Genomic DNA, 288358 nt, shown 5'->3' on the forward strand with positions numbered 1-288358 from the left:
CCAAACCAAACCAAACTAAACTAAACTAAACTAAACTAACACCCAAAGGAGGTCAAAACAAAAGAAAACAATCTAATAAAGGGAAAAGGAAAGACAGGAAAATACAAAAAGTGCAAAGAAAAAAGAAAAAAGAGAGAGAAATACCTAAAGAAGCTAGAAGACTTCAGTAACAGTAACAGAGGTGGAAGGGACCTTGGAGGTCATCTAGTCCAACCCCCTGCTCAGGCAGGTAGGGATTCGAACCATGGACCTTTCGAAGCCACAAGCTTGGTGTCTTAGCTACTGAGCCACCTAGTCTACAGGCCTTTGTAAGAGATAAGAAGAATCCCATCATCTCCCCTCCTTCTTTTAACACAGGGGTCTCCAATCTTGGCCACTTTAAGCCTGGAGGACTTCAACTCCCAGAATTCTGGGAGTTGAAGTCCGCCAGGCTTAAAGTTGCCAAGGTTGAAGACCCCTGTTTTAACTATTCCATAAATTCCTGCAGCCCCTTTACTTAATTCTCATCTTATTTTCAATCATTAAATCGCTAAAGCTGCTGCTGTGGAAAATGATGGGACTCCTCTGCTGTATTTTCACCCACTGCCTCCAGTTTTGGTCACCACATTTAAAAAAAAAGAAAAAGATTTCTAAAGTGTCTAAAGGGCGCAGCTCGTATGTAACACCTCTCCTACACGAGCTGCACTGGCTCCCGGTGGTCTTCCGGGTGCGATTCAAGGTGATAGTTATCACCTTTAAAGCGCTCCATGGCTTAGGACCTGGGTACCTACGAGACCGCCTTCTGCCACCAGTAGCCTCCCACCGACCAGTTCGTTCTCACAGGGAGGGACTACTCAGGGTACCGTCAGTCAAATTATGCCGACTGGCGACTCCCAGGGGGAGGGCCTTCTCTGTGGGGGCTCCAACCCTTTGGAATGAACTGCCCCCTGAGATACGAAATATCCCTGATCTCCGTGCTTTCCGCCGTGCCCTCAAGACCCTGATGTTCCAACAGGCAGGGCTAAACATACGAACATGTGAATGATTTTTTTAAATGTTATCTAATTCTGGGTTTTATTTAATTGACCAAACTAAGTAATAATTTTAATTAGCAATTTTATGATGTTTGTGTGTCTATATTTTTCTTGACTGTACACCGCCTTGAGTCCTACGGGAGAAAGGCGGTATAGAAATATAATAAATAAATAAATAAATAAATAAAATAAATTTGAGTTTCATCTTCAGGATCTGGCCTCCTAAAGAGCAGTCAGGGTTGATCTCCTCTAGGACTGACCGGTTGGATCGCCATGCAGTCCAAGGGACTCGCAGGAGTCTTCTCCAGCACCTTGTTCAAAGGCCTCAATTCTTTGGTGCTCAGCCTTCCTTATGGTCCAACTTTCACAGCCATCCATTGCAACTGGGAAAACCATAGCCTTGACTATACACACTTTTGTTGGAAGGGTGATGTCTCTGCTTTTTAATATGTGGTCTAGCTTTGCCATAGCTTTAGTTCTACATGTGTCTAAATAATGCTTCGAGGAAAAAATGATTATTTTTTTTAACAAGCCAATCTGCCGCTGTAATGGACAAAGGTTGCAGGTGGGCAGAACTGAAACCACCACAAACCCACGAGTGGCAATATATGCCTTTGAATGAAATTTGTTAGCCAGAAAATGTGCTATTAGGATTTTCCTGATCCGGGTGGGAGGAAATTGAGATAGCAATTTTAACAACTTGCCAGCAGATGGCGCTCATACCATACATTTTAAAAGCAGTTTAATTACACATGGATATTTTGCTTATTCACAAATGGTACTGATGGGGCAACTGGAACTGAGGAGAAAGAAATCACGGAGTCAGCTAAAATAACCGCTTTTATTATTTATTATTTTGGCATCCACCCTCCAAACATGTTGGCCTGTCACTTAGTCATACAGGTGGAGTCATGTTTGTAAAGCCTTAGTAAGATCACACCTGGAACACTGCCTCCAATTTTGGTTACCACGCTATAAAAAAGACGTTGAGATTCTAGAAAAAGTGCAGAAAAGAGCAACCAGGATGATTAAGGGACTGGAGGCTAAAACAGATGAAGAACGGTTGCAGGAACTGGGCATGGCTTGTCTAGTGAAGAGAAGGACCAGGGAAGACGTAATAGCAGTCTTCCAGTATCTCAGGGGCTGCCACAAAGAAGAGGAAGTCAAGCTATTCTCCAAAGCACCCGAGGGCAGGACAAGAAGCAATGGGTGGAAACTAATCAAGGAGAGACGCAACTTAGAAATGAGGAGGAACTCTCTTGACAGCGAGAGCAATCAACCCATGGGATAGAAGTTGCCCTCAGAAGTTGTGGGAGCTTCATCACTGGAGGCTTTCAAGAAGAGACTGGACTGGCCTCTGTTAGAAATGGTGTACGTTCTCCTGCTTGAGCGGGGGAGGGGTGTTGGACTAGATGACCTATAAGGTCCCTTACAACTCTGTCATTCTGTTAGACAGAAAAGAGAGGGAGGGAGGGAGGGAGGGAGGGAGGGAAGGAAGGAAGAAAGGAAGGAAGGAAGGAAGGAAGGAAGGAAGGAAGGAAGGAAGGAAGGAAGGAAGGAAGGAAGGAAGGAAGGAAGGAAGGAAGGAAGGACTGGCAGGTGGGCAGAGAGCAGATGATAGCAGGAAGGATAGACAGATTGTTGTGGCCCTCCAGCAGTCAAATCAGATGAGGAGGAGGAGGCATGGAAGTGAGGGCCAGCATCAAGGCAACCTGAGAGCTCTGAGTGGGAGGAGGGGATGGAGCTGTTAGAGAGGCCAAGGAAGAGGCTGGGCCATCCATCAGACCTCAGATGGAGAGGCAACAGCCCCCAAGTCTGGAGGTGGCTGATGAGGAAGAGGAGGAACAGCTGGGTCCAATGCCTGAAATACAGATGTGCAGAAGACAGAGGAGAGGAGAGCAGTGGAAATCTATGGGCTGATCCTTGGAATGGAAGAGGCACTGCTGCTGGCAAAGCCCCACTCTAGCTCTGAGGATAGAGACAGAGGTGGAACCTGGGCCCTCCATCCAGCCTTCAGATGGAGAGTCAACAGCCCCGTTAAATCTGTTAAACTGCTAGTCTGGGCAACTAACATCCACGTACTTCTAAATAATCTTTTTCACATGATTGTAGATCCAACCAGGGACAATAGATCCAAGGCTGGACAGCCATCTATCTGGAATGGTATAGGGCAGAGTTGGCGAACCTTTTTGGCTCCGAGTGCCAAAACGGGAACATGCGCGCACAGGGGAGCGCTGGAAACCCAAAGAGCAGCTCCCCGGCGCGCACACGCAGGAGCGCCAGAAACCGGAAGAGTGTATGTGCGCGCTGGGAAGCTGAGCTTCCAACGGTTTTCTGGTTTCTGGTGTGCATGCACGTGCAAAGACCAGCTGGTGGGTGGGCATATGTGCGCGGGAACCCAGAACAACAACGGGCGATGGCTGGTGGGCGCGGAGAGAGGGCTCTGCATGCCGCTTCCGGCACGCGTGCCATAGGTTGGCCATCACGGGTATAGGGTCTCCTGCTTGAGCAAAGGGTTGGACCAGATGACCAACAAGGTCCCTTCCAATTCTGTAAATCTGTTAATTTCCTGACAGTGAGAACAATCAACCCATGGAACAGAAGTTGCCTTCGGAAGTTGTGGGAGCTTCATCACCAGAGACTTTCAAGAAGAGATTGGACTCCCATTTGTCAGAAATGGTGTAGGGTCTCCTGCTTGGACAGGGGGTTGGAATAGATGACCTCCAAGGTCCTTTCCAGCTCTAGATTGATTGATTGATTACAGTAAATTAATTTTGAAGATTGGTTTTTGGTCTGCTGGTGGTGTTTCTTCTCAACCTCTGTGAAAAAAATGCTTTAAGGACAATGAAAGATAAAATTGTGACTTCTTCCAGAGTATCAATAATTTACTTTGAATAAACTCCACATATTGCAAAGAAAGGCACGGCTTGTTGAAATTTTGGAAAAAATACATTTATTATTTAATTTTTAATATTAATATTTATTTTAAACACAATGAAGCTTCTTTCATTTCCATTTCATTACTCTTTTTTAAAAAAACAAAACTACAATTGGTTTTATTCAGCTTGACTGTATTTCTGTGACCAATTTTAACCAGCACCAGGAAAAAGAATTAGAAGTATTATCTTGACTATAGTTCATATCTAATCGTTTTTAATATATACATACATTTTTGCTCTGTACTGAACAACGTAACATTACATTATTGCCTTGTATTAGAATAAAATATCAATATTCAGCTGCAAACGAATTTTTTAAATTACAAAGGGAGAAAAAGTTAGCACCAAATGACAAATTGTGCAACTATAAATGTACAGTACTTCATGGAACAGTACATAGAATAAGGCTTTGTCACAGTGGAAATATGACAATGCAGGAGTGCTGAGCTGAAAATTAACAAATAAAAATATTGCTTTAAGTAGAATGAAAGGCACAAGTGTCTATGCCCTGCCCCCCAACTGTAGAACTATTTACCGTGTTTTTCAGAGTATAAGAAGCACCGGAGTTTAAGACACACCTTAGTTTTTGGGGAGGAAAATAAGAAAAAAGCTGATTGGGGGTGGATCGGCCTCCAGGAATACCCCCAATCAGCTGTTCCCAGAGGTGAATTTTAGCAACAGGTTTGTTGGTTGTGAGCTCTGTGCCTTTATTTATTTATTTATTTATTTATTTTTGCTTTTTTTCCCCTGACGTTTCAGAAAAAAAAATTTTTTTTCTGCCTTTGAAAGCCTCCAAAACAGAGCTTTTTTTCTGAAGCTCTGTTTGGAGGCTTTTTTTCTGAAGTTTCTTTCAGAGGCTTTTTTTCTGAAGCTCTGTTTCGGAAGCTTTTTTTCTGAAGGACTATCTGTACTCTGTTCAATCTCCTTTCTTTGGTATTGGTACATAGATTAACCTCTTCCGATCTGTTGGTTATTGTGTCATTCTCCAGATTTGTTAACATAGTTTGGTGAGAACTTTTACTGATTCTTTTTTTGTTGCTTGCCATATTATTTTAGATAAAAGCCTTTCAGAGGCTTTTTTTCCTGAAGCTTCTTTCAGAGGCTTCTTTCAGCCTCTGAAATCTCCGTTTGTGGGGCTCGGCGGGGCTACATTCAGAGTATAAGACGCACCCAGATTTTCACTCTCTTTTCACCCTCTCATTGGTATTATACTCCGAAAAATACGGTAGGTATTCCACCATGAAACTACAGGTAGTTCTAGACTTACAACCATTTCCTTAGTGACCATTCAAAGTTACAATGGCATTGAAAAAAGGGGCCCATGATCATTTTTCACACTTGCAACCGTTGCAGCATCCAGGTAATCAAAATTTGGATGCTTGGAAACTGACATGTACTTATGACGGTTGGAAGTATCCCAGGACCATGATATCACCTTTTGTGATAAGCCAAAGTTAATGGGAAAGCCGGTCCTTATTTTGAAGTTATGGGTGCTATCAAGCAAATGAAATTTTCTATGGTCAGTGCTGCAATCTTGTTGAAATGTTTCATGCCACACGTATAGGTGGTAGCCCTCGACATACAAGAGTTCGTTTCGTGACCAAAGTTACAACAGAACTGACCAAAAAAAGTGACTTATAACTGTTTTTCACATTTATGGCCATGGCAGCGGCCTCTCCCTGGTCATGGGATCAAAGTTGAGATGTTTGGCAACAGGCATGCATTTATGAGGGTTGCAGTGTCCCGGGATCATGTGATCACTTTTTGCGACCTTCTGACAAGCAAAATCTACGGGGAAGCCAGATTCTCCTAACAAACATGTATTCACTTAACAACAAGAACGGTCATAAAATGGGACAAAACTCCCTTAACAACTGTTCTCGCTTAGCAACAGAAATTTTGGGCTCCGCTGGGGTTGTAAGTCAAAGACTACCTGTATAAGTGATATATATAACTATATTGTTGCAAATGCACATATCGGATCAGATGCATTTTATCCACAATTTCTGAGTCTGGACTGACAGACAGCAAAACCTTTAAACATGGTCTGTTTTTAACTTATTGACTGTGTAATAAAATATTTCAAGATGGGCTTACAAAACGATTAATTCATCTTTTATTTATTATTGTTGTATCAAATATTTCAGATGCATTAGGCTACCACTTGTCAGAATTCCCATTTTAGCTGAGGCTGGAAACTGTGGTCTAAAATAATCTAAAATAGTCTAAAATATTAAATAGAACCCCAGCCCAGAGAAAAATTAATATAAATATATATATTTTAGGTAAGATGGCTATTAATTAGGGTTTTTTAAAAAAAAAAAAATCTCTGAAATTATACTTAGTGGAGGATTGAGGGGCTACAGTAGATTTCTTTCAGAAGCTTCAGAAGCCTTAAACCTGCTGCTTTCCGCTTTCTAGTAACATTATATAAGATTTCATTTCATTAATGGTTTTTCCCTTTCAACCATCCAGAGATGCAGACAGAGATATTATTCGCCTCAGGCTTATCTGCAGAGGTGCGTTACGTCTCCAGTCAATTTAATTGCTCTCCGAATCTTTTCCTTAAAAAATAAAAATTAGAAAACGGTGACAAGCCATCCAGTGGCTTGTGCAATAATCTATATATTAATGAAACCAAAAAATAAAATAAAAAAAAATGCAGCCATGTCAAAAGTATCATAACGTTGTACAGGATCGGTTTTTGAGATGAATTCTTTTTTTCCCCCCTTTTTTCTTTTCTTTTCTTTTTTTTTTGGTGGCGATCTTGCTTTCATTTCATCCAGTCTTCAAAACGGAGCATCAAGTCCTATTAGGTAAGCCCTGAAATTCATCGCTTGTGTGAGTAACTTGTGTTTGTAATGAAAAAGATATTTTGCATTTGCAATTTTCAGATGCGGTCGACCTTGCCGAATCAAATCAAGGTCCGTCTCTGTCAAGCTTCTTCTTTTCAATGTCCAGCCATGCGAAAGGTGATTATGGCCTTTCCAATGTGATATCATTCGCACTTGCATTTCAAAAGTAGATGACCTCTCTCCATAGAGGCTCTATATAGTTAGCTGTCATGGCTATTAGCCATCAATAGACCCCAATTCCCCTATAAATTTATCTAATCTAAGCTGAAATAGGCATCGCCACGTCTTGTGGCAACGAGTTCCATAAGTTAATGATATATCGTAGGAAGAAGTACAAATGAGCTATCAATTCCCCTTAAGGAGCCGTGGCAGATTTCATTAACTCTTCTGCTGCATCTTGCTTGCATAGAAGTCTCTGCAGGTTTGACAGCAGCGCTGGTACCATCTCATGTCCTGACAAAGGTTTTTCTCCCGGATCACTCGACAATAAACGGCCCACTGGTCTCCCGTACACTTGTACGTCAGGGCGGCTTTTAAGAAAAGGCAGAGAGAAGATTGGAACAAGAAATTAGGCCGTTGTTTTACTTTAGGTAAAGGTAAAGGTTCCCCTCGCACATATGTGCTAGTCGTTCCCGACTCTCGGGGGCGGTGCTCATCTCCGTTTCTAAGCCGAAGAGCCAGCACTGTCCGAAGACGTCTCCGTGGTCATGTGGCCGACATGACTCAACGCCAAAGGTGCACAGAACGCTGTTCCCTTCCCACCAAAAGTGGCCCCAGTTTTCTACTTGCATTTTTTACGTGCTTTCAAACTGCTAGGTTGGCAGATGCTGGGACAAGTAACGGGAGCTCACCCCGTTATGTGGTGCTAGGGATTTGAACCGCTGAACTGCCGACCTTTTGATCGACAAGCTCACCGTCTTAGCCAGTGAGCCACCGCATCCCATTGTTTTACTTTAGGAAGAGCATAATTCTAGAGAAACTGCATAGTGCTATCTATCTGTGTTCTGACCCAGCTCCCAAACACAACAAATCCTCTGTAGTTAAATCAATGATTCCTTTATTAGGAGCGCCAGCAGCCCCGGCAAAAAGTTTCTCTCTCAACATAGGCTAACAAGTATGTCCAGCAGGGAGATGGATAGATGTCTGCCATATCTCCGCCCCCTGCCTTTTATCCCCAGAGCTAGGGTGGGGCTTTGCCAGCAGCAGTGGCTCTTCCATTCCAAGGATCAGACCATAGATTTCCACTGCTCTCCTCTCCACTGCCTTCTGTGCATCCACACATCAGTCACCGGACCCAGCTGTTCCTCCTCTTCCTCATTAGTCACCTCCAGACCTGGGGACTGTTGACTCGCCATCTGAGGGCTGATGGATGGCCCAGGTCCCACCTCTGTCTCTATCTCTGACAGCTCAATACCCTCCTCCCCCTTGGAGCTCTCAGGTTGCCTTAATGCTGACCCTGACTCCCACACTACCTCATCAGATTCGGCTGCTGGAGGGTCACAACAATCTGTCTATCCTTCCTGCTATCATCTGCTCTCACCTGCCGGTCCTTCCTTCCTTCCTTCCTTCCTTCCTTCCTTCCTTCCTTCCTTCCTTCCTTCCTTCCTTCCTTCCTTCCTTCCTTCCTTCCTTCCTCTCTTTTTTATCTAACAGAATAACAGAATGATAGAATTGGAAGAGACCTTAGAGGTCTACTAGTCCAACCCCCTGCTCAGGTAGGAAGCCCTATACTATTTCAGACAAATGGTTGTCCAATCTCTTTTTAAAAATTTTCAGTGTTGGAGCATTCACAACTTCTGGAGGCAAGTTGTTCCACTGATTAATTGTTGTGTCAGGAATCTGTCTGTCCATCGATCCATCGATCCATCCATTTATTTTTTTAAAATTTGATTTATATGCCGCCCTTCTCCGGAGACTCAGGGCAGCTTACAGTGCGTTAAGCAATAGCTTCATACTTTTGTATATTAATACAAAGTCAGCTTATTGCCCCCACAAACTGGGTCCTCAATTTACCTACCTTCGAAAGGATGGAAGGCTGAGTCAACCTTGAGCCTGGTGAGAGTCGATCTTACTTTAATTGCAGACAGCTGGTGTTAAATTACAGTGCTCTGTCTGTTGAGCTATCCAGGCTCCTATTCATTGATCCATCCATCCATCCATCCATCCATCCATCCATCCATCCATCCATCCATCCATCCATCCATCCATCTCATTTCTATCTAGCCTGCAATGATCTTTTTCCTGATCTGGCCAATTCCAGTTGTCTTCTGAATCAGGATATGATTCTAGGAATTGGATTCTCAACAACTTCCAACTTCAAAAGTGTGCTGTGTATATTATTTTCAGTGCTTCCTTACGTTACATTTTTGGGTGGAAAACTTTCCTTGGCGAGAAAAGAAAGGAAAAGCTCATTGTGCCAAGTCATAACAAATGTGAGACTCAATGGAGGGACACTGCATTTTTTTTTTTTTAAACCCGGGCTTCTTAAGTTTGTTTTGAGAGAGGAAGATGACAATTAAAGAATTCAGAATTCAAAATCCAGGGGAAAGCATACTGACCGAGTCTTGGAGAGGTAATTGTGTTGACATTGATTTTCTCATTGCAGGCCTGTTGATAACACTGTCGGTAGGCTGCAAGTTTGGAGAAGGTGGGACACTCGTTGCCGTGGCGACCTGTGACTTTGTGCATGCACTGGACCACACGGGACTGAAGACCTTTGCCGCATGTTGAGGAACACTAGACAAGAGAGGAACCATCATGATTTATGTAATGCAGAGATATAACCGAGGCAGAGGCCCATTGGAAGAGGACATTCGATCAATTAGATTTATATCAGGGGTGAAATCCAGTAGGTTCTGTCAGGTTCTGGAGAACCGGTAGCGGAAATTTTGAGCAGTTTGGAGAACTGGCAAATACCACCTCTGGCTGGCCCCAGAGTGGGGAGGGAATGGGGATTTTGCAGTATCCTTCCCCTGGAGTGGGATGGGAATGGAGATTTTGCAGTATCCTTTCCCTGCCATGCCCACCAAGCCACCCACCAAGCCATGCCCACAGAACCGGTAGTAAAAAAATTGGGATTTCATCAGTGATTTATATAAATCGGGTGTGTCAAACTCAAGGTTCAAGGGCCGGATTCGGCCTACAGAGTGCTTAGATCTGGCGCGTGGGGCCACCCTGGAAACAGCAAAGGACCGACCCGCAGTGCCTCTGCCAATGAAAATGGAGCTCGGGAAAGCCGCGTGCAGCCCTCCCAAGCTCTGTTTTCACTGGCAGAGGATTGCAGGAGGCCGTCGCAGCCGAAAACGGAGCTCGGGAGCTCATTTTCGCTGCCAGAGTGTTCGGGCCACCACAGTCCCCCTCGACATATATGATGTTGAGCTGGCCACACCTACCCTGGCCACGCCCCCCCCAGCCCCCCCAAGGTCAGACACAAACCTGATGTGGCCCTCAATGAAATCGAGTTTGACACCCCTGATATAGATAGTCCTTGACTTACGACTGGTCACTTAGTGACTGAAATGACAACAGGCTAACAGGTAATCCTCGACTTACGACCACAACTGAGCCCAGTTGCTAAGTGAGATAGTTGTTAAGTGAGTTTTGCCCCATTTCACAACCTTTCTTGCCACGGTTGTTGAGTGAATCCCTGCGCTTGTTCCGTTAGTAACATGGTTGTTAAGGGAATCTGGCTTGTCGCAAAAGGTGGATTACATGACCCCGGGGACATCTGAATGTTGATCATGTGACCGTGGGGATGCGGCAACAGTTGTTAAGTGTGAAAAATGGCCATAAGTCACTTTTCTCAGTGCCTTTGCAACTTCGAACGGTCACTAAATGAACTGTTGTAAATTGAGGACTACCTGTACTTGCGGGAGGGGTACTTACGACCCAGATTCAAAGTTCTGATAGTCGCCCCCCCGGTCATGTGGATGCTCAGCAACCAGGCCACTTATCTGTCTGTTTGCAATGTCTTGACTCCATTGACAACTGTCTTGCTTAGCAACAGGTGTTTTGGGCTCAATTGTGGTCGTAAATCGAGGACTACCTGTATTTACCCATCCGGCGAGGTAGACAGGGGAAGCTGCAGAAGTAGCTTGGTTAACACTGTAAAGAATAGCAATAGCACTTAGACTTATATACCGCTTCACAGTGTTTTTACAGCCCTCTCTAAGCAGTTTACAGAGTCAGCCTCTTGCCCCCAACAATCTGGGTCCTCATTTTACCCCACTTCGGAAGGACGGAAGGCTGAGTCAACCTTGAACCCGGTGAGATTCGAACTGCCAAATTGCAGGCAGCCGGCAGTCGGCAGAAGTAGCCTGTAGTACTGCACTCTAACCACTGCGCCACCGTGGCTCAGAATCCATGGCTACTGAGTTAGCTTCTACCCTGCAAGGTTCTTCGGCCACGGCTGATAGTTCCCCTTGGATACAGAACCACCGAGCTGCAGCTTGCAAATCAGGAAGAAGGTGGCTTGGGATGCCTTCACCCCCCACTTCCCCTCCGAAGATTTAGCTTCCTCGCCTCCCCATTGCAGAGACCACTGGAAGCCCTTGCCAGACAGCTCAGCCACAATTAGGGGGGCATTCGTCACTCCCCAGCGGCGATGAATGACTGCTGATCCCTTCTCAAGGGAGAAGACAAAAGCGGGGTTATTCTAAAAGGAAATGAGAATTTCCCCGGGTTTCACAGGTCCTGCTGGGAGGAATCAGCGGCTTGCCAGGATTCTCAGAGGCGGAAGACAAGACTGCAACTGGCAGCTCCTCTCGTCAGGGGAGGGCAGGTGGCTGGAGGCAATTTTTCAAAGGCGCTTTATCACCAGTGACAGGGCTTGGCAGCCTCCCCGCATTCTGAAGATGTCCTCCCTTTCGCTTTGCTTTGCTTTTTTCTCAGCCAAGCCCTTGCTGATGCTTCTGAATGGCGTTCCGGTTGGAACAGGAGTGCTCCCAGAGCTGGGTGGAAAGACTCCGCCGTCAGGTGCACAACGTGGAAAGAAAGCAGGAGTCATTTCCCAGCTGGGAAGCCTGGAACCTTAGGCTGGCGGCCAGATTCCCAGGCCTGCCCACCACCCAGGATGGGCTGGGGGCTGCCCGGGGAAAGGGGGCTCCTTGCCTACACGGGCTATGCCTTTGAAATGCGCTTATTGAATCTCCTGATTCAAATCCACGGAGGCTATTCAAGTCAAAACGGGGTCTGCTCTCTCTCCCCTACCCCGAGTCTTCTAGAAAATAAAAAGTTTTGCGGGGTGACGAGGGACCCTATTAAGCTGACCCTTACGTCAGCTCGTAAGTCTCGGTTTCCGTCTTTCTTCCCACGAACTGGCTAAGCAAGCAGGGGTCTTTCAACATTAGCTGAAGTTGGAATGATAGGGAAGTGGTCACTGATAGTTTCCCAAAGGAGGCAGTGAATGTGAAATACTCCCTAAAGGACTGATAGCAGAATATAAATGCCACTTAGTATGAATGCTTGAGAGCACAATTATTTTGTTGTCCAATAATTTTGGTCCTCCCTCCCTCCCTCCTTTCCTTTCTTCTCTCTTCCTTTCCTTGTTTTTCTTCCTTCTTTCCTTTCCTTTCCTCTTTCCTTTCTTCCTTCCTCACGCTAATGCAGATATTTAATTTCCTTTCCTTTCCTTTCCTTTCCCCTTTCCTTTCTTCCTTCCTCACACTAATGCAGATATTTAATTTCCTTTCCTCCTTTCCTTTCCTTTCCTTTCCTTTCCTTTCCTTTCCCTTTTCCTTTCTTCCTTCCTCACACTAATGCAGATATTTAATTTCCCTTCCTTCTTTCCTTTCCTTTCCTTTCCTTTCCTTTCCTTTCCCCTTTCCTTTCTTCCTTCCTCACACTAATGCAGATATTTAATTTCCTTTCCTTCTTTCCTTTCCTTTCCTTTCCTTTCCTTTCCCCTTTCCTTTCTTCCTTCCTCACACTAATGCAGATATTTAATTTCCTTTCCTTCTTTCCTTTCCTTTCCTTTCCTTTCTTCTCTCTTCCTTTCCTTGTTTTTCTTCCTTTCCTTTCCTTTCCTTTCCTTTCCTTTCCTTTCCTTTCCCCTTTCCTTTCTTCCTTCCTCACACTAATGCAGATATTTAATTTCCTTTCCTTCTTTCCTTTCCTTTCTTCTCTCTTCCTTTCCTTGTTTTTCTTCCTTTCCTTTCCTTTCCCTTTTCCTTTCTTCCTTCCTCACACTAATGCAGATATTTAATTTCCCTTCCTTCTTTCCTTTCCTTTCCTTTCCTTTCCCCTTTCCTTTCTTCCTTCCTCACACTAATGCAGATATTTAATTTCCTGTCCTTCTTTCCTTTCCTTTCCTTTCCTTTCCTTTCTTCTCTCTTCCTTTCCTTGTTTTTCTTCCTTTCCTTTCCTTTCCTTTCCCCTTTCCTTTCTTCCTTCCTCACACTAATGCAGATATTTAATTTCCTTTCCTTCTTTCCTTTCCTTTCCTTTCCTTTCCTTTCCTTTCCTTTCTTCTCTCTTCCTTTCCTTGTTTTTCTTCCTTTCCTTTCCTTTCCTTTCCTTTCCTTTCCTTTCCTTTCCTTTCCTTTCCCCTTTCCTTCCTTCCTCACACTAATGCAGATATTTCCTTTCCTTTCCTTTCCCCTTTCCTTCCTTCCTTCCTCACACTAATGCAGATATTTCCTTTCCTTTCCTTTCCCCTTTCCTTCCTTCCTTCCTCACACTAATGCAGATATTTCCTTTCCTTTCCTTTCCTTTCCTTTCCTTTCCTTTCCTTTCCTTTCCTTTCCTTTCCTTTCCTTTCCTTTCCTTTCCTTTCCTTTCCTTTCTCCTTTCCTTTCCTTTCCTTTCCTTTCCTTTCCTTTCCTCGATGATCAATTCTAATTCTTAGTGGGTTAAATAAAACTATTGTGGCTTTTATTCTATTTGGTTTGTATGTGCAAATATGTATTTTGTTATTGGTCTTTATTCTTATGCAAAACAAGTTGTAAATGAACAAATGTATTTCCATCCCTCACACTAATCCAGAAATTACAGACTAGAATTAGAATGAAATCATATTCAAAAGACATACTGATTGATATTACCCGCTTCAAATTATGTTTTGTTTTGTTTTTTAAATAGCAGGCTGCCTGACCTTGGACCATTCTCCGGTTTTCCATTCATAGCATCCCGTATGATCTTCGCACTCTTCTTCGTCCCTCGGCCTCGTTGCTGCATCACACTTTCCTTGTGGGTTGGTACACATGACTTTTCTCTTCTGTTTTCCCCTTCCACAATCAGAGGAACACTGCAAAAGAGAGCGTTGAAATTTGTTGAATTGGACTTGAAATATTTAGAAGCAGTTTCACATTCTTTCAAATGTCTCTTAAAATACCATTATCTTCATGGGTTTTTCACAGGAAAAAATATAGGTAAAGGTTCCCCTCACACATATGTGCTAGTCGTTCCTGACTCTAGGGGGCGATGCTCAACTCCGTTTCAAAGCCAAAGAGCCAGCGCTGTCCGAAGACGTCTCCGTGGTCATGTGGCCGGCATGACTCAACGCCAAAGGCACATGGAACACTGTTACCTTCCCACCAAAGGAGGTCCCTATTTTTTCTACTTGCATTTTTTACGTGCTTTCAAACTGCTAGGTTGGCAGAAGCTGGGACAAGGAACGGGAGCTCACCCCATTACGCGGCACTAGAGATTCGAACCGCTGAACTGTCGACCTTTCGATCGACAAGCTCAGCGTCTTAGCCACTGAGCCACACCAATGTTAATGTCAGATTGTACTATATTTAAATTAGATAAGCATAAAAAGATTACTGCCAATGCATTGTGTTTGGAGAGAGGTGAGAGTTCCCCAGTACCATTGTAGCAGTTATCTACTTAACACATCAGGACTGACCTTAAATCTGTCGCACACATATGTGTTCTTTGGAAGAAGAACTGAGATTATATATTTTATCTGATTAAGCAGAACTTTACGTTATTAATTTCAGTTCGGTCATAATTGATTATAAACTAAATTCTTTCAAACTTGGCGTGTTGCATAAACCAGACTGGATGTAAACAAATAGGGATCTGTGGCCATCAGGAATGTACTTTATTTAGCCTGTTCTGCATGATGGAAACATCCTTTTTTTTTTTTTTAGTAATAATTTCACTAAACAGGATATAAAATACAAAAGAAATGAAAGTAGTGGGAAAAAAGGGGAAGAAAATGGGAGAGAAAAAAACGTTAACGTGAGAAAAGCAAAGCATTGATTTTCAATTCTTTTTAGCACAATAGAATAAGATAGTAACATTAGAGCCTCAACTTTTTTTTTTACTTTTACACACGACTGTAATACGTACTAGCCATTTCTTTAACAACAAAACTTATTAAAACAAAACCCCAAATCAACGTTTCCATTTCCCCCCCATCTCAAGCACAACATCCAGCAGCAATTTCCAAGCAGAAACAAAGCTGGATGTGTTCTTTTCTTTGATTAAAGCAGTTAATTTAGCCATCTCTGCTAATTCCATCACATTTTCCGGCCATTCATCCATTGCAGGAATTAAAAGTACCCGTATTTTTCAGAGTATAAAATGCTCCAAAGTATAAGACGCACCTTAGTTTTGGGGGAGGAAAATAAGAAAAAAAAAATTCTGTCTCTGTCTACCAGCATCCATCGGTATTCATCTGGCTAGTGTGTGAGAGAGTCGAGGGCTGTTTGGAAACTGAAACAGTATTTGCTGTGTGAGCAACAAGCAAGGAGTCTGGGCGTGACTTAGGTCAACTGTTCTAAAGCTGCATGCTGTGCTGATCTCTGAAACTGAAACTCCTCTCCTCTGCTTGTGTTTTGCTTGTATTTACTACCATTTTGAAAACCTGCTTTTGGTATTGTATATTTACTTCATGTGTTAAGTAAAGGTAAAGTTTCCCTCACACATATGTGCTAGTCATTCCCAACTCTAGGGGTTGGTGCTCATCTCCGTTTCAAAGCCGAAGAGCCAGCGCTGTCCGAAGATGTCTCCGTGGTCATGTGGCTGGCATGACTAAATGCCAAAGGTGCACGGAACGCTATTACCTTCCCACCAAAGGTGGCGCCTATTTTTCTACTTGCATTTTTTGCCTGCTTTCGAACAGCTACGTTGGCAGAAACTGGGACAAGTAACGGGAGCTCACCCCGTTACGCGGCACTAGGGATTTGAACCGCTGAACTGCCGACCTTTTGATTGACAAGCTTAGCCACTGAGCCACCGCGTCCCTATACTTCATGTGTTATATTATATATAAAGAGAAGTTATTGAATCCTGCTGGATCAGTTACTTGTTTGTGCTTTCTGGATGCGATTGCTGCTGCAAACTCTGACAGTCCTTGCAGCAAATAGCAAACAGCTAACACCCCCTCCCCTTCTATGGGTCACCGATGAGCAGCCTGGATCCAGCACTGAATAAATAGATGGAGATAGGGAGATCTCTGTGAGCATTTTCTGGACATGCTCCAAATAAAGCATCTCCATTTAGAGGGGTCCAGGTTAAAAGCAGGCCCCAGCATGAGGCTCATCGCAGCGAAGGGCAGATCTCAACATGCGTATCTCACCATCTTTCTTAGAAAAGAAAATGTTTTTTTTTTTTTAAAAAAAAAGCCATAATCCAGGCAGACGTGACTGCCGACCCTGCGGATCAGGACATGAATGACAAGTGTTTTATGAGCCAGCTAGCAAGAAAACATGCTCTGGAACACTACCGAGCAACTGGAAAATGGCTTTAACATTCTCTCCCCTCTCTTATCCCTCCCTCCCTCCATCCATGGGAAGCCTGGTATCTAATTTCATGACCTCCTGGTGAAAATTAATATATCTTTGTGTAGTGCAAAAGCATAAATGTAAATTTTGGCTGGAAGGCTTCTTTAAGTTATTTGTTTTTAATTAGTGTCCTCCTCTCGAATTCCACAACCGCCCCCAGTGGGAAACCCCGGCATTTTAATGGACATATTCAACTTTTAAGTTGTATTTGTTCCAAAGGTTTTTTTTTTTTTTCCAAAAAGCAACTGGAGTTTCTTGGGGTGTTTTTTTTTTCTTCTTTGAAAACGTTGCGCTTCTCATCCAAGAAGCTTCTTCCGTTCTTAAAAGTTTTGGAACCCTTTAAAAGTTTTTAGAACTGAAGACGCTTCTTGGATGAGAAGCAAAATATTTCCCAAGAAAAATCCAAGAAACCAGTGGTGAAATCTGAACTGGTTTGCTATCGGTTCACTGGCTGTGCATGCACGCTGCACGCCAAGCACATGCTGTCTGCATGCATGCGCAATACACACCAAGAGGAGGCTTGGGAAGGTAAGTAGAACAGTGGGGAGGGGAATCAGCTGTGGAGTGCAATCATTGGAACAATTTTTTTTACTTTTTTAAAGCATTCTTTTACTACCTATTCGCCTGAACCGGTAGTAAAAAAATGCTTTAAAAAAGTAAAAAAAAAAAAAAAAGGTTCTGACAATTAGCTGAGCTGAGCGACGCACGATCAATCATCGGAACTTTTTTTAAAAAAAACTTTTTAAAGCATTTTTTTAAAAAAATGCTTAAAAAGTGAAAATAATCGTTCCGATGATTGCACGTCCCTCATCTGATCGTTGGAACTTCTTTTTACATTTCTTTTACTACCGGTTCGGCGAACCAGCAGCATTTTTCACTACCAGTTCGGGTGAACCGGCCCGAACCGGTAGTATTTCACCCCTGCAAGAAACCCCAAATGCTTTTTGGAAAAAGCACCATATTATTGTTGTTGTTGTTGTGATCCTGCCCTTTGTGTAATCTCAACACATTAACTTTAGCAAATATTTAGCTACATACATATCCCAATGATCTGCCCTTCCTTCTACCAGACTGGAAATACCTTAGACCATTCTGAAGCTTCCCAAATAGAAAGACAGTCTCGGCCTTCGCAGCTCTGTATCGTTGCTGGCTTGGGACCAAGGCAGTAGAGATCTCTCGTGTTGACATAGCTCCCGTTCTGCAGTTGATAGACACATGTCACTCCCCGATGCTGCAGACCTTTGGCACAACTCGAAGAGCAAGGACTCCACTGTCCCGTAACCCACCTGTTTGAACAATCAAGACAAGGACACCAGGACAGTCAGAATCCTTGTAAGGAAGAGATGCTAGATAACTCATGACCCATTGGGCCATTGTTTCAGAGCTATTTCCTTATCTGTTTCCTCAACATCTTCAACAACGGCAGAGCTCCTAATGTATTGGAAAAGTTCTTAATAATTAGATTAGATTAACAGAGTTGGAAGGGACCTTGTAAGTCATCTAGTCCAGCCTCCCGCCCAAGCAGGTGACGCTACACCAGGGATGGCTAACTTTTTTGCCGCCACGTGCCAAAAGCGGGGGGGGGGAGTGAGGGAGGGTCACGCACATGTGTGCCCACACCATAATTCAATGCACCCCGCCCCCCATGCATACGCACATGACCCCCCCTGCTCTTCCCCTGCTTTTGGCACGCGATGGCCCGGTAGGCCCATTTTTCGCCCTTCCCAGGCTCCCCAGGCTTTCTAGAAACCTGGGGAGGGCGAAAACAGCCTTCTCCTTATTTATTTATTTATTTATTTTGTCGCATTTCTATGCCACTCAACTCCCAAGGGACTCTCCTCCCCCCTCCCCCCAGAGACCGGAAATGGCCCGTTTCCCGACTTCCAGTGGGACCGGAAGGACCGTTCCTTTCTAGGAACCTGGGGAGGGTGAAAACGGCCTTCCCCATCCCCCCAGAGGCCCTCCAGAGGCCGGAAACAGCCCATTTCCTGACTTCCGGTGGGCCCAGAAGGCCCGAAAATCAGCTGGCCGGCATGTACATGGGTGCTGGAGCTGAGCTAAGGCTCACATGCCCACAGATATGGCTCTGTGTGCTACCTGGTGGCACTCGTGCCATAGGTTCACCATCACGACCCTACACCATTTCTGACACATGGCAGTCCAATCTCTTCTTGAAAGCCTCCAGTGATGAAGTTCCCACAACTTTTGAAGGCAACTTCTGTTCCATGGGTTGATTGTTCTCACTGTCAGAAAATTTCTCCTTATTTCCAGGTTGAATCTCTCCTTGGTCAGTTTCCATCCATTATTCCTTGTCTGGCCTTCAGGTGCTTTGGAGAATAGCTTGATCCTCTCCTCAAATATTGGAAGACTGCTACTGTCATGTCTCCCCTGGTCCTTCTCTTCACTAGACTAGCCATGCCCAGTTCCTGCAACCCTTCATCATATGTTTTAGCCTCCAGTCGCTTAATCATCTTGGTTGCCGTTCTCTGCACACTTTCTAGAATCACAACATCTTTTTTATAGTGTGTGGTGATTCAAGCTGTCCTGAACCAATAAATATCAGGACTTGACCATCGGAAACATTTTGTGACACGTTGGATGACGGAAAAAACGTTTGATTAAATATGCCAGATTCCATGGGAGTCGTGGGTTCAGGATTTTGGATACAATTTAGCCTACGTGAAGCACCTTGGTTCAAAAATGACGAACCCTTTCCAAATGAAGTTTACAGACAAAGAAACATGAGAGCTTCAGCAGCATTCACTTTGTGCTTTATCGCAGGGCAGATGTGATGCTCGGTCTTACTCAACTCTGTGCAATTAGACTATCTCAAAATCTGCCCGTATCCAATTTTGGAGGCTCGGTGTTTGAAAGCAGAATTAGGCCCCATCAGTTGGGAACCTGCAGGGCTTGGGGGACATGTCTCGATCTCATGTTGCATCCGTTGACAACTCCTGAAACCAAGCACATCTTTTCCCAGGGCTGTGTGGCAGCTGCGAAGGGCAGCTGTGTGATCCTGGGAACAAAATACAGCTGGGTGAACACATTATTGACTGGTGCTACCTGAGCGTCTCCCACCCCAGGTGCCTTTTGACTCTGAAGTACTGCACAGCTCTATTATATACAAATATAAGCAAATTTAATTCTAAAATTTCCAAATTTAATCCTCGTGTGACATTCTCAGATGTCCCTGAAAACATCTGGTTGCTCCTCGGATGATTTAAATGGGATCTATGCAGTAGTGAAATCCAATATTTTTTTTACTACCGGTTCTGTAGGCGTGGCTTGGTGGGTGTTGCTTGGTGGTGAGCGTAGCAGGGGAAGGATACTGCAAAATCCCCATTCCCTCCCCACTCCTGGGGGAAGGATATTGCAAAATCTCCATTCCCACCATTCCTGGGGGAAGGATATTGCAAAATCCCCATTCCCTCCCCACTCTGGGGCCAGCCAGAGGTGGTATTTGCCGGTTCTCTGAACTACTCAAAATTTCTGCTGCCGGTTCTCCAAACTGCTCAAAATTTCCATTACCGGTTCTCCAGAACCTGTCAGAACCTGCTGGATTTCACCCCTGGATCTATGGTTCTAGACTAGGGTTCCCCAGAGTAGACCAAGTCAACCCCCAAAGATTTATAGGAGTCTCCAAGGGGACAGTAAATGTCCAGGGGTCAAGATGTGGCCAATAAATGATAAAAAGTTGATTGGGATAATTTTGGGGATCTTTGTAGAGCTCCATAGTTTGAGGAGCTAACAGTGAGACTCTTACCCAGGGTCTGATGTCAGCCATCAGTGAGAGTGCCTTGAATTATCTATTATTACTGTTATTGTTCGTAGTACTATTAGTTAGAATAGTGTTTACGAAATCATTTTTATACAATACTGTATGTACAATACTGTACATACAATACAATACCTGGGGGATGATTAATAATCTGAAACTTTATTAAGGGATCAATGAGTTGAACAGGGACAATCCCTGTTCTTGACTATGTTTAGAGTCTAGAACAAGGACCAATAAGCTTTGGTGGCGCAGTGGTTAGAATGCAGTACTGCAGGCTACTTCTGCTGACTGCCGGCTGCCAGCAGTTCAGCTGTGAAGTTTCCGAAAGATGCCCTAATTAATTCATGAGCCATTAGCCGAACTTCAAAAGAAATACAGTCATTTATTAGGAGCACCATTTCGGCAATATTCGGATGCAGTTAGAACTAATCCCACGTAGATTTACGTTCCTCTATGACCCCGTCTCTCCCCTCCTCTCTGGCCATGTCATAAATCACATTCTCCAATTAACCACTTTGGCTGGCTGTGAAATCCAACACCCTCCTTCTGATTGCGGTCAGGAAGAATGTATGGAATGCACTTCAGTTAGGGAAATCAATCAGCTCTATCAGTTCTCCCTCCCTCCTGCTCATGGCAACTTGAAAGCTTTGCAAATTGACATCAGCAGTTCGATCCTGACCGGCTCAAGGTTGACTCAGCCTTCCATCCTTCCGGTAAAATGAGGACTCAGATTGTTGGGGGCAAGATGCTGACTCTGTAAACCACTTAGAGGGGGCTATAAGGTACTGTGAAGCGGTACATAAATCTAAGTGCTATTGCTGTTGCAATTCACGGGTAGGATTCAGCCGGTTTGGACCAGTTTGGGAGAACCAGATATTAATTTTAATCTGGTTCGCCAAACTGGTTGTTCCAAGGACTGGCTGACCCTGCCCACCGTGCTACCCCCCCCTCAGGAGTATTCACATGGCCTGTTTTAGATGCCAGGTAAGCGCAGGGCGTGCACAGAGGCTCTTGGAGGGCAAAAAATGGGCCTACCGGAAGTACTGTAAGTCCAGAAATAGGCCCATTTCCGGCATCCAGAGGGCCGTTGTAGGCCATTTCTGCCCCCCTGGAGGCTTGAGGAAAGCCTCTGGAGCCTGGGGAGGGCGAAAATGCCCCCTGCCATGGTGCTGAGTAGGCCACGCCCCCGTGACCACACCCACCCAGCAACCGGGCAGCGAACCGGTTGCTGAATTTTTTTCAATCCCACCCCTGTTGCTATTGCTCTCCAACTTTTCATCGAACTGCTCTTCCAGGTTTCCCAGACACTATTCACTACTCTCTTAGTAAATCTAAGCTGTAAAGCTGGAGCATCTCAAAGCAAGCCTTAACTGAAGGTTATGATGAAAAGGAATGCATCTGATAAATGCGGTTATGGCATCCATTAAGCACTTAGGGCAATCTGTTCTGAAGGCAGCTTTCCCCTCTAATTTGAAAAACTCCCATGTCAAAAGAAAGCAGTTAAGAGCCCTAGATGTGCGGGAGCATGAAATAAAGCATGAAAAAAAAAAAAAACCATCCCCTTTTCGGGAAGTTAAAATTCTAGTCTGGCTTCTTTTGAGCCTGTCAACTTGATTAGCAATCTCACCGCCACCTCCATCGCAAAGCAAACTCATCTTTGTCTTTGGCCTGCTTCTAAAACACCCAGCAGGCACAGGAATTAAGATACAAGGAACGGTATGAATGGTCAAAGACCACAGCGAGCCAGCCATCTTAATTAAAAGAAAATTAAACCCAGGAGCAAAAATTAGGGCTTTGGTTAACTATTATTGGCTGAAAACTCAAATCTGATGGGTGGCGGTGTAGCACGATGGGTGGGATAGGGGGGAGAAAACGGCCCTGCTAATTTATTGTCACGCCTCAAGAACAAGAAGGTTGCTATGCAGACTTGGCCCGGCTGTGGGATTGTAGCTGAATGTGATCTATAGCTGCGCAGAGAGAGAGAGAGAGAGAGGGAAAAAAAATAGTTTGTGACTTTGATGGAAGGGAAAAGAAAGGCAGCAGATAAAAAAAAAAAAGGCAGGCTCCCACAGTTGTTGTTGTTGTTTTTTTCCAGTTCAGTGGTGTGTAAGAAAAGACGGGAAAATGGGCTCAAGAAGGGCCAGGAATTCTGAAGACGGGTGTGGGGGAAATGCAGGGTTTGGGATCTGCTCCTTTCTTGAAACTCAGAATTATAGAATAACAGAGTTGGAAGGCACCTTTCAGATCTAGTCCCGTGATGCGTGCCACAGGTGGCATGTGGAGCCATATCTATGGGCATAGAAACGTTGTCCTAGCTCAGCTCCAGCACGCATGTGCGCGCAGGCAAGCTCATTTTTGGGCATGCAATGGCAAAAAGGTTAGCCATCACTGTTCTAGTCCAACCCCTTGCTCAAACAGAAGACCCTATAACAGAGTTCCACAACCTTTCCGGGTTGGTGGCCGAGAGCGGAGGGAGAGGAAGAGGGGGTAAACAGGGGACAGTTTTGTGGGAGGGTCCTGGTTGCAGATAGGCCTAGTTGTGAATAGGCCGTGGACAAGTAGTGGGCTGTGGCCCACTGTTGTGGCTCCGTTGCCTGAGCCTGGGCTATCGACAGATGCAGACTCTGAGAGTGAGGGAAAGGAGTTGGCAAGGCCTCCCTCTCCAGGACCCTCCTCTCTGGCAATGCCTCCGGAGGACACCGAAGGCCAAGAGATAGGCCCAGAGCCAAGCACATCCCCGCAGCCACAGGTGGACAGCAACGAAGGATATAAGTGCTGTCTGGACCCTCGGCAGAGGCGCAGGGAGAAGCATGCGCAGCAGAGGGGAAGGCGTGCCAGAGATTAGCTGAGTCACTGGCCCACACCCCACAGGGTATAAATGTGGGTGTGGTGGCCAGTTCAGTTTGTGATGAGCAAAAACTAGATATAATCCATGATCTCTGCATTACTGGACTTCTGCCTGCCTTGTCGGACTGCATTTGGACTAATCCTTGTATTGCGGAAACTTTGCCTGCTTTATCGGAATGCTTGCAGTCTAATCTTTGTTTTGTGTGAGTAAAGTCTGAATTGGCAGCTAGCCACTGCGTTGCTGCCAGCTTTATCTTCAAAGACTTTGTCATGTGGCTTATTAACTCCAGGCCGTCTGTGGGGGTGCATGTGTGGGACGGGGACAGAACACCCACAAGGTTGGGGACCCCTGCCCAGAGGTGGTATTCAGCAGGTTCTGACCAGTTCTGAAGAACCGGTAGCGGAAATTTTGAGTAGTTCAGAGAAAATTCTGACTGGCCCCGCCCCCATCTATTCTCTGCCTCCCAAGTCCCAGCTGATCGGGAGGAAGTGGGGATTTTGCAGTAACCTTCCCCTGGATTGGGGTGGGAATGGGGATTTCGCAGTATCCTTCCCCTGGAGTGGGGAGAGAATGGAGGTTTTATAATATCCTTCCCCTGCCACGCCCACCAAGCCACACCCACTGAGCCATGCCACGCCGACCAAACCACGCCCACAGAACCAGTAGTAAAATTTTTTGAATCCCACCACTGTCCCTGCCCCGCACTATTCAGGACAAATGGCTGTCCAATCTCTTCTAGAAAACCCCCAGCACAACTTCTGGAGGCAAGTCATTCCACTGATGAATTGTTCCCACTGTTAGAAAATTTCTCCTTAATTCTTGATTGGATCTCTAATGATCTTCCCACCCGTTACTTCTTGTCCTGCCCTCAGATGCTTTGTAGAAAAGGTTGATCCTTCTTCTCCGTGATGGGCCCTCAAATGGAAGACTGCTAGCAAGTCATTCCTAGTCTTTTTCTTCCTTAGATTAGACACACCCAGTTCCTGCAGTGAGTTGGGTGAAGAGATTCTTGGAGCTTACCGGTCCTAAGGCCAAATTTGCAGGGCAGCATTGCTTTTTAGAATGGAATTTTAGCTTCATACAACCATTTTTTAAAAAAGAAGTTGAAGACAAGAAAAGCAGGCAAACAGCTCCTCACGAGACATAATTCTTAGTTGTTCTGACTAATCAGCTTGCAGCATGGAAATCTTGCAGGGATTGATTCACATTATTACTGCAGCAAGATTAGCGTATGCGCAGGAGTGGAAAAATCAATACTTACCGATAGATTTGAAAATAATATATAAAATTAATGAGTGTGCGGAATCAGATAGATTAACTAGATTGATCAATGGTAAAAAAGATTCAGAATTTTATAACAGTTGGAAAGTATGGTACAATTGGGTCCAGAAAAGGTGGGATAGAATAGATATATGATGATGTATGTATATATGGTGGCAAATATGTATGTATAAAGGAATGATTTTATACTTATGGACAATGTAATCATATTATACCATGGTGGCAGGATTGTATATTTTATTTGTGTATTAGTGTATAGAATATATTAATAAAAATTATAAGGAAAAAAAAAAGAAATCTTGCAGGGAGATTGGATTAAGCGAAAAGAAAGTGGATAAGGATATACGTAGTAAACCATATAGATAATCTTAATGAGTACTAAATTTTACCTTTTTTTTAATAGTGAATTTTAAATTGAGAACTGATAATTGAGAGGGCATTTCCATGCTTACTTCATATAAATACCAACAACGACTTCACTGTCAGGAAAATGAATATGGGACTAGGTTAAGAAATATATAATGTGTAGAGAAGAAGAATATATAGAGATATGTAAAAGAATAGAAGTGAAATGTCAAATATATGATATGATCCATGTATATGAATATCTTATTATTGTTTTAATTGTTTTTATAATTGTTTGATAATTTAATAAAGTTTGATTTAAATTTAAAAAAAAAAAAGGAAATCTTGCAGGGAATTCCTAAAGTGCTCTATCTTTCCATGTACATTTCATGACGTATGTATAATAGCATACTAAATCAAATGATGGCTTTAATCATGCACATTGTTCTTCCATGCTATACTTTCTCACAAGCCAGTAAAGATACCGAATACAGAAGAACAGAGTTGAAAGGGACTCTGGAGGTCTTTTAGTCTAACCCTCTGCTCAAGCAGGAGACCCTATAAGTTCCCACTGATTATCCCAAATGTGCTTTTTCCGGAGGCAACTGGACTTTCAGTTGCCTCCTGAAAAAGCACCTCTGGGACAACCTGGATGACTGAGAATCTCTACAGACGTTCTACTGATTCATTGTTCTCACTGTCAGGAAATTTCTCCTTAGTTCTAAGTTGCTTCTCCCCTTGATTAGTTTCTACCCATTGCTTCTTGTCCTGCCCTCAGGTGCTTTGGAGAATAGCTTGACTCCCTCTTCTTGGTGGCAGCCCTTGAGATATTGGTAGACTGCTATCATGTCACCTCCTAGTCCTTCTTTTTATTAAAGTAGACATACCCAATTCCTGTAACTGTTCATCATATATCTTAGCCAGTGGTGAAATGTAAAATTTGTTACTACCAGTTCTGAGGGCGTGGTTTGGGGGGGGTGTTAATGTGACTGGATGGGTGCGGCCAACTTTTTTTTTTTTTTACTTTTAAAAGTATTTTTTCTACAAGCTTAAGAGGTTGCAGAAAAAAAATGTTTTTAAAAGCCTCTGACGATCAGGCAACTCAGCTGGGATCGTCAGAGGCTTTTAAAGGCATTTTTTTTTTCTACAGCCTCTTCGGCTGAAGAGGTTGTAGAAAAAATGCTTTCAAAAGCTTCTGACGATCCCAGCTGAGCCGCGCAATCATCAGAGGCTTTTTTTTAAAAGTTTTAAAAGCATTTTTTCGGCGGAAGAGGTTGTAGAAAAAATGCTTTTAAAAGTAAAAAAAAAGCCTCTGATGATTGCGCGGCTCAGCTGGACATGGGAGGGGGTGGCGCAGGGATTTTTGCTACCGGTTCTCCAAACCACCCACCACTGTCACTATCGGATCGGGCTATCCGGTCCGAACCGGGATCATTTCACCCCTGATCTTAGCCTCCACTCCCCTAGTTGTCCTTGTTCTTCTTTGCACTTTTTCTATAGTTTCGACATCTTTTTTTCATAGAGCTTATAAACAGTGGTTTGCAAAATGTCAGATTGGCTGAATTTTGAAAGCAGGAGCTGAAGGAAAAGCAAAAACAATGGTGTGGAAACACAGCATCAAATATGAATTCGGTCAAAGGATATCAAACGATGGTGATTAAGGATTACGAATTTGGTTAATAGACAGAAATAGGATCCAATGGTTTCATCAAACAGACATAAGGGGCAGCGCTGTCAATATACAAGCTTCATCTCTTTTGTTCATGTGTGCACCAAATGACACACACACACACACACAAATACTTTTGTTTAATTGACAAACAAGCCATAGCTTAGTAGCATATGTGAAACTAAGTAGAGATTTTTCATCTTGATTTTATTCTCCAGGGTCCTTTGCTTCACAAAATCTGCCACTAAAGATTTGGCCTTGCTATCTATCATTTGTCTGGTATCCAGGAAGTCCCAAATAATTTATCTTACTATTAGTGAAATTTAGGATAAAGAAACCGCAAAATTATTAACTAGAGAAAGATGAAGAACACAAGCTGAAGTACCGCAGCAGAGAAAACAAATGTGAATTATACAAGAAATACGTCACCAGATCCACTTTACAAATTCGCTAAAGTAGCCGAAGAGCTACCGGTACTTTTACACATTTCATTTATTTTAAAAAAGCTAACGAAAACAAAAAGAAGGAATTCTCCTTCAAAGAAAAACATCCTAATCTTAAAAGTCGAGCACCTCTAAAGACACGTGGGACTTAACGTTGTGAGAGGAGCTTTCATTTTAAATTGCTGCATTTTACACCATCTGGGGATGATGACTATGTCTTTAATAAAGGTGAAGGTAAAGGTTCCCCTCGCACATATGTGCTAGTCGTTCCTGACTCTAGGGGACGGTGCTCATCTCCGTTTCTAAGCCAAAGAGTCAGCGCTGTCCGAAGAAGACGTCTCCGTGGTCATGTGGCCGGCATGACTAAATGCCAAAGGCACACGGAACGCTGTTACCTTCCCACCAAAGGTGGTCCCTATTTTTCTACTTGCATTTTTTTTTACGTGTTTTCAAACTGCTAGGTTGGCAGAAGCTGGGACAAACAACGGGAGCTCACCCCGTTACGCGGCACTAGGGATTCGAACCGCTGAACTGCCGACCTTTCGATAGACAAGCTCAGCGTCTTAGCCACTGAGCCACCGTGTCCCTTTTATGTCTTCAATAACAACTACTAAAAACTAAGTACACTGAATGAAATATACAATTACAGATCTCTGTACAACATCTTTCATGAAGTATTTAACTCCGTATCATCTTTTATGGATTTTTTTTTTTCTCCTACTCGAACTTTCGCACTGCAGGATAGGACAACTAAAGATAATCTTGTTTAGCGATTGCCTCGTTTAATGAATGCTTGCCGTTGCAACGGTGATAAAAAAAATAACTTTGCAACCAAATCCATGCATTTATGACCTTTGCAGGTCGGTAAAGCAAAGGAAAGCTGAAATAAGATCATAAGCACCGTTGTGGGGTTTGCTTTGCTTAACGACTGAGTGGCCAATTCTAATTTTGGTTGCTAAATGAGGATTACCCATATTGCAATTTTAGAGCTGGCTAATCAAAGAAATCATAACAACTTTTAAAGAATTGAATATCAAAGAGTCAAACACAAACACTTCAGATCTTAAGGGTAACCCCCCCCACACACAATCTCTCTTTCTGGCGAATATCATGTTTAACATCCCAGATTTATTGTGTAACTCTATCACAATGTCAGACAGCAGGCTAGAAATTATAGTTCCTGTTCTCCTTTCCTACAACACATGCAGAAAAAAAAGCAGAGCATGATGTGAAAAACAGAAGAACTTATTGTTAGGAATCCCATAATAATTCCACTTGAACTTGGAAAACAAACTCACAATATCTGAAAAGAAGATAGATCTCTTTATTTAAAACAACAACAACCCTCTATCCACGGTGAAAGAGAGAACGGTCTCTCTTTAAGATGTTCTCCGTCAATGAATATGCCAAGCATACATTTCTAATATCTGGGTGGGCAAACACAAATGGAAATTTAAATTCTATAGAGGTGAAGGGAATGCGTTTCAGAAAACATATTTCCATTTTGGCAGCCTCTGAAGTGTGAATGTATGGTCAACCTGGAAGGGTTCAGAAAACGCTAAGCAGGGTGTGGCCAGACAATGAAGCATTGTCTGGCCATGTGCTTCTAGCACATGAATCAACAATCCCACTCTTAGATGCCTGACCTCTAAGGTGACCATAGGTAAAGTTAAAGGTTCCCTTCGAACATACATGCTAGTCGTTCCTGACTCTAGCGGGTGGTGCTCATCTCTGTTTCAAAGCTGAAGAGCCAGCGCTGTCCAAAGACGTCTCCATCGTCATATGGCCGACATGACTAAATGCCAAAGGCACACGGAACGCTGTTCCCTTCCCACCAAAGTGGTCCCTATTTTTCTACTTTTTTTAAAAAAAAATTGATTTATATGCCGCCCTTCTCCGGAGACTCAGGGCGGCTTACAATGTGCTAAGCAATAGCCTTCATCCTTTTGTATATTTATACAAAGTCAGCTTATTGCCCCCACAAACTGGGTCCTCATTTCACCTACCTTAGAAAGGATGGAAGGCTGAGTCAACCTTGAGCCTTGGAGAGATTCGAACCTGCAGTAATTGCAGGCAGCTGGTCTTAATAACAGGGTGCTTTAGACCACTGTACTACCAAGGCTCCTTACTTGCATTTTTTACCTGCTTTCGAACTGCTAGGTTGGCAGAAGCTGGGACAAGTAACAGGAGCTCACCCCATTACACGGCACTAGGGATTCAAACCACCGAACTGCCAACTTTTCGATCAACAAGCTCAGTGTCTTAGCCACTGAGCCACCGGGTCCCTCCTAAGGTGACCAGAAGCTTCCTCAAAAGACATTTTAGAGGTCACTAAGATTGCCTTGGTTGTGGGCATTTGTCCACTTAGCTTCTAGGGTTGGCCCAGTAGTTATTTCGTGATGTTGAGGGGAAAAAAGGGGGCTTCCATTATGCACAGTTACTAATCGTCTGTCCTGTAGATGAAGAGAAGCAATCATCGTGAAGATTATCTCCTTCACTCTGTTTCTGACCAAATAGCAAATGAATGTCTTAGCAGACAAAAAGTGCCACTGGATAGAGGAAACCCCCCCCCCAAACGATGGAGCCTGCTTAGCAGTGGTGGGTTTCAATTTTTTTTACTACCGGTTCTGTGGGTGTGGCTTGGTGGGCCTGGCATGGCTTGGTGGGCGTGGCTTGGTGGGCATGGCAGGGAAGGATACTGTAAAATCTCCATTCCCGCCCTACTCCAGGGGAAGGATACTGCAAAATCCCCATTTCCTCCCGATCAGCTGGGACTCAGGAGGTAGAGACTAGATGGGGGCGGGGCCAGTCAGAATTTTTACTACCAGTTCTCTGAACTACACAAAATTTCCACTACCGGTTCTCCAGAACTGGTCAGAACCTGCTTGAAACCCACCTTTGCTGCTTAGCATAATTACCGGTATCTCAACTTTTACGGTTTGACTAGCTGATGAATCAAAACTTCTATTACTAGAAAGTATAAAAGCAGTTAGAAGTCCCTATCCAATGGCTCTCATTCTTCAGTGCTTCAAACTCTACTGATCAATTTAATAGGCGTAAGAGGCCCTTGGGTGCAATCCCGAAACCCTCTGAACACCGTCGGCATTGACAAAAATCACCCGCAGTCAATTGCAAAAGGCAGCTTTGCTTGGAATAGCTTACATCCTGTGAAGGTACCTTGAGCATCATTAAACAACTTCTGGCTATCCCAGGTTCTTGGGAAGCACACAAAAGATGCAGAAAAATGCCAAATCCAGGAGGAACATCTGGAGGATTGCGCACCCAACCATAATAATAATGGAACTGAGAGCATGTCGCTCTTGAATAATAGCTACCCCGAGGCACAGGGCTTGCCTGTTCATAAAATGACTAGCACATGTTGCATGGTTGATCTCCAAAATGCCTTTGCTAGAAGGAAGATTGATTTGCTCCCAACACCTCTCCTAGCTCACAAGAGTGTCTCTTTCAACCCTGGCTCACTTTCATCTTTTTTTTCTAGATAGGTACCCACTGTGGCACAATGGCTAGAGTGCAGTACTGCAGGCTACTTCTGCTGCCTGCAATTTGGCAGTTCAAATCTCACCAGGTTCAAGGTTGACTCAGCCTTCCATCCTTTCGACATCGGTAAAATGAGAATCCAGATTGTTGGGAGCAAGAGGCTGACTCTGTAAACCACTTAGAGAGGGCTGTAAAGCAGTGTGAAGCGGTATATAAATCTAAGTGCTGTTGCTATTGCTACCCACAGACATGTGATGCTCATGAAGAACCCAACTATAAATGTTTCTTTTGGGTCACAAAGGTGACCTTTGTCCTTTACCTATTCCAGGGGTCTGCAACCTTAAACACTCGAAGAGCCATTTGGATTCGTTTCCCACAGAAAAGAAAACACCGGGAGCCACAAAACCCTTCCCGTGCCTGACTATTTCTTGAGTGGCCACAAAACTAACATATGTAGTTGAATTAAACGTTCTGTTTTCTTCTGAAACTTTTCTTTTCTTGGATTTATCCATGGTTGGCCTACCGGGGGTTGAACAGCTCAATAAATCGCGTACCGGCGGATGTCGCACATTGGCAGTTGTGACGCATATTTTGAGTGACAGGGAGCTGCAGCAGAGGGATGAAAGAGCCACATGCAGCTCCAGAGCCGCCGGTTGTTGATCCCTGACCTATTCCAAGGGGAAATTATTTCTGATTTTTGCAACGAGCTTCTTACCTGGACTGGCAAGGATGGGCATTGCACTTTCTGATCTGTGGCTCAGGACGGGTTGCCCGCTGGCAAGCGCTGTCGTTCACCAACATCATCGTCTTGTTAACAATCTGGGTGCACGACACAATAGTTTTCCTTTCCCCTGAATGCAAAAGAAAGGAAGAAAGAGTCATTCTGGCACGGCAGAGCTATTTATTAAAATATTTATCTGCTGTCGTTTGGCAATGGATTTCTGGATTTCAGAAATATTGTTGCAGTAGAAAATAGCAGAATCCTACTTGACTGTAAGCAAATTGCCAGTGGGGTTATTTCCCCCCCACCCCCAAATTGCTACTTTGCAAAGTAGCCACTTAGGAACCTGAAGCAAAAACAGATCATATGACATATTTCTTGGCAGGCAAGAAATGTTTCTCCCATAATGTAATAGTTATGGAGCAGTTTGCTTTGCTTTCTACTTAGGTGGAAGGAAGATTTGATTGTCTCCAGCTCATTGCCTTGAATTTCTGATTCCTCTCCAGACCAGTTTTGTCTGCAATGATGGAAAACGTTTGATCATCAATCTTCCCAGATCAGTCAATTCAAGAGCTATAGAGTTCAGTAGGGAAAAAAAAAAAGAGTTTGCATTCCAGGTCAAATGCTGAGATTTCCAGTTAAAATGGTTTCAGGTTGCTGGATTAAAGAGAATTTTTTTTTTTAACCCAGGCTTCTTGGAGGCTTCATCAGATATGATAGCTTCAGGGATTGAGTGGGGAAGGATAACAATGCTTGGCTTATCCAGGGGCTCCATCTATGATTCACAAGAGGTCAGTAGGATTTAGTTGTGGCCATCCCAAAGGGGCTTTTTCAAGAGGCAATTGGATTTTTCTGGTTTTTCTTTGAAGACATTTCGCTTCTCATCCAAGAAGCTTCTTCAGCTGTTAGAGCTTTCCTGTCCTGTCCTGTCCTGTCCTGTCCTATCCTGTCCTATCCTATCCTATCTCATTCCATTCCATTCCATTCCATTCCATACCATACCATACCATTCCATACCATTACATTTCATATCATTCTACTCTACTCTACTCTACTCTACTCTACTCTACTCTACTCTACTCTACTCTACTCTACTCTCCCTACCCTACTCTATTCTACTTCCATTCCATTCCACTCCACTCCAATCCTATCCTATCTCATTCCATACCATACCATACCATATCATACCATACCATTCCATTCCATATCATTCTACTCTACTCTACTCTACTCTATTCTCCCTACCCTACTCTACTCTATTCTACTTCCATTCCATTCCACTCCACTCCACTCCTATCTCATTCCATACCATGCCATGCCATACACCATACCATTCCATTCCATTCCATATCATTCTACTCTACTCTACTCTACTCTCCCTACCCTACCCTACTCTATTCTACTTCCACTCTACTCTACTCCACTCCTATCCTATCCTACTTTGAGATTACGATGGTCCAAAGGCTGAACAGTAAGCTGATTGTCTAAAAACAACAACAACAACTCTGTAGTCCAGAATGAAACTAGTATACATTTTTATTCCCAGCAACCTAGGACTCATTTGGCTGTGGTTTATAAATAACGGAAATCATCTTAACAATTGCAGCTAGTTAGGTAAGAGTACCAACTCTTTGGATAAATAAATGAATGTTACCTCCTCCGCACTGTACATTGCAGTCTTCCCATCCACTGTGTGTCCATATGTACAGCGATTCCTGCTGATGTTCTGGCTCACTTCTATTTTCAGTAGAATAATTCACAGGGATGGTATATTCGTAATGTATCCCATAGTTCTGGTCATGGAATAACAGTACCTGGTTGAAAGAACCAATATTTATTTACTAGCTGGATGCCTCTGCTTCGCTACGAAACTATGTGATCTGGCGTGATAAATTGACACTTAAAGCCTGAAACTTAATGTAGAATTTGTAACTCCGTAGGATCAGAGTGTGTTAATATAAGGCAACTGGCAGTTGGAACAGAGGGGGAAGGGGAGTAAATGTCCCAGTCCGCTGGCCACGCTCATGCCCGATTTAGAGAAAGGGTAGCATCAGAGCATGTTAATATAAGACAACTGGCAGTTGGGACAGAGTTCCTTTCAGATGGGGAGGGGGAAGTAGAATGTCTAACTCTTTAGCATCAGAGCGTGTGAATATAATCCTGTATATGAAATACTAATGATCTGATGATCATTTCGAGAAATCCTTTCTTAGCGAGCACCTAGAAGCCAAGAGGAACATACGTGCCAAATTTCAAGTTTGTAGGCTTTACCGTTCTGGAGGTTTTGTGATGACTGAGTGGTATTTGGCTTTTATATATATAGGTTTGTTCATATCCTGCCTTTATTTAATTTTTTTTACAAATAACTCAAGGAAGTCAACATATCCAACGCACCTTCCTCCTCCTATTTTACCCACAACAGCCACCCTGTGGGATCGGTTGGGCAGAGAGAGAGTGACTGACTTTTATGCGCTTAAGGTGGGACTTGAACTCAAGGTCTCCTGCTTTCTAGCCTGGTACCCTAACCACTAGACCAAACTGGCTCTCTATTTTGACACGGTGTTGAAGATGATATTAACATGAAAACACTTGATATGATCGGGGGAAAAAAATAAGACTTTCAAATGATAAATCATAGCAATGCATTTCTGAAACTTTCTGAGGTAAAAAAGAAAGGTAGCTAAAATTGGAGATGTGGGTATTGTAGGGGAAACAACATTTCACAAAAACGTGGACTTGTTGTAGTGGAAACCTTTTGGGAAAAGTGTATTTTTGAGGTTTGATGGCTAATAACACCACTTTTTTTGGGGGGGGGGAGTTTCAAGATAATCCAGGGGTGAAATGTAAAATTTGTTACTACCGGTTCTGTGGGTGTGGCTTGGTGCGGGGGATTAATGTGACTGGGTGGGCGTGGCCAACTTTTTTTTTAAAAAAAATTTCAAAGCATTTTTTCTAATGCTTTGAAAAGCCTCTGCCAATCAGGCAACTCAGCTGGGATCGTCAGAGACTTTTCAAAGCAATTTTTTAACCACCTCTTCAGCCAAGAGGTTGCAGAAAAAAATGCTTTGAAAAGCCTCTGATGATCCCAGCTGAGCCACGCGATCATCAGAGGCTTTTTTTTTTTACTTTTAAAAGCATTTTTTCTTCAGAAGAGGTTATAGAAAAAATGCTTTTAAAAGTAAAAAAAAAAAAAGCCTCTGATGATTGTGCGGCTCAGCTGGGCATGGTGGGGTGGGGGGGGCACAGGGATTTTTGCTACCGGTTCTCCGAACCACCCGCCGCCATCGCTACCGGATCGAGCGATCCGGTCTGAACTGGGAGCATTTCACCCCTGAGATAATCCTATTCCACTGCAGGAATGGCCTGGGAATAGCCCAGACCTTCACCCAATTGAAAATCTATGGAGCCAACTAAAGAAACTTGTTAGTCAGAAGCGACCCAGCAATAAAACCCAGTTAATAGAAGCAATCCTTCAATCTTGATTTCGCATGATAACAGCTGCAGAACTAAAAGACTTAGTTCACTCCATGGGAAGACGTTGTAAGGTCATCATTCATGCTAAAACTTACCCAATTCAGTATTAACCGACATGGTGATAATTTTTGTATAGCTCGTTTTTTCTACGGTGATCATTTTGTATATCTCGTTTCACTTTTCTTCTTTGTAACTGCTATTCTAATAGCAAATCCTTCATAAAAGTCATTGCATTACATTCTTGATTCAATTATCTTTCCATTGATATATAATTTTAGGGTACTCCTCCAAAAAGTGTGTGTTATTAGCTAGTTTTAGAAAATATACTTTCCCCAAAAGGTTTCCACAATTTTGGCCACTTCTGTACCTCTCTTTCTCTTCAGGCGAAGGCAAAAAAACCCACCAAGGTTTCTTTCAACGGGAGGAGTCGATGTGAGTTCAATTGCTTGGATACGTTTCGTTTTTATATTTCTTTAAAGACTAATTGTACTGTAACTCGAAATAGTACTGTAGCGCTCCTAAAAAACCAAACAGCAGCATGTAATCAAAGAAGCACAAGCCAGATTCTTTGATTATGCAGCTGGGAATGCTAAAATAGCATATTTTGAAGTTAATAACTCCCCAACCTTGTTCTTGATCCACATCCCATCAGTTGGGAGGGGCACTAATTGACCTTTAGCAAGGAAGAGTCATTAATCAACTTCTAGATCAGTTTTCCAACCTTGGTGTGCTCCAGATGTGCTGGGTTAGCAAATCCCAAGTTTTTTCCTAGCTGATATGGTTAAGACTTAAGCTGTAAGAGAAGTCGGGCAACTGAAGTTCACCACACTATCAGAGAGGACCAGTTTAGGAAAGACTATTTTTGTTTGAGGCTGTTATTTTCTTCGCCTCAAAGGCATTTTGAGGATTTAGGGTTTAATGAGCTGTGTAAGGTTGTTTTGTGGTCTCTCCCCCCGCCCTTAAAGTATATGCTGCTCTGGATGCTAATCTATAATAAAGGTAAAGGTTCCCCTCGCACATATGTGCTAGTCGTTCCCGACTCTAGGGGGTGATGCTCATCTCCGTTTCAAAGCCGAAGAGGCAGCGCTGTCCGAAGATGACGCCGTGGTCATGTAACCGGCATGACTCAACGCCAAAGGCACACGGAACGCTGTTACTTTCCCACCAAAGGTGGTCCCTATTTTTCTACTTGCATTTTTTATGTGCTTTCGAACTGCTCGGTTGGCAGAAACTGGGACAAGTAATAGGAGCTCACCCCGTTACACGGCACTAGGGATTCAAACCGCTGAACTGCCGACCATACGATCGACAAGCTCAGCCTCTTAGTCACTGAGCCACCGCGTCCCATACGCTAATCTATAAACAATCAAATGGTTAGAACTGAATCAAGAATGGAATTCTGGTCCTGCAGGGAACATGGTGGTTAGAACTTATCTTTCTGTTCCAACCTATTCACAGGAATTGTCCCCGAATTAAACACAACAGAAGGAAATGAAACAAACACATGGGGAATATGGGAAGGAGTACTTGAGACCATGAATTTCATGAAATTCATGGTCTCGAATCCTCCTTCCCATTTCTTCTCCCAACCAGAAGTCTTAGAGCAGGGGTATCACAATTTATTTCCTTGAGGGCCACACCAAGGTTGTGTTTGACCTTGGAGGGCCAGGGTGGGCATGGCCAGCTCAACGTCACACGTGTCGGAGGGTGCCTGTGGTGGCCCAAACACTCTGCCAGTGGAAAAGGGCTCCCAAGCCTCGTTTTCGGCTGCGACGGCCTCCTAAAACCCTCTGCCAGCGAAGATGGAGCTCCGGAGAGCTGCCTGCAGCCTTCCTAAGATGTTTTCATTGGCAGAAGCACCTCAGGCCAGTCCTTTGCTGTTTCCAGGGTGGCCCTGCAGGCCAGATCTAAGCACCCCATGAGCCGGATCTGGCCCCCGGGTCTTGAGTTTGAAACCCCTGTTTCAAACTCATGAATTCAGACACCTTTGATGGGCCATGTTTACCTTTATGTAAATCAGTTATGTAAATAAAGCATTGCTACTAATCAAGTTAGTAGCATAACTAACTAATAATAATAAACTAACGTAATGAAGTTAATAGCGTAATGGGGTGAGCTCCCATTACTTGTCCCAGCTTCTGCCAACCTAGCAGTTCAAAAGCACGTAAAAAATGCAAGTAGAAAAATAGGGACCACCTTTGGGGGGAAGGTAACAGCGTTCCGTGCGCCTTTGGCATTGAGTCATGCCGGCCACATGACCATGGAGACATCTTTGGACAGCGCTGGCTCTTCGGCTTTGAAACGGAGATGAGCACCGCCCCCTAGAGTCAGGAATGACTATCACAAGGGGAACCTTTACCTTTACTAATGAAGTAGATCAGTAGAAGCTTGTAGGTGATTGAGCTTAAAGCACCTAAGTGAAAGGGATTAATGTTTTAGCATTCGGTAGTGCTTTTTCTGGATAAAACTCCTTTGTTGGGGGATGAGCTCAGAATGCCTGAAGGTACGTTCCCGACTTTAGAGCAGATTGGAATTAAGGATGAGCAGACAAGGGTGGACAGAGACTTTTCACCCTGCCAAATGGCAGGGGTGCAATAAAGAATTGAGAAGCCACTCAAAAGACTGAAAATGAATACGGAAGTACATGATCTAATATGTAGTATGGAACTTTTCCAACTAATCTAAGCCATCTGTAACTGCTTTTCTCCTCTCTGAATGAGACAAACCTGTGGTGGACATGTCCAGAAGCTAAAAACTATTGGAATAAAATTAAGACATGGTTGGAAGAAATGATACAACAACGTATTGATTTAAAACCAGAGCTGTTCCTACTGGGCATCCTTCCAGAGAAAATTAGCAAAGAAAATATCTATTTGATTATACATGTAGTAACAGCTGCAAGGATTGTTTTTGCACAAAATTGGAAAGCAGAGAAAATACCTTTGGAAGGAGAAATAATTTAAAAAAATTTAGACTGTGCAGAAATGAATAGATTAACTTTGATGATCAAAGAAAGAGAGGATTCAGAATACTTTAAGATATGGGATCAGTTTTATCATTGGTTAGAAAAGAGATATAGATAAGCAAACTAATAGTTATGTAAGAAAATGGTATAATTAGAATACTGTACTTTTGGAGAAATGTCATAATAGATTTGGTGAAAGGGAAGATAGAAGAAACAACAAAAAGATGAAGCCATGGAGAAAACACCAAGATGTCGCATGGAAGGAGTGACTGATGTATTAAATATTTGTTTGTGTATAAAATATATATTTTTTTTTAAAAAAAAGGATGAGCAGACAAGGGGACAAAGACTTTCCACCCTGCTAAATGGCAGGGGTGCAATTAAGAATTGAGAAGCCACTCAAAAGACTGAAAATGAATACAGAAGGGTATGATCTAATATATAGTATTGAACTTTTCCAACTAATCTAAGGCATCTGTAAGTGCTTTTCTCCTTTCTGAATGAGACAAACCAGGAAAAATCAAGTGATGGCTTTGATGGGACGCTCTTGAATTGCAAAACTTTGGGGGAGCAGAATGGACGGCAACGCCCTCTTCGCCTTTGAGTGATGTTTTTGAGGATGCACTTCAAAAGAGCGGATGAGGTCAGACCAAAGAAGCTGATGGAGCCAGGACAAAAACAAAATTTGATTTAATGAAACGTTAATTTCAGCCAAGCTAGTTAAGATCATTCCCCATATGTTTATTTAATTTCCTTCTGGTGTATTTAATTTGGGGACCATTTCTATGAATATGAGGACAATTTCTGTGAAAAGGCAACATGTATTTTCTATGAACATGTCCCCTTCAGGCAGGGGTGGGCTTCAAAAATTTTAGCAAGGGGTTCTCTGCCCAGTTGCTGGGTGGGCGTGGCCATGGTGGGCGTGGCCTAGTTGGCCTCCTGCACCAAGGTGTGTGTGTGTGTGTTTGCCCTCCCCAGGCTCCGGAGGTTTTCCTCGAGCCTCCAGGAGGGTGAAAATGGCCTCCCCAGGCACCGGAGGCCATCTGGAGGCTAGAAATGGGCCCATTTCTGGCCTTCCCAAACTTCCGGTAAGCCCGTTTTTCGCACTCCCTGAGCCTCTGCACGTGCCCTGCACTTACCTGCATCCAAAACGGGCTGCGTGGGGACTCCTGGGAGGGGTGGGCAGGGCCAGCCAGGAGTGGGATTTGGGGGTTCTCCAAACTGCACAGAATCTTAGCTAGAGGTTCTCCCGAACCCCTGCGAACCCCCAGTAGCCCCACCCCTGCTTTTAGGACCAGCATTCTATTTGAGTTCTTGATGCCGCTCTGACCATTTGCAGGATGATGGCTACTAATAGGCCATTTTATGTGGCAGGCATGGCAGAGCAAAGTTGCCCTTTTGACAGATATTTAGCCTATTGCTTTTATCGAAGAGTTGAAAACTGCTTTGCGGACTCGTTATTTTAAAAACTGGTAGAAAAAATAATAATAGTTATCCTGATGCAAGGAGGTAGCAAGGACTGGTAAGTGTCTCCCATCCTTAACCTCTACAAATCATAAAAAGGCCCTGAATCCAACTCAACTAGAGGGAAACAGCTTCGTGAAGGCTGATCTGCACATCCCAAAGGTCCTTTTTCCAAAAGGAAAACCCAGATTTTTGGGTTTTTCCCACCCTTGGAAATGTTTTGCTTCTCGTACAAAGAAAAAATAATCTTCAATTTAGCTCTTCAGAACTGAAGAAGTTTCTTGGATGAGAAGTGAAACAGTTTCAAAGAAAGACACACACACCCCTCCAAAAAAAAAAAAAAAAAAAGTCCAGTTGCCTTTTGGAAAAAGCAACTTTAGGATAACCCTAACCTGGATGATTGACATTTAGCTGACCTGAATGGTGAACGAGTCTGAAAAATCCAAAGCTTTACTGAGCCATCATTGGAAGACTTAGTCTACTCGCTCTCTTTTACCACCATTAACTTCACCTTGTGTCACAACAATAAAATTACAGATTACAGATTAACAGAGTTGGAAAGGACCTTGTAGGTCATCTAGTCAACCCCCCCCCAAAAGCAGGAGACTCTACACCATTTCTGACAAATGGCAGTCCAATCTCTGCCATTTGTCAGAATAGAATAGAATAGAATAGAATAGAATAGAATAGAATAGAATAGAATAGAATAGAATAGAATAGAATAGAATAGAATAGAATAGAATAGAGAATGGGGAAGGGGAGGGGGAGTGGAGGGGAGAATAGAATAGAATAGAATAGAGAATGGGGAAGGGGGGTGGAGGGGAGGGGAGCGGAGGGGAGAATAGAATAGAATAGAATAGAATAGAATAGAATAGAATAGAATAGAATAGAATAGAATAGAATAGAATAGAATAGAATAGAATAGAGAATGGGGAAGGGGGGTGGAGGGGAGGGGAGCGGAGGGGAGAATAGAATAGAATAGAATAGAATAGAATAGAATAGAATAGAATAGAATAGAATAGAATAGAATAGAATAGAATAGAATAGAACAAACCTTGGAGGCCTTCTAGTCCAGCCCCCTGCTAAAGCAGGAGAACCAGGGATGAAATCCAGCAGGTTCTGACAGGTTCTGGAGAACCGGTAGTGGAAATTTTGAGCAGTTTGGAGAACCGGCAAATACCACCTCTGGTTAGTCCCAGAGTGGGGTGGGAATGGAGATTTTGCAGTATCCTTCCCCTGCCTCGCCCACCAAGCCACGCCCACAGAACCGGTAGTAAAAAAATTTGAATTTCACCACTGAGGAGAACCTATACTATTTCAGACAAGTGGCTGCCTAGTCTCTTCTTAAAATCCTCCAGTGATGAAGCTCCCACAACTTCGAAAGGCAACTTCTGTTCCATGGGCTGATTGCTCTCACTGTCAGAAAACTCCTCCTTATTTCCAGGTTGAATCTCTCCTTGATCAGTTTCCATCCGTTATTCCTTGTCTGGCCTTCGGGTGCTTTGGAAAATAGCTTGACCCCCTCCTCCTCTCTGTGGCAGCCTTCAAATATTGGAAGACTGCTATCATGTCTCCCCTGGTCCTTCTCTTCACTAGACTAGCCATGCCCAGTTCCTGCAACCGTTCTTCGTATGTTTTAGCCTCCAGTCCCCTCATCATCCTGGTTGCTCTTCTCTGCACTCTTTCTAGAGTCTCAATATCTTTTTTATAGTGTGGTGGCCAAAATGCAAGGGGAAGGAGAAGAAACGGTGCCTTTTCCTTTGTACTCCTTGGAGGAAGGCTGAGAAAGAAACAAGCCTATGAAAAATAATCAACTCTCAACCCGAGAGAGACCAGTCTACTGAATTACTTGAGAAGACCTGAGGGATGTATTGAAGCAAGCCCCCATTAGAACAGGAAGTTTCCAGTTTGGCCTGACCTGGTTAAAACACTTGAAATCTGGCTTCCAGCCACCACTCAGTCCCTAAGACAGGGCCTTCTCTTTGCTGCGCATCAGATTCCAGCCAGCTGTTCCAGCACATGATGTCAGAGACCAGAGGTTGACAACTATACACTCCAAAGTTGATCCAGGTCCAAGCCGGACCCCTATAGCATGCAAATTGATCACCGCTTAAATGCTTTTCTTGAAGACAGAGGTTGAGTCTGAAGGCAGGCGTTTGTGAACATCTGCAGTGAAATTCTGCTTCTGCTGTTCTGGTCCCTTTTTTTTTTTCTTATGAAAGCAGGATCTTTTTGGCCTTTATATTTAAAAAAAAATGTTCTGCTGGCTTGTATGAAAAGAGACAAATATCTTTTGCAAGACAGAGTGGGGGTGGGCGAGAGAAAAGCCGACACATCTGTGGCTGCAGAAGGAGCTTTATTAGTCTGTGTTGGGAGCCAATGCTCAGGCAACCAGACAATTGGAGCTCTAGTTTGAGAGCTTTTTGCAAGATCCAAGAAGCTTCAGCACCAGCCAGCGCGAGACGCAAAGCCCCACCCTGCCCTCATTTAACCAAACGAGATGCGAATAACTTCGCTGTACGGCTTGGAACGAGGCAGCCTTCCTTGGACCCTCTGGTTGCCAAGCGGAGGTCTGAAACATACCTAACTGTAGACTCATTTCTCCAAGAAACATACTTACAGTAATGCATTTCAGGCAAGTTCCATTAAAAAAGGAGAAGAAGAAGAAGAAGAGGAAGAGGAAGAGGAAGAGGAAGAGGAAGAGGAAGAGGAAGAAGAAGAAGAAGAAGAAGAAGAAGAAGAAGAAGAAGAAGAAGAAGAAGAAGAAGAAGAAGAAGAGGAGGAGGAGGAGGAGGAGGAGGAGGAGGAGGAGGAGGAGGGGGAAGGGGGGAGGGGGGAAGGGGGGAGGGGGGAGGAGGAGGAGGAGGGGGAGGAAGAAGAAGAAGAAGGAGAAGGAGAAGGAGAAGGAGAAGGAGAAGAAGAAGAGGAGGAGGAGGAGGAGGAGGAGGAGGAGGAGGAGGAGGAGGAGGAGGAGGAGGAGGAGGGAAGGGGGGAGGGGGGAGGGGGGAGGAGGAGGAGGAGGGGGAGGAAGAAGAAGGAGAAGGAGAAGGAGAAGGAGAAGAAGAAGAAGAAGAAGAAGAAGAAGAAGAAGAAGAAGAAGAAGAAGAAGAAGAAGAAGAAGAAGAAGAAGAAGAAGAAGAAGAAGAAGAAGAAGAAGAAAATAAACTTCTTAAGCCTCTCAATTTGGAAACAAGACTGCAGAAACGAACAGATCATCTGAAACTAATTTCGTGCATCGGTTCTACGGTTGGGTCTCCTTGCCGACTCTTTCTCATTCTCCCTTTGTTGGCTTCCGACAGAGGTCATCATACCTTCAATCCAGGTGACGATATTTTAAGGCTCTTAGAAAATTGATTCTAAAAGCACGAGGAGCGGAGGTGGGGGGAAACATGCCGAAGCTTCTCTGAAAAGCAAGCTGCTTAAATCTGATCTCCACCTGCAGAAATGGCGCAAACATGTCCTAACGTGCCCTTCTTATTCCTTAAGAATTCAAGCGAAAGAACCTGCTGAGTGGGTCTCTTACAACGTGTTCCTGAAATATTCACAAAACGCTGGGCTTTGCAGAGGGGTTTTATGCCACCCTTCCCCAGTCCATAATACTCCAAGATGCCCTGTGGAATTCTGTGAAACAAAACATTAAACACATCTGGGAAACACCTGGCTGGGTTACATAACGTTTCTCTGTTTGTTATTACTATTGTTATTTTCAAACTCTTTCTCAGCCAAGTTTTCAAAATAGCAAACAATAAATCTTGCATAGCAACAAGACATCACACATCACAAAAGCCTTTTAATGAAAGCCCTAGCTCTGGACCCGATCCTAAACGTTATATATTTATATCTCATTCATTCTAATGAGCTCAGGATGGTTCATTTGGGGACTGGCCCAGTTTAATTGTTGTCTGCAATCTAGACGAGAACACAGCCTACGACCAAGAGAGACTGCTTTACACACAGTAAAATTAAAATTAAATAGATGGAGGATTATCAGAGAGAAATCCAACCTAAAATGAAGGAGAAATGTCCTGTTATTGAGAACAATTAACTAGTGGGATGGCTTGTCTCCAGAAGTCGTGGGTGCTCCATCACGGGAGGTTTTTAAGAAGAGACTGGACAGCCATTTGTCTGAAATGGTATAGGGCTGTGATGGCGAACCTGTGGCACACGTGCCACAGGTGGCACACAGAGCCCTCTCTGCGGGCATGGCAGCTGTCACCCCATCCCCGCTCCACGGCGCATGCGCATGTGCCCCCCACCAGCTAACTGGTCTTCGGGTCTCTTTCGCACATGCGAGGGGGTGGGTGCATGCGCAGGGGGGTGCAGGTTGGTGCAGGAAGCTTTCCAGGCCCAAAACGGGGCGCGGGAGGGGGCCTCGCGCCCCATTTTGGGCCTGGAAAGCCTCCTGAACCAACCTGGAAGCCAAAACGGGGCGCGGGAGAAGACGCATGCACAGGGGGTGCATGCACACATGCATGGGGGTTGTGTGCGCATGAGCGGGGATTGTGCATGGGGCACATGCGTGGGGGGCGCTCGCATTGCATTTTGAGTTTTGGGGCATGTGTGCGTGCATTTGTGCACATGCACCCACGCACACTTTGGCATTCAGCACCAAAAAGGTTAACCATCACTGGTATAGGGTTTCTTGCTGGAGCAGGAGGTTGGATTAGGAGGGACCTCCAAGTCTGAAAATTATTTGGTAAGGACTTGGCCAACCAGGAGAGCGAGACCAGGATCTTCCCGCTTCCACCACTTTATCTGGAGACATTTTCCATCTCTTTGGCATCCATGGCTTAGGACCGGGGTATTTATGAGACCGCCTTCTGCCACCAGTAGCCTCTCACCGACCAGTACGCTCCCATAGAGAGGGGCTCCTCAGGGTGCCGTTGGCCAAACAATGTCAACTGGCGGCCCCCAGGGGGAGAGCCTTCTCTGTGGGGGCACCCGCCATCTGGAACGAGCTCCCCCCGGAGATACGGAGGATCCCGGATCTGCACGCTTTTCGCCGTGCCATCAAAACATTTCTTTTCCAGCAGGCCGGCCTGGTCTAACCTCTCTTTTAAACTTTTTAAACTTTTTAAATTCTTCAATTTTAAATTTGTCTTATGAATTTGGGGTGTTTTAAATTTCGTTTTCCGGGCCAATTATTTAATTGTATTTTAATGCTTTTTTAACATTTGTATTATATGTATTTTATCTGGCTGTTCACCGCCCTGAGTCCTTCGGGAGTAGGGCGGTATACAAATTCAATAAATAATAATAATAATAATAATTAACAGGTAAATCATTTTCGTGAGTATGGAAAGAAAATAAGTCAGAAGAATGCTAACATTCAGATCGCCCGAAGAATACAATGAAAAGTTAGACAATTACCAAAAGATGAAGTGGCATTTTGGTTGGTCCTTTGGCAGACATCTTCTCCCACAGACCTCGTCGTACATAACGAATGGTTGTCCCCGCTATCTGGAACTCGCCAGGAAGTTCAATTTTCCAGTCGCTATTAATGGATTTCTTACTGGAATCTTTCAAAGCTGCAAAGGATCAAATAGGCAGAGTGGTTCAGGAGAGTTCTCCTTACTCTTCGAGGCCACAAATTCAAGCGAGTCCCCTCAGCAAACGATCCAACCATCCATCCATCCATCTTTCTATGCGCTTCCTTGTGTTTTTAGCTGGAGCTTCTGAAGTTCTAAAGGGAGCTCATGGGAACTGCTAGTCTTCAAGCCACCTTTCTCCATCCTTAACTTTTGTCAGGCTCCAACCCCCCCCCCCCACTTCCTGAATAGGAACCAACCCTCTCAACTCTTTCTCTCAACTCACATTCTTTCCAGCTCTGGATACCTCCAAAGTGTAAGGCATTTCCTGTCCAAAATAATTTGCAAAAATAAATAAATAAATCAAGCCAGGCAGCGTGGGATGAAAGTAGGTGGAAAGGAACTCGCTCAAGCATCAATTCAACACGAAGCAGCCAGGTTCATTTCCAAAGAGTGTGGGGCCAATCCAGAACAAAAAAATAAATAAAAATAAGGCATACTTCGCCTAAACTTTATGTAATTAGCTCCAGCCATCACTCCAAGGTTAAACCCAGCAGCATTTGCACAAACCTCAGACCAGGAGTGAAATGCTCCCGGTTCGGACCGGATTGTTGAGGACACAGATACACCTCCAAGTGGCCTCAACGACTCTCTAAAAAGAATGCAAATGACCAGCTGTCTGCAAGGAGTATAAATCCTTCCATTCCCCACCATCCAGTCAGAGCTGAAGAAGCTTCCTGGATGAAGAGCGAAACGTCTTCAAAGAATAACGAGGATGTCCAGTTGTCTCTTCAAAAGGCACCTTTGGGTCTTGGCACAGTTGTTAAGAGTATCTCTGCAGTTGTTAAGTTGGTAATACGGTTGTTAAGAGAATCTGACTTCCCCATTGATTTTGCTTGTCAGGAAGTCACAAAAAGTGATCACTGCACGAACCTGCAACCATCATAAATACGTCCCCCGTTCATCTGAATTTTGATCATAAGACCATGGGGATGCTGCAAAGGTTGAACATGTGAAAAATGGTCCCAAGCAAGGATGAAATCCAACACGTTCTGACAGGTTCTGGAGAACCGGTAGTGGAAATTTGAGTAGTTCAGAGAACCGGCAAATGTCACCTCTGGCTGTTCCCAGAGTGGGGAGGGAATGGGGATTTTGCAGTATCCTTCCCCTGGAGTGGGGAGGGAATGGGGAATTTGCAGTATCCTTCCCCTGGAGTGGGGTGGGAATGGAGATTTTAAAGTATCCTTCCCCTTAGGGGAGGGAATGGGGATTTTGCAGTACCTTTCCTCTAGGATTGGGGTAGGAATGGAGAATTTGCAATATCCTCCCCCCTGGAGTGGGGAAGCAATGGGGATTTTGCAGTATCATTCCCCTGGAGTGGAGAGGGAATGGGGATTTTGCAGTATACTTTCCCTGGAGTGGGGTGGGAATGGAGATTTTGCAATATCCTTCCCCCAGGAGTGGGGTGGGAATGGGGATTTTGCAGTATGCTTCTCCTGCCACGGCCACCAAGCCATGCTCACCAAGCCATACCTCACCCACCAAGCCACGCCCACAGAACCGTTAGTAAAAAAAAATTGAATTTCATCACTGGTCCCAAGTCACTCTTTTCATTGCTGCTGTACCTTTGAACGGTCAAGAAACAAGTAAGTCGAGGATTGCCTGTACTGAAGTATAGGTAGCAATTTTCTATTGTCATCCGGGGGAGACGGGGGGAGGGAGAAAAGCGACCTTTCAAGGAATTCAGCTACATCTGCTTTGTAAAAATGAATCTATCAACACAAGTTAATTTGTTCTCCTTCGAAGCGAAGATCTCCTTCACAAAACGAGAAGACAGATGAGATAATTTTCATGCAACGAGGCTGATCAGACAGAAGCGTGAAGCGCTAAAGGAGCTGGAAGCTTAATGCGAACAGTCAAGCTTGACAACCAGGTTAAAAACAACAACAGCAACAACAACAACAAAAGCAGTCACGTTTCGCAACTAAGATTTGATCAACAGCAGGGGTGGGTTCTAAATTTTTTTACTACTGGTTCTGTGGGCGTGGCTTATTTTGTGGGCGTGGCTTGATGGTCATATGACAATTCTTTAGGATTTAGCAGAGGTAGTGGTCTACCAGGCTTTTAACTACTTGCAGAGCTGTACCGATCTACCCATTTATTTCTGCAGGCACCGGTCTACTCATTTGTTTTCTTTTAACACTGATCAGCTGTAGGGCAGCCCTTTGAAGCCCCGCGACAAGAGTTTAAACAGTTTTTTTCCCTCTAGCCATCAGCTGGGACTCAGGAGGCAGCAATAGATTGGGAGTGGGGCCAAATAAAAGGTAAGAATAATGCAGGGGGTGAGGGGGCGGGGGGGCAGAACTGGTTCAGTGACGTCATATCATCACCGCTACCCGCTCGGCAGAACCGGGCAGAACCGGGAGGAACCCACCACTGATCAACAGGTAAGCCAAACTAGAAAGAGGCTGGGAATCCCTCTGTGGATATCATAGCTTCCGCCGCGAGCTGAAGACTCTTTTATTTTATCAAGCTGGCCTCGCCTAAATCTTCTCCCTTTTAAGTGCAAATTTTAAATTTTAATGTGTTTTAAAATATGGGTATTTTAAATTATGGGTATTAATTCAGCCAAATTTATTTAATTCATTTTATTCGATTTTAAATTTTTATATGTGTGTGTTTTATTTCGTGGCTGTTCACCGCCCTGAGTCCTTCGGGAGTAGGGCGGTATAGAAATTCAATTCAATTCAATTCAATTCAATTCAATTCAATAAATAAATAAATAAATAAATAAGAGTAACTTTTTAAAATGTCATTCTCCATTCTAGCCGACAATCTTTGACCAGCAGCAGCTTATCCAAATTAATCTAGTTCATAATAATTAATCCAAATTTATCCAGTTTATAGTTAAGAAAAGCGCTGATTTTTCAAAAATTCAAAAGATTTGCAAGATACCAGAGCAACGGCAGATAACTTTCTTCCTATGCCGAAGCCTAGAAAAATGGAGACATTTTAAGGCCCAAATACTTCCTGCCATACAAGTAGAAATAAAAGCAGCAGAGCAGGCAAGGCGTTTGATAATCTTGGCAGCGATCCGTTTTTTTGGAGGAGAACCTGCAAATATGTGATACTGAACATTCCTGGCAGCTTCCTGAGCGACTGTTTTTTTTTTTTTTCCCCAGAAAAAAAATTTCTAACCCGTGTGGATGTGAAAACGGGCTCAAAAGCAGGCAGACAACACTTAACGGAATCACCAAAGCCAAATACGTGATTAATTTCAAAAGCTAAGCAAGAGCTGAGGAAGTCAGACGCCACGGGCAGAAATGGAGAGTTGGACAAAGATCCAGAATTCTGGATTTTGCCGGCCAGATATATTCTCCGTTCACATCATAAAAGCTGACTCAAGTTGTGCCACTTCAGTTACCACAATCTTCAGGGTTAAAACAGAAAAGCAGATAGACAACAATAAAAGGTCCATCCCAATAAAAGGTTCACTCTTGTCTCTACAGCAAGGGTGAAATGCTACTGGTTCGCACCGGTTCGGGTGAACCGATTATGGCGGTGGCTGGTACTTTGTTGAATCAGTAGCAGCAGCAGTACGAGACTCCGCCCACCTGCCCGGATGTCATTACTTCCTGGTTTTAACCAGGAAATAACCAGGAGTGAAATGCTCCCGGATTGGACTGGATTCCCCGATCCGGTAGCGATCTTGGCTGGTGGTTTGGCGATCTGGTAGCAATGGCGGAGCAAAGCTCAGCCCACCCACCTGGGTGTCATTACTCCCTGGTTTTAATGAGAATCCTAGCAGTAAATGTCTTTGAGATATAAGGATGGTCAATGAAATAAACTCATCTCCAAATCCCCACTCATGTTGTTTCAATTGTTATGTTTCAACCAAATCCCTACGCTTCTCATTCTTTCTCTCTTTACCCAAAAAACTGTGGCCAGGTTTGTCCTCCATCACACGGATACGTCGAGCTCCAGCAGGGATCACAGCTGCTTCGATATAACCTACAACCAAGAAAAGGAATATATGAGCCACAGAATATCCCCAAGTAAATTCCCAGGGAAACTGACAAGTGGCCTTGGTGGCTAAGACGCAGCCATTACAGTTTGGAGAAAGAAATTCACCGCTCCAACACTCATTCTGAAATTTGGTGAGACGCTGGGCCACACAAATTTCAAAGATGTGAATTATGACTCCAGCGGGAGAAGGAAATGAATGTGCCCACATTTCAAATTCAGTTCCTACGTAACTAAAATTAAAAGATGCAATTAAAGTCCAATTGGTGATATTTGGATTTCTTCGTGTGGATCAGAGCTCTGTTAAAATAATTGTCTTGATGTTGCAACTTGTTCCATGAATAAAAACTGTTCTAAGAAAGCCCTTTAAGGATATTTCTATTTTTTTTGGCTTCCAACTAATTTGCCGGCCATTTTAATTTGTGGGAAACTTGACTCCGTCCTTCACACATATTCAATCACTGTGGCTGGCAAGCCATAATTTATGCCTTGCCTAACTATGTACCATGCCGGCCTAACCAATTGGTTGATTTAATAAAATAAATTAAAGGTAAAGGTTCCCCTCGCACATATGTGCTAGTCGTTCCCAACTCTAGGGGGTGGTACTCATCTCTGTTTCAAAGCTGAAGAGCCAGCGCTGTCTGAAGACGTCTCCTTGGTCATGTGGCCGGCATGACTCAACGCCAAAGGCACACAGAATGCTGCTACCTTCCCACCAAAGGTGGTCCCTATTTTTCTACTTGCATTTTTTACATGCTTTCGAACTGCTAGGTTGGCAGAAGCTGGGACAAGTAACAGGAGCTCACCCCATTACGTGGCACTAGGGATTCGAACCGCTGAACTGCCGACCTTTTGATCGACAAGCTCAGCATTTTAGCCACCGCGTCCCTTATTTATTTTAATATGGCTCAATAAATTATGCTTTTGCATAAGTGGCAAACTAGGGCAATACCTGCTTAAGATAAGCATGAAGAGCATATGATAAAAACTGAATGAACTACATCTACTTCTCCCAAATAATTCAATGAATGCATCGTTGGGAGACTTAACAGAACAATTGGAAAGATAGAAAAAATCTAGCTATGTGGTTGCTAGGAGTTGAAAATAACTCCTATACTCAATCAATCAATCAATCATGCCCATCCCAGCTAGTCAACCTTCCCAGACCTGGTATCCTATTGTGTATCCGGCAGGGACCATATTGGAAAACTTGGATTTGCTTTCTACCAGAAGCATTTCCTATCAAGAGCAATATAATAACAGAGCATCTGTTTCAAAACCCATTCCTTGTTTTTGTCTTTTTGTCTTCCCCTTATTAATCTTTCTGTGTTACGATCCTCGCCCTGACTACACATTCATTTTTCATTTTCTTCTCCGTTCATTAGTTTACCCAAGAAATAGCTTAATACCGCAGAAAGGAAAACTGAAAAGAGGGTCAACAGAAAATTCAGAGTTAAGAATCTGGCACCAACATGTTGAGTTCAGCACTGTTATGATTTCAGTGTATCTGACGATCGTCTTGCCTTTAGTGTTAACTATCGTTTTAATCGTTATTACAACCACAGTTATGTAAGTGGTCATAATCCAGGGAAACAGCTGTCTAACATACAGTTTGGGAGCAAGAATTTGGGCTTGCTCTTATTCAGCGTGTTCAAATTGTATCGAGCCATCACGTTCTAAGATGGCAAATTGTAGCTGGCGAATTATTTCCACGGGCCTTCAGGAATTTGAAGGGTTTTCATCCCTTCTGCAGGAAGAGTCGGCATTACAGATGTTCTTTAGTATTTGAGAAATTGAGTATTCTCGTACAGTTGTTTCATTAGCAAGCTAAGTAACATCATCATGCCCTAATGATGCATTGATGATGTTACTACATAGCTTGGTAGTAAAATCTCTGCAGGAATCAACCAGCTTCGAGAACACTAAGATCCCAACAGTTCAACCCTAAATTACATATATATTCTTTACTATTGAAAGTCTATATTGTTATACCCTGTTTCCTCAAAAATAAGACCCAACCGGAAAACAAGCCCTAGCATGATTTTTCAGGATGCTCATAATATAAGCCCTACCCCCCAAAATAAGACCCAGTTAAGATTGTCAGCCAGATGGTGCATTTAGTACTGTATTTCCCTCCCCAAAAATAAACCCTAACCAAAGAATAAGCCCTAATGCATCTTTTGGAGCAAAAATTAATATAAGACCCGGTCTTATTTTCGGGGAAACATGGTATTATTGTAGGGTCTTTTTTAGCTTTAGCTTTATTACTGTTGGAGACCAGTATCTGTTTGGCACCAGATGTAACTGGAGTGATATACAAACCCAGTAAAATAAATGCTTATATAAATAAAAAAACAACAACAATACCGACAGTCCCCAAACCAAAAATTATTATCACCGATAAGGTGACATAATATAACAAGACATAGCCAAAGGGAAGATGGTAGAAAGCTGCCTGAAAGTATACATGTCACCAATGTTAGGACAAACTTATGGACATTCTTTAAAAGTACGATTTCAAGACTTTATCCAGAAGTTTAAAGAATTTAAAAAAGTAATATTTTGTCGGATCTTCCATGGCTTCCAGCTAGACCCAGATTTATTCTAAATATTCACTGACTGAACACATCAAAGCAATACCAATATTCAGGAGAAATGAAGAAATCAATCCCAATGGGAAGAATCTTAATTTATTTCCATATTATAAGCAAAAACCAATTGCAGTCGTTCCAGGAGCTAGGCAATTCTGATTTGAATAAAGAGATAGTTAACTAAATTCTGCCTATTGAAATCTTATAGACTTTCACTTAAGCACTATTTGCTTCATCTGACTTCATGTGATTTTAGTAAGTAAATGTGGATGTGTGTTTATGGAGATTCTCAATCATCCAGGTCAGTGGTGAAATGTAAAATTTGTTACTACCGGTTCTGTGGGTGTGGCTTGGTGGAGGGGGGAGTAATGTGACTGGGTGGGTATGGCCAACTTTTTTTTTTTTTTACTTTTAAAAACATTTTTTCTACAACCTCTTCAGGCCGAAGAGGTTGTAAAAAAAATGCTTTCAAAAGGCTCTGACGATCCCAGCTGAGTTGCCGGATCGGCAGAGGCTTTTTTTCTTTTAAAAGCTCTGACGTTCCCAGCTGAGCTGCCTGATCGGCAGAGGCTTTTTTTTTCTTTTAAAAACATTTTTTCTACAACCTCTTTGGCTGAAGAGGTTGTAAAAAAACACTTTTAAAAGCCTCTGATGATCCCAGCTGAGCTGCACGATCATCATCAGCTTTTTTTTTTACTTTTAAAAGCATTTTTTCGACCGAAGAGGTTGTAAAAAAAATGCTTTTAAAAGTAAAAAAAAAAGGCCTCTGATGATCGTGCGGTCCAGCTGGGCATGGGGGGGCCCACAGGGATTTTTGCTACCGATTCTCCGAACCACCGGCCGCCATCGCTCCCGGATTGGGCGATCCGGTCCGAACCGGGAGCATTTCACCCCTGATCCAGGTCATGGTTGTCCCAAAGAGTTTTTTTCCCCCTCAAAGGCAATTGTACTTTTTTTTGTTTTTCCTTGAAGAGGTTTCACTTCTCCTCCAAGAAGCTTCTTCAGTTCTCTTTTTCAGTTCTCAGCTTCTTGGAGGAGAAGCGAAACCTCTTCAAGGGAAAACCAAAAGAGTCCAGAGTTCCCTTTTGAAAAAGCACCTTTGGGACAAGTAGATGTGGCATTAACAAATTATTTACCAAATACAATGCTACCTCTTATACCACTAGACTCCTGGGGTTTTGACTTTATTTTTACCCTTATAAATTAATGGAAATCAATTTCTCAGCATTTAGAGAAATGTGAGTCTTGATACAGTCTCTCACCCAGGGGTGGGCTTCAAAAATTTTAGCAAGGGGTTCTCTGCCCGGTTGCTGGGTGGGCATGGCCATGGTGGGCCTGGTCTAGTCAGCCTCCTGCACCACAGGGGGATGGGGCTTGTTGCCCTCCCAAGGCTCCCGAGTCTTTTCTCAAGCCTCTGGGAGGGCAAAAACAACCTCCCTAGGCTCCGGAGGCCCTCTGGAGGCCACAAACGGCCCATTTCCAGTCTTCCAGAACTTCAGGTAGGCCTGTTTTTTGCCCTCCCCAAGCCTCCGAGTGTGCCCTGAATTTGCCTGCATCCAAAACGGGCTGCATGGGGACTCTTGGGAGGGGAGGGGCAGGGGGCAGCCAGGAGTGGGATTTGGGGGTTCTCCAAACTGCACAGAATCTTAGCTAGAGGTTCTCCCGAACCTCTAGGAACCCCCAGCAGCCCATCCCTGCTCTCACCATTTGCAAGCCACCACTCCCTTAGCAGTCTGCAATTGTAGCAGGGATTCCAGAAAGATCAGTAAATTTCAATTTACTGAAATGACCACCAAAAAAAACAACAACAACTCTACGACAATTAAATTGTTCTCAACTTTCAGTAGAATCTGCTTCATTCCTTTCAACGCCGATTCCAGAGAGACAGTGAAGACAACTGTGCTACAACAGAAGACCAGGCTCCGTTCTTTTTAGGTTCCATTCCAATCCATTGAGCTCAAAATAATTTCAGATCGAACAATCAGGTTTCCAAAGTCCCCTGGGAACTCTTCGTTATTTGTTCATTCGTGGTATTACATGCAAGTGCACTCCATCTCAGGAACAATTCTCTCTTTTCTGGCACACAATCCTTTCTGTCTCGCCTGCGTTACATCAAGGCCTCAGGAATGCACAACTGGGCTTGAAGAGAATGGGGCGTTAAAATTATATCGCAAGGGCTCACATGAGGGGAGACACCTGAGCCGATGGGAAGAGAGCGGAGTGAAGGGGACAAAAAAGATTGCCTTTATCCCTGTGAAGGTTCACAGAGGGAGAACAGCTGGTGCTGTGCCTTCCCTGAGATATCTGGAAAGAACTAGTGAGCAACCGTTTCCTTCAGTCTTTGATACCGTCATTCTGGTTTGTTTGTTTTTTTGCCTCTAGCCATGGAGTCCTTGGAGGAAAACCATCACAAGAAAATAATAGAGTTGGAAGGGACCGTGGAGGTCTTTTAGTCCAATCTCCTACTCAGGCAGGTGACTCTATACCACCGGTGGTAAACCTTTTACTCACCAAGTGCCGAATAGATAGCTATTGCTAAGCCAGTTGGCTCTTAAGAGAATCATGCAAACTTTTTTGGGGGGGCCATGGTCGTTAAGCAACTAACTGCAACCATTAAGTGAATTATATGGTTGTTAAGCAAATCCAGCTTCCTCCATTGACTCTGCTTGCCAAAAGCCAGCTGGGAAGGTCACTAACGGGGATCACATGACCCTGGGATTATTCAACTATTGTAAATACATGCCGGGTGCCAAATTCAGTGCCTGAATTTGAGCACGTATCCATGGGAATGCTGTGGATAATCCTAGAACAAGGTCTGGCCATAAGTCAGATTTTTTTCAGTGCCATTGTCACTTTGAAAGGTTACTAAAAGAAAAAAAAAATCATAAGTCAAGGATTTCCTGTATAGTTAACCCCACTTGTGCTAAAAGTTAGAATTATGGAGGAGCCCATTCATCAGAAAATGAATGTCCAATTGAATTCAATTGAGCTCAATAGATGGCAACAGTTATGGGAAAGGAAGTATAAACTAACAATGTCCACTGCATATAAAGAGAATCAATATAAAATGTTTTATAGATGGCATGTGCCTCCGGAAAAATTGGCAAAAACGTTTAAAGACAAATCAGCTAAACGTTGGAAATGCCACCAAATACCAGGATCTTATTATCATATGTGATGAACATGCCTAGAAGCTAGAAACTATTGGAGCAGAATTAAGACATGGTTAGAAGAAATGATCCAACAACATATTAATTTAAAACCTGAGCTGTTCCTATTGGATATATTACCAGAGAAAATTAGTAAAGAAAATATATACTTGATTATACATATAATAACGGCAGTGAGGTAGTATTTGCATAAAGATGGAAAGAAAAGAAAATCCCTTTGGAAGGGGAAGTAATTAAGAAAATGAATGTCCAAGATGCATTTTTCCACCCCGAGAAGTCAGTGAAAAGATTCATATAAAGAAAGGACACGGACAACAAAAGAGCTTTGAAATATATCCACAGCTTCTCCTTTGAGTAGGATGCCATGTCGGCATTTTAAGTCAACCAAAGAACACAGAGGAAAACCCAACACCGAGAGAGGATCTATCTCCCAGCACCATAGAAAGCAACCGAGGCATCTTACACGAGAAACACTTGGGCACTGCCTTGGTCCTGGCCATCACACAGGTGGAAACCTTCTTACATTGACTATTGGAGACTAAGAAGAAGAAGGAGGGGAAAAAGGGAATTGGCACATGTTTAGTTACACCAGCAGGGAATGTTTGCACAAGTCAGCAGTCAGCAGAAATAATCTTTCTTCAGGACAACCCAATCAGCAGCGGGAGACAATTTTCCTCGCAACAGCTCTCTGATATCTATTACAAAGCAATTCTCTTTGGGGAACTGGCTAACTTGGACACAGAACAGCAAATCTGAATTGAAACAAAACAGCCCAGTACTCTAATAGGACTCGGTGGCACCTTGACAAGAAACTCATTTCAAAATATATAAATAACCCATCGCTTCTCTACTTTTTTGGCGAAGGTCACGTGGGTTTATAAATAACCCGTTTTGTTCAAGTTCAGTTATGATTCTCAGGGTGGCTTGTTTTCCATGGGACAGCAAAACAATATGTGTGCATCAAGTTATCACATGCAACCCAAAATAGAAAAATAGTGGAAAAGGGTCAGCAACGATTGGCAATTAACATCATCAGCAGATTTTAAAAAATGAAAAGACCCAGCCCCTGTTACTTTAACTAGGGTAGCAAAGGGAACAGGCAAGTGAGGAAGGGGAGAAATGATTTTAAAAAAAGAAAATAGACATAGGCATAGGCATAGGCATAGGAATAGAATAGAATAGAATAGAATAGAATAGAATAGAATAGAATAGAATAGAATAGAATAGAATAGAATAGAATAGAATAGAATAGAATAGAATAGAATAGAATAGAATAGAATAGAATTCTTTATTGGCCAAGTATGATTAAAGGTAAACGTTCCCCTCGCACATATGTGCTAGTCGTTCCCGATTCTAGGGGGCGGTGCTCATCTCCGTTTCAAAGCTAAAGAGCCAGCGCTATCTGAAGAAGACGTCTCCGTGGTGATGTGGCCGGCATGACTAAACACCAAAGGCGCACGGAACGCTGTTACCTTCCCACCAAAGGTGGTCCCTATTTTTCTACTTGCATTTTTTACATTGCTTTCGAACTGCTAGGTTGGCAGAAGCTGGGACAAGTAACGAGAATTCACCCTGTTACACGGCACTAGGGATTCAAACCACTGAACTGCCGACCTTTCGATTGACAAGCTCAGCATCTTACCCACTGAGCCACCGCATCCCTTTAGAGTAGAGTAGAGTAGAGTAGAGTAGAGTAGAATAGAATAGAATAGAATAGAATAGAATAGAATAGAATAGAATAGAATAGAATAGAATAGAATTCTTTATTGGCCAAGTGTGATTGGACACAAGAAATTTGTTTCCGGTGCATAATCTCTCAATGTACATACAACAATAGTGATAAACAACAAAGTTATAGTCATAAGAAGATAAGGAGATAGGGAATAGGGAAGACGAGAATAATGATGGTAATATTGCCTTTTCAGATAGTCTGACAGGGTTGTGGGGATTAGTTGTTTAGCAGAGTGATGGCATGGGGGAAAAACTGTCCTTGTGTCATAGAGAAAAACGGGTTTTCCATGCCAGCCGTGGCATTAAAAATGTTCCTTCCATGTTTATGGAATTCTGTCATTCAAATCAGGTAAGTTATTCCTAGATGATCTTCGCCTGCTCAAAACTGATAAAAGTGCTGACACAGAACATAGAATCATTGGGCTGGAACTGATATTGGGGGTCTTAAAGTCCAACCCTATATCCAAAGCAGGAGGCGTTATACTATCCTGGACAAATAGTTGTCTCATCTTTTCTTGCAAGTCTCCAGTGATAGAGCACCCACCACTTTCAGGGCGAAGCCGTTCCACTGGTTAATTGTTCTCACTCTCAGGAAATTTCTCCTTAGTTCTAAATTGGATCTCTATCCTTACATATCCTCTAACTTTCTATCCTTACTTCTTCTCCTGCCCTCGAGAGCTTTGGAGAATAGCTCAACCCGCTCTTCTCTGCGATAGCCTCCAAAGTTCTAGAAGAACTTGCCTGCAATTACTGCAAGTTCAAATCCCACCAGGCTCAAGGTTGACTCAGCCTTCCATCCTTCCGAGGTAGGTAAAATGAGGACCCGGATTGTGGGGGCAATAAGCTGACTTTGTATAAAATAGAACACCACTTAGGGGGGGCCAAAAAGCCCTACTAAGCAGGTACATACAAAAGTATGAAGGCTATTGCTTAACGCATTGTAAGCCGCCCTGAGTCTCCGGAGAAAGGGCGGCATATAAATTGAACCAATCAATCAATCAATCAATCAATCAATCAATAAATAAATAAATAAACAAACCAGTCAGTCAGTCAGTCAGTCAGTCAGTAAGTTATCATATCTCCCCTAATCCTTCTCTTCGATAGGCTCTCTCAACCTTTTGTCATATGATTCAGCCGCCAGACCCTTTATCATCTTAACGTGGTTAATTATGGCTTATCCTCATAACACAGTTATGCCAAATGCTGAATGGTGCGGTGGCCTAGAGGGTGGAGCTCTCGCCTCACAATCAGTGAGTTCGATCCTAGGTAGAGGCAGATATTTCTCTCTCTGGGCACAATGAGACGACGTCTGCTGAACAAAACTCCGCATTGGTGACAGGAAAGGTATCCGGCCAGTAAACACTCAGCTCCATTCAGTTGCCCAGATTCCACCCCCCACAAGGGATTATAGAGTCATTAAAAGAAGATGATGATGTGTTATGCTAAATTAGGATCTTCCAATCCTCCTAAGTGCAAAAATTACTCACCCATCCCTTTCGTATGGTTGAAGTCACCTTTCACCACTTTGCAGGTTTTCCCATTTCCGTTACAAATGCCACAGTGATCTTCTTTGGCAGAGGATCCAATGATCCCATCACAGCCGATTTTCTAATGGGGATCAAGAGGGGTTTTTTTTCCCGTTATTGTCATAACAAAAAGAGATTTTTAGATATTTAATCTCCTTTAGAGATTTCTAAAGGAGGGTAAATCCTGGATACTCATTTGAAGGACAATTTCAGAAATAAAGGTAATTGTCAACTTACAACTGCTGCAGATACCAGATTTTATATTCCTAAGCAAGGCAGTTAAGTGAGTCGCATCTGATTTTACAACCTTTTAACCTAGTTATTAAGGAAACCACTGTGGTTCTTAAGTCATTAACCAAATCCACCTTTTCCAATTGATTTCACTTGTTGGAAGCTGGCTGGAAAGGATTTAAATAGTGATCAAATGACTATGGCACACTGCAACTGGCATACATATACGTCAATTGCTAAGGGAAGGATACTATAAAATCTCCATTCCTACCCCATTCCAGGAGAAGGATACTGTAAAATCTCCATTCCCTCCCTAATCCAGGGGAAGGTTACTCAAAATTTCCATTTCCTCCCAATCAGCTGGGATTTGGGAGGCAGAGAATAGATGGGGGCGGGGCCAGTCAGAATTTTTACTACCGGTTCTCCAAGCTACTCAAAACATCCACTACCGGTTCTCCAGAACTGGTCAGAACCTTCTGAAACCCATCTCTGCTTCCCCTCCACTGATTATGACCTTACCCAACATTGCTATGTGGCCACAGCAGAATAACTCTGAAGAAATACAGCCTAAACAGATCAAAAGTTATTTATCTGGGTTCAGGATATTCAGCACAGAATCCCGTTTCTTGTATTTTGGGATCTGCAAGCAATTTCAAACTACATGGGGCAATTCCCATTAAATGTTCTATCAGCTCAAAAGCGTGAAATCGATCAGGGCTTTTGGCTTAACTCCCCTATATTATTTTTTTAAAAAGTTATGTCATTTCTCTTGACACACAATCTGAATTTTTACCCAAATACCGATAGGGTGCTTTCAACAAAGCTTTTTAAAATTCCTCAGGGAAAGAGCCCATCCACAGCTTTGGGTGTTACTTCACTAGCACAACTGTAATTACTGCCTCATGTAAAAAAATAAAAATATGACAATGTCCTTTCATAGAGTACTATAATGCTTCCCGTATGCTCAGCCTGCCATAGCAGATTGTATATAAATATAAATATTGCCGTTGTTAAGTGTCATTCTGAAATTTGATCGTGCCAAGATGATATCACTGTAGCAAATTCTTCCAACTGTCAGCACTTGTTCACACTCTAGTAATCATATAGAGTAGGGATTCTTAAACTTTTTGCTCTCAAAATCCCTTTCCATTTTTAAAAATTATAGAGGATTTCAAAAGAACTTCTGTTCTTTTTGTATAAGATCTCTCTCTCTCTCTCTCTCTCTCTCTCTCTCTCTCTCTCTCTCTCTCTCTCTCTCTCTCTCTTATCTATCTATCTATCTATCTATCTATCTATCTATCTATCTATCTATCTATCTATCATCTATCTTCTATCATCTATCATCTATCTACCAGTTTCTATCTACGGCTATCTACTGTATCTATCTATCTATCTATCTATCTATCTATCTATCTATCTATCTATCTATCTATCTATCTATCTATCTATCATCTATCTTCTATCATCTATCATCTATCTACCAGTTTCTATCTACGGGTATCTACTCTATCTATCTATCTATCTATCTATCTATCTATCTATCTATCTATCTATCTATCTATCGATCTATCGATCTATCGATCTATCGATCTAGAGGGATGCAGTGGGTCAGTGGGTAAGACACTGAGCTTGTCAATCGAAAGGTTGGCAGTTCAGCGGTTCGAATCCCTAGTGCTGTGTAACGGGGTGAGCTCCCATTCCTTGTCCCAGCTTCTGCCAATCTAGCAGTTCGAAAGCATGTAAAAAATGCAAATAGAAAAATAGGGACCACCTTTGGTGGGAAGGTAGCAATGTTCCGTGTGCCTTTGGCATTGAGTCATGCCGGCCACATGACCACGGAGACATCTTTGGACAGCGCTGGCTCTTCAGCTTTCAAACAGAGATGAGCACCGCCCCCTAGAGTCGGGAACGACTAGCACATATGTGCGAGGGGAACCTTTACCTTCATCTATCTATCTATCTATCTATCTATCTATCTATCTATCTATCTATCTATCTATCTATCTATTATTATTATCTTTATTCATTAAATATGAAACTCAGTCAACTGAACATCCAAAAATGCATCACAAATACCACTGACTGGTGCTAATGGTTGATACGGGTTGCTGCCAGCATCCTAAGTATCAACCAAGTACCTTCTTAAGATGTACGATGTTCCAAGTAGCGCATTTTTTTTGCAGTTCCACTGGTGTTATTGCAGGAAACTGCAATTTGCTGATGTATGTTATAGAATTCTTGGACATAGTACCAAGTGCTCCAATGACAATGGGTATCACTGTTACATGTTTCTGTTGTTGTTGTTGTTGTTGTTGTTGTTGTTATTATCATCTTTATTATCTATCTATTCATCCATCTATCTATCAACATCTCAAGAGATATTTACCATATTAAAAATTACAATTGATACCTTCAGACAATATTTATTTACTGAATCATGTAAAAATAACAATAAAAACCCATTAGATATTAACATAAATAAAATCAGTTGTTGCAGAGAGGCCTACAAAAGAGCTCAGAGCACAGTATAGAAATAGACATAAATTACGTAACGGAGGTAAAAATGACTGACGCTAGCAACGAGGCAAGGATTCCACTAATAAAAGAAGTTTGGTAGCCATTTGAATTAAAGTCACGGAATACATTAATTTCTCTAACAAAAAGAGTCATTTGGCAGATGGGCATCCATACAAATTGAATGAATGAATGAATGAACTGATATCTGTTCTTCAACAAATACTAAGCAGGAATGCAAACTAGGGAATACTTACAGTAGTGGCCAAAATTGTGGAAACCTTTTGGGAAAAGTGTATTTTTGAGGTTTGAGGGCTAATAACACCACTTTTTTTTTTTTTTTTTTGAGTTTCAAGATAATCCTATTCCACTGCTGGAATGGCCTGGAATAGCCCAGACCTTAACCCAATTGAAAAATCTATGGAGCCGACTAAAGAAACTTGTTAGTCAGAAACGACCCAGCAATAAAACCCAGATAATAGAAGCAATCCTTCAATCTTGGTTTCACATTAGAACAGCTGCAGAACTAAAAGACTTGGTTCACTCCATGGGAAGACGTTGTAAGGCCGTAATTCATGCTATAGGTTACCCAACTAAGTATTAACCAACGTGCTGATAATTTTTGTATATCTCATTTTTTCTATGGTGATCATTTTTGTATATTTTGTTTTTTTCTGTGTGTTTCATTTTTCTTCTTTATACTGTAACTGCTATTCTAATAACAAATCCTTCATAAAAGTTATTGCATTACATTCTTGATTCAATTATCTTTCCATTGATATATAATTTTAGGGTACTACTACTCCCCAAAAAAAAGGGGGGGTGTTATTAGCTAGTTTTAGAAAATACACTTTTCCCAAAAGATTTCCACAATTTTGGCCACTACTCTATGGAAGATCCTAGGTCCTTTGACTTCATTTTTCTTTGGCGTTCCCAACAAAAGAAATACATTCCAAAATTTGAATTTTAGATGTTTTCTGTAAATAGGCACACCTAGCTGGAAGACAGACAAAGCAGCAACTTATATCTTTTCGCCTCTGAAATACTGCTTCATGGAAAAAAAGGGAATCTTCAAGACATATCCTACTAATTTCATTATCTCTTCTTGTGATGCTGGAGGAGAAAAATTAAGTTATAAGAGCAAAACTACCAACATTGGGCAGAATTGAAAAAGTTATTTAGAGAAGTCCAATGGTTTGCCCATCCCTGGGGGAAATTTACTCTCCTGCTCTTGAGGCATTCTGCAAATTGTTTCTGAAGCTGTCCCCAGTTTCTAAAAAAAATAGTTTGCTATAGGGTGGAACAGGCTAATACTTGTCAAATATGTCAGCAACCTCTTTGGGCACACAGAACTGTCTGGATAATTATTTGTACCTTGGCTATTCCTAAGTGGATGAAAATGGGAAAATTGCCAAGTGCTTATCTAATGTCAATTTTTTAAAAAAATTTTTGGAGTGTGTTGAAAGTGGTTTGAGAATGGGGTTTTCCTTCCTAGGATATGAACTTCTATTTCTTTTATCCCTTCTGTTCTAACCAACCTTAGCAGGCTTCTTACAGGATAAGAACAAGAGAACACACACAATAGGGCAGAAATTTACTCGTTTTTTCCTTCACTTTTAATATCTTCAGATGAAACATAAAGAAAACATATCTTATAGACCATTGATCCACTTAATATTGTGAACCACATTGCTTTCTTTTGGAGGTATGCCCTCCTATCTAGAAAAAAATATAGGCAATGAAAGGTACTTGAGAGCATCTAAGTAGGCTTCTGGGGGTAGAAGGAAGCAACCATATGTTATGATATAAACCATACGATGAATGATTGATGGAACTAGGTCTGTCTAGCCTATCAAAGAGGAGGACTAGGGGTGATATGATAGCTGTCTCCCTGTATTTGAGGTGCTGTCACAGAGAAGAGGGAGTTGACTTATTCTCCAAAGCTCCTGGACGCAGAACAAGAATAATAGGTAGAAGATTATCCAAGAGAGATCCAATTTAGAAGCAAGGAGAAAAGATGGGGAGACTCTAGAAAAGAGAAGAGCCACAAAGATGATTAGGGGACTGGAGGCTAAAACATATGAAGAACGGTTGCAGGAACTGGGCATGGCTAGTTTAATGAAAAGAAGGACTAGGGGAGACATGATAGCAGTCTTCCAATATCTCAGGGGCTGCCACAAAGAAGAGGGAGTCAAGCTATTCTCCAAAGCACCTGAGGGCAGGACAAGAAGCAATGGGTGGAAACTAATCAAGGAGAGAAGCAATCTAGAACTAAGGAGAAATTTCCTGACAGTTAGAACAATGAATCAGTGAAACAACTTGCTTCCAGAAGTTGTGAATGCTCCAACACTGGAAGCTTTTAAGAAGATGTTGGATAACCATTTGTTAGAAGTGGTGTAGGGTTTCCTGTCTAAGCAGGACTAGAAGACCTTCAAGGTCCCTTCCAATTCTGTTATTTTCTATTCCTGACAATGAGAACAATGCATCAGTGGAATGACTTGCCTCTAGAAGTTGTGAGTGCTCCATCACTGGAGGTTTTCAAAAAGAGATGGGCAGCCATTTCTCCAGAATAGTATAGGGTCTCTTGCTTGAGCAGGGGATTGGACTGGAAGACCTCCAAGGTCCCTTCCAACTCTATTATTCTATATTTTATGTTAACTTCACCACTCTGCTTTCATAAATGAGTGTTTCATGGCTGCCGAATCCACCATGTCTGCAAAATTATGAACAGGCAACTTCCCTGGATCGCAGGGATTTTGTCAGAGTTCTCACCACAGAATCTAAACATGTCCACCAGCACACTGGCAGAGCATAGGATTCCTATGTGTAGAAAGTCCTGGGTTAAGACACTGATATTTTCTGGGTTTTTTAAAAACAAAATAATGTAATTAGTGATATGAACTTTGAGATTTTTTCCAATGGATTCAATAGGTCAACCAGCCATCTGCTGAGCTGAGGGAAGGCACTTCCTACGTTTGACATTCTGTCTCCCCTAGTCACTGCAAGAGATTTCTGTGGGACCAGGTTGGGCTTCCTGTCTTGGACATGCCAATGTAATGTGCAAGTTGATAAAGGTACTTGCCATCATTCTGTTTCCTGTACTAGTTCCCCACCCCAAAACACTGAATTTAGCAGAGCAGCACTGCCAGTCTCTCATCAACAGGGAATTCAAGATGTTTCTCCTCTAAGAAACTCCTCTTTGAGTTCAAATGAGGGACCTTCAAAGAAAAGCAAATCTAGGGTATCTGTAGTGACCATGATTTTGCTATCACAAAATTCCTCCTGAATTGTAATAGGTGCCAAACCTCAATTTTGCAAAGGATTTTCTATATACAGTTTTTTCAATCATGTTTAATACAAAGCTCAAAGCATTTTTTTGAAACTCTGGTTCTTAGTGCTTGGTTCTTAATGCCTTCCAATTTATAATGAAACTATTAAAAGATAACACCATCCATTTCTAAAGGTAAAGGTTCCCCTTGTACATATGTGCTAGTCATTCCCGACTCTAGGGGGCGGTGCTCATCTCCGTTTCAAAGCTGAAGAGTCAGTGCTGTCCAAAGACATCTCCGTGGTCATGTGGCCAGACTAAACGCCAAAGGTGCACGGAACACTGTTTCCTTCCCACCAGAGGTGTTCCCTATTTTTCTACTTGCATTTTTTACGTGCTTTCGAACTGCTAGGTTGGCAGAAGCTGGGACAAGTAACGGGAGCTCACCCCATTTCGCGGCATTAGGGATTTGAACTGCTGACCTTTCGATCGACAAACTCAGTGTCTTAGCTGCTGAGCCACCGCATCCCTTTTTTATTTCTATCCATTTCTTGCACATAGCAAAAAAATGACAAAAAATCTTGGAATCCTACAATGAGGACATATAGCAACTGAATGTCTGTATCAGTTTTTTTCCATCTAGAAGTAAGGGGAATAGTTACTTACTTTATTCCATAGCTACAGCCTTGCATTTTTTCCATAAATATGATTAAACTATTTGCTTTCAGTGGCTTTCATCCCTTTCATGAAACTCAGGATCACAGTATATTTAGATGTTAGTTCAGATGAAATAGCGAACAATAAAAAATTACTCCACCTGGCACTTGCCATGAACACAGAGGTCAGTCTCATAAGGTCCACAGGGTGTACCATCAATAACCCTATCGGACACCAACACAGGAGAGTCTTTCCCAAACGGAGAGCAATATAGCTCACAAGGTTTTTCTGAAAGAGAAACAACAGATGATATTACCCACTTCAGATCACGAAACGTCTACAAGAAAACCACTGAGCTCAGAGAGCACCAAAGATTCCACAGTTGAACCCAGAGCTACAAATATTCTCTTCTATTGTAACAACAACAGAGGAATAGAATAGAATAGAGGAGAGGAGAGGAGGGGAGGAGAGGGGAGGGGAGGGGAAGGGAGGGGAGGGGAGGGGAGGAGAGGAGTGGAGAGGAGTGGAGTGGAGTGGAATGGAATGGAATGGAATGGAATGGAATAGAATAGAATAGGAATAGGAATAGAAATAGAAATAGAAATAGAAATAGGCATAGGCGTAGAGTAGAGTAGAGTAGAGTAGAGTAGAGTAGAGTAGAGTAGAGTAGAGTAGAGTAGAATAGAATAGAATAGAATAGAATAGAATAGAATAGAATAGAATAGAATAGAATAGAATAGAATAGAATAGAATAGAATAGAATTCTTTATTGGCCAAGTATGATTAGACACAAGGAATTTGTTTCCGGTGCTTAAGCTCTCAATGTATATACAACAATAGTGATAAGCAACAAAGTTATAGTCATAAGAAGATAAGGGGATAGGTAATAGGGAAGATGAGAATAATGATGATAATATAGACTAACAGAGTTGGAAGGGACCTTGGAGGTCTTCTAGTCCATCCCCCTGCTTGGCAGGGAACCCTATACCACTTCAGACAACATCTTCTTAAAAACTTCCAGTGTTGGAGCATTCACAGCTTCTGGAGGCAAGTTGTTCCACTGGTTAATTGTTCTTACTGTCAGGAAATTTCTCCTTAGTTCTAAGTTTTCTCCTTGATTAGTTTCCACCCGTTGCTTCTTGTCCTGCCCTCAGGTGCTTTGGAGAATAGCTTGTCTCCCTCTTCTTTGTGGCAGCCCCTGAGATATTGGAACACTGCTATCCTGTCTCTCCTACTCCTTCTTTTCATTAAACTTTTCATTAAACTAGTCCTTCTTTTCATTAAACTAGAGATACCCAGTTCCTGCAACCGCTCTTGATATGTTTTAGCCTCCAGTCCCCTAATCATCTTTGTTGCTCTTCTCTGCACTCTTTCTAGAGTCTCCACATGTTTTTTACATCATGGCGACCAAAATTGGATGCAGGATTCCAAGTGTGGCCTTACCAAGGCTTTACAAAGTAATATCCTTATGGGATTTTAAATTTGATCAACACCAGAAGCCTAACGCACTAGACCAAACAATATTTGGTTGTCTGATGTATGTTTCCCAAGGGACTGTTACGTTGAAGTCAAGAAATTGGAAAAAAATTACATAATACTGAGATTTGCAAGTAGAAACTATAAAGAGTGAAAAGTTTATATTCTTTTCTATTTACATGTGTAAGTATTTTGACTGAGTAGTACTTTTTGCTTTGGCTTCAATGTAGCATCTGAGATCTCTTTCTGTCAATTTCTCTTCCTGATTCCTCAAGAAGGCTTGTGATATTGAATGGACTCAAACCCACATCAAGCTTTCTCGAAACCCAGAATTATCTTGCAAAACAAGTGCTCAGAGATTCTTGGACTTCCATGAATATAGTTTAGAATGGGGGTCAGCAACCTGCGGCTCTGGAGCCGCATGTGGCTCTTTTATCCGTCTGCTGCGGCTCCCTGTCGCTCAAAATACGCGTCACAACTGCCAATGTGCGACACCCACTGACGCGCAATTTATTAAGCTTTTTGACCCCCGGTGGGCCAACCATGGATAAATCCAAGAAAAGAAAAGTTTCAGAAGAAAACAGAATCTTTAATTCAACTACATATGCTAGTTTTGTGGCTGCTCAGGAAATAGGCACTGGAAGAGTTTTGTGGCTCCCAGTGTTTTCTTTTCTGTGGGAAATGGGTCCAAATGGCTCTCTGAGTGTTTAAGGTTGCCGACCCCTGGTTTAGAAAGATTTCCTTTCTGAGGCCTCGGAGAAATTCAGAAGCTGAAGGATAGCAAAGAAATAGGAGCAATATTTCACCTATGGACTTTCATCTTCATCATCTGGCCTTCTAAAGAGCAGTCAGGGTTGATCTCCTCTAGGACTGACCGATTGGATCGCCTTGCAGTCCAAGGGACTCACAGGAGTCTTCTCCAGCGCCAGAGTTCAAAGGCCTCAATTCTTTGGTGCTTAGCCTTTCTTATGGTCCAACTTCTAGATTGTGCATTGAGTACCAAACAAACGATGACCACCGGGATAAATTTTTGACATCAAAATGCGTTGAGTACCAAATTCGATGAGTTTCAAAGCAGTTGAGTACCAAGGTACCACTGTCTACAAAACATAGTGTTTTCATCTGCTGAAACTTACCATCCACGATGACAGCCGTCCATAAACTTTTCTTCTTGTTGGTCGAGCGGTCCTGAGATTGACACTGTTGGTCTCGGAAGGTGGACACTCCTCTAGGACACGGCAAGTTTTCACACACAGTGTGTTCCACACTTGCTCCTTGGCAGTTCTTCCCTCCAGGGCCAGGCCTGTTAAGGGAGAAAAATATAGACAGCTTGCATTGGTTTCTATCCCGTTATCCACAAAAGATTGATGACAGTGGTGAAATCCAAATTTTTTTTACTACCGGTTCTGTGGGCGTGGCTTGGTGGGCGTGGCTTGGTGGGCGTGGCAAGGGAAGGATACTGCAAAATCCCCATTCCCTCCCCACTCCTGGGGACAGGATATTGCAAAATCTCCATTCCCACCACACTCTGGGGCAGCCAGAGGTGGTATTTGCTGGTTCTCTGAACTACTCAAAATTTCTGCTGCCGGTTCTCCAAACTGCTCAAAATTTCCATTACCAGTTCTCCAGAACCTGTCAGAATCTGCTGGATTTCACCCCTGGATCTATGGTTCTAGACTAGGGTTCCCCAAAGTGGACCAAGTCAACCCCCAAAGATTTATAGGAGTCTCCAAGGGGACAGTAAATGTCCAGGAGTCAAGATGTGGCCAATAAATGATAAAAAGTTGATTGGGATAATTTTGGGGATCTTTGTAGAGCTCCATAGTTTGAGGAGCTAACAGTGAGACTCTTACCCAGGGTCTGATGTCAGCCATCAGTGAGAGTGCCTTGAATTATCTATTATTACTGTTATTGTTCATAGTACTATTAGTTAGAATAGTGTTTACGAAATGATTTTTATACAATACTGTATGTACAATACTGTACATACAATACAATACCTGGGGGATGATTAATAATCTGAAACTTTATTAAGGGATCAATGAGTTGAACACAAATTCAAAGCAAAAAAAAAAAAAAGGATTTCCTTTGAGATGAATTTGACTTCTGGTGATTTCATACACCTTTCTGAAAACATCCATACGGACTAATGAGAATAGCAGCCAGGACAGGGGGGGACAAAAAAGGCAATAAAGACAATAAATCAGGACTTAAAACTACAGAGGGCACAATTCATTCAGGTACGGTCATCCTACCTACCAGAGATTGAAAATGAAGATGTGCTTCACATTTAATGCAAACTTGTTTATTTTACATTTTTGAGGCAATTGACAAACCGGAATCCGGTGCTCTTTCCAAACTTGTGCGTTGAAATTTGAAATATTGTTTAGTGATTTAAAACACACACACAACTCAAATTGCGGAAGATCTGTATCAACAAAAGATGAATTCGCGAAAACCAGGACTGCAAATAGCCAAAATGGCAAGCAAAAAAGTGGACCATGCATAAAGTATGTAAAATACATCTTGCAAATGCTTTTAAGTGACTCGGTTTAGTAAAGAAAGAAGGGGCCAAACGGAATTTATGAATGGAAAAATGAGCAACTAAAAGAAGCTGAGATTGGCAATGCTGACTGTCCTTAATGCAGATTTACAGCCACTGATCATCTGTCCTCAAATCACATTCAGATCCACAAGTTTTACACACACACACACACACACACACATGTATATGTATATGTATATGTATATGTATATGTATATGTATATGTATATGTATATGTATATATCTATTTTCTTACTTCTTCATAGGGTTTATGTGTGTTTTTCCTCTAGCCAAGTTTTCCCTACGTAACCAAGGTTTTTCTGCAGCACCAGCTCAGTAGAATCACATCCACTCGATTCTGGGCTTTTTTCCTTTCTAGCAGCTAGCAAGCTCTTCCTGCTAGGTGGGAGACCTATATAGATCTATTTCTAGCTCGTTTGCTTTCATCAGTAGGCCACACCCATATCTTATGTATCCTCCCTGTAAAGGTATAGTATCTATATAGTATCTTGCTATACTAAAGGTATAGTATCTATATAGTATCTTGCTAGCTGCTAGAAAGGAAAAAAGCCCAGAATTGAGTGTGTGTGTGTGTGTGTGTGTGTGTGTGTGTGTATACATATACATATACATATACATACATACATACATACATACATACATACATACATACATACATACATATATATATATATATATATATATATATATATATATATATATATATATTGTTGTTGTTATACGCACTTAAGTTTTAAAACAGTCTTAGCTGAGATCGGTAGAGATTTTTTCTGAAGCTTGAATGTAGAACAGAACCATTTTTCAAGAGAGGCTCACAATAACACTTCCCAAACTGTGCCAATTATTCATGGCAGCGATACAGAAGTGGTTTTCCATACTTTCATTCAGGATGTTTTTTTTAAACATCCCAATCCAACTGACACCCTTGGGATTGACTAGTGGCCTCCCATTCAGGCGCTAATAAAATCTGACCTTGCTTAGCTTTTTCAAGATCAGCCAAGGTCATCTGCTAAAATGCAGAGAAGATTTACCAGTCCTAGGAAAGCAAAATGCTTTGGAGGGGGATACTTTGTGACTGACAAACACAATGTGGCCAAGTGCTTACAACGTGCTCTCCAAAAATCATCTGTCAGCCCTTCAAGATAGTCCAGGCAGGAAGCCATGAGTTCTAACACTACCAATATTGTAAGGTTACATTAACAAAAACTTGCAAATCTGAATGCATTTCTCAACTTTCCCCACTGGTACTTTTCAGAGAACCAAGGGAGGGGGGAGGGTCTCTTTCTAAGATGCTTTCCACTCTCCCATTCCTTCTGTGGGCTGAAATATCTCTTGTCTGACCCCTGTCTAGGCTGTCAATAAAAAAAAAATCTAGTCAACTAAAATTCAATACTAAATTGGGACCAGATAAGGGTCAATGGAATTCAAGAGGAGTTGGACTTGGATAGTTTGTGGCAATGTAACGACTCTAAGCTGATGGCATGTTTAACTCCACCCCTCCTCAGCTCTGTCTGCTCTTCGCCTACACTTTGTTAAGTGTAGAGAGTGAGTAAGTGAGAGTGAGTAACTGAGTAACTGAGAGTCAGTAAGTGAGATTTAACTGAGTGGTGAAACGGCTTTCAAATAATAGCTGTGATGGAGACGGGTGTGGTTTGACTTATCCAGAAAATAGCTGCCATTCTGAAACATACAGGAATGAAAACTGAGAAGACTGTTCTTCGTTTTAAGTCCAGACTCTCCAAATGCTTTCTATTGTTTGAAGAACAATTCCAAGTAAAGCACTGGGCTTCAGCCTTTACCATGCTTTCTTTTAATTTTCTAAAAATACCTCTGGCCCAAAAGCCTTATTGTAAATAAAAGCAATGGTGCTTTACAGCATGATTGTCCACTATTAAAATCTTCTCCTTCTCCTTCTCCTTCTCCTTCTTCTTTCTTCTTCTTCTTCTCCTCCTCCTCCTCCTCCTCCTCCTCCTCCTCCTCCTCCTCCTCCTCCTCCTCCTTCTGCTTCTCCTCCTCCATCTCCATCACCATCACCATCCACATCTCCATCTCCATCTCCATCATCTCCTTCTCCCTCCTCCCTCCTCCTTCCTTCTCCCTTTCTTCTTCTTGAACAGGCACCATATCAGTTACTTCTGAATTAGGTAGCAGAGAAGCAGATGGGCTGGGCTTCCTATGAATACATCTTTCAGTGCATCCCTTACATGCTTTAAAGGTTTAGATTCTCATCGGAATGAGTCAACTTACGGAGGGTTGTCACATTTGCGTTGCCTGAATCTGGCTCCAGTTTCACACGTCCGGCTGCACATGCTCCATTGACTCCAGATACTCCAATCACCATCAATGTGTTCAGGGATGGGGGTTTTACTGACACACTCCCCCATTCGGCACCACTAGAATGAAAATAGAAAAATCTTGGTTTGGCTAGTTGAGAACTGCGACGCTTCTCATTGTTCCTATCACCCATCTCCTCCCACTTATGACTGTATGACTGTAACTTTGTTGCTTGTATCCTTATGATTTGTATTGATTGTTTCCTAGTATGATTTGATTACTTATTTGTACCCTATGGCTATCATTAAATAAAAATAAATAAGTAAATAAACTTTATTGTCATTGTATGTGTATACATAGTATACACATACAACAAAATTTACTTGACCCCCAAAGACCAGGTCCCACACACATAATCCCCAAACACACTCCCACCCCCATAATTCCCCACCCCTAAACCACCCAAACATCCATACAACAGACCAAGTAATACTGTCCAACAGCTCACTGATGATGGCCCTTTAGTTCATTGTTGAGTGCAATTATAGCTCTGGGATAAAAACTATTCAGAAAACGTGCGGTCCGAGTTTTAATTGTTCTGTATCTTCTGCCAGAAGACAACAGTCCAAAAAGATTGTAAGCAGGATGGGAAGAGTCTCTGAGAATGTTATGCAACTTCCTCAAACACCGAGATTCGAAGATGTCGTCCAGGGCTGGTAGCTGGAGCCCGATGATATTCTGGGCAGTTTTAATGATTCTCTGAGCCTTTTTGTCCGCTACAGAGCTGCTCACATACCATGCAAGAATGCCGTATGTCAGGACACTCTCAGTGGTGCTGCAATAGTAGGACAGAAGTAGATGCTGAGATAGATTTATCTTCCTGAGCATTCTCAGGAAGTACAGCCACTTCTGTGCCTTCTTCACAAGCATGTTAGCATTCATAGTCCATGAGAGGTCCTCCAAGATATAAATGCCCAGAAATTTAAAACTACCCACCCTCTCCACCTCCTCACCATTTATGTACAGTGGTAGATGTACATCTCTCTTCCTCCTGAAGTCAATTATAAATTCTTTAGTTTTTGTGGTGTTAAGTGTGAGATTATTTTCATTACACCACAATGTCAGCCCTTGTACTTCCTTCCTGTAAGCAGACTCATTGTTCTTATTAATGAGCAAGTTCTAGTGTTGTACCTTATGATTCTTGACGAATGTATTTTTTTTTTATGTTATGAGAGCTTATGCACCAAAGACAAATTCCTTGTGTGTCCAATCACACTTGGCCAATAAAGAATTCTATTCTGTTCTGTTCTGTTCTGTTCTATTTTTCCTATAAGGAATAATATAGTGAGTCATAAGGCAGCCGACATGGGCAAGTTCTAGCTTGTGCATTTCTAGCTTGTGCATTGAGTACCAAACAAACTACGAGTACCGGGACAAAATTTTTGCATCAGAATGCGTTGAATACCAAATTCTACAAAGTAGAGTTGATTTTCTCCAGAGGTTCTACCTTGTCAGCCCCACATTCTGTCCCGTCCAAAGGAGGATCCAGTTTGGTTTTACAAGAAGCATCTCCTTCCACAAGGCACCAGAGACCAGCGCACATCAAATGCTGTCAGCAGAAAGGAGGAAAAATTACATTTACTGTGTCCAGAGATGCCACTATTGCAAGGAAAAAGGCACAAAGCTTTGTTAAACCCCTCCACATTGAGCGTTTTCTGATTTATTTTTTATTTTTTACAAATACATTTTCAAAAAAAAAAAAATCTGCATGGAATAACTAACCATGCACCAAACAACCAAGCACCTCCTCAAATTCCTCTACATGTTGTGGTCCGCCAGCAGCCCGCAGAGCTAGCAGTGGAGTCGGACAGTGTGGAGGCTGGGGAGGACCATGGGCCAGTCCTGGTGTCTGGGGAAGGTCCGGATGAGAGCTCTGCGTCGGAGGCAGAGATGGGGCCAGGGCCATCTGGGAGTGATGCGCGGACTCCGGAGCCCCCAGAGTTGAACAGCAGAGAGGCAGAGGAACAGGAGGAGCCTGTTCCTAGTGTACGCATGCGCAGAGCTGCCAGAAGGCAAGAGCAGCTAAAGCAAAAAGGACGACTTGGGAGTAAGGCCAGGAGATGATTGGCCCCTCCCATAAGGCTTAAAAGAGCAGCAAAGGCTCTTGGGCTCTTTGTAGGAAAGCAACATTGCTATCTCTGTTTCCAGTCGGCATCTCTTGTTTGTTTCTGAGGAAGCTTCAACCGAGGAAGACAAACTCATTTCTCCCTGGAAAAATCATTGGAAAAGTTCTTTATTTTAGCCCCTTGTCCCAGGACAATCTTTCAAGACATACTTTCAGAGATTCTGTCGCTAAGAACAGGTTTGCTAGCCCTCAAGAAACACAAGTTAACTTGCTTTCTCTCTGAAGAAAGAGAAGCTCCTGTTTTTCATATTGCTTAAGGAGCTTGCCAGGATCAACATAAATAAAATAGAAGAACAGTTAGGATTTGAAACTCAGGCACACAATCTAAGCTTTTTATTACTTTGGCACATCTTTTTATGCAATAGGGAAAAGTAGAAAAAGTACAACTTATTCTCGTATCAGATGGTAGGTAGCTGAAATTGTTACGATGAGAAAGATGGAGGAACTTTTGAAACAAATCGCTGTGCTAAACCAAGAGTACACAACTTTTCCAAGACTCCTGGGAACAGAATGGCGGGTGGGCGATACACCCATATAAAGTCACTTTGGTAACTTTTTTCTTTTTAATTTGATTTATATGCCGCCCTTCTCCGGAGACTCAGGGCGGCTTACAATGCATTAAGCAATAGCCGTCATACTTTTGTATATTTATACAAAGTCAGCTTATTGCCCCCACAAACTGGGTCCTCAATTTACCTACCTTAGAAAGGATGGAAGGCTGAGTCAACCTTGAGCCTGGTGAGATTCGAACTTACAGTAATTGCAGGCAGCTGATGTTAATAACAGTGCTTTAGTCTGCTGCACCACCAGGCTCAACTTGGGGATGGTTTGGAGACAGGTGGGCAGGATCTATTTTGACTCTCTTTGATTTTTTAGGAATCCACTGGCAGCAGTAAAGACCCATAATAAGGCTTCAGCCATTTAGCAATTCACCCTCTGCAGGTTATTTCTTTATTAGTCCAATTTATATGCCGCCCTTCTCCGTAGACTCAGGGCAGTTTACAATGCATTATAGCAATAGCCTGCATACTTTTATGTATATACCTGCTTATTAGGGCTTTCGCCCCCCCCTCCCCCTAAGCAGTGTTGTTCTATACAAAACTGGCTTATTGCCCCCACAATCCGGGTCCTCATTTTACCTACCTTGAAAGGATGGAAGGCTGAGTCAACCTTGAGCCTGGTGAGATTTGAACTCGCACTAATTGCAGGCAGCTGGCAGCTAAGTGCTAGCACTTAACAGCACTTAGTCTGCTCACCACTGAGGCTCTTTAGGTTAAGCAATTAATACATTCTGGTGTGTTACATTCTGACATATTACACAGCAGTTTTTAAAAACAAGGACAGTGTGACATTAAACAATGAAATATTTCTAGTTTTTATATCTTGCAAAAAAAAATTTTTTTTTTCTCCAAAGCAAAAGGAAGTGTTTCCTATTGTTTTTTTTTTTTTTTAAGATTGCCCCAGGAAGAAATCTCTGTTTTATAATCCCAGATAATGCTACCATTTTACCAAAAGTTTGTTATCAGTTCTTTTTATGATCCACATTACCTCCATATTCTTACAGAAAGTTGCATTGGTTCCAAAGAGGATCTGGCATTGCTCATCTGCGCTATAATGCATTCCTGGGAGTTTATAAGGTAGGCGGACAGCGTATCTGCTACGTGGGTCTGTTACCAGCAAACAGTTGCTGACTTTGGACCTGGGGAATCAAAAAACATGTAGATGTGTTTGGTCATCTTTCTTCTAACATACAGTCTGCTAGTAAATTACATTATTTGTTAAGCTACTTTAAATTCACAAAATACCGTTTGGGCCTACCAAGAATGCTAAATGTGGTTTACATTATACAGTAAATTTTACAGCCAACATAAAAAGCACTAGTACATGACTGGCATGATGGTCTAGAGGTAGAACTCTCGCCTCCCAATAAGGAGGCTGTGAGTTCGATTCTAGGAAGAGGCAGATATTTCTCTCTCTGGGCACGATGAGAATATATCTGCTAAATATTACTCCGCATTGGCGACAGGAAGGGCATCTGGTCAGCAAACATTCAGCTCCATTCAGTTGCCCAGACTCCACCCTGCAAGGGAAATTATGAGGTCATTGCTTGGCTAGGTGGCTCAGTGGCTAAGACGCTGAACTTGTCGATCAGAAAGGTCGGCAGTTTGGCGGTTCGAGTCCCTAGTATAGGTCTCCTGTGTGAGCAGGGGGTTGGACTAGACGACCTCCAAGGTCCCTTCCAACACTGTTTTTTTATTTTTTTTTATTTTTTATTTATTATTATTATTATTATTATTATTATTATTATTATTATTATTATTATTATTATTTGATTAAAAGCACTAGTGTATCAATAAACACCAGGGCATTTCAAAACACCAAAGACCTCTGTGGAAAATTTGCTCTCTTGCTTATCAACAGATTCTGGTGAACAAATATCACATCAGCTCTAAAGGTTGGATAGAAACAGGCAGCGACTTTAGGAATTAAATTGAAAATGATGGTAAGGAGGTAATTGCCACTCAACCTCCTTCCCTCTCCTACACATACTCGGAACGCGATGCCTAATCACACCTTCTCCAGCTATCACATCAAAAAGCAAAACCATGTTCTCCATTTCTTCATTCTACTCAGGGTTGGCAATGGTACAAGGTGCGGAAATGCTGGATGTTGTGACATGATAATGCAAGATAAGTTTTACTAGACAGTACAGAGGGGAGGTAGATCCTCCGCTGAGCTCAGATTGGCTCAAAGATTGAGGGAGATCACTGGAGAATCTCAGGTTTCTGTTATTTTTGCCAACGCTCGCTAAAACACAGAACCAGATACTTATTCCCAACTGAAAGAGCCATTCAGAAGCACCCTGACGTATTTCTATGGTCGCAAAATACGGGCAGGATTTGAAGTAAAAAAAAATGACAGCAACTCCAGGACATTTTTCAAGAAGTTGTCAAGACGCTGACATTTGGCCATCATAAAAACTTCTGTTCTCCTGCCAATAATTGTTCTGAAGGCCGGGATGCAAAAGCAGATCCAGTTTACCTTCAGTAACCCGTCACTGAGAATTGTTCCTTATTTCAACAGAGAAGATAAAAGACTATTGATTACGATTCAAATGTTTTGCAGTTAGCAAATACTCTTACTTTAAAAACTTTTCAAGGTCATCTCGGCTGCAGGAAGACCAGGATAGGTCACTGGGATTTCTGCCCTTCACCCATTCTCCAGACATGATGTGAGATCTCCCAGCGCAGGACACGTGGTCGTCGTCATGACTCATACCCATGCTAAAAGAAGAGAGAAGAGAGGAGAGAAAGGGAGGGAGAGAGGGAGGGAGGTAGAAAGGAAGAGAGCAAGAGAGAGAGAGAGAGCAAGAAAGAGAGTGAGAGAGAGACAGAGGAAGGAAGGAAGAGAGAGAGAGAGAGGAAGACAGGAAGAAAGAGAGAGAGAGAAAGGGAGGGAAGGGAGGGAGGGAGAGAGGAAAGAAGGAAGGAAGGAAGGAAGGAAGGAAGGAAGGAAGGAAGGAAGGAAGGAAGGAAGGAAGGAGCACATAGGTAAACAAACACTGTGCCTAGGATCTGTAGATTCTTAATCTTTTTTAAAATAACAAAATACTTTTGTATAATATAACAAAAACAAAACAAAACACTTGAAAGTTGGCAGACCCAAAGCCCTGGAAAAGAGATTTTGAGTCAGATAACCTAACCAGCTGCTAGCTTAAGAGCCTCACATAGTTTGTGTATTGGAGTTATTCATGTTACAGAATGAGAAATATTCTGAACCGAAGAAGCTTCTTGGATGAGAAGCAAAACGTCTTCAAGGAAACAACAACAACAACAAGGAAGTCCAGTTGCCTTTGGAAAAAGCATCTTTGGGACAACCATGACCTGAGTGACTGAGAATCTCCATAGACGTAAAGGAAAATCATATTAATGAAACTGATCGGGGATGATCCGGTTGATGGGCCTTCTTGATCTAAAGCAGCATATGGCAGCCATAACATAATAGGAGAAGACATTACATATGTTTCTATTGAAAAGCGAAATAGCTTGTTAACAGCTGGAAGCCCAGTGCCTCAACAGATGTGCATTCAGGAATACCCAGACCTCTTCATTCAGTGAAAGGCTCATAAACCTCACTTAAACAATGCCTTGGTGTTTTGCGCACAGAGCTCTTGTGGTTGAGGTCATGTAATCCCTTCCTGAAATGAGCTGCTTTTTTTAAAAAAGGGGGAATTCTGGGAAAACTGCTCCCGTGAGCCACTTACAAAGCCCTCTCTGTCTTCAGACTCAAAAGGCTAAAATAAGTGGGAAGTGCGAGGAATGTTAGTAATTGCCTTTAGGTTGCCCGGCTCTATTCAAGGAGGATATAATATTCTCAAGGCTGTACAGTTCATTAAAATGTTAATTGATGCTAGTTAACTTGCCCGTATTGCTTTGACCGAAAGGAACCCTTCTTGCAGGGATTGAGTCTGGCTAGTCTAGAGAAAAGGAGGATTAGGGGTGTCATGAAAGCAATATTCCAGTATTTGAGGGGCTGCCACAAAGAAAACAGAGGGGGGGGTTTGTCAGCTTATTTTCCAAAGCACCAGAAGGCAAGACAAGAAACAATGAATGGAACCTAATCAAGGAGAGAAGCAACCTGGAATTGAGGAGAAACTTCCTAACAGTGAGAACAATTAACCAGTGGGACATTTTGCCTTCAGAGGTTGTGGGTGCTTCATCACTGGAGGTTTTTAAGATGAGATCGGACAGCCGTTTGTCTGAAATGGTATGGGACAGTGATAGCTAACCTTTTTTCCATCCTGTGCCAAAAGCGGGAGGAGTGCGGGGGATCGCGCGCACGGATAGCTACACCCATAATTCAGAGCCCCTCTGTGCCCCGCCCTCCGTGCATGCGTGCGTGACCCCCCCCCATGCTCTCCCCACTTTTGGTACAGTGGGCCTGGTAGGGCCATTTTTTGCCCTCTCCAGGCTCCAGAGGGTTTCTAGGAGCCTGGGGAGGGCGAAAACGGCCTTCCCCACACCCCGGAGGCCAGAAACAGCCCATTTCCTGACTTCCGGTGGGCCCGGAAGGCCCAAAAATCAGCTGGCCAGCGCGCGCATGTGCGCTGGAGCTGTGCTAGAGCAACGCTTGTGTGCCCACAGATATGGCTCCGTTTGCCACCTGTGTCATGCATCCCATAGATTCGCCATCACGGGTATAGGGTCTCCTGATTAAGCAAGGGGTTGGACTAGAAGACCTCTAAGGTCCCTTCCAGCTCTATTCTGATTGATTGATTCTCTCAGGACTTCTCCACAAATAGAATCTGCATTCTACTCATATTTTACTGGAAGGGCTCCAGAAATAGGATACAAGAGCAGCTTTCCAGAGATCTCAGATTGGAATCTTATGCTTTGATTACACCCCCACCTTTTTGGAAAAATTAAACCTAAATTCAATACTTTCTGTTGTTTGATATTCCCAAAGAGGATTTCCTGAAATGGGACGGGATTATTATAACAATGTCTGACTTTCCCACGCAGCCCATTCCTCTTCTTCTCCGTTTCCTTCTCCTTCTCCTTCTTCTCCTTCTTCTCCTTCTTCTTCTTGCACAAAGCAATTCATAGCTAATTTCACCAGGTTTGGGAACTAAAGATGGTTAAAACGTCCGTGCTGGTGCAGCTGTTATAAAAACTGGAGTGAACGGAGGAATTCGTTCATTCGTTTGCGACGCTATCCAGATACCTTTTCCATGGACGGATATCAAATATAGGCAATCCTCGACTTACGACCTCAACTGAGCCCCAAATTCCTGTTGCTAAGCGAGATATTTGTTAAATGAATGGTGTCCAATTTTATGACCTTTCTTGCCACAGCTAGTAAGTGAATCACTGCAGTTGTTAAGCTAGTAAGATGGCTGGGAAGTGAATCTGGCTTCCTCATTGCTTCCTGATGGCTTCCTCATTCCGCAATTACCAGTGGAACAGCTTGCCTTCAGAAATCATGAGTGCTCCATTCACTGGAGGTTTTTAAGACTGGACAGCCACTTGTCTGAAGTAGTATAGGTTCTCCTGCTTGAGCAGGGGGCTGGACTAGAAGACCTCCAAGGTTCCTTCCAGCTCTTTTCCATTCCATTCCGATTTCTCTTCTCTTCTCTTCCTATCCCCATTCTATTCTATTCTATTCTATTCTATTCTATTCTATTCTATTCTATTCTATTCTATTCTATTCTATTCTATTCTATTCTATTCTTCATTCCATGATTCTATTCTATTCTACATTCCATTATTCTATTCTATTCTATTCTATTCTATTCTATTCTATTCTATTCTATTCTATTCTATTCTATTGACTTTACTTCTCAGAAGGTCACAAAAGGTGATCAAGTGACCTCGGGATATGCAAATATAAATATGAACCAGCTGTCAAGCATCTGGATTTTGATCACATTGGCATGGAGATGCTGCAATATAAATGTGAAAAAATTGGTCATAAGTCACTTTTTTCAGTGATGCTGCAACTTCGAATGGTAACTAAGCTAACTGTCATAGGTCGAGGATTATGTATTATGTAGTATTATGCATTATTATGTATTATGACTCTAGAATCCAAAGCAGGAGAGAAATTTTCCTGCTAGTTGCTTAATTAACGGAATCTATTTTCAGACACAATTCTTCAGAGTTCCTTAGAACCAGTGGTGAAATTCAAATTTTTTTTACTACCAGTTCTGTTTACGTGGCATGGTGGGTGTGGTGTGGCATGGTGGGCGTGGCTTGGTGGGCGTGGCAGGAGAAGGATACTGCAAAAACTCCATTCCCTCCCCACTCCTGGGGGAAGGATATTGCAAAATCTCCATTCCCACCCCATTGGGGCCAGCCAGAGGTGGTATTTGCCGGTTCTCCAAACTACTCAAAATTTCCGCTACCGGTTCTCCAGAACCTGCTGGATTTCATCCCTGCTTAGAACAGACTAGAGAAATACATTAAAGTGACATACAGTAGGTCTAGCTGTCTACGGAGACTCTCAGTCATCCAAGCCAAGATTGTCCCAAAGATGCTTTTCAAAAGAAGCTGGAATTTCTTGTAGTTTGTTTGTTTTTTTGAAAAACATTTTGCTTCTCATCCAAGAAGCTTCTTCAAAACTTCTTCAGAACTCATCCAAACTTCCTGGATGCGAAGCAAAATGTTTTCAAAAGAAAAGAAAAAAACCCAAGGAAGTCCAGTTGCCTTTTGAAAAGCACCTTTGGAACAGTAGGTCTAGCTTAAATTTCTCCCCTCCCCTCCCCCCCAACATCCTATACAGTATTGGACTACAACTCCCATAACCCTTGCCCAACATCTGGCTGGAGAAAGCTGGCTTAGCTTCCAGACTAATGGACTCACCCCAAACCTCACTAGAATCAGCATTCTGCTTGATGAGAACATGCAGTTATAACTAACATAAACCTTTCTTTGTCTTATTAAAACAGTATTTTCCCTCTTAGGGCCATCTCAAAACTCCACCCAGTGCCACAAAGCCCTTTTCCCATCCCAATAAAACATTTATGGTTGGCTGTTTGGAAACATTCTACTTCTTCTTCTTCTTTTTTTTTTTTCCTTTTGGTCAATGTGCCTAAAATAAAATTTGGGGGAAAAAAAAAACCCAACTCGAAAGCTACAGCTTAAAATAAAGCTACAATAAAGTTTTTAAGAAAGACAGATAAAGAGCTGCAGTGTTCTCTAGGACATCTGGCTGGGGAATTCTGGGAGTTGAAGTCCTCCAGGCTTAAAGTTGCCAAGGTTGGAGACCTCTGCTCTAGGATAAGGTAAAGGTAAAGATTCCCCCGCATATGCGGGTTAGTCGTTCCTGACTCTAGGGGGCGGTGCTCATCTCCGTTTCAAAGCCGAAGAGCCAGCGCTGTCCAAAGATGTTGCCATGGTTATGTAGCCGGCATGACTAAATGCCGAAGGCGCACAGAGCGCTGTTACCTTCCCACCAAAGGTGGTCCCTATTTTTCTACTTGCATTTTTTACGTGCTTTCAAACTGCTAGGTTGGCAGAAGCTGGGACAAGTAACGGGAGCTCACTCCATCACGCGGTGCTAGGGATTCGAACCGCTGAACTGCCGACCTTCTGATCGACAAGCTCAGCGTCTTAGCCACTGAGCCACGGCGTCCCTTACTATATCTAGGATATATCCTTAATATATCTAGGATATATCCTGCTATATGGACAGAACTTGGCAGATATTCTTCCAAACCAGAAAGCCCCTTCTAGTCATATCACATCTTTTTGACTAATTTTTCTTGTCCTCGGTGAAGCTAAACGTTAGGAATTTTTACGGGTGTTTCATACTGAAGCGACATTAACTGGAAAGAAGCCAGTGGCTGAACTGATTCAGCATGTTAAAACTATTCCACTTGCCTAAGCGGCAAATCTTCAGGTACCCATGGATGAGCCTTTATAACCAGGGACTTGAATTTGGACTTCACGGCAGGGAGTCGAGAGGCTCATTCAGGATCACCCGAGGTCACTTGACAGAACTCTCTTCAGATTTCACTTTGCAAAAGCTAAAAGCTGCTGGCAAACAGGATGAAGACCTTTAGATTAGCCTGGCCACATCCCAATATTAACAGCCTGGCTTTCTAAATTAGCTGGATTGAAACAAAGCATTGTTTGTGGCCCGATGTGCTTCAAATTTCTCTCGCTCTCATCACTGGAAGCAGGGATTTGGATCAAGGATGCCTTCCTGAAGTTAGGTTAAAGTTACATCAATCCTTAACCTTTTCTAGGTACGGTCCTGGCCAAAATTGTGGAAACCTTTTGGGAAAAGTGTATTTTCTAAAACTAGCTAATAACACCACTTTTTTTTTTTTGAGTAGTACCCTAAATGTATATATCAATGGAAAGATAATTGAATCAAGAATGCAATGCAATAACTTTTATGAAGGATTTGCTATTAGAATAGCAGTTACAGTATAAAGAAGAAAAGTGAAACACGTAGAAAAAATGAGATATACAAAAATTATCACCATGTCAGTTAATACTTAGCTGGGTAACCTTTAGCACGATTTACGGCCTTACAATTTCTTCCCATGGAGTGAACCAAGTCTTTGAGTTCTGCAGCTGTTCTAATGTGAAACCAAGATTGGATGATTGCTTCTATTAACTGGGTTTTATTGCTGGGTCGCTTCTGACTACCAAGTTTCTTTAGTCAGCTCCATAGATTTTCAATTGGGTTAAGGTCTGGGCTATTCCAGGCCATTCCAGCAGTGGAATAGGATTATCTTGAAACTCCAAAAAAAAAAAAAAAGTGGTGTTATTAGCCATCAAACCTCAAAAATACACTTTTCCCAAAAGGTTTCCACAATTTTGGCCACTACTGTAGGTTCTGGAAATTGAAGTCCTCTTATATCATCTAGACTTGTCTCAGTTTGGGGAGATTGTGGGGAAGGAGGTCTTGTGCATGTTTGGTGCCTGATTGGCTGTTTTATTTCTGTTTCTGAATTAGCCAGAAGTTCCTTTCCACCCTACACATTCCTTTCCTTCTTCTAAAATGGCAGTCTTGCAATATTTGAGGGCTGGTCACAGAGAAGAGGGAGTTGACCTAAAGGGTGTGAGTGTAGGACAAGAAACAATGGATGGAAACTAATCAAGGAGAGATCCAACCAGAATTAAGGAGAAATTTCTTGATAGTTAGGACAATTAATGAGTGGAATGGCTTGCCCCCTGGAGTTGTGGGTTCTCCATCACTGGAGGTTTTCAAAAATAGATTTGTCCAGAATGGTGTAGGGTCTCCTGCTTCAGCAGGAAGATCTCTTAGGACCTTTCCAGCCTTACAATTCTATATTCTATAAGGACTTAAGGTCTGCAAAACTATTTTGCAACAGAGAGATACAACTGGACTTCTGAAATGAGTAGACTCCATCCTACATGCTGAATGGAACTGTGAGTTCTTTTTGAAAGAATCCAGTCTTGACAATTTTAAGTTGAAATCCAAAACATTCAAATTGCCAAGCTGGAAAAAGATACTGCTTCAAACCATCTCGTATGTTCTTGCCTGCAAAACTAGAAAGCATTTGTTCCAAAAAAACTATAACAAAGGATATCTCCAAATTATGGACTTTTAGCAAGATGGATGTTTTGTTTGGCTCTGATAACAACCTCGTTTCTTCCAGAATCACAGAGTTCATCTATTCTCCTTGAAACCCACAATTTACATTCACCCTTATTATTCACTTCAGTGGCAAAAGGCTGCCAATGCTGAAAATTGACAGTGGTGAAGAACAGAGGGATACAATCAGACCACGTGAGGTACTAATATCACTCTATAAAGCCCTAGTACGACCACACCTAGAGTACTGCATCCAGTTTTGGTCACCACACTATAAAAAAGATGTTGAGACTCTAGAAAAAGTGCAGAGAAGAGCAACCAGGATGATTAGGGGACTGGAGACTAAAACATATGAAGAACAGTTACATGAACTGGGCGTGGTTAGTCTAGTGAAGAGAAGGACCAGGGGAGACATGATAGCAGTCTTCCAATATTTGAGGGGCTGCCATAGAGAGGAGGAAGGGGGTCAAGCTGTTTTCCAAAGCACCTGAAGGCCAGACAAGGAACAATGGATGGAAACTGACCAAGGAGAGATTCAACCTAGAAATGAGGAGGAACTTTCTGACAATGAGAACAATCAACCCATGGAACAGAAGTTGCCTTCGGAAGTTGTGGGAGCTTCATCACTTGAGACTTTCAAGAAAAGATTGGACTGCCATTTGTCTCCTGCTTGAGCGGGGAGTTGGACTAGATGATCTATAAGGTCCCTTCCAACTCTGTTAATCTGTTAAAGTAGTGCCTTGAATTCTGTCCTGCATCCTATCAGTTCTTCCTTTTCATCGCTATTTACACGAGTGGTTTCTCCTCCACACTTCTTTATTCAATTGCAGATAGGTGACTGGACTGCTCCTCTAGAACCCACCAATCTAGAATCTATCAGTCTAGTTTCCTCAACCAACTCTTTACGCATTTCTCTAATCCAGAGGTCTTCAAGCTTGGTAGCTTTAAGACTTGTGGACTTCAACTCCCAGAATTCTCCAGCCAGCATAGTTGGGAGTTGAAGTCCACAAGTCCACAGATCTTAAAGCTGCCTGGTTTGAAGGCCTCTGCTGTAATCCAGGGTTTCTCAACTTTTGAGATTTGAAGATGGGTGGATTTATAATTCTCAGAATTCTGGGAGTTGAAGTCCACCCATCTTCAAGCTGCCAAGATTGAGAAACATTGCTCTCACGCTTTCATGGAAACGACAGCTTGCCTCAATGCCAGCTACGCAACCTTCGTTTTAAGTGCATCTTGCAGAGTTTTACTTTGAGACACTAGCACTGCCTGGAAAACTCTTAACTGTGCTGAAACTTGGGGAGAACAGCAGCCAACAGTCATCTTCATTCAATCAACAGTTTTGTGGCTCAGCAGTCTGTCCCTACTCAAGTTCATTTTGCTGAGTAAACCAAAGACACATTAAATAGCCAGCCTACAATGAGCTGGCAAAATCAACCATTATTTTGTGCCAGAAAGATTCTGGTTCAACCTACAGTGACCTCGGCGAGCGATCAACTCTTTCAACCAATGACGCAGGTCCAAGGAGGCTAAGAATTCTTGCTGTGCAATCTTTGTGAAGAGTGTTTCATTTCATCCCACATTTTCATGGTTTCCAGCGTCTGACTGAATTGGAATCCAAATTTTCTTCTTCTTCTCCTTCTCCTTCTCCTTCTCCTTCTCCTTCTCCTTCTCCTTCTCCTTCTCCTTCTCCTCCTCCTCCTCCTCCTCCTCCTCCTCCTCCTCCTCCTCCTCCTCCTCCTCCCTCTCCCTCTCCCCCTCCTCCTCCTCCTTCTCATGCTTCCCCAAATTTTGTATTGGAATTCTTAGCTGAACAATGTTAGAACTTCCACTGTAGTATATGAGCTAGAGAAGGTTTTGCCTAAATATAAAGGCAAATTTTGTAGCTCTGTTTAAAAAGAAAAACAAACGAGACTGAAATATGATGGAACTGATTTATAACTGAGTGAAGGCAACATGGAGATGGATCAGAAAGATGTGTAATTATGCACCCCTAAAACTGGATAAATGACAGTGCCTATAAATGTGGATGCAAAATTAGTAAAAACTGAAATTCTGGTTTTCATAAAGATGGACAGTTTTATAGCTATCTCTGGTCTGGGTGTATTTCTTCTTGATGAAAGAAAGCCTAAGAGCCAAAAGGAACAGGATTAGATGAGAATAAATGTGTCAATTATTTATGACAATCTACTATAGATTCCCTCTTTGTTCCATAGTCTAACAGGGACCAAACAGAAGGGCAGCTGTGCCTGAGCAGCTGGATCTTTATTTGTAGATGAGAACAAATTTGTCTCAAAAGATTCTTTCTCCATTTACTGAGAATAGAATAGAACAGAATAGAATATTACTTTATTACAAACATAGACCAGCAACAGACATCACTGTTTACAATATATTAAAAAATAGTACTGACATTAATAGTGGATAATAACATCCCTGTTAAGAAAACACATGTTCTCAAACAGTTAGAGAACCAGTAGCAGAAATTTTGAATAGTTCAGAGAACCAGTAAATACCACCTTTGGCTGGCCCCGCCCTATCTATTCTCTGCCTCCCAAGACCCAGCTGATTGGGAGGAAATGGGGATTTTGCAGTATCCTTCCCCTGGAGTGGGGTGGGAATGGAGATTTTACAGTATCCTTCCCCTGCCACGCCCACCAAGCCATGCCACGCCCACCAAGCCATGCCCACAGAACCAGTAGTAAAAAAATTTGAATCTCACCACTGGTATGTGAGTAAATATAATTTTCCAAAAATTGTTAGAGATATCCCAAAAATTGGCACAAGTTGACAGCTATCATTCTATAACCAATTTTTTTTTTCTTGTGGACATTGCAGCCACACAGAATTTTGCCACTGCATGCGTGACAGCCAGGTTTGAGTCCTGGAGGACAAAGCCTTCGTAAAAATTGTCTGCCCTCCTTGGCAATCTCTCTAACAAGGAAAGAATATACACTGACCTATAAACTCTGTATAACTCAAAGGACAATAAATCATGTGAGATATCTTCGACCCATTTTCTGAGGGTTAAGTGAGTTTGGCTTTGTACAAGGACTCAGGTCTAAGCCACGCCTTGTTTCTCTTTTGTTATGATATCCATCTCAACCCACATTTGAGATTAATAAAAAGGATCCGTGTTTATGCCCCGAGAAAAAGAAACAACAAAATAGACTGATTAAGAATTAGGGATATGAAGAAGCTCCCCTGAGAAAGTTTTCTCCTGAAACTCTTCGCTTTCTTGGAAATTCTGCTGGATGTTTCCAAGGAACAGAGGTCTCCAATGCTGCCCAAGAGTTTTGTTTTATGGGAAGCTGTTGTTCTATTTGGAAGGGTATCCTTTCCATTCACATCCAGAAAAAATATTGTTTCTAGCATTGCAGTTTAGAATTGAGAATAGATAATGCATCTGGAACTGTTCATCTTGAAGTTAAGAAGTTAAAACTATCTCTGAATATAACTGAACTCAAAGAATAAACATTGTTGTTTGCAGGATATGGTCACCAAAGTCAAGATTTTGGACTCAACTTTAAGCAGCCAAATCTTCCTCTGTTGTTGTTTTTAAAATCTGTGTCACAAATGTGTTGTGTATCAACAAACAAACAATAACAACCCAAAAAGCAGATGGAATCAATCACAATGTTGCAGATACCATCTTGACTCTTCGACCACACCCTGGAGACCTTGAGAAGGAAGGTTTTTTTTAAAGGACTCAGAAAATAGATGTATGTGGTCAAAAGCTAACCTGAAATAAATCCAGCAGAATTTCCCTCATCCGAAAGACAATTAGGGACACTTTATGAAAAATCAACACAAAGTATGAAGCTGCATAGTAAAAAGAAAAAGAAAAATCTCCCAAAAGTTCATTTTGACTATTGTCAGGCTGAGCCCAAATGAGCTCTGAAAAATATGTTTTCAATTATCTATGGGTAGAATAATGAATAATTAAAAGAACAACAACAAAAATTTCCACTGTAGAACAGAAATGCCAGAAGATCATAGCAGAGGGGAAGAGAGTAAGACGACTTAAAAGATTCTTTCCGTTGGACCGTGAAATGCAGGGGATAAAACTCGAACCCCCCAAGGAGCTGGCCTGAGTGTTGGGACACTTTCAATATCAGAAGCTCTGGAAGAGATGGACTCAAGAAACCGAGAAGGAACTTGTAGGAAATAAGCAAGCTTTACTCAAAAACTGAGACACCAAGACATTATTCTTGTCGGTTAACTTTAGGAGCCGTGATGGTTAGAATGCAGTATTGCAGGCTAACTCTGCTCACTGCCAGCAGTTCGATTTCTCACAAGCTCAGGGTTGACTCAGGCTTCCATCCTTCTGAGGTCAGTAAAATGAAGACTCAGATTGTTGGGCGCAAGAGGCTGACATTTGTAAAGTGCTTAGAGAGGGCGGTATATAAGTCTAACTGCTATTGCTATTAAAAGCAGAACTTTATTAGAGCCAACATCGCTCCCTTGTTCTGTCTCTTCCTTGTTGTTTTGTTGAAGCTGATGCTGAGAAGAAAGATCTGACTGATCCAAGTCAAGTGAATGAAACTTTCATGGACAATTGGAAAAGTAAGGAGGCTGTCATGGAGAACTAGTGTTTAATCAGTAGCCCCCCTTCTCCAGGACAGAACATTCCCATATTTTCCACAGACATTCCTATTTTCTCTCATTCCCATCATCTATAGCCTGAAAGGAAAACATAAAAACTGCAGCCCGCAGCTCAAAAGCTTGTATGCAACCTTGGAATTGCCTCCAAATTGTGCCAAAATTGGGGGAAGTTCTTGAACAGAGAGCGAGGGGGGAACATTCTTCATTAGTGTAATTTTTCAGTAATTGCTTCTTTTGAATTCTTGTAAGTTCCTACCCTCCGATTTACACAGCAATGCCCCACCATCCCTGAGATCTCCGTTTCTGGCTTGGAGAGAGCATCTTGGGTAGCACTAAAATGTCGCACCAAGTGTCTGGAAAAATTAACCAGATTGTTCTAATGAAGCTGGTTGTGATTCATTCACTAAATCTTGGAGTAGAACAAAGCTTAGTTTTGTGGGCTGCTCAAACTACTGTTGTGGCTCACCAGTGGCCAGAGGATCTGGCAGCAGATTCAGACAGTGAGGAGGTTGGAGAGGAACATGGGCCAGTCCTGGAGTCTGGGGAAGGCTCTGATGAGGGCTCTGCATTGGAGGCAGAGATGGGGCCAGAGCCATATGCCAGTTATCAGCTGCCTTCGGAGTCAGACATCAGTGAGGTAGACAATCAGCTGGAGCCTGTTCCCAGTGTGAACATGTGTAGATTGCCAGATGAAGGGAACAGCTAAAGAACAAGGGTCGACTTGGGAGTAAGGCCACAGGTGGATAATGAATGGCCTCTCCCAGAGGGAATAAAAGAGGAGCGAAAGGGGAGTGGAGTTTGCAGGAGACAGTTCATTACTACATTCTTGCCAAGTATTGCGGCGTCTGAAAGATATCGGCTTGGCCACTCTCCAAGCCTGATAAAGGTCGGTAATTGTGAACTACCTTGAAAGCCTGTGGGAGAGGAAAGACTTTGCTGAAGAGGAATTCACTGTAAATTAAATAAAAGGGGTTTATCGGGACGAGGACTCGGCTTCGTGCTGCTGGGGAAGTCTAAGTCAGAACAACTACACCTGTGACTGGGCACACCAGTAAGGAGAGTTGCATCTCACCCATGATGAAATTACAACATTAAGAAGATGTCCTTGACTTTTCCTTTTAATGCAACAAGGGTCATGCCTCATGTAATCTCTAACCAGCAGAAGCTCAATCCAAAAATCACGAGACTTTCTTCTTTTTTCTTTTTTTGAAAGATTCAAAGAGGAATTGGAGGAGATACAAGCAAATCCGACAGAAGGAACCACATGGCAAATGCAAGAGACTGGGGAAGAGATTCCTTCAATGGGTGCTACAGGGATAGACTTTCTAAACTGACAGCATACATATGGATTTTAACTGCCTAACTTGGCATATAAATAGGAAATGTTCCCCAAAACAGAAAAAAGGGATATTTCAAACTACACCTACGAGTGTCACATGACAGTAAGGACAGCTGCATGTCATCCATGTTGAAATTAGAGTGGTAAGAGGGTTTATTTATTTATTGTTTTAAATGCAAGAAAGGCCACCTGTGAGCATGAACTGTCATCCGTAATAATCCCCCAGAGAAAACAAGAGAACAAAAGAAGAAACCAAAATAATTCCTCCTTCTGACCTACTCTGTTCTTTGGCTTACCGTCCGTGTTTCAGCCTGAGCTGAGGAAAACCAACGCCTACGAAACCTAAAGAGAAGAAATGGAGGCCTGCCAGCTTGTTGTTTGTTGTGGCCGGGATAATGGACTCTCCTTCTCAATTATCCTGGGCTGTTGCAGGATCCCTTGTGAAGCATAACAGCTTGTAATGTGCATTACAGGCAAGTCTCTGTACTTCACACATCTGGATAATTTGCAGTTTTGTTTTACTTCCTGTTTGGGGAATTGAGAAGATCAAGCTTGGATGCCCACGTCTATCATCTCCCTCATCCACAGCGAGGTTGTCTTGGGGATGTAATTTGGTCCAGGCCTTCTAAGTGCTGGAGACCGTTTTTGCTCAAGCTTGCTCTGTGTTCCTACAGATTTGAGCAAGACCAAACATCCAGAAACAAATTCCCTAAACAGTCATCAAGATCGAATTGACGAATTGGTGCCAGAAGTGATCGACTAAAAGAAGAAAGGAGAGGCACATCTACCGTGTTTCCCTGAAAATAAGTCCCCGTCTTATATTTTTGAACCCTGAAATAAGCGCTTGGCCTTATTTTCGGGGAGGTCTTATTATTTTGGGGGGCGTGGAGCAAGACGGGACTCCTCTTGATTTCCAGCTTTGTCTCCCTAACCCTAACCAGAGGAAATTGCAGGAACCAGCTGTGCATGCGTTTAAATATTTTTGGGGAGGTCTTATTTTCGGGGGAACACGGTACTTCAAACTCCTATGCTAGAAAATGATTCACTTCTGATTATACATGAGCAGAAAAGAAGAACTGGGCCAGAGGTAGCAGATTAAATTGCAGGAGGGATGGAATATTGGAAAAATAAGAACACTCCATCAGAGTGGAAAAGGCTGGAAAAGGCCCCAAAAAAGGTAGGCAAAAAACTTTTTTTGTTGTTTTCCTCTTCTAAATTTATGTGCGTCTCATAGTCAGGTGCATCTTATAGTCTGAAAAATACGGTAAGTCTTCAGGGAAGCCAAGAGAACTAAAAATAAATGCTTGCAGTATAAATAAGAAAGTCCTCAGAAGCCTGGGAAGCTAATGAGCAAGCATCATTTCCTTTCATCATTAAACAATGGTTTCCCCACTTCAGCAGTCCAAAGATTAGCGTGTTATTAAGGCTGAAAACTGATTCAACAGCTTGGCATAAGCTTCTCATCATTCACTTCTGTTCAAACAACCCCTGGTTTGGCTCAGGTATCTTTTTGATGTCAAAGACAGAAAAACTCAATATTTCTTTTCATCTTGTCAGATCATGGTGGGGCCCTAATTATTTCTTGGGCCTCCCCGTAAATCTCCAAGAAAAACCGAGAAGGTTACATACTGTAGATCTCTCATAAAAGCCACCCAGAATCTTTTTGGAAATCGGGTGGCTTCAAAATATAATGAATATATACCGACTATCTGATTAATCTACCCTAGGGGTCGGCAACCTTAAACACTCAAAGAGCCACAAAGGTCCTAACCAGAAGTCCCCCATTCAATTCTGGAGCTGACCAGAGGTCTGATTCCCCCACCATAGAGTCTCCTCCTAGTGCGGCGTCCTTTTTCCAATGCCGACCGGAAGTCTGGTTCCCCACCACCACCACCACCATAGAGTCTCCTCCTAGCACAGCGTCCTTTTTCCTATACCTGTCCTAACCAAAAGCCCTATCAATTGTGGAGCCAACCAGCGACAAGGAGACACAACAGAGGGATGAAAGAGCCACATGCGACTCCAGAGCCACGAGTTGCTGACCCCTGATCTACCCAAAGCATCAAGGCCCCTCAATCACCAGTTCTTACTTTTGTACTTGGAATCATTGAATCCACATCTAGGAAAACAAAAAATATATAATTTATAATAATCATGCTAGCTCTATAATCAGCATCCTTGGGTTTTTGTATTTGGAGATGTTATTATTTTCATATTTGGTTCCAAAATCTCAATGACTAATCGTTGCCTCCAGAATCAACATCCATCCTCTTCTCCAAACAGTTACTTTGAATACTAAAAGGAGTAACAGGCACCCATCAATTACCCCCAAAATAAAGACTTCTTTATGAATGATTCACAGACTATCCATTAAGCATAAACACAAAGACGCTTTTATGAAACCTTACTAGTCTTACGGAAACTCTTGTGGCATCATTTAAACGTTTCCCCTAATAAAAAAAATTTCAAGATGCCCCCAGTGTTCACCTTGGTTAAAAAAAAAAAATGGGAATAAGCAAAGGCTTGTTAATGATTTTATCTGCTGCATTATTTTATAATTGGTGGTTTTAATTTTTTTTTAAAAAAAATATTTTTATGTGGTAAGCCACCCAGAGTCATTGGATACAAGATGGGCAGCAAATAAATGTCATTTCTGAATGAAATGAAATTTAAAAAGAAAACAAACGGACTTGGCAGCAGAAGGAAACAACAGCCAATCGCTGGCCATCAACACCCCAATCAACCAATATGAAGCTTTATCCAACTAGGTACCCTATAAACAATATACACAGAACAGCCCACATTTTGGTAGAGAAAAGTTCGTCAAGGATGGGCTCCAGAACAAGTCCGAAATCTTGGAAGATTAAACTTCTGGTCCTGGTGACCAACCCAGATTGGCTATGTTGGAACATGTATATTTACCTTCATTTATAATTGTTGGTCAAGCTAGGTACAAAGATTCCAGGAAAATGATTGATTCCTGGGAAACAGGGCCCCTTGTCAGTCAACAGGAGTGCTGATTTACCACTAGCTAATCAGGTATGCGGTGGCTCTGTGGCTAAGACACTGAGCTTGTCGATCGAAAGGTCGGCAGTTCAGCGGTTTGAATCCCTAGTGTCGCGAAATGGGAGGAGCTCCCATTACTTGTCCCAGCTTCTGCCAACCTAGCAGTTCGAAAGCATGTAAAAAAAAAATGCAAGTAGAAAAATAGGGACCACCTTTGGTGGGAAGGTAACAGCGATCCGTGCGCCTTTGGTCTTTAGTCATGCTGGCCACATGACCATGGAGACGTCTTTGGACAGCGCTGGCTCTTCGGCTTTGAAACGGAGATGAGCACCGCCCCCTAGAGTCGGGAATGACTAGCACATATGTGCGAAGGGAACTTTTACCTTTACCTTTTAATCAGGAATTTAGGAGCCAAGGGCTTGGCAGCACAAGGAAACAACAGCCAATGACATAGTAACCGGCCATCAACACTCCAAAATAACAACTAAAAAGCCACACACAATCAGCACATAAATATGCATAGAATAGCCCACAGCACACATTCTGGTACAGAGAAGTTCCCTGAGGATGGGCTCCAGCACGAGTCCGAAAGCTCAGAAGACTAAACCTCTGGTCATGCTGAACAACCCAGATTGGCAGCATTACCCTGAGACATGTATATTACATTTGTCATAAAATACAAAATAAAATAAATTACAAAATGGCGGCCTGCCAGCTTGTTGTTTGCTGTGGCCAGAATAATGCACTCTCCTTCTCAATTATTCTGGGCTGTTGCAGAATCCCTTGTGAAGCAAAACAGCTTATAATATACATTATAAGTCTCTGTACTTCACACATCTGGATAATTGCAGTTTTGTTTTACTTCCCGTTTGGGGAATTGAGATGATCGAGCTTGGATGCCAACGTATCATCTGGTGAACGACCCAGACTGGCAATGTTATCCTGGGACATGTATATTACATTTGCAATCAATTACAAAATAAATCAATTACAAAATAAATCAATTACAAAATAAATCAATAAATGCGATCAAAACATTTTATGATCCAAACTCCTGGATTTCTTGAGGGTTTTCACTTAGGTTATCCTGAAGCAAGATCGCTCTCTTCCAACTAACCACTAAGATTCCCTCCCCCTTCCCCCCCCCATTTAGATCCATTTTTAGAAAGGATGCAACTTAAGAGAATCAGTTGTAGTGAATCTGTATATCAACCCTGAAGCTGGCCTGGCCGAAGCCATCTTGGAGCTTCAATGCTACCACACTGGAGCTGAGAGATAGGGAGGGGGGGATTAGAGATAGTTGGGGCTGTGTAGTCAAAACAAAATACTTTCTCTTGGGAACCAAGGACATTCTCACATCTGGCCGGAGGAAGCAGGAGGGATGTCACCAGTCCAATGGACGCTGTTTTGATTGGGCTATGTGGCTGATTATTTGGGATTGGGTGGGGGAACTTTCACTTTTAATTAGATGAAAACTGAGGGATCCTTCAGAGTCGGTTTTCACCAGATATGTGCCAATATGGTATTTCCAATAAATAGCACAAACAATAGCACTCAGACTTATATACCGCTTCACGGTGCTTTTATAGCCCTCTCTAAGCAATTTACAGAGTCAGCTTCTTGCCCCCAGCAATCTGGCTCCTCATTTTACCCACCTCGGAAGGATGGGAGGCTGAGTCAACCTTGAGCCTGGTGAGATTCGAACTGCCCAAATTGCAGGCAGCCAGCAGCCAGCAGAAGTAGCCTGCAGTGCTGCATTCTAACCACTGCGCCACCGCGGCTCATAATATTCTTTGAGGAATCTACCTGCCTTGGACTTTTTGCTTGCAATGGATCTATTCCTTGGAACCCTGACACTGTACCAAGGTCTCTAATGCTAGTACCTACTCAAAACAATACTGCAAATGCCGGCGTTGGCTCTTACTTGTGTCCCAGTTCGTGAGCAATGGTGAAGGCCAGGTTGAGTCCATTGTCTTCTGCAAGGACACACTTCCTCTTCAAGCTGCAGATTCCTCCAAGGTAAGCAATGCCTGAAGAAAATAAGAACATGCTCCATCAAGGCCAGTATAGCACAGGTGATCCTCAACGTACAAACCGCAACGGAGCCCCACATTTCTGTTGCTAAGTGAAGCATTTGTTAAGTGAGGTTTGCCCCCATTTCACGACTTTTCTTGCCACCGTTGTTAAGTGAAACACTGAAGTTGTTAAATTAGTAACACTGTTGTTAAGTGAATCCGGCTTCCCCATTGTCACATGACGCCGGGACACAGCCACCGTCATAAGTACGAGTCAGTTGCCAAGCGTCCAAATTTTGATCTCGTGAATATGGGGATACTGCAAAGGTTGTGAGTCTGAAATCACTTTTTTTCAGTGCCGTCATAACTTTGAATGTCATCAAATGAGCTGTTATATGTCAAAGACCACCTGTAAGCAATTTGCATTTTTGTAATACAGTACTTTCAGACAATTCGCAGGACGTTTAGATCTGCCTTAGGTTATCTTCTCTGAATATCTCTATTTTTTTTCTTCATTTTTTTTTCGGTAGAGCCCAAACAGATGAGATTGATATTAGGCAGATATTAGTTATTAGTGTTATTAATTTTAGTTTTTTCTTTTTTTGCCTTATGGCAATCTAATTAAATTTTGTGCTTTGCTACATTGGTTGCAGTTTATAGAGTACCACTGTTTTATATATCACTCCACGTTTATGTGTTTGCATAGTCTTTCATGACAATTGTATTCTTGTTTGTTGTTTCATCTACTCATTTTTTTTTTTAATTTGATTTATATGCCGCCCTTCTCCGGAGACTCAGGGCGGCTTACAATGCGCTAAGCAATAGCCTTCATTCTTTTGTATATTTATACAAAGTCAGCTTATTGCCCCCACAAACTGGGTCCTCAATTTACCCACCTTAGAAAGGATGGAAGGCTGAGTCAACCTTGAGCCTGGTGGGATTTGAACTTGCAGTAATTGCAGACAGCTGGTGTTAATCACAATGCTTTCAGTCTGCTGAGCCACCAGGCCCCATATTTTACAGCTAAGATTATCATCATGATCATCCGAATGGATCTTCCTATCCATTCACCATTTCATCCATCTTTCTCTCTTCTCTCTCTCTCTCTCTGTCTCATCTCTATTTACTTACCTACCTACCAGGAATTACAAAATTGAAATTATGCATTTTAAAGAGGACACCAAACACTTTGTTTTAAGATTGTTATAACAGAGTTATTATAGGTCATCTAGTCCAACGCACACCCAAGCAGTAGACTCTACACCATTTCTGACAGATGGCAGCAGGGGTGAAATCCAGCAGGTTCTGACCGGTTCTGGAGAACCGGCAGCGGAAACTTTTGAGTAGTTCGGAAAACCAGAAAATACCACCTCTAGCTGGCCCCTGAGTGGGGTGGGAATGAAGATTTTGCAACATCCTTCCCCCAGGAGTCTGGAGGGAATGGAGATTTTGCAGTATCCTTCCCCAGGAGTGGGGAGGGAATGGAGATTTTGCAGTATCCTTCCCCTGGAGTGGGGAGGGAGTGGAGATTTTGCAGTATCCTTCCCTTGGAGTGGGGAGGAAATGGAGATTTTGCAGTATCCTTCCCTTGGAGTGGGGTGGAAATGGAGATTTTACAGTATCCTTCCCCTGGAGTGGGGAAGGAATGGAGATTTTGCAGTATCCTGCAAAAACCAAAGTTGAAAGATAGACTTATTAACAAATGAGTACAATAGCACATGCAAGCTTTCAGCTTCTCCTTTCTGGTATATGAAGAAACGTCTCCTCGGGCTAAAAATTTTGTACCACAAATTAGCCTTCCTCTCTTGCTTTCATGATCTCTCTTGGTCCTCATTTCAAAAAGTTTCCTAGGTGACTCTGTGCAGCAAAAGGCGGCATCTAAAAGTCATTCCCCACCCCCAAGACATACGTGCAATTCCATGCAAAAGACAAGACCTACCAAACCAAAGGCAGCATTTTGATTTTAATTAGGACCTTATTTGGGTCTTTTTAAAAAATCCCTTTTTCCCCCCCTCCCGAAAGACAAGGGATCTATTTATTTGTGAGAATTGTTGCTCCCACAACAGAGGAGGCCTGGGGACCAGTTCCTATTCAGAAGGAGAGGAAAACAGTTGAGGCTAAACTATTTAAGAGCTGTTCTCTCTTCCAACCATCGTTTTTTCACCCCCAAAGAAGGCAATAAAGGGCAGATATCCTTTTGATGAGCATGGGAAAGTGTCCAATTTTTTTTTTTTTTTTATGAGAAATCGTATTGCATGGATGCTTAGGTTCAGAAAAAAAGGAAAAACTGTTTCATATATTTTGCCTTCCCATGGAAGAACTTCCAATGATGCCCAAGACTCTTTATTCCAAATATAGTGGCTGTATTTTTAGAAGGATAGTAGCAATAGCACGACTGCAAGCAGGCTGTTGCTACTATCCTTCTAAAAATACTCATGTATTGCTCTAAACTTTAATAGCTTTGTCTGAGTTTTTAAAGTTTTTTTTTAAAAAATTTAAAAAAAAATACGAAGAACGGTCACAGGCATTGGGTATGTCTAGTCTAATGAAACGAAGGACATGATATGATGGCAGTATTTCAATATTTGAGGGGCACCTACAAAGATGAGGGAGTCAAACTATTCTCCAAAGTACCAGAAGGCAAGACAAGAAACAAGAGGTGGAAACTAACCAAGGAGAGAAGCAGCCTAAAACTAAGGAGAAGTTTCCTAACGGTGTGAGCAATTAACCAATGGAACTGCTTGCTCTCAGACGTTGTGGCTGCTCCATCACTGGAGGCTTTCAAGAAGAGACTGGATAGCCATTTGTCTGAAATGGTATAGCGCAGTGATGGCTAACCTTTTTGCCATCGTGTGCCTGGTGAGATTTGAACTTGCAGTAATTGCAGGCAGCTGGTGCTACTTAACAGCACTTTAGTCTGCTGCGCCACCAAGGCTCTTATATATTTTCATATAAAGCACCAACTTGGGCTGGTTTTAATTGACATATTAGAAAGAAGGCAGCTACTTTATCCTCTTCTTCCCCACCCCCACCCCAAACGCAAAGAGATGGTTAGAAAATCCTCTCACTATTTTTTTTTTATTATTATTATTTGATTTATATGCCGCCCTTCTCCGGAGACTCAGGGCGGCTTACAATGCGTTAAGCAATAGCCTTCCTACTTTTGTATATTTATACAAAGTCAGCTTATTGCCCCCACAATCTGGGTCCTCATTTCACCTACCTTAGAAAGGATGGAAGGCTGAGTCAACCTTGAGCCTTGGAGAATTCGAACCAGCAGTAATTGCAGGCAGCTGTGTTAATAACACGGTGCTTAGACCACTGTACTATCAAGGCTATTAGCAACACATTCCTAATTAGTAAGCCAAATCCAAAGCAGAGGCCTCCCTTTGACAGGTTTCAGTAATGCTGAACAGCAGTTTGCAATTTCAGGACCCACAGTGGGATAAAAATGCCCTTCGAGGGTATTCTAGGCTATAGGAAAACATGTGCATTTTAGTGATTAAGGAACTGGACTTAGACAGAGTATGGAAAAGCTCACTCAAGGCTTTTTATGAATAAATCCCATAGAATCCATTCACTTAACGATCAGGTGTTTCCTTACAGCATCTGGAGGTAGGTACAGCAGAACTCCTGATGAAATTCAGCTGAGTAATAAGATGACATGAAATACTCTGAAATAGATTAGCCAAATCCAAAAATTGCAGATAAATCTTGGCTTGGACTGTGTAGAAGTCTATTCTCAGAAAATAAGATGTTGCTTCTTTTTCTTCTTTTTTTTCTATGCCAGAACCACAGTACCTCATTCATAATGGCATTACGTTTCTTATTTTACCAACGAAAGCTCTTTATTATATATACTGCTCAAAAAAATAAAGGGAACACAAGCAGAAGACATCCGAGATCTGAATGAATGAAATAGCCTTATTAAATACTTTGTTCGTTACATACAGTAGTTTATACACTTCTCAAACAACTAAAGGGAACACAAAACTACTGTATGTAAAGAACAAAGTATTTAATAAGGCTATTTCATTCATTCAGATCTCGGATGTCTTCTGCTTGTGTTCCCTTTATTTTTTTGAGCAGTGTATATACATACATATCTTGGGTTGATCACTATAGGATGCTCACCATTTAATTTTTGCCCTTTTACTATTGTCTCTTGCTGCACCTCCCTACCCCTATTTTTCCCCCACCCTTCCATTAATGAACCAATTCATTGTTTTTGGTTTTAAATGAAGTTTTAAAACCCCAGGGCACTTTCCATAGAGTGTGGTTTTAACTCTAATTCCGCACACACCCCTCCATATATGAAACACTGTCAAACTATTCACTAAGTCTGCGTTACTATTAATCTTCTCATTGTTCCTATCACCCATCTCCTCCCACTTATGACTGCTTTGTTGCTTGTATCTTTACGATTTATATTGATATTGTTTCCTAGTATGATCTGATTGTTTATTTGTACCCTATGACTATCATTAAATGCTGTACCTTATGATTCTTTACAAATGTATCTTTTCTTTTTATGTACACTGAGAGCATATGCACCAAAGACAAATTCCTTGTGTGTCCAATCACACTTGGCTAATAAAGAATTCTATTCTATTCTATTCTATTCTATTCTATTCTATTCTATTCTATTCTATTCTATCCTATCCTATCCTATCCTATCCTATCCTATCCTATCCTATCCTATCTCACATCATATGAAACCAGACTCAAACAGTCCTACTTCCTGAATTGCCACCATTCCTGGAGGAAGGAAGGAAGGAAAGAAGGAAAAAAGAGAAAGACAGAAAGAAAGAGAAAGAAAATTAAAAAGAAATTTCTGCAACCTCTTTGGCCGAAGAGGTTGTAGGGAAAAAAAAAAACCTTTAAAAGCCTCTGACGATCCCAGCTGAGTTGCCTGATCGTCAGAGGCTTTTAAAAGCATTTTTTTCTACAACTTCTTAAGGTTGTAGAAAAAATGTTTTCAAAAGTAAAAAAAAAAAAAAAAAAAAGTTGGCCACGCCCACCCAGTCACATTACCCCCCCACCAAGCCAGGCCCACAGAACCGGTAATAACAAATTTTACATTTCACCACTGACTCCTATCAATCTTCTTTTCCTTGCACAGTTAGGTTGCGTAGACGTTGAACAAGATCTTAACTCTCCCCAGGTGATTTGAGAACTGGGTGAGAACAGGGATACCTGCAAGCTTGAAAGAGGCCACAGCTGCCCGAGTCAAAGGCATTCTGCCGGAAAAGCAAATATCAAATCCGAGGGCAGGTACAGAAAATGAAAATGAAGTACTAATAGCTGGAGGATGCTCCACTGAGAAGGAAAAAGAGCTATGACAAGACAGTTTCTCATGGAAAAGAACTGACACCATCATGAGGTTGCAGGGCCACTGGCTTTTCTTATTGGCAATGGTTTGGATTTGGACAAATTCAGCAGAGCTTGCCTATGGATGCCAGAAAGAATTATTCTTCCAATTGCAATAATGTCCTATAGCAGGAAATTTTCTATTTAGATTCTTTTCAACAAAAACTCTACGAGTTATAAAATGTTCTAATTTTTTTTTGAAAAGTTTTTCAGTTTTATTTCTTATACACATAATATAAAATGTACATTTTCTTATACATAATTAATCCTATATATACATGTTTTCCTTAAAGAAAGCATTAAAATAAGGCATTTTAATTACATTCGGAGATGCTCTTCTATCGTTTCTTCCCTCATTTTGCAACAACCCTTCTTCTTCTTCTCCTCTTTCCCTTCCCTCCCTCCTCTCCTCTCCTGCTTTCTCTTCCCTCCTCTCCTACCTCATCCTACTTCCCCTTCCTTTCCCCCACTCCTCTCGTCTTTTCCCCCTACTCACCTTCTCTCCTACCCTTCCTTCCTCTCCTTTTCCCCTACCCTTCCTTCCTCTCCTTTTCCCTTTCTTCCATTCCTCTCCCTCCCTCTCCTCTTCCTACCCTCTCCTCCTTTCTCCTTTCTATCTTCTTTGCTGTGGGATATTCTCCTTGTTTGGTATCTGAAAAAGGAGTTATAAAACATTCTAGAGAGCAATCCCATAATACTGGATTTGTCCAGAACGTTTCATTATAAACAGCTAGCTGCACCCTTCCCTCTAAGCAGTTGCTACTTAAAAATGAAGACGAAAGTAAGGAGAGAGATAATGACATGTTTAACATTATGTTTAGCTTGGCCTCTAAAAGATCCATGTTTGGAAGTCTGGAGATCCATGGGCTTTCCAAGTTGCATGGAACCATGAATTTGGCAAACACAGGGAATAGTTGATCCAAGCTCTCTGTGGTTTAAGGTGTTTTTTTTGTTTTGTTTTGTTTTTTTGTTTTTTTTTTATTTATATGCCGCCCTTCTCCGGAGACTCAGGGCAGCTTACAATGCATTAAGCAATAGCCTTCATACTTTTGTATACTTTATACAAAATCAGCTTATTGCCCCCACAAACTGGGTCCTCAATTTACCCACCTTAGAAAGGATGGAAGGCTGAGTCGACCTTGAGCCTGGTGAGAATTGAACTCGCAGTAATTGCAGGCAGCTGGATGTTAAATGCTGCCTTAGGAGGCATTAGCCTCCTATGCCACTCAGGCTCCTACCTTAGAAACCCATGCTTAAACGGAGTTAAATAAAATGCCTCTAACCAAATTTGGTTAAATTTAGAGATGAAAATGAAGGGTAAAATTGGTAAAAACTAGATGAAAATGAACACTATGGCAAAAAAGAAGTATAGAAATGGTAATCTTAGTTGTAAAAATTAAAAATTGTTTAAATTTGTTAACCGGCCAAATACTCTGATCAGCAAAAATATACTGTATGTTTGTGTGTGTGTATGTGTAAAAAAATAAAGAAAAACTTTTTACAAAAAATAATAATAATAAAATGCCTCTGACTTAATTCGTTTTGCATTTTTGGGCTGAGCAATGCATGCGGCCCCGTTGCGAACCGGTAGTAAAGGTAAGTAGAACCCACCCCTGGTGGGAATGGAGATTTTGCAATATCCTTCCTCTGCCATGCCCACCAAGCCACGCCCACAGAACCAGTAGTACAAAAAATTGGATTTCACCACTGATTTAAAGAAAGTACTTGCAGTAAAGTTCATGAAGAGTACTACTAACTCCAGTTAGTCCTGTCTCTCAAGGGTCTAATATAGAACGAGGCAGATTAGCAAAGATTAACAGAAAACAGTCTGTCTCATTTTTACATCTGCCTTTTTGCACAGCAAGTCATTCATTATCCCATTAAAACAACCTCTCTCATTCCTTCTCCAAACCTAACAGGGAGAGTTAATAAACACCGGGAATGGGGAATGACACAATGACCCTTCAATTATGAAACTAGCCAAAGCACAGGAAGTCAAACCTCAACTTAATGTTTATTCAGCTTTGATGTGCTAATATCCACATTCCCTCCCCCGAAAAAATCTCATCCACTTAACCTGCTGGAGAAGAGGGGGAGCTACTGCCTGCTAATTTTGCCACTTAAAATGTAAGTGGGAACAAAAACACACTTCCCTGCTGAACATTTTCAGTTTATGGTTCAAATCTACCTTTTGGAATTTGATGGGCAGAATTCTGAACCGCAAGGCAACCTTCTCCGAGCACAAAAAAATAATAATACAAATCTCCATCTTATTTTCTATAAAAGCTGCATTCCCACAACACAGGTAAATCCTCGAGTTACGACCACAATCGAGCCCAACGTTTATGTCGCTAAGCGAAATGCTTGTTAAGTGAATTTTGCCCCACATTTTACAACTTTTCTGGCCACTGCTGTTAAGTGAATCATTGCATTTGTTAAGTTGGTGACAAGGTTGTTAAGTGAATCTAGATTCCCCATTGACTTTACTCTTCAGAAGGTCGCCAAAGGGAGACTGCAACCCATCATAAATATGAACTGGATGCCGAGCCTCCCAAATTTTGACCACGTGACCATTGGGGATGCTGCGACGGTCATAAGTGTGAAAAATGGTCCTAAGTCACCTTTTTTTCAGGGCTGTTGTAACTCTGGACAGTCACTAAATGAACTGTTGTAAGTCGAGGACGACCTGTTCCTGAAATTCACTTCTGGAGAAGCTGCATGTCCATTGGGTTGGCAAAGCATAGCTGGATTCGTTACTTGAGATAAGTTGCCCTTGGAATGATCCAGAATGCATGAATATTGTCCTGATACAGCTGCAAATCTCCCAATTTAGACATATCTCAGTTTACAGAGACAGTTATACATCTTGTTTCACCTCCTCAAATAATCAGCTGACACTTCCGGTGCCAAACAACCCCCCAACTATCAATTCCTGGAGAAGAAGGAGAAAAGGAAGAGGGATAAAGAGATAAAGACTGTTGACCTCATAGGAATACGATTTTATTTTACCTCAGAGTGCTGACATTTCTCTCCCGGTCCTATCTGATCTGGAAAAGAAAAGGCTGGAGGAGAGCCTTCACTTTGCTATCACTCCTTTTCAAAATGTCTGTCATGGCAGTCAGTAAAAATACTTACTGACATCTCTTAGAAATAAATGGCAGCTTAAAAAAAACAACAACGACGACATGTAGATGAAAACTCCGAATTATATCTTGGCTCTGATGCACCGACCATAGAACAGGGGTCGGAAACCTTAAACACTCAAAGAGCCACATAGGTCCTAACCGGAAGCCGGTAGTAAAAAAAATGCAAAAAAAGTTTTTTAAAAAAGTTCCAACGATCGCGCATCGCTCACCTGATCGACAGAACTTTTTTTTTTTTACATTTTTTACTACCGGTTCGGTGAACCAGTAGCCTTTTTTATTACCAGTTCAGGTGAACCGGACCGAACTGGGACCATTTCACCCCTGGTTTCCTGATTGAGCAGGGGGTTGGATTAGAAGACTTCCAACTCTGGTATTCTATAATCAATGCTTTCTTCTGAATTTTAAACCTTTTTTTTTTTTTTTTGCTTTAATTTATATGCCGCCCTTCTCCGGAGACTCAGGGTGGCTTACAATGCGTTAAGCAATAGCCTTCATACTTTTGTATATTTTATACAAAGTCAGCTTATTGCCCCCACAAACTGGGTCCTCAATTTACCCACCTTAGAAAGGATGGAAGGCTGAGTCAACCTTGAGCCTGGCGAGATTCGAACTTGCAGCAATTGCAGACAGCAGATGTTAATAACAGTGCTTAGTCCACTGTACTACAGGCTCTTAATTTCTTAATTTCCACTACTGTATTGTACACATAATGGTGTAGAAGATCTGCATGTGTTTAAACCAGAGGCGGGTTTCAGCAGGTTCTGACCAGTTCTCCAGAACCGGTAGTGGAAATTTTGAGTAGTTTGGAGAAGCAGTAGTAAAAATTCTGACTGGCCCCGCCCCCATCTATTCTCTGCCTCAGCTGCCTCCCAGCTGATCGGGAGGAAATGGGGATTTTGCAGTAACCTTCCTCTGGATTGGGGAGGGAATGGAGATTTTACAATATCCTTCCCCTGAAGTGGGGTGGAAATGGAGATTTTACAGTATCCTTCCACTGCCACGCCCACCAAGCCATGCCACGCCCACCAAGCCACACCCACAGAACCAGTAGTAAAAAAATTTGAAACCCACTACTGTGCCACTTTGTATAGACAACATCCAGCAAACTACCTAATGGTTTAATTGAAGTGATGATGAATCATTGGAGACGCCTTCTTTAACTTGTGGAGCTAAGTTTGCCACCAATAGTATCAGAACCGTACCTTTTTGCTGCTTTCTAAATCAGTACACAAATCAACATTCCCACAGAACAGTAGGGAAGCAGTTTTTCATAACACAAGAGTGCAAATTGTGGTTCTGCAAATCATCCGATATCGAAGAATGAGTGGTGAGACCAAGTGTGGGAAGTTGCTCCTGCTTTTGAGTCTTGTTTTCAGATTCCTTTTCAACTCCTGATAAGTCACACGAAGATAGAGCGTTGCACTCACCAAACAGACCATCATCTGATGATCAAACATGGTTTGTGCATTCTGTAAAATGTTACTCATTTGACAAGTATATCCATGTATCTAGGCTTTAAGCCTCAAATCTTCTAAAAAAAAAAAAACCTGAATAGACTTTAGGTTACCAAAACAATCTTAATTTTGAGATTTAATCTGCACTACATTCTAACTCACAGTGGATTTTTTTTTTTTAATGCTTTGGTATAAGGCAGTAAATGATGAACTCCAGGAGTTGTTATTTTCTCCGCAAGAACATCCTGCTTGTAGCTCTAATCTGTGTAAGCTATTCTACTCACATCTGCCTCCAAAGAGACTTTTATGTCTCACACACCCAGTAGCAAGGCAAGACTCCAAAAGTTTTTGTTGACATTTGTTTGGCTTGTGGTCCTTAGCTGGACATCAGCTAACTGTACGTCTCCAGCCAGTTCAGCTATAGATCGGACTGTCTGCGTGCTTCCTCAGCATTGCAAAGGGAATTATTTTAAATTATGATGGAACTGAAATAGACAATAGATATATTCCACATTCACTGAAAGAGGCCACGTAGTGACTCAAACTTTTTATCCTGGAAGTCAGCTCTCCAACCTTTGTTCAAATAACCAGTGGTGAAATTCATTTTTTTTTACTACTGGTTCTGTGGGCGTGGCTTGGTGGGCATGGCAGGGGAAGGATACTGCAAAATCCCCATTCCCTCCCCACTCCTGGGGGAAGGATATTGCAAAACCTCCATTCCCACCCCACTCTGGGAGAATTCTAGGAGTTGAAATACACCTAGATTGGAAAAGGTTTGTCCAGAGTTTTTCTTCACTTTCCTTCCATGAGGTCCATCCTGTAACTTTGCAGAAATAGCTTTTGAGGTGGTTACTCTCTCTGCTGCTTACCTTTAACACTCTGAGAAAACCCTGAGTGACATTCCAGCATCCAATGGGAAAATACAACAATAACAAAAAAAGGCATTAACTCAGGCATTAACCCATTGGCCATTATTTGTGGTCGGGCTCTGTGTGTACTTGTGTACATGATAGCAGTGTTCCAATATTTGAGGGGTTGCCACAAAGAAGAGGGGGGTCAAATTATTCTCCAAAACACCTGAAGGCAGAACAAGAAGCAATGGATGGAAACTAATCAACCTAGAAATAAGGAGAAATTTCCTGACAGTGAGAACAATTAACCAGTGGAACAGGTTCTGGGTACTTCAACACTGGAGGTTTTTAAGAAGAGATTGGACAACGATTTGTCTGAAATGGTATACGGCAGTGATGGCTAACCTTTCTGCCGTCGCGTGTCAAAAGCGGGGGCATCGCGGGGGAGGGGGTTTCACGCGCATGTGCCCACATCCATAATTCAATGCCCCCCGCCCCCCCTTGCATGCTTGCGGGACCTCCCCCACTCCCCCCGCTTTTGGCCGGGTGGGCCTGGTAGGACTGTTTTTCACCCTCCCCAAGCTCCAGAGGCTTTCTTGGAGTTTGGAGAGGGTGAAAACGGCCATTCCCCTCCCCGAGGCTGGAAATGGCCCGTTTTCTGACTTCACGTGGGCCTGGAAGGCCCGAAAATCAGCTGGCCGGCACGTGTGCATGTGCGCTGGAGCTAAGCTAGAGCAATGCTCGCGTGCCCACAGATATGGCTCCACGTGCCACCTGTGGCACGCGTGCAATAGGTTTGCCATCACAGGTATAGGATTCCCTGCTTGAGCAGAGGGTTGGACTGGAAGACCTCCAAGGTCCCTTCTAACTCGGTTATCCTGATATTCTGTTGTTCTGTGATCTGTTGAGGCACCCTTCTGCTTTTTTTAAACACTAAAGACAATATGAGGTGGAGGTTCCACAAAGAGGTGGAGAAGCCTGGGGCTAGGAGTTAAGAGACCTGAAGCAAAACGGAAGCGTCACTAAGACGCTTGGTGTGGAAGCATCCTAAGTCTGAAAGCCGAGTTTGCTCATTTTAAAAAACAAGCTCCGCTTTGAGATTCAATTGCTGAAAAGACAGAATGCTCATTCTGTTCCTCCCACAGGATATTAAGCGTTAGATACTGAACTTTCCGTGCTTGGCTGGATCTGAGGCAGCGTGGCTGGAAGGAAGTTTCAGCAGGAAGCCGGAGAACCAATTCAAGTCACAACAAGACAGGAATGTCCCAAGGCAGATGGCTGCAGCCTACAGACTGTTTAACGAGCTTCCGTCAAGGATGAATGGGATAAAAGCAAGCTTTTCTGCATTTCAATGCTAAAATTTTGCTCTGGGGCTCTGTCTGCAGTTACCTTGCCTATAGTATTTTTAACAGTGATCTTGCTAGAAATGTGTAATGTCAATCTCTCCCCCCGTCTAACATCTCAACCCTAACCCCTAATATCTTTCTGGAGAGGAAGAGTAGAGTAGAGAGTAGAGAGTAGAGAGTAGAGAGCAGAGAGCAGAGAAGAGAAGAGAAGAGAAGAGAAGAGTAGAGTAGAGTAGAGTAGAGTAGAACAGAACAGAACAGAATAGAACAGAATTCTTTATTGGCCAAGTGTGATTGGACACACAAGGAATTTGTCTTTGCAGAAGAGAGGAGAGAGAAAGGAAGGGAAGGGAAGAAGAGAAAGGGGGAGGGGAAAGGAGAAGAGAGGAGAAGAGAAAGGAAGAGAAGAGAAGAGAGAGAAGAAGAGAAGAGAAATCAGAATGGAATGGAATGGAATGGAATGGAATGGAATGGAATGGAATGGAATGGAATGGAATGGAATGGAATGGAATGGAACAGGAGAGGAGAGGAGAGGAGAGGAGAGGAGAGGAGAGGAGAAGAGAAGAGAAGAGAAGAGAAGAGAAGAGAAGAGAAGAGAAGAGAAGAGAAGAGAAGAGAAGAGAAGAGAAATCGGAATGGAATGGAACAGGAGAGGAGAGGAGAGGAGAGGAGAGGAGAGGAGAGGAGAGGAGAGGAGAGGAGAGGAGAGGAGAGGAGAGGAGAAGAGAAGAGAAGAGAAGAGAAGAGAAGAGAAGAGAAGAGAAGAGAAGAGAAGAGAAGAGAAGAGAAGAGAAGAGAAGAGAAGAGAATCCAGCTGATCTTTTGGAAGGAGGTGATGAACCAAGCAGGCACATTAAAAGCCAGCAGAGTGTCTTGGTTGTTCTGCTTCTTGTCGGATGGCTGGCACAACCTCAGCCCACAAATGCATACCTTCATACTTTCCTTCATTTTCAAGCTCAGCTCCGTCATTATGTAACCTTCAAAGCTCCTTTGGCAATGGAATTCCATTCCTTAAACAGACCACTCCAGGGTGGACCCCTTGCCAAAACTCAAATGCAACCTGCCTGCTGTGCGTATTTTTCCTCTAGGACAGCTTCCAAAAAAAAAAAAAAAAAAGACGACAGCTTTTGCAGAACCAGTGTTCACGTCTACTGTAGATTAAGACAGGTTGAGCTCAGAAACGTGCAGAAATTCTGGCAATTGTAGACATGCACCGTCGCTCGTGGGAAACGTGTAGTCACAGAACGAAGAGGGCGTTGTACACATTTTGCATAGACTCCCAAACACAAACATTGCCAAGGCAGATAAACTGTAATACCTAGCCAATCTGCATAGTTTCCAAGAGACGTGTGGTATTTTGCATATGCTGATAGTGGGTAAATAAATCACATTGCTTAAGGAAGAGTCGGTCATTACGCAATGCCAGAACATGAGATCATTTAAGTAATATCTAAACATGAAAACCACGATGCATCTGGTGGCCCCTTGAGGGTTATAGGTAGTCTTTGACTTATGACTGTTTAAAGTTACGATAGACCCCAAAAATGGGACTTACACAGGGGTGGGGCTGCTGGGGGTTTGCAGGGGTTCAGGAGAACCTCTAGCTAAGATTCTGTGCAGTTCGGAGAAGCCCCAAATCCCATTCATGGCTGGCCCCACCCACCCTTTCCCTCCCCTCCTAGGAGTCCTCATGTGGCCCGTTTTGTATGCAGGTAAGTGCAGGGCGCGCGCGGAGGGTTGGGGAAGGCGAAAAATGGGCCTACTGGAAGTTCGGGAAGGCGAGCCTGTTTCCGGCCTCCAGAGGGCCTCCGGAGCCTGGGGAGGCCGTTTTCGCCCTCCCGGAGGCTCAACAAAAGCCTCCGGAGCTCGGGGAGGGCAAAAAGGCCCCCGCACCTGCTGTGGTGCAGGATGCCGACTAGGCCACGCCCAACATGGCCATGCCCACCCAGCAACCAGGCAGAGAACCCCTTGCTAAAATGTTTGAAGCCCATCCCTGGACATACAATCCGGATTCGAAGTTCTGATGTACACACACTGACACACACAAACACACCTACGACTGCAATTTTGGGCACTCAGCAGCTGGCTTGCCTTTATGGCTGTTTGCGGTGTCCTACACATGTGATTGTGATGTATGCTGTTTTTGCCGGAAGCTGGAGTTCATTTCTGGTTCTAGCAAAACCAGTCCCATAGAAAACAATGGGTTTGATGAACGATTGCATTTAATGACCGCTGCAAAAAAATATTGTAAAATCAGGTCTGGTCACATGGTGACCCACCTTATAATGAAATGTTCAAACACTTAACAGACACTTCCTATAAAGCTTCATAATAAGTTGCGTTTCACTTTTAAAGTTAGAGAACTAATTTCCACCACCTGCTACTTCATCAGAAGACATTGTATGTATATGGGGTGCTTCCAGCCACTGAAGATATTGCTCATGTTTTGTTGAACTGTCCACTAAATGCCTCTCTTAGGCTGAGATACTTAACATCCCAATTTGAAAGAACAGCCCACTAAGAACTGAATTGCAGATTGTCCTGTTTCATCCCGGAGTCTTAATGTATACTTTGCACAAGTGCTAGTTTTATACTTAAGGCAGTCGAGCTAAGAACTTTTATAGCCCATTCATCCTGTAAAGGTTAGGTTATTTATCTGAATATTAATTATTTGCATTTACAACATATGTATTTTATTTCTGTATTTTTAAATTTATTTTATCCTGGAATTAGATCCTGTATTTTATTTTTGTTTTTTTATATGATCATAAGACTAATCATCCATCCACCATCCATCCATCCACCCACCCACCCATCCATCCCTCTCTCTTACACACACACTATCTACCAACCTACCCACCCATCCATCCAACCATCCATCCCTCTCTTATACACATACTATCTACCAATCTAATTTCTCTATCCATTTCTCTATCTCTATCCATTTCTTTATCTCTGTCTGCCTCTAACTATCTATCATCTATACACCCATCCATCATCCATCCATCCATCCCTCTCTCTTACACACATACTATCTACCAGTCTACCCACCCACCCACCCACCCACCCATCCATATCTCTATCTCTGCCTGCCTCTATCTATCATCTATACACCCATCCATCATCCATCCACCCATCCATCCATCATATATCTCAATTATTCTGTACAGTGATGTGCCACATGATGACAGAATTCTGTCCATTCTGTCCAAGCAACTTCCGTATCCTCTTTCTGTTCATCTACCTTCTATGTGTGAGATTCATCTTTCTTCTAACACTTCTTCATCCAGGACTAATCTCTTCCTGTAGTTGCTCTACTCTGTTTCACTTCTTTTCTTTCAGGACCACTTTCCTCCCAAGATTCATTCTGATACTACAAAGAACGATTCTACTCACAGTCAGAATCTTTCATCAGCAAGCTAATTGTCCCAATCTTTTATTATAAACAATTAAATCACTCACAGGGATCCTTTTGTCATGGGTACATACAAAAAGCCCTAGATTGATTGAACAAAGACATCTTTCTAAGCAAATGCTAACCAAACAATCCCAGTTCTCAATCATTCTTGGATTATCAAGTGGTCCAATTGTTTCTTTTGTTTCTTGTCACATTCGCACCCATCCATTCATGTCAAAATATGTTTTCCTTTGGGTGACATTCATTCGGAATATTGTACAGTTCCCCTCAGCTCCCATTTATTCTCCAATTATTGTCACTCACTCAAGTGTAACATGCAATTAGCAACAATTTATGGATTCTTATTTTCATAAGCATCCCACATCAACCTAGATGACACCATTGCATACCGTGTTTTCCCGAAAATAAGACCCTGTCTTATATTTTTTTGAGCCCTGAAATAAGCGCTTGGCCTTATTGCCATGCACTCAAAAGCCCGATTGGGCTTATTATCAGGGGAGGTCTTATTTTGGGGGAAACAGGGTACTTCCTGGCATATATTTTAGATTCTTCATTTATAAATTAAACTTATATGTAAGAAAAACTCCAATTGCACACAATCCTCATTCGGATCGTATTCTTCCCTTTTCTTTTTGGTGATAAGGCTGAAGAATTTGCGTTATGAAGAATTTGTTCTGAATTAGTTTGGACTACGCTGAGAATGAGTTAATTCTCAGCTGTTCTAATAAAGTCTGTTTGTTTCGAACTGATTGCGTCTGATAATATCTACTTGGGCCTGGGTCACAACAGGGACATTCTGGCCAAAGATTCCCAACAGAGTCACGAACATGAAGAAAAAAAAAAACCCTTTATATCAGGAGTCTCCAACCTTGGCAATTTTAAGACGTATGGACTTCAACTTCCAGAGTTCTTCAGCCAGCTTTGCTGGCTGAAGAACTCCGGAAGTTGAAGTCCATACGTCTTAAAGTTGCCAAGGTTGGAGACCCCTGCTTTATATCATCCTCCATTCTTGTTTTCACACTGAGATTGCACAAAGATAACATATCCCTTCCTGTCCTCCCCCCCCAAAAAAACCCTTTTTTTCAATGGTTAGAGATCCTATGAAATGAGATGTTGGCTCCTAAGTGATAGCATGTGTCTTCCATCAAAATGGTTTCAGCCCATGAGTTGCTGAGCACATGCTCGTCTGTGGCTACATCTGGACTCAGGTAGACAGTTTGTATGCTTATCCCACGGAAATATGGTTTCCATTGGCTTTGTAGACAATCATGGTGTTGTGAGTCATTACTTTCCACTCATAGTACGAGGGTTTTAGGGCAGCTCCAATAAATACTGAAAACAGAGAATGTATGTCTCAGCTTTTCCTTGCAGCCTCACCATGTCCTGTCTTCTTGGATTATCCCTCCACATCTAAGATAAAACGATAATAATATCTGACAAGCTATTTTTTCGCAGGAGCTAAAGCTGAATGGCTACAACTCCGTATGTTCTGAGACCATAAAAGGACTTCTCATTTTACCAGAAGTATTCCAACATTGTTCTGACGCTACCAGAAAAAAGTCCTTCATTCCAAGGGTAATGTTTTATCCTCTTTGGGGTAATTAAAAATCAAAATCAGTTTTGATGTCAAAACTCTTCTGGTAAGGCTGGAACAACAAACAATGATCTTCCAACAAGATCAGAATTGCCTGAGGATCAGAACATTCCACCCTCAAAATACCATATTTTTGGGAGTAGAAGATGCACTTTTTTCCCTCCTAAAAGAGACTGAAAATTTGGGTGCGTCTTATACTCCGAATGTAACCCAGTCCACCCGCCAGAACCCACCCTTCAGCCTCCGTGCGTCCTCTTCCTGGCTGCAGAGATTGCCACCAACAATGGTTGTGTTTTTCGGCTCCTTTCAGCCTCCAAACGCTCCGTTTGAGAGCCCTTTCAAGGCTGCGGGGATCACCAAAGCACATCACCGCTGACACGCGGTGGCCAAAATGGCTACCCAGAACAGCTTCTGCCTTTTCTTACCCCTCCCACACTTCACCTGCTTTAGTCACTGGAGTTCCCTCCGACAATCAGCTGTGCTTTTGAAGCTGTTTTTCAGCCCCAACATGAGCGAAGCGATCTTCCGTGCTTTGCCTGCTTTTCTAATTGCTGCTCCCTCCGACGATCAGCTGTGTTTAGAAGCTGTTTTTTTAGCCCCAACCAGCCCCAACCTCAAAACCAGTGCGTGAACTAATGTGCTGAAGCTGACCAGGCTAAGGACTAGCCAGATGAATACCTGGTACGCAGAATTTTTTTTTTCCTATTTTCCTCCCCAAAAACTAAGGTGCATCTTATATTCCAAAAAATACAGTAAGTTGGAGATCTCTTTTTAATGGATCTCTCCTGCTGCTGCTGCCCTAAGCAGCCCTTGTTATTCTTCCCCCTGTAATATCAGTATGTATATTAGAAGCAAAGACAGTGAGAGAAGTCCTATGGATTTCAGTTCTGTACAAGAATCACAACATGCCACCATGTAGCATGAGACCTAGTCTTAAGGATGAATGGGTCATCACCAACATTATACTTTTTATAACAGTGAAATACCAAAGAGAGAAGCAACCTTGGTAGTACAGTGGTCTAAAGCACCCTGTTATTAAGACCAGCTGCCTGCAATTACTGCAGGTTCGAATCCCGCCAGGCTCAAGGTTGACTCAGCCTTCCATCCTTTCTAAGGTAGGTAAATCGAGGACCCAGTTGTGGAGGCAATAAGCTGACTTTGTATAAATACACACAAGTATGAAGGCTATTGCTTAGCATATTGTAAGCCTCCCTGAGTCTCCGGAGAAGGGCGGCATATAAATCAAATTAAAAAAACAACAACCTGGAATTAAGGAGAAACTTTTTAATAGTGAGGACAATTAACCAGTGGACTAGGTTGCCTTCAGAAACTGTGGACGCTCCATCACTGGAGGTTTTTAAGAAGAAACTAGACAGCCACTTGTCTGAAATAGTACAGGTTCTCCTGCTTGAGTAGGGAGTTGGACTAGATGACCTCCAAGGTCCCTTCCAACTCTGTTATTCTATTCTATTCTATTCTATTCTATTCTATTCTATTCTATTCTATTCTATTCTATTCTATTCTATTCTACTCTACTCTACTCTACTCTACTCTACTCTACTCTACTCTACTCTACTCTACTCTACTCTATTCCAAATTACCCAGTAGGGCTGTATTACTATTATCTTTTTCACTTTTCCTATTTCCTTATGTTCTTGTGACTGTAACTTTGCTGCTTGTATCTTACAATTTATATTGTTTTATTTAGTGTCCTAGTATGATTTATGTGGATTGCTTATTTAGTATCCTATGGCTAGCACTGAGTGCCGTACCTTATAATTTATGATGAATGTCTTTTACGATGATTATGATCATGATTTATGACTTGTTGCTTGTATATACACTGCGAGTTTTATGCACCCGAGACAAAATCCTGTCCTATTGGCCAAGTGTGCGTTCAACCACACTTGGCCAATAAAGAATTCTAATTCTAATATTAGAAAAGCTCCCCTAAAACTCTGCACCGCAGTTGCAAAGAACTACAAATTAAACACTTTTAAAGCTTTCTAAGGCAATTACGCTAATTCTTCAGTCTTTGGATATAAAATATTTATTGACCGCGACCCTGAGGTCAATATAGACAAAACTGTTGAAGTGCCAGTTGTGCCAGAACAGTCTATCTCTATGACAATTCGGTCACCTAGCATCTGAAGTGCTTGCAAGTACTCTGTAAATATTTACTTATTTAAAACGTTTAAACCAGGGGTGAAATCCAGCAGGTTCTGACAGGTTCTGGAGAACCGGTAGCGGAAATTTTGAGTAGTTCAGAGAACCGGCAAATACCACCACTGGCTGGCCCCAGAGTGGGATGGGAATGGAGATTTTGCAGTATCCTTCCCCTGGAGTGGGGTGGGAATGGAGATTTTGCAGTATCCTTCCCCTGGAGTGGAGTGGGAATGGAGATTTTGCAATATCCTTTCCCTGGAATGGGGTTGGAATGGAGATTTGGCAGTATCCTTCCCCTGGAGTGGGGTGGGAATGGAGATTTGGCAGTATCCTTCCCCTGGAGTGGAGTGGGAATGGAGATTTTGCAATATCCTTTCCCTGGAATGGGGTTGGAATGGAGATTTGGCAGTATCCTTCCCCTGGAGTGGGGTGGGAATGGAGATTTGGCAGTATCCTTCCCCTGGAATGGGGTTGGAATGGAGATTTTGCAGTATCCTTCCCCTGGAGTGGAGTGGGAATGGAGATTTTGCAATATCCTTTCCCTGGAATGGGGTTGGAATGGAGATTTTGCAGTATCCTTCCCCTGGAGTGGAGTGGGAATGGAGATTTTGCAATATCCTTCCCCTGGAGTGGGGTGGGAATGGAGATTTGGCAGTATCCTTCCCCTGGAATGGGGTGGGAATGGAGATTTGGCAATATACTTCCCCTGCCACGCCCACCAAGCCATGTCACGCCCACCAAGCCACGCCCATAGAACCAGTAGTAAAAAAATTTGAATCCCAGCCTGACCCCCAACCCCCTTGTAGCTCCAGCGGCACAGAAAAAAAACAACAACAATGGATGTGAACATTCAAATGTATTACATCCATTTTTCATCTGCGGAGCAATTAGTGACTGTTATGGTTTCCATGTTTAGTGAGACAAACTCTTTACATACCATAATGTGCTGAAAAGGAAGACAACCATGACCATAAGTACGCGGGTCCCGTTCCAAAAAAACAGAATTAAGAAGAAACAAACAAACAAACCACTTTCTTCTTTCTTGTACTCTCGGCCAATCTAACACAACCACACCATGTTAAAGGTAAATTATCTGAAGGGGGAGGGGCGGGCAATTAGTCTTCCTCACTGGTAAATGCGGTAAAACAATGCATTGTAAAATGAAAAACATCTGTAGGTTTACTTACCCACTGTGTCACATGGCTCATCCTTATGGACACAAAAATCTGTCCTGAAAATAATAAACCATAATTAGGAACATTCCTTAAAAGGAAGAGATACAGGTTGTATACATGGACACACATTTTCAGAGTGTCTGTCACCTACAAGCCGCTAAGATGGCTCAGTGGCTAAGACACTGAGCTTGTCGATCAGAAAGGTTGGCAGTTTGGCAGTTCGAATCCCTAGTACAGGTCTCCTGCGTGAGCAGGGGGTTGGACTAGATGACCTCCAAGGTCCCTTCCAACTCTGTTCCTGTTACTTACTGCATTTAAATGTAAGATATTGCACTAGGGGCAGGAAGGGGTGGGTTCTACTTACCTTTACTATCGGTTCGCAACGAGATCGCGCGCATGCGCAGATTGCCGATGATAACATCCGGGGTGGTGGGCGGGGCCTCTCACCGGTTTTACTCCCGGTTCTTGTGAACCGGTCTGAACCGGGGGCAACCCACCACTGGGGACAGGTAAATTCAAATTCATATTCATTCATTCATTCATTCATTCATTCATTCATTCATTCATTCATTCATACATATTCTTTTCATGTTTCATTTTACAGGTAGCCCTTGACTTACGACTACCCTAGGAACGTTCGTCACTAAGCAAGGTAGTCATAAGTGAGTTGTGCCTGATTTTATGTAGAAGGAACCGCAGAACCTGGGGGCGACGTGAAAAGAGGAATCATCCTAGAATCCCTACGTAGCCACAAACAAAATCAATCCAACTCCCATTCAGTGATGTTGACCCTCATCTAATTCTAACCAGATGCTGACCATTAGTTGAAAAGATTCCTGTTCATAGGCTTTTAGCAATCAATCAGCTTAATTGAGCCTTCAAGGGTGGATCTGGTCTTTCGCATCGGGCATTTTACGACATTTTTTTGCTGTGGTTGTTAAGTGAATGACCATGGCTACTTCATTCTTTTCTTTCTTCCCAAACCTCAGTCATCTCCAGGTTTCTCTTTCAAGTCAGCATCATGCACTGCAAGCAGAAGTAGGACAAAACTCTAACCTTCTAACATCTAAGGGGGAGGGCCTTCCCTGTGGGGGCACCCACTATCTGGAACAAGCTCCCCCCGGAGATACGGAGGATCCCGGATCTGTGCACTTTCCGCCGCACTCTTAAGACCTTCCTATTCCAGCAAGCTGGCCTGGCCTAACCTTTTCCCCCCTTTTCTTTTAAATTGAAAATTTTAAATCTGTTTTTAAATTATTGGGATGTTTTAAATTTGTCTCGGGCTAAATTGTTTAATCTGGTTTTATTTTTGCTTTTAAATTTTTGTATTTATGTATTTTATTTTTGTGCCTGTTCACTGCCCTGAGTCCTTCAGGAGTAGGGCGGTATATAAATCTAATAAAAGAAAGAAAGAAAGAAAGAAAGAAAGCCAGGGGTCACCAACCTTTCGGACCACTAAATTCATAATTTTAAATCCCGTGGACCACTAATATGATCTGCCTAATGAGTGGGCGTGGCTAGGTGGTCATGTGATTGGGTGGACATGGCCAACTTGATGTCACTCACGTCGAGAGGTGCCTCGCCAGCCCGCCCAGGCTCCTCAGGGCCCCAACAGGAAGCAGTTGTTGGAGCTAAGCAGCCACCACGAGAAAGAGTTGCCAAAACAGCTCAGTTCAAATTGGATCTGGCCGAGGAGGCTCAGTAGAAGCACCTCACTGAGGACTATGAGCATAGGCTTTCCAAGCAGAGGGAAGACCTGCGGGAGTGCAAGGCCAGGTACCGGCGCCTGGATGCTCAGCGGACTGAGATGGTCAGCCAGTTCCAGGCCATGATGCAGTCCCACTGGAACGAGGCCCTCCGGCTCTTTGCCACCAGCGGCACTTCCCTCCAGCCTTCGCCCAAAGCCCCGCACCAGGAGGCTGAAGCAGACCCCGAGTCAGGATTTCTGCCTCCCTCCGACCCGTACAAAAAGACCCTGAAGGGGGAGGCTCTCTGCAGCAACACAAACGTTCATTGCACGTATCCGGCCCAGGGGGCGTAGTTTGAGGACTCCTGATTTAGTGCAATATTAAAAAAATGCAAATAATTTTTCTGCGGACCACCAAAATTTTCTCGCGGACCACCAATGGTCCACGGACCACCAGTTGGTGACCGCTGATCTAAGCAGAGAAATTCTGGGCTGCTTTACTTTACATCTAAAAAGCTTGCAGTGCAAAGTTGGCCTCAGGGCAGACGATGATGGCCTTCTCCTCTTGACCCAGCTGGCAGTATCATCCTTGCAGGAATTGCCAGACTCAGCTTCACAAAGTTTATTCAAGGACTAGATTGCACGATTATATAAACGGGTAAATCGGACAGATGCTTTGAGTAAAAAAGGACGGGACGGTTGCAACTGAAAAAGCTGCTTTCTCAAAGGGGATTTCTAGCTTAGCGAATGAAAACACAGGCATATCTCTGTCTCTTGCAGGACCATGGATGATGAGGGGCTGATAGTTCCAGGTAATTCCCTGGATTTCAAATTCTTTTCTCTAATGCCAAGGCTCCCGAGAGTAAAATGGGGCAAAAGCAACAGCTATTTATGCCTGGACGAGCCACGAACCCTCTCTCAATGCCAAGGGCCCATCTGGGAACTATTAAAATAGCAGCCGAAAAAGAAGCTTAAGAGGAAAATGCTGGCAACTGATAACCAACCAATCGTTGTTGAACTTAAGGTGCAGAAGCTGAGGCTGTCCCCATTCTAGTCTCCCCTCAAGTAAAATAATAATAATAATTCCAGAAACAACAAAGGTATAATTTTTATAGATAGCTTTCAGAAGCTCCTTACCTTACATTATGATCTTACAACTGATTATAATGTATATTGTGTCAATTGTTGCTTTGCTCTATGTACCTAGCTTAGTAATAGGTACCGAATATATAAACCCTTACGCTATGAAGAGCCCTGGTGGCGCAGTGGTTAGAATGCAGAATTGCAAACCGCAAACTCTGCCCCCAGTCTGGAGTTCGATCCTGATGGGGTTCAAGGTTAACTCAGCCTTCCATGCGGTTTGGGAAAACTGGTATAGGTGGATAGACAATAAAAATTAAATAAAATTAAATAAAAATAGGTAATATTTATAAAGAAGCGGAAGATGTATATATGTATATAATATAGATTTTATGTGAATTGTTAATCCAAAGTATATAAAAATGACATTGTCTGTTTGAATATGTATTAGAGTTTAAGAGTTTAAGAGTTTATTCGATTTCTATACCGCCCTTCTCCCGAAGGACTCAGGGCGGTGTACAGCCATATTAAAATACATAGATTTATAAAATTTAAAACCAATTAAAATCAATATATAAAATTAGAGTTTTGGAAAAGAAAAACTACAATAAAAACTATTTATACACACACACACACACACACACACACACAAGATGCAGAATTGCAGGCAAACTCTGCCCACAGTCTGGAGTTCGATCCTGATGGGGTTCAAGGTAGACTCAGCCTTCCATCCTTCCGAGGTCAGTAAAATGAGGACCCAGATTGTTGGGGGCAATAGACTGACATTATAAACCAAACAGAGAGTGCTGTAAAGCACCAAGACTGTGATGGTGAACCTATGGCACGCGTGCCAGAGGTGGCATGCAGCGCCCTCTCTGATGGCAAGTGAGCCGTCGTCCCAGTTCAGCTCCATGTGCCTCCCGTCGGCCAGCTGGTCTTTGGGTCTTTGCCACGCATGCACAGGAGGTGTGCAGGGAGTGTGTGCAAATGTGGAGGGCACATGCAGGGGACCGCATGCGCATGCATGAGGCGGGATGCATGCAGGGGGTGCAGGTGCATGCGTGGGGGGTGGGGTGCATGCGCAGGGGCGCAGACACATTGCATTTTGGGGTTTGGAGAGCATGCGTGCACATTCGTGCACACGTGTGCTTTGGGCACTCAGTCCAGAAAAGGTTAGCCATCACTGCAGTAAGAGGTAATATATAAGTCTAAGGGCTATTGCTATTAACCAAAGTACTTTATGAAGGTTTCATTATGATTATGAGAGAGGATCTCATTAAGTCTCACATCAAGAGCCTTAAATGACACAGCCCTCCCCGGGCTCCGGAGGCTTTCCTCGAGCCTCAAGGAGGGTGAAAACGGCCTCCCCAGGCTCCAAAGGCCCTCTGGAGGCCGAAAACGGGCCTGTTTCTGGCCTTCCTGAACTTCCGGTAAGCCTGTTTTTCACTCTCCTTGAGCCTCCTCACACGCCCTGCACTTGCCTGCATCCAAAACAGGCCGCATGGGGAGGGGAGGGGGGACAGGGCGGGGCCAGCCAGGAGTGGGATTTGGGGGTTCTCCAAACTGCACAGAATCTTAGCTAGAGGTTTTCCCAAACCCCTGCGAACCCCCAGCAGCCCCACCCCTGCCAAGGTCCCTTCCAACTGTTTTATTCTATAATGCTCTATTCTGCTAAGCCACCGTGTAGCGGGAGGATTTTGGCTTCGTCTGTTGTATGACCCAAGTAATATTTGCTACTCTAGACTTAAGGAAGCCTTTATGAGTTGAGACCAACGGGCAAAAAAGAAAGTTTCCCAAGGTGAACAGAACTTGGCTTCCTTTTCGCTGCAAAGAATGCTCCACGCAGGAAAAAAAAAAAAGAAGTGTTTTTAGAGGTCAATCGTAAAATATCTGGTTTTGGTTACAAACAGGCAGAGAAAAGAAATCTAAATGTTGAAGATTCAGCTCTTGTTGTTTTTTTCCCCCCTTGGCTTAGCCATTCCATGCTGGACACAGCCCTGCTTTTGCATCTTTTGCCACTGGTCCACATCTGTACCATTTGGGGTTCATCCAGACACACACACAAACACACACGCTGAAAGACAGCACTTAAGCTAAAAAGCAAAACCGCCGAATTTCTGTGCCCTAGGAACCAAAACAGCTGAGCCAGGAGATTGTTCAACCGACAATTGTTCCCGGTTCGTTCCCTCCTTTAGCAAGAGGGAAGTCGTAACAGGATGGGGGGAAATGAGGATATACAGGAAGGGAAGGGTTTTGAGAATCCAGGGCCAGCTTATTTTGCACAGGGGATGTGGTTTTACTGAAGCCCGGCCTCTGTACGCTGCCTAATTCTCTCACAATACAAACTAATCTTTTCATTTATCCAGCGCAGTTCTTTCCATGGCTGTTATTACGAGCATCTGCCTCGCTAAATCCACCCTATTTGAACAGCATTCCGTCACTTTTCCTTGCTTGAGGATTATTATTATTATTATTTGCTTTAATTTATATGCCGCCCTTCTCCGGAGACTCAGGGTGGCTTACAATGCGTTAAGCAATAGTCTTCATACTTTTGTATATTTTTATACAAAGTCAGTTTATTGCCCCCACAAACCGGGTCCTCATTTTATCTACCTTGAAAGGATGGAAGGCTGAGTCAACCTTGAGCCTGGTGAGATTTGAACTTGCAGTAATTGCAAGCAGCAGATGTTAATCTGTTAATAACAGTGCTTTAGTCCACTGTACTACAGGCTCGTTTCCCTGCCTCAGGGAGGACTCATACCCCGGTCAGCACTTCTTTACCTTCCTACCGTTGGGAAGGAGATATAGAAGCATAGCCAGCCGCGCAAACAGGCTGAAGAACAGTTTTTATCCATGGGCTGTCAGATTCCTAAATGTGAAATAGAATCATAACTATGTAGTGGGACCAGAATGGGACTTTTTGTCTCTGACTTTTTATTCTCCTGGAGAGTTTCTCCTTAGGCGATTCTCCCCTCAACTTAGAGAGCAGTTCCATGAAGATGGGCTCCAGCATGAGCCCAAAAGTTTGGAAGAAAAAAACTTTGGTCCTGATGATCAGATTGGATCCAGCAACATTGTCCTGGGACACGTATATTTTACCTTCATTCATGAAACATTCTAATCCACTTTGGAGACCCTCAAAAACTGCTCTCAGATCTAGACCTAACTCTCCTAGTAACAGACAGGAGCACCGTAGAAAGCCAACTGCTCACTCAAATCAAATTCACTCCATACCTTGTAACAAAGACAGCAGCGTCTACTGGAAGAGTGTCATCTCGTGTTCCGGGAACCTGATTGTTCCCAAGGTACTTCGCACCCCCAAACTCTTCATTTTGCCATTGGCAAAAGCTTTCCAGGGACCTCTCTCCATGGTGACCTATGGACAACCTGGCCTTCAAAGAAGAAGAAGAAGAAAAAAAGGCAGGAGAAAGAAGAAAGACAAAGGTGAGAGCCACGCATGTGGTAAAGGGATACTGAAGCTCACCTTGATGGACCACGGACATGCGTTTTATAAATCAAGTCATCAAGCTTTTGTCAGTGAAATAAAAAAAAAGTAGCTCAGCCAAGCTCATCACAGTACCTAAAGGAGCACTCTGCAGTGGAAAATAAGTGCAATTGCATTTATTTATTTATTTATTCATTCATTCATTCATCTACCCATCCACAGATTCCATGGATGCATGCATGCATCCATCCATCCATCCATGCATTCATTCATTCATTCATTCATTCATCCATCCATGCATTCCACCCATCTCACTTTGCAAAGCAACATTTTGCAGTAAATGGAATTAATCTTCTCTTCACTTGTGCAGGGAACTAAAGGGGTAAGTTTGCCCACCAGACTGCATTTTATCAACTCAAGCAATATAATCATTTTTTTCCCCTCAAATAATCAACACAGGGATTTGAAAGCCAATAAACTCATACAATGTCAAGGAAGATCAGTGGCCTGTTAGGATTAGGTTGACTATTTTGGTTTGTTTACAATAGCTACATTTTATGATGAAAGATTCCTCCAAACCCTAACCAGTCTTTTTTTAAAAAAACTAATTCATTTTTTTAGAATCCGCCCTTGACTGATACTATCAGAGGAAAGTATTTCTCAAGACAAACCTTGACAACTTTTCAGTAAATTCATAAAAACAGTAAGATGAATTGACGAAAGGTACGGAACTTCCAATCTTGGAACAGATCATCAATCCCAACCCACCAGTGGACCAAACTCAAACAGATCCCTTCTAGGATTTTCTCTCCCAATGAACTGGTCCAAGACATTCTGTAGCCTGAAGCACTCAAGATACTGTTGGATGCTTATCCTACGGTTGGGTAAATAATATATAGAAAACTATGTTCTGTAACTTTAACTGCTACAAGATGACTAATTGATTAATTGGCTAAGCTTCTGTTCCTGCTATTAGAAGGTTGAACTGCTGAAGGGAACTGTGTGTGTATTACTGAAAAGAACTGGAATTGTAAGCAAGCTATGTTTTTGTGTTGAACCGTTATTATTTGAAGAAGTGTTATCTTTGTTTTAAGAAGCCAAGTTTGTTTGTTTTACTACAAGTAAAGACTGTTTATTTTTCTATCAACGTTCAGAGTCTGTGAGTATCTGTGTGTTTTGCTAAGCAACGTATCTATTCGCTGTCTGGTCCGTTGCACCACTTCGCAGAGGGCAGTTGTACCTTCAACAGATACTTCCCTTTATTTCTTCACCTTATATGAGAACAGCTGGCTTGGGAACTGCAGATGCAACGCAGAAGTTGGTCAAACTCCTTCGCTCTAGATGTGTATTGAAGAAGTCAACTGGATGAACCTCCGCCTCTGAAGGTAGCTATCTAACTATGCTTAATGATAATATCTGCTCAGGTCTTCTCCTCTTTGAAACGTCCACTAGGATGACGTCCTTGTATAGTAGTCCTTGAGTTATGACCACAATTGAACCCAGAATTTCTGCTGCTAAGGGAAGCATTTGTTAAGGGAGTTTGTCCCATTTTACGACTTTCCTTTGCTGGAGTTGTTAAGTGAATCACAGCAGTGGTTAAGTTAGTGACATAGTTGTTAAGTGAATCTGGATTCCCCCATTGACATTGCTTGTCAGACGGTCGCAAAAGGAGATCGCGGGACACTGCCACCGTCATAAATATGAACCACTTGCCGAGCCTCTGAAATTCTGATCACGTGACCCTGGGGATGCTGCAATGGTTGTAAGTGTGAAAAACAGCCATAAGTCACTTTTTTCAGTGCCGTTGTAACCTTGAATGGTCACTAAATGAACTGTTGTCAGTTGAGGACTACCTGTATACACAGCCTAGGTATCAACTGGGTTGCACTCTCTGCTTGCAATCATCTACATTCATAAACGTTTTATGATTTTCAGAGTATCTCAGTCCAATTTTTTTTTGGAACAATGTTTAGAATAGAATAGAATAGAATAGAATAGAATAGAATAGAATAGAATAGAATAGAATAGAATAGAATAGAATAGAATAGAGTAGGGTAGGGTAGGGTAGGGTAGGGTAGGGTAGGGTAGGGTAGGGTAGGGTAGGGTAGGATAAGAATGGAATGGAATGGAATGGAATAGAATAGAGTAGGGTAGGGTAGGGTAGGGTAGGGTAGGGTAGGGTAGGGTAGGGTAGGGTAGGAATGGACTGGACTGGACTGGACTGGACTGGACTGGACTGGACTGGAATAGAATAGAATAGAATAGAATAGAATAGAATAGAATAGAATAGAATAGAATAGAATAGAATAGAATAGAATAGAATAGAATGACAGAGTTGGAAGGGACCTTGGAGGTCTTCTAGTCCAACCCCCTGCTTAGGCAGGAAACCCTACACCACTTCAGACAAATGGTTATCCAACATCTTCTTTAAAACTTCCAGTGTTGGGGCTTTCACAACTTCTGGAGGCAAGTTGTTCCACTGGTTAATTGTTCTAACTCTCAGGAAATTTCTCCTTAGTTCTAGGTTGCTTCTCTCCTTGGTTAGTTTCCACCCTGTTGCTTCTTGTCTGCCCTCGGGTGCTTTGGAGAATAGCTTGACTCCCTCTTCTTTGTGGCAGCCCCTGAGATATTGGAAGACTGCTATCATGTCTCCCCTAGTCCTTCTTTTCATTAAACTAGACATATCCAGTTCCTGCAACCGTTCTTCATATGTTTTAACCTCCAGTCCCCTAATCATCTTTGTGGCTCTTCTCTGCACTCTTTCTAGAGTCTCCACATCTTTTTTACATCGTGACAACCAAAACTGGATGCAGTATTCCAAGTGTGGCCTCACCAAGGCATTATAAAGTGGTATTAACACTTCCTGTGATCTCGATTCTATCCCTCTCTTTATGCAGCCTAGAACTGTGTTGGCTGTTTTGGCAGCTGCAGTACACGGCTGGCTCATATTTAAATGGTTGTCCACTAGGAATAGATACCACTACCCACAGTTTCAGTCAAAGCTGGAAAGCAACTTACAGGACGTCTTCGAAGCAAGACAAGCTTCGTCACTCGAATGTAGACTTTCACTCCAAGACTCTGGTGTTGAAACATGTTATACACCTGAATAAAAGCAATAAAAGGACCATAACTTCACAGCACTGAAAGGCATTCATTGAACAAAAATATATTAAATCATGACCAACTTGCTTTGTTCTCTGCATATATATATATATATTAAACAAATAGAGGAATTTTTGCAGGGTCACCAATTGCTCATCCAGTTATCTTGGACATCGGAAGAACCACATTTTTGAAACCAAGAACACACAAAAGAACGATTTAAAGGCACAATTTGTGCTCTGCTGCTCATTCCTTTTCGAGCGATCAAGAAAAGGACCCAGCAACTTTGCCAAAATAATCATTCACTATGCTCTGCAAGTCTACATCCCAACTAGGAATTAGCTGTACTCCCACACTCCTCCGGTCAACTACTGAAAAATGTTGAATGGTAGAAGGAGTCTATAATTAAAGAGCAGTCCTCTAACCTCTTTGCAGAATGGGAAGCTCCATAGCCAAAGCCCACTGAACCGTAATGTACAAAAGTCCTTAAATTACGACAATTGCTTTCAAAATAGATGCATCGGACGTACTTTTCTTTCTGGCTTTCAAATGAACATGCATCTGTTTCTCAAAAGACCACAAACTGACAAGGAATTGTAAATGTATATCCTTGGTAGCTGCTGTTAAACCTTATAATTAATGTAAGGGTCTTTTGAAGGAGCATGCCGTAACATGAAATTAGTGATCCCTTGAACATTATTTTTTTTAAAAAAAACACGCACACACACACACACACACAAGAGGCAAAAAAGAGAGAAGCTTTCAACTAACACATGCTTTAAATAGGAAGAAAAGTCTAGGAAGTCAATGTGATTTTCTTTCAAAACAGACTGATCTTCATTTTTGAAATTATTCCTCCAGGTATTATTAAATATTTGGAGAGAGACAGAGAGAGAAAGTTGGAACCTCTCCCATGAAAATCGAGCCTATCCATGCAAACATTTTAAATCTGATCGGCAAGGGGAGAGGATTTTGAAACGGATATGACTGAAATAATATGCGGCTTTATTGTTTATTTGTATGTATCCAAGGGCATCAATGCAGAGGACGTTTTAAAAAATGAACATATGCGAAAAAGATAGAATCCTGTCTTAAGCAGTTCGGAGTTTAATACAGACAACGAAGGGAAGCTAAATAAATGAAACTAGAACGATGACACCAATTAATTACTTGGATAAGAACACCAAGCAATTAAAAACATTGCATAATTAAAAGGTTGTATAACTCTTTATTGGAAATAGATTCAGAAACGGAATTGGTTAAGGATTGTATGATAAAATGGGCACAAAACTTTCAGGAACCAGTGATGATAGAAACATGGGAAAAGATCTGGGTTAGAAATGTTAAATTTACGCAAGCACAAAACCTGAGAGAGAATTTTTATAAAATGTTTTATAGATGGCATTTAGATCCTAAAAAATTATCATGTATGTACCCGAATTTGCAAGCTAAATGTTGGAGATGTGAATGTAATGATGCAACCTATTATCATATATGGTGGACTTGTAAGAAAATTAAGGCATTTTGGATAAAAATTTGGTGGGTGATGCAGAACATTTTGAAAAAAAGGTTGAAATTTACTCCTCAATTGTTTTTATTGGGGATAACGATGGATTGTACAGCATTAGAGACTAAAGAGGGTGGGGGGAATATTGGGGGGGGGAATTTTCTTCGTAAAACTTTTCAATTAAAAAAAATTGCATAATTAATCAGCTGGCAATTAACATAATAACAGGGTTGGAAGCAATCTTGGAGGTCTTCTAGTCCAACCCTCTACTGAGGCAGGAAACTCTATACCCGTGATGGCGAATCTATGGCATGCGTGCCACAGGTGGCACACGTAGCCATATCAGTGGGCACGCGAGCTCAGCTCCGGCACGCATGTGTGCGACGGCCAGCTGATTTTCGCGCCTTCTGGGCCCATCAGAAGTAGGGAAACAGGCTCTGGTGGGCCTCAAGGGGTGATGAGGAAGGTCATTTTCATGCTCCCCAGACTTCTAGAGAGACTCTGGAGGCTGGGGACAGCAAAAAATGGGCCTACCAGGCCATCACGTGCCAGGGGAGGGGGGGAACGGGGAGGGGAGTCGTGCATACATGCGTAGGGGCATGGCACATAGAATTATGGGTGTGGGCAAGTGCGCATGTGACCCTCCCGCCCCCCCCTTCCTGGCACGCGATGGCAAAAAGGTTAGCCATCACTGTTCTATACCATTTTTTAAAAAAATGGTTGTCCAATCTGTTAAGTTATAGGTTTAGGTTTATTTAGATTTATATACCGCCCTTCTCCCGAAGGACTCAGGGCGGTGAACAGTCAAAGATAAAACACATACAATATAAAATTTAAAAACAATTTAAAACATTTTAAACAAATTTGGCCCATACTAATTAAAACACCCCTTTTTTAAAAAGCAAATTAAAATTAAGCAATTAAAAAGAGTTAGGCCAGCCCAGCTTGTTGGAATAAAAAAGTCTTGAGGGCACAGCGGAAAGTGCGTAAATCCGGGATCCTCCGTATCTCCGGGGGGAGCTCGTTCCAAAGGGCAGGTGCCCCCACAGAGAAGGCTCTCCCCCTGGGGTGCCGCCAGTCGACACTGTTTGACTGACGGCACCCTGAGGAGCCCCTCTCTGTGGGAGCATACTGGCCGGTGAGAGGCTACCGGTGGCAGAAGGTGGTCTCGTAGGTACCCAGGTCCTAAGCCATGGAGCGCTCTAAAGGTGGTAACCAATACCTTGAAGCGCACCCGGAAGATCACCGGGTGGATATAAAAACTTCCAGTGCAGATCCTTGCATACATTTAAGTTATGTGTACAATACATTGTTGGAAATGGTTTACATTTCAGAAGAAAGCATTGATTACAGAAGAACGGAATTCGAAGAGAACCTTGGAGGTCTTCTAGTCCAACCCCCTGCTTAGGCAGGAAACCCTACACCACTTCAGACAAATGGTTGTCCAACATCATCTTAAAAACTTCCAGCATTGGAGCATTCACAACCTCTGGAGGCAAGTTGTTCCACTGATTAATTGTTCTAACTATCAGGAAATTTCTCCTTAGTTCTAAGTTGCTTCTCTCCTTGATTAGTTTTCACCGGGGTGAAATCCAGCAGGTTCTGACAGGTTCTGGAGAACTGGTAGAAGAAATTTTGAGCAGTTCAGAGAACTGGCAAATACCACCTCTGGTTGGCCCCAGAGTGGGGTGGGAATGGAGTGGGGTGGGAATGGAGATTTTGCAGTATCCTTTCCCTGCCATGCCCACCAAGCCACGCCCACAGAACCGGTAGTAAAAAAAATTGGATTTCACCATTGGTTTCCACCCATTGCTTCTTGTCCTGCCCTCAGGTGCTTTGGAGAATAGCTTGACTCCCTCTTCTTTGTGGCAGCCCCTGAGATATTGGAAAACTGTGCATTTTCATTTCTGAATTAGCACATCTTAGGGAACATCGTATTTTCCTTCTAAGCACATATATCCTATTCCTCTGAAGTGCTGGCTAATACTTATTACCGGCATTTATTTCTACATCCTATGCAGAGAGCATAAATGTCAGAATATGAATTATTTCGTATTTCATTATTTCAAAGCTTTAAAAATACATTCAAAGTAGATATGAAGCCTTTTTAATAAGAGATGGACTTCATTTACGACTGCGCCTTTTTCTTTTAAATTCACATTCAGGGGTTGAAAGGGATTTTAATGAATATTTTGCAAGGTTTTATTTTTCTCGGAAGGAACAGAAATGAAATTGCTTTCAGAAGGCCCAACCTTCAAAAAAAAAGAAAAACTGCAAGCATAATGCATGTGCTAATAAGCCATTTTAAGTCTCACTTTGTGGTTTGACAGTGAAGGCAATGCCTTACAGCAAGGACCTCAATGAATAAATAACCCCCTTTGCCTGACAGCAATGTTCTATTTGCTTAAATCCTGACATGCATGCCAAAATTAACATTCTGGTTTCTTTTAGAAGCAGCTGTTCATCCCCCTAGCAAACCCCAAGCAGACGTCGAACGTTAAGAGGCCAAAATCTGCAGGTTGCTACATCGGAGTTCAACATATCCAGCTGGAAACGTATCTTTGCCTTCGCTGACAACCAATAACTCAAAACGATGATTCAGTTTAGCCGTTTTTCACCAGCAACGTAGACAAGATTACAACTGTAGGTAGCAATGCTTGAGTCCTGCCATTATCCTGCTGCGTTGCAATCCATCTCGTTCAGAGAGCTGTTTCTCCCACTAAAAGATGGATGAAGGGTCACAAGAAAAACAGCCACACTTCCTCTACCCAGTGCTTTATGAGGGGGGGGTTCAGTAGGGGTGGGTTTGCAAGGGGTTCTCAGCCCGGTTGCTGGGTGGGCGTGGCCATGGTGGGCGTGGCCTAGTCGTAAGGTAACCAATCGTTCTCCTTTAGGGAGGACAGTCCTTCTTCTGTAAGTTCTGTCCTCTCTCGAAAAGTGCCCTCCTACACGTCCTCCTTTTCGTTATTTGAAGACTAATCTGTAAATCTCCGTATTCGATCGATGCCGATCCGATCCGTTGCGTGTGATGTGACGTATTTGTATTTGACATGACGATTTGTCAAGGCTCGGTACAGTGTGGAGAGACGCGATTATGAGACGCGTGCGCTCCGCACAGGAGAATTGTTTTGAGAGAGTGCCCATGGTGGGGGCGGGGGTGTTTTTGCCCTCCTCAGGCTCCGGAGGCTTTCCTTGAGCCTCCGGAAGGGCAAAAACAGCCTCCCCAGGCTCCAGAGGCCCTTTGGAGGCCAGAAACGGGCCTGTTTCCAACCTTCCTGAACTTCCGGTAGGCCCGTTTTTCATCCTCCCCAAGCCTCCATGCGTGCCCTGCACTGACCTGCATCCAAAACGGGCAGCATGAGGACTCCTGGGAGGGGCGGGGCAGGGTGGGAGGTGCCAGCCAAGAGTGGGATTTGGGGCAGTGGTGAAATCTGAACCAGTTGACTACCAGTTTGCTGGCTGCGCATGCACGCTGTGCGCCAAACATGCATTGCGGGCACACATGTGCATTACACACACCACGCATCAAATGCGAGGTGTTGGCATGCACACCAAAAGGAGACTTGGGAAGGTAAGTAGAACAGCACATGGGGGGCGGGGTGTGATCAGCTGTGGCGCGTGATCGTCAGAGCCTTTTTTTACCTTTTAAAAGCAGGAAGTAACGACACCCGAGCAGATGGACAGAGCTTTGCGCCGCCATTGCTACCAGTTCTTCAAACCACCTGCCACAATCGCTACCGGGTCGCCCGATCCGGTCCGAACCAGGAGCATTTCACCCCTGATTTGGGGGTTCTCTGAACGCCACAGAATCTTAGGTAGAGGGTCTCCCGAACCTCTGAGAACCCCCAACAGCCCACCTCTGATTTTCAGTAGAAGTAAATAGCTGCCATGTGTCTGGATGGGGAAATGAACATGGCCCTACCACTGGTTTAGAAATGAACTGGCCCTAAAAAAAGGAGGTGGTTTAGAGCCCTTTTGATAAGGTTTCCGTCTGAAGACCTCCGAAATTCAATGGCAAGATTTTCGCACTTCAAACTAAGGCATATTTGGTTGAATCAGACTCGACTGCTGGATTGTATGTGCTAAGTCTGAACCCATCCTTATAGGGTTTCCACTAAAGGAGAATATTTGTAGTTCAGGGTTGAAACGAGGGGTCCTTGGTGCTCTCTGAGCATGGTTGTTTTCCCATAGACGTTTCATTGCTCAAACTAGGTAACACTAGCACTGATGGCATTTTACTTAATGTGAGTAATGAAATGTCTGCAGAAAAACAACCAAGTTAGAGAGGGACAGAACACTCTTCCACATTAAAACAAAGTGATGCCTACTCTCAAATACAAGTATAAGCACTGGGCTAGTTTTGAATAATTGAGGAAGCCCTCATGTCTTTTAGCTACTTTCTTTATCCAAAGTACTTCAGAGCAGGACAGAAAGTAATGGGTGGGAAGATCATTAAAGAGAGATCCAACCTAGAACTGAGGAGAGATTTCTTGACAGTGAGAACAATTAATCAGTGGAACAACTTGCCTCCAGAAGTTGTGGCTGCTCCAACACTGGAAGTTTTTAAGAAGAGATTGGACAACTATTTGTTGAAATGGTATAGGGTCTCCAGCTTGAGCAGGAAGTTAGACTAGAAGACTTCCAAGGTCCCTTGTCTATGTTCTATGTTTCATTCTATGTTCTATTTATTATTATTATTATTATTATTATTATTATTGTTGTTGTTGTTGTTGTTGTTGTTGTTGTTGTTGTTGTTGTTGTTATTATTATTATTATTATTATTATTATTAGTTAATCTTTAGTGAGATTCACAGCCTTTGAGGCTGGTTAATAGCTCAGCAGCTCGAGTCCTAACCAAGGACCTAGGAACTGTTAAGGTATCGTCGGAGGATGTAAGCTGTTCCGAGTAAGGTGGTTTTTTGTAGAGTCAAAATGTTCAAGTCTGGCAAATTTAGAATTTCTAAATAGTGGGGTAGCCCTTTGGGTATTGCTCCAAGGGCTCCAATTACAATCGGGACAACACACAATTTCTTTTTCCACAGTCGCTCAACTTCAATTTGCAAATCCCGGTACTTTGTGATTTTTTCTTGCTGCTTATCTTCAATCCGTGCATCACCAGGTATTGAAATGTCAATGAACCATCCTTTTTTCTTTTCAACTATTGTTATGTCAGGTGTGTTGTGGACCAAGTGCCTGTCAGTCGGAATCCTAAAGTCCCACAAGATCTTGAGTTTCTCATTCTCTAAAACTTTCTCAACCTGATGTTCCCAGTGGTTTTTGCTGTACTCAAATCCAAACTTCTGGCACAATTTCCAGTGAATGATCTTAGCAACACGGTCATGTTGTTGTATTATTATTATTATTATTATTATTATTATTATTATTATTATTATTATTATTATTATTATTATTATTATTATTATTATTATTATTATCTTCATTAAAAATGAAACTCAGTCAACTGAACATTCAAAAATGCATCACAAATACCATTGACTGGTGCTAATGGTTGATACGGGTTGCTGCCAGCGTCCTAGATATCAACCAAGTATCTTCTTAAAATATATGATGTTCCGAGTAGCACAGTTTTTTGCAGTTCCGCTGGTGTTATTGCAGGAAGCTGCAATTTCTTGAAGTGTTTTGTGAAATTCTTGGACATGGTATCAAGTGCCCCGATGACAATGGGTATCACTGTTATTGTTGTTGTTGTTATTATTATTTACTTTATTCATTAAACATGAAACTCAGTCAACTGAACATTCAAAAATGCATCACAAATACCATTGACTGGTGCATTTTATAAAATTCTTGGACAATGGGTATCACTGTTGTTGTTATTATTATTATTATTTTCTGAAGGGCAGAGTAGAGACATGCTGTTCTACCTACCATGTTCATCACAGTAAGGATGAATCGTTGAGCCGCATCAACTCCATGATATTGGACCATGTCAGCATCTGCCACCACAAGTGTTTCCACCGTATACTCATTTGTGAGATGAATGGCGTTCCTCCGTCCTTTCCAGTCGTGGAGATGCTTGCCCTTTGGAGGCTTCTTTTTTTCTAGAAAGCAAAAGAACTTATTTCAAAAGCTCCTTCTAATACGTTCGGCCTTGGGTGTTCTAGCGTTTAGAAAAACTCAGGAGATCTATGCAAATATCAATACCACGTAGACTTATATACCACGTAGACTTATATAATGCTTTACAGCACTCTCTGGGCAATTTACAATGTTGGCATATTGCCCTCAACAATAAGGACTGATGAGGATTCAGAAGGATGGAAGGCTGAGTCGACTTTGAATCAGTCAGGATCGAACTCCAGGCTGTAGACCGAGTTTGCCTGAAATACTGCATTCTAACCACTGCGCCATCAGAACTCACAAAGAGAATATTTGTAGGTCAAAGTTGACCTACATAGGGCCAGGGGTGGGCTTCAGATCCTTTAGCAACGGGTTCACTGCCCTGTTGCTGGGTGGGCGTGGCCATGGTGGGCGTGGCCTAGTCAGCTGCCTACACCACAGCGGGGTGGGAGGCATTTTTCACCCTCCCCAGGCTCCGGAGGCTTTCCATGAGCCTCCAGAAAGGTGAAAACAGCTTCCCCCGAGGTCTGGAGGCTCTCCGGAGGCTGGAAACAGGCCCGTTTCCGGACTTCCGGAACCTCCGGGAGGCCCCTGCACTTACCTGGAATGATGAACAGGCCACATGGAGACTCCTAGGACGGGTGGGACAGGGTGGGCATGGCCAACCAAGGGTGGCCTTTGGGGGTTCGCCAAACCCCAGCGATCCTTGGCTAGAGGATCACCCGAACCTTGCTGAATCCCACAGGAGCCCACCCCTGCATAGGGCCCTTGGTGCTCTCTGATCTTGGTGGCTTCCTTGCATTGATGATGATGCCTAGTTTGGTAATGAAACATCTGCAAGAAAACCATCAAACTCAGAGAGCAGCAGGGATCCTAGAGATATGTTCTGTCCCCGTACCACGCACACACCCCCACAGACGGCCCGGAGTTAATAAGCCACACGACAAAACTCTTTGATGATAAAGCTGGCAGCAACCCAGTGGCTATCTGCCAATTCAGACTTTACTCACACAAAACAAAGATTAGTCCAAATGCAGTCCGATAAAGCAGGCAAAGTCCAGTAACGCAGAGATCATGGAGTATTTCCAGTTTTTGCTCATCACAAACTGAACTGGCCACCACACCCACATTTATACCCTGTGGGGTGTGGTCCAGTGACTCAGCTAATCTCTGGCACGCCTTCCCCTCTGCTGTGCACGCTTCTCCCTGCACCTCTGTCGAGGGTCCAGCCAGCACTTATCTTCCTCGTCGCTGTCCACCTGTGGCTGCGGCGATGTGCTTGGCTCTGAGCCTATCGTTTGACCTTCAGTGTCCTCCGGAGGCATTGCCAGAGAGGAGGGTCCTGGAGAGGGAGGCCTTGCCAACTCCTCCCCCTCACTCTCAGAGTCTGCATCTGTCGATAGCCCAGGCTCAGGCAACGGAGCCACAACACTATCTCTGCAAACTAGGTGGAGCAAAGATGGACCTGCCTGAGAATTCATCACATAGATGTTTCCACAATTTTAGAACTGCTTTCATGAAGGAATGTAAAACTTGGGAATGGGGAAGGAAGAAAAAAAGAAGAGAGAGATTAAGAAAGAAACTCAACACTTTACTTGGCTTAGTATAGGATAGCACAAGAGAGGAACCTGAGCATATTTCCAAGGTTGATGCTAGTCCTTCAAGCTAGGCAAGATACAGAAGGGATTTTTCCTGATTCTTTTCCTTATCTATATATATAAAAGCAAAATCCACTCACTCATCACGAAATCACCAGAACGGTAAAGCCTACAAACTTGAAATTTGGCACGTATGTTCCTCTTGGTTTCTAGGTGCTTGCTAAGAAAGGATTTTTCAAAATGACCATCAGATCCAGGGGTGAAATGCTCCCGGTTCGGACCGGCTTGGGCGAGTAGGTAGCGATGGCGGCGGGCAGTTCGGAGAACCAGTAGCAAAAATCCCTGCCCCCGCCCCCCATGCCCAGAGCCTTTTTTTTTCTTTTAAATGGCTCTAACGATCCAAGCTCTGACGATCCCAGCTGAGTTGCCTGCTAATCAGGCAACTCAGCTTGGATCGTCAGAGTCTTTTGAAAGCATTTTTACATGGTTTTTACATGTAAAAAATGGTTTTAAAAGTAAAAAAAAAATGGCCACGCCCACCCAGTTACATTACCCCCCCAAGCCACGCCCACAGAACCGGTAGTAACAAATTTTAGATTTCACCCGATCAGATCACTAGTATTTCATATACAATATTATATTCACACGCTCTCATGCTAAGGAGTTAAATGTTCTACACCCCTCCCCACCTGAAAAGAACTCTGTTCCAACTGCTGGTTGCCTCACAATCCATTACCTCAGTTCAAACTGGCAGATATTCCACTCCTTCACTCAGGAGCGGTCTGGGGCTCCTTACGGTACTAAACCTCACTACGTCACCAAAATGTCTACGCCTTCCACCTTTGGAACTGCTTCCGGACTCAAGGCGGCGGGAGAGATATTCCCTTATGTGTTTCAATCATCGACCACCATTGAGCCAACGGATTGTGAACCGAATTTCTCCTGCATAGTGTCCCAGCCCCAACTCACTTCTAACGGTGACCTTCTCAGTTCAGACGAATCTGTTCCTTCTACTGTAACACCAGTTAAAGGGAAAAGACTGTCTTTCTGCTGCCTGGAAGTACAACGGATGCTTCCAAATGATGTCTTTTGGAGCCAGAGAGGTGAAGGAGGGAAATTTTATGCCAACATTCAAAGTGCCTTGGCAGGTCTACCACAGGATAGGGAGGATCATGGCAGGGCCTCAGCAGCAGCCTTCATTTCTCCAGATATCAGGGGTGAAATCCAGCAGGTTCTGACAGGTTCTGGAGAACCGGTAGCGGAAATTTTGAGTAGTTTGGAGAACTGGCAAATACCACCTCTGGCTGGCCCCAGAGTTGGGTGGGAATGGAGATTTTGCAATATCCTTCCCCCAGGAGTGGGGAGGGAATGGGGATTTTGCAGAATTCTCCCCTAGAGTGGGGTAGGAATGGAGATTTTGCAGTATCCTTCTGCTGCCACACCCACCAAGCCACGCCCACAGAACCGGTAGGGAAAAATTTTAGATTTCACTCCTGCCAGATAGACTTTGTTGGTGATGATGGCAATGAGAGTCTGTCAAGACCATGGTCGTAAGTGTGAAAAATGGTCACAAGTAGCGAAGCACGGGTATCCGGCTAGTGTTTATATAAGGAAATAATTGACGCAAATTGAAGATTTTAGACCCAGAGAAATGATTGTACAGTGAAAAACAGAATATTTTCACTCAAAAGCTCTGTGCACTCTTCCTTGACAGAAATCAGTAGCAATTCTTCCATGAAACTGATATTGAAAATGTTAGGGGGGGGAAAATGCAAATAAAATAAAATAAAATAAAATTGGCACTGCCTAACTTCATCTGTAATTAATATCAAACCTTCTGTTCATCCACATATCCATCCCTTCCCATCAGCATAGCATTTTGTACACATTCAGCTCATCCTCTATCAAAGAGTTTGGCATGTTCTGCTTTATTCATTTTTTTTTTTTTTTGCCTAAGGCACTAACTATCATCACCTATAGCTCTCTTCCCTTCCCGATTCCCATACTGAAACAACAGACATTTATGCCCTCTCTCCCCCCCCCATCCTAAGAAAGTAAAACATTAAGCAAAACAAAGAGAGGGGAAAATATACACCCTGGAAATACCCTGCTGGGGATAAAAATCGGTCTTATACATATACCCCCACGTAGAGAATCTTACTGTTGAGTTAATAATAAATAATAGCAATTTCTCCACCAGTAGCTACAATCTCACTCAACCTGTCTGGGCAAAATTCCTATCCATCTGCACTGTCTGTGTGTGTTCAAAAACAGGATGTCGATTATTAAACTAGACATATTAAACCCACCTCCTCCTAAAGGCCTAAGGCAGGATTCAGCCATTTTCCATCAAGGACTTCTATCAGCACAGAGTTGGCAATTCAGCTCCATCAGGGGTTAGCAGAAGAACCTTTTAAGTCCTCCATCAGCCAAACTCATTTTTTTTTTTTAATTCAACCAGTGTTTTAGACGATCATTTCTGGTCAGTTACCATATCTGGAATTCGAAGAGCTTTTTATGGGCATCTTCTCAAAATGGCTTCCTGGGATGGATTTTTTTTTTGTTGTTGTTGTTGACATATTGACAAAATGGGATGCAGTGACTCAAAGACGCTGAGCTTGTCGATCGAAAGGTCGGCAGTTCAGCGGTTCGAATCCCTAGTGCCGCGTAATGGGGTGAGCTCCCGTTACTTGTCCCAGCTTCTGCCAACCTAGCAGTTCGAAAGCACGTAAAAAACGCAAGTAGAAAAATAGGGACCATCTTTGGTGGGAAGGTAACAGCGTTCCGTGGCGCCTTTGGCATTGAGTCATTCTGGCCACATGACCACGGAGACGTCTTTGGACAGCGCTGGCTCTTCGGCTTTGAAACGGAGATGAGCACCGCCCCCTAGAGTTGAGAACAACTAGCACATATATGTGAGGGGAACCTTTACCTTTAACTTTACTATTCACAAAATGGGTGTTATGGGTGGGGGAGGGGGTCACAGCTAATGATTAAACACCAGGAGCCAGAAGACCTTGGACGCAACCAATCATTCTAGGGGGGACACTAGACATGACATGATAGCAATGTGCCAATATCTAAGGGTTTGCCACAAAGAAGATGGGGTCAACTTAATCTCCAAAATACCTAGAAGGCAGGACACAAAGCAATGGATGGAAACTAATCAAGGAGAGAACGAACATAGAATTAGAAATCTCCTGACAGTTAGAACAATTAGGGCTCCATCAATGGAGATTTTAAGAAGTGACTGGACAGAAATATATAGGGTTTCCTGCTTAAGCAGTGGACTAGATAACCTCCAAGGCAGGGGTGAAATCCAGCAGGTTCTGACAGGTTCTGGAGAACTGGTAGCGGAAATTTTGAGCAGTTCAGAGAACCGGTAGCAGAAAATTTTGAGTACTTCGGAGAACCGGCAAATACCACCTCTGGCTGGGGTGGGAACGGAGATTTTGCAATATCCTTCCCGCAGGAGTGGGGAGGGAATGGAGATTTTGCAGTATCCTTCTCCTGCCACGCCCACCAAGCCCACAGAACCAGTAGTAAAAAAATTTGGATTTCACCACTGCTCCAAGGTCCTTTCCAACTCTATTTTCTGTTATTAGAGCTACCTGGTCCCTATGCATGCTCTATTTTTTTTTTTAAGATAAAAAGAATGAGTGAGTGAGTGAGTGAATGAATGAATGTATTCCTGGTCATAAGACTGACCATAATATAAGGAAGCAGCGGGCTAAAATATTCTTTTTTTTTTTTTTACATTTTGGTTCCCTACTTTCAGAAGCAAAACATGTAAGGGGAAAAAAGAGATCTAAGGAGCTACATTTGTCAGTTATAACTTGGCATCCAACTTATTAGAGGAAATGTTTGTTCCATCCAACCTCTAGTCTTCCGATAATGAAGAACCTTTTTTTACCATCTATGGTTCCCACAGCTCAAATAAAGGGCTGGTAAATGATTAAAGACTTAATTCACAAATTTGAATTAATCTGGAGTCACATATTTCACTGAGGCCTAAGATGATTTATTTGGTGGACAAGAACCCTGGGATGAGCCAGAATAATAGCAACTGCCAAAATGGCCCCTTCCTGTTACCCCTCCTAGTTAAACAGACCCTCCCAGAGAAATTCAGGGCCAAGAATTCACAATTGCAAGAATATGTGTATGGGACATATTCCCAGTTATTTTTCTCTGCCTCATAAAAAATACAGAATAATGAGCGAAAGACATCCTAAAAGGAAACCACTCTGCAGTTGGTGATGGCAGATAGCAGAAGATGCTCATTTTGAAGCAGGAGACTGTTTGACCGTTAGAAGCCACCAGATGTTTTCTTAAAGTTGATTAGAACAGATGCATGCTGGGAATTTAGCAGCCATGACACCTGGCATGTTGGGGTTTTTTTGTCCAATGGTTTCTTATCAAACGGTGCAAGCAGACTTCTGTGGAATTTTTCAGAATCACCCTCTGGGCAATCTTTGTCCCCCAGCCAGCCCATTCTCTTTGGTTAGAGCCCTACGTATATAAAGGTAAAGGTTCCCCTCGCACATATGTGCTAGTCGTTCCCGACTCTAGGGGGCAGTGCTCATCTCCGTTTCAAAGCCGAAGAGCCAGCACTGTCCAAAGACGCCTCCATGGTCATGTGGCCAGCATGACTCAACGTCAAAGGTGCACTGGACGCTGTTACCTTTCCACCAAAGGTGGTCCCTGTTTTTCTACTTGCATTTTTTTACGTGCTTTCGAACTGCTAGGTTGGCAGAAGCTGGGACAAGTCACAGGAGCTCACCCCGTTACGCGGCACTAGGGATTCGAACCGCTGAACTGCCGACCTTTTGATCGACAAGCTCAACATCTTAGCCACTGAGACACCACATCTCTTAAAGGAACTTTAAGCCTGAGAAATTTAACTGATTCATTTTGCAGCATTGATCAAAGTGACCCATTGGATTCTCTAAATCATTCTTCAATGGGAGATCTTCAATGAACGGGTGCCCATCAAGTCCCTTCCTTGCCCCCCTCTCCCAGAAATAAAGTTTTTCCTGCAGACAGTTTGCTAAAGTACAGGCCTAGACTATAATAATGATGGATTAAGGGAAGGGGGGGGAGTGAGTCTTTCAACAGGGCAAGCCAATTTCTCCCGCATCTGATTTATGAACCTTGGAATGCTATTCCTCCGCGAGTCAATAAAAATCCCCAAACTAAAATAAACAGCAGCCATTAAAGAAAGGATTAAATGAACAGCACCCGTCGTCGTCTCCTCTTGAACAAACTGATATTATAAGCTCCGCAGCTCGGATTGTTGAGGGTTAGCAGAGAGACAAATAAAAGACAAGCAGGGGGACCCATGGAGGAGCTCAGGCCGAAGAGAACGAATCCTTAAAACAGAAACATAGGGAGTTCTTCCAAATTAGAATGAGCCACGGGTGAAGAATCAGAAGAGAAGGATCAGCGGGGTGCTGGGGTATTCGTTCTGCCAGCAGACACCAGTGGTAGTGCCCCAGGAGAGTTAAAAATAATTGAAAGGGTTGAAGAACGGTGGCAGGAATTGGTTATGGTTAGTATAGAGCCGTGATGACGAACCTATGGCACCCATGCCAGTGGTGAAATCCAATTTTTTTTTACTACCGGTTCTGTGGGTGTGGCTTGGTGAGCATGGTGTGGCTTGGTGGGCGTGGCAGGGGAAGGATACTGCAAAATCTCCATTCCCTCCCCACTCCAGAGAAAGGATACTGCAAAATCTCCATTCCCTCCCCACTCCTGGGAGAAGGATATTGCAAAATCTCCATTCCCATCCCAGTCTGGGGCCAGCCAGAGGTGGTATTTGCCGGTTCTCCAAACTACTCAAAATTTCCGCTACCAGTTCTCCAAACTGCTCAAAATTTCCGCTACCAGTTCTCCAAAATTTCCACTACCAGTTCTCCAAACTGCTCAAAATTTCCGCTACCAGTTCTCCAAACTGCTCAAAATTTCCACTACCAGTTCTCCAAACTGCTCAAAATTTCCGCTACCAGTTCTCCAAAATTTCCACTACCAGTTCTCCAAACTGCTCAAAATTTCCGCTACCAGTTCTCCAAACTGCTCAAAATTTCCACTACCAGTTCTCCAAACTGCTCAAAATTTCCGCTACCAGTTCTCCAAACTGCTCAAAATTTCCACTACCAGTTCTCCAAAATTTCCACTACCAGTTCTCCAAACTGCTCAAAATTTCCGCTACCAGTTCTCCAAACTGCTCAAAATTTCCACTGCCAGTTCTCCAAAATTTCCACTACCAGTTCTCCAAACTGCTCAAAATTTCCGCTACCAGTTCTCCAAACTGCTCAAAATTTCCACTACCAGTTCTCCAAAATTTCCACTACCAGTTCTCCAAACTGCTCAAAATTTCCGCTACCAGTTCTCCAAACTGCTCAAAATTTCCGCTACCAGTTCTCCAAACTGCTCAAAATTTCCACTACCAGTTCTCCAAACTGCTCAAAATTTCCGCTATCGATTCTCCAGAACCTGTCAGAACTTGCTGGATTTCACCCCGACGCATGCCCGAAGTGGCACGCAGACCCATGTCGCCTGGCATGTGTGGCATTGCCTGTTCCTCTTCTGGGTTTCTGGCGCGCATGCACATGCGATGATCAGCTGGCCTTTGTGCATGCGGTGGTGCTGGAAACCAGAAGAGCTGGTCTTCCATTTTCCAGTGTGAGCATGCTCTCACCTTATCCGGCATGTGCATGTCCCCTGGACAGCTCCTCTTCCTGGTCACAGCCCTGACGACCATGTGTGGGGGCACATGTGGCCTGCGCGCGCGATGCGCTCCCTTTTCAGCACTTGGTGTCGCCCGCGTATGCACTCCAGTGGTGGGTTGCCCCCGGTTCTATAGAACCGATAATAAAACCGGTGGGAGGTTCCGCCCACCGACCCTGATGTCATCAAAACACTTCTGCGCATGCACAGAAGAGCGTGCGCACACACCCGCTGTGAACCGGTAGTAAAGGTAAGTAGAACCCACCCCTGGTGCACTCCCTTTTTGGCCGAAAAGGTTTTCCATCACTGGTATAGAGAAAAGAAAGACTGGGGGGACATGATAGCAGTCTTCCAGTATTTGAGGGGCTGCCACCAAGAAAAATAGAATAGAGTAGAGTAGAGTAGAGTAGAGTAGAGTAGAGTAGAGTAGAATAGAATAGAATAGAATAGAATAGAATAGAATAGAATAGAATAGAATAGAATAGAATAGAATAGAACAGAACAGAATAGAATAGAATAGAATAGAATAGAATAACAGAGTTGGAAGGGACCTTGGAAACGTGTTACCACCGGTTCGCTTCGCACACGCGATTTGCGCGCGATGTTGTGAAATTAAAGAATTTTCATCATCTTCGTTTCTTAGCCGAGGGAGCCAGCATTGTCCAAAGACTCTTCCGTGGTCGTGTGGTCAGCATGACTATATACCGAAGTGCACAGAATGCTGTTACCTTTCCACCAAAGTGGTACCTATTTATCTACTCACATGTTCATGCTTTCGAACTCTGAGGTGGGCGGAAGCCGGGACAAGGAACGGGAGCTCACCCCATCCCACGGTGCCTGGGTTTTGAACCCAAGCTCTCAGCTTTCCAGCCTTTAACTGCTGAGCCAGGGGTGAAATTCAGCTGGTTCTATCTGGTTCGGGCGAATCGGTAGCGGCGGCTGTGGGAGACTCTGCCCACTCGCACAGACGTCATGACGTCCCTTCTTTGCGATGATTATCAGCCTCTGCACATGCGCAGAAGGCTTTGCGCATGAGTGGACGATGGCACATTTGCGAACCGGTAGGGAAGGTAAGTGAATTTCACCCCTGAGCTGAGCTATAATTTGCTTAAGAGCCCCTTATCATGAGACGAGCTATAAAAGGAATGAATGAGAGAGTTATCTGAGCTCCTAAAGCAGAGGTCCTTGCTTGCCAACTCAGTTCTGTATGTGAAGAAGAGATTATTATAATCACAGAACTTGTCAGGAGATCATAGTGAAGAATTGACCTCTTGTCTACCTCCTCAATGTCTTTTTGGTGTCTCACCAGGAAAGCCAATTGCTGACTCAAACGATAGAAAGAAAATGACAGCCAAATTAATACTTATAGTTGGACCATACACGTAAATTGAGTCCTACCCCTATTAATTAGGTTACCGCTGAAGACTAGTCAGAAACTTCACAGGCCTCAAAACCCAATTATATCCCTGCCAGAAACCCAGGCATTTAAAACATATCTTTCCAGTTTTAAAACACTCATTTCTGTGTTTACTTTCCAGCTCTTGCCTGTTGGCTTGATCTTTCAAAGCTTAACAAGGGCTGGGGAATCTGGAGATCTCAAGGATCACCTATTTTACATAAATCTGTCTAGGTATAAATATATTGTGTTGTTCATAATCCTGCTCAGAACCAGTTTGGTTTAGTTGTTAAGGTACTTGGCTAGAAACCGGGAGGTTGTGAGTTCTAATCCCACTTTAGGCATGAAGCCAGTCACTTTCTCTCAGCTCTAGGAAAGAGGCAATGGCACGCCATTGAAATGTTGCCAGGAAAACTGCAGGGACTTGTCTAGCCAATTACCAGGAGACAATCCTGACTCAAAGGCAGTGGTGGAATTCAGCCGGTTCGGGCCAGTTTGGGCGAACTGGTAGTTAAATTGCTGGCTGGCCCATTCCCTCCTCACCCCTTCCAGGTGTCCCATGAGCCCCATTTTTGCTCCCGAGAGGCTTCAGGGAGGCCTACTAGGCCCAAAATGGGGCACGAGGGGGTGGCAGCCCCCCCCGGCCCGTTTTCACTCCCAGGAGGCTGCAGGGAGGCCTTCTAGGTCCAAAATGGGGTGGGGTGGGTGTGTCGCATCCCCCCCCTGTGGCCCGTTTTGGCAGGAGGCCAAGTGCTGCCTGTCAAACGCCCTGGTCAACCCACCATGGTCACGCCCACCCAGCCGGTCATTAGGGCAGAGAACCGGTTGTTAAATTATTTGAATTCCAACACTGCTCAAAGGTATCAATAAATAAATAAAAATCCCACTCCAGCAAATACAGCAAGGCAGATAGAAACATAGACAAGTTCCTATTTGCTGTCAGAGACATTTGACAGAGGGAGGTAAAACATAAATAAAGATGATGGATTCGACCATACAATCAAAGCCTTGTCCTGTTTTTTACATGTTTTCTCGCACTTCCTACGCATCTGCTTGTCAAATATGGGGATTCTTTAACTACTTACTATAGAATCCCCTGTAGCAGCTCATCTATATATATAAAAGCGAAAACCACTCACAGATTAATCATGAAATCTCCAGAACCGTAAAGTTTACAAGCTTGAAATTTGCCAGTAAGTTCCTCTTGGCTTCTAGGTGCTCGCTAAGAAAGGATTTTTCGAAATGACCATCAGAGCATTAGTATTTCCTATATTATTATTAACATGTTCTGATGCTAAGGAGTTGTACTCCCCCTCCCCACCTGAAAAGAAATCTGTTCCAAATGCAAAACACAAGCAGAGGAGAGGAGTTTCACTTTCAGTTTTACTTTCACAGCAGCAAGCAGCTTTACTACAGAACAGTTGAGCTAAACCACGCCCAGTCTCCTTCCTGTCTCCTTCTTGCTCACACAGCAAATACTGTTTGAGTTTCCAAATACCCTTCAAGTCTCTCACACACTGACAGGATGCTAGCCAGATGAATACTGATGGATGCTGTGGGCTGGGACATTCTACTCCCCCTCCCACTCTGTTCCAACTGCCACTTGAATTATATTAATACACTGTGATGCTATGGAGTTACACATTCTACATTAAGTTTCAGGCTGTAAGTGTCAATATATCAAGCGCGAGCATATAGTTTCATAGCGAAGCACAGGCATCCAGCTAGTTTATTATATATCCTTACTGAACCATTCTCCAGTCAGTTCAGCATAGTTCTTACGGGTTTCCTTCATTCCTAATTTATCTTTGTAATAACTCTGTGATCTAGATATGGCTGAGTTAAAGTTATTCTTGGGTACTTTAGTGAGGTTCAACATCTTACTAGGCCAATATATGAGAACGTAAACACAATCCATTGTTGGTTTAGTTAATCACACACAGGAATTGTATTGTTCCACAAAATAAACTTTCACTTTCCTGAACTATATTGGAAACCACGGTCTAAAGAACACACATCTTGTTCATTCCTAAGTAGTGATTTTCGGTGACCATCATAAATAGACAAGGATAATTAGGTGTGGAAAGAGAATCTTTGCCAACGATCAAGGAGTTCGATCCTGACTGGCTCAAGGTTGACTCAGCCTTCCATCCTTCCGAGATGGATAAAATGAGGATCCAGATTGTTGGGGGTAAGAGGTTGACTCTGTAAACCGCTTAGAGAGGGCTGTAAAGCACTGTGAAGTGGTATATAAGTCTAAATGCTATTGCTAACTATCATCTATCTGTCATATCTCTCTCTATCTATCTATCTATCTACCTTCTGTTTATCTACATCTATCACTGTCTATATTCTAAGATAATACGCTCTCTCTCATTTTTTCTCTCTCATTCTCTCTCTCTCATTCTCTCTCTCATTCTCTCTCTCTCTCTCTGTGTCTGTCTCTCTCTCTCTCATTCGCTCATTCTCTCTCTCATTCGCTCATTCTCTCTCTCTCCTTCCCAAGAGCTCTGGCGCAGTGGTAAGAATAAAATATTGCAGGCTGACTCTGCCCACTGACAGGAGTTCGATCCTGACTGGCTGAAGGTTGACTCAACCTTCCATCCTTCCGAGCTTGATAAAATGAGGACCCAGATTGTTGGGGACAAAAGATGCTGACTCTGTAAACTGCTTAGAGAGAGCCTGTAAAGAACTGTGAAGCGGTATATAAATCTAAGTGCTATTGCTATTTAAATTAGATTTAAAATGAGTTCGCACAGGAAAAGCAATCCTTCCATTGACTGGTGCACTCAATAGATTTGGAAACTGTAAATCCTAGTTTCCAGCCAGTAGGTTCCAGAGAACATCACGTTAGGAAAATGTGAGATCAAGGAACATAGGTACACATACAAGATGGTTGCCAGTTTTACAGCCTGTAACGTTTTGAGTTCACAATACATCTAACACAAGCTGTCATCAAAAAATGCACTTGTTCATATTACAACATGTACTTCCTAATAAGGGATAAGAGAGTTTTCATTACATTGCTCGCTATTTTTAGCATGCTTAGTTTTTGGCCACAACAATAGGGGTTCCAAGCCAAGTTAAACCTACAGCTGCAAAGGAAAAACATGGTAGAAGGATGGTGGTTAAAGATGCAAGAGAAAATTATTTAAACTTGAAGCAACACGTGTTTAGGGATTATGCACTGGGAAACAGTGATCCACAGTTGATACCTGGGCCTTGGGAATACCAGAAAATCTCCTAAACATCATTATCTCTTTGTGAACTTTGAAATTTCCAACTTGAAATTTCAAAAATGAACAGCATTTGGTGGAAATAAAATAATCGGCTTTTGAAAAAAGCTATTCAGAGCTTTTTCTAAATTGTGGAAGCAATACGAATTTGCTTGATTAATGGCAAGTTGTCTTTATTTTTCTGCGTTCACCTAAGTACAAGTGCTTCTTTGAGTAAGGCAAGAATGCTCTTACTGGGAAGTGCTATCACTAATGAGTATTGTCCATGTAGTCTCAAAAACAGAAGAGGGCATTCCAGAACTCCAACCCAGACATAGCTTATGCTACTATTTTATTTCACTAGCAAACAAGATTTTTCTTCCCCATATCCTACTTGGGACCAGGAATTCTAAGGTCTGATTTGACCACCAAGGAAGACCAAACGCAATAATGTGTTTCAACTTTTCTGACTGCTTATTATTCAGAAAATGTACATGACATTGCTCTCTTAAGGTAGTTTAGGTAAAGGTAAAGGTTTCCCTTGCACATATGTGCTAGTCGTTTCCGACTCTAGGGGGCGGTGCTCATCTCCGTTTCAAAGCCGAAGAGCCAGCACTGTCCAAAGACGTCTCTGTGGTCATGTGGCCAGCATGACTCAATGCCAAAGGTGCACGGAACGCTGTTCCCTTCCCACCAAAGGTGGTCCCTATTTTTCTACTTGTATTTTTAACGTGCTTTTGAACTGCTAGGTTGGCAGAAGCTGGGACAAGTCACGGGAGCTCACCCCATTATGCGGCACTAGGGATTCAAACCGCTGAACTGCCGACCTTTCGATCAACAAGCTCAGCATCTTAGCCACTGAGCCACCGCGTCCCTAAGGTAGTTTACAAAGTACATTAAAATCTAAACACCCGTTAAAAATAAAGCAACTATTAGGAATAAAATTAAATCAGAGGCTCCATATAGCAATAGTACTTAGACTTATGTAACATTTAATAGTGCTTTGCAGCCCTTCTAAGCGGTTTATAGTGTCAGCCTATTGCCCTCAACAATCTGGGTCCTCATTTTACCAACCTTGGAAGGATGGAAGGCTGAGTCAGCCTTGAACCGGTCAGGATCGAATTCCTGACAGTGAGCAGAGTTAGCCTGCAATATTGCATTTTAACCACTGCACCACCACAGCTCAGTACAAAAAGCTTGGTCTTCAACTGAGAAGGTGTGTATTTTCATTTATCTTAGCATGGCTATTGAAGTTTTCTTTATGGAGGGTCTTCATAGATAAGTCCTAATAGGTTTTGTAAGGATTGTGGCAGGACAACATGAATTCTGCCTCTTATCAGATATAGTTCTATCCATTTATGATTCACAGCTCCAAATTTCAGGAAACACACAATTTATGCCCAAATACAATTTTCTCCAACCTAGAACTCCATCGATGCCTTTATACTTCATGTAATTCTTCACTGCAAAGGATTCTACAAGCTGTAAAATCCATAAAACTGGAGGGTATCCAGGTTGGGTGATCCTGGTTTAACTTATATGTGCACCCAGCCAATGGGGTTTATTCGGCCAATTATGATTTAACAAAACTGAGCATAGCGTAATGTGTGAGCTTAGTCCCAGATTCTAACCCACAGCAAATCTAAAGAAATTTATTTTGGCTACAGCCAGCCTACAGATTGTTCCTAACAACCAGCTTCTCTTAAATCTGCTTAAGGGTGTGATATTTGTGTTGTTATTGCTGGCCAGATTCACAGCTTTTGTTCTCTCATTTCGTGTTTTTCATTCTGATGGAATCTTTATTCTGTGCTTTGTGTTGGGAGCCTTGTGTGTCTTAATTTGGAGCTGGGTGACACCTAAATTGATTGAATGAATGAATGAATAAATTTAAATCTTCACTGACTGTTGAAGATTTCCTTTCCCTTGTTTTCTTTTTTCATGCCTGCCTTTTTTGCTTGCCTTTTTAGATGTTAAGAAGAAAGCCAGTATGTTCCTTTGAAACATGTCTCTCACACGATTTAAGACTTTGCAAGAAGAATACGGCTTAGCAAACCCAAACTTTTACAGCTGATATATTTCAGAACAATATACGGTGGGCTGGTGGGCTCGTTTCAGAGGGCAGATATATATGTCTTGTTTTTAGCTGGGTTTTATACCAAATCCATCCTCTATAATGAGAGTTTACATCACCGGCTGAGATTTTGGGGAAAGAGATTAAGAAAGGGACACTAGATCTCCCAGGAAAACAGCATCTTTGCAGCCATCGAAAGAACTATTACAAAGTTTGATTACATTCGTGCAGCTTAAATAAGCATTTCTCAAGAAAGGAGGGCTGAGATGTTTTTCTCCCAAATATTTGTGCAGTTGGTATATTTCACAAGCCAGGAGGAGAGCAAAATAAGACTGTTTCTGAAGATGCCAATCTATATATATATAAACCAAATACTACTCACTCATCATGAAATCTCCAGCCTATAAACTTGAAACTTGGCATGTATGTTCCTCTTGGCTTCTAGGTGCTCGCTAAGAAAGGATTTTTCGAAATGACCATCAGATCATTAGTATTTCATATACAGTATTATATTCACACGCTCTGATGCTAAGGAGTTAGATGTTCTACTCCCCCTCCCCACCTGAAAAGAACTCTGTTCCAACTGCCAGTTGCCTTATATTAACACGCTCTGATGCTAAGGAGTTACACATTCTACATAAATTTTCAAGCTTTAAGTGTCAATGTATCAAGCCCCATCATAACTACTCATTAATTTTCAAGCTTTAACTGTTAATTTATCAAGCCCGATCACAGAGTTTCATAGCGCAGCATGGGTATCCAGCTACTAGTCAGATTATAAACTTCTCTGAGCACTAAAAAAAAAAATACAAGGCTCCATCTTATTTTCTATAAAAGCTGCATTCCCACCAATATAGGCAGCCCTCGATTTACAACGACAATTGAGCCCAACATTTCTATTGCTAAGCGAGACGGTTGTTAAGTGAGTTTTGCCCCATTTTACGACCTTTCTTGCCACAGTTGTTAAATGAATCACGAATAAATTAGTAACATGATTGTTAAGTGAATCTGGCTTCTCCATTGACTTTGCTCGTCAGAAGGTCGCAAAAGGTGAGTCACATAACTCTGGGACACTGCAAGTGTCATAAATATGAGTCAGTTGCCAAGCATCCGAATTTTGATCACATGGCTGCAATGGTCGTAAGTCTGAAAAGTGGTCATAAGTCACTTTTTTCAATGCCGTTGCAGCTTCAAAGAGTCACTAAATGAACTACTGTAAGTTGAGGACTGCCTGTACATAATATATAAAATCATAATAAATATATTCTGATTCTGATTCACATAAAATGTTAGGGCAAAAGAAGCCTACCAAAATATAGCTCAATGCAATGTTCTGGTTTCCATAATGTGGTTTGTCTGATTTTTGACTTAGCCATTGCAGTTTGGACACAAACGTTTGTGGTTTAATACAGTATGTCGCAGGAATGTAGCATTATAATTGTAATGGCCATAGTGTTACAATCCACTGGCAACACTGCGCCTGTTTGATCTCTTCTATTGTCTAAAAAAATAATATGGGATCCACCCTGTACACAAGACACACACCACTGAGATTGATGGCATTCCGCAGGCTGATGTAATGTATACCACAAATTCTCCAGAGCAGGCTAAAGGGAGGCTAAAGCCATCGACTCTTTCTGCTGGAAATATTTTTCCATAAGTCTGAACCTTACATTGAGCTACAAACACAGGCTTGCAAACCACAGTTATTGAGTTCAGGGGTGCTGAAGAACAGGCAGAGTGGGGCATGGATGCTACGTGTATCCTGATTTTGCGTCCATCATATATGTATAGTTCATAATTTCTGTCATTCGCACAATGATGTCAACGATTTATTTATTTATTTATTTATTTATTTATTTATTTATTTATTTATTTATTTATTTATTTATTTATTTTATTGGATTTCTATACCGCCCTACTCCCGAAGGACTCGGGGCGGTGAACAGCCACAGAATAAAACACATAAATACAAAAATTTAAAATAGAATAAAAACGAATTAAATAATTTGGCTGAGACAAATTTAAAAGACCCCATAATTTAAAAACAAATTAAAATTTACATTTAAAAAGGGGAGAAGATTTAGGGCAGGCCAGCTTGATGAAATAAAAAAGTCTTAAGCGCGCGACGGAAGGTGCGCAGATCCGGGATCCTCCGTATCTCCGGGGGGAGCTCGTTCCAGATCGTAGGTGCCCCCACAGAGAAGGCTCTCCCCCTAGGGGCCGCCAGTTGACATTGTTTGGCCGACGGCACCTGGAGGAGCCCCTCTCTATGGGAGCGTACTGGCCAGTGGGAGGCTATTGGTGGTAGCAGGCAATCCCGTAAATAACCAGGTCCTAAGCCATGGAGCGCTTTAAAGGTGATAACCAAAACCTTGAAGCGCACTTGGACGACCACAGGGAGCCAGTGCAGCTCGCGCAGGAGAGGGGTTACATGGGAACTCCACGTCGCTCCCATAACCACCCGCGCGGCCGCACTCTGCGCCAGTTGGAGCCTCCGAGTGCACCTCAAGGGGAGCCCCATGTAGAGAGTGTTACAATAGTCCAGATGAGAGGCGACGAGGGCATGAGTGACTGTGCATAGGGAGTCCCGATCTAGAAAGGGATGCAACTGGTGGATCAGGCGAACCTGATGAAAAATCCTACCGGTCACGGCCGTCAAGTGCTCTTCTAAAGACAGCCGACAATGATACACATGACACACTGTCAATGTGGCATGTATTGGATGCCTCCGGTTGAGTTTAGAAGTGGTATTTAGCCGGTTCAGATCGGTTCAGGCAAACTGGTAGCGCCAATGATCAATTGGCCCCGCCCACCTGCTCCTGCTCTATCCTGTCCCTTATTTCCTGCTTTGTAGCTCATCTCAATCGCACAGCACAGCTGATTTCCCCCCCACTCCTCCGCTGTTCTACTTACCATTGCTGACTTGGAAGGTAAGCAGCTGAGCTTCTAAATGCTCCATTTTCAGCGCTGCGCACCAGCGCCTTCGGCGCACACGTGCACAAAGTGCGTGCTTACCGATCCGGTTATTAAACCGGCAGCATCCCACCACTGGTGGAGTTCCTACCCCACACTAAGCCAGAGCCAAACAAATCCCTTAACATGTTGTATGAAGGTATCCCAGATGCCTGGCTCTGAGTCCCGAGACTGCCTTTGGATTATTGGATAATTCTTTTGTGCTTTTTCTGAAAAAAAACCTTTCATAAGTTTGAGTTTGTAATTGCGGGGTAAATACAAAACGCCGCTTATTTTTTTAACCATACTTTTGTAATTTGTAAGTCTTGCAACGAAGTATTCTTTAAATACATTTCATGACCCAAACTAGGTAACATCATCAGTGCTAGAAGGGATTGGGGGTTGTGGAGAGGAGGAGGAGGAGGAGGAGGAGGAAGAGGAGGACTGTGGGATCCTTGATGCTCTCTGAGCTTGCTTGTTTTCTTGCAAACGTTTCATTAACCAAACTAGGTAACATCATCAGTGCTAGTAAGGTGTGCTGTTTGCTGTCAATTTATACTCTGGTGGCTTGCCTGTCAGTGTGGGATCTATAAGAGATCTCTAAAACCGTCCCCCACCCACACAGACAAGCAAGACATTCAGAATATACACTCAACAATTTCAGATCATTTCTCTGCTTTCTGCCCAGAGTACTCCATAAATATGCAAATTCCAGCAAGCGCATTGGTGGCCCCCCAAAAAATTAATAATAATCAAGATTATATTTAAAAAACATCCAATCATGGACATCACCTTGATTTTTCTGAGTCCTGACAATGCCACCTCCCCAAATGGACACCCCTGCTTTTCAGCCTTCTGCAAACCAGATAATTCTGCTTAGGTCTGGGGTATGCATGGAATAAAGTGCCCAGACACTGTTTGCAGGTTAAAGGAATAGACAGGGTAATGTAAGAAGAAGAGTAGTCAGTTCTGTTGCACCAGGGTATATGCAGGGTGGGCTGCTGGGGGTTCGGGAGAACCCTGTGCAGTTCGGAGAACCCCCAAATCCCACTCCTGGCTGACTCCCCCACCCCGCCCCTTCCAGGAGTCCCCATGAGGCCTGTTTTGGATGCAGGTAAGTGCAGAGACTCGGGGAGGGTGAAAAACGGGCCTACCAAAAGTTCGGGAAGGCCGAAACGGGCCCATTTCCAGCATCCAGAGGGCCTCCGGAGCCTGGGGAGGCTGTTTTCACCCTCCCGGAGGCTCAGGGAAAGCCTCCAGAACCCGGGGAGGGCAAAAATACCCCCCCCCCCGCTGTGGTGCAGGAGGCTGACTAGGCCACGCCCACCCAGCAACCAGGCAGAGAACCCCTTGCTAAAATTTTTGAAGCCAACCCCTAGGTATATGCTCCTGTTCCATCTCCCATTCCACAGTACCCAAGACATTAAATGAAGGAGATGAGCTTGCAGAGCCTGGGGTGGGAGTCAAGATTCCTCAATCAGCCTAGAATCCTTATGTTCCCATCAACAGTCTAAGTCCAACCCCTCTTGAATCCCATTGACTGCAATCTAGTACCAATGTAGTGCTGAGGGTCCATTGACTAGATTCTTGTGTGTAGGCATGAGCAACAGATCATCTTAACTGGAACTTAATCTGTGGCCCCCGATTCTTGCTGCCTGGCATTAAGTGCTGTAACCATATGGATTTCTACTCACCCACCTGGTAACACACTGCAGTGCTCCATAGGGATCGTTGACTTCGAAGAACTGCCCGGGCTGGACCTCTTCCTCCTGATGAAATGCTCTTTCCCATGGAATGAAGATTCAGAGCCGTTTACGGGCTGTATCTGCACCTGTTCTAGACCAATCTGGATATGGCCAACCTGTCCACCAAAACAGAAAACCACCTAAAGGTTAAACATCTAAGGAGATTTTCAATCAGATCATGTTTGCCCCAAAGGTTCAAACCATGGGTCATGGTTGCACCAAAACCACCACTGAGCCACAGTGGCGCAGCAGTTAGGGTGCAGTGCTGTAGCACTGCAGGTTACTTCTGCTGACTGCTGGCTGACTGCAATTTGGCAGTTCGAATCTCACCAGGCTCAAAGTTGACTCAGCCTTCCAGCCTTCCGAGGTGGGTAAAACAAGAACCCAGCCTATTGCCCTATTGTTGAGGGCAATAGGCTGACTCTGTAAACTGCTTAGAGAGGGCTGTAAAACACTGTGAAGCGGTATATAAGTCTAAGCACTATTGCTATTGCAGATTAACTCTGCCCACCGCCAGGAGTTTGATCCTGACTGGCTCAAGGCAGGGGTGAAATGCTCCCGGTTCAGACCAGTTCAGCTGAACTGGTAGCAATGCAGCCGGTGGTTCGGAGAACTGGTAGCGATGGTGGTGCGAGTCTCTGCCCACCCACCCGGTCGTCATTACTTCCTGGTTTTAACCAGGAAGTAACCTGGTTAAAACCAAGGTTGGACGTAACCAGGACGTAACCTGGTTACGTCCAAGCATGCATGTTCACTTCCATGTGAACTGGTTGGGAGGGTAAGTAGATTTCACCCCTAGCTCAAGGTTGACTCAGACTTCCATCCTTCTGAGGTGAGTAAAACGAGGACCCAGATTGTTGGGGGCAGTATGCTGACTCTGTAAACTGCTTAGAGAGGGATGTAAAGCACTGTGAATTGGTATATAAGCCTTATAGTTATTGTTAAACATTAAATATCTAACGAGATTCTCAATCATCCAGGTCATGGTTGCCCCAAAGGTTCTTCAGAACTGAAGAAGCGTCTTAGATGAGAAGCGAAAGGTTTTCAAGAAAAAAAACAAAAATAAGCAAGTCCAGTTGGCTTTTGCAAAAGCACCTTTGGGACACCTAAAGGTTAATGCTGGGCCCAAATATCTGTCATTCCAGTTCTCTAAAAAATTACCCCGTAAGCAATAAGCTTCTTCGTTTCTAGTGTTTTAAGAGGCTTAAGAATTTGTAATTTCTCTTAGAGGCTGCTTTGAGCTTATGTGAAGGTGGAACATGCTATTCCTGGTGCTGTTTTTATTTTTTTTCCTCACACCTCTTTCCATCCTTTCAAAGCCTTTTTGCTTTTGGCACACACACACACACAGTGTGGGTAAATACAAAACAGAAGTGGCCTCTCCTGTGGTCTTTTCCTGAGTTTGAATAGAAAAGGAAGAAATGCAAGGCTGCTATGGGAACTTATTTTCATACTTGGTGGAGCTGTCCCCGAGCAAGAGAATATTGGGATAGAATCCAAAAATGGATTTTTGAAATCATGGGGTGTAGGATAAAATTGAACCTGGAAACGTTTTTATTAGGCATGAAACCAGATAATTTAAATAAATTTAATTGGTATCTTGCTCTCCACATCATCATTGCAGTCAGGATTGCATTCGCTCAAGAATGGAAATCCAAAAATATACCATCGGAGGCTATGTTAATCGCAAAGTTTGTCTGTGCAGAGGCAGACAAACTTACCGGTCTCTTACGAGATAGACAAGAATCAGGGATGTATACCATTTAATAGTGCTTTGCAGCCCTCTCTAAGTGGTTTATAGTGTCAGCCTCTTGCCCCCAACAATCTAGGTCCTCATTTTACCGACCTCGGAAGGATGGAAAGCTGAGTCAACCTTGAGCCAGTGAGATTTGAACTGCCGAACTGCAGCTAGCTGTCAGCTGAAGTAACCTGCAGTACTGCACTCTAACCACTGCACCATCGTGGCTCTTACCATAATAATATATATTAAGGATATTGCGTCTATGTCACATTGTTCACGATTCGCAGGAAAGCAGACCATAAAGACAACGGAAACAGCACAAAAACATTCACAGGCTAAACTAAGATGATCAATCTAACTATGATAACATCCCCCAATCCACTTAAGCCACAAAGAGACGCTGGAAAAGCAGTACCGTGCAGGCTTGCAAAATGCAAGAAGAGACGAAGTCAAATCTAACGCTAAAGGAAATACAAAGTACACGAGATTATTAAATCATCTTCCTCCATCCCGACAGACGTTCTGCAATACCATGAAGCTATTTTTAGCTACCATAAATATACAACATATTAAACCGGTTTTAAAGAGTTTTCTACAAAATCTGCAACAATCCTTCGGTACAAAAGGATGGAAGGACGCTCCTCTCTCTAATTTGACTCTTATGTAAACCCACCCTACAGAAGAAAGCTAGAAATACGACATTCATTTAAAGGTTTTTTATACCAGCCAAGCTGTCACCCAAACAAACTTGCCAGGATATAGAACAGCTGTCTGCATTAATGTGATTTACAATCTACAATTACATATGTGTTATAATTTATACAGACTCACACATACCACACACATTCCTTCTCTTTGCTTACAACCGAGATGTGTCATTAACACAGCACAGCTCCAAGCGGTCCGTAAGATATAAGCTCAATGTAAGAGACCCATTTTCTCCTACATCACAAGATTATTTAGGCAAAGCAGGAAATGTTTGAACTTCTTTCCTAACTGTGTTTTGGCATTCTGGCCAATGCATCTGATCTAAACCCTTGTTCTTTTTAGTACGTGGTGATTGTAAAACCTTAGGAATGGAAGCTTACGAGCAATCCAGCGAGACTTACTAAGTCCTTACGAGCAATCCAGGAAGACTTACTAAGTATATTATTCTTGTAGTTAGGATCCAACTTTTTAAATGGAAATTTTAAATTTGGTCTTAAATTATTGGGGTTTTAAATTTTCAGCCAAATTATTTAATTTGTTTTACTTTATTTTAAATTTTGTATTCATATGTTTTATCCCATGGCTGTTCACTGCTCTGAGTCTTCGGGAGTAGGGTGGTACACAAATTGAAATAATAAATAAATAAATAAACTCCTAGGAAGAGGGTCATACTAAATCCTTGGTACAGTCAGAGGTGGGTTTCAGCAGGTTCTGACCAGTTCTGGAGAACCGGTAGTGCAAATTTTGAATAGTTCGGAGAACCAGTAGTAAAAGTTCTGACTGGCCCCGCCCCCATCTATTCTCTGCCTCCCAAGTCCCAGCTGATCGGGAGGAAATGAGGATTTTGCAGTAACCTTCCCCTGGATTGGGGTGGGAATGGGGATTTTGCAGTATCCTTCCCCTGCCATGCCCAGCAAGCCACGCCCCAGAACTGGTAGTAAAAAAAATTTGAAACCCACCACTGGGTACAGTGGCTGAATCCATACAGCATGTGCTCTTCCTTAAAAGTGCGTTTCTCAACCTTTACAATTTTAAGACAGCTGGCTAGGGAATTCTTGGATTTGAAGCCCACAAAAACGTAACGTTGCCAACACTTTCCTTAAATCCATTTTATGGATAAGCGCAATGATCAGTAATGCAGTGTTTGTGATGCCACTTTCTGATCAAGCGATGAATCAATCAGGCTTCTATTTTCTGAGATGGCCAAAGACTTCATACCAAAGGCTGTATATCATCTATGGAGATTCTCAATCCTCCAGGTCACAATTGTCCCAAAAGTGCTTTTCAAAAGGCACCTGGGCTTTTATTTTTTCCCCTTGAAAATGTTTTGCTTCTCATCCAAGAAGCTTCTCCAGTTCAGAACTTAATTAAGCTAAATTGAAATTATAACTGTGGGCTCATCCCATTTGATGGGCTGCAGCCTCCAACACGCCACAGTCAACCCAAAAAGATTTTCTAGGGTGCACAATACAGGCAGTCCTGGACTTACGACCACAATTGAGGCCAACACTTGTGTTGCTAAGTGAGACATTTGTTAAGTGAATTTTGCCCCGCTTTACAACTTTTCTTGCCACTGTTGTTAAGTGAATCACTGCAGTTGTTAAGCTAGTAGCATGGTGGCTCAGTGAATCTGGCTCCCCCCCCCATGGATTTCGCTGGTCAGAAGGTCACAAAAGCGGATCACATGGGACACTGCAACCGTCATAAATATGAGTCGATTGCCAAGCTTCTGGATTTTGATCGCGTGACGACGGGGATGCCGCAACATCCGTAAGTCTGGAAAATGGTCCTCAGTCACTTTTTTTTAGTGACGTTGTAACTTTGAACCGTCACTAAATGAATTGTTGTAAGTCGAGGCCTGCCCGTAGAAGTCATTGGACAGCATTGAAATGCGCTGAAATACACCGAGTGGTTATTTTAGTCAACTGTCAGTAGAGGGCACCACTGGGCCATCACTTAGCTTCTCAATGACAAATCCACTTCGAATTGAATGAATGACCTGGAAGGGACCTTGGAGGTCTTCTAGTCCAGCCCCTGCTCAAGCAGGAGAACCTATATCATTTCAGTCAGATGACTGTCTAGACCCGTGAGGCGAACCTGTGGCACGTGGAGCCATATCGGCGAGCATTCTCCTAGCTCAGCTCCAGCGTGCATATGCGTGCCAGCCAGCTGATTTTCGGGCCTTCCGGGCTCACCGGAAGTCGGGAAACAGGCTGTTTCTAGCCTCCAGAGGGCCTGGGGGGGCGTTTTCGCCCTCCCCAGGCTCCTAGAAAGCTTCTGGAGCCTGGGGAGAGCGAAAAATGGCCTTCTGGTTCCATCAGAAGTCGGGAATCGGGCCGTTTCCAGCTTCTGGATGGCCTCTGTGGGAGGGGGGAGGCCGTTTTCGCCCTCCCCAGGCTCCTAGAAAGCCTCTGGAGCCTGGGGAGAGCGAAAAACGGGCCTACTGAGCCCACCGTGCCATTGCGTGCCAAAAGTGGAGGGAGCACAGAGGGTCATGTGCGCATGCATGGGGGGGCGGGGTGCATTAAATTATGAGTGTGGGCATGCACGCGCCCCCCCTCCCACGCTCCTCCCGCTTTTGGCACGCAACAGCAAAAAGGTTAGCCGTCACTGGTCTAGACTCTTCTTCAAAACCTCCAGTGATGAAGCGACCACGATTTTTGAAGGCAAGCTGTTCCACTGGTTAATTGTCCTCACTGTTAGGAAGTTTCTCCTTTATTCCTGGTTGCTTCTCTCTTTGATTAGTTTCCAACCGTTGTTTCTTGTCCTGCCCTCTGGTGCTTTGGAGAATAATTTAACCAACCTCTTCTTCTTTGTGGCAGCCCCTCAAATATTGGAATACTGCTATCACGTCACCCCTAATTCTTCTTTTCGTTAGACTCGCCAGACCCAAAAGTCTCCAGTCCTTTAGTTGTTCTTCTTTGAACTTTTTCCAAAGTCTTAACAACTTTTTTGTAGTACCGTGACCAAAATTGGTTGGCAGTATTCCAGGTGTGGCCTTACTAGGGTTTTGTAAAGCAGCACTAATACTTCACACGATCTTGATTCTATGCCTCTGTTTATAGAGCCTTGGTAGCACAGCAGACTAAAGCACAGTTAAGTAACACCAGCTGCCTGCAATTACTGCAAGTTCAAATCTCACCAGGCTCAAGGTTGACTCAGCCTTCCATCCTTTCGAGGTAGGTAAAATGAGGACCCGGATTGTGGGGGCAATAAGCTGACTTTGTATAAAAAAGAACACCACTTGGGGGGGCCAAAAGCCCTACTAAGCAGGTATATACAATTTTGCTATTGCTTAATGCATTGTAAGCCGTCCTGAGTCTCCGGAAAAGAACGGCATATAAATCGAACCATTAAATAAATAAACAATAAATAAATATACAACCCAGGATTGTATTAGCTTTTTGGTCTTTCGGGTCTTTTAAATGCTTTAGGGTCTTTTAAAAAGGTTATCTCGAGGGTTCGGGGAGGAGCTTTTCTAACATGCAAATGTAGAGTAGCTATGCAGAGACATGTTCCAAAGAATAGCCCCCCTCTCCACTTTGTAATTAAAGATCCAAGAACAGGTGCATATTTTGGTCATGTTTCTTCATGCAGATTTTCTTCCGAATATACGTGGAGGCCTAAACATTCCTTGGCTTAACTCTCCACAGAAGAGGGGGAAGCACAGAGGCAGAGAGAATAGAGAATAGAATTGTCTGCTTATTTGTGCTGTAGAAATAACAATTCTGCCCCCCTTGTTTTCTTTACGCAGCGTTCAGACACTAGCAAAAAGGAGGGGAACTCTCCTTTTCACTCCATGTACATGTAGACATCCGACCTACACTGTTTCTCTGTGTCATATAATATATGTGGGTATAGGCCAGGGGTGAAATCCAACAGGTTCCGACAGGTTCTGGAGAACTGGTAGTGGAAATTTTGAGCAGTTCGGAGAACCAGCAAATACCACCTCTGGCTGGCCCCATGGTCACGTTTAAAGGTAAAGGTAAAGGGCTTTTGAGCGCATGGCAATAAGGCCAAGCGCTTATTTCAGCGTTCAAAAAAATATAAGACAGGGTCTTATTTGCGAGGAAACACGGTACAGTTAGTAATGCCGTATATTTTCTAAATAAAATAAAAGAAATTCCTTTCCGTTGCTTCACACCTTTGGATTGTGCCACATCAAGTCAATATCCAATCTTAGTGGTCACACACAGATACTCCTCAATCTATGATGACTCGCTTAATGACCAGTCGGAGTTTAAGGAGCTCAGAAAAGGTGCTTCATGGCACTTCTGAACATGGTAAAATCTCATGCTGCCCCACCTCCTCCAGTTCACACGACAGCCTTCGGACACTTGGTTACTGCTTTATATTTGCAACTGGGTGCAGCATCTCACAGATACGTGACCACAATCTGTGACATTTTTGCTGGTTTCCGGCAAAAAATGTCCCCTTGCAAGAATAGATTTGGGCTTTCGACAGCGTTATTCATTTAATGACCCCTTTAAAAATGGTCATTAAATCAGGCTGCCTGGATTTACAATCATCACGAGGTTACAACCAAAATTCCAGTTCCAATTGTGGCAGGGGTGAAATGCTCCCGGTTCAGACCGGATCGCCTGATCCGGTAGCGATGGCGGTGGGTGGTTTGGAGAACCGGTAGCAAAAATCCCTCCCCTCCCCCATGCCCAGCTGAGCCGTGCGATCATTGGAGGCTTTTTTTTTACTTTTAAAAGCATTTTTTCTACAACCTCTTCGGCAGAAGAGGTTGTTAAAAAAATGCTTTTAAAGGGCTCTGACGATCCCAGCTGAGTTGCCTGATCATCAGAGGCTTTTTTTTTCCTTTTAAAAGCAAAAAAAATGCTTTTAAAAGAAAATAAAAGCCTCTGATGATCAGGCAACTCAGCTGGGATCGTCAGAGCCCTTTAAAAGCATTTTTTTCTGCAACTTCTTCGGCCGAAGAGGTTGTAGAAAAAATGCTTTTAAAAGTAAAAAAAAAAAAAAAAAAAAGTTGGCCACGCCCACCCAGTCACATTACCCCCCGCCAAGCCACGCAGACAGAACCGGTAGTAACAAATTTTACATTTCACCATTGAATTGCGGTCATAAATCAAGGACTATCCGTATATAATTTTTTTCTCCGGAATGATGCTTTCCACGTTACACGAAGCATTACATTTTCCTTGGTCTGCATTTACCGTATCTGTAGTTTTTGATGTACAGTGGGAATCCAATCCCCCAACTTTCTTCTAAAAAGAAAGGAAGGTAGTTTTTCTAAGGTAGTTTTCTAAGTGAATGAAATTATGAGTAGAGAGAAACATGATCTCTCCCCAGCGTCTGAAGCGGCAACTCCAGACAGGAATAATCTATATGGGAATGAGACCTCCCACAAGTTTTTCTACTGTGTCATATTTCTAGACAGTGCAATTAAATTTAAAACACGCATAAGCTGTGTTACTACAGCGGGGTTATTCATGATTAACTGTACTATGCTTTCCCCCAATAATTCTGTTTCCTTTGTACGAAACCCCAAGCCAAAAACAATGGGCCAAATCTGTGTCAAGCACCACGTAAAACAAAATAAAAAATAAAAAATAGGGCTACTGAATTTGTCAAGGAAGGAAGCCAGTTTAATTTGCTTTAACTTGCAAGTTTAATTTGTCAAGTAAAGTGAGCCGAAGGGTCTTAAGCGAGGTAAATTCTTCTCTGACTTGGTCTCAAAACTTCTGGAGACTCCCACAAAGGAATTATTGGAGGATTATTATGAGGAAATGGATGACATCGTGATGCCAGACAGGCTGGCTGAGGACTATAAGTGATCCTCGACTTACGACCATTTGTTTAGAGACCGTTCGAAGTTACAATGGCACTGAAAGAAATGACTTATGACCATTTTGCACATTTACAACTTTTGCAGAATCTCCATGGAAACGTGATCAATATTTGGGCGCTAACAAGCTAACCAGTCTTATACAGGTAGCCCTCAACTTATAACAGTTCCAAGTTACAACGGCACTGAAAAAAAGTGACTCGGGACCATTTTTCACACTTACAACCCTTAGAGCCGTGATGGCAAACTTATGGCACGCATGCCCACCCATATCGGTGGGCACACGAGCATTGCCCTAGCTCAGCTGCAGCGCACATGAGCACGCAGGCCAACTGATTTTCAGGCCTTCCGGGCACACTGGAAGTTGTTTCCAGCCTCCGGGGGGGTGGAGAAGGCTGTTTTCACTCCTAGAAAGCTTCTGGAGCCTGGGGAGGGCGGGTATGCATACGCGGGGGGGTGAGGCGCATTGAATTGTGGGTATGGGCATGCACGTGTGTGACCCTACACGCTCCCCCCACTTTTGGCACGCGACGGCAAAAAGGTTAGCCATCACTGCCTTATAGCCTTCCCGTGTCAGGTGATCAAAATTCAGACGCTTGGCCACAGACTCATATTTACGACGGTTGCACCGTCCCTTTTGCGACTTTCTTACAGGCAAAGCCAATGGGGAAGCCAGATTCACTTAGCAACCGCGTGACTCACTCAACTGCAGTGATTCGTTTTAACAACTGTGGCAAGGAAGGTCACAGAATGGGGCGGAACTCCACTTAACAATGGAACTCAATCACCAATACTTTCAGCTCACTCTATAATGCAAGAAGTAGATTCAGAGACAGAGGAGGAAAAAAAAACACCAGAAGCCATTTAAGTTCAGAATACAGCTACTGGGGAGGCAACCCAGAGCCTGAGTGGCGTAGGAGGCTAATGCCTCCTAAAGGCAGCATTTAACATCCAGCTGCCTGCAATTACTGCGAGTTCAATTCTCACCAGGCTCAAGGTCGACTCAGCCTTCCATCCTTTCTAAGGTGTGTAAATTGCGGACCCAGTTTGTGGGGGCAATAAGCTGACTTTGTATAAATATACAGAAGGATGAAGGCTATTGCTTAACGCATTGTAAGCCGCCCTGAGTCTCTGGAGAAGGGCGACATATAAATCAAATTAAAAAACAAAACAAAACATCAGTCTCAGTTGCCTTAATGCTTTTCTGTCTCCATTGCCAAAACAGCGCCCTGGTGGTGCAGTGGTTAGAAGGCAGTACTGCAGGAAAACTCTGCCCGCAGTCTGGAGTTCGATCCTGAATAGCAGAGTTGGAAGGGACCTTGGAGGTCTTCTACTCCAACTCCCTGCTTGAGCAAAAGACCTTAAACTATGCCAGACAAATGGCTGTCCAGTTTTTGCTTAAAACCCCCCAGTGTTGAAGCACCCACAACTTCTGGGGGCAAGTTGTTCCATTGATTAAATGATTAACTCTCCGTTAGGAAATTTCTCCTTAGTTCTAGGTTGGTGACCGGGCTCAAGCTTGAGCCAGCCTTGCATCCTTCCGAGGTCGGTAAAATGAGGAATCCAGATTGTTGCGGGCAATAGGCTGACAATGTAAACCACCCAGAGTAGTGGTTTACACTACCAAGCAGTCTATAAGTCAGAGGTGGTTTTCAGCAGGTTCTGATCAGTTCTGGAGAACCGGTAGCAGAAATTTTGAGTAGTTCGGAGAACCGGTAGTAAAAATTCTGACTGGCCCCGCCCCCATCTATTCTCTGCCTCCCGAGTCCCAGCTGATCGGGGAGGAAATGGGGATTTTGCAGTAACCCCACCCTGGAGTGGGGTGGGAATGGAGATTTTACAGTATCCTTCCCCTGCCATGCCCACCAAGCCACGCCACGCCCACCAAGCCACACCCACAGAACCGGTAGTAAAAAAAAATTGAAACCCACCACTGCTATAAGTCTAAGTGCAAGGGCTCTTGCATTTTACAAAACTGGGCTCGGTCTTCATAAAGCCGACAGCTGTCCCAAGTTATATTATGTTCTCTATTTCAGATCTAGGAGTACTTTTCAAGATGTGGAGTGTTTCCCTCCGTCTACTCTCTGCCAATGCTGATGCACTTAGCAAAGCTGGAAGGGGATCAGCCATAGGAGCTGGTCCATGTTTCTTGCTCCAGTGCTTAACTCATTGTTTAGCCCATGTTATTTTGATTTATGTATGGTGCACAGATGTCATAAGTGTAACTGCTCTTCACAATCATGGCTTCATCCTTCCCCAGATGGGATTCCGATTAACAATCCCAGAGTTTTTGGACGAGGAAGGAGGGTCAAACAATGTACTTAACACAGGGGAGAATTTCAATATCAGATCTAGGAGGAAAGCAACAAACCACAATGTCCTTGAATTTTCTTATTTCTCTCCAGGGTCTATAGCCTGTAGCATGAAGCAGCTTGCTTGCTGCACTATTTTGTGACTCGATTCTTGTGGGATGCTTTTGTTTATCCCAAGACATTACAAATGCAAAAGAAACCCTCATTTCCAAAATATTTAAAAGGTGGGGGAAAAAAACACACACACCCTTATTTGCAATACCCTGCAAAAAAAGCAAAAAAGAGATTTGCTTCACCCATCTCTAATTCTGCATTAAACCTTTGGCTAGCAGGGTGCATAATCTCTCTGTCGTGCTGCTTTCCTGTCTCAGACAATCAACGTTACCACAGCTAAAATTCCCACCTGTCTGCTCCTCTTTTTTTTATTATTATTATTTAATTGAGAGTTTTTTCCACCCATTGGTGTGTACAACTCTGCAGGCCCAAGAAAGGGAGTTCTGAACGCTCGGCAGCTCATGAATGAGATTAACAAAGGAGAGAGAGAAAAAAAATGTTGACAGCTTTTCAAAAGGGAAAGTAGCCAGATCACTTCTAAGCCCCAAGAAACTTTTAGTGGTAAGCTCCTTTTCTAACATCAATCAGGGAGCTGCTGGGATTCCATTATCTGGCTGCAGGTGCTCACCTAAGGCAGAGCATATATCTCCGTTGTTAAGCTCTGTCATCTTTCCAAACTAAAACTCCACAGAGCTTTTACCCCAAAGGGCAAATAAGACACAGGCAGGGAAAGGACAGAAGGTCCTAAAGGTAAAGGTTCCCCTCGCACATAGGTGCTAGTCGTTCCCGACTCTAGGGGATGGTGCTCATCTCCATTTCAAAACCGAAGAGCCAGCGCTGTCCGAAGACGTCTCCGTGGTTATGTGGCCGGCATGACTCAACGCCAAAGGTGCACGGAACGCTGTTCCCTTCCCACCAAAGGTGGTCCCTATTTTTCTACTTGCATTTTTTTACGTGCTTTCGAACTACTAGGTTGGCAGAAGCTGGGACAAGTAACGGGAGCTCACCCCTTTACATGGCACTAGGGATTCGAACTGCTGAACTGCCGACCTTTCGATCGACAAGCTCAGCGTCTTAGCCACTGAGCCACAGCATCCCTATTAGAGGGTCCTACACAGACTCATAATATAAGGAACGGAAGCAACCTTAGAAATGACCTAGTCTAACTTCCAGTTCAGCGCAGAATCTGCCACTGGTAGACTTCGACTTAACACCACAACTGAGCACAGGATTTCCTTTGCTAAGCAAGACGGTGGTTACATGAGTTTTTTCCCCATTTTACGACCTGCTCCTAGTCAAAAAGTGAATCCCAGCAGTTGTTAAGTTAGCAACCCGGCTGTTAAGTGACTCTGGCTTTCCCATTGACTTTGCCAAAGGTGATAGCATGACCCCGAAGACACTCCAACCGTCATAAATATGAATCAGTGGCCAAGCATCTGAATTTGGATCACGTGATCATGGGGATGCTACAACTGTCTTCAGTGTGAAAAATGGCGACAAATCCCTTTCTTCAGTGCTGTTGTAACTTTGGTCACTCAATGAATGGTTGTTAGCCAAGGACTATCTGTACCACAGCATCCCTACCAGGACTTTCAGGTCTCTGAAATACCGTGTTTCTCCAAAAATAAGACCCTGTCTTATATTTTTTTTGAACCCCAAAATAAGCGCTTGGCCTTATTTTCGGGGAGGTCTTATTATTTTGGGGCACAAGGAGCAAGATGGGGCTCCTCTTGCCAGCTTACCTGATTTCCAGCTCTGTGTTTAAATATTTTCAGGGAGGGCTTATTTTCGGGGGGAGGCTTATTTTAGTGCATGCACTCAAAAGCCCAATTGGGCTTATTATCTTATTTTCGGGGAAACAGGGTATTCCCTGTGAAGAAGACTTCGCCACTCAATCCCCAGAGAGGTTGCAGGATTTGGCTAGTCTAGAGAAAAGAAGGACTAGACAGGACACGATAACAGTATTCCAGTATTTGAGAGGTTGCCACAAAGAAGAGGAGAGGGTCAATTTATTCTCCAAAGCACCAGAAGGCAGGACAAGATACAATGCATGGAAACTAATCAAGGAGAGAAGCAACCTGGAATTAAGGAGAAACTTCCTAACAGTGAGGACAATTAACCAGTGGAACAGAATGCCTTCAGAAATCATGGACACTCCATCACTGGAGGTTTTTAAGAAGAGACTGGACAGCCACTTGTCTGGCATGGTATAGGATCTCTTGCTTGGGCAGGGAGTTGGACTAGAAGCAGGGGTGAAATCCAAAAATTTTCCCTACCGGTTCTGTGTGTGTGGCTTGGTGGTCATGGCAGGGGAAGGATCAGGGGTGGGTTCTAAATTTTTTTACTATCGGTTCTGTGGGCGTGGCTTATTTTGTGGGTGTGGCTTGGAGGTCATGTGACTAGGGGGCGTGGCTAGCTGGTCAGAGTCATTTCTGGAAGGTCCTGGCACTTACGACCCGACTCATTTGTTTGCTTTTAAAACTGATCAGCCGTAGGGCGGCCCTTTGAAGCCCCGCGGCAAGAGTTTAAACAGTTTTTTTCCCTCTAGTCATCAGCTGGGACTCAGGAGGCAGCAATAGATTGGGGGTGGGTCCAAATAAAAGGTAAGAATAATGTGGGGGGGGTAGGAGGGCGGGGGGGTGGGAGAACAGGTTCAGTGACGTCATATCGTCACCGCTACCGGCTCGGCCGAACCGGACCGAACTGGAAGGAACCCACCACTGGGAAGGATATTGCAAAATCTCCATTCCCACCCCACTCCAGGGGAAGGACACTGCAAAATCTCCATTCCCACCCCACTCTGAGGCCAGCCAGAGGTGGTAGTTCTCTGAACTACTTAAAATTTCTGCTACCGGTTCTCCAGAACCTATAAGATCCTGCTGGATTTCACCCCTAACTAGAAGACTTCCAAGGTCCCTTCCAACTCTATTCTGTAACACATCTAGTCAAAATGGCACAATTTGCATGAAGAGTATTATAAGGTGGCTAAGAAAAGTCCAAAGTTTGCCAAAGAAAAGAGAGAGAGAGAAGGGGGGGGGATTCCTAAACTTCTGACTGGATATTGAATGTGGCCCATTAAATTCAGCTTTCATTCAATACTTTAGGAATTATCTTTTTTCTGCCTCATGTCTGGTTGGCTGAACAGGAATCTCTATATCAATATGCGACTGAAAGTCTCCAATGTTTTGCTAGCACAAACGTGCAACCTTTGTGATGCAACCAAGGAGATGAACCCAATTTGAGGACAGATTAACAGAGTTGGAAGAGCCCTTGGAGGTCATCTAGTCCAACCCCCTGCCCAAGCAGGAGACCCTACAACATTTCTGACAGAGGGCAGTCCAGTCTCTTCTTGAAAGCTTCCAGTGATGAAGGTCTCACAACCTCCGAAGGCAACTTCTGTTCCATGGGTTGATTGCTCTCACTGTCAGAAAAGTTCTCCTTATTTCCAGGTTGAATCTCTCCTTGATCAGTTTCCATCCATTATTCCTTCTCTGGCCTTCAGGTGCTTTGGAGAATAGCTTGATCCCTTCCCGTCTGTGGCAGCTCCTCAAATATTGGAAGACTGCTATCATGTTAGTTATCACCTTTAAAGTGCTCCATGGTTTAGGACCTGGGTACCTACGAGACCGTCTTTTGCCACCAATAGCCTCCCACCGACCAGTTCGTTCTCACAGGGAGGGACTACTCAGGGTACCGTCAGTCAAATTATGCCGACTGGCGACTCCCAGGGGGAGGGCCTTCTCTGTGGGGGCTCCAACCCTTTGGAATGAACTGCCCCCCGAGATACGAAATATCCCTGATCTCCGTGCTCTCCGCCGTGCCCTCAAGACCCTGATGTTCCAACAGGCGGGGCTAAACATACGAACATGTGAATGATTTTTTTAAATGTTATCTAATTTTAGGTTCTATTTAATTGGGCCAAACTATGTTATAATAATAATTTTAATTAGCAATTTTATGATGTTTGTGTGTCTATATTTTTCTTGACTGTACACCGCCTTGAGTCCTATGGGAGAAAGGCGGTATAGAAATATAATAAATAAATAAATAAATAAATAAATAAATAAATAAATAAATAAATAAATAAATAAATAAATAAATAAATAAATAAATAAATAAATAAATAAATGTCTCCCCTTCACTTCACTAGACTAGCCATGCCCAGTTCCTGCAACCGTCCTTCGTATGTTTTAGCCTCCAGTCCCCTTTTTCTCCCAGCCTTCCTGTTGATTCCTCAAACCTTCGTCTCTATTCTACAAACACCCACACTCTGCAAGACTGTGCCTTCCTCTATCCATCCACACACACACACACACACCCCACAATGACAATAGGTTGATGCTGATAACTACCAGTCCACCACAGGTGCTGAGTGAAGCAAAAGACTCGTGACTGCGGTTGAGCACATGGCCCGTGTAGAAGCAGAGCTGGTCTACTGCCTGATGATGACGGCGGATGCTTCGGTTCGCGTCGATTTCTTCTACGGAGAAACCAGGAGCCAAAAACTGATCATCGTGGTGGAGCATCAGGTAGAGATCAGAGGTAGGATGAAGCCCAGCACTGAGAGGCAGGCGAATCAGCAATTGGGCAGCATCTTCAGCCAACGGTAGGGATGCAGAACGTCGCCTCCGAGCCTTGTTAGGGCCACTTTTGGGGGGTTGCAGAAAATAGACTCTGTCGAGAGGAACCTGCTCTGGAATCACCATGGCCAGCTCTGCAACAACTGCAAAGGACAAAGAGAAGAAGGGTTGATATCAGGAAGCATCCAGCTACCCCCATCTCCCGTAATCAAAGCAACTTTTTTCCTCTAATTCAGGAGTCGGCAACCTTAAACACTCAAAGAGCCACAAAGGTCCTAACCGGAAGCCCCCATTCAATTCTGGAGCCGACCAGAGGTCTGGATCCCCCCACCATAGAGTCTCCTCCTAGTGCAGCGTCCTTTTTCCTATGCCGACCGGAAGTCTGGTTCCCCACCACCACCACTACCATAGAGTCTCCCCCTAGCACAGCGTCCTTTTTCCTCTACCTATCCTAACTGAAAGCCCTATCAATTGTGGAGCCGACCAGCAACAGGGAGCCGCAGCGGCGGGATGAAAGAGCCACATGCGGCTCCAGAGCCCCAGGTTGCTGACCCCTGCTCTAATTTGTTAACATTCTGAGCTTAGGAGGAGTCAACCCCTGACCTTCGGTGCTAGTTGTTAGAAAATGACAATGAAAAAAAAAATGCTCTTATCCTCCATCCTAAATCTGTGAGTTTCCCAAATGGATCTAGCTAGACTAGAAAGATCCAGAGCATGATCCAGAAAGCTCTTCTTATCTTCTTGAATGGACCTAGGATTTGCAGGATTTCAATCCATCAGAATAGAGCTGGAAGGGACCCTGATCAAGCAGGAGAACCTATACCATTTCAAGATAACTGACGGTCCAGTCTCTTCTTAAAAGCCTCCAGTGATGAAGCACCCACAGCTTCTTGAAGGCAAAAACTTAGATAAGTTCCGAAGGAGACTGTCAGGTTTTATCTAAGCTAAAGTCCAGAATCTCTTGTCAGGGCTCCAGATCAAGGTTGGAGAAAACCAAGGAGGAAGCACTACATGGAATCTCTCACAAGAGTACCTTGTATGCCAATAGTGGCCCTGCAGAATTTCACACTGAGATTTCTAAATTAATTTATTTAGCAAATGCATATAAGGCCAGGGAGGCTATAATGCGATACACCAGAGATGGGTTTCAGCAGGTTCTGACCAATTCTGGACAACCGGTAGTGGAAATTTTGAGTAGTTCGGAGAACCGGCAAATACCACCTCTGACTGGCCCCACCCCCATCTATTCTCTGCCTCCTGAGTCCCAGCTGATCGGGAGGAAATGGGGATTTTGCAGTATCCTTCCCCTGGAGTAGGGTGGGAATGGACATTTTACAGTATCCTTCCTCTGCCACGCCCACCAAGCCATGCCACATCCACCAAACCACACCCACAGAATCGGTAGTAAAAAAATTTGAAACCCACCACTGAGATAACACACAGTAGAAGTCCTGCCTGGACTTCTTTCTAGAGATCTTCCACTTCCGGTGAATGCAGCCAGATCTTGCTGCCCTACAATTATCTTCAAGCACAAAGAAACCTGACAGCACACAGCACAATTCCACAATAAAACAGCTACAAGATACTCAAGTACAGGTAGTCCTCTAGTTACAACACCTCACTTAGTGACCGTTCAAAGTCACGTCGCTGAAAATAGCGACTTACAACCGTTTTTCACAATTGCTACCTTCGTGGCAACATGTTCTCGTTTTGCAGCAAAGGGCACACGGAAGAAGGGAGACCCTCCCAACCACAGATAAAGGCACCTATCTGACTGAGCCTTGGTGGCGCAGCAGACTAAAGCACTGTTAAGTAACACCAGCTGTTGCAATTACTGCAAGTTCAAATCTCACCAGGCTCAAGATTGATTCAGCCTTCCATCCTTCCGAGGTAGGTAAAATGAGGACCCGGATTGTGGGGGCAATAAACTGACTTTGTATAAAAAAGAATACCGCTTGCGGGGGGAGCAAAATCCCTACTAAGCAGGTATATACAAAAGTATGAAGGCTACTGCTTAACCCATTGTAAGCCGCCCTGAGTCTCCGGAGAAGGGCGGCATATAAATCGAACCAATAAATAAATAAACTTGAAGACACCCCCCCCCACGCACACACACGCGCCGAGGGGCGAGAAGCGCTTCGCAAAAGCGGCTCTGCACCCGATCCAGTCCTATCTCTCACCCTAGCGGGGGTTGGGGCACTTAAAGCGTTCCGCTCACCGCCCCCGATTCTTGCAAAAGTAGGATATTTCCAATCTGGAAACAAGAGGCGTCCGTTTTGGATAGGGGGGGGATGGGACACCCCCCCCTTCCCGTCTAGAGCAGAAGATGGAGGGAGGGAAAGGGAGAAGGTACGGAAGGAAGAAGACGCGTGCAGTTCGGCTTTGCAGCACCCCGCATCTCGGGGCTTTGTTAACACCCCAAATCTCGGGGCTTTGCAGCACCCCTCATTTTGTGGCTTTGCAGCACCCCGCAACTTGGGCTTTGCAGCACCCCGCATCTCGGGACTTTGTTAACACCCCAAATCTCGGGGCTTTGCAACACCTCTCATTTTGTGGCTTTGCAGCACCCCGCAACTTGGGCTTTGTAGCACCCCGCATCTCGGGACTTTGTTAACACCCCAAATCTCGGGGCTTTGCAACACCTCTCATTTTGTGGCTTTGCAGCACCCCGCATCTTGGGCTTTGCAGCACCCCGCATCTCGGGACTTTGTTAACACCCCAAATCTCGGGGCTTTGCAGCACCCCTCATTTTGTGGCTTTGCAGCACCCCGCATCTTGGGCTTTGCAGCACCCCGCATCTCGGGACTTTGTTAACACCCCAAATCTCGGGGCTTTGCAACACCTCTCATTTTGTGGCTTTGCAGCACCCCGCAACTTGGCAGGCAAGGCGTTTGCAAACTCCCCGAACCAGCCGCATCGTTTAAGAGGCGTTTTGCAAGCAGCAAACATCCCCCCCCCACAATGCCGTTTCCCCCCCTTCCCGAGAGGGATCCGTCCGTAGCTAGCCAAGATGCTCCGGGAAGGGAAAGAGGGAGGAAGAAGAGCCCAGAGTCTTCCTACCTGTCTCGGGACTCGCTTGGCCAAGGACGAGCAGCAGAGCGAAGAGCGGGGGCGAGGTAAAGAACAGGAAGGGGCCGTCAAACATTTTAATTGTAGTCGAGGGGCCCCCAGGAACTGGGCTGCAGAAGCCGGGAATTGGGGAGGGAAGCGGGAGTCGATGGCAGCAGGCAGGCAGGCAGCAAAAACTCTCGGCTGGGACTAATCGCGAAGCCCTCCCAGATTTTGGGGTGGGGGGGAGAAAGAAAATAATAATTAACTCCTACAGACAAACTCAACGTGGTTTACAGAAAGGGAGGAAAGGGGAGGAGAAGGGAGGAAAGGAAAAGTGGGGGCGGAGGGGGGGGCAGAAGAGAAAGTGGAAGGGGGGGTGGGAAGAAAAAAAAAACTTTGGAGGTAAAGTGCTGATTGGAAGCTTAATCTGCCGGAGCTACACCTCCTGCCCGCTGATTGGCCGTCGGAATTAACACACTCGGGTAAATAGCGAAGTTGTAAACTGAGCTGCGGTACACGTGGGTGGCGGGTGAAGGCCGAGGGACGGCGGCAGGGGGCGCTCGAGAGGCGAAGAAGGGGAGGCTCCTTGCCGCGTCTGGATGGGGGAGACGCGGGCAGCCCGCGGCTGTCCTCAGCACCATTCCTGGCTTGGCGTTGGCCTTCCATCCTTCGCTTTGTCTGCAGATGTTCAGCCGGTGAAGGGACCTGTATCAGTGGTGAAATCTACAATTTGTTACTACCGGTTCTGTGGACGTGGCTTGGTGGGGGGGTAATGTGACTGGTTGGGTGTGGCCAATTTTATTTTATTTTTTACTTTTAAAACCATTTTTTCTACAACCTATAAATATAAATCAATATAAATCAGCATATAAATCAAATTAAAAAAAAAAACCTCTTCGGGGAAGAGTTTGTAAAAAAAATGCTTTCAAAAGGCTCTGACGATCCCAGCTGAGTTGCCTGATTGCCGATTAGGCAACTCAGCTGGGATCGTCAGAGCTTGGATCCTCAGAGGCATTTAAAAGAAAAAAAACTTTTTTTCTTTTAAATGGCTCTGACGATCCCAGCCGAGTTGCCTTGATCATCAGGCAACTCAGCTGGGATCGTCAAAGGCATTTAAAAGAAAAAAAGCCTCTGATGATTGTGCGGCTCAGCTGGGCATGGGGGGGTGGGCAGGGATTTTTGCTACTGGTTCTCCGAACCACCCGTCTCCAGTCCGAACTGGGAGCATTTCACCCCTGACCTATATATATAGGTCTATATATATATATAGACTCCCGTAAGTCTAAGAAGAAACAACATAAAATGTCTGACAGGCCTGAAAGCGATGATTAGAGATTTCATCCCACCATGGCCATTTAACATCTTTTTTCAACATAGGAAAAAAACCCTGATTGCAAAAATATCACACATTTATACCTATGAATTAAAAGGAATATATATATGTGTGTGTGTGTGTGTGTGTGTGTGTGTATTTAAGGTTTTATTCGTTTTATTTATATATAACATTCAATTTTCATCAAACAGTTTGTGGCCTGGGTACAATTATTTTTAAATTATCATGATACACATATTTGTTGTGATATTCATCACTGTAATATTGATAATATAATAATATAATGAAAGGGACGGCAGAGAACGAGGTGGCTGGATGGAGTCATGGAAGCAGTCAGCGGGAGCTTAAATGGACTCCTGGGGATGGTAGAGGACAGGAAGGCCTGAAGGAACGTTGTCCATGGGGTCGCGATGGGTCGGACACAACTTCGCAACTAACAACATCAACAAAATAATATAATAACCATAATACTTAACATCATCTTCTTTAAGAACTCTCCACTTTAGCATTTCCTCCTTTTTATATCTCCTCCTTTCTAACTTCTGTTTCTATTCCCTAGCCATGGATAAAATATGTCCCATATCGAAAAATATTCAGTTTCTTCTTTATCCTTAATAGGAAGCGTTAGTCTATCCATTTCTGTGCATTCTAATGTTTCCTTAATTACATTCCCCTCAGACGGAATCTCATCATTAAGGGACCAATATTTTATCCACCACATTTTTTTCTTTTTTCTGTTTGGATTTGGACAATGTAGAGAACCATGGTTTGCTTAATTGTGGTTTACTGGCTGAGTCATAACTTGGCTCAGTTTCCAAGGGTTGTCTTTGTGCCGCACACTGTTTAATCCTGGTTTGTAGGATTAACACAGTTTGTGTTAATGCAACACTCTGAATGAACCACGAAGGAGTTGGCTCCATTTTGGCTGAGTGTTTTGTAGAAGCTCATCCACGGTAAACTGGGTTTAGGACGGGTGAAATCCAGCAGGTTCTGACAGGTTCTGGAGAACCGGTAGCGGAAATTTTGAGCAGTTTGGAGAACCGGCAGATACCACCTCTGGTTGGTCCCAGAGTGGGGTGGGAATGGAGATTTTGCAATATCCTTCCCCCAGGAGTGGGGAAGGAATGGGGATTTTGCAGCATCCTTCACCTGCCACACCCACCAAGCCACACCCACAGAACCGGTAGTAAAAAAATGTGGATTTCACCACTGGTTTAGGATACCCATTGATAAGTGTGTTGAGTGTAAGTAAAAGCTTTCTAGATATGTAGAAGCAATGAGAGGCAAGTGTTTGAGTGGTACGGTGGCCTAGAGGCGGAGCTCTCGCCTCACAAAGCTGTGAGTTCAATCCTAGGTAGAATTACATATTTCTTTCTCTGGGCACACTGTGAATATATCTTCTGAATAAAACTCCGCATTGGCGACAGGAAGGGCATCTGGCCAGTAAACATTCAGTTCCATTCAGTTGCCCAGACTCCACGCCGCAAGGGATTATGGGGTCGTTCAAAGTGGATGACTGAGAAGCAAGTGTTTCAGAAGTTTTCCTCTTGAACTCTTAACCCTAGTTCGTTGCATAACATAATTAGGTTTATGTTGCATAAACATAAGCACATCTGAGTTTACGTGTTGAATTATACCAGCATCTCCAAACTAGATGCATTCTTTATATTAAACCACAGCATATCTGGAGGGGCATAACACGAGGAAAGGCTGCAGTGAACTTTCAATGGATGGCTTGCAAAGCATTAAGAACCAGCCACATTTCGGACTTCCCGGTGTGTGAAATCATCCACTTTTGCTTTGCTATGGTTAATAATTAGCAGGCCTCTCTGAAATTAGAATTAAGTGCAGTGTTTGATCCAGCCACTAATTTTATGCACGGAAAGCTTTTCAAGGGACGGAGAGAGAAACTGGTGTGAGGTTGTGGCGCCACAAAAGCATCAGCTCTGCCTCGGAGCTAGAGAGGGTCAAATCATGCACAGGAGCCCTGAGAGCATGAAAAGATGGCAGATTTGTTAGGGGGCTGCCTTGTTCCGATTAGCCCCTTGGGCTGGGAAATACTGTGTTTCCCCGAAAATAAGACCCTGTCTTATATTTTTTTTGAACCCTGAAATAAGCGCTTGGCCTTATTGCCGTGCGCTCAAAAGCCGGATTGGGTTTATTATCAGGGGATGTCTTATTTTTGGGGAAACAGGGTAGATATGTTTTTTTCCCATCTTAGCGCATTGTACAACTCCATAGAGCTTATTGATTCCATGTGTCCAGTGGTGAAATGCAATTTTTTTTACTACCGGTTCTGTGGGTGTGACTTGGTGGGTGTGGCTTGGTAGGCCTGGCAGGGGAAGGATACTGCAAAATCTCCATTCCCACCCCACTCCAGGGGAAGGATACTGCAAAATGCCCATTCCCACCCCACTCCTGGGGGAAGGATATTGCAAAAATCTCCATTCCCACCCCACTCTGAGGCCAGCCAGAGGCGGTATTTGCCAGTTCTCCGAACTACTCAAAATTTCCGCTACCGGTTCTCCAGAACCTGTCAGAACCTCCTGGATTTCACCCCTGCATGTGTCCTGCAAAAGCAAAGTTAGATAAAACCACACTTCAGTTAATCGGGACATCGGGCAAATGCAGCCTCTGAGATGCTGAGGGAAGGTTTCACCCCAAAATGGCCGCCTCATTGGCTTGGCCTCCTGCTTCTTTCATTGGTCCACACAACTGGCTATACCTCCAATTTCTTCTCCCTCTCTCCTTCTCCTCTCCCTCCCTTTCTCTCCCTCCCTCCCTCCCTCCCTCCCTCTCCCCCTCTCTTCTCAGTATGGTAATTCACATCTATCAGACTTTCATGTCTTTGGAGATTCTCAGTCATCCAAGTCATGGTTGTCCCAAAGGTGCTTTTTCAAAGGGCAACTGGACTTCCTTGATTTTTTTTTCCCTTGAAGACATTTCGCCTCTCATCTAAGAAGCATCTTCAGTTCTTAAGAAGCTTCTTGGATGAGAAGTGAAACAACTTCAAGGAAAAACAAAGTCTAGCTGCCTTTTGAAAGAAAAAAAACCACCTTTGGGACTATCAGGCCTTCAGTTGCAGCTTTGGACTGTTCATATGGTGCTTGAGTCATTTGTAAGTGGTAGGTTTTCTTTTCTTGTTTCTTTTTTTTTTTTATTAGAAACATTATCTTCCTCTGCTCCTTTTTTCAAATTTTTATTTCATCCTTCCTCTTGAAATACCCTCAAGAGGAGCCAAGTTTTGCAGATATGATTGCAAAATTAATAAGCCCTTGGAGACGTTGAACATATGTTATAAACATCTTTGCTAGAAGAAGCCGTTTGGCTCTCGGAGAGTTAATTTGGATGGGCATCAAAGTATTTTACATCTTTTCTCATCTAGATAGCATTATTGGCTTCCTCTCAAAGGGATATATATATATATGGATATATATATATATGGATATATATATATATATATATGGAGATATATAGATATATAGATAGATAGATAGATAGATAGATATAGATATAGATATAGATATAGATATAGATATAGATATTCTTTCTTTTTCGTAGGTTTATGTGTATGTCTCTTTAGCCAGGTTCTACCTACGTAAACCAAGATGTTATGCAGCCCTAGTTCAGTGAACTCACAATTCACTAGTTTCTGGGCTTTTTTTTTTTTCCTTTTTCTTTTCTTCTGGCAGCCAGCAGACCCTTTGCTGCCCATTGGGAGACTAAGATAGATCTATTTCGGCCTTATAAGGCCTCATCATGAATCTTGGTTTACGTAGGAAGAACCTGGCTAAAGAGAAATTCACATATAGACCTACGAAAAGAAAACAAATATATGTATGTATATCTGTATATTATGTGTGTGTGTGTGTGTGTGTGTGTGTGTGTGTGTGTGTGTATGGGTTTTTTATCGAAGCAACCTGGTCTACCCCAATATGGGAAGGAGCATACTGCTTCCTTTTCGCCTTTCAGTCCCAATTCAGGAGCCCTCAGTCAGTCGCTTTCACGACAAACTATTTTGTGTTAAATTTATATTTACTGACAAAGAAATAAAGGGAGACTAGTATAGATCTATTTCAAGCTATTTAGCTCTCAACAGCTAACCATACCCTGCTGGGATTCGAACCTGGGCTTGCTTGCATATTAGGCAGATGTATTAGCCTCTAAGCCACAGGTTTTATTTCTTTGTCAGTAAATATAAATTTAACACAAAATAGTTTGTCGTGAAAGCGACTGCCTGAGGGCTCATGGATTGGGCCTGAAAGGCGAAAAGGAAGCCGTATGCTCCTTCCCATATTGGGGTAGACCAGGTTGCTTCGATAGAAAACCCATTTAATCTCCCCTGGTGCAAGCTGACAAAGGATCGGTTGAATTGTTGTCAATTTCTATGAGGGAAGCGAAAGTGGATGTCTTAGCAGAGATTAACATCTTGACCAGAAATCCAAAGATGGTGGATTGCTGGTCACATAAGGACTGAATTCACAAAACATGCTAAACTCTAGCCAGCAAATGTCCATGGAGCTTCTCAGTCATCCAAGTCATGGTTGTCCCAAAGGCGCCTTTTTCAAGAGGCAAGTGGACTTTCTGGTTTTTCTTTGAAGACGTTTCACTTCTCATCCAAGAAGCGAAACAGCTTCGAAGAAAAACCAGGAAGTCCACTTGCCTCTTGAAAAAGGCATCTTTGGGTCTAGCCCAGGGGTCTGCAACCTTAAACACTCAAAGAGCCATTTGGACCTGTTTCCCACAGAAAAAACAACAACAACACAGGGAGCCACAAAACCTGGGTGGGCGTGGCCAATTCCACATCACTCACTCCCACCCAGTCACATGACTCCCCCCTAGTCACGCCTACCCAGCTGGTCATTAGGACAGAGAACCGGTTGTTAAAAAACACCGGGAACCACAAAACCCTTTTCTCTCTTTCTCTCCCCCTCTCTCTCTGTATCTCTCTATGTCTCTCTCTCTCCTCCTCTCTCCTTTCTCTCTCTCTCTCTCTCTCTATGTCTCTCTCTCTCCTCCTCTCTCTCTCTCTCTGTATCTATGTCTCTCTCTCTCCTCCTCTCTCCTTTCTCTCTCTCTCTCTCTCTCTCTATGTCTCTCCCTCTCCCTCTCTCCCCTCTCTCTGTATCTATGTCTCTCTCCTCCTCCTCTCTCTCCTCTCTCTCTCTCTCTATGTCTCTCCCTCTCCCTCTCTCCCCTCTCTCTGTATCTATGTCTCTCTCTCCTCCTCCTCTCTCTCTCTCCTCTCTCCTCTCCCTCTCTGTATCTATGTCTCTCCCTCTCCCTCTCTCCCCTCTTCTGTATCTTGAATTTCCAAGGCCAAGCGAGGAATGACTGGGAGAGGAGGGTGAGGGGCAGGGCCAACCAGTGATGGGACAGGGAGATGCAGCAGAGGGCCCAAAGAGCCACATGCGGCTCCGAAGTCGCGGGTTGCTAACACCCGGTCTAACCAGCAAAGCCCAATTGCTGTGTTCATGTACAACAGAGAAAAGGAGCTCTACTTGAAACTTTGGTCCAGCCTAAATGAAATCAACCCAGTGTGTTCTTTGGAAGCTGAAACTCAAATCCTTTGGCCACTAAATGAGATTAGGGGACTCCTTGGAAAATATCCCGATATTGGGAAAGTTGGGAGGCAGAAGGAGGAGTAGACAGCAGAAGATGAGATGGTTAGATGGTGTCATTGACGCAATGAACTTGAGTTTGGGTAAACTCTGGGAGATCATGCAGGATGGGAGGAACCTGGTGTGTTGCGGTCCATGAGGATCCAAGGAGTTGGAACGCAACTTAGAGACTGGACAATAATAACTTAAACTTTTAAAGCTTCTTTGGCACAATCCCTCCAACTTTTGGAGCACTATTCCTAAAAACCATGCCATGGGTACCTGGAAAAGCACACTAAGTTTTGGCTAAAAGTTTCATCTTTACATTCAACAAGTGTAACCAAAGGCCTCCGTTTGGGAGTCTTTGCTGGAATCGCAGAATCTGTTAGAGTAGACGCTTCTTTAGTTTAACCTCTGCACTTCCCACAACTGAATTAAATCTATCTGCAGACATCAAGGAACTCTGCGTTTTGATCTGAAGGAATGAAGACGCTTCCTTCTTTTTACGAGCAGACAAAGGATTGCCAGGCATAGCAGTGAAAGATGCAAGATAGCTATAGATGGATGGATGGATGAACAGACAGAGAGATGCACAATAGATAGATAGATGGAGATAGAGAGACAGACAGACAAACAGACAGACGATGGATGATAGATGAGAGAGAAAGAGAGAGAGAGAGATGAAAGATGGATGAAAGATAGATGACAGACCGACCGACCAACAGACAGACAGACAGCTTTCTGAATGGACCATTTCTGCAGTTTTAAGTTTGCACAATCTCAGGTTCTAGATTTAAAATATGGTGTGCAAAACCCAAAGAGAATTTGCAGAAGATAACATTGTCTATAGCAGTGATGGCGAACCTTTTCGGCACCGAGTGCCAAAAAGGAAGCACTTCGTGCGCGCGCACACACGCGCACTTCTCGGGGCCACGACCCGGAAGAAGAGCTACCCAGGGGGCATGCTTGTGCCGGGAAGGTACTTCTGGTTTCCGGCGTGCGCATAGACGCCGGCCAGCACGTCTTCCGGTTACTGCATGTGCGCATGCTGACGCTGACGCTGGAAAACAGAAGAACAGCTTTTCCGGTTTCCGGCACCTCCGCACGCAGAAAGGCCAGCTGATCGTCGCATGCGCGTGTGTGCCAGAAACCCAGAAGAGGAACGGGTGATGCCACACGTGCCAGGCGAAAGGGCTCCGTGTGCCACTTTGGGCACGCGTGCCATAGGTTCGCCATCCCAGGTCTATAGTGTATCTTGATGCACTTGATTTATAGTGGACCTTTTTTTGTATAATATTTTTTTTCTCCCTGTAGCAACCATCAAGTGAAATGGATAAGGTGAAGAAGGGTAATGACTTTCCAAGGAACCAGCGATTACCAAAGGTTAAATACAAATAGTGAATTCTGGGTTCCACAACCTAAGTTTTCTACTGTGTTGTGTGAACTCAGGCACTGGACTCAGGCACTGAACTGAATGCTCCTTGTTTGAGTAAAAACGCTGCGATGCCATACAGAGACTATAAACACACCGTGGAATGTAGCCAAGGGCAAAAGGCAATTACTTTGATGTCACGGGGCTTCAAAGAAAAGGAAATGAAGATCAGGGCATAAAGGAGCACCTTACCCATTATCCACTCACTCTGCTGGTTACTTAATCCAAAGCAGAGTGGAGATTCCATAGCTTCCTATGCAGAGTAGTGTAGCTCTACTGCCCCTTAGTGACCATTTCCCAGCAATAGTAAGCCATTTACTAAAAATGTCTATGGAGATTCTCAGACATCCATGGTTGTCCCAAAGGTGTTTTTTTTTTTTCAAGAGTGATTTCCGCTTTTGAAATAGCCGCAACTTGCTTCTTTCGCGTCCTTTGCTCATAACGTTTCGCTAACCAGGGAAACCTTTACTTTTATTTCTGCTGAAAGAGCTACCGTATTTGCAGGAGGGCTAGTAAGAAAGAGATGCATTTAAATACGCGTAATGTACTGTAGATTGGCTTGCCCCAAAGGAGCTTTTTTCAAAAGGCAACTGGACTTTCCTTGTTTCTTCCTTGAAGACATTTCGCTTCTCCTCCAAGTAGCTTCTTCAATTCTTCAGTCCAGTGGGAAGGAAAAAAACCCATCTTTTGGGACATTTACTAAGAAAGGCAGGTGACTTCCTAACGCCAACGGTAATTCTACTCCAGTTTAGTTTTTAGTTTACTTCATTGTCATTGCACCTCACACAATGAACACTTGTCCTGTCAGGTTGACTCAGCCTTCCATCCTTCCGAGGTGGGTAAAATGAGGAGCCAGATTGTTGGGGGCAATAGGGCTGACTCTGTAAACCGCTTAGAGAGGGCTGTAAAGCATTGTGAAGCGATATATAAGTCTAAGTGCTATTGCTATAAGGCTTGATCCACAAGGCTAGCTCCTATTTGCCCAAACATCACAAAAAAAGCAACGCATTATGAATTCTGGGTTCCACAACCTAAGTTTTCTACTGTGTTGTGTGAACTCAGGCACTGGACTCAGGCACTGAACTGAATGCTCCTTGTTTGAGTAAAAACGCTGCGATGCCATACAGAGACTATAAACACACCGTGGAATGTAGCCAAGGGCAAAAGGCAATTACTTTGATGTCACGGGGCTTCAAAGAAAAGGAAATGAAGATCAGGGCATAAAGGAGCACCTTACCCATTATCCACTCACTCTGCTGGTTACTTAATCCAAAGCACCTCACACAATGAACACTTGTCCTGTCAGGTTGACTCAGCCTTCCATCCTTCCGAGGTGGGTAAAATGAGGAGCCAGATTGTTGGGGGCAATAGGGCTGACTCTGTAAACCGCTTAGAGAGGGCTGTAAAGCATTGTGAAGCGATATATAAGTCTAAGTGCTATTGCTATAAGGCTTGATCCACAAGGCTAGCTCCTATTTGCCCAAACATCACAAAAAAAGCAACGCATTATTTAAAAAGTGTCCAGGTGATATTTTCCCCATTTCCATGGGATCACACTTTATCTCTAAATAAAACAATCCAGAATACACAAAGAATGAAAATCAAGACTATATAATGAAAGACAAAAGTATAAATAAAAAGGAAATCAGAGTCGGAAGAATTCAAAAAAGAAAACAAGGTTGGCCTTAATACAGTTCGAGGACATGGCTTTAATCCTAATCTAGATATTCCTGTCTACTTTTGCTAATTTCTATATAAATAATCCAATGTATTCGGAGTACCACTTTGGTGTAGTGGTTAAAAGTACTAGAAGACCATGAATTCTAGTCTTGGCGTAGGCAGTATGCCGGATGGGTGATTTGGGGGGGACAGTCACTCGCTCTCAATCAAGAGAAGATTGTTTTTTTTTTAAATTTAAGAACATTTATATGGCCACCCAACTGAGTCTCAACGACACCTGGTGGCGTAGGACATCAATTTCCAGAAATGTTGTCAAATCCATGCAGTTGCAAGAACTCAAGACTGACTGGAAGGTACACTCAGGAACCAGTGAAATTTAGAATATAAATTCTAAAACCATTGCATTAAAACCAGAATTCACTTCTGGGCTCGGCAATTACATCTGACAATTACTGCATGGATTTTCCTTATATAAAACCATCCCATTCTTCAATAAAATCAGTATAAAGCCACACTTCTCAAATCGTACTAAAACATTATTAAAAACTTGTCCAAACTGTTTTAAGACTTATCAAAATTTAAATACATGAAAATCTCAGCCTAAAAATGTTATATTCTAAACCATTCAGAGTTGTTGTTGTTTTAAAAAAAAATATTATTATTTCATTGCATATCCTCTAGACTGCATATTGCAAAGGCTCTCTTTTTCAAAAGTGTGTACCCTCCTAAGTCTAACGATCTGCAATAAAACCATTTGTGGACTTTGGTTTTGATGCGGATGTAAAAGTCTGTATGGTGTGTTGGGTTTATGACACAGCAGATAATGGCACTAGGAGATGGTATTGGCTGGGCATTAATTAATATTATTATTATTTAGGAGAGGGTCATTTAATCCATTCTTCATTCCTTTCTTCATACACTCCCCTTCAGTATCGCTGAGAGAGTCTTCTTCTTCTTCTTCTTCTTCATCACTCCGTTCATCTTTAATATTCTAGGAAGAAAGAATAGCAAAAGTGTTAAGAAAAACCAATTATGCACTATGTGGATTGCTTGGCATTACGGAAAACAAGGAAGAAAATGTGAGGTGTAGACCAACAGTGATTGATTGTCAGGTACCAAGGATCAGGAATGTGAAGTTGGGTTACATGTCCACTGACTTGTGGATAAGAGTTTGTGAAAAGCGTAGAAAGAATAATTCTAAAGCAATAATGAAGGAATATCAGACTTTATACTCGTATGTATTTTTGGACATCTTTTCAATTTGTGGCACCCCCTAAAATTTGATGTCCTGGATGACTGCTTAGGTTGTTGCCTAAGCCTACAACTGACCCTAGTGCAATCCTACACACATATAAAGGTACAGGTTCCCCTCGCACATATGTGCTAGTCGTTCCCGACTCTAGGGGGCGGTCCTCATCTCCGTTTCAAAGCCGAAGAGCCAGCGCTGTCCAAAGACGTCTCCGAAGACTCAACACCAAAGGCGCACGGAACGCTGTTCCCTTCCCATCAAAGGTGGTCCCTATTTTTCTACTTGCATTTTTTACGTGCTTTCGAACTGCTAGGTTGGCAGAAGATGGGACAAGTCACGGGAGCTCACCCCGTTATGCAGCACTAGGGATTCGAACCGCTGAACTGCCGACCTTTCGATCGACAAGCTCAGTGCCTTAGCCACTGAGCCACCACGTCCCTACACACACAGTATCCCTTTATTTATACTGAAACCGTGCAAATGCTTTAGCTTGGAAGAATGTTACTTTGAGAGCTGCCCTGACTCTCCTTGCACAGCAAGAACACATTTTTATTGGATCTTTGGTGGGGGGTTATTGGATTTGTATTGGGGTTTTATTTTCATAAGCCATCCAGAGACTCTATGAGTGAGTTGGGCAGCCGTATAAATTTTCTTAATAAGTAAATAAGTAAATCTTAGGTTCATTCTTAGATCTGCCACTTTATATATATATGCTCATAAGGCCTTGATAGTACAGTGGTATACGCACCCTGTTATTAACACAGCTGCCTGCAATTTCTGCTGGTTCGAATCTCTCCAAGGCTCAAGGTTGACTCAGCCTTCCATCCTTTCTAAGGTAGGTGAAATGAGGACCCAGTTTGTGGGGGCAATAAGCTGACTTTGTATAAATATACAAAAGGATGAAGGCTATTGCTTAACGCATTGTAAGCCGCCCTGAGTCTCCGGAGAAGGGCGGCATATAAATCAAATTAAAAAAAAAAAAGGCCATATCAGACTACTCTTAGGTAGTAGTTTACACAAGGTTGGGACTGAGGGGTCCTTGGGGCTCTCTGAGCTTAGTTGTTTTCTTGGAGACGTTTCATTACCAAACTAGGTAACATCATCGGTGCTTGCAGACATTGCATTGAGTAATGCAATGACCACCTCCTCTCTGTCCTCCTGCCTGCAAACTCCCACTCTCTTCTAGCACTGATGATGTTACCTAGTTGGGTAATGAAACGTCTGCAAGAAAACCACCAAGCTCAGAGAGCACCAAGGATCCCATAGTTGTCATTGTCCTCCTCCTTCTCCTCCTCCTCCTCCTCTCGGCACACCCTATTCCCTTCTAACACTGATGATGTTACCTAGTTGGGTAACAAAACATCTGCAGGAAAATAGCCAAGCTCAGAAAGCACCAAGGAGCCCATAGTCCTCCTCCTCTTCCTCCTCCTCTCTGCACACGCCATTCCCTTCTAACACTGATGATGTTACCTAGTTGGGTAATAAAACATCTGCAAGAAAATCACCAAGCTCAGAGAGCATCAAGGACCCTTCATTTTAATCCTGAACTACCAATAGCCTCCTTTTTGGTACCAAATATAGGCATCAAACACTTGAGAGAGCATGCAGAGTTTGGAATTGCCCATTTCCACCTCGGTACGCTTAGTTTCCATGAAAACAGAGCAAAGCTAGAGCAGAAAATGAAAACACAGATAGACTCCACCAGCTTGGCCACACAGCACAAACTTCCTGGGGGTTTCTCTCTTTTGTCTTTTCCAAAGCTATACGCAGAAGTGTATCCAAACAAACAATCCCCGGTGTAAATATTGAAAGATAAACTTGGCACACGATCAGAGAAAGGAAAGGAAAAGCATCTTTCCGCACACAAACAATTGATGAGGTATATCACGTTGGCCAAATCACCCCAAGGACTTCCTGGGTAGAATTTCCCTTTGCCCTTCACATAAGGCAACAAGTTCTTTTGGGGCTCCATCAGGACTGTTGTTAAGATTTTACAGAGATGGGGAGATGGGGGGGGGGACCCTCCATGAATGATATAGGTGCCTCCTATACATAAAGGTAAAGGTTCCCCTCGCAATGCAGTTTGTTTTCAAGATCTCTGTGACTACAAGGACTAGCGATCTTACTGAATTATCCATTTTAGTTTGCAATTTTTACCTCTTCTCGGTCTCTTCTCACCTATCAGCTAAGCAATTATTAGCACTCAATGAAAAGATAAAAGATTCCCCTCGCACGTATGTGCTAGTCGTTCCCAACTCTAGGGGGCGGTGCTCATCTCCGTTTCAAAGCCGAAGAGCCAGCACTGTCCGAAGACATCTCCGTGGTCATGTGGCCGGCATGACTCAACGCCAAAGGCATATGGAACGCTGTTACCGTCCCACCAAAGGTGGTCCCTATTTTTCTACTTGCATTTTTTACGTGCTTTCGAACTGCTAGGTTGGCAGAAGCTGGGACAAGTAATGGGAGCTCCCCCGTTATGCGGCACTAGGGATTCGAACTGCTGAACTGCCGACCTTTCGATCGACAAGCTCAGCATCTTGGCCACTGAGCCACCGCCTCCTATAGAGAGAGGAAATCTTTTGATGGAAATATTTGGTTTATGTTCTAGGGTTGGGTTTAGAACGTTCTAAGGTTGCCTCATTGTATAAGATGCACACAAATTTTCACCTCCTTTTAGGTGGGGGGGAAAGGTGCGTCTTATACTCTGAAAAATACGGTAAATCTTGAGGATAATGAGCTGAGGTGACGCAGTGGTTAGAGTGCAGCACTGCAGGCTACTTCAGCTGACTGCTAGCTGCAGTTTTGCAGTTCAAATCTCACCGACTCAGCCTTCCATCCTTCTGAGGTCGGTAAAATGAGGACCCAGATTGTTGGGGCAAGATGCTGACTCTGTAAACCGCTTAGAGAGGGTTGCAAAAGCACTATGAAGCGGTACATAAGTCTTATTCCAATGAAATTGGAATAAAATACCATTTAAAATGAAATTGGAATAAAATACGATTTAGAATGAAATTGGAATAAAATGCAGTCTAAAATGAAGTCGGAATAGAATGCAATAATTTAAGATTAGATAAACATTTGTTAAGTGAATTTTACCCCGTTTTACAACCTTTCTTGCCACCGTTGTTAAGTGAATCACTGCAGTTGTTAAGTGAGCAACACGGTTGTTAAGTGAATCAGGCTCCCCCCACTGACTTTGCTTGTCTGAAGGTTGCAAAAGGGAATCACATGACCCCGGGATACTGCAACCGTCATAAGTATGAGTCAGTTGCCAAGTGCCTGAATTTTGATCCCATGACCATGGGGTTGCTGCAAGGGTCAGAAGTGTGAGAAAAAGTCACTTATTTTCGCTTGTAAATTGAAACAGTCACTAAATTTAACAGATTAACAGAGTTGGAAGCAGTGGTGGGTTTCAAATTTTTTTACTACCGGTTCTGGGGGTGTGGCTTGGTGGGCGTGGCTTGGTGGGCATGGTAGGGGAAGGATATTGCAAAGTCTCCATTCCCACCCCACTCTGGGGGAAGGATACTGCAAAATCCCCATTTCCCCCCGATCACCTGGGACTCGGGAGGCAGAGAATAGATGGGGGCAGGGGCCAGTCAGAATTTTTACTACCGGTTCTCCGAACTACTCAAAATTTCCACTACCGGTTCTCCAGAACTGGTCAGAACCTGCTGAAACCCACCTCTGGTTGGAAGGGACCTTGCAGGTCATCTAGTCCAACCCCCTGCCCAAGCAGGAGACCCCTACATCTGCCTCTACCTAGGATCGAACTCACAACCTCCTGATTGTTAGGCAAGAGATCGACCTCTAGGACTGCCTGTAAATGATAAAACAGCAAGTAATCTTGATTGGGGATGATGATCCTGAAAGAGCAGAACAAAAGGAAAAGGATCTTTGTATTTTTCTAATCCAAACGAACCATATTAATTTGCCTTTCTCAAATCTAAATCCTGGTGTGTTCACACTTTTCCCGAAACCAAGATCAGCCTGCAATGTTATCGCTTCTTATAGCTGCCAAACCACAACGCTTAATTTCAGATATGTTTCGTTATCACTTGGATGAATCCAGTGGAGAGATAATGACTGTAAACTATAAACAGTTTTTAATACCGGTTGCAGACTTCATTAATTCTGTTAACTATGTTACTGAAATTCAATACGTCCCCTAGGGCACGGGGTCTTTGGACGCATGTCAAAAGCCCAGGTGGTCCCCCATTTGTGAGCCCCAATGTCCCGCTGCTTTCTGAGTGAATCCAATTATAAACCCATTCTTGGCAGTAAAACAAAGAACAGCATACCAAGACTTTTAGCCTTGTTTTAAGTGACTTTGTTAACCCTAAAATGATGCTTTGGATTGAACTAAAGGGCTCTGTGGTGTGAGAATCGGGCCCCCTTCAAGCTAACCCAAACCAATCCAAACAACAATTGAGATAATAAGATTTAGTGTATCCCACTGGGTACTGTAATCGGAAGGATTCAAAGAGAAATTGCAGGCTTGCATTTTTATCGAATCCTTTGAAAACTTTCCTCTAGGTATATTCATATATTTTGAAAGATCATTCGCAGGGCAGTTTGTTGTCAAGATCACTGTTGACTACAAGGGCTAGCGATCTTGCTGAATTATCCATTTTAGTTTGCAATTTTTACCTCTTCTCAGTCTCACCTATCAGCTAAGCAATTATTAGCACTCAATAAAAAGGTAAAGGTTCCCCTCGCACATATGTGCTAGTCGTTCCCGACTCTAGGGGGCAGTGCTCATCTCCGTTTCAAAGCCGAAGAGCCAGCGCTGTCCAAAGACGTCTCTGTGGTCATGTGGCCGGCATGATTCAATGCCAAAGGCGCACGGAATGCTGTTCCCTTCCCACCAAAGGTGGTCCCTATTTTTTCTACTTGTATTTTTTACCTACTTTCGAACTGCTAGGTTGGCAGAAGCTGGGACAAGGAACGGGAGCTCACCCCGTTAGGCAGCACTAGGGATTCGAACCACTGAACTGCCGACCTTTCTATCGGCAAGCTCAGCATCTTAGCCACTGAGCCACTGCATCCCTTTTAGCACTCAATAATTGACACTTAATCTGTGATTAAAGCTGAAAATGTAAAGTTGGCCACATCCCAGTTATTAACAAGCATCGCTTCTGTACAGGACCTTGGTTGGCAAATTCAAACTAGGTTCTTGCTTTATTCCACAGATGCCTTCTTTTGAGAAACAGATGAGTCTAGAATAAATCTCCGCTATTCCGGGACCTTTCCATACTTTGTGGATCTGCAGGTAGTCCTCGACTTATGACCACAACTGAACCCCAAATTTCCATTGCTAAACAAGAGTTGTTAAGTGAGAACAATTAACCAGTGGAACAACTTGCCTCCAGAAGTTGTGAATGCTCCAACACTGGAAATTTTTAAGAAGATGTTGGATAACCATTTGTCTGAAGTGATGTAGGGTTTCCTGCCTAAGCAGGGGGTTGGACTAGAAGACCTCCAAGGTCCCTTCCAACTCTGCTATTCTATTCTATTCTATTCTATTCTATTCTATTCTATTCTATTCTATTCTATTCTATTCTATTCTATTCTATTCTATTCTTCATTTCTCTATTCTATTCTATTCTATTCTATTCTATTCTATTCTATTCTATTCTATTCTTCATTTCTCTATTCTATTCTATTCTATTCTATTCTATTCTATTCTATTCTATTCTATTCTATTCTATTCTGCCCCATTGTGCCACCTTTCTCGCCATGGTTGTTAAGTGAATTGTTACGTTAGTAACATGGTTGTTAAGTGAATCTAGTTTCCCCCTTGATTTTGCTTGTCAGAAGGTTGCAAAAGGTGATCATATGAACCTTTATAACCGTCATAAATACTGTACATGCCAGTTGCTAAACATTCAAATTCTGATCACGTGACCATGCGGATGGCTGCAACAGTCATAAGTATGAAAAGTGGACCTAACTCACGTTTTTCAGTGCCCTTGTAACTTTGAATGGTCACTAAACAAAACTGTTGTAAGTCGAGGGCCATGTAGGAAAGGATCTATGGAGATTCTCAGTCATCCTGGTCATGGTTAGTCCCAAAGGTGCTCTTTCAAAAGGCAACTGGACTTCGTTTTTGCTTGAAGACCTTTCGCTTCTCATCCAAGAAGCTTGGTCAGAACCAAAGGTCAGAACTGGAGAAGCTTCTTGGATGAGAAGCGAAGCGTCTTCAAGCAAAAACAAAACCCAGTTGCCTTTTGAGAAAGCACATGGAAAAGTCTTCTGTTTTGCCTTTGATTGAGAGAAACTCTCCTGTTTCCCAGGGTGGGCAATTAATTTTCCCAAGGAGCCGTATGAGAAAGTGGGACTGTTATAGATGGCTCAACCAATAGGGCAGTGAAAGTGATAAATACACACAAAAGGTAAATTGAAAACAAGCAGTCGGCTACAAAATAAAAGCAATGCAGTTGTATTGTGTGATGGTCAGGGATAAAATGCTACCTGTTCGGGCAAACCGGTAGTGATAAAAATTACGGCAGTTTAAAAAGCTACTGGTTCGCCCGAACCGGTAGTTACCTACCAGTTCGGGCCAACCAGTAGTTTAAAAAAAAGCTACCAATTCCTCCGAACCCGTATTTCCAACAATCAGCTGTGCAGCGGGGTTTAGCTTTGCTAGAAAGCAGGAAATCTTGCTTTCTAGAGAATCTAAATAGCACGGCACAGCTGATCCCCCCCCTCGCTTCTACTTACCTTCCCAAGCCTCCTTTCGGTGCATACTGCACATGTGCGCATGTGTGCAGAGCGCACATTTGATGTGCAGTGCGCATGCACGGTCAGCGAACCGGTAGCAAACCGGTTGGGATTTCACTACTGGTGATGGTATACACTTGATGTATTTATATTTGGTTTCTAATTTCCAGCTGACCTCAGGCAGGCTGGACAAGGGCAGCAAAAGGGCCATAAAATGCCAGGTTTGCTCTGTCGTGTGAGAATTCTCTCCCTGCCAAACGTTTCACTTTGAATTGAACTTAACTTTGAATATTTAATACTCTACATCAAGGGTGTCAAACTCAAGGCTTGGGGCCCAGATCTGGCCCGTGGGGTGCTTAGAAGGGCCACCCCGGAAACAGCGAAGGACTGACCCATAGTGCCTCTGCCAGCAAAAATGGAGCTCGGGAGGGCTCTGTTTTCGCTGGCAGAGGACTGCAGGCGGATCCGCCCCCCAGCCATGTCCGGGCCACTACAGGCGCTCCCGACATGGGAGGGTCAAACACAACCCTGATGCGGCCCTGAATGAAATCGAGTTTGACCTGCCTCCTCTACATGTAGTTCAGAGGTGGTATTTAACTGGTTCGGACCGGTTCGGACAAATCGGTAGTGGCCCGCCCCAGCTCTATGTTGTGCTATTTAGGCACATTTTTGAGGCTGGGCGCATGCGCAGAAGGCGTGCACACGAGCGAAGCACATGTGTGGAAGGCTGAGCGCATGCGCAGAGGCGCTCTCTCTCACATTTTCAGTGCTGGGCGAACCGGTAGGTAAATTACATGAATCCCACATCTGATCTAGTTGTTGTACAAATTCCAGCCGTCTAAAGAGGGAAGTTGTACAAAATGGAATTCTAGACGCTTACAGAAAAATTCCACTTCTTTAAATCCTTGGCTGGCTAAGAGGAAGTGACACCATCTTCCCCCCCCCAATTTTTTTTTAAAAAAAGCTACCCAGATGTTGGAGGGAATTGGACTGTCAGGGAGATTCTCCAAAAGAAAAAGAAAAAAAAAAGCTTTTTCTCAGAGAAACCTTAGTCAATTCGAAAGCGTTTGGAGACTGAATTGAAGAGGTTTATGGCCAAAATATTAGGGAGGGAAGGGAAGGGGACACTAGATACTAAACAACATACAAAATGGTGCTGATGTAGTGGCAGCAAACATGTTACGAACTGTTCTAGTCTCCCCATGAGGTGGATCAAATTCTAACATAAAAAATAAGATTACTTTTAATATTAATTAATTAATATTAATATTAATTACCTAATAGTAATAAGCAGCGGTGGGTTTCAGAAATGCTTCCCACTGGTTTGCCGCACACGCTCGCTTCACACACAAGTGCGCCTTCCACGCATGCGCCCGGCCTTCTATGCATGCGCCCGGCCTTCTGCGCATGCGCCCGGCCTTCTAAACGTGCCCGGCCTTCTGAACATGCGCCCGGCCTTCTGCGCATGCGCCCGGACTTCTATCACGCGCCCGGCCTTCTAAACATGTGCCCGGCCTTCTGAACATGCGCCCGGCCTTCTGCGCGTGCACACAGCCTTCTGTGCATGCGCTTTGCTCACGCACACGTCTTTCGCGCATGCGCCCGGCCTCAAAAACGTGGCTAAATAGAACATCTTTACGCTGGGACGGGTGGGCGGGCACCTGCAGTCACCGCTACCGGTTTGCGTGAACTGGTCTGAACCGGCTGAATACCAACTCTGGTAATAAGTAATATTACTATTACGTATAATAAGATCAGGTTATTGGCGAGGGATTGTGCACCTTTCAAATAAAGTTAATTTGTGCAGGAAGAAAAGGAGGAGACATCAACCCGTCTCTCTCTTATATGCTATTTCTTTATGAGCCGTGGTGGCGCAGTGGTCAGAATGCAGCATTTCATGCTAACTCTGCTGACTGCCAGCAGTTCGATCCTGACCGGCTCAAGGTTGACTCAGTCTTCTATCCTTCCGAGGTTGATAAAAAATGAGGACCCAGATTGTTGGGGGCAATATGTTGACTCTATAAACTGCTTAGAGAGGGCTGTAAAGCACTGTGAAGCGGTATATAAGTCTAAGGGCTACTGCTATTGCTATTTAGATGCACTCGACATTCTCCCATCACGGAGAAAAAAGTATTGAATCCCGCTGTGTCTTTTCCATATATCCAAGAAAGTTTACTCCCTTTGATTTTGCAGATTCAAATGAGAGGTTACAAAGCTCTTTCTCTGTGTGTGTAATAGACAAAGGATCCAAAAAGAGGGTTTCAGATAGTTGGACTGTATATGTTCAATTCACTTATGAAAAAGCAACTTGCACGAGATGTGGAGATAAGAAGAATTTGCATGGTATCTAAGGGAAATTTCTTAGGGACTGGTCATCCCTATTAATGAATATGTTCTAAGGTTGGGAGCAAACAGCAGAGAAAGAACGGTGGGGTTTTTTTGGGCACCACTCATGTGTCTGCTGGAAGTGATTGGCTTGCAGTTGGTGGAAACATTATTCTGGCTAAGTCAAAATAGGTTGGAAAGGCCCATTCTTGAGTCTGGAATTAGGATGTCTCAAGGGATCTAGCACATTAACAGATGTTTGGTTTGGAAAAAGTGAACAGCGAAGTACATCCATAATTAGCAAAATTGAAACACAGGAAAGTTAAAACAAGAAGTAAAGTTGTGAATGGCCCATGTAACAAAATGGCATTGATATCTGACAATGTCATCAATTCATCAACTCTTGGCACAGGCATTGCCATGGTGACCGCTTGTTTTCTTCCTGTATGCTTCACAGAAATTTAAGGCACAGAAAATATATATATACTGTATATATATAGAGAGAGACTAGTTTACTATATACTCTATATATGTTTACTAGTTCATTTTACTCAATGAACTAATAAACATGCTCCTGTTGCAAACATCTGGTTTGTCAAGACCAAGATCAACATTCCCCACTCCACCCTGTATTTAATGAGAATGTAATCCGAAGAAAGTGATCAGTGCTGTAAAGTAAAGGAAATGATCTGAGAAATCTGTTGGATCTCTGAATATCAATGACAACCAAATCAGAAAGAGAGAGAAAAGAGAATATAAGACGATCAGTCATCCCAGTGTGGAAATACACTCTTCCATCAAGTCAAGTCAAGCTTGATATTGGAAACCTACCAATTATATTAGGCTCAACAGCCCAATATGTTTTTTTAGGATGATTAAGAGATCGATCTTCCATCTATTGGAGGAAGCAGTTGAAAAACTTGATTGTGAAGAAAAGTGATTTCTAGAATCAAGACCACCAATCAATAACCCATTTAGAGAATGAATTGTATCTCCAGAGGAGATGACTGGACAGTATATTTAGAAATTAATCACTGGAAATTAATTTTGCAAGAACCTGGAAAGTGATTTGGGTTGATCCAGAGATTCCGGTCGATTTTTCACAAGGACCACAGCCATTCTCACCTCAAATATCCAAAACTGAACACCTCTGGATAAAGCATGCATAGACCTCACAATGACTTACCTGGTCATTGCCTATATTAGCCCAAGCTGGTATAGGAATCCTGAGCACCTGGAAAGGGTAACTGATTGTAAAATAAACAACAACCAACATGCAAGATGCTAGATGATGGATTGGCCCAGGGAAAGGCAATTTTTCTGCTCCTTTCTTGAATTCAGACTTAAATGTTTGGCCTTGAAGATTTGACACCCTAAATTGTGGTTTGTAGTTATGGCAGTGGTGTAATCCAAATTATTTTACTACCGGGTCTGTGGACGTGGCTTGATGGGCGTGGCTTGGCTTGGCTTGCTGGGCATGGCAGGGGAAGGATACTGCAAAATCTCCATTCCCACCCCACTCCAGGGAAAGAATACTGCAAAATCTCCATTCCTACCTCGCTCCTGGGAGAAGGATATTGCAAAATCTCCATTCCTACCGCACTCTGGGGCCAGCCAGAGGTGGCATTTGCCAGTTCTCCAAACTACTCAAAATTTCCATTACCTCCAGAACCTGTCAGAACCTGCTGGATTTCACCCCTGAGTTATGGTCTTCATTTGAAGCCATAAAACAATGGCTTGGGAAACTGTTATTTAAACTAAGAATATAAGGAGTTACGTGCTGATAAAAGAAAAAACAATTCCTTATCTCATCCTTTTCTCAATCCTAGCATATAGGGAGCAGCTCGAGTCTGAATCAATGTGGCTTAATACACAATGCAGGATGCATAATATTTCCCAACGTGTCCATTTCTGTTTTCTCAATGGAGATTCGCAGTCATCCAGGTCATGGTTGTCCCAAAGGTGTTTTTTTCAAAAGGCAGCTGGACTTCCTTTGTTTTTCCTTGAAGACGTTTCGCTTCTCATCCAAGAAGCTGAAGAAGCTTCTTGGATGAGGAGCAAAACGTCTTCAAGGAAAAATGAAGTCCAGTTGCCTTTGGAAAAAACACCTTTCGGGCAAGCATGAAGTGGAGTTGAAATCCAATCTATCCTGAGTTCACCAGCTCAAACGGATTGCCCAAATGTTGTTTTCCCTTGTGATTTCCAGTTTCGAAATAGCAGTAATAGTTGCTTCTTTCCCTTCCTTGAGCATAACGTTTTCGCTAATCGAAGACATCTCACTTCTCATCCAAGAAGTTTCCTCAGTTCTGACCTTGTGAATTTAGGAAGGGGAACTTCAGCTTAGGAAGGACTGATATAACCCTCGGTTCTAGCAGAACATAGCCATGACTGGCTTCCATTAGAAGGATCCTGAAGTCCACCCTTACCTTCACAAAAATGAATTTCTTCAGAATCTTGAAAACCAAGTAGGCCCAATAGAGGTGGAGACCCTGCAGGATCAATAGCTGCCCATTGTATACAAAATATGCGATGACAAGCGTCTGGGTATAAAACACAGGATAATATATCGAGGCCCGTAAAATCCTGTTAGGAAAACAAGAGGGGGAAAAAAAACACAGTTGGATTATTAGCTGTTATTTCTCCTATCCTAAATTAAAGCATAAATATTCATGTAGGTTATGAATATGTTTGACAAACACGAGTCACGTTTGGCATCCAGCCTAAAAATATCCAGAGAGTCCTTTGTTTTTCAGGTGTTTGCTGAGAGCAGGTGCAGCACCCAGAGGTCACATGTCAACTCGCAAAGCATCCCTGGCCTGCTCTCGAGTTGCCATAAGCAAGGGGGGATGGGAAACCGACGAAACGGTATGGTAGCCAAAGACAGACGCACATTCCAGACTTATCTCTCTCAAGGCTATATCGCAGGGTCACCCACAGCGGGAGGAGGGGAGTGATCTCTACAACTCGCGAAATTGCTCCGTTGGTGAATGTGATTCATGTCACACCCTGGGGGGAGGTGGGAAACAGGGTCATGATCAGGGCGTAAATTATGTAGGATCAGAGCTGGCTTCACTTGGGAACGTGCTGACATGAAGCTCCTAATAAATAACTGGATTTCTTTTGAAGCTGGGCTCGAGGCTCATGATTTAATTACGGCATCCGTCGGAACCCTGACATCACATTTTTCAAGCCGAACAATCCAGAACCCAACTTACCAACATGGAAAGAGAATGAGTCGCGTGATAAAGAACACCACTGCGAAAATGACAAACAGAACACTGCAGGTATTGTCCCAGCGAGCGTAGTTGAACATCTTTGCGGCCTGAAATTGAACAATTGGGAGAAGTTACCACCTTGGAATGGTCTCCTGAAAAGGAATCAGCTGTTGTGGCAGTGAAATTCCTTCTCAGGATAAAATATAAATGCCTTCATAACAGCTCTAGCAAAGGTTGGAAGTGACTTCTTTATATCTTTTCTTTGTTTTCCCCTTTATTTCTCAATCGTATAATTTTCTTTACTTTTCTTTTCCTTCTTTAAATTTATATTATTTTTACTCTGTAAAAAAAAAAAAGGTCTTTGATAAATATAAATCTATTGCAATAAATATATCATGGACTGTCAACTCGCAAAGCATGCCTGGCCTGTTCCCATAGGCAAGGGGGATGGGAAACCAATGAAGCAGGATTGCAGCCAAAAACAGAAGCACATTCCAGACATATTTCTCTCAAGGCTGTCTCCCAGGGTTACCCACAGCGCCCCGTAGAGAAGTGATCTCTACAACCCACAAAATTGCTCCGCTGACGAATGTGATTGATGACACACCCTGGGGGGAAACAGGGTCATGATTCGGGCGTAAATTATGTGGGGCCAGAGTTGGTTTCACTTGGAACGTGCTGACACAAAGCTCTTAATAATTAACTGGATTTCTTTTGAAGCTTGGTTCGAGGCTCATGATTTAATTAGCACATTCGTCGGAACCCTGACAGCGGACTATATATATATATATATGCACACCAAGATACATATACATTCCCTCTCACCCCTAATTAAAGAGGAATCCATTGTTTCCCCATCTTCATCACTTTGGGAAGGGATGCCTTTGAGGAAATAAATGTTATGTTGGACATTTGGTCCAAAAACATTGCTAGCTGGTAGCTGTCATGGACAAAAAGTACTATATTTATATCTCAATTACAGCGATTGGCCTGTAAGATGTAACACTGCTTCCCAATAATAAGGCAGAGTCTTGAAGATTTATGTTCATAGAACTGGTCCCAAAGTTGCTGTTCAGCTCGGCAGCAACACTGAGAGACAACCTTGACTGTTGTGGGGAGAAGGGGGGAAATGAGCTGAGTTAGGACATAGTTTCTTTTTGGATGGAAGACCACCAGGTGTGCTTTTTCTGGATGAAATGAACCAATGTTTCATGTCAGGCCTTGATAGGATAGCTTATCATTTAGGCTCAGGGCTTATACAAAACTCCTCCAGATACCACAATGGATGCAAAACAACACTAACGAAATCCCGTGACTTGTGTAACTAAGCACAAGCACAGACAGATGCTGAGATTTACCTCCAGCCAGATATCTGCAGAATCGTGGACGATCATCACCAGGGTTCCAAGACGGAGGTAATTGGCACTATAGGAACAGAACATCAAGCCAAGGGCGGCAAAATGATGCACCACGTGGGCCATGAAATCCTGAGAAAAAGAAATAGAGAAATTGACTTCTCAAAGCCAAGACGATTTTTGGAAGATGGAGAGTGATGGCTCTGTCTTAGGAAAATTAGGGTGGAGGTACCAAAACTCATGTGCCCAGAAGGATTCTGAATGAGTAGATAAAAATAAAGAACTCATCTACTTAACTGCTTCAAAGCTGTAAAACAACAGTCCCAGGGACTGGTTTCATGGAGAGAGGTTTTCCAGCGGACCGGAAGGGGCGTGGTTTCGTGTGCTGCCTGCATCCCACGGATGAGGCTTTGCTTGTTTGCGCAGTCTGGTTGCTGGCATACCACGGACTGGTGTTGGTCCACGGACCAGGGGTTGGCGAACCCTGGCCACAAAAGGTAAAGGCTTCCCCTGTCAGGTCAGGTCCAACTCTAGGGGGCAATGCTCATCATCTCTGTTTCTTGGCCAAGGCAGCCAGCATTGTTCAAAGACATTTCTATGGTTGTGTGCAGGGGTGAAATCTACTTACCTTCCCAACTGGTTCAGAAGTGCACATGCGCACTTGGATCCTCTGTGAATGTGCAAACCCTTCTGCGCATGTGCAGAAGGAAAAAAACAGGTTACTTCCTGGTTAAAACTAGGAAGTAACGACTGGGCAGGTGGGTGGAGCCTCACGCCACCATCACTATTGGTTCTCCGAACCACTGGCTGCCATCGCTACCAGTTCGGCCGAACCGGTCCAAACCAGGAGCATTTCAACCCTGGTTGTGTAGCCAGCTTGACTATACACCGAGGCGCACAGAATGCTGTTACCTTCCCACCAAAATGGTAACTATTTATCTACTCACATTTGCACATGGTTTCGAACTGCTAGATGGGCAGGAGCTGAGACGAGTATCAGACTTTCACCCTGTCATGCAGGCCTTGGGTTTCGAACCTGGGCTGTCCCCTTTCCAGCTAACAAGCTCAGCATCTTTTAACGGCTGAGCCATCGTACCCCTAGCAAAGTCACATACTGTAGATATAAAGACCTGTTCTTTTTGAATCTTGGTGGAAAAATAATGATGGGAAATGGTGTACGTTACTTGGATCAGTGGTGGGTTGCTCCCGGTTCTGTCCGGTTCTTGAGAACCGGTAGTAAAAGCAGCGGGAGGCTCTGCCCACCCACCCGGATGTCATAAGTTATGATCTGCACATGCGCTGAAGCATGAGTGCCCGCTCCCATTGCAAACCGGTAGTAAAGGTAAGTAGAACCCACCCCTGACTTGGATGAGTAAAAAATGAGTAGTAGTAAAAGATATTCTGCAAGGAAACATCTGAAATGGACAAGGGCGGGAGGGTCTAGCTTAATTTGGAGGCAAGCCAACTTTACAGGCATGAGAGAATAACAAGAAAAAAGACTTAAGGTTGTTTGGAAGATAACTGAGTAAACCTGAGTAAGCCTTAGCTGTTGTGACTTCTTTAGTGGTGCCCAACTTCAATGCTACAAATAATCTGAGCCACTCCGGATTTCAGAGTAAGAATGGCTTTTACATTTAGAGTTACGAAGGATTCAATCCAGGGGTGAAATCTACTTACCTTCCTTACCGGTTCGGAAGCGCACGTGTCGCAGACCCTCTGTGCATGCGCAAAACTTCCTGGGCAGGTAGGTGGAGCCTCAGGCCGCCATCGCTACTGGTTCTCTGAACCACCCACCATGATCGCTACCGGATCAGTTGAACCGGTCCGAACCGGGAGCATTTCAATCTGCTATATATTTGTCGCCCTGACAGTTATCTAGCATCCGGGAAACCAGGAACTAAGAATAGCTTGCATCCCATTCCCAAACCGATGACGTTGTCAATCTTCCTTACCTTCCTTTTAGTGTCGGTTCCAAGAGTAAAGAGCAATGACCAATAGAAGCTCATCTGGAGCATGTAGTACCAATACTGGGAAGGGAGCATGGCCTGCAAAGAGCGTATGAGAAGAGAAAAGGCAATTACTTTTTTGGTTAGAAAGGGAGTACATTTGTTCCAGAGCAGGAGAAAAAAGGTTGACAATAGGACATTGCCTACCAAAAGAACAAAACAAAAGCTTCCCCCCACCCCCCGTGACATCACTGCTAAACAACTAATTCCCACCACATGTTTTATGCCCTGGGATGTCAAATCATGTGGTAGGGCTGTATTACTGTACTATTATCCTTCTCATCTTTCCTATTAACTAATCCCTTAGCACAGTGATGGTGAACCTTTTCAGCACCGAGTGCTGGAAAGGGAGCATGCGCCCTCTCGTCTGAACCTGGCTTTTATATAGTATCCTATTATGAAATATATTGATTGCTTATTTAGTATCCTATGACTATCATTGAGTATTACGATTTATGATGATTGTATTTTAGGATTATGATCATGATTTATCACTTGTTGCTTTTATGTACACTGAGAGCTTATGTATCGGAGACAAGTTCCTTGTGTCCAATCACACTTGGCCAATAAAGAATTCCTACTCTACTCTACTCTACTCTACTCTACCCTACCCTACCCTACCCTACCCTACCCTACCCTACCCTACCCTACCCTACCCTACCCTACCCTATTCTATTCTATTCTATTCTATTCTATTCTATTCTATTCTATTCTATTCTATTCTATTCTAATGGAACCAGGATTGGAGCAATAAATACTAGAAGAAGAGCAGAGCCTGGGGAATGGAGTCAAGAGAGGAATTAGTCTGGAGTCAATACATTCCCACAAGCAGTCCAAATCCAGCCCTTCTTGAATCCCACTAACTCTTAACTAGCATCAATTTAATGCTGACTTTTAGTTGACTAGATTCTTGCTTATAGGAATGAGCAATAAATCTTCTTAACTGGAACTTAAAGCATAGTCCTGATTCATCACACCTGATATTAATCTCACGAAGCATCAGGACTATGCAATTAAGTTCCAGTTAAGAAGATTTATCACCAAAAAGCCTTTGAGTTCTACCTGTAGCCAGGATGGACCTGGTAGGTCCGTCATTGTAAATTGAGGCTACTTATATTACTCAAGGAAGCAAACATAACCTAATACATCTAATATGGTGTATTCTATTAATACTAGCTATACTGTTAGCAATAATCATTCCTAATGATGCATATTGAAGCTAGGACACTGTTTGTGGTCTGCTGATTCTTATTTGTTTCATCACGGTAGCATCTCATGACAACATGAAAACGCTTCATTTACCATGAAATGAATTCCCAAGGGAACCCTATGCTACTGGAATCTGCAATCCCAAATGGTGAAAAAAGCTATTCATGGGCCAATCAAAAATGAAGGCAGGAATTTTTCTTCACACAACGTCAACAGTGGTATCGCCAAAGTACCAGTAAGAGACTCACATGGTTTGGATAGTTGAGCCACACTTGCCAAAGGTCATAAAACCAGGATTTCTAGAAGGAATGCAGGAGGAGACAGACAACAATCATCAATGTTTCCACATGACAACAGTGCAAATCTCATCCCTGCCACAAACTCACTACTTAATTTGGGGGGTTAGGCATTATTTCTTTTTGCTGCTCATCAGGGTAACCCTACTGGCCTGTCTTCTACAACAGCTTTGCCCAAGATGGTGGCCATCACAGGATGGAGCTGAAAGTCAAAAACCTTCAGATTGTAGTGCACCTTTCTTCTTCGCAACTAACCCTGTGAAGTAGGTTGGGCAGAGAGATAGTGACTGCTCGAAAGTCATTTAGTAAGATACCTTGGCTGAAGATGGATTGATGCCCTCCCCAACTCTATGATTCTGGCATTGGGACTTGTATGTTCCTGGCCCACTTTAAGGATCTTCACCCTTCTCCATTTTTGGCAGGTCCAAATTGGAGATGGCTATGACCAGAGTCTTAAGGGTAACTGAGAAAACCACACACAAAGTACTTTGGAATGAAGGCATATATATATATATGCCTCAGGATAATGTTGCAGGACCAGTGGTTTAGTCTTCTAAAGTATTTGGACTTATGCTGGAGCCCATCGTCAGGGAACTTCTCACACGTTCCAGTAGAGAGAAGTCCCAAGTCCGAAAGCTTGGAAGACTAAACCTCTGGTCCTGATGAACAACTCATATTGGATCCTGCAGAGTACTTTGTGGCTTAAACATGTTATGGCCCGCCAGCTGTCAGTGGAGCTGGCGGCAGACTTGGACGATGAGGAGGTTGGGGAGGAACTTGGGCCAGCTCTGGAGTCCGGGGAAGGCTCTAATGGATGCTCTACATCAGATGCAAAGATAGAGCCAGGGCCGTCCGACATTTCCCAGCCACCGGAGAGGCAGCTGCCTTTGAAGGCTGAGATAAGTGGGGAGGAAGAGCAGCTGGGGCCTATTCCAGATGCACGTATGCTCAGAGCTGTTAGGAGAGGAGAACAACTGAGGACAAGGAGTCAACTTGGGAAGTAAGGCACATGTGGACGCTGAATGGCCCCTCCCCGGCTGGGGAATAAATAAAAGGAAAGGGGAGTGGTGGTCGTAGGAGACAACCGTTCGTATTTCTGAGGATTTTGCTCATTGTGTTTCGTGCCACAAAGACTGCTTGCCAGAACTTAATTTTCAGCTTTGCGGCTGGGAGCTCACAGCCTGGCAATTATCGCAAGGAGCTGATAAGGTCTTTTACTGCAATTAACTCTTTGAAGGACTCTTGCCTGGACTTTTCGGTGTATGAATGCCATTAATTCACAGGAGATAAATAAAGAGGGGTTTTTCGTGACAAGGAGTCTGTTTCTTGTTTCTGCTAAGGCTGGATCAGAACACATGTAGATCAGTGGTGGGTTTCAAAAATTTTTACTACTGGTTCTGTGGGTGTGGTATGGCTTGGTGGGCGTGGCAGGGGAAGGATACTGCAAAATCCCCATTTCCTCCCAATCAGCTGGGATTCAGGAGGCAGAGAATAGATGGGGGCGGAGCCAGTCAGAGGTGGTATTTACCGATTCTCCAAACTACTCAAAATTTCCGCTACCGGTTCTGCAGAACTGGTCAGAACCTGCTGAAACCCACCTCTGACATAGATACCAAGAGGCAACTCTCAATCATAAATCAAAGTGTCAGCTCTGTGCCAACTTGACTGCAATAAAGCCTTACTGAATGCAGTCACGTGGACATCAGAATAGTCATACAGAACATTGTGCTTAAAGTGTATGTATGTTTGTTTGTTTATTTTACAAAACAAAAGAGCCAGTTCGATGTAGAGATTAAGGCATCAGGCTAAAAACCAGGAGATTATAATCTTGCCTTAGGCACAAAGCCAACTGGGTGATATTGGGCCTGTTATCTTCTCTCAGCCCTAAGAATTGTAAACTACTTCTGGAAAACCACAAAAAGCTGTAGAACTTATCCAAGCAATCTCTGTGAATCTGGCATGCAGAGTAACCATGCCCTGTAACATATCCAGAAAGTGCAAAACTGGATGTGAAATGAGTCATTCACAAGTGGGTCTCCAAAAGGAGAAGCATGTAAACAGCAAGCAAGTCAGGCTTTCTTTCGGACAGGTCTATCCATCTACAATATAACACGATGCTAGGTGTTCTTTGCAAGGTTTAAAATAATAAGAGGTTAATGCAAAACAAGATTCATTAAACTGTAAAAGCTAAAGGGGTTGAGAATTAGCAGAGGGACATGAAATGAGTATAATAGAGCTGTAGCAGGACTGAATTGATAGATTAATATCCCGAGAATGCCCCAAAGAACTGAACAAGTGTTTTGATACTAAAGATCCTGAGAAATTGAAAAATAAGTTTTAAAAATTAAAAGAAAAAAAAAATCTTTTCTTGGTTTTGAAGGCCCTACAACAGGGGTCGGCAACCCGCGTGGCTCTGGAGCCGCATGTGGCTCTTTCATCCCTCTGCTGCGGCTCCCTGTTGCTGGTCGGCTCCACAATTGATAGGGCTTTTGGTTAGGACAGGTAGAGGGAAAAGGATGCCGCGCTAGGAGGAGACTATGGTGGGGGAACCAACTTCCAGTCGGCAGAGGAAAAAAGACATGGTGCTAGGAGGAGATTATGATAGGGGAACTCGACTTCCTGTCGGCTCCAGAATTGAATGGGGGCTTCCGGTTAGGACCTTTGTGGCTCTTTGAGTGTTTAAGGTTGCCGACCCCTGCCCTATAATATGGGCAAAGCCAAGATTCTTTTTGGAGGCTGTTCCATCACAGAACCTTTCCATTAGCATTTTTAATAGGAGTCATTTATTTGTTATTGACTTGTTAGTTTGCTTTCCCACCTGCCTGTCAGAAGCCCAAGTTGCTTCCATGGGTCTCCCCTTTAATTTTTAATCCCCACAACAGGCCGGTGAGGTAGATTGTACAGATGGGGCTGAGAATGAGTGGCTGGCCCAAGATCACCCCAGGAGTTTCCATGTCTGAGGGTGGACGTTTAGTCAAGGGAGTCCCTAATGAGAGAATCAGAGTTGATATTCAGCCGGTTTGAACCGGTTTGTCCGAACCGGTAGCGGAAATTGCAGATGGAACCGTCCCCCTGCCCCCCAATCCCCCTTCCCGCTCTATGCCATACTATTTAGGCATGTTTTTGAGGCCAGGCGCATGCGTGTGGACGGTGCACGAACCAGCATAGCACATGCGCAGAAGACCGGGCGCATGTGTGGGCGGGGCTTGCACACTCACATTTGCAAACCGGTAGGGAAAGTAAGTGAATTCCACCCCTGGAGATCATGCAGAACTTGGTGTAACCTCCAATTCGTCATAGTGTTGGCAAGCTGTTGTGATAAAGCTGCCAAGAAAATTGCAGCTGGGCTGCAAGAAATCTATATCATTAAGAATTATGGAATTACAGGACCACGGAGGTCAAAACATTCTTCCCTCCCAGTTCCAGGGATGAAATCTACTTACCTTCCTTACCAAATTAGAAGCGCAAGTGCTACGCACGCACACTTGCGCAGAAGGTAAAAAAACATTACTTCCTGGTTAAAACCAGGAAGTAATGACACCTGGGCAGCAATCGCTACCGGATCGCTGAACCACAGGGAAAAATCGGTACCGGATTGGGCAATCCGGTCCGATCCGGGAGCATTTCACCCCTGCCCAGTTCATTTTCTTACGGTGCAAATGTGCAGGTACTATTTTTTTTTCTTTTTTGCTTTAATTTATATGCCGCCCTTCTCCAGAGACTCAGGGCGGCTTACAATGCGTTAAGCAATAGCCTTCATACTTTTGTATATTTATACAATATTTAAAGTCAGCTTATTGCCCCCACAATCTGGGTCTTCATTTTACCTACCTTTGAAAGGATGGAAGGTTGAGTCAACCATGAGCCTGGTGAGATTTGAACTTGCAGTAATTGCAAGCAGCAGATGTTAATAACAGTGCTTTAGTCCACTGTACTACAGGCTCTATTCCTGCTTAATGCCTCATCTGGTTTAATTCTCTTAATTTTAATTCTTCAAACAAAAATGAAACAAAACCTCCCCTCAAAATTATAAATTCTCGATGATCATAATGACTCTATCTGGATAATAACAGTAGACGTTTAGCTTCTCCTCTTTTGGGGGAAGATTACTTCTATCTTTATATTAAACCCAGTTTAACAACTCATGGGAAGCTGCTGTTAAAAAACAACCTCAGATTAGGCCATGTTACCACTGGAGTCCTCCCTCCCTCCCGGCCCCATATTTAACTTACGTCACAGAGAAATATAATTCCAGCAATAAATGAGGTACTGTAGAATAAACATCGCCAACTGCAAAAATAAAATGAATGTTAGGACCAAGGAGTTTACATGCACACAGAAGAAGATGGTCTTCTCACCATAGCTAGGAAAGTAGTACTGCCTGTTTACCCATCTCTTTCTTCCTGCATTAATTTGCCTCGTCATTATTATTTACAGTGATTTGAGCCACTTTTAAGTCTAAGTGCAAAATAAGTCAGAGTACTCACAGAGAATATTTATAGCTCAGGGTTGAAATGTGGGGGTCCGTGGTGCTCTCTGAGCTTGGTTGTTTTCTTGCAGACATTTCATTCCCCAAACTAGTTAGCATCCGGGGTGGGGCTGCTGGGGATTCGCAGGGGTTCGGGAGAACCTCTAGCTAAGATTCTGTGCCATTCAGAGAACCCCCAAATCCCACTCCTGGCTGGCCCTGCCCACCCCACCCCGCCCCTCCCAGGAGTCCCCACGCGGCCCATTTTGGATGCAGGTTAAGTGCAGGGCATGTGCGGAGGCTCGGGGCGGGTGAAAAACGGGCTTATCGGAAGTTTGGGAAGACCTCCAGAGGGCCTCCAGAGCCTGGGGAGGCTGTTTTTGCCCTCCCAGAGGCTCGAGGAAAGCCTCTAGAGCCCGGGGAGGGCAAAAACGCCCATCCAAAAACGCCCGTGGTGCAGGAGACCGACTAGGCCACACTCACCATGGCCACACCCACCCAGCAAGCGGGCAGAAAACCCCTCACTAAAATTTTTGAAGCCCACCCCTGGTTAGCATCATCAGTGCTAGCTAGGCAGCTAACTAAGTAGTACTGATCAGGGGTGGGTTCTAAATTTTTTTACCACTGGTTCTGTGGGAGTGGCTTATTTTGTGGGTGTGGCTTGGAGGTCATGTGACTAGGTGGGCGTGGCTAGCTGGTCAGAGTCATTTCTGGAAGGTCCTCGCACTTACGACCAGTCCTCGCACATACGACCCGACTCATTTGTTTGCTTTTAACACTGATCAGCTGTAGGACGGCCCTTTGAAGCCCCGTGGCAAGAGTTTAAACAGTTTATTTCCCTCTAGTCATCAGCTGGGACTCAGGAGGCAGCAATAGATTGGGGGTGGGACCAAATAAAAGGGAAGAATAACGTGGGTGGGTGGATGGGTGGGTGGGAGGGCGGGGGGGGAGAACCGGTTCGGTGATGTCATATCGTCACTGCTACCGGTTCGGCCGAACCGGACCGAACCGGGAGGAACCCACCACTGCTCCAGAGCCTGGGGAGGCTGTTTTCGCCCTCCCAGAGGCTCGAGGAAAGCCTCTGGAGCCTGGGGAGGGCAAAAACGCTCATCCGAAAACGCCCGTGGTGCAGGAGACCGACTAGGCCACATCACCATGGCCACACCCACCCAGCAACCGGGCAGAAAACCCCTCACTAAAATTTTTGAAGCCCACCCCTGGTTAGCATCATCAGTGCTAGCTAGGCAGCTAACTAAGTAGTACTGATGATGTTATCTAGTTTAGGAAATGAAACGTCTGCAAGAAAACAACCAAGCTCAGAGAGCACCAAAAGACCCCTCAAGCTTTAAATGGTTATGTCACTTCATTACAGGAATAAATTGGCATTTATTAACACACACACACACACTCAAGAGGAAGCACAGAATATGGAAATAATTAGAACAGAAGAATAAATTAATTTCTAATCCTCATATTCAGACGGAGTAAAAACTGCCTTTGGAAACTCAAGCTACAGCTTCAGTACAATACAAGATTGGCTGGAGAGGATTAAAAAGTTAAGATGGTGACTGCAATTTTGCAATCGAACTGTAAGGTAATATAATCAGTGTTTCTGGAGAATATATGCAAGACAAGGCTCATTGATAACAGGATAACAATTATATTAGCATTATAATTAGTTGCAGAATTAGCCAGATGTTTAGACTTGAATTTGACACATTTATTCACCTATCGTCTATCCCAAGGACCTGAGATAGGTAGTTTGATAATATTATTTATTTATGTTGACTGACAAGAAAGGAAATATCTGTTTACACAATACCCAGAATGCCATTAAATGTCAAATTTCTGGCTATTTTTCTACCTGAGATGATTTTTTTTATTATTATTTTTTTTTTAGAAACCGAGAATGGAGGCGAGTGGGCTCTTTTCTTACCAAGCTTCCTTGAATTTTTTATGCAGAGTTGGGATTTCTAGGTTGCGTCTTCGCCTGAACCACTTTTCCACCTGGTGCACAGTCCAGTTACACTTTTTAGCTAGTTTACGTGTTTCTGACTGCAAGGTTGGAGAAAGAAGGAGGGAGAAATTAGTGATGACACACGCTGGAAGTCACGTAATCAAAACAAGCATTGCAACTTCTATGCCAAGGGAGAGGAGGGGGAGGAGGAGAAGGAAGAGGAGGAGGAGGAGGGGAAGGAAGAGGAGGAGGAGGAGGGGAGGAGGGAAAGGAAAAGGAGGAGGTGGAAGAGGGGAAGGAAGAGGAGGAGGAAGAGGTGGAGGAGGAAGAAAGGAAGGAAGAGGAAGAGGAGGAGGAGGAGAAACAGGAAGGGAAGGAAGAGGAAGAGGAGGAGAGGAAGGAAGAGGAGGAAGAAGAGGGGGAGGGGAAGGAGGGGGAGGAGGGGAAGGAAGAGGAGGAGGAGAGGGAGGAGGAGGAGGAGGAAGAGATGAAGTAGGTGTCAGGTTTTGAGGTCGACTCAAATAAATTGCATTTCAAACAAAGTCTTTGACTCCTATTTATTAAGCACGACATTCTAGATCTGACTCCATAGAAGCCAACACTGACTTCCAGACCCAAAACCCTCCCTTTCCGTTCCCCATTCCCCTGCACTCATTGGCCATCTTCCAAGTCATTCTACCCCTAATCTACTACTCCAGCTCAAAGGAATTTCCCCCTCCCATCCCATCTCCTAGGGGATATTATCTCCAGGGAAAATAAGTAGGTGAAAAGTCAAACGTCCCTTTCCAGACGCCTCCACTTCTTCTTATGTCAGCACTAGAGTAAATGCAGCTTGAAGTGCTGACAGGAGGAGGAAGTCACTGACCATCCTTCTCAGAGAGCAAATGTGTTTGCTAGATTAAAAAATGTCTCGTCACACTAAAAGTTCCAAAAACTACCCATCATTGTTTTAAAAAAGCACTATATACAAACCAAGAAATGCTAATGGTTTAAGCTTCACAGACTGGAGATTATGTACAGAGAAGAGCAGAAAAAAGACTAGGGAGTGACATGATAGCCGTGTTTCAATATTTGAGGAGCTGTCACAAAGAGGAGAGGTGGGGGTCTCAACCTATTCTCCAAAGCACCTGAAGGCAAGACAAGAAGCCATGGAGTGGAGACTATCCACGGAGAGAAGCAACCCACAATTAAGGAGAAATTTCCTGACAGTGAGAACAATTAATCAGTGGAACAACTTGCCTCCAGAACTTGAGAATGCTCCAAAACTGGAAGTTTTTAAGAAGTTGGACAACCATTTGTCTGAAATGGTACAGGGTTTCCTTCCTGAGCAGGAAGTTGAGCAGAAGACCTCCAAGGTCCCTTCCAACTCTGTTTTTCTGTGAAGGGCATCACTTTTCTGGTTCTTCTGCTTTTTCAAAGCTGCTCCACCTACTTACAACTCCTCCTGTCATTATCTGCAGCACTTGTGACATAATTCCCAATCAATTGAAAAATGCATCGGGATGCATCTCATTGTGCTGCAAAGATTTGGGAATTCAACGCTACGCTAAACACGCCGGATTTACCCACACCTTTCCCATGCCACCCTTTGTGTTGAAACTCTTCCAACAGCTGTTGCCAAGTTGTGTGAAGCAATTTAGTTTGCTCATGCTTAAGATAACAGAATGATCAAGATTAGAACAATTAACCAGTGGAACAACTTGACCCCGGAAGTTGTGAATTCTCCAACACTGGAAGTTTTTAAGAAGAGATTGGACAATGATTTGTGTGACATGGTATATAGGGTTTCCTGCTGAAGCAGGGGGTTGGACTAGAAGACCTCCAAAGTCCCTTCCAACTCTTCTCTTCTCTTCTCTTCTCTTCTCTTCTCTTCTCTTCTCTTCTCTTCTCTTCTCCTCTCCTCTCCTCTCCTCTCCTCTCCTCTACTCTACTCTACTCTACTCTACTCTACTCTACTCTACTCTCACCTAAATGAGATATCCACATCAAACACCAACTCTTTCCATAATTCCTCCCCTTCATTCTCTTTAATGCTAAATTTAGTGGAAAGAATATAGTAGTAGAGTTGACTTACAACTCTAATGGAGCCCCAAATTTTCATCGCTCAACAGGACCGTTGTTAAGTGAGCTGTGTCCCATTCTACAACCTTTTTGCTGCAGTTGTGAATCACAACAGCTGTTTAGTGACTCATGCAGTTATTAAATGAACCTGCAACCTCTACATTGAGGTTGCTTGTCAAAAACCAGCTGGGAGGGTTGCAAATGAAGATGACATGAACCTGGACAGTGTTACTGTCAGAAATACATGCCAGTTGCTGAGGGGGCCTGGATTTTAATCACGTGACCGTAAGAATGCTGCAACGGTCATACAAATGTGAGAACCAGTACAGGTAGTTCTCAGCGGTTTGCATAGTGACCGTTCAAAATTATAATGGCACTGAAATAAGTGACTTACGACCATTTTTCACGCTGATGACTCTTGCAGCATCCCCCTGGTCACGTGTCTATGGAGATTCTCAGCCATCCAGGTCACGGTAATCCCAAAGATGCTTTTTTCGAGAGGCAACTGGACTTCCTGGTTTTTCTTTGAAGACGTTTCACTTCTCATCCAAGATGCTTTTTCAGCTCTGAAGAGCTCTGAAGAACTGAAGACGCTTCTTGGATAACAAGCAAAACGTCTTCAAAGAAAAACCAGGAAGTCCAGTTGCCTGTCGAAAAAAAACACCTTTGGGCCAATCATGGTCATGTGATTTACATCAGATACTTGACAACTGACTCACATTAATGACCAGTTTGCAGTGTCCTGGGATCACATGACCCCCTTTTGCCACCTTTCAACAAGCCAAGTCAATGGGGAAACCAGATTCATTTAACAACCGTGTGACTAATTTAGCAACTGCAGTGATTCCCTTAACAAACGTGGCTGTCAACTCGCAAAGCATCCCTGGACTGCTCTTGAGTTGCCATAGCCCAGGGTGGATGGGAAACTGGTGAAACAGCATGGCAGCCAAAGACAGATGCACATCCCATGCTTATCTCTTTCAAGGCTGTATCCCAGGGTTACCTATAGCAGCTGGAGAGGAGTGATCTCTACAACCCGTGAAATTGCTTTGTTGGCTAATGTGATTGATGACACACCCTGGGGGAGAGGGGAAACGGTCATAATCGGGGCATAAATAATGTAGGGTCAGAGCTGGCTTCACTTGGGAATGTGCAGACATGAAGCTCCTAATAAATAACTGGATTTCTTTTGAAGCTTGGCTCGAGACTCATGATTTAATTAGGGCATCGGTCGGAACCCTGACAGTGGCAAGAAAAGAGACATAACATGGGGCAAAACTCCCTTTTCCCACGTCTCATTTAGCAACATGCATTCTGGGCTCAGTTGTGGTCGTACGTTGAGGACTCCCTGTAATAAGTCACTTTTTTTTTTTGTAACTTTGAACAGTCACTAAATAAATGGTTGTAATTTGAGGACTACATAAAGGAAGGGACCTCTAATGAAAACCACTTCACATCCTTACTCTCATCCAGGTGGGTGATGAGTCAGGGTTCCAACCCATTTTCAAATTTTGACTCAATGCAAGGCAGGTGAAACTCCACAGTTTCCTACAGCTGAGAGCTGGGATGCTCGCAGAAGCTGGGATGACAACCTTTTGGGCCCTCAAATGAATTATGCAAATATAAAATTTGTTAGCTTGTTAGTTTCAATAACAGTGCTTTCATGATCAAAGATAAGATTTGATTTTATCAGTCCAGGGAAGCTGTGGCAAAATGTGCATAGACTGGATGGATATTTCCCAACGATGCGAATAGGTGTGAAATTTTACTGTACATCCCAGTTCCGTTTAGCTTTAGCAACAATGAGTACAAAAGGAATGACCTAATGCCTAATAGTAAGTATCAGCTGGGATGAAATGGGGAGGGGCTTTCACAGGAACATGGAATAATAAAATTGGAAGGGAACTTGGAAGAAAAGCAGGCGGACCCAGACTGAATTTCCCTAAGTAGGAGAAACTTTGCAGAGTCTCCGGCTTTTTTTTAACTTCTTGGTCCTGCTCTGAGACATCACTTGCTCCCTGTTTGCACAACTCTCCCAGACCTGATTGATATAAGTTGGGCAGTTTAACCTGGGAAGCCAGTCCTTGTAGAGACCGTTGCAGAAGCAGATCGTTGGCCTAAGGCCATTAGAGTTTAGTTTAAGTTTATTTTATTTGTCAAGCATATATAAGATAACAGGTAAAAGTATAAACATAATTTGAATACATGAAAAGAGTAAGTAAAATGGAATATTAGGACAGGGACGGTAGGCACGCTGGTGCACTTATGCACACCCCTTACAGACCTCTTAGGAATGGGGTGAAGTCAATAGTAGATAGTTTAAGGTTAAAGTTTTGGGGGTTTGGGGAAGAAACCACAGAGTCAGGTAGTGCATTCCAGGCATTGACCACTCTGTTACTGAAGTCGTATTTTCTGCAATCAAGTTTGGAGCGGTTTACCTTGAGTTTGTATCTATTATAAGAGCCTTGGTGGTGCAGTGAACTAAACTACTGCTGTTAAAGTAGTACTTAGCTGCCAGCTGCCTGCAATTACTGTGAGTTCAATTCTCACCAGGCTCAAGGTTGACTCAGCCTTCCATCCTTTCGAGGTAGGTAAAATGAGGACCCAGTTTGTGGGAGCAATAAGCTGATTTTGTATAAAATAGAACACCGCTCAGGGAGGCCCAAAAAAACCCTACTAAGCAGGTATATACAAAAGTATGAAGGCTATTGCTTAACGCATTGTAAGCCGCCCTGAGTCTCCAGAGAAGGGCGGCATATATAAATCGAATTAATAAATAAATAATAAATGAATAAATTATTTGCTCGTGTATTGTTGTGGTTGAAGCTGAAGTAGTCATTGATAGGAAGGACATTGTGGCAGATAATTTTATCTACTATGCTTAGGTCAGACTGAAGTCAGCGTAGTTCTAAGTTGTCTAAGCCCAAAATTTGGAGTCTGGTGGCATAAGGTATTTTATTGAGGTTAGAAGAATGGAGGACTCTTGTAAAATATCTCTGGACTCTCTCAATTGTATAAATGTCCGATATGCAGTGCAGGTTCCAGACAGATGAGCTGTATTCAAGAATTGGTCTAGCAAATGTTTTGTATGTTTTTTAATCTGAATTAGTGGGTTCTGCAAACCATAGTAATTTTGCTTGGTTAAACTCTAGACTAGTGAAATGAAGGACCAGGGGTGCCATGATGGCAGTGTTCCAGAATTGGAGGTACTGCCACAAAGAAAAGGGGAGGTCAACCTCTTCTCCAAAGCACCTGAAGGCAGAACAAGAAGCAATGGATGGAAACTAATCAAGGAGAGAAGCAACCTGGAATTAAGGAGAAACTCCCTAACAGTGAGGACAGTTAACCAGTGGAACGACTTGCCACCAGAAGTTCTGGGTGCGCCAACACTGGAGGTTTTTAAGGAGAGATTGGACAGTCAATTGTCCAGAATGGCATAGGATCTCCTGCTTGAACGGGCGGTTGGACTAGGAGACCTCTAAGATCCCTTCCAAGTGTGTTATTCTGTAAATCTAAGTAAAGTGATCAGTGGTGGGTTTCAATTTTTTTTACTACCGGTTCTGTGGGTGTGGCTTGGTAGGCATGGCATGGCTTGGTGGGTGTGGCTTGGTGGGTGTGGCAGGGGAAGGATATTGTAAAATCTCCATTCCAATCCCACTCCAGGAGAAGGATACTGCAAAATCCCCATTTCCTTCCGATCAGCTGGGACTTGAGAGGCCAAGAATATAGATGGGAGCGGGGCCAATCAGAATTTTTACTACCGGTTCTCCAAATACTCAAAATTTCTGCTACTGGTTCTCCAGAACCCCACCTCCGAAACTGATGGATTTTGATAGTACGAGTTGTGATTCTTTACTCGTCTTAGTTAGATAGTGCTCAGCTCTGTTGCAATGAAGAAAGGTTTGTGAGATAGAGCTCCCCGGTTAGCAAAAACACCTGAAAAACACCACTTTGTTGTGAGGGTATGTATAACGGTGTGTTTTTGCATGCTGTTTCTTTATGCACAGAAATGTAGTGTAGTCCTTATTAACACTTAACACTTTATTTAAAAGTCGGTAGAGATTCTCAGTCTTCCAGGTCATGGTTGTCCCAAAGGTGCTTTTTCAGGAGGCAATTGGACTTGGATTTTCATCCTTTGGAACCAGAAGCACCACTCAGGTGACCCTGAGGACACAGATAAACCTCCAACTGCCTCAACAACCCTCTAAAACAGGGGTGTCAAACTCAATTTCATTGAGGGCCGCATCAGGGTTTTGTTTGACCTTGGGGAGGGGGGGCAGGAGGGCAGGGTGGGCATGGCCAGCTCAACGTCACTCGTGTCAGGGGCGCCTGTGGTGTCCTTTGCTCTGCTAGCAAAAACAGGCTCCTGAGCTCCATTTTCGGCTGCAACGGCCTCCTGTAACCCTCTGCCAGCAAAAATGGAGCTTGGGACTCTGTTTTCGATGGCAGAGGCACCACGGGCCGGTCCTTCGCTATTTCCAGGGTGGCCCTGCAGGCCGGATCCAGCCCCCGGGACTTGAGTTTGACACCTCTGCTCTAAAAGGATGCAAATGACCAGCTGTCTGCAAGGAATACAAATACTTCCATTCCCCATTATCCCGACTATCCTGTCAGAGCTGAAGACGTTTCTTGGATGAGCAGGTAGAAGCCATGCAAAGGTGGGATTCAAATTTTATAATTAGCAGTTCTGTGGGCGTGGCTTGGTGGGCGTGGCTTGGTGGGCATGGAAGGGGAATAATGCTGTAAAATCTCCATTCCCTCCCCACTCCAGGGGAAGGTTACTGCAAAATCCCCATTTCCTCCCGATCAGCTGGGACTCAGGAGGCAGAGAATAGATGGGAGCGGGGCCAGTCAGAGGTGGTATTTACCAGTTCTCCAAACTACTCAAAATTTCCGCTACCGGTTTGCCAGAACTGGTCAGAACCTGTTGAAACCCACCTCGGAAGCCATGGCTAAGAGAGCCTTACACACCTTCAGCTGATGTACCACTTGCATCCATTCTTGGAATGGGAGACTCTGCTCCCTATGCCCTTGTAATTTCTGATTTAGGCTACTGTAACACGCTCTATATAGGGCTGCCCCTGAAGAGTATTTGGAAACTTCAATTGGTGCAGAATGTGGCTGCACAGGTAGTAACTTGCAAGTTGGAAGGAGTACAATCGTATTGTGCGATGGATCACTATTCTCCTACTGGAGAATAGTTTCACATATTATTCCATTTGATGCCGGTCATTAACAAAACAATAATTTAACTTAATGCAACAGCTAATTAGACTTAACATGGCCCTAAAGGCATGTGAATGCTAAGCGGGATGTAATATTAATAATGTATTCCTAATGCTCTTGCATAATGGTAGGAACAGGGTGGAGAGTGAAAGTCTACATCTACAAATAGCAAGAGCACTTAGATTTATATACTGCTTCACAGTGCTTTACAGCCGTCTCTAAGTGGTTTACAGAGTCAGCCTCTTGCCCCCAACAATCTAGGTCCTCATTTTACCCATCTCGGAAGGAGGGAAGGCTGAGTCAACCTTGAGCCTGGTGAGATTCGAACTGCCAAATTGGAGGCAGCTAGCAGTCAGCAGAAGTAGCCTGCAGTACCGCATTCTAACCACTGTGTCACCACGGCTCATATTGCTCAAATAGGAATAGATTTCCTCATAGATTAGTAGTCCTGACATTAAGGCTTTCCTTTTGCAGAATAACCTGAACTGATTCTACAGAATATTTAGCTGTACGGACATATCCTTTTTGAAATATTCTGATTGGAAAGGGCTTTTGATGATGAGTAGATTAGTTTGGGGACAGTGGAAGAAAATAATGGGATAACAACTGAATATATCAATAATATGATGTGGGTCATTTGAGAAATCCACTCCTGGGCTGGCAAGTTGCATATATACATTTTAGAATAAAATAGAAAAACAGAGTTGGAAGGGATCTTGGAGGTCTTCTAGTCCAACCCTCTGCTTAGGCAGGAAACTCTACACCACTTCAGACAAATGGTTATCCAATATTTTCTTAAAAACTTCCAGTGTTGGAACATTCACAACTTCTGCAGGCAAGTTGTTCCACTGATTAATTGTTCTAACTATCAGGAAATTTCTCCTTAGTTCTAAGTTGCTTCTCTCCTTGATTAGTTTTCACCGGGGTGAAATCCAGCAGGTTCTGACAGGTTCTGGAGAACTGGTAGAAGAAATTTTGAGCAGTTCAGAGAACTGGCAAATACCACCTCTGGTTGGCCCCAGAGTGGGGTGGGAATGGAGTGGGGTGCGAATGGAGTGGGGTGGGAATGGAGATTTTGCAGTATCCTTCCCCTGCCATGCCCACCAAGCCACACCCACAGAACCGGTAGTAAAAAAAATTGGATTTCACCACTGGTTTCTACCCATTGCTTCTTGTCCTGCCCTCAGGTGCTTTGGAGAATAGCTTGACTCCCTCTTTTTTGTGGCAGCCCCTTCTGACAAGCAAACTAGAAGGAGCCTTGGTGGAGCAGAGGACTAAAGCATTGTTAAAGTAGTACTTAGCTGCCAGCTGCCTGCAATTACTACAAGTTCAAATCTCACCAGGCTCAAGGTTGACTCAACCTTCCATTCTTCCGAAGTAGGTAAAATGAGGACCCGGATTGTGGGGGCAATAAGCTGACTTTGTATAAAAAAGAACACCACTGGGGGGGCGGGGAAGCCCTACTAAGCAGGTATATACAAAAGTATGAAGGCTATTGCTTAATGCATTGTAAGCCACCCTGAGTCTCCAGAGAAGGGCGGCATATAAATCAAACCAATAAATAAATAAACTCAATGGGGAAGCCAGATTGACTGAACAAGCCCGTTACTAACTGAACCACTGCAGTTATTCACTTAAACACTGTGGCAAGAAAAGTTGTAAAATGGGGCAAAACTCTTTCACCTCTAGAAACAGAAACATCGGGCTCAAATGTGATCGTAAGTTGAGGACCACCCGTATGAAGGGGCGGGGGGGGGGGGACAAAGTGACTCACGATTTGGCCAACTCCATCGGTTGAAGCAATATTTCTCAAACTTGGCGACTTTAAAATGGGACGGACAGAATGCGTAGACTTCAACAGCATGGCTGAAATCCACACACCTTAAAGTTTCTCAAGGTTGAAGATTTGTAAGAAGCACACAGAGGGCTAGGAAGATTGGGGAAGCTCCAGGTGTTACTGGACTACAATTGTGGCACCCCTCTCTGTGAGCTATAGTTGCCTGGAGTTCTTCATGCTCTGAAGATTGGCAAGTCTTAGTAAGACCACACCTACAGTACTGCATCCAGTTTTGGTCACCACATTATAAAAAGGATGTTGAGACTCTGGAAAGAGTGCAGAGAAGAGCAACCAGGATGATGAGGGAACGGAGGCTAAAAGATATGATGAACGGTTGCAGGAACTGGGCATGGCTAGTCTAGTGAAGAGAAGGACCAGGGGAGACAGGATAGCAGTCTTCCAATATTTGAGGGGCTGCCACAGAGAGCAAGGGATCAAGCTATTTTCCAAAGCATCTGAAGGCCAGACAAGGAATAAAGGATGGAAACTGAACAAGCCGAAGAGGTTGTAAAAAAAATGTTTTTAAAAGCCTCTGACGATTCCAGCTGAGCTGCGTGATCATCAGAGGCTTTTTTTTTTTTTTACTTTTAAAAGCATTTTTTTGCCCGAAGAAAAAATGCTTTTAAAAGTAAAAAAAAAAAAAAAAGCCTTTGAATGATCGCGTGGCTCAGCTGGGCATGGGGGAGGGGGGACAGGGATTTTTGCTACTGGTTCTCCGAACCACCCACCGCCATCACTACCGGATCAGGCAATCCGGTCCAAACTGGGAGCATTTCACCCCTGCACTGGACTGCCATCTGTGTATGGTCTCCTGCTTGGGTGGGGGGTTGGACTAGATGACCTACAAAGTCCCTTCCAGTCCTGTTATTCTATCTACCATCCCTTGGCTGGCTAGAAAGGTAGAACCAGGCAGTGGTTTGGGCCATGGAAATCTCCCAGGGAGCAATTTTTTAAAAAAAGAAGAAGAATCCTCACCTGGGAAGGCTTTTTTGTGCGCTGTCGGAAAAAATTTTCAAGGGTGGGATTATCCTGCGGTTTGATCCGCCTCACATCCTTTATGCCCAAGTAGTCAGCCAGAGGAAGAGCCATGTATCTGAAAGACAATTTAAAAAGGAAGTTTGTAAAAGGTAATGATTTCGATATGAGGCTAGCTATACGATAGCGCAGGAAAACGAAGTGCTCCCTGCTTGGGCTGAAGGAAAGGTTTTCCTGTATTCATGGTTGCAACCCGTTTGCTTTGTCTCGTGGGGAATTGTGGAGCACTCGTTCATCATTTGTGTTGCATCATTTCTTCATTTGCACAGCTTGGTTAGTCCATGTTCCAGGACAGAGGAGTCTTCCTGCAATTGGGCATCTTCTAAAGGGTTTAAGACAGTGATGGGATTCAGCCGGTTCTCTCCAGATCAGGTGAATTGGTAGCGGCAACTGCGGGAGACTCTGCCCACTCGCCCGGACAAAAGGTGGTATTCAGCCGGTTCTGATCGGTTCTGGAGAACTGGTAGCGGAAATTTTGAGTAGTTTGGAGAACCGGCAAGGAAGGAAGCCCTTAAGACAGTGTTGGCGAAGCTTTTCGGCACTGAGTGCCGAAACGGGAGCCCGCACGTGGGGGAACACCAGAAACCGGAAGAGCAGTTCGCCAGTAGGCATGTGCACGCCAGGAAGCTGAGCTTCTGGTTTCCAGCATACACATGCACACCAGTTCCCCTGGTTATCCGGTTTGTGACGCACATGCACACCGGAACCCGGAAGAGCAACGGGCAACGGCTGGCATGCCCAGAAAGATCGCTCTTTGTGCCACTTCCAGCACGCGTGCCATAGGTTCATCATCATGGCCTTAAGATATTTCATAGCATTGAAAATCAAATATGTGGGGGTGGGGAGGAATGAATTTTTGGAGCAGAAAAAAAGAGTACTTTTTTTTTTAAAAAAAAGAGAGAGATTTTTTTTATACCTTTCAACAAAGAATCTGATAACCAACATCACAAAGGCATATGGAATTGTGGCAAATAATTGTCGTGGCTTGGGAAAGATGTATCCATTGTGATCTTCCAAATCCGCCCACGTGCAATTAGCAGGCATCCAGATGTTCTCCCACCAAAACCAGCTGTATGCGGTTTGTATTATCTGATGCATTGTTAAGTGGGCTGAAAAGAAGTGGAAAAAGCAAATTAATTTCATGTACGGGTTAAAAATGAACACTGCTTACATGGAACCAAACAAACCTTAGCTGAACTGGAGGCTTGGAGATTAAACCATATGAAGAACGGTTGCAGATTTTGGGTCTGGCTAGTCTAAAGAAAAGAAGAATTGGGGTAACGTGATAGCAGTATTTCAGTATTTGAGGGACTGCCACAAAGAAGAGGGGGTCAAATTATTCTCCAAAGCACTAGAGGCCAGGACAAGAAACAATGGTTGGAAACTGATCAAAGAGAGAAACAACCTGGAATTAAGGGGAAACTTCTTAACAGTATGGACAATTAACCAGTGGAACAGCTTGCCTCCAGAAATCGTGGGTGCTCCATCACTGGAGGTTTTTAAGAGGAGTCTAGAAAGTCACTTATCTGAAATAGTATAGGTTCTCCAGTTTGAGCAGGGGGCTGGACTAAAAGACCTCCAAGGTCCCTTCCAGTTCTACTCTACTCTACTCTACTCTACTCCTACCCAGTCTACTCTACTCTACTCTACCCAGTCTACTCTACTCTACTCTACTCTACTCTACTCTACTCTACTCTACTCTACTCTACTCTACTCCTACCCAGTCTACTCTACTCTACTCTACCCAGTCTACTCTACTCTACTCTACTCTACTCCTACCCAGTCTACTCTACTCTACTCTACCCAGTCTACTCTACTCTACTCTACTCTACTCTACTCTACCCAGTCTACTCTACTCTTCTCTTCTCTACTCTACTCTACTCTACTCTACTCTACTCTATAACTTCTATAACTTACACACATTGAGAGAATCTCAGTGGGTGACCTTCAGGGCTGGGACCCTGAAAGCTCTAAGCAATTCTTGAATGACAATTGCCACACCATGACTCCTGTTTCAGGTTCTTGGCTGGTGCCAATTGAAACCCTGCTGGGCATATTTAAATTCTCTCCATGTGTCAAGAACATAGGGAAAAGATTTCCCTTTCTAAGAAAAAAAAAATCAGTCTAAGACATTATTACTTTTCCCTCTTGGCTCTTTCAATATGCAGTGTAGCATCAGTTAATTGTTCAACTGTTTATGGAGATTCTATTTATCGTATGGCCATTGACATTCAGATCATATTATGATTTAAAAGAACACAGATAAAAATATAAAATATGAAAATAAAATCTAAAATGTTATAAAGGAATGTCTAGATTACAAAATATAATTTTTGCTTCATTTGTCGCAGCCAGGAAATCAAATTTATGGAGAAAAGCTCATTAAACAGCTTTAGGGGTTCATGGAAAGATTAGAAAATGCCGACAAAGTGCTTATTTGTTCTTTTGAGATACGTGGGAGTATTTATAGCTCTACCACAAATACTTAAATACTAACAATAAAAAGAAAAGAGAAATGCATATCTCCATGTAACAGCCTGAAGTCTCTTCTTTTTACAACACTTATATAGCCAACAATATAGTTGTTTATATTATACAATATAGTTGTTAACAATATAGTAAGGGACGTGGTGGCTCAGGGCTAAGATGCTGAACTTGTCAATTGAAAGGTCAGCAGTTCGAATCCCTAGTGCAGCATAACTGGGTAAGCTCCCATTACTTGTCCCAGCTTCTGCCAACCTAGCAGTTCGAAAGCACATAAAAAACAAATGCAAGTAGAAAAATAAGGACCACCTTTGGTAGGAAGGTAACAGCGTTCTATGCGCCTTTGGCGTTTAGTCATGCCGACCACATGACCACGGAGACATCTTCGGACAGCGCTGGCTCTTTGGCTTTGAAACGGAGATGAGCACCCCACCACTGTACAAAACCACTATCCTAAGTAACAGGTGGCATTTACCTCCGACGAGGATAGCCAGAATGTTCAAGAACAAATCGGAGAAGTGCTGGAAATGCCATCAGACCCCAGGATCTTATTACCATATGTGGTGGACATGCGTAGAAGCAAAGAGATTTTGGACTAAGATACACACATGGTTGGAAAAAACGTCAAAGAGACATATTGACCTTAAACCAGAGATATTTTTATTAGGGATCTTACCAGAGATATTTAATAAAGAATTACAATATTTAATTGTGAATATTTTAACAGGGGCTAGAATTGTATTTGCAAAAAACTGGAAAGGAGAGAAGATGATTACTGATGAAGAAATTATCAAGAAAATGTTGGATTGTGCCAAAATGAGTAGATTGACATTTGAAATAAGAGAACAGGAAGATAAACAATATTATTTGATATGGGAGCTATTTTATCATTGGATAGATAATAAAGCATGGAGATGAAACATTATATAAATATTTATATTTAATAATTTTAAATTTTTAATTGATGTTTGTCTTGTGTTTTTAAATAGGCTGTACACCGCCCTGAGTCCTTCAGGAGAAGGGCGGTATAGAAATAAAATTATACTTATACTTATATATGAAATGAAATTTGGATAAAATGTTTAAGCTAGGGTTGCCAGGTCTGCTTCCAAAAAATAGCGGACCAGTGGGGGGGTGGGGGTGGGGGTTAAGTAGTAAAAAATAATAATAAAAATTACAATTATATATTTTCTTACAAACATTTTAACACGTATTAAAATAATCACTTCAAAACTTTACTTAAAATTCAAAACATCAAATATATTATAATAATATGTAAAATATTAAATTACAATTTAATTTCATCATAAAGCTTTTGAATAAAAAAAATGTCCACTATTTTGTGAAAAAAAATAGTGAACATAATGTGAAAAAAGCGGACTGTCCGCTCAAATAGTGGACACCTGGCAACATTAGTTTAAGCACTTGTTTTTTTGTTAGAGGTAAGAATATCTGTCATATAATGAGAGTTTGAAATTTTCGAGAGCACGAAATGATTTTCACCGATCAAAATACTGTCTGTAAGTGTCTGGAAGGTTGATGTTTTTATGTTGTTTTTGTTTTATGCCTCTTCATTTTTTTTTTCTGCTTTTGAAATATTATGTTTAGCAACAATAAAAAAGAAAAACTTTTGTAAAAAAAAAATAACAACCAAACCACTATCCTAAGTAAACAGTGGTTGGGTGACTAGAACTAGAGAGAATGGTCCCTATTTCAAGATCAGAAATCACATCATTGAAAGTTCTAAGAAATTCATACAAAAATATACCAAATAACTTTTATAAGAATGAATGGAGTCAATTATTATTTTTTTTAAAAAAAATCACAATCCTGACAATTGTGACTCTGTGTCTTTAAATTGCAGCTTAGAACAACATTTTACTGCTTATCAATAAAACTGAATTTTATTCAATTTTGCAAAGATTTATATACTGTATATATATTTTAAAGGCTTCTATCCACCACATCGGAGGCAGCTCTTTAGAAGATGTCATTTAAGGATGAGATTTTTTTAAAATAAAAAAAGATGTTAGCCTTGTCTTGCACAATTGCTGTGTGGGAGTCTGTTAGTAACTGAAGCAAAATAAACGAATGAAATCCAGCCATAATCATAAGAAACAATTTACAGCAGGGTTGATTCACCAGAAAGAAAACCCAGAATTAATAAGATAATATCTTTTCTAGGTTACCAAAAGTAAACTTGAGAACCTCAGAACACTCCATCAGACATGATATTAATCTTTTTAGAAAACAAAAACTAGAGCAGGGGATGGAGAAGAAGCAAGAAAAACCGAAATCATCTCAGACTTTTCAGTCACTTGATCTACCATTCAAAATCAATCCCAGATAAGAGACTGAAGACGAAAGGCAGGAGATCCTGACAGACCTTCTGGGAACCTGCTCACACTTTGTATTCTGGCAGAAAGAAAATGGTGGATGTACACCACTCAAAATTCAGACGCTGGGCAACTGACTCATCTTTATGATGGCTGCAGTGCCCTGGGGTCATTTGTGACTTTCTGATAAGCAAAGTCAGAACGGGGGAGCCAGATTCACTTACGTTAGTCAGCGTTACTAATTTAATAATTGCAGTGATTCACTTAACAAGTGTAGCCAGAAAATGGAGCAAAACAACTCTCTTAGCAACAGAAATTTTGGGTTCAACTGTGGTCATAAGACGAGGACCAAGGGTGAAATCCAGCAGGTTCTGACAGGTTCTGGAGAACAGGTAGAGGAAATTTTGAGTAGTTCAGAGAACCAGCAAATACCACCTCTGGCTGGTCCCAGAGTGGGGTGGGAATGGAGATTTTGCAGTATCCTTCCCCTGGAGTGGGGTGGAAATGGAGATTTTGCAGTATCCTTCCTCTGCCATGCCCACCAAGCCACGCCCACAGAACCAGTAGTAAAAAAAAATGAATTTCATCACTGACGAGGACTATCTGTAGCATGGACCGTCAAAATGCTCTGAATAGAATAGAATAGAATGGAATGGAATGGAATGGAATGGAATGGAATGGAATAGAATAGAATAGAATAGAATAGAATAGAATAGAATAGAATAGAATAGAATAGAATAGAATTTTTTATTGGCCAAGTGTGATTGGACACACAAGGAATTTGTCTTTGGTGCATATGCTCTCAATGTACATAAAAAGACAAGATACATTCATCAAGAATCATAAGGTACAACACTTAATGATAGTCATAGGGTACAAATAAGCAATCAGGAAACAATATCAATATAAACCGTAAGGATACGAGCAACAAAGGTACAGTCATACAGTCATAAGTGGAAGGAGATAGGTGATAGGAATAATGAGAAGATTAATTGTAGTGCAGACTTAGTAAATAGTTTGACAGTGTTGAGGGAATTATTTGTTAAATGCTCTTAAACTATTATTAAAAATGCCTTTTTTAATTAAAAAAAAATGCATTGAACACCATCCTTTTCCTGTCAAATAGAAACCAAAGGATAAGATCACATGAAGTATTAGTGTCACTTTACAGAACCCTAGTAAGGCCACACCTGGAGTACTGCAACCAATTTTAGTCACCGTACTACAAGAAGGATGTTGAGAGTTTGGAAAAAGTTCAAAGAAGAGCAACTAAGATGATCAGAGGCCTGGAGACTAAACCATATGAAGAATGGCTGCAGGATTTGGGCTTGGCGTAGAGAAAAGAAGAACTAGGGGGGACATGATAGCAGTATTCCAATAGTTGAGGGGCTGCCACAAAGAAGAGGGGGTCAATTTATTTTCCAAAGCACCAGAAGGCAAGACAAGAAACAATGATTGGAAACTAAACAAAGAGAGAAGCAACCTGGAATTCAGGAGAAACTTCCCAACAGTGAGGACAATTAACCAGTGGAACAGCTTGCCACCAGAAATCATAGGCGCTCCATCACTGGAGGTTTTTAAGAAGAGACTGGATGGCCACTTGCCTGAGATGGTATAGGTTCTCCTGCTTGAGCAGGGGGCTGGACTAGAAGACCTCCAAGGTCCCTTCCAGCTCTATTCTATTCTATTCATAATCTGACTATCACTGTGTGGACTGTGATAGAATTGTGGTAGTAGAATATAAACATACCAAAATCACTGGTCCTACTGAAAAGTAAGAGGATCACAGTAGTGGATTACTAGGATGGATGCTGGGGTGATAATAGGATCCTGGAAGTGCTTTCCAAGCTCTAAGATCACATCTACCTAATATTTTTTTTAAAAAGTATGTATCTATTTATGGTCCAGGACCAAGGTACAGAATTTGCAAAATACAGCACGCTATTAATACACATATAAGTAACTATAGTACAAAATCTAAAATTAACTTTTACTGAACTCACAATAAATTGTAATGTTTTCACAAAGCTTGCTTGTTCTCCGGAGAACAATGATCAACCAAAAAAAAAGAAGAAGAAGACTGAATTCACTCAAATGACTTTTTTTTTTAGTATAAAATGATTTTATTTGCTCATCCTTGTGGGTATTTGTCAACTTAGGTGTATACAGGTAGTCCTCAACTTGCCACAGTTCATTTAGTGACAGAAGTTACAATGACTGTTTTTCACACTTATGACCACTGCAGCATTCCCAGAATCACGTGCGGTGTCCCAGGGTCATGTGATCCCTTTTTGTGACCTTCTGACAAGCAAAGTCAATGGGGAAGCCAGATTCACTTAACAACCGTGTGACTAATTTAGCATCTGCAGTGATTCAGTTAACAAAAGTGACCAGGAAAGTCGTAAAATGGAGCAAAACTCATTTTCTCACTTAGGAATGTAATTTTGGGGCTCAGTTGTAGTTATAAGTCAAGGACTACCTGTACACAACTGAGTAGGAATGTGCTTGTCCATTTAACAGAAGTTTATGACAGCTATAAATTACATTTCTTTTCCTTCCTTCCTTCCTTCCTTCCTTCCTTCCTTCCTTCCTTCCTTCCTTCCTTCCTTCCTTCCTTCCTTCCTTCCTTCTTTCTTTCTTTCTTTCTTTCTTTCTTTCTTTCTTTCTTTCTTTCTTTCTTTCTGGAATAAGGACTTCTCTTTGAAGATTTTATTGGATTATTTAAAATTATTGTTTATAATAGCCACTCATCTTCCAACCAACTCTTGGGTGGTTCCCAGACTTCAAAATGAATCAAAAACGTCAGTTCTTACCAAATACAGAGATCTGTGGGTTGATTGGGACACCTAGATTTACAGATATAACAAAGAACACAACTGGTTTGTTTAGTTTCTTCATGTGAAGTTGTGATGTTGCTATTTATCTCTCAAACCCTAAAGGTTCCAGCATCTAATTCCCTGCACATTCTAAAGTTTTCTTTACAATTTCTCCTTCCAACGGAATTTTATCTGCTTTCCAGTTTTGTGCAAACACAATTCTAGCCGCTGTTATTATATGAATAATCAGATAATACAAACATGCTTAGAGGGAACGTTGCAGCAACATATAGAGTTAAAACCAGAGATATTCCAGCATCTAATTCCCTATGGAATTTACTACCGGGCAAACCGGTAGTAAAAAAAAAAGCTACCGGTTCCTCCGGACCGATATTTCCGACGATCAGCTGTGCCACGCGATTTAAAATCGCTAGAAAGCAGGAAATCCTGCTTTCTAGTGAATCTAAATCACGCGGCACAGCTGATTCCCCCTCACTGCTCTACTTACCTTCCCAACCTTCCTTTTGTGCATGTCCATGAACGCAGCGCGTGTTTGGCATACAGCGTGCATGCACAGACAGCGAATTGGTGGCAAACCGGTTCAGATTTCACCACCGCTTTGTTCCCATGTTTATGTTTTGAAAGCATCAATGAAAGCCTTGGCAACAAAGAGGCTCTCTTTTTTGATGATGAAATATTCATCAAGAAAAGTGATGGCCAGTAGTGGGTTCCTCTTATCTTCGCTCCCGGTTCAGAATCGGGAGCACGCGGACATGCATGGCACTTCTGCGCATGCGCAGAGTGTCCTTGATGACCTCTGGACAGGTGGGCTGAGCCTCCTGCCGCCGCCTGAACCCAGGGCGAACCGATAGAAACCCACCACTGGTGATGGTTTAATGCCAAACGTATAATATTTTCAGTTGGATTTATTTAGGGATGTCTTTAAGTTATTTTTAATGGTTTTTATCCATTCCAGGTAGTCCTTGCCTTACAGCCGTTCGTTTAGTGAATATTTGAAGTTACAATAGTACTGAAAAAAAGTGACTTATGACCATTTTTGCAGCATCCCCCCGGGTCATGTAATCTAAATTTGGACGCTTGGCAACTGACATGTACTTATGACAGTTGCAATCAGTGGTGGGATTCAGCCAGTTCGCACCTATTCGGGAGAACTGGTTGTTAACTTTCTAAGCAGTTCGGAGAACCGGTTGTTGGAAGAAATCTTATTTTGGTTTTTTTTCACTTTACAGGGCTAATCCTGTAAGGAATTACAACATTCTGGTGTTGTTTCTAGCCTAATCTTTATTGCCCTGCTTACAGAAACTGCCTCTCTGGTTAACCGCTATTACATTGTAACAGCTAAGGCGAAGTGCCTATCGATGTGAGTGACGTCGAGTTGGCCACACCCACACGGTCACATGACCACTGAGCCATGCCTACCCAGATGGTCATTAGGGCAGAAAACCGGTTGTTAAATTATTTGAATCCCACCACAGGTTGCAATGTTCCGGGGTTACATGATCAGCTTTGGTGAATCCTGACAAGCAAATTCAACAAGGAAGCCAGATTCACTTAACAACCATGTTAGTAACTTAAACACGGCAGTGATTCACTTAACAACAGTGGCAAGAAAGGTCGTAAAATGGGGCAAAATTCACATGACAACTATCTTGCCAAACAACAGAAATGTTGGGATCAATTGTGATCGTAAATTGAGGATGCACCTATAATATGTGCTCCCATTCATTCATTCATTTTCTGATACCAAATTGTTCCAGGACCACTATATACACAATTGATGCAAGGTTTATTTATCATACATGCTATAGTGTTGACACTGCAAACATAAAAACATAAAAAGTGAAATAATTGACCACATGCTTTAAGGAAGCACTGGCCCCTCAACTGCCATGAAATTGTTACACCTTATCATAGTGAACTACAAATAAAGAACCCAATTTAGACCTGGGTATCACGTAAATTTGGTGTGTGTGTGTGTGTGGCTGTGGCTTAGCAGTTAACAATGTTGAGCTTGTCAGCTGACAGGTTTGAGATCCAAGCACTGCCCAACAGGTTGAGCTCCCGTTCTTTGCTGCAGCTCCTGTCCCCTAGCAGTTCGAAAGCATGCAAATGCGAGTAGATAAATAGGTACCACTTTGGTAGGAAAGTAACCACTTATAGTCATGCCAGCCGCATGACCACAGGAGTGTCTTTGGACAATGCTGGTTCCCTCGGCTAAGAAACAGAGATGAGTATCTCCCCCGAGAGTCTGACACAACCGGGCAGGAGAAACCTTTATCTTTATCCCTAAATCCAGCCTGTGCATTTCGTTTGTGGTTGAGCGTGTTGAGCAAATCTAGTAACCCAACAAATCCAATGTTGGATTGAGCAAAAAAATGGTAAGTCATGAGTTTCCATGGGGGAACATGGGGACATGTTTTGCCTCAAAAAACCCAGCATCCCAGAGCAGCAGGATTAACTGGTCCTATTCATAAGGCAGAAGCAACTTCAGCAGTTATGCTGTCATGTGTTTTGCATCAACGTAGTAACTTACTGGTTGAAAATGAGCAGGTCTTTAACTTCAGAGAAACAAGAAACTAAACCAGTTTCAGTGTTTATCCTGAAGAAGAACGCAAGGTAACAGAAGTTGCAGCAACTAGAATAAGGAGTGTTGAATTATGTCGCATGAAATGAATAAGAAATGCAATTTATTATCATAAATTATATAGTGCAACTTCGTAACATCTGCCTTGGTGTTTTCCCGAGCCCTGATTTCCTAAATTGGTGCTCTAAATTCAATATTAATCTTTCTTCTGTAACTTTACTAACTTAGACCTGGAATGATTGCTGAACGTCATCAAATCTTTTTTTTGTTGTTGTTTTGTTTTAATTTATATGCCGCCCTTCTCCGGAGACTCAGGGCGGCTTACAATGTGTTAAGCAATAGCCTTCATACTTTTGTATATTTATACAAAGTCAGCTTATTGCCCCCACAAACCGGGTCCTCATTTCACCTACCTTTGAAAGAATGGAAGGTTGAGTCAACCATGAGCCTGGCGAGATTCAAATTTACTAATTGCAGACAGTTGGAGTTAAATTACAATGCATTAGTCTGCTGAGCTATCCAGACTCTTCTAATCTAATTTTAAGATTATCCCAGAATACCGAGTTACTTTTATGTAGCAAGTTCATTCGCAGGTAGTAATTGCCCCCTTGGAAAATTTCCTGAAGTCATACAAGAGCTAATCCGGTTAAAAAGCGTAGTACTTTACTCTTTCGTTTTTAATGTCTTTGTGAAGAGAGGTGTAGTTTCCTTACTCATCCACTCTAGAGGACTGATTGGTTTTAATCGCTTAGGAGGTGGCAGGCATGAAATGTTAAACAGATGAACAGGTCCCCAAAGATTGATAAGGAGAGGTACAATGGCTGTGTTATGCAAAAAAACTAGTGTATCTGGAAAGGTAACCTCCTGGAGTGGAGATGTTAAGGCAGAGTTTCGAAAGTGTAGTCAGGAAACTTATACAGAAAGTTATAGTGCAAAGAATGTTCTTTCTGCACCAACTCAGGAAGCTCAAACTACCCAAGGAGCTGCTGATCCAGTTCTACAGAGGAATGGTTGAGTCTGTCATCTGCACCTCCGTAACTGTCTAGTTTGGTCCTGCAACCCAACCTGTGTCTCTGAAGACACAGACTTCAGAGGATAATTAGAACTGCAGAAAAAAACAATTACTACCAACTGCCTTCCACTGAGGACCTATATACTGCACGAGTCAAAAAGAGGGCTGTGAAAATATCTACAGACCCCTCGCATCCTGGACATAAACTGTTTCAACTTCTACCCTCAGAACGCCGCTATAGAGCACTGCACACCAGAACAACTAGACACAAGAACAGTTTTTTCTGAACGCCATCACTCTGCTAAACAAATAATTCCCTCAACACTGTCAAACTATTTACTAAGTCTACATTACTATTAATCCTCTCATTTCCACCACCCATCTCCTTCCACTTATGACTGTATGACTATAACTTTGTCGCTTGTATCCTTATGATTTGTATGATTGTTTCCTAGTATGATTTGATTGCTTATTTGTACTCTATGGCTATCATTAAGTGTTGTACCTTATGATTCTTGATGAATGTATCTTTTCCTTTTATGTACACTGAGAGTTTATGCATACAAAGACAAATTCCTTGTGTGTCCAATCACACTTGGCCAATAAAGAATTCTGTTCTGTTCTGTTCTGTTCTGCTGTTCTACAGAAAGTTCTACAAACCACAAGAAGTAACTACAAGGGGATGCAAATGCTTAAACATTTGCATGTAACCAACCACTCATGTGGTCAGAGTGTTAAAGCAAGCACAGGTAAGGAATCTCACCTGTGTTAGGGAACAAAAGATGCAACTCAGAAGGAAGGAGAATCCAGTTTCATTGTTTACTTCACAAAGTTATGCTACTATACTACAGTAGGAAAGCTAGGTTTAAATTCTTTTCTCCCAAAAGAATTTATGCTAGAAGACTGCTCTATATTTATGGAGAACTTTTTAAGGGAGGTAGTTGAGTTCTCTCTGCCCAATCTTCCTTTTGGGTAAGGTGATAGGAGGACATTGTTTTAAATTCAGAATTGCCTTCCCTTTTTTAACATTTGTGTTTTGTTTTTGTTCCTTCCAGTCAATTTTTAATTCCACAGCTTTTTTTTAAATTTGTGATTGCCTGGACTAACCCCTGCAGTTTTCTTGGCAACTTTAGGAAGTGGTTTGCCATTGCCAGTTTCCTAGGGCTGAGAGAGAGTGACTGGCCCAAAGTTACTCAGCCAGTTTTCTTCCTAAGGTGGGTCTGGAACTTACCTTCTCCCATTTTCTGACCTGATATCTTAACCACATTAAACTGGCTCTATGCGGTTAATAAGGGATGTGGTGGCTCAGTAGCTAAGACACTGAGCTTGTCGATCGAAAGGTCAGCAGTTCAGCAGTACAGCAGTTCGAATCCCTAGTGCTGCGTAACTATGGGTGAGCTCCTGTTACTTGTCCCAGCTTCTGCCAACCTAGCAATTCGAAAGCACGTAAAAAATGCAAGTAGAAAAATAGGGACCACCTTTGGTGGGAAGGTGACAGCGTTCCGTGCACCTTCGGCATTTATTCATGCCGGCAACATGACCACGGAGACGTCTTTGGACAGCGCTGACTCTTCGGCTTTGAAACAGAGATGAGCACCTCCCTGTAGAGTCAGGAACGACTAGCACATATGTGCGAGGGGAACCTTTACCTTTATGCGGTTACTGCTAGCAACATTTGAAGATTCCCCTTTAGGTTGCTTAGGTGACTTCCATATCACTCCCAAATATACTTACATTATTTATTGAGCCTACTTACATCACAATGAGAATTGTAATATACGCCCTTAGAAGACTTCACTAGAATAGAATACAGGATAACGGAGTTGAAAGGGACTTTGGAGGTCTTCTAGTCTAACCCCCGTTCAAACAGGAAACCCTGTATCATTCAGGACACAAATTTAATGCAAATAATACAGGTCCAAACCATAGATTTCTTTAGTAAGAAGAGGGGTGGAGGGGATGCATGATCTACCATGCAGATCATGTATACTTCGTGCTTAAATACTGAAACATGAAATTCCAGGATTTCAAAGCACAGATTCACTTCAGTCAGCAGTTCGGCCATGCAGTTTAAATACTGTATCAAAGCAACAGGCATTCTGCACTTCTATTAAAGTTCTAAAGTTGAGACTTCCCGGCGGTTGCAACATAATTCAAATTGCAGAATTAGTGCAACCTTCATTTCCCTTGCAAATTCATTCTGCCCAAAGGAAGACACCACGTTAGCAGTGTCTACAACCTGCATAGGCATATATACAATGCCAACAAGTCTGCAGGTTGTAACAGAAACTGGGGAAAAAAAACCAAACAAACCATTTAAAAAAAAATTTTTTTTTTTTGCTAAATTTAGGGTCCAATCTACTTGTCTGGCTTGGAGTCACAAACATAACTCTGTAGAATCCAAACACAGAACCCAGGACAAATAATCAAGCCTCATTGCGGTGAGTTATTAGGAGTGCAGCCAAGAAATTAAAAGATGCTTGCTCCTGGGGAGGAAAGCTATGGCAAATCTAGACAGCATACTAAAAAGCAGAGACATCACCCTGCCAACAAAAGTGCGTACAGTCAAGGCTATGGTGTTCCCAGTTGCAATATATGGCTGTGAAAGTTGGACCATAAGGAAGGCTGAGCGCCAAAGAATGGAGGCCTTTGAACTATGGTGCTGGAGAAGACTCCTGCGAGCTGGGGGGGGGGTGGCAAAGCGGTGGCAGCAGCAGGCAGTCCCGGAACTCCCAGAGACTTTTCCTGCACGGCTTTTGCCACTGCAGGCATCAGTGACACAGGAGCAGCGGAGGGGCGTCCCGGAAATCTCCTTGGCCAGGTCCACTTGCCCGCCTTCCTCCCCCACCACCGCCTCATTGTTTAGGATGCTTACCTTCCACGCCTGGTCCACAGTCCAGAAGGCAAGCTGACTGTTATTTTCGGCAGCCCCCAGCCAGCCGCAACTGCTGGAAAGCAGCAGGCAAAAAAGCCTCCGAAAAGGCTTCTTTGGTAGTCGCTTTCTCTGCAGGCCGCCAAAACATACCGGCAGAAAAAGCTGCTGCTGTTGCCGTCATGTCCTCACACATGTGCATCCCATTGGACTTGCAAGGCAATGGGATGCGCGTGCGTCAAGAACATGGCGGCAACAAGCATGGCAGCCGGGGCAAGCGACTGGCGACTGGGGGAACCGGTTCGGGGGCGTGGCCAACTGGCCACCATTACCGGTTCTGTGACCTTGGCCAAATTTTCGCCAACGGTTTGCATGAATCGGTGTGAACCGGGAGCAACCCACCACTGCCTGCAAGGTCCCTTCCAATTCTGTTAATATCTGTATCTACTGTAAAGGCTCTTCTCCAAAAGAATACTGGAAAAATGCACCCTTGTAGACAAAGAGATGCACTCCTATTTAAAACCTTTTAGACAGGAGGAGAAAATGACGCACACACTTATATTCATAAGTAATAACATAATAGATTTCATGTTACTTCTGTCCTTCTGTTAGCAACAGAGAACAATGGTCTTAGTTAGAAGAAATATCTTCATCTTGAGATCCAGGAGTTGCTATGGAAATGTTCACAGTGGCCACAGGTTACCGTGAGCGACAAGGACATATTCTTTATGTCTTACATTTGTCTGTTCAACAGTCCCATTCAAGTGAAAACTGATGTCTCCCCACAACTGAAAAAGCTGTAGGCTGGGCTGGGGAACCATGGTCCTTTTATGACTTGTGGACTTCAACCAGGGGTGGGCTGCTGGGGGTTCACAGGGGTTCGGGAGAACCTCTAGCTAAGATTCTGTGCAGTTCGGAGAACTCCCAAATCCCACTCATGGCTGGCCCCTCCCACCCCACCCCTCCCAGGAGTCCCCATGCAGCCCATTTTGGATGCAGGAAAGTGCAGGGCACATGCAGAGGCTTGGGGAGGATGAAAAACAGACCTACCGGAAGTTCAGGAAGGCTGGAAACGGGCCCGTTTCCAGCCTCCAGAGGGCCTCCGGAGCCCAGAGGGAGGCTGTTTTTGCCCTCCCGAAGGCTTGAGGAAAGCCTCCAGAGCTTAGGAGAGCAAAAACGCCCCCCTCCACCATGGTGCAGGGGGCCGACTAGGCCACGCCTACCATGGCCATGCCCACCCAGCAACCGGGCAGAGAACCCTTTGCTAAAATTGTCGAAGCCCACCCCTGACTTCAACTCCCGGAGTTGAAGTCCACAAGTCATAAAAGGGCCAAGGTCCCTCACCCCTGCTGTAGGCCAATATTTCTCAACCTTGAACAACTTTAAGGAGTGAGGTCTTCCAAACTAACCCAGAATTCTCCAGTCAGCCATGGAGGCTGTGAATATCTGAGAGCTGGAGGAGTCCACACTTCTTCAGGTTCCTACGGTAGAGAAACATTGTTCTAGGCAGTTTTTTCTCATGGTGCTTAGAAGAGACAGGAAGTCTCCACCGGTTTGGAGGTGACAGGATTCTCTGCATGATATTGCTTATGTATGAGAGCTGAGTCTTGTTTATTTCTGATTCGTGTGCAGTATCCGTTAATTTGCCATCAAGCCTGCTAAGTAATCACTCTAGTGAAACGGGCCCTTGATTTCCCCACGATGGAATTCCTGCTTCATTTTATTGGTCAGCTCCTGGGCTTTTAAAGGGAAAGATGGATTGGAGATTTTACAGCTCTTTCTCACTGGAACTGGTTTTTTCCTTCCTTCCTTCCTTTTCTTTTGCATAGAACCAGGTGTGGAATTAGGATATGGATAAGAAGGTGGAAGCAAGTTATTCTATTTTCCTTTTTCATGGACTGAGATTTGGATTGCTGCTGGGTCTACAGCAGTATGTAACTGTAACAGGAACAAAGTTGGACGGGACCTTGGAGGTCATCTAGTCCAACCCCCTGCTCACGCAGGAGACCTATACTAGGGATTCAAACCGCCAAACTGCCGACCTTTCTGATCGACAAGCTCAGCGTCTTATCCACTGAGCCACCTAGCCAGGTAGTACAGTGAGGTTTGCTCTTTGTCCTTGGAGTTTCAAGGTCTGAGGATTCAGTTGGAACCATTTTCAACACTGACTGCTCTTTAGAAGGCCAGATTCTGAAGATGAAACTCAAATACATTGGCCACTTAATGAGAAGGAAGGACTCCCTGGAGAAGAGCCTCATGCTGGGAACGATTGAGGGCAAAAGAAGAAGGGGACGGCAGAGAACGAGGTGTCTGGATGGAGTCATTGAAGCAGTAGGCATGAGCTTAAATGGTCTCCGGGGGATGGTAGAGGACAGGAAGGCCTGGAGGAACATTGTCCATGGGGTTGCGATGGGTCGGACATGACTTTGCAACTAACAACAACAACACCACACACACAAAAGGAATTACAAACGTCAGAAAACCTACCATTTGATCCCAGGCCACACTTAACACTGACACACTTACAGATAGAATTTCAGACGTTCTGCTAGGCTTTTGCAATATTTTTCTAATCTCCTTTTAGCGTCATCTAGCACAGTGGTCCCCAACCTTTTTATTGCCGCGGCCCGCTGAGCGCGCGCAGGGGTGGGGGCACGGCCCAGGAGCTTTTGCGCACGGCCCATTGCGCACGGCCCAGGAGCTTTTGCGCACGGCCCAGGAGCCTTTGCGCTGCAGCGTTCATGTCCCCCGGCCGCTGCGCGGCCCGGTGCCAGGTACTCCACGGCCCGGCACCGGTCCGTGGACCGGGGGTTGGGGACCACTGATCTAGCATATTCTGCAACCTGGCTATGAAGAAAATTGCACATGAGGACAGCAGTCCAGTAAGAGAGTCCTGGACAAGAATTGCATCATGTGCAGAAGGAAATCTCAGCATTGCTCCCTGCTCTTCAGCATCTTTTCTGCTCAGGATACGCATCTCATTCTGTCTCATTTTAGGGCCAGATCTGCAAGGATGCTAATGTTTACATTGCTTTTGATTGAGTTTATTTATTGATTAGATGCAGTTCCCTCCTATCTCGCTACAGGTTCCTCAGCATTCTTCAGAAGGAGTCAATCATTCACCTTCCAAAATCCCTCGCCTTTCACGACCAACTGAAGTGAATTATCTGAAACAGAAGAATTAGGAAAGCTGCTTTCCAGATGCTCCTTCCATAGATGATAACTCCCATGTCTCATTCTGGTTTGTTCTCCCCTTAAAAAAAAAATCAACCCAATGTTTCCAGATAAAGCCTGAATCTTTCAGGAAATTTACACTTGGGTCTCCTTAATGCTTCTACAAAATAGGAGATCCACAAATATGTCTCCAGGCCCTGTTTGCAGGCAACTGAGAAACATCTGGATGAATAGCAGGGGTGGGTTCTACTTACCTGTACTACCGATTTGCGTCTCGCCCGTGTGCACTCGCTTGCTTCACTCACATGCGCCCGTGATCTTCTGCGCATGCGCAGAAGCTTCTGTGCATGTGCAGATCAGTAGTGGGTTTCAAATTTTTTTTACTACTGGTTCTGTGGATGTGGCTTGGGGGTGTGGCATGGCTTGGTGGGCTGTAAAATCTCCATTCCCTCCCCACTCCTGGGGAAGGATACTGTAAAATCTCCATTCCCTCCCCAATCCAGGGAAAGGTTACTGCAAAATTCCCCATTTCCTCCCGATCAGCTGGGACTTGGGAGGCAGAGAATAGACGGGAGCGGGGCCAGTCAGAATTTTTACTACCGGTTCTCCGAACTACTCAAAATTTCCGCTACCGGTTCTCCAGAACTGGTCAGAACCTGCTGAAAACCACCTCTGGTGCAGATCACCTATGATGACAATCAGGTCAGTGGGCAGAGCCTCCCACCGGTTTTACTACCAGTTCTTGCGAACCGGTCTGAACCTGAGGCAACCTACCACTGATGGATAGCCACTGTGAGAAACAGAATGCTAGACTGAAATGGATCTTGTCCTGAACATATGTCATATTCCTTCTCCTTGTTCTATCCATGACCATGGTACAAAAAAGAGCTGAGATAACGCTGACTTTCTATGCTGTTTTCTCATGGAAATTCTCCCACGCTTTGCAGACATTACAAATATGGAGACATGGCATCATTTCCTCCCAATCTCTGGTATTCCAACTGCTGTAATCTGCCCATTTATTCCAAAAAAACAGACACCTTTGGAGAAAAGGAAGTGCCCCTTCAGGAAAATCCCGGTGTAACAAACTGGAATGTTGCCTTATTTTTCTTTGAACAACCATCTAAAATGTAGATTTCGGAAAAAAGACAAGATATTTTTCGTCAAAAAAATGCAAGCCAGCCTATGCAACGTCCTCCAGTTTTTGACATTAATTCCGAGCACGTGTGCACAGATGCCCACATGGGTACACATGTTTTGAACACAGAAATAGTTGCAAAACTCTTATTCTAAGATAAAACTATTTTGAAGAGCCATGATGATGCAGTGGTTAGACTGCAGCATTGCAGGTTAACTCTGCTGACTGCCAGCAGTTCGATCATGACTGGCTTAAGGTTGACCCATCCTTCCATCCTTCCAAGGTTGGCAAAATGAGGACCCAGATTGTTGATTTATAGAGTCAGCAAGATGCTGACTCTGTAAATTGCTTAGAGAGGGCTGTAAAGCACTGTGAAGCGGCATATAAGTCTAAATACTAGTGCTATAAGGCAACCATTCCCACACCTGACATCTTTCACCTTTGTCCAAAACTACATCCCTGGCAGAATGCAAATGCCCTCTCAAATATCATGTCCTAATTGTCTTTTCCCACATTGAGGACTGAGGATAATCTACTCAACGTCTACATGGATACTCAAAAGTGCAAAGACATAATTAATTTGCCTAGCCCTTTCTTAAAATGTGTAAAGCTCAGGTGTTCTTACCATACCTTGTAGCAGAGAGTTCGGTGAATGAATTATGCATGGTGTGAACCTCTGAATGGATGATGCAGCTGTTTTACAATAGATTCTATCTATTGTATGGTGTACATCCCATGGTGTGGGATGCAAGCTCTTCTTTGTGTAATGAACAAGGTAGGCAACAGGATACCAGAGGAAAGTGGTTACATTTAATGCAAATTTGATTGTTGCGGCTAGTAATGTCCATCAAAACATCTCAAGAACTTAGTATCTTGATAAACTAACTAGTTTCATCACCTTTGATTCATGCTGCTATACATTTTTCTGACAATATTTCTTCAGATTTATTAGCTTGGGCTGTTCAATGATTGTGGTGAAGATTATTATTACCTGAGTTTAGTGTAGAATATACAGTATGTATATATGTATATGAATATATGAATATATTGAGTAAGGACTTGGATCTAATCCTCAGCATATTTCTAGGTGCAACTGGAGAAACTCCTAACTCAAACTCTGAGGATTGGCTAATCATTAGTCTTGACTCTGTTGGATGAGATGGACAAACACCACAGGCTAATGTTCTGTCCCAGTTACGGACCTCAAAGAACGCTGCACACACAAAGTCTATACAAACCAAATTAAATAAGGTTTTTTTTCCAAACAAAGGCTGTTAATTAACTTTCTTAACAGCCTACAAAAATACAAAGAATAAATAATCTTAATCTTACTATGATTGGCCAGAAAGCCCAGAAACAATTTGCAAAGAACTAAGATCAAGGCATGAAGGAGAGTGAACTAAGTTGTTTCCTGCAAATTGCCTGTCGTCATTCCTTAAATAGGCTAGAGGAGTGACCAATTAGACTCAAGCCTTACTCTTGAGGAGACCTCCTCCTGAGGAGCCACTCCTGCCTTTTGGCAGCTCTGTGCGTCCGTGCATCGAGAAGAGGCTCCTCCTCTTCTTCCTCCTCACCCATGGAAGCTTCTGGAGGTTCTGAAGGCCCTGGCTGAATCCCCGCCTCTGGCACCACATCTTCTCCAGCCTCCTCATTGTCCGACTTGAGTGCCAGCTGCACAGGCTGCTGGCACAGCACCACACCAGCCTCCTCGCTGTCTGAATCAGCCACCAGCCGCACAGGCTGCATACAGGCCACAACAGCTAAAGCAGTTTAAGTTTCTAAAGCTGGATGTTATCAGATCCAACAAGGGCATGTATCTTTCTACATAATGGTTGTATGCACGTGATAGAAACATTAGTAGGATACCTATTGATGCAAGGAAGAGTGAAAACATTTCATGAGCTTAACCCTTAACCACAAACCAGTGGTGGATTGCCCCCAGTTTGGACCAGTTTGCAAGAACCGGTAGTAAAACTGGCGGGAGGCTCCGCCCACCAACCCCAATGCCATCAGGAAGCTTCTGCACATGCGCGCAGCCCATTGTGAGCCGGTAGTAAAGGTAAGTAGAACCCACCCCTGCCACAAATGTACTATTTCAGCTACGCTATTACAGACATGAGGTCATAATGACCTCAGTAGCAAAAAGGCATTCGATGTATTTATGGTTGGATCTAAAAATTGATGTACAGAGCAGTAAAGCAAAAAATGTATTGATGTCTATCAAATCCACATCGCGCAGGTCACTTTTTGTTTCTCCATCCTTGAACTTCAATCTTTCTTCTCTAATTTTTACATTGGTCCGCTGAATGATGGCACTAATCATTTCTTTAGAAAATAATAATCTCCAAATCTCTAGGGGAGTCAGTGAAGTTCGGAGATTTCTAGCTGCTGGCCATAGTCCAGGTCATTGCAGTACAATATTGTGGCTAGCAGTTCTGGATCGATTGCTTCCAAAAGTGCAGAAGACCATTTGAATTCATTCTTGCCATATAAATTATTGCACGACGTAGATTGTACCTGGTCATCAATTTCATTGGGAGCTTCATGACATCGTTGATGTCAGAATCGGTGGCGGCGGGTTCCTCATCATCCATTACAAAAATTTTGTCACAATCCAATTCCACTTCAGTCAGATCACTCTCTACTTCCCCATACCATTTCAGAACAGTTTCTTCGAAGTTTGGATCACCAAATCGCACTCTTTTTGGCGGAAAACATGGCCACGACATTATATATATATAAAAAACGTGAACAAAGATCTGCGGTCAAAATGACTGAAACTCAAATTCAAATTTGAGAAAACAGAAAATACCAAATAACTGATGCAAGCACGATACACTCTTATTGGTGGGGAAACAAAAGCTATTTGTAACTGGAATGGTCCATTTCTAAAAATAGGAGTGTTCCGAACATTTTGGAAAACTGTTGCAGTCACTATGACCGCAGGTCTGTGGTTGTGGAATAAATCAGGGGTGAAATCCAGCAGGTTCTGACAGGTTCTGGAGAATCGGTAGCGGAAATTTTGAGTAGTTCGGAGAACCGGCAAATACCGCCTCTGGCTGGCCCCAGAGTGGGGTGGGAATGGGGATTTTGCAATCCCCAGAGATAAGGAGAATCCAAGACCTCAGTGCCTTCCGCCGTGCCCTTAAAACCTACTTTTTCCAGCAAGCCAGGCTGGCTTAGGAAGAAATTTTTTTAAAATTTTTAAATGTTTAATTGGTTTGTGGTTTTTTAAATTTTGGGCCAAATTTATATAGATTGTAATTGTTTTTAATATTTGTATTTCATGTTTTTAATTCTGGCTGTGCACCGCCCTGAGTCCTCAGGGAGCAGGGCGATATATAAATTGAAAAATAAAATAAAATAAATAAAATAAAATAAATATCCTTCCCTTACCCTGCCCACCAAACCACATCACGCCCACCAAGCCACGCCCACAGAACCGGTAGTAAAAAAATTTGGATTTCGCCACTGGGTTAAATCATGAAGGCAGAAGAAAATGAAAAGGAAAAAAAAAAAGGTGGAAGCCACAAGAACACAACCACATTAAATGGCTATTACAAGATGGATATATCACTGAGAACCAGCTTGGTCTAGAGGTTAAGGAACCAGGTTAGAAAGCAGGAGATTGTGAGTTCTAGTCCTGCCTTAGCCATGAAAGCCAGCTAGGTGACTTTGGGCCAGTCATTCTCTCCCAACCCATCTCACATGGCTGCTGTTGTTGTGGGGAAAATAGGAGGTTGAAGGCATGTTGGCTATGTTTGCTGCCTTAACTTATTCGTAAAAAATAGGTCGGATGTACATTAATTAATTAAAACATGTAAAATATCCACAAAGAGGTCATGAAAAGAATGGAGAGATGCTATTTCATGAGTACTGTGATGGATACCATTGTGTATTTTGATATTCGATATCTATATTCTCTGTCTTGGACTTTCTATATAACCTAATAATCAGGCAAGGTATGACGTCTAATTTTGGGAGACAGATAACCGAGTTCATAAAAATGTTGAAATTAACCACAGGTAAATTGGGGAAAGAAAGGTAAGTGTGGAAAGGCGTGCCTAAATCTAAAAAGAAAACAAGGTCAAGAAAGCAATGTTGCAGCTGCTGTCTACAACCATATACTACGCCATAGCTACTTTGGTTAGAAAGTGGCAAAACCAGTTTCTAAAACAATTATTATCAACAAATGAAGGGAATGGAGGAAAAGCTATGACTGGGCTCTCCACTTTTTCAAATACTTTATGGCCTCAGATATTTCAGTGATGCTCCCTGTCTTATGTCATGTCTGGTGAAAAGAAGGACTAGAGGTGATATGATAGCAGAGTTCCAATATTTAAGGAGCTGCCACAAAGAAAAAAGGGTCAAACTATTCTCCAAAGCACCCGAGGACAGGACAAGAAGCAATGGATGGAAACTAACCAAGGACAGAAGCAACTTAGAAGTAAGGAGAAACTTCCTGACAATGAGAACAGCCCACCAATGTTCCTCTTGCCTTCGAAAGTTGTGGGTGCTTCATCACTGGAGGCTTTTAAAAAGAAACTGGGAAGCCACCTGTCTGAAATTGTATAGGGCCTCCTGCCTGAGCAGGAGGCTGGACTAGAAGACCTCCAAGGTCCCTTCCAACTCTGTCATTTTGTTACCTTCGTTGTGCTTCATCCAATAGTAGAAGGCTTACACTCAAGAGACCGAAGGACACAGCTCCTCCAAGATGCTTTTTGCTGCAGGTACTTGTTTAATGGAACAGTTTGTCCTCTTTGGTTTAAGAAACAGAGATGTGTTCTGCCCCGTAAAGTCAGTCATGAGTATGATAACTTAAAATAGCTCTCCGTCTTAATGATTTAATAGCTCCAAATGAGATAATTTACCTTCTTCCTGGTTCTACTTAACACACCCCAACACTGGACAATTTGTCCTCGATGAAAGTATTGGGGGGAACAGGTATGGGCCACAGCCTTGGCCTAAGAGAAGCCAACAGCTGATCTTTCCAGAGACACTTAAAGAGCCATCAGTAAACAGCCCAACCAAAGAATCTCTAAGACCCCTCCCACCCACACAGTTAAGCATTTAATCAGAATATAAACTGACAGCAAACAGCACTCCTTACTAGCACTGCTGATACTCCCTAGTTAGGGTAATGAAACGTCTGCAAGAAAATATCCAAGCTCAGAGAGCACCAAGGACCTCATAGTCCTCCTCCTCCTCCTCCTCCTCCTCCTCATTTATCTAGTTTAGTCTAGTTTAATGAAAAGAAGGACTGGGGAGACATGATAGCAGTCTTCCAGTATCTCAGGGGTTGCCACAAAGAAGAGGGAGTCAAGCTGTTCTCCAAAGCACCTGAGGGCAGGACAAGAAGTAATTTTGTGGAAACTAATCAAGGAGAGAAGCAACTTAGAACTAAGGAGAAATTTCCTGACAGTGAGAACAATTAATCAGTGGAACCACTTGCCTGCAGAAGCTGTAAATGCTCCAACACTGGAAGTTTTTAAGAAGACGTTGGATAACCATTTGTCTGAAGTGGTGTAGGGTTTCCTGCCTGGGCAGGGGGTTGGACTAGAAGACTTCCAAGGTCCCTTCCAACTCTCCTATTCTATTCTATTCTATTCTATTCTATTCTATTCTATTCTATTCTATTCTATTCTATTCTATTCTATTCCTCCTCCTCCTGAAAACAAGCAAGCTCAAAGAGCACCAAGGACCCCATAGTCCTCCTCCTCCTCCTCTTCTCTGCACACCCCCATTCTCTTCTAGCACTGCTGATGTTACCTAGTTTGGATAATGAAACCTCTGCAAGAAAACAAGCAAGCTCAGAGAGCACTAAAGACCCCTCATTTCACCCCTGAGCTACAAATAGTCTCCTTTACTGGTTACGCTTAAGTCTACCTCATTTTGCTTCATCGGCCTGATCCTCTGCCTTCTCCAGATGAACAGATGAGAGGAAGGAACAGAGCTCTCTGCTTGCCTTTGCTTCCTCTCAATAAAAGTGGAGACTTCAGCAAGATGAAGAGAGCAACATAATGATGGTGGCAGGGAGAATTGTCTCCTTGTTGCTGTTAGTTGCAAAGTGGTGTCCGACCCATCGCAACCCCATGGACAACGTTCCTCCAGGCCTTCCTGTCCTCTCCCATCCTCTAGAGTCCATTTAAGCTCACGCTGACTGCTTCAGTGACTCCATCCAGCCACCTCGTTCTCTGTCGTCCCCTTCTTCTTTTGCCCTCAATCTTTCCCAGTATTAGGCTCTTCTTCCAGTGAGTCCTTCCTTCTCATTAGGTGGCCAAAGTATTTGAGTTTCCTTTTCAGGATCTGGCCTTCTAAAGAGCAGTCAGGGTTGATCTCCTCTAGGACTGACCGGTTGGATCGCCTTGCAGTCCAAGGGACTCGCAGGAGTCTTCTCCAGCACCAGAGTTCAAAGGCCTCCATTCTTTGACGCTCAGCCTTCCTTGTGGTCCAACTTTCACAGCCTTAGGACATCCTATTTAAGTATCCTCAAAAATCTACTACTGACATTGGTGGTGGTGCAGGGATCTCCAGAGGCTCCCCATGATAGGAGCATCCCCATATCTGTGGCTCATAATAGCAGTAGCACTTAGACTTATATATCAGCTTATAGTGCTTTACAACATCTCTGGGCAGTTTATAATGTCAGCCTATTTCCCCCAACAATCTAGGTCCTCATTTTTTACCAACCTTGGAAGAATGGAAAGCTGAGTCAACCTTGAGCCCCATCAGGATTGAACTCCAGACTGTGAGCAGAGTTTGCCTGCAATACTGCATTCTAACCACTTCACCACCAGGGCTCCTGGCCTTATCATAAGACTTCTAAGACTATAATAATGGTCTTATAATAGACTTCATTTGTAATTGCTCTAAACCATTTAAAACAGAAATAAATCGCAATGATAAACACAAGTTACAGAAAGGAGCTGCAGTTCTACACATACACAACCTCTTGAATACATGCAGGGATCCTTTATCTTGGACTCCTAAGACTGTAATAATGGTCTTATAATAGACTTCATTTGTAATTGATCTAACAGAAATAACAGGCGTGAACATGAATTCGAGCACCGAATACGAACATTTAATTTAATGGGACACTTATAGCGTTCAAACCTCACACGAGTCACGTTATTCCCTGCGTACAAAGAGATGGATTTTCAAAGGAAGGTGCATTAAAATATTTCACCAAGATCCAAACAATCACCAGAGCGAGAGGAAAGGAGCCAAAGGAGCAGGAGAGGTCCATAGTTCTCACTCCTGTCAAGTTGATTTCAAGTCAATAAATGCCACAATCATTCAAAACCGTTCTTTTTTGGTATGACATTATTAACAGGCGTGAACATGAATTCCAGCACCGAATATGAATAGTTGACATTCTTTTAAAAGCTGTACCTTCAATTTCTGCAATTCAGACCATCAAAGTGTTAAAAGAAGGAGAGAGGCAAAAAAATTCTTACCTCTGTGCTTCACTCCAGAATGTTACAGTACATCTGCAGGTGAGCAGTGAGCAACTACGCCTCTTCTCTGCAGACTTCCAGATTTTTCAGTGACCCACCCATGAAAGTTGCAATTCAGGATTTCTGACTAAGCATAATCCTTGTATTGTGCAAAGTTTGAGGATGCAATTCCAGTGGAATAATACTGATGGCCTTCAAGGCTGCTTGTCCCAATATTGTAAAATGAGAAAGAGTCGATGCTTTATGGCACTTTTGATCAGGGAGGTAAGGACAACACTGACAGTAGTCAATTCTGCGGGTTTATAGCTGAGTTTCTTCCAAACGTAATGACATCAAATCAGGCAACACGAGAAAATGGTACAGCACGTCAACATTAGAACTAGAACACTAGAGCTAAGACTAACACTAACTAGCTAATCAAACTAACACTAGAACTAAGGAGAAATTTCCTGATAGTAAGAACGATTAACCAGTGGAATGGATTGCCTTCAGAAGTTGTGGATGTTCCATCAACTGGAGGCTTTTAAAAAGGGACTGGACAATCATTTGACAAGAATGGTGTAGGGCCATGATGGTGAACCTATGGCAAGCGTGCCAGAGGTGGCACAGAGAGCACTCTCTGTGGGCATGCACACCATCGCCAGCTGGTCTTCTGATTTCTGGTGGGCACATGTGCTCCGGCCAGCTGGTCTTCGCAGGCACCAGAGCACCTGAAAATGGCCAGAAAAATGGCCAAAAACAGTCAAAAAACAGGCATGCGCATGTAGGCCAGCTTGGCTTCAGGTTTTTGGTGCTCTGGTGGGTGTAAAAAATAGCTGGCCGGCGCACATCAGGGGTGAAATGCTCCCGGTTCGGACTGGATCACCCGATCCGGTAGCAATGGAGGTGGGTGGTTCGGAGAACCAGTAGCAAAAATCGCTGCCCCCCCGCCCATTGCCCAGTTGAGCCGTGCAATCATCAGAGGCTTTTTTTTTAAAAAAAGCATTTTTTCTACAACTTCTTTGGCCGAAAAAGTGCTTTTAAAAGTAAAAAAAAAAAAGCCTCTGATGATCGCACGGCTCAGCTGGGATCATCAGAGGCTTTTAAAACCATTTTTTTCCACAACCTCTTCGGCCGAAGAGGTTATAGAAAAAATGTTTTTAAAAGGAAAAAAAAGCCTTTGCCGATCAGGCAAGTCAGCTTGGATCGTCAGAGGCTTAAAAAAAAAAGAAAGAAAGAAAGCCTCTGCCCATCAGGCAATTCAGCTGGGATCATCAGAGGCTTTTAAAAGCGTTTTTTTTACAACCTCTTCGGCCGAAGAGGTTGTAGAAAAAATGGTTTTAAAAGTAAAAAAAAGAAAAAAAGTTGGCCACGCCCACTCAGTCATATTACCACCTTCCCACCAAGCCACGCCCACAGAACCAGTAGTAATAAATTTTACATTTCACCACTGGCGCACATGCATGTGCTGGAAACCCGTAGACCAGCTGGCCGGAGCATTCATGTGCATCAGCCAGTTGGTCTTTGGGTTTTCAGCGCTCCGGCATGTGGGCATGCACGCGCTTTCCGGTTTGGGCACTCGATGCCGAAAAGGTTCGCCATCATTAGTGTAGGGTCTCCTGCTTGAACAGGGGGTTGTTAGACTAGAAGACCTCCAAGGTCCCTTCCAACTCGGTCATTCTGCATTATCTCAGCTCTTTTTGTCCTATGGTCATGGATAGAACAAGGAGAAGGACTATAGTAGTGATGGCTAACCTTTTTGCCGTCGTGTGCCAAAAGCGGGGGGAGCGTGGAGCGGTCGCGCACCCGCGTGCCCACACCATTTAACGCCTCCCTGCTCCCGCGCATGCATGCTCCCCCCCCCGCTTTTGGCATGCAAGGACAAAAAGGTTACCAGTGGGCCTAGTAGGTCTGTTTTTTACCCTTCCCAGGCTCCAGAGGCTTTCTTGGAGCCTGGGGAGGGCAAAAACAGCCTTCCCAACCCGCCCGGAGGCCCTCTGGAGGCCAGAAACAGCCCATTTCCTGACTTCCGGTGGGCCCGGAAGGCCTGAAAATCAGCTGGCCGGCGCATGCATGCGTGCTGGAGCTGAGCTAGGACAACGTTCGCATGGCCACAGATATGGCTCCACGTGCCACCTGTGGCACGCGTGCCATAGGTTTGCCATCACGGGACTATAGCATATGTTCAGGGACAAGATGCATTTCGATCTAGCATTTGGTTGTTCCGAGGCTAACCAGATGCTTCTCAGCAGCCTGCAAACCGGAGATGGGAGACCTATTTCTTGATCTCCTATTTGTAGAAATATTAAGAAGAGCCAGATGTAAATTGCCCATCTAAACAACGTTTTGAAGGGGGACAGATTAGTTATGGCTTCATGGAATGTGTTTTAATAAAGTCGAGAGTATTTTGCCTTTGTTTTTTAAAAGGAAGTGTGCTTTTCAGAAACTACATTTTTACCTAAATATCAAATGAAGGATGGATATACCATTCTACAGTATGAGTGTAGACCAGAAGCAACGACCCCCCCTCCCCTCTTATGTAGGGAGCATTAGATGAGGAAAAAGATATGTGATGTTTCTCATTTGATTGCAAAGCTAACATTAGAAACAGTAAGGAGGAAAATGTTCAGTTGTAGAGTTTGGGAAACAGAAATAAAAAGAACTGATCAGTTCCTGCTGATTCAATATCATCATGGCTAAAACAGTTTTCAGACAACTGCTTATACCAGTGTCTCTCAATCTTGGCAACTTGAAGATGAATGGACTTGAACTCCCAGAATTGGAGTTCAACTTGAAGATGAATGGACTTGAACTCCCAGAATTCCCCAGCCAGCATAGCTGGCTGGGAAATTCTGGGAGTTCAAGTCCATTCATCTTCAAGTTGCCAAGGTTGAGAAACACTGGTTTACACAAATGGGCATCACTAGATGGAATATACAGAAATTAAACTGATTTATCTTGTTGGCACAAGCAGGTAGAACAGCAGACATAAGGGCAGACATTGGAAGAGAAAATGAAGGATTTGTGTGCCAGGTTCCAAGCCAATCAATTTCTATAATGTCATCTTAGAGAGGGATGGGCTTCAAAAATTTTAGCAAGGGGTTCTCTGCCCGGTTCTTGGGTGGGTGTGGCCATGGTGGGCCTGGTCTAGTCAGCCTCCTGCACCACGGCGGGGGGGGGGGGTGTTTTTGCCCTCCCCAGGCTCCAGAGGCTTTTTTCAAGCCTCCGGGAGGGCAAAAATAACCTCCCCAGGCTCCGGAGGCCCTCTGGAGGCCGGAAACAGGCTCTTTTTTGAACTTCCTGAACATCCGGTAGGCCTGTTTTTCACTCTCCCTGAGCCTCTATGCGTGCGCCCTGCACTTACCTGCATCCAAAACAAGCCACGTGGGGACTCCCAGGAGGGGCAGGGTGGGGTGGGCGGAGCCAGCCAGGAGTGGGATTTGGGGGTTTTCCAAACTGCACAGAATCTTAGTTAGAGGTTCTCCCGAACCCTTGCAAACCCCCAGCAGCCCATCCCTGATCTTAGACATCTACAACATCTACGTTTTCAAGGGGAACACCAGGAATCCCTTGAATTCCAGAAACCCAAGGAATTGTGGAATGAAAGCAAAGAGATTATTAAGGATAAATATCCTTAATCTGCTGGTGGCTCAGCAGACTAAAAGCATTGTGATTAACACCAGCTGTCTGCAATTACTGCGAGTTCGAATCGCACCAGGCTCAAGGTTGACTCAGCCTACCATCCTTTCTAAGGTAGGTAAAATGAGGACCCAGTTTGTGGGGGCAATAAGCTGACTTTGTATAAATATACAAAAGTATGAAGGCTATTGCTTAATGCATTGTAAGCCGCCCTGAGTCTCCGGAGAAGGGCGGCATATAAATCAAATTTAAAAAATAAATAAATAAAAATGAACAGAGAGTACTGAAGACTAAGAAACTAAAGGAAGCAAACAGGTTGTCAGAACAAATGATAACTACCAAGGAAAGAAGTAAAGTTAAAACCCCAGAAGGGCAAACAACTCCGGGATTTAACAAAGAATTCCAGGAATTCCATTAGAAGAGGCAAGGTGTAGTATTAAAATGGCATATGTAATGACCCCGAACATAGAAAGAGACATAGAAATTCTTCATAAAGATCTTTGAACTTCAATCTGGTATGTTAAAGAATGCCACGGAGCACATGATGAATTATTCAAAGAAGATCAAAGAAAGCAGTATATAGAAAATATTCCTTGCTTTTTAGAATGTCTAGTAATAGCAAATGAAATTAGATCAGCATGCCAATTATTAGCAAGGAATTAGACTAATTAGCCAGATATATTAAAGTAGGAATCAACTCCACAAGCAGGCTACAACTTTTGTGGTTAGTGGCTAACTTTGCAAGTTAGTTGTGCTGTACCTCCTCCATAAGTGGTATTCAGAAGGTTCTGACCACTTCTGGAAAACCGGTAGCGGAAATTTTGAGTAGTTCAGAGAACTGGTAAATACCACCTCTGACCGGCCCCGCCCCATCTATTCTCTGCCTCCAGAGTCCCAGCTGATCGGGAAGAAATGGGGATTTTGCAGTAACCTTCTCCTAAAGTGGGGTGGGAATGGAGATTTTACAGTACCCTTCCTCTGCCACGCCACCAAGCCAAGCCAAGCCAAGCCAAGCCAAGCCAAACCATGCCCACCAAACCATGCCACGCCCACTAAGCCACGCCCACAGAACCGGTGAGTAAAAAAAATTGAATCCCACCACTGACCTCCTCTTCCCTTTCTTATCATCATCATCATCATCATCATCATCATCATCATCATCTCATCCTCATTTTAGCCATTGTCCATCCGCTGCAGGATGAAGGGCTCTACCATGAAGGGCTCTACCGCATGTTTCCAACCTATATGGTCCTGAGCTTCCGTTTGCCGATTGAGCCTGCCAAACTTGATGATGTCGTTGATCCATCTTGTTTTGGGTCTCTTTCGTGGACACTTTTGATCAAGTGGGATCCATTCTATGACCGCCTTGGTCCATCTGCCATCGGTTTTTCTTCCTATGGGACCAGCCCATTTCCATTTCAATCCTTTTACTCTCTTGATGATATCCTATCCTTTTGTTTGTTCTCTAATCCAATCTACGGGTTTTTCTATCTTGTCTTGTAATGCCAAGCATGTAGCTTAACATGGTTCTTTGCGACACTTGTAGCTTTTGTATCGATTGTGATTACTGGCATATGTTAAGAGCAGGTAGCACACACTGGTCAAAAGCTTTTCTCTTCAGGCGCAGGGGGAGGATATTCTTGAAAATTATGCTTAGCTTGCCGAATGCCTGCCAACCACACTTAACAAGTCGTTCAATTTCCTTTATTCTGTCACTTTCCATTGAGATCCCTTGACCAAGGTATATGTAGCAGTCTACTACCCTACATCTAGTTCTTCTCCAGATATATGTAAAAATATTTCTTTGGTGAATTTATTAAACATAACCTGGTTCCTTTTCAGGTTTACTTTTAAGCCAAATGGTTCTCCTCCTTGTGCAACTTTTTCCTTTTCTTATATTCATGTGAATTTGGGGGAAGGCCTATCTAAGTTTCTTCCATATATGTTCTCCTTGTCGTGGACTTTAAATATGTTTTTACTTACTTCACTTTGTTAACACTTTGCCTATTGCCATCAAGAGTGGTGAAATTCAATTTTTTTTTACTACCAGTTCTGTGGGCGTGGCTTGATGGGCATGGCAAGGGAAGGATATTGCAAAATCTCCATTCCCTCCCCACTCCAGGGGGAATGATACTGCAAAATCTCCATTCCCTACCCACTCCTGGGAGAAGGATACTGCAAAATCTCCATTCCCTCCTCATTCCAGGGGAAAGGATATTGCAAAATCTCCATTTCCACCCCACTCTGGGGCCAGCCAGAGGTGGTATTTGCCAGTTCTCCGAACTACTCAAAATTTCCACTACCGGTTCTCCAGAACTTGTCAGAACCTGCTGGATTTCACCCCTGCATCAAGATCATCTATCTTCCTTACTCTCCAGAGGAAGCGATGTAATGGACACAAAACCATAAAGGTTCTAACCAAACTATCCTAGTAAATCTGAAGAATGAGACAGTGGCCAGCTGGTTGGAAGAGATTAGACTATATGTCAACGTCAAAGAAAGAAGACTCAATAGTGCAAACTACCATGCAATCTTTTTTTTTCTTTCTCACGCTAGCAAAATGCTTAGGTTTGTCCAATGCAGATTAGAACTCCACGTGAAAAGAGAGATGTCAAGATATTCAAGCTGGTTTTAGAAAAGATCAAGGAACAAGATACATTGGCGCCGAGGTGCTCGGGATAACTGAGGAAAATTAAAGAATGTCAAAAAGAAATCAATATACAATGATTATACCGTGAGGCACATATTCTTTTTGACATTCTTATGATTGATTATACAGTGAAGAGCCAGTGTGTGCCGTGGTTAAGGCACCAGCTTAGAAACCAGGAGACTGCGAGTTCTAGTCCAATGGCGGGCTGCTGCTGGTTCGGGCAAACTGGTAGTTCCGACAATCAGCTGGCTCCGCCCACCTGCCCCTGCTCTATCCTGTTCTGTTTCCTTCTTTCTGGCTCAGCTGATTCACGCAGCACAGCTGATTTCAGTGCCTCCGCTGTTCTACTTACTGGGGCTGCCTTAGAAGGAAAGCAGTTGAGCTTCAAATTGCTGTATCTTGAACGCTGCACGTAAGCAAGTTAGGTGCGTGCGTTAGGCGCACATGATCACGATCAACGAACCAGTTGCAGCCCACCCCTGTTCTAGTCCCTGTTCTAGTCCCTTGTTAGGCACAAAGCCAACTAGGTGGACTTGGATCACTCCAAGTCCTCTCCTTCAGTCCTAGAAAGGAAGCAATAGCAAACCACTTCCAAAATCTTGCCAAGAAAACTGCAGAGACTTGTCCAGGCAGCTGGTAGGAGTCAACAGTGTCAAAGGCACCAAATAAATAAATGGAAAAAAAACCCTTTTAATTGTGTGATTATGTAAATCTGGAGAATGTTTTTAGGAAATAAACATCTCGAGGAACAGAAAACCACAGCTTGAACGATACGTGGCAAAATGGGCTGGTTTCTGGTAGGTTGAATTGGAAAGTGATGTGCTTGGGTTTTAAAATTGGAAGAAGAAACATGGATGCGCAAAGCTGCCAAAAGGCAGGAATGGCTCCTCAGGAGGAGGTCTCCTTGGGAGTAAGGCTTGGGACTAACTGGCCACTCCCCTAGCCTATTTAAGGAATGACGACAACTGAGGCAATTTGCAGAAAACAACTTTGTTCATATTCCTTCGGGTATTGACTCCAGAAACGTCTGATTGGCTCTTGCTTCTCTCTTGTCATTTTTCCTGCAAATTGCTTCTGGACATTCTGCCAACCACAGTAAGCTTACGGTTATCTGAAAGACTGTGCCTCAGAATTGAGTTATTATTTCTTGGACTATTGTTGGCTGTTAATGAAGTTAAATTAACAGCCCTTGTTCAGAAAAGACTGATTTAAACTGTACTTGTGTTTGAACAACTACTAAGAAAGCTCATTAGTAGTCCTTAATTAGTAAACTAAGGTTTGTTCGGACTTTGTGTGTGCTGTGTTCTTTGTGGTCCGTAGCTGGGGCAGAACAAAAACCTTAATTCCATGTCTTTATCCTACAAAGGTCAGAATTGTGCAGTCAATGGTTCCCCCTGAAATACTTTATGGAAGAAAAAGTTGATGAAAAGGGTATCCTGTTTCAGGTTTCCAACTCATATACCCAGTTGTTAGGTAAAAATAACATTTTACTCAGAGCAAATAAGCAATTTACTCAAGACAATGGCAGGCAAGGAAAGGAATCAAAACAGAATCTTTGGAAAAAGAAAGCTTGCCCCAGTGGTTTTGCTTTCAATGGAACACACAGAAAGTAGTCAACATTCAATCCGAAGTTCAGAGAGCCAAGTCAGATTTGTGTAAAACAAACAACTTAGCCTTTTCTTCACTTAAAGAATTCTGAATTACAGAGACTGGAAAAAATTGAATTATTTGGAGTGAAAAAAATTAGAATTAAAATATCACAAAATTATAAGTAAGCTTTTAAATTCTGTAGACCCTTCATCAGACCAGGTGGGAAGTAAAATCAGAGGCAGAAAACAGAGGAAGGAGCAGAAAAAGTAATTCATCCATTTCGTACAACTTGGGACAGCTATTGCTAACCAAATGTAGGTGGAGTGATTGAGAGTTTTGACATCATGCAATAAGTATTTTTTGAGGAGGCGGGTAACAAAACTGAAAAGAGGAGATGACAATGAGAGTTGACATCCATCATGTTGTAGAAAGAAAGAATTATCTTTATCTCTTTCCTACAGGCCCACTAAGCATTTAAGAGGTTTGTCAGCATGATTTCCTAACTGGTTTAAAAGGCTGCAACAAGTCAATTCATGTTTTGAGAAGGTACATTTTCTGTATAATTAGATCAACAACCTTAAATCTCATGTGTGATGCTCTCTTATCACTAGTTCTCACCTATCATTTTGTGGTGTCCGATTCTTGGCGGCTTTATAGGCAAGTGCTCTCCGTCCTACCCTGTCAAGCACAACTTCTTTCCGTTGTTGGAGGTTCATCTTTGGATCAGCTTCAATGTTGTCCAGCCAGCGTGTTCTTTGCTTGCCCCTTCTTCTTGTTCCACTAATCATTCCTAGCATCATTGCCTTCTCCAATGAATTTGCATGCAAGACCGGGCCAAAGTAAATGACCCTCCAGAACATCTTCCTTTGAGTCCACATCATTCCTACTAAGTGCTTAGTTTCTCCTCGTGCTGGGCAAATCCTTCTGTTTCAAATGTGTTAATTGAACAATTCAATTCATAATGTTGCCATTTGTTTTCTTGTCTTAAAACATATGAAGAACGGTTGCTGGAATTGGGCGCGTCTAGTTTAATGAAAAGAAGGACTGGGGTGACATGATAGCAGTGTTCCAATATTTGAGGGGCTGCCACAAGGAAGAGGGAGTCAAGCTATCCTCCAAAGCATCCAAAGGCAGGGCAAGAAGCAATGGGTGGAAACTAATCAAAAGAGAAGCAACTTAGAACTAAGGAGAAATTTTCTGACATTTAGAACAATTAACCAATGGAACAACTTGCTCCAGACGTTGTGGGTGCTCCAACACTGGAAGTTTTAAAGAAGAGATAGGACAACTGTTTGTCTGAAATAATAGAGGGTTTCCTGCCTGGGTTGGAGTAGATCTCCAAGATCCCTTTCAACTCTGATATTCTGTCTTTATATTGTATGATTCGTTAGAACCTTCGGCATTGCAAATTTTATGCCATTAAGTTTAATTTGTTAAGAAAAATCCATCTTGAAGGCCACTGTGAGACATCTTGCACATTTTTTTTTGAATGAAGGATCCAGTTGATTTTAATAAAGCTGAAAATACTTTCTGGGGCTATTGTTTTAATTCTAGTATCTAAGCCTGAATGGGCATGAGTAGTATTATTGAAAATGTCATAGACTTTAGAGTAGAAGACCCCCTTCTATAATCCCTTATAATTCTATGATTTTATGATTTATTCATTCATTCCTCATCAAGATTCTTATAAGGATCTGGGCTTGCTAACACTACAAATAAAGACTATTTTTAAGTAGAAAACTCTATTGGTTTAAGGCTAGATAATATTAGAATGATTTCAGCATCATTTCTCTCATGTGGTATTGCAAAATTGACTACATAGTTTTCAATTTGTGAAATCAATCTATCTTTTCAATTCAGTGTTCATGTGTTAAAATATAAAATATTTCTGGCATCAAATCTGTTTCATTGGAGACATTGTTAAAACAAGGGCTATTCATTTTGGATCTTAAAAACTGTGGCTTGTTGATACTCCATGCATGGTTACTTAATAGGCTTTTTTTCTGTAAAAAGGGACCTTTGAAATTAATTAACATTGGTCAAAAACTGCGTTTGGTACACCGTTCCATCTAGGTTAATGACTGCAATATTTAACATTCCTCCCATAGTGTGTAAAATACCGCTGTGTTTGTTTCCAAGATTTATAGTAACCCTATGACAGATACTACAGATACTACAACGATACTATGGTGGATACTACGTCTGATTCACTGGACTGCTCAGTGACTGATATATTGGGAACTCAAAACTGAATGACTGTGATGTGCTTTTGGGGGGAACCAGCCTTAAAATGCCCATTGCAGCTGGCCCAGAATGCGGCAGTATAAAATTAAGTGGAGAGGTCTTGCATTACCTTCAATATGAAACAGCTTTACCGGCTGCTAGTTATCTTCCGAAACCACTCAAGCTTTCACAGTATATGAAATCATATGCATTTATGCTGCCGCCAGCACCATCAACTCCCACACAGTCCATCCCATCTCATGCCCTTATTTATGCATCAATAAGGGACCTTGCACAGGTCCAACAACTATTTGGTAATGTGAATGCCCGCTTTGGCTTTCTCCACAGCAAAGAGCATCCTTGTGGAACAAAGTGCTGTTGATACTGAAGCAAGTCACTTCCTTTTTTTGCTGTGTAGCAGGATCCCAAAACACACTTATTTCCTCAGGCTCCATTTTTCTTTATTGACATGTTTACTGTGTTCTGTAGGCCACACAGAATAATTAAGGAAGTCAGTTCTAGCTACCGCTCTCTGCAAACAAATAGGCTGTTGAATAGCAATAGCACTTAGATTTATATAGTGCTTCGTAGTGCTTTACAGTTCTCTCTCTCTCTCTGCAGTTTACAATGTCAGCAAATTGCCCCCAACAATCTGGGTCCTCATTTTACCAACCTCGGAAGGATGGAAGGCTGAGTCAACCTTGAGCTGGTCAGAATCGAACTTCTGGCAGTGGGCAGTCAGCCTGCAACACTGCATTTTAACCACTGCGCCACCAGGGCTTAAATTGTTCTGTTTATATCATAAGCAATATAACATTAGAGCATATGTCGATAAGAGGCTGAATGCTCTTATGACCCATTTTTGAAGAAAAAACTGTAAAAGTTGAATCTTTACTCCTTTAGCTGTGCTTTCCCAATTCATAAAACTTTAAATTATTTAATCGTGACACACTTTCCTTTCCTCAGTACGGGAACACAGAGCTATTCTCTGTTCTCTTTAAAAAGAGCTATCCTCTTTTTAAAAACAGCGACTAATTCTTTCCAAGGACATATATCCTTCGTATCAAAACTATCTCAGACAGAACAAGGTGCCAAAAATAAAATTCAGAATTTGCTGCCTTAAAAAAAAAAACCTCTGTGGGAAAATTCACCCATAGCACGGACACCCTTTTGGAGTTAAATGTATCAAAGGATTTGAAGCTACAGTGTTTTTTAACCAAGCAGACAATTCATAAACAACATGTACTTCAATCCCAAAGAACGCATTCGGGCCACATATTTCAGAGCTTATTAATTTTCTGGAAGATCCTTTTCCAATGCTTACAAATATATGGGTTTAACCTGGAGGACTATATTTCTTTACAATCCGACTAGTCTGAAACAGCTCTGTGATCGTCACTAATTATATGAACTTGATTCAAGAGCTTCAAGAGTGCGTTTGGATTGTATGGGAAGAGACCTTTTGCATGTAGCCTAGAAATCGACTTCTGCAATTGTTGGAAACATGCAGTTGCTTTCTGGAAAGTTTCATCTGCTAATTTAAATTCCGGGGGAGATAGTTTGCTGCCGGAATCTGATGAAATATTCAAATCTTGCTCAATGAAAAGGAGCCCTTCTTGCTTAGAGGTTTTTGCCTTCTCATCAAGAACTGCTTTATTTGGACAGGCCCGATAGTTTAAAGCTTCTTGTTCTGTGTCTGTAAAACGTTCTTCTCTTACGCATTCTACATCAGAATCTTCTGAGCTGTCGTAATCAACCAGCTTCTGAAAAGCCCCCGATAAATGTGGCTCACTAGATGCGGTTACAAAATCAAAACGGTTGGGTTGCATGGCTTGACTGTCTCTCTGACGGAGGGTAGACAAATTCAGGGAGGAAGGCAAAAGGGCCTCCGTACGAGGCCGTGTATCATATGCAGTGATCTGCCCAGTCAGATCTGAGTTGGGGACCTTTTCCTGATGGCAGGACAAGTTCTCCCCCCAAATTCGGAGATCTTTGCCAACGGTGAACTTAAAGCATTGGGAAACTTGGACGAAGTGGTGCCAGTCTTCTACGAGAAGCTTCAAATATTGCACAAAGTATTCCAAGAAGCAGGTTTCCGATGAAATCAAGAAATCCAGGAGAACTGTGGCATCAAACGCGATGCTCCCTAACAGACATAAGAAGAGGCAGTGGGGATTATAACCGTTCTGATGTGTCCGATTGTCCTGGGTTCTTTCATCTGAACGGCAGAGGGTGAAATTAACGTCGTGGCGGAACCTCCAAAATAAGCAAGAAACATTGCAAATTACAACATCGTTTTATCAAGAACTCTTTTAACAGTAGAGCTGAATTTACGTTTATTATTTTTGGCTAAATAAATCAAGACCGTTAGAATGATCACGGCGCTCAAGCATTCTCTCCCACTGTGTGCTCTAATTCAATGCACATTGTAAGGATAAAAGGGAAGAAGGTGGACCAAGTGAAGAAAGAGAACATGCTTGTTTTCGCCTCCATCAGCTGTAATTTAACATTAACTTATGAGATGGAAAAGGCAGCCATCGGTAATTAGTAATTACTAATTAGGAGAACTTGATCACTCTGTGGGCAGAGTGGACACAAAGTATAGTTTAAGGTAAAGGTAAAGGTTCCCCTTGCACATATGTGCTAGTCGTTCTCGACTTTAGGGGGCGGTGCTCATCTCCGTTTCAAAGCTGAAGAGCCAGCGCTGTCCAGACGTATCCTTGGTCATGTGGCCGGCATGACTAAACGCCAAAGGTGCACGGAACACTGTTACCTTCTCACCAAAAGTGGTCCCTATTTTTCTACTTGCATTTTTTATGTGCTTTCGAACTGCTAAATTGGCAGAAGCTGGGACAAGTAACGGGAGCTCACCCCCTTACATGGCACTAGGGATTCGAACCGCTGAACTGCCGAACTTTCGATCAACAAGCTCAGCGTCTTAGCCACTGAGCCACCATGTCCCAAAGTATGGTTTAGATATATTTAAATAAATAACAAATATTTGTCTTCATTTGTGAACTAACAAGCCATTGGAGAATAGTATTTTGTAGTGTGTCACTGAAATAAAGTAAAGGGAAAGAAACTGGAGTTTAGTAGGGACAATCTATGTTTTATCCAGGTAGTCTTCAGGTAAAATTTTTGAGTAGAATTCAGTATGCAATGATCTTCCATATCCTGCATAAGGAAATCCAAACACAAGGCAGCACAAAGTAACTAGGGGCAAGTAAGATGTTTCAGACAACTGCCATAAAAAGAATCAGTGGTGATGGATTATGGGACTTCCAAGATACCTAGAACACAGAGTAATAGGGTTGGAAGGGACCCTGTTGGTCTTCTAGTCCAACCCTCTGCTCAAGCAGGAGACCCTATACTATCCTGGACAAATCTCTTTTTGAAAACCTCCAGTGATGGAGCATCCACAACTTCCGGAGGTAAGCCATTCTACTGATTAATTGTTCCCACTGGGGGGGACGGGGGGATTTCTCCTTAGTTCTAGATTGGAAAAACCCTGGAAAAAAATAAAATATTATATAAATAATGGAAATCAGTAAAATCTGCAAAAAAAAAAATAATAAAAAAAAATAACTGGAATTCATTTTAAAGCACATGCTTGGAACCTACATCCTAAACACTCTTGCCTCTTCCCTACGGAAAGGGAAATGAACTGATTTCACAACAAAGCTGAAGAACTACCGTATTTTTTGGAGTATAAGACACACCTTAGTTTTTGGGGAGGAAAGTAAGAAAAAAGCTGATTGGCAGGTGGATCTGCCTCCCGGAATACCCCCAATCAGCTGTTCCCAGAGGCTCTGTTTGGGGGTTCTTTTCTGAAGTTTCGTTTCTGATGCTTTTTTCAGCCTCTGAAACCTCATTTTGAGTAACTGGGCGGGGCTACATTCAGCGTATAAAACGCAACCAGATTTTCACCCTGGGGGGAAAAGGTGTGCCTTATACTCCAAAAAATATGGTATGTCAAAATTTCAGAATACAATTCTCTCTGTTTCATTGAGAGTAATTAATGGACCAGGAGATTCCTTCACTGATCTCTCTGTCAATGTTTCTATGGTCTTATTTAAAGGACAGGTGCATATTTGCTTATCACGTTTATGATACGGAAGAATGCTGTACATCTTCTTTGTACTGCTTGTCAAATTCCTTGTATATGGAAGAAAAGAAACTCTAGATAATACCTGATTCTAAATGCGAAAATTATTCATGCACTACTGTATTTGAGAGGAACAAATAAAGCTTGCTAGATTTGTCCCAGGAACTGAAGGAATTGGGAATAATTTTGTCTTAGGAGGAGTGAGACGCTGGAAGCAAAATGAAACGGAATGAATGAGTGTTTCAATTTGAACGCTGTTTGCCTGAACTGTGTGTTCACTTTCAAGATATTTATGACGATCGATTAATTTTTAGCAAATACAAGTTGATGGCTTCTGGGAAAAGGGGCACTAACCTTTTCGAGTTTAAATAAATTGCCAGTAATGACTTTACAGCTTCTACCATCTCATCATCTTGTTCTATAAACAGAGAAATCCACATGCAAGGGTGTTCAAGTAAGCAGATACTGGCAGGCGGCTTCAGGTGGCTTTTTAAGACTGTCAAGAGTAGACCCATAACACTCTCCAAATGAACTAAAATGAAGAAGAAGAAAAAAAATCAATGGCAGCCCAAAATCATATACATTTGCTTTGGATTAAAAATTTACAATATCTGAGGAACAACGATTTTTTTTTAGCATTACATGTTCTATTGAAATGTTTTACAGGAAATGCAAAGGAGAAACAATAGTGAAAATTCTATTTTGTAGGGAACCTATTCCAAAACCTATAGGTGACCAAGAGTGACAATATCTTGCTTGCCAACGTCTTTTAAATCTAAAACTCAGGAAGCTCAAACTGCCCAAGGAGCTGCTGATCCAGTTCTACAGAGGAATTATTGAGTCTGTCATCTGCACCTCTATAACTGTCTGGTTTGGTTCTGCAACCCAACAAGACAGACACCGACTTCAGAGGATCATTAGAACTGCAGAAAAAACAATTACTACCAGCCTGCCTTCCATTGAGGACCTGTATACTGCACGAGTCAAAAAGAGGGCTGTGAAAGTATCTACAGACCCCTCGCATCCTGGACATAAACTGTTTCAACTCCTAACCTCAAAACGACGCTATAGAGCACTGCACACCAGAACAACTAGACACAAGGACAGATTTTTCCCCAAAGCCATCACCCTGCTAAACAAATAATTTCATCAACACTGTCAAACTATTTACTAAGTCTGCACTACTATTACTATTAATCTTCTCATCGTTCCTATTACCCATCTCTTTCCACTTATGATTGTTGCTTGCATCCTTACGATTTATATTGATATTGTTTCCTAGTATGATTTGATTGCTTTTTTGTACCCTATGACTATCGTTGTGTTGTACCTTATGATGCTTGATGAATGTATCTTGTCTTTTATGTACTCCGAGAGCGTATGCACCAAGACAAATTCCTTGTGTGTCCAATCACATTTGGCCAATAAAGAATTCTATTCTATTCTATTCTATTCTATTCTATTCTATTCTATTCTATTCTATTCTATTCTATTCTATTCTATTCTATTCTATTCTATTCTATTAAACCTTTAAAGAAGCTTTTCACTTCAAATTAAAACTTGCCACAAAAGGCAAGAGCAGCAAGGAAAAAAATATCCTAAAAACATATCAACTTTACTGTCTTTTTGTTTTCTTCTTTTTCCTTCCATGTCTCCATTTACAGTGATTGCAAGAATTTGGTGGGATCTAACCAGCTACAGGTAGGATGGCAATAAAAAAAAATTAAAAAGGTATTTTTACTCGGGTGCCAAGAACATATATCACTACAGATAGTTCTTGATTTACAATAGTCCCTTTAAGTGACCATCTGAAGTTACAGCACTGAAAAAAGTGACTTAGGGCAGTTGCTCGCACTTATGACCATTGCAGCATCCCTGTGCTCCTGTGACCAAAATTCAGATGCTTGGCAACTGACTTATACTTATGACGGTTGCAGCGTCCTAGGGTCACGTGATTCCCCTTTTGCAACCTTGTGGCAAGCAAAGTCAATGGGGAAGCCAGATTCACTTAACAACCATGGCACTCACTTAACAACTGCAGGGATTCACTTAACAACTGCGGCAAGAAAGGTCGTAAAATGGGACAAAACTCACTTAACAAATGTCTCGCTTAGCAACATAAATGTCGGGCTCCATTGTGGTCGTAAGTCGAGGACTACCTGTACAGTCTTGGGAGACAAGAAGCCATTTTTAAATACCAGAAAACGCTACTGGTACTGACTTAAGGACTTAGTGAAACGATGCAAAGTCTGGGCTCAGGGAAGAAAGGATCCATTTTCAAATTCAACGCGGCACAAGCTTTTTGCCCATGTAACAGATTAAAAGTATTCACGCCTACAGCTTCCATAATCCAGAAAACCGATCCTGTGTACATATCATTATCCACTCCACAGAAAACTCTCCACTTTAGCTGAGCCCAATCTTTTATGGACTGTATATCGAGACTTCTGGGAGTGGGAACTTCTTAATTAAGTTGGGAGACGCAATCAAACTGAATTTCAAATTGCACACTACACTGAACACCTCAATTCTCTATAGAGCCTTTGGATTACAACACCTGCTCAAATTAAACACAATCCTCCCACCTCTTGTACGATGTAACTTTGCTATAGACACCTCTCTATGCCACGATGGGAATATTCTCAATGTACTGAAGCAACATTTTACTGAAATGCCAGATGAATGAATAACTGGCATCTTCTCTTAAAAGTAATTTATTTCTCCGGCGTCTGCGAAACCAAAATTTGCACACCCATTCTGCAGTCACAGTTCTTTCTGTACATCTTTATGATTTGATCCTTAAACTCTATTATATGGGTTAAAAGAAAACACCATCTTTAATATTTTCTTATTATTATTACTGGCGTTGCTGACGTTGCTTAAGATTATCTAGGCAGTGAAAGGCAATCAACTTTAAAGCTTTAGTTAATCCGTAATCTAGTAGCTAAAGCTTGTGGTTTAAGTTATGGAACAAAAAGTTCTCGAATTACTATGATAAGTCCACGGATCTGTCTGGAAAAAATATTTCTCAAAGCATGTGTAACTTATAAGTAGATAGTAAATCCTCTTCAGCATACTGGAAGGAGAACTAGTTCAACAAATAAAGGAGAGAAAAATTGGTGGATTAACACATTTCTCCCTTCCACTCAATAAAATATTAACTTCCATTCCTCTAAATAGGGGTGTCAAACTCAATTTCATCAGGGTTGTGTTTGACCTCGGGGATCAGGGCATGGCCATCTTGATGTCACTTGTGTCAGGGGCATCTGTGGTTGCCCGAATGCTCTGCCAGTGAAAACTGGCTCCCGAGCTCCGTTTTCGGCCACAGCAGCCCCTTGCCATCCTCTGCCAGTGAAAACAGAACTCAGGAGGGTGCACGCATGACCCTTTCAAGCTCCATTTTCACTGGCAGAGGCACTGTGGGCTGGTCTTTCACTGTTCTCAGGGCAGCCCACGAGCCAGATTTAAGCGCCTTGAGTTTGACGCCCCTGCTCTAAACTGCTATCACTTCAAAACCAAAAAATATATATTCAAAAATACGGTGGCAACCCCATTCGTAGGTGGTCTGCTCACAAAACACTTTCCTGTGAAACTTTGAAGACACTTTAGGAAGCAAAATTACCTTGTGATTCAGTTTTGTAGGCAAAATCCTGGATCTTCGTCTCTAACGCTTTAAGCAGAAGCAAGCTTAAGGATCTGAAGATCACTACGTCGAAGTTACCCTTCGCCTGTGCTTGAGGTTCAATTGTGCTACCATCAAAATGGCGGGTGTTTCCACTAACACACAACCTGCCCAGCCAATCAGAATTCACAAAGTGTAGCACGGTGTCAGCCAATGCTAATCGATCGTTGTCAAAATGAGGGTCCCGGGGTGAGGAAGGAAGCGCCTTTGTCTTGATTAGGTCTTCGCCAGCTTTGTGAAGAATGCAGTTCTTAAGCAACGCGATCGATTTCTTCTTGATGAAACCAGGAACAGGTGACGTGGCAAGGCAGCCGATATCGTAAGAGTTCAAAAACAATACCCTCTGGCATCCAAGGTTGAGTGGCACTTGGATCCTGGAAGCTACAAGCAACTCAAAGAGATCTAGAAAGCTATTCATGTCATTTGTTGATGTTGCAGATAGTGGAACATTGTGAGCAGATGAATAATAAGAAAGGATGGAACTGTAAAAGTTTTCCAGCATGTTGTCAAGGGGAGTAAGAAGTTTCTTCAGGTCACCTATAATAACAACACCACCAGCATCAAGCAGGGCTTAAATATGATAAGAGAGGCCTTAACTAAACTATCAGTCAAAATTAGAACTTTTTTCTCATTAAAAACCTATTTCTTCCCTGAAAATTTACAAGACAAGCGATATCCATAACAATGTGAACATATCAGCAACTTTCATGAAGAGTAACTGTGCACTGATCTTCTATTAGCTACTTGCAACGTAATGCCAATTGAAACAGTACCTTCTTTGCGAGTGTTGTCATCATTCAAAATTTCTTTTATTATATTGGTCAAAGTCCAGAGGCATTCCGCTATCCAACTATTACTGGGAAATCCTGATAAAGTCTCTAAACAAAAAGCAAGCCAGGCACTATTTAATGAATTCTGGGGAAAGAGAGAGAACGCACGTTATTGAACAAATGATGACTTCTTGGACATTTAGATAACCTTTAACCCTTCTCCAAAAATCAAAACAAGGGAGAAGCATGAAATAGGCAAACTTTTTCGCATTGGCCGTGATGGATTTCCTCATCATTTTGCACCCTTTAGTAAGTGACTAGCTAGCCAAACCAGTAACACAAAGCAAGGTCTATATATCTTATTACCCAACTCTTATACCTTTATTACTCAACACTTTGTTTTACCAGTCCTAAAAGCAGAAAAGCACATAGAATAGACAGAATAAATAGATAGATCTAAAGATAGATCGGATAAATGTTGGAAGTGTAATCAAACATTAGGTTCATATTATCACATGTGATGGACATGCCCAAGAGCAAGAAAATATTGGATAAAAATACACACATAGCTGGAAAAAATGATAAAACTACATATAGACTTGAAACCAGAGATATTTCTGCTGGGCATTCTACCAGAAAAATATGATTAAAAGACTGCATATTTGATTCTGCATATATTAACAGCAACTAAAATTGTATTTGCGCAACAATGGAAAAGTGATGAGATCCCGTCTGAGGAGAATGTAATTAAAAAATATTTGATTGTGCAGAAATGGATAGATTAACACTTGCTATTAAGGATAAAGAAGAAACTGAATATTTTTTGATAGGGGACACATTTTATCAATGGCTAGATAACAGAAACAGAAGTTAGAAAGGAGGAGATATGAAGGGAGATAATGGTATAGAGGAGAGTCGTTAAAGAAGATGATGTTAAATGTTAAGCATTAAGGTTAGTATATTATAATGTTATTATATTATTAATATGATAGTGATGGCTAAATATAATGAAGATGTATACATATGACTATTTAAACATAATAGTACCCAGAATACGCACTGTTTGATGAAAATTGAGTGTTATATAAATAAACCATGAAAAAAAAAGATACATGCAAAGCAACAGAGTAATAATAAGCATAATACGATATCAATAAGAGGTAGTAGAGAAGATGAGAAGGATGATAATACTAATATTACAGCCATACATCGGTAAATATATCTAGACATAAAACAATACTGTGAGGATTAGGTATATAGGCTCCCTTACTTAATTAATCCACATATAGGCGTCCGTACTTAATTAGGATAAAATCAATTATATACTGAATTAATTCAGATTGAAAATGAGAACTCATAAAGCAGCAAAGTTTATCTAAATAGCAATAATAGCACTTAGACTTATATACTGCTTCACAGTGCTTTACAGCCATCTCTAAGTGGTTTACAGAGTCAGTCAATTGCCCCCAACAATCTGGGTCCTCATTTTACTGACCCTGGAAGGATGAAAGGCTGAGTCAAATGATATGCTAAATCATCCAGGATGGTTTTACTAGAAACTGACAGCACACAGTTAGGTTCACATATCTCATTAACCTGTAAGATTGACATTTGGCTTAATATGGTAGCCAGTTTTTGTAATTACAGCTTACCACCTAGTATAGGGGTCTGCAACCTTAAACACTGAAAGAGCCATTTGGACCCGTTTCCCACAGAAAAGAAAACACTGGGAGCCACAAAACCTCGGTCGGAGTGGCCAACTCGACATCACTCACTTTCACCAGTCACGACCCCCCTAGCCACGCCTACCTAGCTGATCATTAGGGCAGAGAACCAGTCGTTAAAAAACAACGGGAACCACAAAACCCTTTTGACATCTCTCCCTCTCTCCCTCCCTCCCCTCTCCCTCTCCCCCCCCCTTCTCTGTATCTCTCTGTCTCTGCCCCGGCTGCTTCTCCATCCCCTGCTGTCACCCTTACCTTCTCAGGCCAGCTGAGGAGTGACTGGGAGGGGAGGGCGAGGGGTGGGATCATCCAACAGAGAGCCACAGCAGAGGGCCCAAAGTGCCGTTTGCGGCTCCGGAGCCGCAAGTTGCAGACACCTGACCTAGTACGTTGTGCAAATCCAGCCAAAGGTGATTTATTTAAAATAGCATTGTTAGCATGATGGGTGAAATCCATCCCTCTCTCTCTCTCTCTCTCTCTCTATCTGAAAAGCTGGAAACTAGCATTCTCTCCAACCTGTTTTTATATGGAAATATGAGCAGTGCGGGTAGTCCACAATGGAGCCTAATTTTTTTGTTGCTAAGCGAGGCAGTTGTTAAGTGAATTTTGCCCCCTTCAATGACCTTTCTTGCCACAGGTATTAAATGAATCCCTGCAGTAGTTAAGTTAGCCACACGGTGGTGAAGTGAATCTGGATTCCCCACTGACTTTGCTTGTCAGAAAGTCTCAAAAGGGGATCATACGACGCTGGGACACAGCAACCGTCATAACTATGAGTCAGTTGCCAAGCGTCTGAATTTTGATCACGTGACCAAGGGGATGCTTCAACAGTTGTAAGTGTGAAAAAATAGCCATGTCCCTTTTTTCAGTGTCGTTACACCTTTGAATGGTCACTAACTGAATGGTTGTAAATCTAGGACTACCTAAAGCACATGTTTTTCCCTTTATGCCTTTAGCAAGCTTAGAAGAAATTTTAAGTAATGTTTTCTAAGCACTGCAGTCAAAATGCTGGGCTGCCAATGCCTCCTCATGCTGAGGCATCATTGAAGAACATTCAGGAATCTATCTGAGAACACAAATGGTCTTACTTTATCTACCTAGACCTTTGGTTAAATTCCCTACTTTCATATTCTGTCGTGCAGGCTTTAAAGTTTAATGTCAAAGAATTTTTCCACCTACCTATTCTAGCAATCACTTCTATAAAGCTTAACTTTTAAAGCTCACCCTAACCCCCGTAACGTTTTGTTCTCCTCAATCAAATGAACAGATTATTTATTCTTCTAATTTAAAAACTTCCCACATTTTCATACTGCTGTAAATACCTTCATGGCAATTTTCTGACGGTTGAAAGAAAGGGGAAGGGTTCTGTCCTAAGGAAAAGTACAATGGGTGGGAAAGCTATGGATTTGGGTGGGGCGCTACCATTACTTTGAGTTCAGTCAATTCAGGCTAAAAAAAATCTATTTTGGAGAATAGATGACAGAAGCAAACAGTCGCTTCCATACATACACTAGATTTGCAGGAAAATCTGCAGGCATTTTGAACAGCAGAATATCCAGAATGTGATTTCTCTTGTCCTGTGAAGCCCTCTGCCTGATTATTTTAGTACTGCATTTGTCACCAGTTAGCAGGAGGAAACTAATGAGATACAGTTGCACATGGAAAAGAATCTGCATAAAAATGCAGAATGTATACAGAATGTCTGTATACTTAACATGGTTAGCACCAACTATTTTTTTGGTATAGAAAAGTAGCAAGTCTGGAAAAAAAAAAAGGCCAGCCTAACAACCTTCCTATTTTTTTTTTTTTCATATTTTAATGAAATATGTAAGGAACATTCAAGCGTATCTCCACTCCCCATCTTTTAAACCAATGATATGCCACAAATAACTGAAAATTACACGCATGGACTAATAATGCATCCTATGACATAGTGAAAAAAACAAATGAGGGTGGGCTACAGAATTTTGAGATGAGCTACTAATAGCGGCAAAATTACTGATGAACTATACTTGCACTTCTTTTTATTTTTATTCATCAATGTTTTTTAACTGTTTTATTCCACAGGGTTCTAGTTTTATACAGCTAATGTTTGTAAATAATCAAACACAAACATGGCATTAAAAGATTGCAAACACAGCACAATTAGGAAAAAGCAACCAGGAATTTAAAATGAACTGAAAGATAACCAAATGACTCAAATCTAAATACACTGGAAAAGCCTCCCCCACCCACGTGGTTTGAAAACTCAGAGCTTTTCCTGGCTGTTTTTTTTTGGGGGTGGTGGGAAATGTTTTATTCTCCCACAAAAATAAGAAATGTTAAAATTCTCTTGAAATATCGTATCAGGTAGGGAAAAAAAACAGGAAATCATTCATTCATTTTTAAGATAAGCTAGCTAAAAAATTGTTACTCCATTAAAATTCTATTAAAATTCTATTCACGTTCTTATATATATGTTTATTTTGACTGTTCACCGCCCTGAGTCCTTCGGGAGAAGGGTGGTATAAAAAATTAAATAAATAAATAATAAATAAATAAAATAAAATAGTGGTTGAATTAGATGCATCATTAAAAACACTTAGCTATACATAATAAAAGTAAAGGTTCGCCTCGCACATAGGTGCTAGTCGTTCCCGACTCTAGGGGGCAGTGCTCATCTCCATTTCAAAGCTGAAGAGCCAGCGCTGTCCAAAGACATCTCTGTGGTCATGTGGCCAGCAGGACTAAACACCAAAGGCGCATGGAACGCTGTGACCTTCCCACCAAAGGTGGTCCCTATTTTTCTACTTGCATTTTTTACATGCTTTCGAACTGCTAGGTTGGCAGAAGCTGGGACAAGTAATGGGACCCTGTTACGTGGCACTAGGGATTCGAACCGCTGAACTGCCGACCTTCCGATTGACAATCTCAGCATTTTAGCCACTGAGCCACCACGTCCTTTTTACAACCAGCTATACATAATACATATCCACAAAAAGTATAGTTTAGTGGAAGAGATATTTCCTTTGATATAAATTATGAAGAATGTCTCTTTAAAGAATATGCTTTGTCATTTATGGATTTATAGTATTTACATTTTTTTTTTTAAAAAAAAAGCTGGCCCTCTTTTCTAAGGGCAACATTTGGGAGAAAAGTACATGGCCCAATGAGGAAGGCAGAGACATCTGTCTGGCCAGCCCAATGAGAAAAAGCAACATAATTAGAAGGGGGTAACAGATGGCACCACCAGGTATAAGCTTATCTCTTCTTTTACTAGGAGAACAAAACAGGTGCACGAGATGTAATTAGTATTTTTGCTGGGTGGGGATTTATAACATTAAAGATTAAATTTTAACTTCTGTACTACGTGCTCAATTACAAAATCCTGAACTGTTACTGTTGGCCACTAAAGTAAAAACAAAACTACAAAGCAGATACATTTGGTTAAATAGTAACTCCAAAGCTCCCTTTCTGACTTACCTCTTCTCTTAGCTGAAAATGCACAAGGGAAGCCAAACTTTTAGAAGCCATGTGAGAGAGCTGTTTATCTGAACTACGTAACAGATGAATCTAGGAGAAATGGAAACAGAAGGAAGTTGTAGCTATGTGACACCTTAACAAAGGAGTTGGAGGAAAATACCACCTTTGGGAAACTTACTAATTCAGAGACAATGTTTGATTCTTGCAGGATTCTCAGGATCTCAACGTATTTCTGTTTTATTTCAGTAGCCACCTCTTGCAGATGAAGTTTGGCAAGCATCATATCGATCAAAGTTAACTGAAGCAGAATAATTTCCCGGGCATGGCACTTCAGATGGCTAAATTTTTTAGAAATATCATGTTCGTTGTTTATTGGGTCTAAACTGGAAGAGATCTGAGCATCCAACTTACGGAAAAAATGACAGGCACATAACTCACAATTTTTTGCTGATGAAAAAGCCGAAGGATTTAGAAGAGCTGCACAATTGTAACTATCTTGGGATAACAAAGCACCAGCAATTATATCATTATACATTTTTTGAAGGAAGTGAAAGTAAGTCTCCATTATCAGCAATTTTTATATATCCAGGGATTCTTTATATATTCAAATCAGCAGGATTTGAATCGATTTTTTTTTTTCAGGAACTGATTCTCATATAAGATGTAACTTTGTAAAGATTCCAGTTCCATTGTTTATTTTCAGGAACTGACTCTAATATAAGATGTAACTTTGTAAAGATTCCAATTCTACTGTACCTAAAAAAAAAGATGACAAGAAATGTGAGGTCAGTAATGATTCTTAGTGAAAAGTCAAAACAATTCAAGTTACGTTACCAGATAAGAAACATTTCAGCACCAAGTACTATTCAAACATGGCTACTAATTACTTTTTTTATTAGATTTATATTGCATTATTTCCTCAGTCAAGGTAGTTTACATGGAGGCGGCTGTTTTTTTCATTCTCACAGCAGCAACCCTCTTGAAGCAGCCTGAGGGAGGCAATTAGTCTCTCATTTGGCCTATTTTTTTGCATTTCTCTCTCTATATATATTTTGAAACCTTATATATTTTTACTACCCCAAATTATTAAAATAATTTTGTTGTCTGAGTCTAGGCCAGAACCTGGCTTTACCTAGTTGCAGTCTAACAACCTAACCATTAACATGGGTTAAGTTGAGCCTGGGTGGTGCAGCAGACTAAAGTGTTGTTAAGTAGCACTTAGCTGCCAGCTGCCTGCAATTACTGCGAGTTCAAATCTCCCCAGGCTCCAGGTTGACTCAGCCTTCCATCCTTCCGAGGTAGGTAAAATGAGGACCTGGATTGTGGGGGCAATAAGCTGACTTTGTATAAAAAAGAACAACGCTTTGGGGGGGGCAAAAGCCCTACTAAGCAGGCATATACAAAAGTATGAAGGCTATTGCTTAATGCATTGTAAGCCGCCCTGAGTCTCCGGAGAAGGGTGGCATATAAATCGAACCAATAAATAAATAAATTTAATCATAAGTGATGTAGATGCCATATTCTAAACTAGTTGTACTAAAAAATAAATATTGAATTATCTAAAGTACCTTCAGATTTTTTTCTATCACATGTGGTCAATTCTGCTCAAGACCTCTCAAATAACTATCCTAATCCTATCTCTTAAAAATCTATTTGAAAACAATTCCTGTCTCTTCACCTGTTTTTTTTACACTTCTCCATTTTTGAAATCTTAAATACTCATGCTGCATACAGGAATGTAGTCTAGAGGAAACAAATTACTTTATTCAGAGCAGCTCCCAGTATTTAACTTAGACTTGGAAGTTAAGCATCCTAAAAGGCAGCAATTCTAATCCGCTTCTGTATTGTTACTAGGTAAATTTCTAATGCACGAGTACATCAATGTAATTAGCAGGAGTTGCACTTTAGGATTTTTTTTTCTTGGTCCCAACAGATGGCAGTTTGTGCAGTGGTTAAGGCACAAGGCGTGTACATTGGGAGACTGAGTTTTAATCCTGTCTCAGGCACAAAACCTCAAGAAGCTTCTTGGATGAGAAAAGAAACGTCTTCAAAGAAAAACCTGTTGTCCTATGGTTGCATCTCTGGGACAACCATGACCTGGATGACTGAGAATCTCCATAGAACATCGAGAACTACCTGTGTAGAGGTAGTCCTCGACTTACGACCACAATTGAGCCCGACATTTCTGTTGTTAAGCGAGATGGTTAAGTGAGTTTTGCCCCATTATACGAACTTTTGGGTCACCGTTGTGAAGTGAATCAAAGCAGTCGCTAAGTTAGGAATCTGGTTGTTAAGTGAATCTGGGTTCCTCATGAGCTTTTGCTTGTCAGAAGACTGCCAAAGGGGGGGGGGGCATCATGTGACCCTGGGGATGCTGCAACCATCATAAATATGAGCAAGTTGCCAAGCAACCGAATTTTGATCACATGACCACGGGAATGGTGCAACAGTATGAAAAACGGTCCTAAGTCACTTTTTCCCTCAAAGCTATCGAAATATTCACTAAGTCTGCATTACTATTAGTCTTCTCATCGTTCCTATCACCCATCTCCTCCCACGTATGACTGTATGACTGTAACTTTTGCTTGTATCTATACAATTTATATTGTTTCCTAGTATGATTCGATTGCTTATTTGTACCCTATGACTATCATTAAGTGTTGTACCTTATGATTCTTGACAAATGTATCTTGTCTTTTTATGTACACTGAGAGCTTATGCATCAAAGACAAATTCCTTGTGTGTCCAATCACACTTGGCCAATAAAGAATTCTATTCTATTCTATTCTATTCTATTCTATTCTATTCTATTCTATTCTATTCTATTCTATTCTATTCTATTCTATTCTATTCTATTCTATTCCTAATTCTATTCTTCCATTCTACTCTACTCTACCCTACCCTACCCTACGCTAGATGCTTTATGAACGTATCTTGTCTTTTTATGTACACTGAGAGCATATGCATCAAAGACAAATTCCTTGTGTGTCCAATCACACTTGGCCAATAAAGAATTCTATTCTATTCTATTCTATTCTATTCCTAATTCTATTCTTCCATTCTACTCTACTCTACCCTACCCTACCCTACGCTAGATTCTTGATGAACGTATCTTGTCTTTTTATGTATACTGAGAGCATATGCATCAAAGACAAATTCCTTGTGTGTCCAATCACACTTGGCCAATAAAGAATTCAATTCAATTCAATTCAATTCTATTCTATTCCTAATTCTATTCTTCCATTCTACTCTACTCTACCCTACCCTACCCTACGCTAGATTCTTGATGAACGTATCTTGTCTTTTTATGTACACTGAGAGCGTATGCACCAAAGACAAATTCCTTGTGTGTCCAATCACACTTGGCCAATAAAGAATTCTCTTCTCTTCTCTTCTCCTCTTCCCTCCCCTCCTTTCCTCTCCTCTCTTCCCTACCCTACCCTTTTTTATTCCTATTCCTATTATTTCTATTTCTATTCCAGTGCCGCTGTAACTTTGGTCACTAAACGAACTGTTGTAAGTCAAGGGCTACCTGTGTATCATAGGTAAATATAAGATGATATATTCTAGGCATAGGTAACACAGATATGAACAGGGGAACCCTACCTTTCCATTCTTCTCGGCTACGTTCCAAGATTGGAGGGGGGGCGAGTGGGGGAAAGACGGTCGTATTTCCAGGAGGGATGATTTGCAAAATAATAATAATAATAAATAATAAATAATAAATAATAAATAATAATAATAATAATAATAATAATAATAATGTCCCCCTCCCAACACTGATCCTTACATTGGAGCAAGGACACCCACCCCCACTCCTATGCAACACCCCCCATCCCCTGCCCCCCCCAACCACTCCAATCTTCTCGGCCTTCCGACCAGACGGCACCGTTTTTCTGAGGAGATTCAAGCTGCAAACCACCCCTCCCCCACCCCCACTTGACAGCCGTTATCAGCCAAGCTCTCCCTGGCTCGGCTATCGCTACTTCCGGTGGGACCATAGAGGTTTTTTTAAAAAAAGCTTTACAACTTCCGGCGGGAAAGCCGTCTTCTCGGGCAAGAGCGGAGGTGTGTTGCCTGCGTGTGGGGAGAGGGAAAAGAGGAGGAGGAAGTGGGTCGGCGTCGTTCTGCCCACCCGCCACTCTATGGTCGAGGTTCCTTTCTCTTCCTCCCCACCCTCTCCCTCCCTCCCTCCCCGGAGAGCCCAAAGAGAAGTAAAAGTTGTCGAGACGGGGCCGGAAGTGTCCGTAGTTGTGGGGAGGGGGGCGCGCTCGGAGGACTCGCATCCCTTCGGGGGAGCCGAGGAGAAAGAGAGACGGCAAAAAACAAGAAGAGGAGGAGGAGGAGGAGGAAACGCCAGGAGGGAGGCGGGGAGAAGGCGGGGCCTTTCCACTCCCTCCCTCCCTTTCGCGGCGTCCAATCAGGAGCGGCGGTGGGCGTCGGCCTTGCGTCGAGCGCGCCCGCTGATTGGCCGCGCGCCGGGGTCAGCCCAGGCCCGGTGACCCCGGAGTAAAGGAGCGGAGGTGGCTCCTACTCCCTCAGGCAGTCAGTCCAGTCCAGTCAGTCAGTCAGTCAGGGCAAAGTGGCTCCCTTCCTGGCTGCCTTTCCTTTCCTTTCCTTCCTTCGGCCGACGACCCGCTTTGCTCTTACCGACGCACCGGGCAGCCCCCCTTTTTCTCCCCCCCCTCAACTTCCCTTTGCTTTCCCGGCAGCCGGGAAGGGAAGCGCCCGGGGGATCCCCGCGGCTGGGCCGGGTCGAGCCCTGAAGCGAAAAGAGAGAGAAAGAAAGAGAGAGAGAGAGAGACGGAAAGACAGACAGGTAACGGCCGGCGGGGAGGGAGGGGCTTAGTGGGGCCCAGCCCCCCCCAGAACAGCAGGAGTGGGGGGAGGGGAATGGGGGAGCCACAGCTGTGGGGGGGGCGACTCCCCCCCCCTCCCAGAGGCTGCCGTGGCCTGAGGTGGGGAGGGGGGGTGTCTCTCTCTGAAACTCCCCTTCCCGGGTGGGCCCTGGTTCCCCACCACCTGCACCAGGAAGGGAAAGGAAGGGAAGCTGCTGCTCCTGATCAAGGGAGGGGCATCATCCACCCAACTTGGGGGGGGGAGAGCACAAAAGGCATCAAAAGCCCACCCCACCCAAAAAAAAAGAATAGGTTGGTGGAACTTAACAGGAGCAAGCATAGAATCCCATGGGGATGGAAGGGACCCTTGGAGGTCTTCTAGTCCAGCCCCCCCCCTGCCCTGCCCCAAGAGGTGGCTCAGCGGCTTAAGATACGGGGTGAGCTTGTCAATCAGAAAGGCTGACACTTTGCCGGTTCGAATCCCTAGGAAAAGGTCTCCTGTGTGAGCGGGGAGGGTTGGACTAGATGACCGCCAAGGTTCCCTTCCAACTCTGTTACTCTTAACTGTAACTTCTTCTCCCCGGGTTTTGGGGGGGAGGGATCTGCTAGGGATCACACACACACACACACACACACATACATACACCGTTTTCTCCGTCCGGTGGGTATGAAAGGTGGCAAAAGAGACTGAGATGGGGAGTTGGCAATTGTAGGGCTTAACCCCCCTAAACTGGAGGAATCTGGGCTGAGTTGGGACGAGCTAGCCAGGGTACGTACGGTGGGTTCAGGCTGGGGTTGATGAGGTTGGGAAGGACTAGGCTCATTTTGCAGCTTTCCTCTAGGGTGAAGGATTGAAATGCGCAATGGCAGGGGTTGTTCAGCACGTCCTATGGGCCCAGCAATGGAGGTTCTATGGAGATTCTCCATCATCCAGGTCATGGTTGTCCCAAAGGTGCTTTTCAGACTTCCCGGTGGCCCATTGAAAAAGCAGCTTTGTTGACAACTATGACCTGGATGATGGAGAATCATCCACAGACGTTGTCTCAAAGCAGCTGGACTTCCTTGGTGTTTTGTTTGAAAAACGTTTCACTTCTCATCCAAGAAGCTTCTTTAAAACTGGGAAGAAAAACTGAAGGGGAAAAAAACCCCCCATCTTTAGGACACAGCAATGAAGTCAATCAACGGATAGATCTGGAGCCTGGTGCATTGTGTGGACCCGAGTTTAGGAGTTTGTTTCAGCCTGCTGTGGGCAATCTAGGGCATTGGGTTAATTGTGTGAACCAGGGTAAAGCTAAGGATTGAGTGTCTTGGGAGGAGGGCAGAGCAGATCATGTTAAGTTGCGTGTATGCAAAATGCTAACCCATGGTTATCTGAACAGTGAGTTTTTTTCTGATTCGCTTGTCTGGCATCACCCAACATACTGAACCACATTCATGTCTGGCATGCTCAGGCAACCTTCTTGTTTAGCACACCATTCTCCCTCCACCCCCGCTCTCCAAAAACCAGCACTGGTGTTAGTACTGATAACAGCGTGCAGGCAGTTTTCATCTGGGTACATCCTAGTAAAAGACATTTTTAATCTTTGGGCAGAACATTTGTGAATTTGGAACACTTCAGGCTCAGCACACTGGTTTCAAGTTAGAAATGCTGTGTTTTGATTCTTCCAGGTATGTTGAGTTTTAAATATTTCCAGATTGAACTCAAAACAGACGTGTTTGGGGCTTTCAGTGATTCTGGAATGCTTGAGACAGTAGAGTGCATTTCCACTAAGATTGGAAAGCCCGTTTTGAACTGAGAGTAGCCATTTAAAACTCAAAACGGCAATTTGTAGTCTAAACGTTATATTTTGATGTAGTGGTTAAGGCACTGGGCTAGAAACCGGGAGACACTGAATTTTAGTCCCATCTTACGTACAAAGCCAGCTAGGTGATTTTGGACCAGTCACTTTCTCTCAGCCTTAGGAAGGCGGCAATGGCAAACCACTTCTGAAAAACCTTGTTAAGAAACAGTAGGGACTTGCCAAGACAGTTTCTGAGGGTAAGACCCAATTGAATGGAAGAAAAAAATAAACTTATTTTTCCCTCATGGTTCTGTAAAGTAATAGAATATAAAGAGTAGAAATAAGTTGGATATCATGGAGTCTAAATTCTGCCCAAAACCCTGCTGTAGCATCCCTAACAACCATCCAGTTTCCGTTCAAATACTTCCTGTGACAGTGTGTTCTATTGTTGAAGAGCTCTTATCAGAAATTTATCTGAATGCCCAACTGAAGTCGTCTTCTTAATTTAAGTCCATTGTGTTTTGTCATCAGGAACAACTGCAACAGTCCTGCCCAATTTTCTACATAATCCTTCATACATTGAAGGACAGCTATCTTGTATCAGGTCTCCACATTACACATAGCCATTGACTCCAATCATTCAGTTGCTCCATTCTTAAGACTCAGTTTGTCAATGTCATTCCTAAAATTCTATGGCCAGAACTGGATGCAATATTTTAGGTATGGTTTGACCAACCTTTCTTTGCTTAGCACCTTTCTCCTGAATTAATCCTGTTTAGCACCTCCTAAATTAATCCTGTTTATTGGATTAATTTATTAATTTGTTTGTGTGGGTTTGCATAATACTTTAAATTATAAATTAATCAAGTAGTCTATATAACATGGTAAACACATACATATTCAAAACCCGTTAAGAGTTAAATTAACCATACCTAACATCTTATGGTAATGCAGCTGCTTGGTTTGGAATTGACTGTAATGTCTCTTGTATGAACTAGCATTTTTGAAGGTTTAGTGGCCCATTAAAAAAATAATATTATACAAGTATTCTGATGAAGTGTGGCCATTAAAAAGCTGCAGTGTTCTTTGAAATACATTTTCTAAGTTATACCTCAGGATTTTCTCAACGATTATGAAAACAAATGCTTTTCTTTCGACCTCAAAAAGTAAAAAAAGATTTAGTTCACATTCTGTACATGTTTCTTTTACTCAAAAGTATGTTCCATTCAGTTTAACAGGATATATTCACTGGTTGGCAAATTTAAAATGGCAGTTGCAGATTTCTTTTTCTTCTGATAATGTGTGGAGAGGGAAGGTATGAAGGACATCCACTTAATTTCTGTTGCTTGGAGGAATGCAATAGGCAGAGCTGATTCTTTAAAAATATACAGAAGAAGGAATCATGATGGGGAAGAATTAATGAAAACTCATCCTGGAAGGTTGGGAACATAATAGAATAGATTAAAAATGAACCATGCTGGATCAAACTAAAGATCCATTTGATCCAGCACAGTGGCCAGTCAGATAGATCCTTTGTCAAACCCTCTATCAGAATATGAGTTAAGTTGCTTTCTCATACAGTACTTGTGTTCCCTGGCAACAGTGATTCAAAAACACACTAGCTGTGATGCTGAAGGTAATACATAACAATTCATTGAAATCTTTATCCTCCATGTACTTGTCTATTTTTGTAGCAGTCCGGGTTGGCAGGAATCACTTTATCTTGTGATAACAAATTTCATCAGCTGGTAACATGCTGTGTGGAATATCTCCTTTTATCTGACAAGCAACTTTCACTTTTTCAGTTTCGTCAAATAACTTCAGGTTTAATATTAAGAGATTAGTGGTGAGAGTTGGGGGCTAGTGATCCCAAAAGTTGAGAAATTGTTGAAAAGCACAGTTAAATCATGGCAAGTTTTTCACAGTTCACCTCTACCTCATACCTATAAAGGGGAGAATGGCTTGAGGTGGGAGAGAGAAAGATTACATGAAAAGGGAAGAAGGCAGTTTACGATCTGGAACGAGCTCCCCCCGGAGATACGGAGGATCCCGGATCTTCGCACCTTCCGTTGCACGCTTAAAACGTTTTTATTTCATCAAGCTGGCCTGGCCTAAATCATCTCCTCTTTTAAATTTAAATTTTTTAACGTAAATTTTTAATCTGTTTAATTATGGGGTATTTTAAAATTCAGCCTAAATTATTTAATTTGTTTTAATTTATTTTAGATTTTGTATTTCCTGTGTTTTATCTTCTGGCTGTTCACCGCCCTGAGTCCTTCGGGAGAAGGGTGGTATAGAAATTTAATAAAATAAATAAATAAAATAAAATAAATGTTGGCATCCCCAAGGCTTGGGTTGTAGGTGGGGAGGATTAGGTCAGACAAGGAATAATGGATGGAAACTGAACAAGGAAAGATTCAACCTGGAAATAAGTAGAAACTTTCTGACAGTGAGAACAATCAACCATTGGAACAGTTTTTCTTCAGAGGTTGTGGGGGCTTCACCACTGGAAGCTTTCAAGAAGAGACTGGACTGCCATCTGTCAGAAACGGTGTAGGGTCTTCTGCTTTAGCGGGGCGGGGGGGGGTTGGACTAGATGACCTACAAGGTCCCTTCCAACTCTGTTAATCTGTTAAAAGCTCCTGGGGGGGGGAGGGGAGGAAAGGGTATCCTCTTATTCTGAAAGGGTAACAACATCGATAACAAAACAAATAGTTGGAATGGCTAAGGAAGAAATGCTATATAAAATGGAGAAGGACGGGAAAACCATGTATTGAATCTTCTCTAAAGATTGCATTGGAGAGTCAATAGAAGTTGTAACTAATTGTTACCAAATATAAGTTAGATTTAAGGAGGTTTTCCATGATTTATGTATGGACAATGCTTTATTCACCATAGTGCAGAGAACTGGGAGATGAAGGTTGCTGATCATCTATGTTTAAAACAGAGGGATGACCTTTTTTAAAAAAAAAATTTATATGCCGCCCTTCTCCGGAGACTCAGGGCAGCTTACAATGCGACCTTCCTTAAAATGTATGATGAAGGATCCCATTGTTAGGCTTTAATACCATTATATAGTATATTTAACTTTGTGCATCACACTGAGCCACAATGTGGTGTGGTTTGGTTTGGTTTGGTTTAACTTAGCAGAGCCTGTGAACCCAGCGTTTGCTATTTGTAAATCACATTTTATAGGTTGGAATAGAATTCTTTATTGGCCAAGTGTGATTGGACACACAAGGAATTTGTCTTTTGTGCATATGCTCTCAGTGTACATAAAAAAAATACATTCATCAAGAATCATAAGGTACAACACTTAGCGATAGTCATAAGTTACTAAATAAGCAATCAAATCGTACTAGGAAACAAAACAATATAAATCATAAAGATACAAGCAACAAGTTTATAATCATAAGTGGGAGGAGATAAGTAATAGGAAGGATGAGAAGAATAATAGTAATACAGTCTTGGTAAATAGTTTGACAGTGTTGTGGGAATTAGTTGTTTAAGAAGGAGATGGCATTTGGGGGAAAACTGTTCTTGTGTCTAGTTGTCCTGGTGTGCAGTGCTCTATAGCGTCATTTTGAGGGTAGGAGTTGAAACAGTTTATGTCCAGGATGCGAGGGGTCTGTAAATACTTTCCCAGCCCTCTTTTTGACTCGTGCAGTATACAGGCCCTCAATGGAAGGCAGGTTGGTAGTAATTGTTTTTTCTGCAGTTCTAATTCTCCTCTGAAGTCTGTGTCTGTCTTGTTGGGTTGCAGAACCAAACCAGACAGTTATGGAGGTACAGATGACAGACTCCATAATTCCTCTGTAGAATAATGTGTAAGGCAAGAAGATTCCACAAATCATTAAAAATTGTGGTGTATAATTTAGTCATAATATTGAACTATCAGGAGAGGGAAGGACTAGATTCAAATTCCCATTCATTCACAACAGTTTCTGACGTTTTTGGTCAACCCATCATCTTTCACCCTAAATTATATCGCAGGCTTGCTATTTGAACAGAGTAATATTGGGGATCTGAGGCTAATAATATAAACTGCTCTGTGCTCCTTTTCGGATGATAAGGGAAAGTTTAATAAAAATTGAAAGGCTTAAGGAAAGGCTCCTGTATCTATTGTAAATCTGTTCTGCTTGTTTTACAGGCTCATGTTGCTACATAAGAAATTGGGAAACTCTGAATGCAAAATAAAAACCAAGAAGCAAAAATGTAATAGAGGAACCTAGTATCCAGGTAACTGATCTAAAATTCTACTTTTTAAAAACCTTTTACATTAGTCGGTAAAGAATATTACTGGTAGTTTTGTTGGAAGTTAGAAACAAGATGTGTCATTTGTATATTGCAAAGCAGAGAAGACACTCCATACATTGGATTCTACATAGCTTAGTTACCTTAACGAACTGTATTATCTGCTTAGTGAAGGCAACTGTTTTAATTTTGATTATACGTGCGTATAACACATTGCAACGGTCCAGTTTCTAATTCATTTGCCCTCTTTTGAGAACCAATTCATTTGAATTAGATACACTGGCCCACTTTGGGTATCCATGTTTTGGATTAATTAACTAAGAAACACACAAGATTTATACCCCAATTGGTCCAGTCTTCTACTTCTCTTTCCCTGTACATAGTTGGCACCCAGAAAAGGGTTCAACTGTTTTGTATTGCAGATTAAACTATGTTTTCTAGGATCCTAAAGTTGACCATGATAACCAGATCACCTGCAACTTTTATTGAAGGTTTCCCATAGTGTCTTAAAGGAAGAATGTCATGTAGACTCTGCTTACTAAGCTGAGATACATACCGTATGTTTAAAGTAAACTTCCACCTTCAAGTCCTTGGAATTAAATGTTCTCTTTTAAGTCTATTTACAGTCACAAATAGTTCAATGTGTACTGGTCCCCGTTGATAGTTTTGCAGGGAAAGAGTCAGATACTGTTTTTGTTCAGTGAGGCTCAGTATGATTTCAGGGGCTGCTTGTGATTACAAGAATTTGAAAATATGTCACTGAGAAACAATTTGCAAGGTAAACAGCAAAGGGTGGAATATATTAGCCTTGGTGGTATTCCTAAGGTGAAGTTCATTTTTAGGTTTTTAGAATGTGATGAGCTTTTAAAAATGGTTAACATTTACAGCCAAGTGATCAAATACATTTAAATATTTATATTGCTTTTGTTATTTGAAGGCTTTATGACCTTTTAGATGAATGTTTTTGCTTGTTCAAATTGCTATCTCTGGGTCAAATGTTTGTATTTTTAAAATGGTTACATTACAACCATTTATGTTGATTTTGAGAGCAAGTTTGGATATTTTGTGATACTTTGGCAATAGCATTCATAATAAAAGAACATTTTACCTTCCAAGTAGTTTGTAGAAGAAGGCAAATCTTGTCCTTCTACAAACAGATTTCATTGTGTGCATGTGCTTCTAAAATGATCAAAAGCTATAAACTAGAATGAAGGTCTTAATTTATATATACGTACAATATGCCTTTTATAATAGAACCTGCATACTACTTTACACTTGGTAAGCTATTCATTACTTGCTTCATTACATGTGCTGTACTGAAGTGGGCATTTATACCCATTTTACAGTTGGTGAACAGCAACTGTATTTCTATGGTATACGGCATGGAATGTGGTTCGTTTATTTTTGGCTTAGCACATTATGGAAACCAGACCATTATGATTTGTAAGTGAAAAGGAAACAGGCAGCATTGGTTTGGGTCTGGGAAAGAAATCTTCCACTTCTATTTACTAGCTGTTTTCATTATGTCACTTCATGAATGCAGTAGCATGACTGACTTTTATAGTGCATAGCAACACAAGGCATTGTGTCTTTGTATCTTTATTAATTTCCTATCTTGTTTTCAGCTGCAATTATTGCAGGGAGATTAAATTTGCTTTTGAAAAATGTTTTTTAGCTAAGAGAAATTATGAAGCAATGCTACTTTTTAAAAGAAAGAATTTGGACTCCCCCAAATCTGATTTGTCTTGACCACATATCCCTCACATTCTTATTGTGACATTGGTTTTAGACAACAAAATGTTGCAAAATTGAGTGTCCTGCTGTTGTCATATTCACACGGGTCAATTTTTTCTTTGCAACATTTGGTAATCACCAATTGAATTCAATAACCCACATTTTATTCAATGAGATAAACCGGGAACAATAAATCCTGCAAAAATATTGGAAGTGCTAAAACGCAGTAAGCAGACACTTTGCTAATGCATAGCTTGTTTTTTAGCCTTCTAAGATTATTAACCAAAACCATAGCAAGCTGCAGCAATTAAGCAAAATAGCTAAATTCAGAGGCATTTTAAAACCATTATAAAATGTGTTTGGTTTCTTTTGTTGTGCCAACTCAAGTATTATGATTAATAAACTATGGTTTGTGGCACGTTGTGATTTGGGAATTGGCCATTAGTGACTCATTCACTGAAACATTATAAAATGAATCATAGCTTAGTGTACCGTGTGAATCTCTCATTCCGTTAGAGGGACAATTTCCTGTGAGATACAGCTTCCTTAAATCTTGGTATGATACAGAAAGATCTGAATACTCATAAAAAGAAAATGCACCCCATAGATGGCCATTTTCTTTGCTGAAAATGGGAAGCAAAGCAATGGCCATTCACCTCTGTAACAAAACATCGATAGCATTAGGAGAAATGAATGGAAATCCTTGGTGCTTCTTGAGAGAAATAAGCGTTCAGAGAAAGAAACTAATAGGCTGAGAATGGTGTAAAACGATAAAATGTTTCAATTGAACTCTGACAACTCGGTATAGAGTTTCCAAGTCTTCTGAAGTCAGCCCATTTATGGAACAGCAAAACATTCTGTGAAGTTCTCTGGACCTCTTCTGGAACATTGTTAAGAATGAATTGTTGGGAATGGATTGAAAAAATATGTCATTCTGAAAAATATTACGTATTAATATGATATTTTACTATATTATATATGAAGTAAATTGTAATTGTAAAATTTCACTATATTGATTGAAGCAGTATCGCAGAAGGAGTAAACCTTCAAGTGAGGAATAATAAGAAAGAAGATAATGTTCTTGGCAGCCCTGCTGGATGCTACATGCTCTGGTATGTAGCTGTCCTACATTCATTATAATCTTGTCCTTTGGATATATAAGGTTATTTAAATCTAGGAATGACATTGCCATTGCATAATCTTTTCCAATTAAATAACAATTCAAAATGTACAAAATAAATGGAGTATCTTTCCTGTCCCAAAAAAAGTCTGAATGAACTTTGGATATATTTCCATGGTATATTATGAGAGGCTCCTTGTTCAGCTGTCCTTTTTGCTTTTTCTGCCTTGCCTTGTCACTCGTTTAGAAGTATCTCTATAAAAACGCACCCACAATTCTACTTTTTCTTGCAATCCAGGCAGTATCAGAGATTAGATGAACGTTTCTTGCTTCTTGCTTGCTTTGATCTAACAGACATCTTCTTTGTTTCAAGCAGAAACCATTTGCTTGCCGTATTATGCCTGCAGACAGAGTAATGTATAATGAAGACGGAAAACACAACGTACAAAAACTGACTTTTGCCTATAAGGTATTTTTTAAATAGAGGACCTTAATCATTCTTTGTGGAAAATGTTACCTACATCTTACTAAGGAATTGTCGGTGTGGTCATCCGGGAACAGTTTTTCCAGTGCTCCCTCCAAAGATAATTTTATGACTTAAATGCCCAGTATTTGAGAGAAACATTATGAAGTTGAGCCACGATGGTGGTTAGAGTGCAGTACTGCAGGCTACCTCTGCCGACTGCTGGCTGCCTGCAGTTTGGCAGTTCAAATCTCACCAGGCTCAAAGTGGACTCAGCCTTCCATCTTTCCGAGGTGGGTAAAATGAGGAGCCAGATTGTTGGGGGCAATATGCTGACTGTAAACTGCTTATAGAGGGCTATAAAGGACTGTGAAGCGGTATATAAGTCTAAGTGCTATTGCTATTTGCTGCTTTCCCAGAATAGTTTTTATGGAAAAGTAAAATGATTTAAGAGAAAGGACACAGACATGCTGTAATTGTCACTATTTTAAAAATGGGCATCAATAATACATATTTTAAAAACATTTTAAAAAACCCAGATACAGTTTGTATATATAAATACAGTGACACTTTGGTATAATGTTTAAGGCATCTGACTAAAACATGGAAGATCAGAAGTTCTGGTTCCCCCTGTTAGCCACCCATTTGGGTGACTTTGGGCCTATCCCCCTCTCAGCCATAGGAAGAAACTGCTTCCAAAATTCTTGCCAAGAAAACGTCAGGGACTAATCCAGATAGTCGCTAGGAATTCACACCGACTTGAAGGTATATGTTCTTCATCAGCGTAATCCTTGCAAAATGCAATTTTTCTATTTCTTGCTCCATTTAAATGGAAGACTTGTGTTTGCAAGACGCAAGAGGAACTGTTATTCATACGTTCTCATAATTCTCATAGGCTTTAATTGGAGATGGTCAGTTATTGGTTAGGCAGTCATATTTCATTGTTTGCAATTACAGTTAGTCCTCAACTTATGGCCACAATTGAGCCCAAAACTTCTGTTGCTAAGTGAGACATTTGTTAAGTGAGTTGTGCCTCATCTTACAACCTTTCTTGCCACAGTTGTTAAGTGACTCACTGCAGTTGTTAAGTTGGTAACCCGGTTGTTAAATGAATCTGGCTTCCCCATTGACTTTGCTTGTTGGATGGCTGCAAAAGAGGATCACAATACTCCACGACACCACAACTGTCATAAATATGAGGCAGCTGCCAGGTGTCTGAAACACCTTTTCCTTATCCACCCTGGTGGTGGATTGTTCCTGTTGACCAGATCTTTTATTTTGCCTCTTCCCTGCAAATCTGTTTTTAGCCTGTTAAAGATAAAGGTAAAGGTTCCCCTCGCACATATGTGCTAGTCATTCCCGACTCTAGGGGGCGGTGCTCATCTCCATTTCAAAGCCAAAGAGCCAGCGCTGTCTGATGACTATTCCATGGTCATGTGGCTGGCATGACTAAACACCGAAGGAGCACGGAACGCTGTTTCCTTCCCACCAAAGGTGGTCCCTATTTTTCTACTTGCATTTTTTACCTGCTTTCGAACTGCTAGGTTGGCAGAAGCTGGGACAAGTAACGGGAGCTCACCCCATTACGCAGCACTAGGGATTCGAACAGCTGAGCTGCCGACCTTCTGATCGACAAGCTCAGCATCTTAGCCACTGTGCCACCGCGTCCCGATCTTTAGCCTGTTACCCTGTGCCAAACATGAATTGAGCCTTGAATTGTTACTCATATATATTTAGAGACAACTTTAGAGACAATAAAGCTTTATACTCATGCAGTGTGGCCTTGCTGCCATTACCCTCTCTTATGTTACTTGTCTCAAACTAGAATAGAAGATAAGAACAGTCTTGGCTCTTTATAATACATATTTGTGGCTACTTACTTAAGCTGACACAATCACTTACATAAATTACGTTGTTGGTATTCTGATGGTCTCTTCGTCTCCACAATTGGATTTTCCTGTTGCTATGGGCTATGGAAAACGTTGGGCTAGAGATCACTGTGTACAGCTCTTCAGTTCATTGGAATGTATGTAGCCAATGCAGTAATTCAGCGTTTCTCAACCGTGGCCACTTTTAAGACCTGTAGATTTAAGAGAACAGCTGGCTGGGAAATTCTGGAAGTTGAAGTCCACAGGTCTTCAGGTGACCAAGGTTAAGAAGCATTGCTGTAGTTGATAGTTAAGATGATTGCCCCCCCTCCTCCCCCCTTCTCTCCCGTACACAATGAATCGTGTTTCATTCTTTATCAATTTCATTAGATCAATGTATTTTTTTTTATTTAAGGTGACCGCCGAGACTTCATGACCCTTCTTTAAAAGGAAGCAGATTCTGCGAGGATGTTACATCACCATTGCCGGAGGAACCCTGAGCTACAAGAAGAGTTGCAGATTCAGGCAGCAGTGGCCGCTGGGGATGTCCATACGGTGCGCAAAATGTTAGAGCAGGGCTACTCTCCCAATGGCCGAGATGCTAATGGCTGGACCTTGCTCCATTTTTCAGCAGCCAGAGGGAAGGAACGATGCGTTCGTGTATTTCTTGAACATGGAGGTTAGTTGACCTAAGCAGAGGGATGTATGGTTGCTTGGTGATGAAATGTTTCAGACCTTCTCTTTCAATACCTTGGCTTCCTTTTTTAAAAAAAAATATAATTTTTTTTTCTTCTTCTTCTTTTTGCTGTTTGGACACCAACGTGATCTAGATAAAATTTAATTTCTGCATTTTTAGATCTCTAATAGGGTGTGGAAAGGAGAAAAAGAAAAACAGCAGACAAGCTATGTGACTTCAGAGTCGACCACAAGATGGCACTCGTTTGTTGTGTTGTTTTGAGTATTGTACAAAAGAAAAAACTAACTCATTCCACAACATAATTTTGCACGGACTGTTCTAGTAGATGGCTAACATCTTACTCTATATTGTAAATTAAATTGTGATTAAATTTATAACCTAAACGTAAATGTTCTGACATATAAATTCATTCTTGGGTGTAGGATAACTAACCACTTCTAGAAAATACACATACAAATGCATTTGTAATAGCAGAACAAAAGGGAAATTTGTAGAACAATTTAGCTTCATAATTCAGTTCTGCTAAATTAATGGCCATATGGAATTGTCACTTCTGGCAGTAGCATTCAGCTTTAGATTTCCCAATGATTTCCCAATATCTATTAGAGTCTATTTCTCATTGCTTTAAGCTGCACTTGTAAAAAAATGAAATGAAAATGTTCCGTAGGTATAAGAATTAGAGTTTCTGTTCTTTAATATGGGCATCTTTTCCTTAAATTTTATAAATAATGTCCCATTTATGGATGAAGTTGGTGCTGTTGAATATGCAACAGGGGATAAAAGAAGAGGTCTGGTTAGGGAAATACAGAATAACAGAGTTTGAAGGTTGGTTGTCTTCTAGTCTAGTCCCTGCCCAAGCAGGATACCCGATACAATTCTGAACAAATATTGTATAATATTTCCACAGAGAATCGGGGCTCTACATGTATAGAAATTGCTTATTGATAAAGGCAGGTATTTCACAGAACTTCGTGCTACACGTATGTAAAATTAAATCATTCTTTAAGATTTATGTGGCAACGTTCAGCCAATTTTGGCTGATCTTGAAAAGTTAATGTAATTGGACCTGGTTTTTATTTGGAAGGATAACTCTGAGAAATGCTGGTTATAAACACTGGAAATTTTTAAAAAAGAAGGCAGTTGCAAATTATTTCCATGATATCGCCAGAAAACATATAGTCCATCGATGTCACCTAAACTTTAATTTAACTCAAAAGATACTTGATCTTTGGGTAGAGTGTCAATTTTAACAATCAAGTGGAATATGACCAGAAGATGGCAGAAGATATTTCCAAAATAGATAAGAAGCTATTGTACAGTTCTCCTCCTCTCCCAAATCATCCTTTTTCATATCTGATACTTTTAGTAAATAGCTGAATTTATGTACCTGTGGAAATGATTTCAGATCCTCTCTGATATCTGTGATATCCTGTCCTTTTTGATTCAGAATTTGCCACAATAGTACTGTAGAGTTGGCCGGACTTAACTGATGCATTGTCTCAAATTGAGACAATTCAGATTCAGGAATATTTGTCACATTTCTGAGCTTTTCAGAATTCTATGCAAATTCTAGACGGACCTCACATGGATCCTTAGTTGACACAGGACAATGTCGAGCTCCTTTGGTACAGGTAGTCCTCAACCTACAACAGTTCACTTAGTGGCCATTAAAAGTTAGGGTAAGTAAGTAAGCCAAGTAAGTAAATAAGTCAACGAAATTGAAGTAAGTCAACAGCACTGAAAAAAGTGACTTATGACCATTTTTCACACTTACGGCCATTGCGGCATCTCCATGGTCACGCGATTTACATTCGGATGCTTGGCAACTGATTCATATTTTTGATGGTCGCAGTGTCCTGGGGGGTCATGTGATCCCCTTTTGTGACCATCTGGTGAGCAAAGTCAGTGGGGAAACCAGATTCACTTAACGAATCTTCGCTCATTTAACAGCTGCAGTGATTCACTTGACAAATTTGGCAAGGAAAGTCGTAAAACGGGACAAGCTCACTTAGCAAAGGTTTCATTTAGCAACATAAATTATGGGCTCAATTGTGGTCATAACTCGAGGACTACCTGTGCCTGGTTCTATTGTAGATGCACTTTCCAGAGCTAAGGCCAGTGGTATTAACTCAAGGGATCTTCTTAATGAATATTCCTGATGAAAACAGTTGACTGTTTCAGGCATCCTATTTGTGTTTAGGCCTGGGTCCCAAGTGTGCCAAAAGACCTATTTCCTAACTATCAATGATTGTTGTGGTTTTCTCAGCTTTCTGTGTATTTTAGTATGTGTGTGTCTTTTTGTGTAAAAATACTGTTTACCACATGTAGAGTCATTTATTGAGATGGGTTGGTGTTTGTTAGTTTGTGGAGGACAGTTTTGTCTGATTTAATTTACCAATTTAACATACTGAAAAACCTTAAGTCCCGTATTCATTTCCTGAACTTACCGTATTTTTCGGAGTATAAGACGCACCCTTTCCCCCCCCCTAAAAGGGAGTGAAAATTTAGGTGGGTCTTAAACACTGAATGTATCCCTGCCCACCCACTGGCCCCCACCCTTTGGCCTCGCAGCAGTTACCTCCTTGCAAGCAAACAGCAAGAAAAGACAGCTCCTTTCAGCTTCAGCACAGCTTAATTAGCACAAGTTGATTGGATCGGCCTCCCGACTCCCAGCTGAGTTGCTCTCAGCTGTTTTGCGCAGGGCTCTGCTGCTTGCTGCAAAGAAGTAAATTGCTGGAGCAGATTTTTTTTCCCCCTTGTGCTAATCAAGCTATGCTGAAAATGAAAATGTAAGTAAAGCAGGCTGTTTGCTGTTTACTACAACGAGGCAAAATTGCGCAGAGGCAGAGGGAAATTTCTTTTTCTTCTTTTCCTCACCAAAAAAGTGCGTCTTATACTCCGGTGCATCTTATACTTCGAAAAATACGGTATATGCTCTTATCCAAAGTGTGAACTTTATGTTATGAAAGAGCTACAGAAAACTGATTATATTTTTAATGTATTGATCATGCTTGCAAACCTTCACAGATTTTCACTCATCTTGAATGCAAGCAATCAGGGAGATATTATGCAGGTAGCGCAATTAATTCAAAAATTAGTCCATAATCCTGAAGCAGCTTTGTATACCATATATTAATGAGGATGTCCTGAAGTTCTTAATAGCCCTATTAAGTGACTGAATAAGAAATCAAAGCAAGTCCATCTTTATTATGGTCACAGATTACTTGTTTAAAAAAATAAACCATAAATATTACATTAGAAGCATACCATAGATGGCAGAAAAAGTGTGAGACTAATATTTTTAAGAAAAGTAGTGGACATAAGCCTGCAACAAATTGCAGAAAGAAACAGTTCATTTTATATGGGACCAAGTACATCTATCAAATCTTTTCATTTGCTTTTGTCTCTCGTGAAATGAGGTTGCTTCACTTTTCCATCTGAGTTTTACACAAATTATTTTTACCTTGAATTTGCCCTCACTAAGTGTAATGCAGTGGCTAAGACGCTGAGCTTGTCGATCAAAAGGTTGGCAGTTCAGCAGTTTGAATCCCTAGTTCCACGTAACAAGGTGAGCCCCCGTTACTTGTCCCAGCTTCTGCCAACCTAGCAGTTCGAAAGCCCGTAAAAAATGCAAGTAGAAAAATAGGGACCACCTTTGATGGGAAGGTAACAGCGTTGCGTGCACCTTTGGCATTGAGTCATGCCGGCCACATGAACACGGAGCGCTGGCTCTTCGGCTTTGAAACGGAGATGAGCACCGCCCCCTAGAGTCGGGAACGACTAGCACACATGTGTGAGGGGAACCTTTACCTTTAAGTGTAATTAGTATAATTTAATTTTCCAGATTCAGTTATTCTTTAGCTCTTGCGAGGATTTCTAAAATCCTTGGAGCTTTCTGAACTTAGTTGTTAGTTTGCAATAGTGACAAATATTTGTAGCTCGGGCATAAGATGAGAGTGTAGGTTTGTTCTCAGAGCTTTTGGGTTGATTTCCAAACATTTCGTTACCAGGCTAGGTAACATCTTCAGCGGAGTTTAGGGGATGTCAGTGTCTGTGTTGTTCTGTTTATAAGGGCTTCAGGTGTGTGTGTGTCAAGTGAGGGTCTTGTGATGGATCTCGTGAGGGACCAGGTGTGAGTCATCAGTGAGAGTTTTGTGATGGGTTTTGTGATAGGGAGGTTACATCAGGTCAGGATCATTGGGAGGTGAACTGCTGGTGGTGGGAGGCGGGTTGCGAGTTTGTTCGGTGGTTAGTTTGCAGATGATGTGTTATTAACCAAGTAGGTAACTTGTAACATGATGAGAGCACTAAGGACTCTACAGTTCAACCCTGAGCTACATATATTCTCTTCTGTAAATGTCTATGGCAGTGATGGCTAACTTTTTCCGGACCAACTGCCTAAAGTGCATATGCGTGTGTGCGAATGCGTGTGTGCGTGCCCGAACCCCCAAGATGCAATGCGCGTGTGGCCCCTGTGCATGTGCCCCACCCCCATGCATGCATTTGTGCCCCCTGCATGCCCCTTGCCTCCCTGCACATGTGCGCACAGCCCCCTGTATGTGCCCCCCTGCGGATGCGTACGCCCCCCGCATGCACCCCACCTTTCCACGCATGCGCACACGGCCCTCCCGCACGCGTCCCACGCCCCACGCATGCATGGCAGATACCTGAAGACCAGCTGGTCAGCAGGAGGCGTGCATGTATGCGCAGCGGAGCTGAACTGGGGCGACGGCTCGCGTGCCATCAGAGAGGGTGCTGTTGGCACATGTGCCATAGGTTCACAATCACAGGTCTATGGGGTTTCTCAGTCATCTAGGTCATGGTTGTCCCAAAGATGCTTTTTCAAGAGGCAACTGGACTTTGTGATTTTCCTTTGAAGACATTTCACTTCTCATCCAAGAAGCTTCTTGGATGAGAAGCGAATGTCTTCAAAGGAAAACCAGAAAGTCCATTTGTCTCTTGAAAAAGCACCTTTGGGATTCTCTTCTGTAGGATTTTTGTTCTTCTTGTCTATAAATCTGGTTCAGGGACCACCTCACCTAGATCCCACCTAACCAGTCAAGCTTTCCTCTTAGTCTTCTTTTACTCTCTACTCTCTTTGAATTAAACTTAAAACAAATAGATTTCAGATTTTACAACTAAGTGATATTCAATTTAACTACAGGGGTTCTTTTTATCTATGAAAAATGCCAAGAAAAGCAGTGAAGATACTGACATTCACTGGTGTCACAGAGAGATGTTGAATACAAGTTAATACTAGTTTATTTAAACAGAGAAAGCTTTTAAACAATTCACAGTTGGTCTGTACAAAAATTGTTAATGCAAGTTATTTTCTTTAGCTATAAAATAAGGGTTGTAATTTTAATATTTCATTGTCTTGTCACCATCTGGAAAGTAACTTTAACCACTTGCTGAAATAGAGAATATTTCTAATAAATGTTCCTTCAAACATTTAGTTTGCTTATTTACATTTAATAATATCCTGTCTTTCCACCTTAAAACAGTATTCATGGTTGAGATTTCTGTAATATTGCATGATTATGTTCAAATACTGCCAAGGTTTTATATCACTTTTTATATTCAAATAACATGAGCAGAAGTGGGAAGAATTGAGTGCCAGGCACCATGTAATTTGCCCATGAACAAAAAATAGTGTTAGTCATTGCATGTGACAGGATGATATTAGATCTATACATCTGGTAATTTTTAAAATATTTCATGAATCCAGATTTCTGTGGGAGAAGGAATACTTAGCTATTCCTTTTGAAATGTTGACATTTTGCCCTATCCTGCTTCCCCTTCTTCAAAATTAGATGTTTACATTCTTGCAAAGCTCAACATTTTGTGAAACGGCAAAATTAGGTTATTTTCATTTTATAGAAGACAGTTTTTATCGAGTTGATCTGAACTAGCATAGAGCTTACATGCTTTGCAACTGCATAGATCACAAAGGCCTTTCTTTACCCTATATAATATTAACCCCCTAAAATGAACTCATCTTGCCAGACCACAATACATCTGCATCTTGAGCCTGCAGATGTTGCTACAGATGCTTCTCTTTAAGACCAAGAAGCACAAGGGAAAACAAAACACGGAACCAAGGATGAAATGTTAGAGCTGAAGGAATTAGGATAGGTAGGTAGAGAGATTTTGAGAAATTGAGAAATACCTGGTGGTTGTTGGGTCGGGAGACTTGACTGCAGATAGTCCTCGACTTACAACTGTTCTGCCCCAGCTCAGTTCATTTAGTGACCGTTCAAAGTTACAACAGCACTGCAAAAAGTCACTTACGACCGTTCTTTAAACTTACGACCATTGCAGCAGCATCATAGCCACCTGATCAGAATTCAGATGCTTGGCAACTGACTCATATTTATGACGGTTGCAGGGTCCTGGAGTTTTGCGATCTTTGGCCAAGCGAAGTCAATGGGGAAGCCAGATTCTCTTAACCACTATATCACTACCTTAACAACTGCAGCGATTCACTTAACAGGTGGGGCCAGAAAGGTTGTAAAAGGGAGCAAAATTCACTTAACAACAGAAATTTTGGGCTCAATTGTAGTCATTAGTTGAGGACTACCTGTATTGGAGACAATAGGTATAGTAAATATTCATTTTTCTTTGGGTTTTTTAAATTATTATTACCAAAACTGAATTACAGGGGAATTATTCAATTACAGGGGAATTATTCAATTCATTTATCACAAACCAGATCCAAATTTTATTGAATTCTCTTTTGCTTTGGGATTCTCCCCAATAAATGGGTCTTCTGTACTTCCTTTTATATGGAACTTTGCATGAAAATATTTTAAATTCAGCCCATAATTCAGAAGCATGCCCTGTTTTTCAAATTTTACATTTTTCAGTATTGAAATGTGAATGTTTAAAATGTTAAATCCTTGGTGCCTATAAAGCAATTTCCAATATGCACAATGTTGCTTAATCACTGATGCTGCTTAATGTTGCTTAATCACAGACCCAACCACTGTACACACTGATGCTTCAGTAGTATTACAAAACCTTTTGTATCAGTTGGAAAGAAGTGTATAAAAAAAAAATGGATGGCAATAATTTTACAGGTCTTTTGTAATACCTAATGAAGAATTGGGTTTTTTGTTAAATAGGTATCATCATCCTCTTTTAACGACCTCATAATCCCTTGCAGGATGGAGTCTGGGCAAACTGAATGGAGCTGAGTGTTTACTGGCCGGATGCCCTTCCTATCGCCAATGCAGAGTTACATTCAGCAGATATATGCTCACTGTACCCAGAGAGAAAAATATCTGCCTCTACCTAGGATTGAACTCACTGCCTCCTAATTGTGAGGCAACAGCTCCACCTCTAGGCCACCACACCACTTTTGTTTAATAGGTATATATGGTATCATATCATAAAAGTGCTAACGTTTGTGAGATTTCATGTCTACTGGGAAAGCTGAATTTATAGATTAACCTCGTGAGGGGAAAAAAGTTCTATTTTAAATTGCTGTTTTGTATCCTTTTTGTGCTAAATAACTTCCTGCACTTTTTTAAAAACTTCAGCGGATCCTACAGTGAAAGACCTGATTGGCGGCTTCACCGCTCTACATTATGCAGCTATGCATGGCCGAGCCCGGATTGCACGCCTGATGCTGGAATCCGACTACCGCGTCGATATTATTAACGCGAAGAGCAACGACGGTTGGACTCCCTT

The 288358-nt window shown here is 42.8% G+C and overlaps 4 protein-coding genes across 16 annotated transcripts in view; 1 reads left to right on the forward strand and 3 right to left on the reverse strand.

The window, feature by feature from the left end:
- Nucleotides 1–4039: 4039 nt before the first annotated feature.
- On the reverse strand, nt 4040–169557 carry ADAMTS17 (ADAM metallopeptidase with thrombospondin type 1 motif 17). Of its 4 annotated transcripts, none has more exons than XM_060694809.2 (24): nt 169193–169557; nt 165905–166275; nt 150879–151041; nt 131028–131200; nt 123548–123631; nt 120319–120476; nt 114330–114373; nt 93707–93812; nt 75908–76048; nt 74313–74463; nt 72087–72188; nt 70553–70698; nt 66876–67042; nt 64424–64551; nt 57555–57675; nt 54800–54874; nt 48483–48563; nt 44395–44552; nt 32776–32935; nt 31116–31251; nt 17620–17824; nt 13898–14050; nt 9366–9543; nt 4040–7337 (listed from the first exon to the last, which is right to left on the reverse strand). In XM_060694809.2, exons 1-24 carry the CDS (start codon nt 169275–169277, stop codon nt 7186–7188), a joined length of 3438 nt encoding a protein of 1145 aa, XP_060550792.2. In that variant the 5' UTR covers nt 169278–169557; the 3' UTR covers nt 4040–7185. The 4 variants fall into 4 exon arrangements, with proteins under 4 accessions (XP_060550792.2, XP_087734448.1, XP_060550793.2 ...); XM_087878322.1 differs by having other exon boundaries at nt 150875–151041; nt 169193–169413; XM_060694810.2 differs by lacking the exon at nt 54800–54874.
- Nucleotides 169558–179054: 9497 nt separating this feature from the next.
- On the reverse strand, nt 179055–254766 carry CERS3 (ceramide synthase 3). 4 transcript variants are annotated; one of them, XM_087878324.1, is made up of 12 exons: nt 254628–254766; nt 215107–215299; nt 214131–214248; nt 204011–204129; nt 201839–201896; nt 197559–197609; nt 196048–196140; nt 194099–194227; nt 192741–192847; nt 191952–192108; nt 190712–190759; nt 179055–180219 (listed from the first exon to the last, which is right to left on the reverse strand). In XM_087878324.1, exons 2-12 carry the CDS (start codon nt 215286–215288, stop codon nt 180082–180084), a joined length of 1200 nt encoding a protein of 399 aa, XP_087734450.1. In that variant the 5' UTR covers nt 215289–215299; nt 254628–254766; the 3' UTR covers nt 179055–180081. The 4 variants fall into 4 exon arrangements, with proteins under 4 accessions (XP_087734450.1, XP_060550778.1, XP_060550779.1 ...); XM_060694795.2 differs by lacking the exon at nt 254628–254766 and adding an exon at nt 240088–240985; XM_060694796.2 differs by lacking the exon at nt 254628–254766 and adding an exon at nt 215378–215430.
- LINS1 (lines homolog 1) lies at nt 248124–267645 on the reverse strand. The gene is made up of 7 exons (XM_034424706.3): nt 267518–267645; nt 264090–264667; nt 263912–264001; nt 258729–258870; nt 257896–258492; nt 254628–254805; nt 248124–252424 (listed from the first exon to the last, which is right to left on the reverse strand). Exons 2-7 carry the CDS (start codon nt 264474–264476, stop codon nt 251539–251541), a joined length of 2280 nt encoding a protein of 759 aa, XP_034280597.2. The 5' UTR covers nt 264477–264667; nt 267518–267645; the 3' UTR covers nt 248124–251538.
- A 726-nt stretch (nt 267646–268371) lies between these two features.
- The window catches only part of ASB7 (ankyrin repeat and SOCS box containing 7), a 41163-nt gene continuing 21176 nt past the window's right edge, over nt 268372–288358 (forward strand). For 5 of the 7 annotated variants that reach the window (XR_015729823.1, XR_015729822.1, XR_015729824.1 and 2 more), the window contains exons 1-3: nt 278017–278107; nt 280385–280648; nt 288208–288358. The exon at nt 288208–288358 is cut by the window's right edge and continues 455 nt beyond it. Coding sequence is in view for 4 of the 7 variants with exons in the window: in XM_087878326.1 (XP_087734452.1) it covers nt 280438–280648; nt 288208–288358 (362 nt within the window). In the remaining 3 variants the exon portion in view is untranslated. The other 2 variants (XM_087878329.1, XM_087878327.1) reach the window with 2 other exon arrangements.

This window comes from Pantherophis guttatus, chromosome 13, assembly GCF_059756535.1.
Source record: "Pantherophis guttatus breed Tessera chromosome 13, ASM5975653v1, whole genome shotgun sequence".
Lineage (NCBI taxonomy): Eukaryota > Metazoa > Chordata > Lepidosauria > Squamata > Colubridae > Pantherophis > Pantherophis guttatus.

Coding starts and splice junctions, on each gene's coding strand:
- LINS1 (XM_034424706.3), bottom strand. CDS start 264,476: ATGGAGACTTACTTTCACTTCCTTCAAAAAATGTATAATGATATAATT. Junction 264,002..264,089: donor CAAACATTGTCTCTGAATTA/GTAAGTTTCCCA, acceptor CATTTCTCCTAG/ATTCATCTGTTACGTAGTTC. Junction 258,493..258,728: donor TGACAACACTCGCAAAGAAG/GTACTGTTTCAA, acceptor TTGTTATTATAG/GTGACCTGAAGAAACTTCTT.
- ADAMTS17 (XM_060694809.2), bottom strand. CDS start 169,277: ATGTTTGACGGCCCCTTCCTGTTCTTTACCTCGCCCCCGCTCTTCGCT. Junction 70,699..72,086: donor CAGAATGTGGGGCTGACAAG/GTAGAACCTCTG, acceptor TTTTCATTCTAG/TGGTGCCGAATGGGGGAGTG. Junction 32,936..44,394: donor AAATGCCACTTCATCTTTTG/GTAATTGTCTAA, acceptor TCTTTCAACCAG/GTACTGTTATTCCATGACCA.
- CERS3 (XM_087878324.1), bottom strand. CDS start 215,288: ATGCATCAGATAATACAAACCGCATACAGCTGGTTTTGGTGGGAGAAC. Junction 201,897..204,010: donor AAAAAATTCAAGGAAGCTTG/GTAAGAAAAGAG, acceptor TTATTTTTGCAG/TTGGCGATGTTTATTCTACA. Junction 194,228..196,047: donor GAACCGACACTAAAAGGAAG/GTAAGGAAGATT, acceptor TCTTTTTCTCAG/GATTTCATGGCCCACGTGGT.